The sequence below is a fragment of the Sorex fumeus genome, unplaced genomic scaffold, assembly GCF_029834395.1.
Source record: "Sorex fumeus unplaced genomic scaffold, SorFum_2.1 ptg000003l, whole genome shotgun sequence".
Lineage (NCBI taxonomy): Eukaryota > Metazoa > Chordata > Mammalia > Eulipotyphla > Soricidae > Sorex > Sorex fumeus.
Genome location: NW_026606060.1, coordinates 51,826,276 through 52,114,633, shown reverse-complemented (window position 1 = coordinate 52,114,633; position 288,358 = coordinate 51,826,276). Strand labels below are relative to the sequence as shown.

The following is a 288,358-nucleotide window of genomic DNA, read 5'->3' as shown; positions in this document are numbered from 1 at the left end:
GATGCTTTAGAAAACCAAAACCAAAAGACTGATTTAGCGCAACAGTGACATTTTAGTTAAAAACAGGTTCCAGAGTCCCGTTCTGTGTGATGGCCCTGGGGACGGCTCCCGGGGCCCACGCATGCAGGGAAGGCTCTACCCTGATCCACGGCCCTTTGTGGTGACCCTTAAAGAGGGGTTCTAACTTAGGGAAGCATGCTAACAATCCCAGAAGTTTTTCCAAACAGTACATTCCAACTATGTTTTATTAAGCTTTCAATTTCAAATATGGCATTACCTCATTTAAAATTTCCATAATTTCCTTGTCGTAACAATCCAGGAGTATTTCATAGGACGCCAAATGCCTTGCATGCATCATAGCAGGCACACAATCCCGTAAAGCACTGAACATGTACTAAGAAAATTAGAATGTACATGGATTTAGAAAAACTGAATAATATTATTAATCCAAATAATATTACAAAGACTGTCTTAAAAGAGATGAAATCTCAATCTGTAGGGGTTTTTAACACAGACCTGCTTTACTTTCTTAAAAATGGGTAGATCTAGTTTTCTAATTTAAACAAAGCGAAGATTTTATGTTCTAATTTAACATTCCAGTTTTAAATGTATGTAAAATTTAAATCATTCATTCTTTTCTATCTTGAATCAAACCAATACTTACTTCCATTAACAAAAGGTGTGAATAATACACCCCTTGCTGACAAATAAATCTCAGACTACTGTGATATAAGTTAAAATCAAGTAAAATACAAATGAACTGAAATAGGAGGACAAGAGTTAAATATGCCAATTCGAATTCATTAGTACTAACATAAAACGTAAAGAAAAACAATATGAATGTTCATGAACATGCAGAGCACTGTATAAAGCAATAGTAGCAGTCCAATTTTAAGGTGGCTAATTCAATCAAATGATCTACTCTAAAACTAGAACAGTTTGTACAAAATCTAAAAAAACAACAAATATGTCTTATATTACTACTTACATGCAACCTGGCTGCATCAACAGCATTTTCATACACATCATCTAAATAAATTGGGAAGACAGCTCGATGCCAGTAGAGAAAACAACAGTCACATTGGATTTGGACTCTATAATGTATAGTAACAATTAGTGGTACTAAAAGGGAAGTCTCCATAAAATAACAAACAGAATCATAATATATACTGTAAAGATAAAAGCTTGACCTTACTCATTCGTTTGTTTGGGGGCCATTCCAAGCTGTACTCGGGGTTTACTTCTGGCTCTGCACGCAGGAATCATTCCTGGCAGTGCTCGGGGAGCCACAGGCGATGCCTGGGATCAAACCCGGGTCAGCCTTGTGCAAGGCAGTAATATAGCCTACCGGCTATATTATACTGCTGTGGCCCCAGTCTTACTCATTTTGCATTTCTGTATCACTTACCCCAAAGTTAGGAGAGACTAGCCGCAAAATACTTTTTCAAATTAAACCAAATACAATACTCCAGGGGCCAGAGCGATAGTACAGTGGGTAGGGCATTTGCCTGACATGCGGCTGACCTGAGTTCGATCCCCAACATCCCATATGGTCCCCTGAGCACTGCCAGGAGTAATTCCTGAGTTCAGGACTAAACCCTGAGCATCACAGGGTGTGACCCAAAAACCAAGTAAAATAAAACATGCTCAGGGATTCTAAGAATTCTGCATATGTTTTAAGGCGTAACTGAAAAAAATTAACTTTTAAGTATGTTTCAATACTCAAAGGTACTCAAAGCAAATGTATATTCAGCACTATATGATATGACTAGCTGCGAATATGCAACATATTCAGCATTTTTCATCTCTAAGTTGAAAAGCAGGATCTCTAAAACTTTGTAATTTAAAAAAAAAAACCCTCCAGTCACACAACTTGTAATCTTTGTCAAGTGACGTATTTCTCATCTCATAAAGCAAGCTCAGGCATCAGGAAGGTGGAATAAGAGACAGGACACAGGATATGCCCTAGGCAGTTCAATCTCTGACACCATAGGCCCCCCACGCATCACTGGGTGTCGCCCTGGAGGACCCCCGAGCGCTGACTGGATGTGGCTCTGGCACCACAAGGCCCAGGCAACACCACACACTAGGGCCAAGCTTCACATCTGAGGAGACCAGGACTCAGGACTGGCCAATCTCAGCACCAAATGGGACCCCTTCCTTCCCATAACCCCCCAGAGGAAAGAGTGCTCAGGGTTTTAACAGGAATGGAAATCTACGTGCTCCTGGCTTCATAACTGGCAGTTTCTCAAAGAAAAATATGAAAGTTATAAATATAACGCTAAATGGAATCTCCATTGTAACCTTAGCTGGGAACTGGAATTCATAAGATGTTTCTCCTTTAATTAATTTACTGCTCAATCAATGGGAGGAGGGGGGGTCACGAAACACAAAATTAAGTTTCCAAAAACTAATTTCAGTGACTGCACACCAATGACTTAGCTCAAATCAATGTCTCAAAATTTCAGAGAGCTGTGTGACACAGAACACTTTTAAAGTTTTTCACAAGTAGGTGAGCTACATTATTAAAAATATCAATCCCAAAATTTCTAAAGAGAAACCTAAACAATCACAAAACGCACGCAGTTCTGCCCGATGTTCTAAGAGCTGGATGACATTTTCTCATGAGCTCTTCTAGAACCTACATGCTGACTGCAAAAACAAAACCAAAGAAATAACTTCCCTGGTCACAGCCTCACCATGGTCATTCCAAAGGTGTTAGTTACGGAGAGGAACTACTTGATCTATCTTCTCTCACTATGCTTCAAAAGAAAAGACTGGTGTTTCTAATTATCCTGTCATTTTTATTATCTAGATCTGACAGTCATTACCTATACTTACCTTTCTCTAAGTTCACTGATGAGATCCAGTTTTTTCATGACTACCTGAAGTGGAAGGAGTTCTTCATCTTTGAATGTTTTCTATCAGGAAAGTGGGAAAACAGAGAAGTGGCCAGTTAGGGCAGGTTTCCTCGGCTAAGAATAATGGAACTGTGAAATCTCAGATCTCAGTTTTATTCCCCGAGCTAGAGCGATACTCTTACCATTTGCGTCCCAACACTTAGTGCCAAAGAAACGATAAGTCGCCGCTGCCTCGTGCTGGGCCCATTCAGAGTGTTTTCAGCCAGAACTAGAGCAGAGAGCACATCAAGCCGCTGTTCACTATATTTTTTGTCAGAAATTACTCTTTTCTTAAAAGATAAAACAGGAAATATTCATTTTATCTTTGAAGCAATAACCAAACATGAATTAGAAAAAAACTTCCCGATTATTTTTTCTATGATTCAATTTAAGAGAGCAAAAATGAATTTTGGGGTCAGATTCTTGGGCTAATGTAAGGTGCTTTACTTTTCTAACATTACACTTAGGGTCTGCGCTGCTATGCAAACATTATACTTTAATAGGGAAATCATTTCTTTAAAAAAAAATCGCACTATTTGGAAATTGTGTATGATGTCCCTTTCTCATGGTGACCATACACAGCAGTGCTGGTGGCCTAGGGTCACTGCCAGCAGAGACTGGCTTACTGACAGTATTCACTAGGCATGTGTTAATATACTTATTACATGGGCAGAGATAATGAATTCCTCCCAACGAAAACCACAAAATACCATGGAAATAATGGGGATTCTTGGGAGCTAGAGTGATAGTACAGGGATGAAGGCACATCCCTGGCATGTGGCTGGTCCCAGTTTGCTTTCAGCACCACACGGTCCCCTAGATATTACTGGGTGCAGCCGTGGAGGCTCTGAGCACTGCGAGGGGTGGCCTAGGAAGCTCCCCAGGCATCACTGAGGAGACTGAGGTCGTCTCTGGCACTGCAAGCCCGAGCACCACCACAACCTCAGGCTCTGAAAGTAAACCTACATCCAGAGAACTGCCTGGGAGACCCCATCCCCCAACCCAAAATAAGTGATACTCTTATGTGTGAAGAAATGGCGTTAACAGGGAGACCTAAAAGCAAACATCAGACAAGGGCACACCGAAAGGAGAATGCGATTATGCTGAATTGTCCATACCTTGGCCACGGAAATAGAATGAAGAGCCTGATGCTGAAGGTGCTGTGTAATATGTGAAACGGAGTCAGCCACAACCATGCTTCTCCTGTAGAACATATGCTCAATGGCCTGAAATTAGTCAGATGTAATTGTGTGAAAATCAACTTACAACTTCTAGGCAAAATTAGGAAACACTTTTAAGACTTCAAATGACTTCAAATCAGATAAGGAATTTAGAAATGAGATGTAAAACAGATACCAGACAGGATAAAATTGGTAAATCCAACTGTTTAAGATAAATTCTGTTTGCCAAGGATTTAAAAAAAAAAATTCTAGACAAGGGAGCTCGGTCAAAGGGCTAACATGCTCTGTCCCAGGTTCAACCCTTGGAATCACCATCAGGAGTGACCGCCCCTCCCCACCACACCCCACCGCCAGCACCAACTCTGGCCGGGGTTAACCCCAAAACAAGCAAAGAAAACTGACACCACATGAGACAGTATCTGCCACACATAAAGGACTAGTATTTAAAATACATAAAAACCCCAAGTGAATGGATTTTTAAGAAGCAAATTATCTCATGGAAAAATTCATAAAGATATGAATAGATTTTCACACACAAAAAAACCAGGAAACTTATTATTTACAAAAACCCACATGCTGCACTTCGATAATCAGCCTAAGAGCAATGGAAAATTGATTACATTGTGGGAGAGCAGTAATATGTGAACTGATAGAATTACAGCCCCAGGCTGCTCAGCACTGTCCCAGTCAATGACAGACTGCACATATGCTAGGCACGCCACAGAGCAGTATCTTTCTAAGGTGATACAGACTCCCAGGGATGCTGGGACAATTGAAAGGGTTAGTAGTAGCTTTGGTGCAATTCGTCATCACCTTGGAAAAGTTTAACGGGTCCATCACAGAGAACCCAGCAATCCCCTGTTAGGTATACAGAACCCCAGAAAAACACTTCCCAAGTGACCAAGAAGCAAACAGAAAAACAGTGACATTATTTATAAAGGTAAAGGTAAAGGTAAAGGCCCTCCCGTTGATCGTCGATTTGCTCGAGCGGGCCCAGTAACGTCTCCATTGGAGACTTTGTTGTTACTGTGTCTGGCATATCGAATACTCTCGGTAGCTTGCCGGGCTCTCCGAGAGGGGAACATTATTTATAATAGCAAGAAAAAAACCCAAAAAACTGGAATCCACCAAAGTCTGTCCACAGGAAAGCTAGACGGCAATGAAAAATGAATGATCCACAATGCCTCACCCCAACACAGGGAAGTTTAAATGTAAACTTATGAATTAAATAAGAATAGAGTGCATTAAGAATTCATCAATATAGGCTTTTAAAATGGTATAGAACACAGGCTCATCCACATTTAAGATACTAAACTCTGACCCTAGTTCCAGAGTTTGCAGATTAACTGCACTTGACTGTGCGGACACCTAGTCTACCGTCTGCACCTATCGAAAGATCACAGCACTTTCTTCAGTTGTGAACGGGCCTCATGCTGACAAAAGCACCCAGACCTGAACACGATGAAACAGCAAATCATGCCGCAGGGCTCCAGTTTCCCTCATGCTATCAGAGACGACCCAAGGCCTCAAACATGCAGCCACTCATCCTACAGTCTCATGCTCAGTCCAGGCCGGGCCCGCTGCCCAGCACACAGGTCTGCTGGTTCAGTGCTGGGCTGCACACTGCTTGGCCAGATGAGCAGAGAAGGAGCAGGAAGGTTCAGGAGGGTGGGGGGAGAGAACACCAAGCCACCCCGAGATGACTCCTCTGACCTTTCTCCGTGGTCATCTTTGTTCTTTTACTAGGAGGGTGTGTTGGAGGGGACACAGCGGTACTCAGAGATGGTATGGGGCAGGGATCAAATTGGGGTCAGCTGCATACAAGGCAACTGCACACTCTGGCCAGTTACCTTATTTTTTTAACTCATGCAATTATCCTCAAACTTGCAAAAGTAGAACCAGCGAGAAGAGTACAGGGGTTAAAGCACTGACAGTGCATGCAGCCAAAAGCAAAAGCAGTGCAATCCCTGACACTTCAAACGGTTCTCCAAGCATGACCAGAAGTGACCTCTGAGTACTGCCAGGTGTGGCCCAAAATAAAAAATAGTTCTTTTAGAAGTTTATGTAACTCACACTATACTAAAACTTAAGCTAATCTCTGTCTCCTCTCTCTCTCTCTCTCTCCCCCCCCCCCGTCTCTCTCCCCTTCACTGAAACTTAAACTAATCTTAATTTTCCTTTCTCTCTCCTTTTAATAAGGTCAATTTTTAACAAGGTTAAATGCACTGATCATCCACAGAAAGTTACTTGAAAGTGTCTTTTGATGGCTAGCTCCTTTCTCAAAATAAGAGTAAAGCACATTTGTCCATGTTTTATTTTCACATTACCAAGAAATTAAACTTTAAAAGACCATCCTACTTGTAAGCCCACGCCATTCTAAACTGTAAGGTAAAGTAAAATCAGCTAAAACATACCTTGAGAAGCTCAACAAGCCTGCACAGCGCTTTAACTGAGGTTTTAGTCATCGGTTTCTGCATGGACATGTAGAGATTCATCGTGGTTTTAATAATGGTACTAATACTATATGCATATAAGAAGCCCTATAAAAATAAAACACTGGTTATAATCACAAGGTTTCATTTCTCCAAGAGTTCGTTCTTTATAAAAGATTTAATATTCCTTAACGTGTAATAACTAGCATTTATGAAGTTCAATTTATAGTTGGTCCTTACAATTTTAAAATACTTTTCTTCACACAGTAAAATAAAATGTTTACTTTTCAATGCAGCTTTATCAGGCTAGAGAGACGGTATAGGGCCTTAGGCTTCTGCTTGCATCGGGCTCAGTTCAATCCCCAGCTCCACATAACAAACAGATCCCCAAGCATGCAGGGAGAGAGCTCAGAGCATGAAGCCAAAAATGGCCCTGAGTACTGTTAGGTGTGTCCCTCTCCCAAGTAAATAAACTAAATTGAAGTAATAGCAATAACACTGTCACGTAAGGCTTAAAATATGCCTAGTCAATTAAAATAATAGCATAGAAGGTATGAGGAAATAAAATTAGTTTAAGATCCTTACACAGACTAGCCAGTAATATGTTAGAGTTGAGTGAGTAAATATGCAGGTTAAAAATCTCTAGAATAATCACTACCAGGGGAAAAAAAGTAAAAGAACATAGATTTAACCAAAAGAGGGAGAAGTACAGGCGGAGAGATAGAACAGCGGGGAGAGTGCTTGCTTTGCATGCAGCCTATCCAGGTTTGATCCGCAGCATCCTACATATCCTATACAGTGCCCCGAGTTGGCCAGGAGTGATTCCTGAGTGCAGAGCCAGAAGTAACGTCTGCATACCAGTGGGTATGGCCCCCAAGACAAAACAAGAACAAAATAAGAGGGAGAAATAAAACGATAAAAATAATTTTAAAAGGATCAAGAACAGAAAAGAAATAGGTCACGGAAAAATGAGACACATACTAGCAACTAGTTAGGTAATAAATGTAAATCTAAATTTTATCAATAGTGAAGCATAGTTTAATGAATAAACAATCATTTTGAAAAAAAATATATATATACTGTAACCATCAAAACAAGAACAACCAGTGCTGACATGGATGCAGGGAGAAAGGGATTCTAATTCACTGTTGGTAGAAATGCCGACTGGTCCAGCCTTTTTGGAAAACAACATGGACATTACTAAAAAATCTAGAAACTGAGCTTCCATTTGACTCAACAATCCAGCTTCTCAGAATATACCCCAAGGGTCAAAAGCAAAATGGAAGAAAGGCATTTGCACCCCTATGTTCCTTGCAGTATTATTGACAATAGCCAAAATCTGGAAACAACCCAAGTGTTCAAGAATAGATGACTGAATAAAAAAAGTACACACACACACACACACGCACACACGCACACACACACGCACACACACCCCATACACACAATGGAACTCAGCCAAAAGAAAAGATAAAATTATGCAGTTTGCTGCTACCTGGAGGGATCTGGGGAGTATCCAGTCTGAGAGAGAGAGAGAGAGAGAGACGGAGACAGAATGATCTCTCTCATTAGGTAGAATATCAGGAAACATAATGGAGAATACTGAATGCCCAAAGACAATAAAAACAAAGACCCTGAGAACTGGTAGTCAGTAGAAAGCATACCACTTGAGGGGGCTGGGGACAGGACCGGGAGGGGGCAAAAATTACAGTGGGAGGAAGATCAAAAGGAGAAGGTGGTGCTGAAAGGTGATCAAGTGTTTTGCGTGAAACCCTACTGGCAACAGTGCTAAAACTTAGATTCCTTAGATTTTTTTTTTTAAGTGCCCTTCTTCAAGTCAGACCTGTGGGTGGGAGGCAAAGTGGGAGATTGGTGAAGGGATTTGTTTTTAAACCGGTGGAGGGAAGTGGGCAGTGGTGAAGGGACTGATTTTTAAAACAATGTATGGCTAAAACCCAATCACGAATAACATACACACACACATACATACACATGTGCGCACATATACACACATACCTATATGCTGTAAGAATCAAAAAACACATAGGTACAAAAGAAAAACCTGCATTATGCTAACTTCATACAAAAGAGACCTGTAACAAAAGGCACTAATAGAGGGGCCAGAGAGTACAGAGGGTAGCTGTTGCCTTGCACACAGCAGAACTGGGTTTGATTCCCAGCACACCATCTGGTCACCCAAGCCTGCCAGGAGAGATTCCTAAGTTCAGAGTCAGGAATAAGCCCTGAGCACTCCAAGATGTGGCCAAAAAATAAATTAAAATAAACCAAAAAAAAAAAAAACCCTAGAGATTTTAAGACAGTTTCATAATGATTAGAGCTTCAATTCATTAGGAAGATATGATCAATATAATATACTTTCTTATTCTCAAAATCTATAAAACAAGGACCAGAGTGATAGTACAGCAGGTAGGGTGCTTGTCTTGCATGCAGCTGACCTGTGAGCCAGGGGTAAGCCCTAAGCAATGCCAGGTCTGGCCCCCAAAACAAACAAAAATCTATAAAACAAAAATGAACAGTGAAATGAATCGACAGATCAGCCACAAGAGATATTATCACCTAAAGCTCTCAGTAACAGAGAGATCAGACAAACTAACAAACAACACAGAATACTACAAACCATGCACTATTTTATGTGCATATGAAATATTTACCACAGACTAGGTGGTTCAAACACTAAACAAGTTTCAAAACACTAAAGTTCTCTTTTAATACAAGGAACCAACAATAAAAAGAAAACACCACCATATACTCAGAAATTATAAAATAGTCTCCAAAATAAACGCAGAACTTTTAAGAAGTCACAATATATATTTTGAACTAAAGAATAACAAAAATAAAACATAAAAATTATAGGATAGGGCTAAAAATGCTTTGAAGAAAATGTAGCTTAAAATGCATATACTGAAAAAATATCTAAACAAGTTACACATAACCGAGCCAATTTTAATTTAAACAAATTCTGCATTTCCCCACTTTTTTTCCAGATAACAATTTCTAAAACCTGAATTAAGAAAGAAATGACCCCAAAATAATTCTAAGAAAGGAGATGCAACTACCTGTATAAAAACATTGCATCGGTTGGTAAGGTCTTCGGCGAATTTATCCATTCTCTGCTCTTTAGACAAGATAGACTCCATTTTCATCATCCACGAGCTCACAAAGATGTAATAGGACTGCACGTCTCTAACAAGGGAAATTAATTCCGCAGTTAGCAGACAGGAAAGAAAATGTACATTCTCTCTGTCTGTATTAGTTGGGATGAAACATTTCCTTGAGACAACCATTTTACCTTTCTGATTTTCAAAGTCTAGATTTCATATTATCTATTCATCCAACAATATACTTGCCGTCTACACAGATGAACCACTGTATCTCAGTACTTAAAAAAATATAGCAGACAAAAAGCAGACAGTACAGTGGTACATGTTACTGAGGTAGGTATGTTTCAGTAACATGTACCTGCCTTGCATGCGACTGTAGTCACCAACAACAGTTCTGATCCCTGCACTGCATACGGTGCCCCAGGCACCAAGCCAGGTGAGGATCTGGACTGCCCAGTGAGAAGCGGTCCCTGAGCACAGAGCCAGGTCTGGTACCTTAACCACTGCCAGGTATAAGCAACCCCCTCAAAAATGACCAGGTGAGGCCCAAACTACCCTCTCTGTAACCATCACCCACCCTTGAAACCCTCATCATCCCTAACCCACTTACAAAAAGAAGTGAACAGGCCTATACTATGGGCCCACTGTCATACCAGCCCTGCCAAGAGCATCGTGATGAAATACAAGGTCAAGAGCATTCACTTAGTTTCAAATGAGAGCATCCAAATAGGAGAGTTTATCAATCACTTATAGCCATCATTTCTACATCCAAATGCCAGATTAACTTTGTCTTTTGTATAACCATCAGAATAAAACATGTTTCAAGTTCTGAAAGCAATCCAACTCACAAAATTTAAAAATGGCCAAAGGGTCTTATTAGATTATCAAATTTATATTTAAAGTACGAATAGAAAACAAAATAGTATGGAAGAAAACCAAATCTGCTTATATAAAAAACAATGATGGAACAACAACACTGGATGCGGCCAAAATTCACCCAACTCCCCAAGAGGGAAAGGAAATAAATCTTTAAAAGACCACCCAACTCTTTCTCTGGTTACAGATCAGTATGTTTGATCTAACTCAAAAGGTTGCCATGATAGTCTAAACCTGAAAATATATTTTCATTAAGGATACTTATTAACCTACTTGGTAAGGGAGTGAGCTTTCTGTTGTAGGAAAGTATCTCTGTGTACTTTAATGGCTTGAAGACTTTTTCTGTCTAGAAGTTTGGCAGCTGCTGGTACTTTCTGGATCAAAAAATTATCAGGAAACCAAATGATATTAGCAGTCAAAGTGATGGCTGGTACCTAAAATAATAACCATAAAGAAAGGACAATCTTTAAATACAGGTTAAACAATAAGCTGATTAGTAATTCTGTAATATGCTGTAAAAAAACATTTCAAGAAAAAACAATCTGCAACAGTCATTAACATGACATAAATTATCCTGTGACACAATTAGGGTATAATTATTGTAATGACAAAATATCATTAAAAAAAATGTTTTGTGGGCCTGGAGATGACGCAAAGGTCTGGTGGGCACCTTTGCATGTGGGAAGCCCAGGTCCCCATACCCAGCACAGCACAGTTCCCAAGGAGAGGACCCTCAGCAACGCAGAGTTTGCCACCACCACCCCCCAAAGTAATAAAATAAAAAATACAGCTTTATCAAAACTTTTCTCATTGACTTTAATCAAAAGAAGTAGAAGCTCTTCCCAAGTTCTTACCTTCTTACAAATGTCCAATAAAGACTTATAGAACTTCTTATCAACAGTTCGAAAAATTTGAAAGTGCAGTACAAAGAGTCCACAAATTCCAACGTACTTATCTCTTTGGTCAATTTCAGAAGGTTCTCCTATATTATTAGCCATAACGAGAGAAAAACATTACGAATATTCTTAAAATTCCCTTAGGAAATGAAATTTCTATTAAAAAAACAAACAAAAAATACACTTTACATTACCAAGTTTGGCTTCTACATTTGCAAAAATTGAACGAATACTATGTGCAAATTCTTCAGCAAAAGTGCTATTTTTGGACACGGATACTCCTCCATTGAGAGAATCAAATTGTTGTTCTATACAGGCCTATATAGGAAACATTTAAAGAGAAATTTAGACTCATAATAATACCTCTGAATAGATTTATGGTAAACTATATGCATCACTGCAATTTTACAAACACTGACACTAGGTTTGCAATCTTAATCTAGCATCTAAATCCTTGTGAATGGAAAATGTGCATGTACTTACCTGAGTACCAATTATGTGAAAATGATAAAACTAAATAAAGTTTTGCATTGAGATAGACTAATTCTCAGTGACAGAGATGATTTTATCTGATCAAATAATAGAAAACATTTGTTTATAAATAATTTCTGACACTGTGTGTAGATGTGCTATATACATACATTTCTACACAAATTCATGCACATACAGAAATAACTGGTAGCAAATGAATCGATGATAAATGTTACTTCTGCATCTCCTGGATGAAGAGTAAAACTAACAGACACAATGGCTAGGTCAATTTTTTAAAACAATGACTCTATGAAATATAACACAATCTTGAATCAGACTGTAAATAAAATGCACCGCAATTTCTGGTGAAGACTACCCAAAGTTCTTCTGTCCAGCAGAACTCTCTGTGGTGATGGAAATGTTCTCCATCTGTGTCACTCCAAGTGAGGATCAGCCACAAAGCACTGACACTTTTCCCTACGTTTAATGAAATTATCACTGACATGTAGCCTATTACCAAGATATACCAAGCTGATTACATGTGACTATTCGAAGACCTTGAAATGTTGCCAGTATGGTAAAAGTAAATTTATCTTCATTAACTTAAATACCTACATGTGCTAGGTTATAGGTAAAGGTAAAGGCCCTCCCGTTGATCGTCGATTTGCTCGAGCGGGCCCAGTAACGTCTCCATTGGAGACTTTGTTGTTACTGTGTCTGGCATATCGAATACTCTCGGTAGCTTGCCGGGCTCTCCGAGAGGGGCGGAGGAATCGAACTCGGGTCAGCCATGTTGGCTGCTTGTAAGGCGAACGCCCTACCCGCTGTGCTATCGCTCCAGGTTATAGTTATAATTATTGTCTCATAGCCTAGGAAGATCTAAACAGACTTTAACAATGTATGTCTACAAATCAAAATCTAAAGTTGAACAACACATTGTTCTTAATATAACTGCGTAGATATTAATCCCTAGTTATATCCTTTCCTGTAATTAAAAAAACAAGTTTCACTACAAACACAACTAATAACATTATTAATTTTGTTTTGGTTTCTGGTAGATATTGAAATGATACCAGTATTTTAAGCCAAAACACTTCTAAAGAAAAACAGGTTCAAGACCAGAGAGACAGAACAGGGGCTAAGGGCAGGCCTCGCATGCAGCAGCCCAGTTCTATCCCAGAGACAACACGGGCCCCTGAGCACTGCAGGCTACATCCCTAGAAACCCCTGAGCACCACTGTGTGTGGTCAAGCCAGAGTAGGCCAGGGTACTCGCCAGCACCACGGGGCCCAAGCAGCTCGGCACAGACTTACAAGGAGGGGAACTCTGAATTTCCTGAGCACTGCTTTGGGAGTTCCCCTGCCCCCGTCCAAAGGAAACAAATTTATAACCATACATATATATGATATGGATATATACACATAAATATTTCAAGACAAATTTTGTACTGAATCAACTAGTATCAGTGTGATACTGATACAAGTCTTACCTGAAATATCATTCCATCCAATAACTGCCCTTCTAACTTCAGCAAAAATTTTTCAAATGGCTTTAGTTTTTCTTCCTGAATCCCAAATTTCGAAGGATTGTGATGAACAGATTTTAGTAACCTTGTGAAAGATAAAAAAACTTTAACTCTGCTTAATAAATTCTTAAATTAGAAATGCCAGAAATCAAAATTTCCTATTTCTTGCTTAAATATGAATTTATATTGATACATTTTAAAAATACACACATTTAAAAATTAAATAAAAAATAATTCTAATATAATTTTCTAATCATGTCACACATTATGTCTTCTTAAATTCAGAAACCACATGCTCCCTACATAGACATTTAGTAAGCACTTTTAAGTAAACTGAGTAAAATAGAGACTGAAGCTCAATGACTTCGTGTCTCCTTTGCATGTATGGGCCCTAGTTAGAGCCCTAGCACCATCATAAAGTAAAATATATTTGATTTCAAAAAAGCCGTGGCTACTGTACAATGAAATAAAACTAAGCTCAGAACAAACAACTGTCCTTTAAATAGAACTCGTGGTCAAAATAAATCTGAGTTCTAAGGTAGTCAAATTAACGTTCCACTGTACTTTAGGAATTAGTTTATTTTATGCAAGTACACTACACTCTCAAACAAACCTATCTGAAATTCAAAAATGGCTTACAAACTTCATGGAATCATTTGACATTACAGCCTGCCTCTAAATATGGACCTTGGAGGTATTATCTTTTTCCTAACACATAAACGATAAAAATGAGAAAGTGTGTTTTTACATTAGCTCACCTTTTGTACATAGTCCAGTGGTCTTTCAATGTGACATGATTATCAATAATTTCATCCAGGGTGAGCAAAACTGTTAGCAATTCTCCCAAATGCTCATACATAGTCTGTCAAAAAACCTTTAATGATTACCATTGAATCACCAGAGGCTAAGTTTCATATATTTTTGTTTTTTGTTGTTTGTTTGTTTTGCTTTTTGGGTCACACCCAGTGATGCTCAGCTGTTACTCCTCACTCTGCACCCAGGAATCACTCCTGGAGGGACTTGGGGAACCATATTGGATGCCAGGGATCGAACACGGGTTGGCAGCGTACAAGGCAAATGCCCTACCCGCTGTGCTATCACTCCGGCCCAAGCTTCATATAATTTCAAACAGTATTTAAAGCATTAAACAATTAAAAAAATAACTGAACAATAAGCCCATCCTTAATTGTGATAGTACAGACTTGTCACACTTTGTCACACTTTTCAGAGACATACTACAGGGTCTGCACTGGGCCATTCCTGGGGAAAACTAAGAATTATACTGACAGAGGGGTCATGACTAACTCTCCAACTTCACAGATGAAAAGAGCCATGCAGCCGGGCATTCTGTGGATATCCCTGGAACTGAACTACTCAATCATCCAACTATAAAGTAAAAGACAACCACAAGTACAGTTTTACAGATCAAGTTCGTTTTACCTGAAAATGAACTCCAGTTGTCTCTATAATTTTGGGTGCAATTCTGTAATAAAATAACACCCAGATTTTATTAAAAAAGAAAACAAAACTTCTCTGTCAAAGTTACCTATTACCTTAAGGAAAACACATAACAGCAAAAGCTATTGTAATATGAATGCACATTTATCTTTATTAAGTCTAAGTCACTAAAATTTAAGTAACTCAAGGAATTACTATAATTTGTACTCTTCCAAGAAGGAAACAACAAACTTGTAAATAGTCTCAGCTATTCTTGCTATACCTAACTTAGTGGGTAGAAAATAACAAATATGGTCCATAAATAATCATAGCCAATTAACTCTAAAGGACTTCACTGAAATAAAAGTAGAGAATTAACAAAACTTATTTCTTTCTACACTACCAAAATTTATCATTTTCTCACCTAAACTCAGAATCTTACATCTTCTCCCCCCCGACCCCCAACTGGCGTTTGGGAATTAGCTCTTTCTTCAGTCAGATTTACTTTTGAGTTCTTGTCCCTATTAAAAATGCATACAACTAGTATAATAAGCAAAATCAGTAGCCCCAAGATCATGCAATTTTATTTCCTAAAGATCTTCTTTACTCAACTGAAATAAATTAAGATAGTACTGTATTTCACTGCATAATCATCACACCCCTTTTCCAATAATACCAGCACAAGCACAATTTTAAAAAGAAAAAGTCACATAATGTGCTGTACTCCACTTCTGACAAAAAAAAAAAAAAAACCCTGTCATAAATTTGTGACGAGTATGTGGCAAAATATGATACTATATCTGTCAAATAAAGCACAGATAAGATATTCCGCAAGACTGTCTTTGAATGTCTTTAAAAATAAAGACACAAAATTAAAGGAAGTTTAATCCTTCTTGGGCAGGGACATGGTGTTGGGGAGTCCTCTCTGAATTACACACCAGAGCCACAGGGCTGGGGTGCTATGCTCCTACTCCCTTTTGCCATGAGTGCTCCAACGAAAAGACAGAACGTAAAATAAATACCTGACTGAGGGAAAAACATGAGCATGAGAAACAGTTAACACAGTCTTAACTTGAAAGAGAAAGTTAAGATGCAGTATGGTTTGCTAAGAACAATAATGAATGGACCAGTGATTCAAAGCACAGTACCTAAGAGTGCTATGGACTTCAGTCAGTCCTCTCTTCTGTTCTCATGGAAATCCCTGGTTTTATTCCTAAGTAAAGTTACTGGAAAGTTATAACTAATTAGTAAATGGGAAACATTTTAAGTAGAGCACACTGATGAAATGCAAAATGCCACTTTGTTGTAGAACAGAGAAGGCCAGTAGCACTTCAGCAGAACCGAAAATGTCAGCACTTCTCTTGGTGTTAGTTAGGGCGGTGTTCACCCAACTTGTTATATAATTAGAATGACTGATGAAATTTTCTCAATACAGAATGCTTCACCCTACCCCAACCCCAAGGTCCTACAGTTTAAGTAACTAATAAAATGGGGGAAACCTTCAAAAAAAAAAAGAAGGAAAGAAATATGGGGAGAATATGCGTTCGCTGATTCACACTAACACTTGTCCTAAGCAATCAAATTCTTTTGATTCTCTGTTCACAATCTAATTCAGACAGAGGGTTTAGTAAGCTACGAGGTAAACACCTTAGTAACTTAAAACATTCCAGATACTTTTTAAAGAAACATCGTATGTGTTGAAAGAAAGCTGAATACATGCATGAAAGAATGAGTGAACAAATGGAAAAACTATTTTAGAAAAATAGCTAGTTTCCAAGAAAACATTTCCTGCATCTCTACAATAAATGCAAAAAACATTTCTAAAATGCATTACTTGTTACTGATATAGAGGGCAGCCAACTGATGGACTACATTCATCACCACTTCATAGCACCTCGTAACAAAACAAGACAGTTCCTGAAATGACAAGTTGGGTATACGTTACAAAGTTGCTTTGGTATGTCACCATTCCACTGAATTTTATGGTAACAAGGTTACACAATATTAAACAGGTTTCTACTAAAATCCCCACTTAACTGCAGCCAGACAACTTAAAGCATCCTCCATCGTTCTCCTAACTCATCTCCTGCACCCCAAGATCACTATCTTTTTGCCCCCACAAAGTTACATCATACATGCTTTTGTCTCATGCATCAATAACACATTGTAAAAACTGCCTAATTACAGACTTCTTCTCAATCCTTCTTAAATATCCACTACCTAACATCACAGCTAACACTCAACAACTCAATAAATCCTGTCCTAATAAATGAACAAATGAATGAGTATCTGAATGGAATGAAGTTCAAGAGTTCCAGTTTAGAAAGTATGATAATGAAAGGAAAGAGTCTTTAAATGTTTATTATCTTTAACTTAATCTAGAAACAGATTTGGCACATAGACGAAATATTATGTTTGTCATATAATCAAATAATGTCTCAATAATGTTTGTCATTAAATAGTATATTCTGTTTTAAAGAAAATTTATATTCAGGAGCCAGAGCTATATTACAGCAGGGAGGGCATTAAGCTTGCATGTGGCCAAGCCAGGCTCAATCCCCAGCACCCCGCGTGGTCCCCCAAGCACCGCCAGCAGAAATTCCTGAGGGCTGAGCCTGGAGTAACCCCTGAGCATCACCAGGTGTGACAAAATACACACACACACACACACACACACACACACACATATATATATATATAGTATCCAGAAGTTCTCAATTTTAAACCCAAAGAAAGTTTCTATCCCAAAATATTAAAAACCTGATTAATCTTACGGGTTCCAAATTTTAGTCTTTACAAAGCCAGGAATTTCTACTGGTTTTGTGTGCTGCCATATTCCTAGCCAAAATAACAGGTTTTTAACATATGCTAGGTTCATGAAACAGTTGTCAAATGTGTAAAAATAGAATTTTTGCTATTCTCAATATAACCCCAAAATAATTTTACTTTTTAAAATTTGGGGCAACATCCATTATTTAGGGCTTATCTCTGCACTCAGGAATCGCTACTGGCAGGGCTCAAGGGACCACATGGGGTGCCAGGAATCAAATCCAGGTCGGCCACATACAACATAAGTGCCCTACCCACTGTGCTATCTCCCCAGCCCCAATTTTAAACTTTTTAAAAATAATGCGTTTCAATTTTACTTCAACTACAATGTTGTTCTTTATTCAATTTCTGAAAGTTAAATAAAACCAATGAACATAAAATGCAGGACAAAAAGAAAGAACATAACAAAGCAATAACATTATTATGCTTCTACATATGTGCATACACGGAAATATTCAAATATATAAACCATATAAAACAGAAACAGAACTATAAGCCAAAATAACAGATTTGTTTAAATAACAAAATCTATATATATCGTCTTAAACACAAAACCCCATGACACTCAATGACTAGGAGAATGAAAAAGAGATGAATCAAGAAAACATGAATTTAAACAGAAGACTAGGGTAATGATATGAGACAAAACAGACATTACTGGCATTATTACAACCAATTAGTACGTGATACATATTTACATGAGTAATAGGAACTTTTCCTAGACCGTGGGGGCACCCACACAGTGCTCATGAAGCCCTGGCAACACTTGGCCTGGCTGAGGCTCAGGGTTCAGTACTGCCAATGCAGTGCTGCTTGGACCCAAAGGTGCTGGGGGACACTAGCATCATACCCATCAGTACTGAGGTCCGGCTGGGACCTCAAGATACAAGGTACATGCTCCAGCCTTCAAGCACCTCCCTGTCTCCCTCCCCTGACACACACAATTATCACCATAGCTCAGGAGGATGGGGTGTTTACTGGGGCTGGGGAGACGGCCCAGCATGCTGAGTTTATGCTGCACTTGCGGGAGGCTGGGGTTTAATTCCCAGGACCAGGTGGTCCAAGAGCCACCAGGCGTGACCCCCCGAATACAGAGCAGGAATAGCCACTGCCGGGCACTTGGTAGGTGTGGCCCAAACACACAAACAATCGAGGGTCACCAAAATAGTAAGATCCAGCTATCACAAGCAATTAACAATTCTGAATCTGTATATATTATCCCTAGAAGAAAAGTGAATCTTGATAAAACCAGGGGACAAATAAACATATTTACTGGCATTCTGCATGTTGCTCATTTCTCGAGATTCCTGCCCTGTTTCTGCTAACGGGTGGCACTTAATAAAGGGAGACCAGAAGGCAGGAATGGGCTGTCCTTTCTGCTTCTCACCACTTTTAATGCAGACAATGCAAGAGGGAGGACCTCGGCCTCCTCTGGCAGGGCAGAGTCCCACAGAGCCCACCCTGCACAACCCTCACGGCGCCCCAACAGCAGTGCTGTTTCCTGCAAGGAGGGGCTCCGGCTGCAGGAGGCTTCCTGGCCACACTCCCCCTACCCCTGGCCACACTCCCCCTACCCCTAGAAAGAGATGTGGTATCTGCTTCCCGAGCTCAACTTCTTGTTTTCGGGTTTTTTTTTTCCCCAGCCCTCCAATGTTTTGTTTTTGGGGGGTGAGGCTAGCGTTGGAGACTGAGTTCAGGGCCTCACAAAGCAAGGCAAGCACCCTCCCGTTGAGAGCTACCCGCCCCTCCCAAACAAGCGCTCTAGTTCTCCTGGAATCAGTTCTTTCTTCAATCCCACTCTGAAACATGGTTTATTTCTATACCAGACCCTGACACAAACCACAATAAATAATAGTATCAGGGCTGGAATGATAGCACAGCAGGTAAGGCGTTTGCCTTGCACGTGGCCGACCCGGGTTCGATTCCCAACATCCCATATGGTCCCCTGAGAATTGCCAGGAGTAGTTCCTGAGTGCAGAGCTGGGAGTAACCCCTGTGCATCACTGGGTGTGACCCAAAAAGAAAAAAAAAAAAGATGATCAATAAAACGCTTTCACTTAAATCAAGTAGACAGAATAAACAGTAAAGATAGAAAAGGTAAATATGCTTCAAGAAATGCATCAAATCTTGAACCAATAATCAGAAAGCAGGAGGGATTATGTGTATTTTTTCGTATCTCCAATGTCTGCTTTGTACATACACAACTTTCATAATGAAGGGGGAAAATAAACTTACAAATTCTTTGGATGAACTTAAAGCAAAAGACCTAAAATAACTGAAACTTTGCAAAGATGAAAAGCATGTCTAACCTAGAAACATCTGGTTAGAAGCAACAAATGCTGCTGTTCTAAACAACTGCATCATTGTTCCTCTAACATTTAATCATCTACACTAAAAAGTCTTTGTGACAGAGCATCTTTTCCCACCTGGTACAAAACCCGAATTATTTGAAAGAAATAATGACAATTTGCCTATAAATTAAACTATACAAACTTATTTTGATAACGTATTTTCCTGAAAGTACTATTAAAATCTTTCAGGAAATAACTGTATTTCAATGCTGTCACACCTAACAACACACATATTTAACATCTCGAGTTTCCTTTCTGAGTTATGTCAACTTCATTCAAACTTTTCAAAGAAAAACCTCAAGAAAACTTTTTAAAAAGTTACCTGTAAGAATGAAATAAATCTACCCATCTGAATTTGGCAGTCACCTTCTACCATGCTGGAATCGGTAGCTTTAAAGGCAATACAAAGAGTCATACTTCAATTCAGTAATTTAAACTCAATGAACTCAAAAAAAAAAAAAAGTGATTTCTATTCCCTAGGGCATCTTCTCATCTGCATATTAAGTACAAAATTTTCACAGTGTAAAGGGAGATTTTATCATTAATCACAATTTAAAAGTAACCATCCTTTTTACTATTAACGAACTTCAAGAAAATACTCATCTAGATCTAGTACTTTGTGATTTTTTTTTAAATATTACTGACTGTAGCAGTATTTCCCAAAGTGGGTGACAGGGGTGGGCCAGGGCATACTGGGGTAATATGGATGGGCTGCAGGAGAAAACATCAGGTTCAACTGAGGACAGTGCCTGTTTTCTTAAAGAAGGTAGATTTCTAGGGGCTAGAAAGAGACCCTAGATTTCTGGGGGCTGTACAGTAGCTGGGTGCTTGCCTTGCATACAGTAAATCCAGATTTAATCCCCAGAACCAGACATATATTGGTCCCCCCACGCCCTGTCAAGAAGTCTAAAGTGATCCCTGAATACAGAGCCAGGAGTAAGCTCTGAACAGTGCCAGATTCATCCCAAAAGCCAACCATCCCTCTTTCTCAAAAAAAAAGTTAGATTTATAGGAGGGTGCAGTGTGATTATTTTTTTTTTTCTGAAAAGAGGGCAGTAGGTCAAATAAGTTTAAGAACTTTGCAGAGTATGTTACTTCATCACTCAGATTTTTTCCAAGCCAAGAAAAAAAATAATGAACACATTATTTTCTCATACTAATATATAATGATGGTAGTCCTAAAATTTTGTTAACTTCATGTTCATCTCAATCTCAAAAAAGGCATCACAGTATTAACAATGTGTAATTTAAAAACTTACCTCCTTCTCCATAGAACAAGAGGCCATTATAAAATTTTGTTTCTGCCTGTTTAAGAAAAACAAAAATGATCATACAGGTTGTCACTTTGCAATTTCCTAAGCTCTTGTCACAAATTCATTTGAATGTGAACTCACTTAAATGTGAATTCACAGAAATGCTTAAAAATGCTGGTAAATTAAATTTATCTTCAGAGGAGCCAGAGCAAAGGTATAGATAGCGGGTAGGGCACTTCCCTTGCACATAGCTGACCAGGGTTCAATCCCTGGCACCCCAAATGGTCCCCCAAACCTGCCAGGAGTGATTCCTGAGTACAGGGCCAGAGTAAACCCTAAGGACAACAATGTGTGTCCCCCCCCCACGCAAAGAAAATTTTAGAAGACACACTACTGATATTCGTAATTATAGCTTTATTTCTTTAGCCTTTAACTCGGTCTTATCTGACCACTGACTAACTCAAATACTCCTAATTCATAGGAGAGATCCTCTACACAGTATCAAGAAAAGCAGAAGTATTTCTTCTGATCTTTAGTTTTTAAAATAGGGGGTAAGGGAATAAAACTAAATGCATGATTTTTTTTTCTTAAATCTGGGGAGGCAGGGAAACCTCCTGAGTGTGCTCAGGGTCCAGGGTCCAAGGAGGACTCCCCTGGTTCAACTCAGCTCAGCAACACTGTGTTGATGGGACTATGCTTGGACCCAACAGCGCTGGGGCTCCCAGGACTACAGTTACAGTGCTCAGAGGAGGCCAAGAATTGTGGGGGATCAAACTCAGGGCCCAGCACATGCAAAGTGTATGTTCCAGCCCTCTGAGCTATTTCTCTAGAGCAAGAGACCAATTAAAAAAAAAATCAGTATGTCCAGTAGATAATGAACAGATTTTGAAGTTATGCAGACCCAGATTCAAACTGTTACTAGCAGCAAGATCTTGGGAAGTAAAGTTTTCTTTAAGCCTGCCTCAATTTCATCAATTCCTCAAGTTCCTCCTTGAATCATTAGCAATGCATTTAGTACAGTTAAGTAACCTGAATGGCAGTTGTCACTATTACTTTAAATAAACAATTCATTGAACATCCAATATTTATGCAACACAACCTTACTTTAACTCATTTCTAAAAATCTTAATTACCTCATATTTTAATTTCTTGATTTCACAACAAAGTGCAGCATAAACAGTGATGACCTTGTTTAAGACCTAGATTCATGGGTAAAAATATAAAAGCAAAGAATTAAATTATAGTAGATAACTAAGGCATCTAAAAAAATAAATGTTTAGGTTTTTAAGTCTTTACCTTGTTTTCTGTCTTTATAAGTTCCAAAAGGGAAGACTGTTCATAAGGCAAAAGCTAGAGAAATAAAGGAGAACATTTCTTTTCAGTAGATAAAACAACTGACATTTTAAAGACAAACAGGGACTAGCTATATTACAATTACACTTGTTGATAGAACCTCTAATTAGGACATGCACCATATCAGATGAGAAGTGGTATGAGAAGTGATATATATGATGGAATTTTTTTTTCAGGGTAGTTAAAATGTCCTAAAATTGAGTATGGCAATGGTCGTACAATTCTCGAGTATACTAAAAACCAAAAAAGGACAGCATCTGTTACAAATAAAAATTAGTTATTATTTATAGTAAAAGGCTACTATTAAGTTCCAATTTAAAAAAGAAAGAAAGAAAACAACATCAAAACGAAACAGAGCAGGAATGAGCAGGAATTTAATGTATAATTTTTATACATTAAAAATTAAGATCCTGGGGCTGGAGCAATAGCACAGCAGGTAGGGCGTTTGCCTTGCACGCGGCCGACTAGGGTTCAATTCCCAGCATCCCATATGGTCCCCCGAGCACCACGAGGGGTAACTCCTGAGTGCAGAGTCAGGAGAAACCCCTGTGCATCGCCAGGTGTGACCCCCCCTTCAAAAAAAGGAAAAAAAATTAAGATCCTTTAAATAGCATATGAAAACTCTGCAGCAATGATGAAAAGATTTATATCTTGACTGGGATATAAGTTACACATGGATATACATGTTTGGCAATATTTAAGGAATGATGTATTCAGTGTATTTATATTGAACTTTTTGCATCTTCACTGCATATAAAATGTCATTGACAAAAACAAAACGTGGTATTCATTTTCTAGAGATTTTCTAAAAAAGCTAACCCAAAGCTTTTTATCTTGTATCATTCTTTTTATTGTTGTTGTTCTGGGATCACACCCAGGACTTACTTCCTGTCTCTGCACTTAGGGATCACTCCTGGTGGGTCTCAGGAGACCATCTGAGATGTTTGGGATCAAACTAAGTCAGCTGCATACAAGGCAAGCAGCTTACCAGATGTTCTATTGCTTTGGCCCAGCTTGTGTCATTCCTTAAGGAAACAAAAACATCCGCAGGGCTGAGAGAAAAAGAAACTAAACAATTCTTCTCTAAGTTTAATTCTCCCAATTCCAAATAATTTTTCAAATTCTATTTTAAAACAACTATGTTTTCATTAGTTTGAAATGATATACGCACACCTACGTATACTAAGGCTTAGTACAATAGTCAAGACATGGGAACAACCCAAATGTCCAATGATACATGAATAAAGAAGCTGTGGTTACATACACACAATGGAATACGATTCCCCCTTTAAAAAAAAAATGATGGAGGGGGCTGGAGCGATAGAACAGCAGGTAATACTATCGCACACAGCTGACCTGGGTTTGATTCCCAGGCATCCCATTATAGTCCCCAGAGCACCACCAAGAATGATTCCTGAGTGCAGAGCCTAGAGGAACCCCTAATCATCTCCAGGTGTAAGCCAAAAAAAAAAAGGAACCTTGCAATTTGCTGCCAATTGGATAAAAATGGAGGGCATCATGTTAAGCAATATGAGTCAAAGGGGAAAGAACAAACACCAATGATCTCACTTATTTATGGCATATACATAGATAAAAACAAAGGAAAAGCCAGTCTCATGATAAAAAAAAAACCTTTGGGCCACAGGGCTGGATCTACAGTACAGCAGGTAGGGCACCTGCACTGCACACACACAGCTGACCCGGATCCGATACCCAGAATCTCATATGGTTCCCCCCAAGCTCCATCAGGAATAACTCCTGAGTGTACAGAGCCAGGATCAGCCCTGATCATCTCCAACTGTGGCCCAAAAATAACTAAATCTTTGGGCCTGCATTACAAAACTGAGGATATCAAAGGAGAGGGAAGAAGAGGTAGACTAAAGTAATAACAGTACAAGGGACACCAAAGGTATTGGACACTTTGTTGGTGGTGCTGTGCTAACTATACACCAAAAACTTAAGTATTAACGTTACTGTAAATATGTGACGGAAACTATAATAATCAAATAAAATTAAAAAGTAACTGCTTTCCAGATATGGATCTCCTAGGAATGTATACATAGATTTAAAAATAAAATCAAACCTTTAATGCTATAGGATCAAGATTGAAATCCCAAACATCTCCAATGGAATCATCCAGAGCATCCTCAATTCTACTCAACTGCGACGTGTACTCCTCAAGGAATTTCCCGTAATTCTTGAGCTGGACCTCCGCATGGATTTCTAATTTTAAATGTAAAACAGCATGTGAGAGGCACAAATTATGTATAATAGGACATTCTGCTTCAAACAACCCTTAAAATCACAGGAAAGCAGAAACAACACTGTAGCCCTATATATCGTCTAGACTTCTTGAAAATAAACGTTTCAAAATTAAACAATTCAATACCCTCCAAATACAGCAATCTTTTAAAACAGTTCACAGCTATTATACTGAGAGAGCACTTTAAAGCCAAACTTTAAAAATATAAAGAAATTGACACATTTACCCATATTCTAGAATCTTTAACCCATCTGCCTAATGCACTGGATAGCTTTTATTATGTTCTGATTCTTTTTAGTCATAAACAACTTATTTTTTTTTCTAAAAGAGAAATGCCCAGGGCTGGAGCAGCGGGTAGGGCGTTTGCCTTGCATGCGGCTAACCCGGGTTCGATTCCCAGCATCCCATATGGTCCCCTGAGCACCGCCAGGGGTAATTCCTGAGTTCAGAGCCAGGAGTAACCCCTGAGCATTGCCCATTTTTTCACATGCAAAAATCTCTTTGAAACAAAGTTTTCAAAATGATACTCTTACTGCTATACATAGTGAAGTGCTTTCTAAAACTATACTGAAGGGCTTCAGAGGCATTATGTGATTATGCGCTTGCTTGCAGCTGGCTCACCTGGTTCAATCCCCAACACAACATATAGTCCCCTGAGCAAGAGGTGAGGAGTAAACCACACCACTGCCAGGTGTGGCCCAAACCCCCCCATCCCTGAAAGACAAATCCATATAAAATATGTGTATGTACATGTTATACTTACAACATACAAGTGTGTACATGTATATACACTGAAGTGTTTTTAGATCATTTTAGACCTGTTTCTTCGTAATTTTATTCAAGTAGTACCCAAAATTTGCTGTTAACTTGTTTTAAATTACAATAGAGTCGGAAAAGCTGGCAAAAAATACTCAGCACAGACAATCATGCTGTTATTTATAAAATTTACATTAATAGACCCCCCCCCTCCGGGCTCACTAGAATAAGCTGGACAAAATTATGCTTTCTGATCAAAATTATTGAAAGCAAAATCTTTCTCATCTTATACATAAGAATTCTGAGGTCAGAGCAACAGTACAGCAGGGAAGGTGTTTGCCTTACACGCAGACAACTCAGGACCCCATATGTCACCTGAGCCCACCAGGAATGATCCCAGAGCACAGAGCTAGGAGTAATCCCAAGCACAGCTGGTATGGCTAAAAAAAAATTATTATTATTATTATTGTTTTCTCAAAGGAAGCAAATTCAACTCCATTTTGGTTTCTTTTATTGATGTAAAAAGCTGAAGTCAAACTTTCCTACGAAAGATAAAAATTTTTCTCTCCTCAAATTAGCAATGAGGCAATTCTAAAATAAGATGTGTTCTGATTCATTAATGCAAAGTCCTAGTTAGTTTCCCATGTCCCTTATCTTGCAACTAATGCTCTGAATTAGGTGAATCAGTTCATTAAAGTTTGTGTCTCAATTTAGGAGGAAACTAGGCAACTTTAAAAAACAATTAGTCTAGATATGATTCACAGTCCCAAAACTGATTAAAACCAGCACAAAGAAGAGATGAGAAATCTTCTCTTCCTACATCTAAAACTGTATTCCTACATCTAAACCTACAACTGCATTAGAATCACAGAATCCCAAGAACATGTCTACTTCTTAGTTACTCAGTAAATGATCAACAAATGAGTTCTTAAGGGCAATGTTAGAAAAACTTTCAAATAGATTACTCAGTCTTTTTTGGGAATTTGCAAAGTAGCAGACAACAGAAAACCAACAGTACTACCAAAATTCCGTGCTATTAAGAAAATGAAGGGGGGTATGGTGTCACCAGCAGGTCAATCTGCACCTGTGAGGCGAGTGAATCAGCAGCCTGATGGCACCTTCAGACTAACAGATACCCCCAAATTGCTGCTGTGCCTTTGGCCAGACCCCAAAAACTTGGGGCCAAGTTTACCAAGAAAGTAAACGGCCAAAAGTTAGGTATGTGGGAGACACACCAACAAACCACCTCCGGCTCAGCTATATAAGTGGAGGTATGGCCTCTCTGGATCCTGATCGAACTGCTTAACAGCCATGAATGATCCCAGAGACTCAGAAACAAATCTCGAAACCCAATGGCTTTTGGCAGAAATGCACCCAGTCCCTGCAGTAAATTACAGGCACTGGGCCACCCCAGGTGGGAATAGATTTCGTGCCTTGGCCTGTTCCTCCTGGCGGCCCAGTGGCCGCCATCCTCCAAAGGCCACTGGACAGTCAGGTTTGGGCCCACAATAATGAGACACGCGGGGCCTGACAGGATGGGGGTGAAGCAGGCCCTTTCCTCCCCAACCCAACGAGACCGAGACCCCAGGTCACCGCCCACGAACTCCTGGCTCCTGATCAAGCCGCTTAATGACCATGATACCAGAGACTCAGAAACAAATCTCGGAACCCAGTGGCTCTTGGCAGAAACGTGTCCAGACCCGCAGTAGGTTACTGTCGCCAGGCCACCCCAGGGGGAAAGGGTGCTGTCCCTCCACCTGCTCCTCCTTGGAGGCTTGGTGGCCGCCATCCTCCAGAGGCCATTGCACAGTCAGGTTTGGGCCCCCAGTGACGAGACACGTGGGGCCTCACGGGATGGGGGTAGAGCCGGCCCTTTCCTCCCCATCCCAACGAGACCCTGAGTCGCTGCCCATGAACGGCCTTTCTGACTCCTGATCAAGCTGCTTAACGGCCATGAATGATCCCGGAGACTCAGGAACAAATCTCAGAACTTAGCAGGTTTTGGCAGAAATCCCTCCAGATTTGTTAAAATTTCGGAATTTCAAAATTGCGTGGCCACTACTGCAGCTGCACGACATCATATGTTATTCATAACCAGCAATAGAAAACAAATTGTCTACTGTTGCCTTTTTGGTAGTTCTGAGTGTTGGGGTAAAATGCCAAATAATAATGGTGGGTCTGGTGTCAAAGTATTGAACGTAATCAAAGTAGAGAGAGAGTAATATGGAAATCACCTGCCCCCACAGGTAGGGGGAGGGTGTGGAATGCATACTGGGGTTTTTGGTGGTGGAGAATGGGCACTGGTAAAGGTATGGGTGTTTCATTGTATGACTGAAACTTAAACCCGAAAGCTTTGTAACTGCTCTCACGGTCATTCAACAAATAAAATTATAAAAAATGAAAAAAGTAAGATGGAGTTTATGCCCAATTCAATCAGCTAATATGTGGCTAAATAAATAGCAGTGCTGCTACATTAAAAAAAAAAAAGAGAAAAAAAAAGAAAGAAAATGAATACTTGCAAAACGGATTTCAAAAGGGAAAAAGGGGACCAGGGGATATTCAACAAGAACCTTTGCCTTGTAAGCTACCTTGCCTTGCAAGCCTGAGGTCTTGAGTTAAACACCCAGCACCGCAGATAATTTTAATTTGCTTTGTTAGAAGAGTAAAGTAAGATCTTAAATAAAACTTTATGATCATTATCCAGAAGTAAAACTCCCAAAAGCTATTTACATGCTTATCTCAACCCACAAACCACACTTCAGGCCTTTATCTTTATACCTTTACATCTTTATAAATGACAGGTACATAGAAAAGTCTGATGAGTAAATCAGATCACTCTAAGCTGAAACATTTTCACACAGAGTAACATTTTCTTGCCATTATATGTTAAGATACTAAAATGGAACCTTTGTCCATAAAACATCCATAAGGGGCTGCTGACTTTGGAACAGTAAACACAAAATCCTCTCCACAAAAAAAAAAATAAATAAATAAATCCTACGTTGTTTTTGTGGGTTTTTTTTCCCCCATGACCATCATCACGATGTTTTACTAAAATCAAATACCCTGTGGAATATTTTGTGGAAACCTGCAAACAATGCATTAAAGTTTGTGCCCATTATACTTTCTTAGCAACGTTAAGCCAAATTCACATGCACTTTTTAAAAATTACATTTGTCTCTGGGAAAAGGAAACACATCGAAAATAATCCACACCCCAGCCATGACCTCTTACGTCACGGATACAGATGATCATCCACCAAGAACAGACATTATCACGCCACCTTCTACTACTCTCCAGTGTTTTTGTTTTGGTTCGTTTTCTGCCAAAATATTATTTTTCCTCTATGCTTTGTTTTGCACTGAATTTATTCTTTCCTGTTTTTTTTTTAAATTTTTATTAGTGAAACACCATGAGGTACAATTGTAGACTTACAAATTTTTGTGCTTGGGTTTCAGTTATACAATGATCGAGTACCCATCCCTCCACCAGTTCCCATTCTCTACCACCAATGATTCCAGTATTATTATTATTTTTTTAAGGAGGCAATTCGATTTTCTGAAGCGAGATCTGCAGCAGGCTTGCTCTCATTTCTGACACCCTTCTACGCTGTAATGGAAAAAACGACCGGACATCACTGAAGGAGGGAGGGAGGGAGGACGGGAGGAGGGGTTAAAAAAAAAAAACAACTTTTTTTTAAAATATTATTTTGGTTCTGCTTTGGGACAGGAATTGGGGTTCAGGATGAAAACATCCGAAATCTTATGGTGGGGAAGTGTCATGGTGCTGAGTTTGGTGTTTGAATATTAAATGCAATCAAATATTGTGAACTACCTTATAAAATTTTAAAAAATTAAAAATACCATTTTAAATAGGAAAGGGGGCTAAAGGGGAAAAAATAAAGTCTGCAGGAGACTGCTAATTCCCGTGCTTCTTTGCAACCGTGCAAGGAGTCCCATCTCCTAGGGTGGGAAGAAGACTTCAATGGGGGGGGGGGGGGAGGGAAACGCTGGGGACTTCTACGAAGTTGGGGAGGGGACAACCCCCACGGGAAACAGAAACAGGAACCGGGATGGAGGCGCGTCGCCAGCCCCGCGGGGAGGCCGAGGGGGCAGCGCGGGGACCCCGGGCGCAAGCAGTGGCCTCCGCGGCCCCCCGCGCGGGGCACCCCGACGCCCCCCGGCGCGGGCAGCCGCTCCCCCCCGAGCGCATCCCCCCGTCTCTCTCTCTCACACACCCCCCTCCCCGAGGTCCGCGCCCCCGCGCGCGCGGCTGGCAGCCCCCTCCCCGCGGCGCCCCCTTACTCTGAGAGCCGTCGTCCACGCGGTCGAACTCCCAGTCCGGGGACAGCGTCTCCACCGCCATGGCGCCCACCCCGCAACCGCAGGTCCCCCCAGCCCAGCCGACGCCCGCAGCCCCAGCCCGGGCGCTGCCGCCGCACGTGACTTCCGGCCCCGAGGCCCCGCCCCTCCTCTCGCTCACGGCGGCCGGAGCTCCTTGGCCCCGCCCCCACCCCCTCCGCCGGCCGCGGGGGCCGCTGGGAAAGCGAGTCCTGCAGTGTGGCCGGAGGCCGACCCAGAGAGGATGTTCTCGGGTCTGTCTTTTCTTTTTTCTTTTCTTTTCTTTTCTTTTCTTTTCTTTCTTTCTTTCTTTCCTTCTTTCTCTCTTTCTCTCTCTTCTTTCTTTTCTTCTCTTTCTTTTTCTTTCCTTCCTTCTTTCCTTCTTTCTTTCTCTCCCTTTCTCCCTTCCTTCCTTACTTCCTTCCTTCCTCTTTCTTCTTTTTCTTTCTCTCTCTTTTTCTCTCTCTTTCTCTCTTTCTTCTTTTTTCCTCTCTCTTTCTCTGTCTTTCTCTCTTCTATCTTTCCTTCATTCCTTCTTTCTTTCTCTCTTCCTTCCATTCTTCCTTCCTTCCGTGCTCCTTTCTTCTTTCTTTCTTCCTTTCTTTCTTTCTGTCTTTCTCTTTCTCTCTTTCTTTCTTTCTCTCTTTCTCTCTCTTTTTCTCTCTTTCTTTCTCTTTCTCTCTCTTTCTTCTTTCCTTCTCTCTCTTTCTCTGTCTTTTTCTTTCTTTCCTCCTTCTTTCTTTCTCGCTTCCTTCCTTTCTCCCTTCCTTCCTTCCTCTTTCTTTCTTTCTTTCTTTCTTTCTTTCTTTCTTTCTTTTTTTATTCAATCACTGTGAGATAGACCCTTTCGAAGCTGTTCATCATGATTAGGTTTCAGTCATACAGTGTTCCAACACCCATCCCTCCACCAGTGTACACTTCCCAGCCCCAGTGACCCCAGGTTCCCTCCCATCATTTCCCCACGACCCTGCCCCCCACCACCACCCAGGTCTTGCTTGCCTGTCCCCCTGGGGAGCTCGCAGTTGTCATTCGCTCTCCTTTCTCGTGCTGTATACCTATACACCATCAATTTTTACTCTCCTGGTTCCGGAACTTTTTTTTTAATAACTGGGCAGAGGGTGGGGGGTTGCTGTCTCACTTTAGTCTAAAATTAATTAGTTAATTAATTACTGATGCCTAATGGTGGGGAGCAGGGGTTCATGAAAGGCGTAATCCCCTCCCTAGAGGTCGCTGTCTGGATGCTACTGACTAGAAATTCTACCTTACCTGGAGCTCCTGCCCATCCTGTTCTGGAGGAAATGGTCTACCAAAAGGAGTTATTTACTTTGATTTTACTCTTTTGTTTCGTTTTTGAGTGGTGCTCAAGTGCTGAATATGGGATATGCCCCGGGATCCAACCCAGCTCAGGTCCTGAAAGACCAGCGTCCGCCTCGCTGTACTCTCTGCAGTCCCGTGGAATTTTACTCTTCTTACCCTGCAATTAATGACTCCCACCCCTGCTCTTTAAAAGGGAAAAGATGAGACCTGGACAGATAGTACAGTGGCTAAGGAGTTTCCCATACATCCAGCAGACCCAGGTTTGATCCTGGCACAATGTGTAATTGCCTCTAGCCCCGCCAGGAGTGGTCTCCGAGCACAGCTGTGTGCCCAGAAATAAATCTTTAAAACTTTAAAAGGTAAAGGTTGAAGTACTGTTTCGTGTGCAGGCTAAAAACCTTTTCCGCAAACAGTATGGACGATTCTCAAAAAATTAGAAATTGAGCTCCCAGTTGAGCCAGCAGTACCACTCCTGGGTATATATCCCAGAGAGGCAAAAAAGTATAGTCGAAGTGACATCTGCACTTGTTTGTTCATTGCAGCACTCTTTACAATAGCCAGAATCTGGAAAAAACCTGAGTGCCCGAGAACAGATGACTGGTTAAAGAAACTTTGGTACATCTACACAATGGAGTACTATGTAGCTGTTAGAAAGGATGAGGTCATGAAATTTACATACAAGTGGTACAACATGGAAAGTATCGTGTTAAGCGAAATGAGTCAGAAAGAGAGGGATAGACATAGAAAGATTGCATTCATCTGGGGAACACACAGTAACAAAATAGGAGACTAACACCCAAGAATGGCCAGGATTAGTACCAGGAGGTTTGCTCCATGGCTTGGAGGCCAGCCACACATGCTAGGGAAAAAGGGAGCTCAGCTAGAGAAGGGAGCACCAAGTAAAGGGTGTTGGGAGGATCCTCCCAGGATGGGAGAAGCATGCTGAAAGTAGACTATAGACCAAACATGATTGCCACTCAATGCCTCTTTTGCAAACCACAGCACCCAAAAGGAGAGAGAGAACAAAAGGGAATGCCCTGCCACAGAGAAAGGGTGGGATGGGGGGATGGAGGGTGGGAGGAATACTGGGACCAGTGGCGGTAGGAAATGGGCACTGGTGGAGGGATGGGTATTGGATCATTGTATAACTGAAATCTAAGCACAAAAATTTGTAAGTCTACAACTGTACCTAATGGTGTTTCACTAATAAAAATTTTAAAAAATAAATAGATAAAAATCTTTTCCATGATTAAGTCGCTTATCTGAAATTTTTCTCTTGCAATACTGCTTAATCGCTTATTTGGGATTTTCTTTTTATCCAGTAATTCTGCATGTGGCAGGGATCCTAGATATGGGAGAGGATCTAAACGCTGGTCACTGGGGAATAGTTGATCTAAGTTTAATACGTCCCTACTATGAAGTGCTAGATATTGTTCAATGAAATTTATTTGTTAGAGTATGAGAATCTGTCCGTAGCACTGTCCTCCCATTGTTCATCAATTTGCTCAAGCAGGCACCAGTAACTTCTCCATTGTGAAAATTGTTGTTACTGTTTTTGGCATATCGAGTAGGCCATGGAGAGCGTGCCAGGCTCTGCTGTGGGGGCAGGATACTCTCAGTAGCTTGCTGGGCTCTCCGAGAGGGATGGAGGAATTGAACGTGGGTCCACCGCGTGTGCAAGGCAAACATCCTACCCGATGCTATCATTCCAGCAGTAACGGGATATTTGTCGTTATTTGTTTTAAGTTTCAAAGATGTGAATGAGCACAAAAATTCTTTTTATAAGAACTCATTAACCAGTACACAGGTCACCTGGAAAATAGTATGCATTAGTGATTAGAAAGATATTTTTGTTTGTTTCAGACATGTGTGGGCTTTTTAGTGTGTGTCTTTAACAATGAGACTATATTAAAATCTTAATTTCTGTCGTCGTAAAAAGAACCTAAAAGAGGCCAGAGAGATAGTACAGGGGTCAAGCCTTGCATGAGGCTGAGACTGATCCCAGTTCAATCCCTGGCACCACATATGGTTCCCTGACCATTGCCAGGAGTGAACCCGAGCACAGAGCCAAAGTAAAGCACAACCAAAGTAAATCCTGAATTGTGGTCCAAACCCTCCCCCAATACACACACACAAGAAGAAAAAAGTAATAACTAAATCAAGACAGGTGAAAGTCTCTTGAAGAATCTCTTGTTTTTCAGGCTATTATATCTGTGTGGCACTCAAATATTTGAGTGCCAGTGACTGGAGTGATAGCACAGCGGGTAGGGCATTTGCCTTGCAGGCGGCTGACCCAGGTTTGATCCCCAGCATCCCGTGTGGTCCCCCGAGCACCGCCAGAAGTAATTCCTGAGTGCATGAGCCATGAGTAACCCCTGTGCATCACCGGGTGTGACCCCCCCAAAATAATTTTGAGTGCCCACAAAACATCAGGCACCAAGTTAGATGCAGAGATTGTTATGAATCTCTCTGTCTCTGTCTCTCTGTCTCCACTCCCTTACCCCTGGGGCTTATTGTGACTTTTAGAAAGAAAAATTAAAACTAACAAATAACATCAGTAATCAATGACGAGAAAATTCTTTCTCCCTTATTTTCCGTGTGATCACTAGTTTAACTTTGCCTTATTCTTCACATTTGAGTGAAATACCATCATTAATCTGCCAACAGTCATTGTGATAAATTGAAGACACAGGTCAGAGCAACTCAAATATTCAAATTCATTGATTTACTAAATTAACTGATCAGTGGCAAGAGATAGTGTCATGAAAATAATTTAAAACTGTTCCTGTAGACAACTTGTTTAGAGCCAAATCTCCCTGTCACTTACTAGCCATGTGATTCTAGGACAAATTAACAATCAGTCTCAGTTTCTTTCCCTGAAATATGGGAATAATGAGAATGAATACCTCAATGAATAATTATGAGGACTAATTGAATTTATGCTTGTAAGAGAAATGTATGATATTCCACAAAATATGAAGTGTTTGCTCCTCCGAGTCAATTGAAAACTTAAATCTCAGAAATTACCTGTCTTGAATATATATACACACATATATATATACATATATATGTATATATATATTTGGTAAGGGGTGAGGGAGCTTCCACGAGTTTCTCAGAAGGCCCAGGGCCCCTCCTGGCAATTCCTGACCTATAGAGCCAGCAGTTCATTGTCAGGACCCAGGGATACAGTGATGTTCAGACTCTGTGGAAGGGTTACAACTTACTTGGGCCACACTGGTGCTACTTGGAGGAGCCTCCTGGGATGCACCTGGCAATACTCAGGGGACCATCAGTGCTGGAGATCAAACCTGGGTGAGCCACGTGCAAGGCCTGCGTGTATAGATGCCGATATAGGTGTATAAAATGAAACACTTCCACCAACAAATTTCCGGTGCTATTTCACCAATAATAAAGATCCCTCTACTTGGGTGTTGGGATACTGTATGACTGAAATATAATCATGAACAGCTTTGAAAGGGTATATCTCACAGTGAGTCAATAAAAAGTCAAAAAGAAAGGAAGAAAAATGAAAGGAAAGGAAGGAAGGAAGGAAGGAAGGAAGGAAGGAAGGAAGGAAGGAAGGGAGGGAGGACGATCCCTCTAATCAAAGTTCTGGATTCATTTGGAGAGTAATGAAATCCCTGTCTCTTGCACCTAGCTCTCTCCCTTCTGTCTCTCCCTCCATCCTTTCTCTTTCTCTTTCACTCTGTCTCTCTCACATACATACTTCCTCTCTCTCCCTCCAATTCTCTTTCTCTCCCTCTCTCTCCCTCCCTCCTTTTTTGTTTGTTTCGTTTGTTTGGGGCCACATCTAGTGGTGCTCTGGGCTTACTGTTGAGTCTGTGCTCAGTGATGCCAGGGATCAAAGCTCAGCCACGTGCAGTGCAAAGTGAGAGCCTCACCTTGCACTTGTATTAATTGTACTTGTTCCTCTCTCTTGGCTTTTTTGGGTATTTTTTGTGAGAAAAATATTTTCACCACTTTAAAAAAGTATGCTTACCATATTTAAGTATATATAGAAATACATTATAAGATAGGTATACCACATAGGTATTTTTTACAATAGAGTTAATGTTTATGGTTTGGATGTATAAAATCGCTGTATGCCATACCATCAAAGTGACCAAGACTGTCCAAAGAGCCCAAGACCCTCCATCACTACCCCCATGTCACTTCTAGTCCACCACTTCCTTCTTACAGCACCCCTCCGAACACTGTTGGGTAATCTCAGTTCTGTAAAATTCAAGAGTTTGTCATCATTCCATATTATCTGTCCCTTGTTTTTCTCTTTAGTGGGATCATTCGGTAATTGTTCTCTAAACATCCAAGCCATGTTATTTATATGCTTCAACACTGAACACATTGCTCAGTGCATATAAAACAATTACGTATATTAAAGGAATAAACTGAAATTCATCTGTGTTTTCACTTGCTTAGTAATTTTGCAGAAAAGGTATTTCTCTCTATTTTTCCACTAGATGGCACTGTACATTAAAAAATCAACAAGTATCAGGGTTATGGTGCTGCCAGCAGGTCAATCTGTACCAGTGAGGCGAATGCATCAGCAGCCTGACCGCACCTTCAGAATTCCAGATACCCCAAAATTGCTGCTGTGCCTTTGGCCAGACCCCAAAAACTTGGGACCAAGTTTACCAAGAAAGTAAACGGCCAAAAGTTAGGCATGTGGGAGACACTCCCACAAACCAACTCCGGCTCAGCTGCATAATTGCAGGCAAGGCCTCTCTGGTTCCTGATTGAACTGCTTAACGGCCATGATCCCAGAGACTCCGAGACAAATCTCAGAACCCAGCAGCTTTTGCAGAGATGCATCCGGTCCCCTTGACCGTCGCTGGAGGTCAGAACTCCAGATTCTTTCTCTCGCTTGAGTGTAGCGTGATACTCCAAGCAGAGCTCTTTCGATTCCTCTTTGGGAGACCCAAATAGTGCTCTCATCCTGTTTTCATAGAGCCCAGGTCTCTGAAGTGTATGTTAATGCAGGAAGAACAGTGGAATTGAAGAGATGTGTCCAGAGCCAGAGGTTCTTCATCCTCTTAGCTATTTCTTCGATGCTCTTGAAGGTGTTCCAAGTCGCTTTCTTCATCCTGCGCAACTCAGGTGCTAGGTCATTTATCATGTTGACTTCTCGACCTAGGTACACATAACTGTTGCATTCGGAGATGTACATTCCGTTGAGAATGAATGGAACGTCAGGAATGAGACCATTTCTCATAAACATTGTCTTCATGAGATTCAGCTGTAGTCCGATCTTTTCTCACTCACCGTCGAAGTCGGCCAGCATTTGTGCCACTTGGCTAATGTTTGGTGTTATGAGAGCGATATCATCAGCAAAGCGGAAGTGGTGTAGTTGCCGACTGTCTATCTTCACTCCCATTCCTTCCCATTCCAGTCATCGCATGACATTCTCGAGGGTGGCACTGAAGAGTTTCGGTAAAATGGTATCACCCTGCCAAACCCCTGTCTAGACATGGATGATCACTTCCTTGTAGAATGCTGAGATCCTGGTAGTGACTCCGTAATACAGCTCACGGAGGATCCTGATGTATTGAGTATGAATGCCCTGTTTGGCTAACGCTTCAATGACTGCCTCAGTCTCAACAAAATCGAAGACCTTCTTTAAATCAATGAATGTTAGACAGAGAGGCACCTTGAACTTCCGCGAAGACTCAATGAACTTGGTTACTGTGTGGATATGGTCGATCGTGCTGAATCCTTTTCGGATCCCAGCTTGCTCGCATGGTTGTCCTTCATCTAGTGTTCCGCCAATCCTATTCAGGATGACTTGAGTGAATAGCTTGTAGACAACAGACAACAGGCAGATTAGGCAATAGTTGCCAATGTCGTGGATATCTCCCTTCTTGTACAGTAGAAAGGTCCTGCTGGTTTCCACTGGATGGAACCTTGCATTCAGACAGGTATAGTGTGAAGAGCTGAGCCACTGTATTGATGAGTACTGAAGGCAGGTTCTTCAGGTGTTCAGGTCTGACTTTGTTTGGGCCTGGTGCTGTTCACTTCTTTACCGATGAAATGGCATGTCAGATTTCAGAAGGGAGAACATTGGGAACGATATATCCTTCCTGTGGAATTTGGTATGTGGGCAGGTGGACATGACTATCAAAGACATCCGAGTAGAAGTCATGAATAATCTTCTCCATTGCCATTCTGGAAGATGTGATAGATCCATCAGGACGTCGGAGGGCAGTCATCTTGGTCTTGTAGTTGGCGAAGGACAGGTGGGCATTGCAAATGCTTTTCCTGGCTTCTGCTGCATCTGCCAGTGCTGCAGCTCTTCTCTCTTTGAGATCTTCCTTTATTGCTTCTCTGCACTGCTTTGCAAGCTCAGATGAGCTCAAGAGTTTTCAGGCGTCTTTTTCTGGTCATCTCTCTCTCAGCGTTCCTCGCACAATCATGGAGGTGCTGAACCAGTCTATTGTATTCTTCATTAATGTTGTCATTGACAGCATCTTCCCACGTTGCCGCAATAGTGCCAAAGAGCTCCCAGTTGGTGGTCGTTCTGGGAGTTCTCTTCTTAAACTTTGCAGCCCTTTCTCCCCACTCTGTGAAGTAGAATTTTGCACGAAGGAGACGGTGGTTCGATCCCATTTGGAATTTTGGGACAATAGCAACACTGGTAAGGCGAAACCGTCGATTGAATATGATGTGGTCTATTTTGTTGTGGAATCGTCCGCCAGGAGACTCCCATGTCCATCGTTTAGATTCTGCCTTCTGGAACTGTGAGTTACCATGAATGGTCTTGGTCGACATGATGAACTCAGACAGTCTCTCACCCTGTTCGTTCCATTCTAGGCCATGGGTCCTGATGTGAAGTTCTTCAGCTGATCTTCTCGGTCCTATCTTGGCATTAAAATCACCCACAATGATCTTGTAGAAGGTGTGGTCTTCTTTATAGAACTTCTCCAGCTCCATGTAGAACTTCTCAATTTCTTCTTCATCATAATTGGATATAGACAATGAAGATAGAAACTGCTGGCAGTGAGCCACAGCTATTCAAGTGTAATTGTCCAATTTGGGTTGTTAGGCATTTGAATGAATCAATGCTCATGACCAAGTTTGTGTTGACAAGGACACCGACACCACCGATGCCTCTTTTGTCGTATGTTCTGAGGAACAGTTTTTTTCCAGTGTCGAAAAAGGCATGATATGGTTGATGCCTTCTCGTCTCGGTCAAACCAATGATGTCGTACTTGATCTTTCGCGCTTGCACCATCAGGACCTCGATGGATGCATCCGATTCCAGCATATGTGCATTGAAAGTACAGACAGTCGTTTTAGTCTTTCTTCATTTTGGCAGCCTAGTTCGGCCTTGAGATTTTATCAGCCTCTCCTTCCTCATCCTTCTTAATGCTGCCGTACTGGTGGCTCTTTCTGGGTCAGGGGAATGAGACCCATTGTATTTACTGTTTTTGGCATATCGAATTCACCACGGATAGCTTGCCAGGCTCTACCGTGTGGGCGGGATACTCTCGGTAGCTTGCCAGGCTCTTCGAGAGGAATAGAAGCTGTTTTAAGGCAGCCTCTAATTGCCCTTGCAGGTGTTCCAGTGGTTTAAACCATATTTGAACCCTCAAATATGGTGTGGTGATCTTGGAAAATGGATATTAAGTGTCTTATGATATGTCCGGAAAGCGGCCTGGAGCGTGGTGGTGGCTGCGTAGTGGAGGTAGTAGAGGTCTGCTGATGAGGTATTTGTCTGGTAATGGTAGAGTGGGGCTTCTGGGTGTGATCTCTGAGTCGCTAGAGATTGGTGGGAGCAGGCAGAGGATCTCTGTTTCCGGGTCCCATTGATCCTGGAGTCCAAGGTCACAAAGTTCCACTTACCTGGTTCTGTGGGGCTTTACTCATGCGTGAGTCTTGGCCTGAGCATCTGAAAAGCAGCCTGGAGTGTGGCGGCGGCTGGGTAGTGGAGGTAGTGGAACAAAAAATAAATAAGATTGTTTTAAAATAATAAAAGAATCACGGACTCCATGCCAGGCTGTGGGGGCAGGTGAGAGCCCTCCCCACCCCAAGGGACCCAGCCCCGGCAGCTGACCCCCACTACCCAACCACCGCCACACTCTCCAGACCTTTGCAGCTGCGCGACACATTATAAGACTCTTCCTACCCATTTATGCCTCTCAGAGAGCCCGGCAAGCTTCAGAGAGCATCCCGCCCACAAGGGCAGAGCCTGGCAAGTTCCTATTAGATATGCCAAATTGATATGGCGTATTTGATATGCCAAATACAGTAACGACAATAGGTCTCATTCCCCTGAACAATTTTGTAAATCATGGTGTTGTCAATAAAGACAAGAAAAAGAGTATAAAGCCCAAAAGGAGGGAGGGGAGAAAGAGAGAGAGAGAAAGAGAGAGAGAGAGTCCACCATAGAGGCAGGCTGGGAGTGAAGTGGGGGGTTGATGGGAGGGAAACTGAGGACACTGGTGCTGGGAAATGTACACTGATAGAGGGATGGGTGTTAGAACACTGTATGATGGAAACCCAAACATGAACAGCTTTGTAAAGGTCTATCTCACAGTGATTCAGTAAATAAAATCTTGGAAAAACATAAAAAACAATTTTGATTGAGTGATTTTCAAAAAAGAATACATGGCAAATTGCAGGTCAATTTGAGTGTCAGGTTAAAGAGTTCTGTTTGTGCTGGTGCTAAAGCATGTGTGAGCTACACTGCTAGAGAGCTGAGAGAGAAGGGTGCCTACCTAACTATGTGTCTGTTGTTGTCTGCCTGTCCATCCATTCATCCATTCACATGTCCCACTGTGCATAAGTACTGACTGAACCACAACTGGAAGGATCCAGACAGCCACTAAGAGCTAAGTCGTGTTACTGGCTTTAAAAAAAAAATCATTGAAAGACCGTGAGATACACTTACAAAGCTTTTATAACAGAGTTTCAGTGGTATGATGATCGAACACCTATCCCTCCACCAGTGAGCATTTTTCATGACCACTGTCCCCAGTATTCCTCCTTCTACCCCCACCCAATCCTGCCCCCTGCCTCTGTAGCAGGCACCTTCCTTCTTACACACTCTCTCTTCTCTCTCTCTCTCTCTCTCTCTCTCTGCATTATGATGTATAATACAGATACTGAGAGACCATCATGTTTGGTCCTTCATCTACTTACACACATCTCCCATCCCGAGAGGTCCCTCCTCTATCCCAGCTGCCTTCTCCCCAGCTCATGAGACAGGCTTCCAACCGTGGAGCAATCCTCCTGGCCCTTGTGTCTACTGTCCTTAATATATTCCACAACGGAGTGCAGCCATTCTATGTCTGTCCCTCTCTGACTCCTCTCACTCAGCATGACACTCTCCACGTGCATCCACTTAGAAGCGAATTCCATGACTTCATTGGGGTCCAGGCCATTGGCCCGGACTCTGGCCCCCAGACCCAGGCAAGCAGGCCCCGCCCTGTGGCCTACGATTGGCCAAGGGAGCTCTGCCAGCTGGAGGGGGGCGTGTCGGTAGGCCTGGTCCCGGGACAGGCGGGGACCGGAGCCGGGTGGAGGGGGCTTTGGGGCTGCAGGCGCCACTGGCCGAACCTCCCCGCCTGACCCAGGCCCACTCCTTCCCGGGCATGCTGCGGCGGGGCAGCCTGGCGCTCCGGCGCTTCTCCACGGGCCGGGTGAGTCCCGGCCTCTTCTGGGTCGATCCAACCCGCCCCTTCCCGGGCCGGGGGCATTGGGGGAGTGCCCTTTTTGCAATTTTGCTCCATGCCAAGTATCGCGGGTTTGGCAAAGGGGGCGAGTGCATTGAGGGTCCGGGGAGGGGCTGGAAGGATGCCCTGTCAAAGGGTCTATTGTCTTCAACGTCGCCGAGGGCTCTGGCTGCGTGGCAGGGAGAGCAGTTGACTTGGGGAGGGGGTGGGGGATAGAGTGGGGCCCCTTTTCTTTCTCCTTCCACCGTGAGACCCCCTCCCAAGCTCCGTGGAGACCTCCTGGTGCAGAATAGGATCCAGACCCCAAACGGCGAGAGGTGGGAGCGCTCCGACCGGGCGTGAGTGCGTGCAGGGCCCTGGCAGATAAAGGCACTAGCGGCGGCCAGGCGGCTGCAAGCTCAGGATTCCTGAGCTGCACTGAGGTTTCTCGGGATTTCCAGGCGCCGCGAAAAGCAGTGAGCCTGGAACATTTTTCAACTGTAGCGCCAGAAGTCAGCCCCGACTCGGCCGCACGCCTGGGAGTTGCATCAGCAACTCCAGCGAAGGGAACAAGAACAGACACGTTGTAAGCGGCCGATGCCTCCTTCAGCATTTTGGGGGCCTCTGGGCCGACGCCCAGCTATTTTAGGAAGAGAGAGAGAAAAAAACCCTAATCCTTGTACTTTCTCTTCTTTATAGGAAGCTCATGGTTGGGTTATAAAATAATTCGCCTTTCCATGCATCTTCTCTGCCAAAGCCGTATGTGCCTGCGTTGATATTCGTATCTGTCTGTCTTTATGAATAAATGACTGTTAATATAGAAAAACAAAACCAGGAGGAAAGGAATCCTGAGTAGCATCAAGGACGGGCATAAAGTTTGCATAGGTGGAAACTTATCTCGATCTTGAAGAACAGACTGTTGAAGACTTATTACCCTAGGCAATGAGTTATAGTTACTTTAGGGAGCAGGCATTTTTTTAAATGTAAAAAGGACAAAAAGACCTGTCTTTGCGTGGTGTTGGCTGGGTTCTGTACGTGCTGCTATGAAGACTTGTTAGCCCTCTCCTGCCACATGGCCCTGGGACATCTGGGTGGGATGACACAAAGGGAGAGGTGTGTGCCCGCCTGCATGGTATCCTGTGTCAAAGCCTTCCAGGGAATTGTCTCTGTCGTTCTGGAGGACGTAACTTGGAGGAGAGTAGTCCCGAGTAGCACCAAGGAGGGGCATAAAGTTGCTTACGTGGAAACAGCTTGATCTTGAAGAATAGTCTAAATGTTGAAAACTTGTTACCCTAGGCAAGGAAGGAGTCTTGAAGGGAAAGATTGTGGTTGTGGAGGTGACAGATTTTTTGCAGCATTTGGGAGAAATCTAGATGGAAAATAACACATATGTGGCATCTACCAGGCAAAGCGAGGGCCAGGAACACAGCCCACACACAAGGCTAGGAATAAGGTCTAAAGGATGATGTCATGTGCTAAGTGAAGGATTGGGGCTCCTTTCCCCTGCTAGGAAGTGGAAAACTCCTTTTCTGGGTGGCATTCTTTAAGAATTTCTTAAAATGAAGTATCGTTGGGCACCTTTTTATAAAGTTTGGCATTTTCCTATCCTATGATCCATTGCTCGAATCCTGCAGAAAGTCAGGGAAGAAGTGTTCTGTGTCTTGGTAGTGCTGGGCAGCATGACAGCTGGATACCACAACTCACAGAATTACACTGGAAATTTCCATGTATATACATTGTCATCCCTGACTTAAAAAAATTTTGCTTTCAAACTACTCAGTACTACTGAGTTGATACTAAAACAGTATGAAGAAAGAAACAAAAGATCTCAGAACCTAGCAAAATCCAAGGAGAAAATTAGTTCATAAACTCGGAGAGCCCGGCAAGCTACCGAGAGTATCTTGCCCACATGGCAAAGCCTGGCAAGCTACCCTTATCTTATTCGATATGCCAAACACAGTAACAAGTCTCACAGTGGAAATATTACTGGGCCAACTCAAGCAAATTGCTACCGTGCTACTTACAGATGAAATTAACTTATTAATTGTATCGTGTAATAATAATTAGGAAAGTAACCCTTATTACTTCCTGATAGAATTCTTCTTTTTTTTGCATGAAATGCTTCTTGTATTAGATAAATGGACTTGGAAGTAGTTAGTGATTTCAGCAGGTGCTGTGGTTGGATCTTGAACGAGTGCGCTATACTTAGCAATGCCTACCTCCAGTGCATTGCCTACCACACTGCTTCTCAATTTCTTCCCACTGTGGAGGTTTTATATCTCTCACATTTATTTGATGTTCCGCTTTTTAGCTTCCTCTGCCAATGTTTGGGACAAGTCTGGCTAGGGTCTTTGGGCTTATTACCTGTTTCAGCGCCTTTGCATTATCTATGTCCAATTCAAGAGATTGAAACCTTCCCTACGTTAGAGGATCAAGTGCTAGCTGTCAACTTGTTTATACCAGGCCATTCCCTGCTCATTGCTGGCTCTCCTGTTTTGACATCTAAATTGTTTTAGGACCCCTGTTTTCAACTCCAGGTCATGTTTAACTGTGTATTACATAGTGAGCACTTTGCCTGTACCCTGAAGAAATACTTGTATTAATAATTGATAGCAAGGATAGATAGGTAGCACTTAGTCCAGGCAATCTATCAGAGATGGCCTTCATATACACCCATTTAATCTTAATGATATCTCAGTAAGGTAGTTACTATTATTCAGCCCATTTTATGAATTAGGTAACAACCCTCAGTTTTACAGATGTGAAAACTCTGATTCATTGTATGCCCCTTCTTCTTTCCTCCAACAAGACAGCCCTCTGAAGTGTAGGGCTCATTCCTATGTGAAGGATATCAGAGTCCTCCATTAGCAAGGCAGATGGAACTGTGTCCCAAAATCCACCTATCATACTTGCTGTCTAAAATTTTTTTAATGAAAGGGGCAAGGCCTTCCACATAAAGTCACAGGAGCATCACTGGGCAGATGCTCTACGCTTACCCAGGTGAAATGGTGCTGCTCAGGCCAGCTGACAGAGGAGACACTTGTGTTAGAGTTTTCCTTTGGGGGGCTTTGGGGATCACACTCAGTCATGCTAGCAGGTTACTTCTGCCTCTGTACTCAGGGATCACTCCTGGCGGTGGTTGGTGGACCATGTGGGGTGATGGGAATGGAGCCAGGTTCGGCCACATACAAGGCAGATGCCCTACCCACTGTACTATTGCTCTGCCCCAGGTTTTACTTTTTATTCATTCAGTTAGTTGCTTAGCAGGTCAGTTGGTTGGCTAGTTGGTTGCCTAGTTAATTGTGAAAGTAACTAGTTTGCTGGCTGATGAGTTGGTCAGTAGTTTGGTTAGCTGGTTAGTCACTTGATTAGTTGGCTATCTAACTACTTAGTTGGCTACATAGTTGTCTGGTTAGATGGGTAGTTGGATAGATCATTAAGTAGTTAGCTAGTTAGTTGGTTGGCTAGTTACTTGGGTAATTGGGTAGTTAACTGGTTATCTGGTTTACATATAGTTAGCTGATTAATTGGTTATTTGGGTAGTTATGGGTAGTTATCTGTTTAGTTGATTAGTAACTGATGAGTTGTCAGTTAATCAAATATTTCATTAGTTATGATGCTGAGAATCAAACTCATGGGCTCATATGAAAGGCAGTTGTCCTACTACTGAGCTACATTCTCTGCTCCTGCATTGGGATTTTAAATGATGAGGAAATCTCTGTTCCTCGTCCTGAGATTTCCTCATCTCAGGAAACGAGGAAAGCTGTGCTTATGGCCATAGAGTGGACCACGGGCAATCCAGCACTTAGAATCTCCAAATCACCATTGTCACTGAAGAGCTATTTATCTCAACCTCTCTGTGGTTTAAAATAATGCCTATCTCCCCAGTCTTTGGCAATCAGTGCGAGATGATGTATATAATATACATCATATATTTGTATATACATACATATATACATATATAATATATATCAAACACTTGATGACATATTTGCTAAACTTCCACCCCTTCTTCCTGACCAAATCCTCTGAAGGAAGAGTCATTTTGGTGGCTGGCAGACACATTCTCTGGACAGCAAAATTCTCAGGTTTGAGAGAACCTCTGAGCCACGCTTGTTAAAATGCAGCTTCCAGGGTGAGAAGGTTAATGCAGGGTTTAAGGCCTTACACGTGCCTGTAGCAGCAGGGACCCTGGTTCGAATCCCCAGCATTGCATATAGGCCCCTGGGCACCACCACCAGGGGTCAGTCCTGAGCAAAGAGCCTGGAATAACTTATGAGCACCACTGAGTGTGTGACCCAGTTTCCCCATCCCACCCTTTCAAATAGAGTAGGAATTCAGGTAGTGTAGATTCTCTAGTCTTGCTAATGGCCTGAGGTGAAGACAAACTTTGTGTGTCAATACCAACATTCTATTCTATTTTAAGGAGCAAGAGTTTGAATTTGAAGACAGAATATTTACAGAACATTCTGCTTTTCCTGTTAGGAGAAAAGATGAAATTGGCATGTATTTTACATGGACAAACCATGTTGTGTCACCTAACTCAGCTCTTTGCTGCCAAGCTAGCTGTTAGACCCAGAAGCTCTACATTCTCAGGGCATAGTAATCCAGAGAAGGATTTTTTTAATTAACCTAATTGTTTAATTACCAGCTCAGTTACAGGAAATGCTGAGTTTATTCCTAGAAAGGGATGTTTGCAATGCCATGAATAAAGGGAATTAATTCTCATTATAATCAGATTTTCAACATATGATTTTACTAATTTATAAAGATGTTCTAGAAAATTAAAGAGACTTCTACCCTTAGATGGAAGAAGGAAATTCTAAGTCAGAACCCCACATGGAGGAATAAAAGATTAACTCCTTCCAGGGGGGACCAAGGTGAGTCTGAAGCCAGGACAGGAAGTACAGGAAGGGTTGTGTCCTCACTCCCAGGAAAACTTCCAGACCATTCTGCTGCTTCTCCATCCTTGTGGGAATGACCAACAACACATGTTCCCGTCTGCATGGCGAGAAGTTTCCACTCAAGGAGAGATTACAGAAAGCATAAGTGCTTAAAGATTAAAATCTTGAACTTCATTGTGCCATTCTTATCCAACTGGTCTTTAAAAAAAAATTAGTGCTCTGGTAATGTTTAGAAGTCAGAGCCCCACATGGAGACCCACAGAGCCTGGCTCCATGCTCAGGAGTGACTGCTCGTTTTGCTTGGGGGACCGTTGGTGATTTCTGGGATTCCAATCAGCCTCCCTAGGATACAAGGCAGGTGCCTTAATCCCTGTGCAAGGGCCTTAAATCCAGCCCCTAAGTGGTGCTTCTACTTTTGGGTTAACACCATGTGTCTGTGGGTTCAGGAGAATCTTCTTTTTAAAAAAAGGTGGAGGAGCAAGATAGAGATAATCCTCTTTTAATTATTTTAAAATACAGATGTGGACTTTGGAGTTAGACCTGGATTCAAATCCTAGTTCTTCCCAGCTCTGATAGTATGACCTAGGGGATATATTTGCGGTTTCTTTTTTACTTTTCAAAATTTACGTAGGTGCTGTGGTTTACAGAACTGTTAACATGAATGATTTAGGGATGTGACTCCTCTGTACCTCACCCACTTGCCTTCTCACACACGGGCCCTCGCCGCCACCCACTCAGTGAACTCAGTTATACAGACTGACTCTTGGGTCTGTTCTCATTGGTCATTGTCTGTTTCCTTTCTATGTTTCTTTAGACTCCACTTATGAGAGAGAGGCTCCTTTTTTTTTTTGTCCTTCTTTCTTTGACTCACTTTACCCAGCAAAATGCCCTGTAGCTCATGCCACATTACAGAGAACTTCATTATTTCATCTTATTGCCAAGTAGTGTTCAATTGTGTGTGTTTGTGTGTGTGTATGTGTGTGTGTATGTGTGTGTGTCACAGTTTCTAAATCCATTTTTGGGTGTATTGAAATGAAGGAACTGATTGCCATCATTTTGTATGGATTGTGTTTATGAAACTTTTCTTTGCTTCTCTTTTTTGTCTTTCTCTTCATCTGTTATTTTGTTCTCTGTGTATCAATATAATGTAACTGGGTTCATTGTATTTCAAAACATTAAAATCAATTTTTGGACCACACCTGTACAGCGCTAAGGACTATTTACAGGTCAGTGCTTGAGGGCTGCTCCCAGCAAAGCTTGTGGAAACAAGAGGTGTCAGGGATCAAATTTGGGAGCATGTTCTCCAGTACTTTGAGCTATATCTTAGCCCTTAGAATTTTTATCTTGTGGGTGGGGTCAAAGATATACGTTAATATGTTCAACCCCTTGCACCTTGTGATCATCTGAGCGCCACTGGGAGTAACCCCTACCACAGAGCCAGGATTAGTCCCTGGTACAACCTCTCCCCAAACCAGACAGACAGGGATGGAGATAAGTACAGCAGATAAGTACAGCTTACTTTGCATGTGGCTGATCTGTGTTTGGTCCCTGGTGCCACATATGGTACCGGTTTATGGTTCCCTGAGCCCTGCCAGGAGAGATTCCTGAACACAGCTGGTATAGCCCTTAAACCAAACAAAAACAGACAAATTTTATTGTGTAGGCCTTTCAGTCTTATACTCCTCAAATCATCTTGTATAACTGTAAGAGAATGCTTTGTTTCCATGTCTTCTACTCATGATGGACTTGGATTCACAGAACTATGGTTGATCTGTTGTTCATCACTGTGTTGTTCTACAGGTTTATTTCCAAAATAAGCTGAAGTTGGCCCTCATTGGCCAGAGCCTGTTTGGACAGGAAGTCTACAACCAACTCTGCAGACAGGGCCACCACGTTGTGGGTGTGTTCACAGTTCCAGACAAAGATGGGAAAGCTGACCCGCTGGGTGAGTGCACCTTGGGACAACTGCACTGGCCTTTCCGTCCTCCGGCCCAGCTCATGCCCCCATCTGCATTCACACTCACTCCCTCCACTTCTTTACCTCCAGCCCCGAGGACCCAGAATGCACACCTCCCCTCCCGACTCTGCCCTATGCACACTGTCAGTTTGCCAGTTAAAATCTTCCTGCACTCATGTAATGACATGGTAGATACAGATTCCCTGGTCACCCTTCCCTATGGATCCCCAAGACAAGCCAGGCTCCGATATTAAGAACTTTTCCAATTACCTTCAAGGTAATCACCAGGTCTATGAGAGGAATTTCCAGGCATGTGTTTTTCCTGAACTGCTTTTGTGATTTTTCTACAGGTGCTAAGGGACATTTAGAATCTTGTCTGATGAAGGTGTTAAGGAATACGAAGGAAGGAAATACCCAGTGATAGTAGACTGATGAGGGTTCATAGAAAATTTATTTATCTTGCAACAAACTGTGTCAGTGGCTGCTTGGCTATTCAAGAATGGGTCTCCTCAAAGCAAACCTGTAGTACAATTCTAATTTGCAATTTCAGTTTGTTTTTTTAAAAAAATAGGGCAAAACACTTAGATAGAAATAGTCTACCAAATAGTACAGATAGGGAATCAGAACTGATCACTAAGAATCTTGACTTATGACTTGAATCTTCATAAATCACTGGTAAGATCCAAGAAATAGTTAGAAACAATGATTTTTGATGACCCTATTTTTAACTTTTTGGGGGGGGGGGTCAGAGAAAGTCTTTCTTGGACTTTCCTAATTCTTGTTAGTACATCCCAAAATGTTGCATTTAAAGGATTATTTTTTCAAGAAACACTACCAAAAAAGTTGTCTCAAGAAAGAACATATATACTTATGGAATTAATCACTAGATTAGAAGTCATTCTTTTGATTTGTTTGTTGGTTTGGGCCCACATGCCCTAACTTCTGGCTCTGCACTCTGGGATATCTCCTGGCAATCTCGGGAGACTGTGTGTGGTGCCAGGGATTGAACCCAGGTATGCTATGTTCAAGCATCTATGTCTCTGGCCCCCACCATTTGTTTTTAAATTTGTTACTTTTGTGGTTTTATGCCACACCGGACTATGTGCTTAATTCTGACTCTGTAACTCTGTACTCAGGGACCAGTCCTGGCAGTGCTTAGGAGACCATATGGGGTGATGGATGCAAGGCAAATATCTTAATCCCTATTCTTTCTCTCCAGCATAGGAGTCATTCTTGTTCCAAAACAACTTTTTCTCAAGTTTTGCCATCTTTTCCCTAACACTTAGCAAATTTTCCTCTCTTCTAACACCTGAGTTGTTCACAGTTTACAAACATTGGCATTTTGTGAACATTATTATTACTAGTGTTTCCAAATTTTCTCAGTGGATTGATCAAGGCACCGCTCTACCCCTCGGGCCTGAATCCTTCAGGCTTCCCTTTGATTTAAGGATTCAGGCTTTGTGGCAGAGACATCATCCTCCTAGCACCCCAGGAGTCTTGAGTATTAATGGCCAGATTGGGGAGAAAGGAAACCCCAAAATGGATGTTAAAAGCCTAGTGAAGGGGCTGGCGAGATAGGACAGCAGGTAAGGCTCTTGCCTTGTATGAAGCAGACACAAGTTTGATCCTTGGCACCATATATGGTCTCCCAAGCCCTGCCAGAAGTGATCTCTGAGCACAGAGCCAGGAATAAGCTGTGAGCACTGCCAGATATGGTCCCGAAAAAAGCCAAACCAAAAGAAGCCCAGTGAATTCTTCCGGAAATTGTCTACGTGTAGTTACTTCAGGTTACAGATGGAAAGTAAATCTCTATACTTAATATGTAAAAGATATGTATTTGGTGAAAATGGTATTTCCTCATGCCAACTATGGTCTGTGACAATCTGGAGGCCATTCAAATTCCATACAGAGGTTAGGTGGAACCATTCCCTTGGGAAGAGATTGCAGCTTTCCCCAGGAAAGAGCCAGGATTAGCCTCCATAGGACCAACCGTCTAGGCAGCCTTTCTTCTCTAGTCTAGGTCTGTTTCTTCTGTTTGCTTAACTTGGTGAATCTGGGAGAGAAACTAGACAAATCCAGCTCAGGTTTTGGGATCAGACGTCTTGACAGGGAGATTATTCTCTGATTTATGCTTGCCCTGTGCTAGATGGGCTTGTGCTCAGGAAACAGTAACACGAGAGAATTTGCAGTTCAGAACTGAGCCTCTTTCAATACTGATACATGAACACTTGGTTCCAAATCTAAAATCAAATGAACTAATGTTCTTCCAATGACTCTACTTACAAATATACACTTTTTCATCTACAGAAGAAAGGCTACTACTAAAATCTCAAATATTATCTAGCCACAATTTTTTCCCTTTTCTTCTTATTTTCTTTCTTATTTTTCTTCTTTCTTTCTTTCTTTCTTTCTCTTTCTTTCTTTCTTTCTTTCTTTCCTTCTTTCTTTCTATCCTTCTTTCTTTTTTTTTTGGTAGTTCTAGGAATCAAACCCAGGACCTCACACATATTTAAGTATGAGCCACACCCCTGAGTTACACCTCTGCCCTCCCATCCCCACCCATTTTTAAAATTTTGGTGCTGAGGAACTCATTCATGCAAAACTAACCGCAAACCTTTGAATTAAAATATATTATATTTTAAATATATAGATTAAAATCACATTAGAAAAATGGCTGGATTGTGATATAAAAAATCTGGCACAATCTAAATTCTCCTTCCTCTCTTATACTAGTAAATATGAATCTGTAAAATGATTCTATATGAATCCACTACAGTACCTGCATGGGCTTTTTACAAAGAAAATTGAACGTCATCTTCTTTATGTTCAGCTTTAGCTGCAGAAAAAGATGGAACCCCTGTGTTCAAGTTTCCTCGTTGGAGAGTCAAGGGCAAGACCATCCGGGAGGTGGTGGAGGCATATAAATCCGTGGGTGCTGAGCTGAATGTGCTCCCTTTCTGCACTCAATTCATTCCCATGGATGTGATTGACAGCCCCAAGCACGGTTCCATCATTTATCACCCATCCATCCTTCCCAGACACAGAGGCGCCTCTGCCATCAACTGGTGAGATTTTCTTGTTTTAATACAAAGACAATTATCTTTTCCTGTCATATTTCTTTTCTTTTCCTTTTTTGGGGGGGAGGTGGGATGGGGGTTGGACAATAGGATTTGGGATCAGGGAACCATAAGTGGTTCTGAGGATCAAATTTGGGCTGGTTGGATGCAAGGCAAGCACCTTAACCACTGTACTTTCTCTCTGGCCCACAAGCATCCTCTGTTTCATCTTCCACTATCTTATTCTCTATAACGTCAGATCAAGTGTGATGTAGGAATTGGATCCGGTGAGCAAAATCATTTGATGCTACATTGCAAGAAGACCCCCAAGAGCCAAAAAAGAGCAGTAGGGATGAACTTGAATAGTGTGAATCATTAATATGTATTACCAAGACTCCAGAGGCAAGGTTGGCTAAAATAGCAGTGCCATTTAGTATTGCTTTTTGGGCACACTAACACCTTTTGCTTCCACTGTTAAGTCTCATAGTTGCTTGATTTACTATGCTCCCATTGTAGCGACCTTATATGCCATATCATCAGTTCATCGTGTGATGACATAGTCTACCACTATTTGAAATTGAAACTCTTCTTTTCACAGGACTCTCATTATGGGAGATAAGAAAGCTGGGTTTTCTGTTTTCTGGGCTGATGACGGCTTGGACACTGGCCCCATCCTTCTTCAGAGGTCATGCGAGGTGGAACCCAATGACACAGTGGACGCACTTTATAATCGCTTTCTTTTTCCTGAAGGAATAAAGGCCATGGTCAGTATATTTATACCATCAAGAAGAATTGGTAAACATTTAAAGATAGGGACTTTTTTTTATAGCTTTTTGGGTCACACCCGGCAATGCACAGGGATTACTCCTGACTCTGCACTCAGGAATCACTCCTGGAGGTGCTCAGGGGACCATATGGGATGCTGGGAATCGAACCCGGGTCAGCCGCGTGCAAGGCAAACGCCCTACCTGCTGTGCTATCGCTCCAGCCCCAAGATAGAGACATTTTTGAGAATTTTGACACATAAATTTTTACAAAAAATATAAAGCTGAAAAACAAAAACTAGATTTGATATTTATCAATATGATGAAATGCTTATGATGGAAACATAAGCTTTAACATTTCTTGTATTTTGTTTGTTTTGGGGTCATGCCAGGTGGTGTTCAGGGGTTACTCCTGAGACTGTGCTCGGAGATCACTCCTTGGAGGACTCAGGGGATCATATGAACGCTGAGGCTTGAACCTGGGTGGTCCACATACAAGACAAGTGCCCTACCCACTGTACCATTGCACCAGTGGTATTAATTTAGATTAACATTTCTTAATCTATGAAACTGGTTTGTGCTTCTCAGAGTAGCAAGTAAATGAATGAAGTAGCGACCATCAACCTGTTTCACTGATTTTGTTAAATACTTGACTCTCCAAATCTTATTTATAATGAATAGTTGTCAACAATCTACAGACAGCAGTTTTTTCTATGTCATTTGACTTTCCTTTAAAAGTATTAAAAGCATTAAAAGCAGTCTATGGGATGGCATAAAAGAGCATTTTAAAATTTCGATTTTGATTAGTCTCTGGGTACAAAAAAGCTCAATCAATATATAAAGTAAGGATAGATGTTTAGTCTTTGAAATATTGAAAGATTCTTTCTACGCCATTAAGTCTTCCCAGCATTTGATGTGATGGAAGCAGTAGAACAGAGATGGACGTTATCATGATATAAGGAGAGCATGACTTTGTGACATTTAATGGTAAAGAAACTAGGTATTGGGCTTGGAAAGTACAGATCAACCCATCCCAGAGCCTGTAAGTGATAGTATTATTGCTCAAATCAGTGGGATGGAATGAGTTGTTGAACTTGGTCCTGTTCCGAGTAGACTCCCCGTCCACATTCCTTTGGGGCAGGTGGTGAGCAGCTGTGGGTGCTCAAAGAGAAATCTGAGAACTTGTGTTCATGCAGGGGAGAGTCTCTCAGCTCAAAGCCATGTAAAAATGGTGCCTGCAAAGAGGGCAGGACACATCACAAAGGAAATCAAATCAATTTTTAAAAATTGGGGTTGAGGGGACACACACTGGGCAGCATTCAGAGCTTACTCTGGGATCACTGCTAATGGGCTCAGGGGACCGGATGTGTGCTGGGGATGAAATTGGTGTCTGCGACATGCAAGACAAGCACTCCCCCCCACACTGAACTTACTATTTCTCAGGCCCACCTGATTGATCATGTTGTTGTTGTTCTTCGAGGTGTGTGTGTGTGTGTGTGTGTGTGTGTGTGTGTGTGTACACATATCTGTCAATGCTCGTGGGTTAGTTCTGACGCTGTACTCAGGAATTACTCCTGGCAGTGCTCAGAGGACTATATGGTATGCTAGGGATCTATATCAGGTAGGCCGTGTGCAAGGCAAGTATCCTACCCACTGTGCTATCACTCTGCCACCTCTGATTGATTTTTAGCTTTCCAAAAATCCCAGGTGTTTGCTGGAGCAGTAGTACATTAGGGATGGCACTTGATTTGCATACAGCCAACCTACATTCCATCCCTGGCAACACGTATGACCCCCAGAACCCCTCCAATTCCCGAGGGCAGAGCCAGGAGAAGCCCTGTGACCGCCAGGTGTAGCCTCAAACCAAACCATCCCAGGTGTTCTAAACTAGAAAAGAACCTAAATTTATTTTACTTTATTGTTTTTTGGGGCCCCATCATGTGATGCTTAGGGACTATTCCCAAGTTGGTGCTCAGGGGATCGTCCCATGCCGGGGACCCAGTCCATGACTGCCTTGTGTAAAGTATGTGCTCTCGTCCTTTGAGTCATCTCTCAGGCCCCAAATGCAACTTTTTTTTTAATTAGTGAAACACCATGAGGTACAGTTATAGACTTACAAATTTTTGTGCTTGGGTTTCAGTTATACAATGATCAAGTACCCATCCCTCCACCAGTGCCCATTTTCCACCACCACGGGTCCCAGTATCCCTCCCATTCCCCATCCCCACCATCACACACTGCCTCTGTGGCAGGGCATTCCCTTTTCTTCTCTATCTCTCCTTTTGGGTGCTGTAGTTTGCAAGAGAGGCATTGAGTGCAACTTCTTAACTATAACAAATGCATCCCTTTCTGGAGTCACGATGAGCAGAAACACTACGTAGTGACTAGACAATTCCATTTCTGAAATTTTCATGAAATCTCTCCAAAGAGACGTAACGTATTTTTTTTTTTTTGCTTTTTGTGTCACACCTAGCAGAGCACTGGTGTTACTCCTGGCTCTGCACTCAGAAATTACTTCTGGTGGTGCTCAGGGGACCATATGGGATGCTGGGGATCAAACACAGGTTGGCCATGTGCAAGGCACCTGCAGTGCTATAGCTCCAGCCCTTAGGTAATATTTTTTGAAACAAAGATGTGATATGGTTTGGGGTCACACCTGGTGGTGCCCAGGGTTTACTCCTGGCTCTGCACTCAGGAATGACTTCTGAGTGATTGGTGGGCTTGGGGGACCATTTGGGGTGACAGGGATTAAACCCACGTTGACCAGATGCAAGGCAAGCACTTTACCCATTATACTATTGCTCCTACCCCAAGGGGACTGTTTTTAAGAATGAATGCTTTGTAGGGAGAGTGGAGAGACCTCTTTGCAGATCTCATCTTTGAACCATAAAAGCTATCTCAAACAGGTTCTTTGGGTATAAAGCAGAAATGCTAATATTTCCCTGGCTGAATTGAAAATAATATAGACCACAGATATTCTACCTACAGAGGCTCCACACTGCCTAGCATATAGATGAAATAAAAGAAATGATAGTTATGATCATGATCTGACTCTCTTGACAGATTTCTATGTTGTAGTTCTGTTCCCAAGAAACATTGGGAAACAGATCGAGCCACAAATGACCCCCAGGTTACAATGGGTCCTATTTCCGGTTGTAGGTGGAAGCGGTCCAGCTCATCGCTGATGGAAAAGCTCCTCGGATTCCCCAGCCAGAAGAAGGGGCAACTTACGAAGGTATCCAGAAAAAGGAAAATGCAGAGGTATTTATATCAGCTCACTAAGAGGTCTCAAAGATCAGGGTCTTCCATGAATAGAATAATAATAACTGTAATAATGTATAATAAGTTTTAGTTCTCAGAGTACCATTCCATGGCCACTTGCCCCAGCACTGCCCATTAATGGGCCCAAGAGCTCCTTCTCATTGCCTCTGAGACTCAGCACCAGGAGGTTCAACTTGCACTTTGTCCTTCCCTAGATTTCATGGGATCAGTCTGCAGAAGTCCTACATAACTGGATCCGGGGTCATGATAAAATGCCTGGAGCTTGGAGCCAGATAAATGGACAGGTATGTACTAAGGACTCATTTTCTTTATACTCCTTTTATTTGATAATTTTACACAGACCTGACCTTCTTACAGAGCATCCTGCAGGGGCTGGCTATCCCTCTTTGTTCCAACAACACCCTGCCTATCTTTGAGACAGCAGCTTCCACATCCTTTAATCTATCCTTTCTGCCTCCCTGAGCCATCTATCTATCCATGAATCCCTGGAAACTAGAACTTCCCTTCACTGTCTTGATCAGGGGGCCTCAGTGCATCCTCAATGTCTGTTTAAAGATATGCCATCAGGCGCCAGAGTGATAATACAATGGGTAGGGTGCTTGCCTTATATGTGGCCAACCCAGGTTCGATCCCCAAAACTACATATGGTCCCTGGGGCCCACCAGGAGTGATCCCTGAGTGCAGAGTCAGGATTAAACAGTGAGCACCACCTATGTGGACAGGACCCCTGAACCCCCCTCCCTAAAAATAGGCATGGGTTCAGTGAGGAACCAGTGAAGGAAGTTTTTGCAGTGGATGAAAGTACAGAATTGGAAACAGGAATGATGGAACTCAGTATAGGGTAAAGCCCTGGGTTCAATTGTGTTGAAAATAAGGGAAAGATGATGTGAAACCAACAATAATCTAGCCTTTGAACTTTTTTTAAAATTTTTATTAGTGAGACATCATGAGGTACAGTTGTAGACTTACAAATTTTTGTGCTTGGGTTTCAATTATACAATGATCAAATACCCATCCCTCCACCAGTGCCCATTTCCCACCACCACAGATCCCAGTATCCCTCCCACCCCCCACCCCCCCATCCCACTCTCCCTCTGTGGCAGGGCATTCCCTTTTGTTCTCTCTCTCTTATTGGGTGTTGTGGTTTGCAAAAGAGGCAATGGGTGACAATCATGTTTGGTCTATAGCCTACTTTCAGCATGCTTCTCCCATCCTGGGAGGATCCTCCCAACACCTTTATTTGGTGTTCCCTTCTCTATCTGAGCTCCCTTTTCCCCTAGCACATGTGGCTGGCCTCCAAGCCATGGAGTAAAATTCCTGGTACTATTCTTGGCCATTCTTGGGTGTTAGTCTCCTATTTTGTTACTTTATGTTCCCCAGATGAATGCAATCTTTCTATGTCTATCTCTTTCTTTCTGAGTCATTTTGCTTAACCTGATACTTTCCAAGTAGTACCACTTGTATGTAAATTTCATGACTTCCTCTTTTCTAACAGCTACATAGTACTCCATTGTGTAAATGTACCAAAGTTTCTTTAACCAGTCATCTGTTCTCCGGTACTCAGGTTTTTTCCAGATTTTAGCCTTTGAACTTTTAATCTTTTTCTGGGCTGGCAATTGGAAGTCTAGTCCAGCAGATTCTGGAACTTCATTTTCTTGCCTATTGCTTTGTTAGATTGATAAGGGGATGGGGCCTTAGCCTGTCTAGACCTCAGTGACCTCCTTCAAAGACCTGTCTGAGCCAGAACTTGGAACCAGCCACTTGACTGGAAAGCTGCGGACCCCAAGTTGAGTGGGGTTTCTTGGACTTTGTAGCAGTGCTGGGCAGTGGCAGCCCCCTGTCACCAGGGTGCATGAAGGCCCACAGTGCACAGCCCACAGCCTGACTCTTGCTCTAGTGCCATGTCAAAGACTGACATGCTGTATTCAACATGTCAGTGGCTTGATGACAAAGCTGGCTTGGCATTAGATTTGCCAGGTTGTGGGCTGGTATAAGTGCTCCGACCAGCTTTATTTGGTTTTTGGTTTTCTGCTATTTGGGTCATACCGGTGGTGCTCATGGCTTACTCCTGGCTCTGTACTCAGGAATTACTCCTGGTGCTGCTCAGGGAAACCATATGGGATGCCAAAGATTAAACCTGGGTCGGCTGGATGCAAGCCAAACACCCTACCTGCTGTACCATTGGTCTGGCCCCAACTCTGACCAGCTTTAAAGTAGGCTGGCTGCACTCTTCTGAAAGTCTGAAAGTGAGGGGGGTGGAGGGAGTGTGTTTTCAGTTTAGAATACTTTCAACTGAGGACTGGCTTAGAGGCAGGATAGGCTTAGAGGCATGTGACTATTGTGACAGGGAGGTCTGCAGTGCCCATGGACTCTGGATCTATACTCACAGACCTTCCCACCAAAATCTCCACTCCTGGGCTAGAGAGATAAGGCAAATGGAGAAGGCACTTGTTTGGATGTAGCAGATCCTGGTTCAATCCCCGACACTGTATATGGTCCCCTGAGCACTGCCAGAGTGAGTCCCGAACACAGAGTCAGGAGTGAGCACTGAGCATCACTGGGTATGACTCCCAAATCCCAGGCTCCCATCCCCTCCAAATTCCACTCATCCCATAGCTCCACCTGCCCCCATCCCAAATCCTACCTGTAGCCATAAAGCCTGTGAGAGCGGTTTCACTAATTCGTTCCCCTTCTCTCACTGTGAGTAGAAGGTAAAGGCTTACTCTTGCAGCCTGGAGGGAAAATGAATGGAAACCCTCCAACTACATTTAGCCGCAGACTATCTCTTTTTTCTGTTATGCCTCTAGGGGGTTGATAGAGTTTCTCCCACTGGGCTATCCCACTTTTACTATGATCTATTATTTGATGGGGCCAGACAGATAGAACAGGGTTAAGACACTGGCCATGCATGTGGCCTGTCCCCAGTTCAATTCCTGACACCATACGTGGTTCCCTGAGCACCACAAGCCGTGATCCCTGAGTATAATTGGGTATGGCCAACCCTCCCTCCAATCATCTGAACTTTAGTGTTTTTTTTTTGTGTATCTTGTACAACCCCCTGAAAGCAGTCTTCACCCCCTCATCTCACACTCTGTGCTTGATCTCTTCCTTAGATGGTCACTTTCTATGGCTCATCATTACTGAATGGTACTGTGCCTGCTGGGGAACCCCTGGAGATCAAAGGCGCCAAGAAGCCTGGTCTGGTTACCAAAAACGGACTTGTGCTTTTTGGTAATGATGGAAATGCCGTAAGTGGGTTTTTTGTTTGTTTGTTTGTTTGTTTCTGACTTCCTTCTGTCACTCAAGCTAGGAAAGGAAGGATTTCCCAAACTATCCAGTTTGCAGTGAAGTGGGGAGGTATGAGCGGTCTGTGCCCCACTTCTCTGGGGCCAAGCTGGCTCTTCGTGCCTTGATGAGAACAAGGACTGGCCCGGTCTGCTTTGTGATGCAGCAGAAAGGACTTGGATAGCCATCAGGACACTGGGCAAGCCACCGTGCACCATCTTCACTGAATTGTCTTCGGCAAGATGCTTCTCTCTAGAGTCTCAGTTTCCCTTTTGTGAACAGAGCAAGCCTGTCTGTCTATCTCCTCACTGCCAGAGCCAAGAGGAGACACGTGTGACCTCTCAGGAGCCCCAGCTGCCCTGCCTCTCCGTCCACGCCCATTGCCCAGGCAGGGGACTGTGGCTCTGGCCAGCGGGGGGCTCTTGGCAGCTTCCCAGTGAAAAAGCCGAAAGGGAATCAGCTGCTGGCACTGACTCTCTGGGCACCAAGGGGCTGGATCTCTGAAGTCCAACAAGTCCTCATTCCTGTTCTAGCTTTCCTAACTGTGTGGCACTGGGCTAATTACTCAACCTCACTGGGTCTCCATTTTCCTATCAGTAAAATGAGAATAATAAGGGCTGAAGGGATGCTATAGTGGGAGGGCACTCGCCTTTCATGCAGTTGACCCCGGTTTGATCCCTGGCCCACTCCCCCCTACGGTCCCCTGAGCCCTGCCAGGAGCGATCTCTGAGCAGAGCCAGGAGTAAGCCCTGAGCATTGCTGTGGGTGTGGCCAAAAATAAAAATAAAAGGGATAATTATAGCACCTGCCTCCATTGGAATTTATGAGATCAAATTTACACACACACACGTATGTATATATTTAAATACCAATCATGCTACAGAGTGGCTAGATGATGGTATGAATATAAGAGCTCTAGCAGGTTTTAGTTTGTTTACCTATACTTCAAATGTCAGTGTTTCCAGGGCTTATTGTCCATTCTTCTGAACATCTTATTGAGAGTATCACCTGCAAGACTTGACTTTCTCCTCCCTACAGCCATTATTAAAATGCTATTCCAGGGGCTGGAGAGACAGAACAGCAGGTAAGGCTCTTGCCTTGCATGCAACCAACCTGTGTTCAATCTACAGCATCACACATGGTCTCCTGAGCCCACCAAAAGTAATCTCTGAGCACAAGAGTCAGGAGTAAGCTCAGAACACAGCCAGGCATAGCCCAACCTCCTCACCCCAAAACCATTCCAGTCCTTTTGCACATAATAGTAAATACTTTTAATCCAGGAGTTTGTATTTTCCAAATAAGTCAGTCCTTTTGTCTCTGTAATATCTAACACTTCTTCTCCCCCCAACCTCACAATTGAATTATCCTAATCCTCAACTCTTCTGCTTCTTTGGGTGCTGTTTTTAGCTGTTGGTGAGAAGTCTGCAGTTTGAAGATGGGAAAATGATTCCTGCCTCGCAATACTTTTCAGCGGGGGAGACGGCCACAGTAGAACTCACAGTCGCTGAGCTGCAGGTGGCGGAGACCATCAAGGTGAACGTGTGATATCCTTCATATCATCTGAATCTGAGGAAACGGATCTCATGGCCTTCAAAATCATAGCGCCGGGACTTGATTTCCTCCTCCTTTTTGTATTATCTACAATGGGAGGCCAACCCTGAAATTTGTTTTGCAAACATAACTTTCATTTACATAAATAACCTTAGTGGTTTGAGGTGGACATGGGGTTAGAGTAAATCTAGAACATGAGGATTAAAGGTGAAGATATTTGGGTTGTGGCTCTGTCCTCTTTAAGATCACCTCCATTTCTCTAGCCAACAAGAGCCAAAGGGGAAAGAGAGATAGTACCCGGGTTAAGATGCTTTCCTTAAACATGTCCGACTCCTGTTCAATCCTTGGATCACAAAGGGTCTTCTGAGCACTGTCAGGAGTTACTCCTGAGCTCTGCCAGAGGATCCCCTGCACACCACCAATTGTTACCCCAAAACCATAAAGGAAGAAGGGCCAGAGAGCACAGAGCATTCTGGGAGGGAGGTCTGATGTGGGCCAGAAGTGAAGTGAGCACATTCCACTCAGCCTTGGTGCGACGGCATCAGCTGGCTACATCGGAGATGCAGAGAAACATAGTCAGGGCGCATTTCTTTTTTTCTTTTTGGGTCATATCCAGCGATGCACAGGGATTGCTCCTGGCTCTGCACTCAGGAGATACTCCTGGGGGTGCTCAGGGGACCATATGGGACGCTGGGAATCAAATTGGGTTGGCCCCATGCAAGGCAAACACCCTACCCATTGTGCTATCTCCAGCCCCCTATCATTCCCGCCCCCAGGACACATTTCTAAGGTGAAGAGGAGAGAGGGGAGTAAGGTGATTTCTGTTACAGTGTTCCATGTGGTGTTTCCCTCATTAAGGTCTCTCTTGCATATATAGATCATCTGGGCTGGAATTTTAAGCAATGTCCCTGTTATAGAAAACTCAACAGACTTCTTTAAATCTGGAGCAAGCTCTATGGATGTTGTCAGGTAAAGCCACCAATTTTTTTTTGCTTATCTTATGTCACAATCCTCTGCTACTGACATCAAAAGCCAAATGTAGGGACCAGAGTGGGTAGGGCATTTGCTTTGCATGCAGCCGACTTGAGTTCGATCCCTGGCATACGATATAGTCCCCCAAGCACCACCAGGAGTAATTCCTGAGTGCAAAACAAAGACTAACCCCTGAGCATCTTTGGATGTAATACCTCCCCCCCAAAAAAAGACATATGTAATCCTTTGTTATGTATATTACCATTCCACCCACTCCAATTACTATATTCCTCTTGACTGCATATTTTATTGGTTTTGCTTTTCTTTCTCATGGTCAATCAGATTTATTTTCCCCTTCTTATTACTAATTAGGAGATTTTTCTTAACCATCTTCTAAGTACTTTAAAAACTAAACTTTCTTATTGTCTGTTTCTTTTCACAATCTGCCCTCACATTTCTTAGCTGTTTTTTTCTAGTATCCAATATTCGGCAAATATCTAGTATCTAATATCCAGCAAAACTTTTCTGTAGCATCTAATCCAGGATGTTAACTTGGATTACACTTCTCCCAAAACAATTTTTTATCCTATTCCTTCAGATTACACAGTAAGATATAGCTAGAATGAGGATTATTGGGCAATTTGCAAGAGTCACAATAATACACTACGGTGGGAATTTCTTGGTAGCCTGTTTCATAGCAAGTTGAAAGAATAAGAGTCCTGGAATGATCCCTCAATGGCGGAGAGTTAAGGACCTCAACAGAAGAAGAGAAGCTTACAGACATGGTTTTTTTTGTGTGGCCACTTGTGAATTAAACCTGCTAAAGAATGCTACTTCTTTGATGTAATCTTCCTGATAAAGCAGTGTCCTTGATGAATATGCTGCTTATTTGTTTTTTTTTTTATCTAATAACCCTAACTGAACACTTATTATATGTTCAGGAATATGTTCAGTACTTGTGCAGTGTAGTTCATTACTGAAGTTTTCTTCCAGAAATCTATAATTGTCATTTCAAGAGCAAATTTCATTATCAGAAGTAAAGGAATTTGATTTCTCAAATAGCAGATTTTTTTAAGCTAAAACTTAAACTGCCAAGTAATCAGAGTAAATGCTTCTTTCAGTCATATACATGGTCTGGGGAAAATGATTAACAATATGACTATTATTTCTCACTATCTTTAGAGTCAGGAAATTTTAATTATTTTTGATTCTTTGAATACACTTTGAAAGGAAAGGAACTGATTTTATTTCCTTGCAATAATTCCAAATTTTGGTTTTGCCTTGGTCCTTTTCTTTATAGCCATGTAAAAAGTTAAAAAAAAAAACCACCATCACATTCCTCTGTGATATGTCTTATTTAAAAGCACCTTGAAAAATATAACAACACAGTTCCCCTACATCCTTAAAAAATGTTAAGTAACATGGGCTGGCTCTTCTTTTTTAGGCTGGTTGAAGAGATCAGGCAGAAATGTGGTGGGCTTCAGTTACAGAATGAAGATGTCTATATGGCCACTAAATTTGAAGATTTCATCCAAAAGGTTGTGAGGAAGCTCAGAGGAGAAGATCAGGAGGCAGAGCTAAGAGTGGATTATGTAAGCCTTTCCATGGTGTTTAAAACCGAAATCACAGAGTTACTATGAATGGTGTGCCTTTCGTCATTTGTTTCTATACTATCGCCTTTTAAAGAGAACAGTTGGGAGGGTTGGGTAGAGCAATAGTACAGTAGGTAGAGCTGTTGTCTTACACTTGGCCAACATGGGTTTGATCCCCGGCATCCCATATGATCCCCTAAGCACCACCAGGGATGATCTCTGAGTGTAGAGCCAGGAGAAACACCTGAACACTGCCAGGGGTGGCCCAAAACCCAAAAAAACTTATTAATTTAAAAGGACAGTTTTATTGAAACACAAATCAGATACATTTTAAATCCAGCAATTCACAAATCACAAATCATCCTGTTATTCGTCGATTGCCTCAAGCAGGCCCCAGTAACTTCTCTTTCATCCTAGCCCTGAGATTATATTCAAGGCTCTTTAGGAGAATGAGACCCATCATTGTTACTGGTATTTGGCATATTGGGTACGCCACGGGGAGTTTGCCAGACTCTGCCCTGTGGGCAGGCTACATTCGATAGCCTGCCAGTTTGTCCAGAGGGACAAAGCCACACGGGTTCCGGGTCTGAGATCTCCAAGCCTACTCGGATTGGGGCCGAGCATCCTACACCCAGATCCTCCAAATTCCAGTAGGCGGGGGTCAAACCCACCAACTGGCCCCCTGGCGCCGTGTAATCCCATCAACGGCCAAGACCCAGAGACTATAAAAACCAACTCCCGGACATCTTATTATGACATCTTATTATCTCATTCCTGCTTTGGACAAATCCAGCAATTAAAAATGTAAAATGTTGTTATTCGTGCATTACAGAGTTGTGTTTCCATTAATAGTCCTTTGATTAGGAAACATTTTTATTAAGCATCCCTTCTCACCCACCCAAAGAGATCTTCCATCCACTGCCAATCATTCTGTTCTTTATCTTCCCTTTCCCCGACTCTGATTCCTGGAGACAAGTGGAGGTCTTTGTAAGACTCAGTCCAGACTGCCTTGGTCCTCTCAGATACTGACTTCCTGATTCAGTAACCAAACTTTCCATGTGCTTGTAAACATTTATCTTTTCTGGACAATGGAAACTTGAATGGCATTGGGTTAACCTCTCCTACATTAGTGTCTTTATTAAGCTCTTTGGTATCAAATAGAAAAAGGAGAGAAATGTTGAGTCTATTTATGCACTTCTCTTAGGTTTCAAAGGAGGTCAATGAAATGACAATAAATATGCCATATCAGTGTTTTATAAATGGACAGTTCACAGATGCCGATGATGGGAAAACTTATGACACAATCAATCCAACAGATGGCTCTGTAAGTAATGACTTTGTGTGTATGGTAACCCCCAGACTCGAATTTTACTTCACACACAGTTGTAAAAGGAACCATCTTAGGAAGTTCTATTCTATCACTGCCTTCAAAATTTCACATAAACATATTTCATTATTTTCAACTACTCAATTCCGATACTGCCTGCTGATAACTATCTATCTGTAATGTTGTATTTTACAAAATAAATATTTATGATGAATTTAGAGAGGTAACCGTACCTCCACGCATCAATGGCACACTTCCACATAAAAATATACATTAAATATTTTTATTTAAATGCGGTCATTTACAAAGCTGTTACAACTTTTTATGGATATTTCAATGTTCTAACACCAGTACAACCACCAAAGAGACCTTCCTTCCACCATTGTGTATTTTATAAAATCACCCTCTAAGCCTGTTCCCTTAGCAGGGACACAGTAATTTATTCTATATTGCTTGTTACAACTAAATAGCGAGTGGAATTATCAAAAATACTTCAGTGAAAGAAAATTTGTGAAAATTATTATAGCTAACCACAAGGATGTTAAGTCCTTGTCTGAGGATTGTCTAAGCTATGTGTTGCTCATCGAGTCTCCAGTATTATGATTTTAATTTGTTGAGTTTAGTTGCCTTCTAAGCTACTGCCATGTCATTTGGTGTGTTCCTACTGGAATTTCAGTATTGTGGAATTCAGATTTGTTGTGCTGTTGTATATATAGCAGAGTGGTCGAGGAGAGACTTCAGTGCCTGTAGTCTGGGCCAATGAGTTGACATGGTGGTAGCTCTTAGAGATGGCTCCCAGGGCTTTAGGGAGCACTGTGGGGAGGGAAGGCTGCCCACCCCTCACACTCTAAGAAGATGCTAGAGTTCTCAGCCTGGACACTGGCTGTTTTTGCAGCTTGGTACCTCTGCAGAGATTCTTAGTGAAGTGGTGGAATGGAGCCGTTGGCATGGCTGCAGTCGTGGGGTGTGGGTGAGGCTGCCATGGCTTTGACTTGTTTTATTTTAAAAATTTTAAAACCAGAGAGATAGTACAACATGGGGGCGGGAGGGAATGGGGGGACATTTGCCTTGCATACAGTTCAATCCAAGCACTGCCAGAAATAATTCCTGGATGCAGAGCCAGGAGTAAGCCCTGAGCATCTCTGGGTTTGGCCCCTAAAACAAACAAATTTTTTTAAAAATTTAGTTATTTATTTTTGTTTCCCTTGACACACCATGATCTACAATACTGTTATTGATAGGATTTCATGATACAACGTTCCAACACCAAACCCTCCACCAGAGTACCTGCATCCCCCTCCACCACTGAAATAATTTCTTGGCTAGCAATTTAGGTCAATGTTCGTGCATGTGTTTCACACACACACACACACACACACACACACACACACACACACACACACACTCTGTCCCCAGCAGCAAATAAATAAGCACTCTTTGTTTACTATGGGTTTGTTAATTTCACATAATAAAATTTATTATGATTTATAGGATATTTTCCTATTTTTCCCATTAATGTAACATTTAATCATATGAACTCTATTTGTATATCTCTACATAAATATCACCTTTTTTTTTCTTATTTTGAAATAGACAATATGCAAAGTATCCTATGCTTCCTTGGCGGATGTTGATAAAGCAGTGGCAGCAGCCAAGGATGCTTTTGAAAATGGTGAATGGGGACGAATGAATGCAAGAGAAAGAGGAAGACTGATGTACAGGTAACTATTTCTAAAAGCACATATACCACCAAAAGAAGAAAAAAGTAGTAAATAAAATAAAAAGAGAGAGAGAGAGAGAAGAGAGAGAGAGGGAGAGAGAGAGAGATCATGGGAGACGGCATTGGTGGTGTTGCTCTCATATTTGTCAGAGACAAGGAAGATCATTCTTAATTCATCCTAGCCTGATGCCTAGGTTGGTGGCCCAGAGATTTTTCATACTTGCTTGGTCACTCTCACTGTCCTCCCGTTGTTCATCGATTTGCTCGAGCGGGCCCAGTAACGTCACCATTGTGACACTTGTTACTGTGTTTGGCATATCGAATATATCACGGGGAGCTTGCCACGCTTTGTCATGTGGGCGAGATACTCTCAGTAGCTTGCTGGGCTCTCCGAGAGGGGCAGAGGAATCGAATTCAGGTCAGACTTGCTTGGTACACATTAAAAATAAACAAAAAAACCCAAACACAACACAACAACCCCCCGCCCCAATCTGGGATCAGAGAGATAGTGCAGTGGGCATGATGCTTACTTACACACAGTCAACCTGGGTTTAATCCTGGTACCGCATATGGTGCCCTGAGCAATACCAGGAGTGATCCTGGAGCTGAACCAGGAGTAAGACCTGAGTGCCACCAGGTGTGACCCACCCCACAACAAGCAGATTTGAGTTACACGGTCTTATAGTCTCTGGAAAGTCCTACACACACTGCCCATAGGAACTGGGCACCAAACAGCAATTCTTGCAGTGTTTGCAATTCATTCCGTGGATTAGTCTTGCGCACTCCTTTCAGGGTTAGAATAGTTCTGTACCCACCAGAAATGCTCGTGTTTGCATAGATTTTCAACAGGAGTGGGTTGCATTCTGTCATCTCACCCTATATGTATGAAGCCCCTTTTCCACGTTTTCCTGCCACTGATGTATCCTTGGATGACTGATCATGCTCAGTACCACACATCTCTGAGATGGGTAGGTAGCCAAGTGATGTACGTGCAGCTGTCGCATATGGAAAATCCCGGAGAAGGACCAGCATTGTTGATGGACTTTCTGGTGCAATTCTGAGTAAGATACCAAGCTTAACTTCTCGTTGTAAAGACTTCACAGAAGCTTCATATCTCCTGCAAGATCTCTCCCTTTGCCTCAAGCAGGGGGAGCAAACCTAGGTCAGTCCTAGGTAACCTCTGGGAAAAATATAGCTCACTGTGCAATTATTCTACAACTTTCACTCATCAAAATCATGCCCACCAGGGACATCACAGTTTGCAGCTACTATGACAATCCATAACAGTGGCTACCTAGTGATCAGGACCTCAGACCCCAGGTATTTGAGAAGAGAGCGAGAAAGATAGGGGAGGTGGAAGTGTTATGACATTAAAAAAAAAAAAGAGGGGAGGAACTGGAGCAATAGTACAGAGGGTAGGGCATTCACCTTGCAAGTGGCCGACAAGGATTCAATCCCCAGCGTTTCATATGGTCCCCCCAGCACCACCAAGAGTAATTCCTGAGTGCAGAGACAGGAGTAACCCCTGAGCATCCCTAGGTGTGACCCCAAAAGCTGAAACAACAAAAAAAATGTAGCACTGTAAAACTACAGCACTGTCCTCCCGTTCTTCATCAAATTGCTCAAGCGGGCACCAATAACATCTCCATTGTGAGACTTGTTACTGTTTTTGGCATATCGAATAAAAAGTAAAGTAAAATAAAAACTACAAAAGAGGGGAAACAAAGACGGCTTCCTATTCCCCTTGGGGACCTCCACTTCCTGCTCTTGTGGGGACATCTTTGTTACTTTCTTTTTCTTAAACACTTTATCCCTGCTGGGTATTCACTTCGCCTGTCTCTTCTACCTATTTTAAATAAAAGCCTGATTTTCTATTTTGTGTTTTCCATAACATCTCTTTTGGGGAGACACGAGAATCAGGATCGGGGGTGGGGTAGAGGCTGTGCATATTGGGGCTTCACCTCGTCACTCTTTAACACACTGATGAGGTAAATGACCAGTGATAACACTCTCTATTTTTCCTTTGTTATCCTTGTAACAAAACACTGGTGAAATATTTTTTTATTTTTTCTTTTCTTTTTTTATATAGGAGTATTTCTATTTATTCAGCCATTGATTAGGCTGAAATCATTTTTTTTAATGCTGGTGGACTGCATCTCCATGAGGACAGGGACCCGTGCGTTATGTTCACCTCTGAAAGCTCAGCTCCTAGGATGATGGTGCCCGATTTGCAAAAGGGGCCCATCTATGTTTGCTGAATGAATTTCTCTCCCTGTTCTTTCAGACTTGCAGACCTACTGGAAGAGAACCAAGAAGAGTTGGCAACCATTGAAGCCCTTGATTCAGGCGCTGTCTATACTCTGGCTCTGAAGACTCACATTGGAATGTCTGTGCAAACTTTCAGATACTTTGCGGGCTGGTGTGACAAAATTCAGGTAGGTGCAAATATTATTCATCTCCACCTAGATCATTCCAACAGAAAAAAGCGAGTCTTTATTTTTGTAAAAATGTTCTTTTTTAAATTTTATTAATTGGTAAAGATACTGTATCAGAGACATTTTGTAGCTTTTTCTCATCTGATTCTTCTAGCAATGACCAGAGAGAGATAGATAACTATTATCCCTTATTCCAGGTAAAGAGACAGAAGCTTGGGACATGAGGGAGTTGTCAGGATCACAAAGTAGGTCAAGTGAACTATGAAGATAGAATTTGAACACCAGACACTCAGAATTGAAAGTTTAATGATTCTCTTTGTTATCATAGCTCCAGAAGTTTTCTGATATTCTCATATCTATATCAGCTAATTTGGTGTCAGGGGAAAACTGCAAACTCAAATTCCTACAGAGACCAGGGAGCAAACACAGAAAAAGTGAAACTAAGATTGGTTATAAGGAAAAATGATTTTTTTCTTTCTTTTTCTTTTTTTTTTTCTTCTGTTGTTTTTGGGCCCACCCAGTGATACTCAGGGGTTACTCCTGGTTCAGTACTCAGGATTTACTCCTGGTGGTACTCAGGGGACCATACAGGATTCTGGGGATTGAACCCAGGTCAGCTGCATGCAAGGCAAGTGCCCTAACCACTGTACTATCTCCTTAGCCAAAATTATACTATTTAAATCTGGGCGTGTTGCTGTCACTACCACTAAAAACATATTGCTGTCACTACCATCATAGGGACTGGAGCTATAGTACAGCAGGAAGGGCACTTGTCTTGCTTGCAACCAACATGGGCTCGATTCCCGGCATCCCATATGGTTTCCTGACCACCACCAGGAGTAATTCCTGAGTGCAGAGCCAGGGGTAACCCCTGAGCACTACCAGGTGTGGCCCTAATATTAAGAAAATAATGAAATATTAAAAAATAAAATAGGGTCAAAGAGACCTGACCCAGTTCTACCAGCTGGCGTTAATAAAGTTATTTGCAACCTGAGCTTTACTTTCCTCATCTCCAACATGGCCTTATTAGTGAAAATTTGTAGTGAAGATTAGAAGCAAGTGTTTATATATCAATCTATGCAAACAAATATTCTTGGACTTACACATAAATGTAGTGTTCATTATGATTCAGCCATATAGACATGCATATGGAAATATTTTGTAATGGTGGCTCAAGTCCATTCTTTTCCCCCAATTATGAGATATGAATGAACTTTAAACCTTTCACTTTAATTTGTTTGATTGCTTCAAATTCACTTGGTGCCCAAACTTAACCTGAACCAACATGAACCTAATTATAATCTTTATGCTGTGAAGAAAGACCATTCCTAAGTTTCACAGGAAATATTGTTATGTTTGGTTATGAAAGGCTTTCTGGACCTTATATCATAAATAAAATATATAATATAAAGAAATATATTTATATAAATATAATATAGATTATATAAAATTAATTTATATGAATATAATATATAATAAAAAAAAGTTCTACTGAGTAGTTGTTTGTTTCTCTCTTGGCCTCAAGAAGTTGAAAGACAGCTGGCAGAGGCAGTGAGAGACATGGCTTCTCTAAGTGTGCTAAACCAGCCTCACAACCTCCAGCCTCAAAATCCTCTCCTGGCTAGGCTGGAGCCAGAGTATAGTGGAACTGGGTTCGATCCCCAGCATCCTCTATGTTCCTATGTCCTGCAGCACCGCCAGGAGTGATTCCTGAGTGCAGAACCATGAGTAACCTCTGCTGAGCACTGCCGGATGTGGCCCCCAAAACAAAACAAGACACAAACTGCCTGGTGTCCTCATGAACCCACAGTGCCAGCTACTTAGCAACATTCTGAGCAGGAAGAACAAAGCAGGAATGGGGAGAAAGGTAGAAGAGCATGGTCAGAGCTGTGTTGGCCTACTTTATTTGTTTACATTGGTTTGGGGAACACACCTGGCAGTGCACAGAGCTTACTCCTGGCTCTGCAGTCAGGGATACCTCCTGGTGGGACCCAGGAGATCATATGGGATGCCAGGGATGGAACCTGGCTTGGTTGTGTACAAAGCAAGCAACCTACCCTCTATGCTATCTGGGTACAGCCTACTTTATTGTTTATTTATGTTTGGCAATGCTGGGCATTGAATCCAGGGCTCCCCACATGCAAGGCAAGTGCTCTTCTACTGAATCACAAACTCAGTGCCAGCATCAACCTACTTTGCAGAGCATTCCTTTAGCATGGAGAGACAGCCCAATGGACTAAGCTCAGACTTTGCATTCAGGAGGCATGGGTTTCATCCCCAAGACTGCGTGCTCCCTGAGCACTGCCAGAAGTGATCCTGCGCACAGAGCCAGGAGTAGAAGTAGCTCCCAAGAATCGCCAGGTGTGACCTAAAACTAAGTGCATTAATAAATAGCACTTCTTTTCTAGTGCCTCGTGCTAAAATCATATATAGACTATGTGCTAGGAAAAAATATTTTATCTGGACAAACTGCTGTAAGCATAATTAGGGATTTTGTTACCATAGACAAGAGGCAGAAATGGATCATGGCAAAGCCGTAACATTCTCTGCCAAGCAAGAAAATGGGACTGGATATATATATATATATATATATATATATATATATATATATATATCCAATTGGCAAGCTACCCAATTGGTATTCGAAATGCCAAACACAGTAACAAGTCTCACAATGTTACTGGGCCCGCTTGAGCAAATCAATGAACAATGGGAGGACAGTGACAGGGACAGTGACCTAAATAAGTTCAGGACTTATTTCTGGCTGTGTGCTCAGGAATCACTCCTATATGTCGTGCCAGGATCAAATTTGAGTCAGCCTATACAGACTAAGTGCCTTAACTAATCTCTCTGATCCTGGGTGTGTGTGTTTCTTAGCTTTACATATCAGCTAAGTCTAAAAGAGAGAGGCATATTTTAAAAAAAATAACTCTTTGTGATTGAATTAATTGATTTGGGGGAGAACCAAACCCAGCAATCCTCAGGGATTACTCCTGGCTCTGTGCTCAGGAATTACGTCTGGCAGTGCTCAAGGGACCAAATGGGACGTGGGAGATGAAACCAGGGTTGGCCATGTTCAAGGCCACATGCCCTACATGCTGTTCTTATCACTCCAGTCCCTGAATTGATTAACTTAAATTAGTGAAAAGAGAGCCGAATAGATAGTTCAGTGGACTAAATTTTGGAGATAGGAGGCACTTTCTAGAGCAGTCTCTGAGCTGGGAATAGTCCCAATGCACTGCCAGGTGCAGTCTCCAAACCTGCCCCCCGACTGAAAGTAAATCAGTACATTAGTGTCAACATGGATGGCTGTTCTTTTTTTTTTAATCACCGTGAGACACAGTTACAAAGCTTTCATATTTGAGTTTCAATCATACAATGATCAAATACCCATCCCTATACCAGTGCACATTCTCCACCACCAATGTCCCCAGTATGCCCTCCCCCTCTTTTCAACCTTCCCCCTGCCTCTAGGGCAGACAATTTCCTCCATATTCTCTCTTTGCTTTGGGGCATTATGGTTTGCAATATAGATACTGAGAGGCTATCACGTTTGGGTTTTTTTTTTATCACGCCCGGCGATACACAGGGGTTACTCCTGGCTCATGAACTTAGGAATTACTCCTGGCTGTGCTTGGGGGACCATATGAGATGGTGGGAATCGATCCCAGGTCGGTCATGTGCAAGGCAAACGCCCTACTTGCTGTGCTATCGCTCCAGCCCCCAGAGGCTATCACGTTTGATCCTTTATCTACTTTCAGCACACATCTCCCATCCCAAACGATCCCTCCAAACATCATTGTCTTAGTGATGCCTTCTCTATCCCAGCTGCCTTCTCCCTTAGCTCATGAGACAGGCTTCCAAACATGGAGCAATCTTCCTGGCCCTTGTGTCTACTGTCCTTGGGTGTTAGTCTTATATTATGATATTTTACATTCCACAAATGAGTGCAGCCCTTCTACATCTGCCCCTCTCTTTCTGACTCATTTCACTTAGCATGATATTCTCCATGACCAACAGATGGCTGTTCTTTATCCTTTAGGGTTCTACAATTCCAATCAACCAGGCCCGACCAAACCGCAACCTCACCTTCACTAAGAAGGAACCTCTTGGGTAAGACCATCCGTCCTTCCAGAAGGCTTCTGCAAGTAGGTAAGTGGAGATCAGTAAGGATGCGTCTCTCCACTTGTGCAGCGTCTGTGCCATCATCATCCCCTGGAACTACCCACTCATGATGCTGGCCTGGAAGAGCGCCGCGTGCTTGGCTGCGGGCAACACCTTGGTGCTCAAACCAGCACAGGTAAGATGCAAGAGGCCACCGGCACGCACCTCTTTTCTTAAAAACAAGAAAGACACTGACCAAGGACATGTCTTGAAAGCAAACATGGGCGCACACACAATGCGGCTCTCTCTTCCCGACTCACAGGCATCTTCTGATTGGGAAGCAGGCTGACACACTAGCGACCCAATGCTGCCGAAGGACCACTGGTCACTGAAACCTCTGCAGCAGTGGGACAGACGCACTGTAGCACTGTAACACTGTCCTCCTGTTGTTCATCGATTTGCTCGAGCAGGCCCAGTAACGTCTCCATTGTGAGACTTGTTGTTACTGTTTTCGCAGGCTTTGCTGCGTGGGTGATACATTCCCCGTAGCTTGTTGGGCTCTCTGAGAGGGGCGAAGGAGTTGAACTTGGATCAGCTGCGTACAAGGCAAACGCCCTACCTGCTGTGCTATCTTTCAGCCCGGAACAGACACACATAGTGGGAAAAGGGGCCCAGGTGTCTTAAACTGGGCAGAAAATGACAGAAACAAGAGAGCACAGCATTTACATTTGAGCAATCAGGGAGAAGGGGCTATAAGAAGGATTCTTTTTGTTGTTGTTGTTTTAACTGAATCACCATAAGCCACAGTTACAAAACTTTTATGTTAGAGTTTCAGTCATACAATGATTTAACACCAATCCCTCCACCAGTGCACATTTTCCACCATAAATGTTCCCAGTATTCCTCCCTGCCCTGTTCCCTGCACCCCACCCCACCCCCCCGCCCCATCCCTCCCCCTGCCTCTATGGCAGACAATTTCCTTCTTACTCTCTCTACTTTTGGAAATTATGGTTTGCAATACAGATACTGAGAGGCCATCATGTTTGGTCCTTTGTCTACTTTCAGCACGCATCTCCCATCCCGAATGATCCCTCCAACCATCATTGACTTAGTGATCCCTTCTCCAATCCCAGCTGCCTTATAAGAAGGATTTTTTATAGCTATGCCATTTCTGTCGTTTTGTCATAAGTCTGAAAAAATGTCAAAAAGGAAGTCAATGAAACGCCATTGTTCTAAGAGTAGAACTGGGAATTAGCTTAACGATCAGTCTGTGGAAGGTAATTATCTTCTGCTCAGGTCACGCCCCTGACGGCTTTGAAGTTTGCAGAGCTGTCTGTGAAAGCCGGCTTCCCCAAGGGGGTCATCAATATCATCCCAGGCTCAGGTAAGGCATCAAATAACCCCCTCACTGGACCTCAGGAGTGGGACAGGAAGCCAAGTCACTGATTTCCCCCCAGGAGGCCTGTCTGGAATTTTAACTGTATTGAAACCAAACACAGTTTGCCCAACGGGGTGTGGAGAGATCTATTTACTCTGTGCTAAAATTTACCAGCAGGAATAAAGTGTTAGGGGAGATAGGGTGGAGGGTGGTGGTGAAATTGTTATAAATCTACACATAAGTGGCCAGTTTTTTTCCCAAATCTTACACTTGGAGGTGAAGTGATAGCATAGCGGGTAGGGCGTTTGCCTTGCACGAGGCCACCCGGGGCTTGATTCCCAGCATCCCATATGGTTCCCCTGAGCAACGCCAGGACTAATTCCTGAGTGCAGAACCAGGAGTAATTTCTGAGCATCAAAAATCAAAAAAAAAAAAAAGCCAAAATCTTACACTTAGCCTTTGGGTGTAGGGGACAGGCTGGTGGGAGGGGGTTTATGGGGGAGTGTTCACAACTGTTTGGGTGATAAGAGTTAGATCTTTGATAATAGTCACTGTCACTGTCCATTATAGTCACTGTCACTGTCCTCCTGTTGTTCATCCATTTGCTCGAGCAGGCCCAGTAATGTCTCCATTGTGAGACTTGTTACTGTGTTTGGCGTATCGAATACATCAGGGGGAGCTTGCCAGGCTTTGCCCAGCGGGTGAGATACTCTCGGTAGCTTTCTCAGAAGCTTGCCAGGCTCTCCAAGAGGGGCAGAGGAATCAAACTCGGGTTGGCCAGGTCGGCCACATGCAAGGCAAACACCCTATCCGCTGTGCTATCGCACCACCCCTGATAATACAGAAAATGTCGAACTCAAATTTAACTATTGCTTAGAAATCTGGGACTACTTCAGAGACAGCCTCAACAGAAGCTGAGCTCTAGGTAAGGTCTCCCTCACTGCCACTTCCTACAGGGGGTGTAGCTGGCCAGCGCCTGTCAGAGCATCCAGATATCCGCAAACTTGGCTTCACAGGATCCACCCCTGTCGGCAAACAGATCATGAAGAGGTATTGGTTTTTATTTACTTACTTGATTAATTTTGTTCCAGGTCTCTAGCATTTTTATTTAATTTCAGTATTATTATTTTTGAATCACCGTGAGATACAGCGTTACAAAGCTGTTCACGATAGAGGTATTGGTTTTAATACACCAATCTTCTATTCCCTCTCTTATCCAGGTTTTTGGGGCTTTTCGGGTGCTTATGGAGGAGGAAAAGCACATTGAATTTAGAAGAGAAATCAATGTCCCTTCACAATAGCTTTAAAACGTTTGGATGTAATAAAATATTTTTCTAAGTATTAGTCAATAACTGGAAGAATACAGAAGCTCTACACCATACTGGTGACTATGATGATCCCACACAAAACATTGGAAAATCCCTATAGTTTAGATAATAGAATTACAATAGTGGTATAGTTTATGGTTTTCATGGTCAAATTTTCAGCACCCAACAATGACTGAAGCCCTGTACCCTGTTCGTGTGTCACCTTAAATCAAATCTTCACTCCTTGATCCTTCTGCCACTGCTTAGTGATCAGTTTTGTAACCAAAGACCAGGAGTTTCTCATTGTTCTATACTGTCTATTACCTGTTTTGTCTCTGTATGCCACAGAGGCATGAGCTCATCTGGTCTTTGTCTTTCTCCCTCTTACTTTGCTAAGCCTCCAGTTACACCAAATTGCAGCAAATGGCATGATCTCATCTTTACTTAGAGTTGCATAAGTACAAGGTGTTAGGACGCAGATCGTGATCTCCCTTTAACGATAAAGAGACTCCAGAGACTGCAAACTGAAAGCAGGGTTTATTGCAAGACTGGCTAGCCAGGATCGAGCCGCCTATGCAGACACGTGGGTCCGGCAGGATGGGCAAGACCCCGAGCTTCTTCAAAGGAGATCTTATATAGGCCTTCCTCGGCCGTTACAGCAGAGCCTGCGCATTTCATAGCCAATAGATTTGTAACAACCCACACTTTCCTGACCAATACATTTGAAAGCACATCACTCCTTTGCCTATAGTTTAAAGATCAGCATTTGCGTCAGTGCTTAGGAACATCCTGGTTTTTAGGGCAGTCCTGGGTCTTGTGAGAGACATCTGGTTATCTGGTCTGACCCCTACCCTTCTCGTGACTTGCGACTTGGGGCACCAAGTATCTGAATTCCTTGCTCAGGAGCAGAAAAACCAGTTATTTTGCAATGCGGGTTCCTGTTAAGCTAAGCTAAATTAATTCTGGTGGTCCATTTTGGGCCTGTCCCTCACAAAGGGAAAGAAAATATTTTCTCTGCTAAAACAAAATATTTTCTCTACTAAATTTTTTCCTGGAATGTGTGATCATGTTCGTGGTTACGTTTTAAATAGCATTGAAAAATGTTTAAAATGGTCAGTGGAAAGAAAAATAGGGCCTAATGTTGGCTAAATTGAGTGATCCCAATGATGTTAAAGTAAAAGCTATGATAGGACGTAGATCGCAAATAAATATATCAAAATCCTAAAAACAATGGGCATTGAGCCATGGAATGGAATTTTATGTTCTGTTTTCTTCCCTTTTGCATTTGGGGTTGCTTTCCACCAAAATATTAGTGATAATACTTTTGTAAGAAAGGAAAAATAAATGATGCACTTCCAAAAAAAAGATTATTTCCCCTTCCCTACCTGGTCCTCCCCCGACCCCATCCCATTACCCCCAGGATTGATTAATCTGGTCAGCAGTTAAGTTTCTTTTTTTAACCAGTATACTTATAACCAAAAGAAAGTTACCTTTTCTATGAGGCTTTCTAAGCATCTGAATTGATAAACACAAATTTTTAGTATGGAAATGTGCTGACCCTTATTGAAGTGACCCTGTCCCCCGCCAACACCAGAATGACACCCTCCCACCGTGCACTTCCCATGCATAGTTCATCATGACCCCTGCTCCCCTACTGCTCTTTAAGTTTCTTCCTGCTTGGAGACTCAGTTATGTTTTCCATGCTAGAGGTAATTCATTCTTTTAATACGCAAGAGAAAGAGACACTAACTGCTCAATTCCTGTTCATCTTTCTCTAGCTGTGCTGTGAGCAACTTGAAGAAAGTTTCCCTTGAACTGGGTGGCAAATCCCCACTTATAATATTTCACGACTGTGAGCTTGACAAGGCCGTGCGAATGGTAAGCCTGGGTCAAACCCAGTGAGTAGGGGTCTGATCCTAAACCTGCCTCACGTTACTCAGCACAGATCTTCAAGTGATATTTGGCTTTGTCAAGTCATAACTAGAAATCACCCTATTTTTTTTGAAGTACCTAGATTTACATTACTGTTAATCATACTGCATGCTATTCATACAAACGTCATTCCAATACCAAACCTTTCAGAGAGTGTTTTATTTCCTCCACAAGTGTTCCAAGGGCCCTTCCTACGTAAGCTCAATTCTATAGACAAAATCCCTAATTCTGATGGCTTTGAAACCATTCACTCAACGCTTAGATGGGAGAATACTGAGAGCACTTAATTTTTAAAATAACAACTTTACTGTCTTTGTCGCATTAAGGTGTTTTTTAAAATTGGAAGGCATTTCTGACTTATACAGACTTATGTGGGAAGTGTTAAAGCAGAGATTGGTGGACAAGAATTACATTTAAATACATGGCATGATCTGCAATATTAGAATAATCTGTATTTTCTTATAGCGCACTATTTGCCATCAGTCTAGGTGCTTACTATTACATATATTTTTCCCCCAAAGTGCTCACGGACCCAAAGGGAACAGGAAAAAAAAATCTTTTGAAACAGGCTAGATGAGGGATTGAGGGTATAGCTCTGTGGTATAGCACATGTCCCTTGTGTCTTGAGGGATCGATCCCAGGGATGGTTCTGTAGCTAACACAAAAGGGAATAAGAACGCTAAATCAAAACTGAGTTTTGTTCGGGGATCCATCCAGAGGAGCTCAATTGACTACTCCTCACTCAGTGCTCAGGGCAGCATAGAGTGCCAGGATTCAAATTCGGGGTTCCTGTGTATTGAAATACCTAGATTTATAATACTGCAACCCAGGTATTCCAGTCCTTTGAGCTGTCTTCCCAGGCCTGGAAATAATTCTAAGCATTTTTCATTGCCCTCTAGGCCTATCCCTTCTTGAGACTGGAGGTAAGAGGCTTGCCTTGCACATGGCCTACCTGGGTTCAGTCCCCGGAACCCTGTAGGATCTCGAGTCCTGCCAGGAATGATCCCTCAGCACAGAGCCAGGAGTAAGCCCTGAGCAGCTGAGCGCTGGTTTTGGGGTATGGCCCTCAAACTAAAAACAAAAGCTATCTCTTCTTCAATGATTTTCTCTGTTTTCTGCCTCCTTTCAATAGTACCTGATCCTCAGTGTATGTGATTATTATTATTATTACTATTATTATTATTTGACAGTTGTGACTTTCCAAGTAATGTTAACGAGAGGGTTTTTCGCCCCCGCATTTGCTGCTGAAGGGCATGGGAGCAGTGTTTTTCAACAAAGGAGAGAACTGTATTGCTGCAGGACGGTTATTTGTGGAAGAATCCATCCATGATGAATTTGTGACTAGAGTGGTAAGGCATCTTCAGATTAGTTCAGTGAATTGCAGAAATATTGATTTTTCCTCGGAAGTGCTTCTGGCCTGAACAAATTTTTAGGTGTGACAATTGCACTGTGTTTGCGTGTGGATGTGTGTGTGTGTGTGTGTGTGTGTGTGTGTTGTGGCTCTGGGCATCACAGAATACAGGTTGACACAGGTTGACTGGACTCACTGAGCCAGGAGTATGCTCAGTGCATGTGGGACGTGGAGAATTTGAACTCATGGCCAGATGCTTTTGAGATTGCAAGGTGAGCACTGTAAGCCACTGCGCTATTCCTCCAAGCTATGGCCACACTTTTTTTTTTTTATTAAATCACTGTGAGATACAGTCACAAAACTTTCATGTTTGAGTTTCAGTCATACAATGATCAAGCACCCATCCCTCACCAGTGCACGTCTTCCACCACCAGTGTCCCCAGTATACACCCCCTGACTTCCCACCCCTCCCCCTGCCTCCATGGCAGACAATTTCTCTCATACCCTTTCTCTCTACTTTTGGGCATTATGGTTTGCAATACAGATATGAGAGGCCACCACGTTTGGTCCTTTGGTCCTTTATTCCCATCCCGAGTGATCCCTCCAACCATCATTGACTTAGTGATCTGTTCTCTATTCCAGCTGCCTTCTCCCCCAGCTCATGAAGCAGGTTTCCAATTATGGAACAATATTCCTGGGCCTGTCTCTATTGTCCTTGGGTGTCAGTCACATATTATGATATTTTATATTCCACAAATGAACGCGGTCCTTCTATGTCTGTCCCTCTCTTTCTAATCATTTCACTTACCATGATACTCTCCATGACCACTCACTTAAAAGCAAACTTCATGACTTCATCTTTCCTAACAGCTGCATAGTATTCCATTGTGTAGATGTACCCAATTTTCTTTAACCAGTCGTCTGTTCTCAAGCACTCGGGTTGTTTCCAGGTTCTGGCTGTTGTGAACAGTGAACGTACAGGTGCAGATGTCATTTCTACTGTGCTCTTTTGCACCCTCAGGATATAGTCCCAGAATTTATGACAGCACATTTAATAACAACATAGTCTTATCTTTTAGAATTATTTTTTGACACTCTCACAGATTAAATTATATGACATTGGAATTGCTTCAAAATAGCCCAAGAAGAAGTAAGTGGGCGTGTGTGGGGGGAGATAACTTGGTCATGGGTTGGTCATTGTTGAAACTCCGTAATGGGTACACAAAGTTTATTATATGATTAATAAGTTTATATTTTAATTTTGTATATATTTTATATTATATGTTATGATTATATATGTTTATATTTTCTATCAAATTTTTATGTGTTTATTGGTTTTAACAGTGAAAAATACAGATCCATATTTAAAAAACTGAGAGTATATATTCAGAAGCCATCATAACTGTATCTTATTATACATTTATATTATTTTTGCCACTTGGGGGAGATATACTCCTAGACTTTTGGAAGTTGCAAAATTGACACCATTAGATCCTTAAAAATCTTCAAAAGCTAATCTGACAGTATGTTATTTCCTCTGCTAACAGACAAATAGATAAAGGTAGGTAAGATGGATTGATGATAAATCCCACAGACTGAACAGAACTCTATAATGGGACTAAAGAAATATTCAGGCTAATTCAGTGGCTACAAGAAACTGCAAACAATTCTATTTTAATAGGGTGGAGGGGTGTTTGGGTCACACCTAGCAGGGTTTAAATACTAATCTAGACTCTATGCTCAGGGTCACTTACGGCAAGTACTTGGGGACCAAGCAGTATTGGAGATCAAATTTGGGCCTCCCACATGTCAAGCTGGCACTCAGCCCCACTGACTCTCTCCCCAGCCCCAAACTATTCTCTTTTATAACATTATGATGGTAATAGTAATAATGAGTTTGCTTACATTGGCAAAACCAGGGATCAGCTTTTTCTTTTTATTTATTCCTCCCCTTACCCCCTCCCCCCACACTTTACTTGAACACCGTGGTTGGCAAAGTGGTCCATGATGATTAGTTCCAGGCATTCAGTATCCCCACACCGATCCCACCACCACTGTCCCCTTCCCTCCGCCATTATCTCCATCTTCCTAACCACTCCTCAAGCCTGCCTCCATAGCAGGTCACACTGATTTATTTTATGTTGCTTGTTACCACTAAATGGCTAATGCGATAATCAAAAAACATTCCCATACAAGAAAATTTGTTAAAGTTGTTGTATCTCAACATGGGAACAACATTCAGTCCTTGTCTGGAGGGTTCACTAAGTTGTTGTTGCAATTAAGCCTTCTGTGCTAATGTTTTTGTTAGTGGAGATTGATTGGCTTCTACATCACATCCCATCTAATCTGGTTTGCTACTAACTGGGATGTCACTGTTGTAGAGTTTGGAGATGTCACTCCAGAAAATCCAAAATATTCAACTGGGCAGTTCATATGACGGTGGCTTTGGGGTGCGGGAGGGGCTGCTGGGCTTTGTTTAAGTGAGAGCTACCCCTCCCAAGATTGCCCCAGAGGTCTCAGCCAGAAATGGATATCCAATAAATTTTTATGGCCAGTTGATCTCTTTTGAGATTTATTTATGGGTCTCTGGGAAAAGGGTAGATAAGCTTCCATGGTGGTGGCAGTGGGACACGGGCCACAGCTTTTTATTTTTAAATCATTTGCCGACTTTGCTTCATCCCCAAGAAACAAAGCCCTCATGACAGTAGAAATAAGGAAGTCACAGAGAGGTTTTTGGGTGGGGGCTAGGGGTTTCTGTGTTTCTCCTAAACACCCCTTAAATTCAATGCTGTGTCTCAGTAACATACAAGCTACATGGAATTTCACAACTTCGATTTGTAAAATTGTTACAAGCTACATGTCACGGAATTTCACAACACCTTGTGGCCGTATCAAATGCCAAGCCCAGGAATGTCAGGGATGCACCATGTTGGTCCAGCAGGTGATTTGTATTCCTTCATGTCTTCTATGGCTATTTATTAAGCACTTGCTAAGGGATGATTGCAATACTCAAATTCCAGTTTGTGGCATTATCGGACCAAGGCTGTGACCATTCTTTCTAAAATTGAACCTAACATTAGGAAACACAGAAATAGATTAAGGTAACCAAGGACCAAAAAAATCATAATAATTTTATATATCAAAGCCATAAACATTAACACTATGGTGACCATGAAGAAGAGGAAGGAGGAGGAGGAGGAGGAGGAGGAGGAGGAATAGGAGGAGGAGGAGGAAGAGGAGGAGGAGGAGGAGGAGGAAGAAAGAAGAGGAAAAGAAGGAAAAAAAAGAAAGAGAAAGACTAAATGGTAATGCCATGTCAGGGTCAGAGATGAACATTAGTGGCTTCGAGGACCTGCCTTGCGAGCACATGGTCTTGAGTTCTAATCCTTAGTGTCCCATAGATGCCAAATAATCATGAAGCTGCTGAGGATCCCTGGTGCTTCCCCACATAAAGGGCATATCCCCCAGCAAACACTGCAACTGTAAAAGATGTGTGAATGGTAGGGCTAGCACATGTGACCCCTGATAAGCATACATATGAGCACCACAGCGCCCCCTCAAGCCCAACTATTAATGTGTGTGCCTCACAATGCTGTTTCCACGAGCTAGTGGGCAAATACCACAACTAAGTGCAAACCTTGGGAGATCATGGCTGAGTGTGAGAGCACCCGCAAGCAGTGCAGTTAAAAACAAACGCGAGCGCAGCAACAGTTAGGCGACGGGATCAACCTCGGCATCCAACAGCAGGGGAATGGAATATGAAGATGCGATACATATGCACAATGGAAGACTATGCGGCTGCAAGGAACGATGACCTCATGCAATTGGCTGCAACCTGGATGGGAGGGAAGGAGAAGTTTAGTGAAGTTTAATGAAGTAAGCCGGAGAGGGGCAAATACAGTTGATCTCACTGATTTCTGACATATAGAATAACAGGATGAGGGAATGCAAAATATCAAGGCGTGGTTGTGGAGATTGGTGTTGGAATATTATATGCCTTAAAGTCAGCATAAAATTTTGGCATATTCGGGGCTGGAGTGATAGCACAGCATGTAGGGCGTTTGCCTTGCATGCGGCCGACCCGGATTCGATTCCCACCATCCCATATGGTCCCCTGAGCACCGCCAGGAGTAATTCCTGAGTGCATGGGCCAGGAGTAACCCCTGTGCATTGCTGGGTGTGACCCAAAAAGCAAAATAAATAAAAACTCTAACTTAAAAAAATTTTGCATATTAGCACAAAATGTGAATAACTTTGTAAATCATGGTACCTTAAGAAAAAAAATAACTGAAATAGAAAAAAAAAACTGTGCATGTCCCAGGCATGTTTGTGACATGTTACAGCAATGATGCAGGGTAGGGAGAGGGGATGATTTAAAAGCAAACATATCTACAGTGGGTAGGGCATTTGCCTTGTATGTGGCTGACCCGGGTTTGAGTCCCAGCATCCCATATGGTCCCCCGACCATCGCCAGGAGTAACCACTGTGCATCGCCGGGTATGACCCAAAAAGAAAAAAAGCAAACTTATCTGGGGCCAGAGCAATAGTCCAGTGGGTAGGGTGCTTGCCTTGTGGGTGGGCATCCTAGGTTTGATCCCCAGCACCACATGTGATCCTCCAAGCCAGGCGGATGACTCCCCCACCAAGAGTCATCTCTGGGCACAGAGCCAGGAGTAAGCCCTGAGCAGAGCCAGGTATGGCCCCAAGCCAAAAAAATAGATAAAAATAGGAACAGATATCAGTGATGAAGAGTATGAAGTTAAAAAAGTGTTTCTCATCTGAATATTCTAGCAGTTACTCTGGTGTGACTGTGCCATGAAAATTTCACAAGGACTCCCTGACACAGTTGGAGAGAGAAAACAGGTCGCATGTGGCTGTGTCAGAAATTATTTAGCCTTGAAGAGTATGCTGTATTGAGATAAATTATAAATAAACATAAATTATAAATAAGCATATGTTGTAATAATGAAAATTCCAGAACATTAGCTTTGCTTTATTTTTTAACTGTGTGAGCATTCAAGATAAGTTTAATAACTGAATTAATGCATGTTCTGTCAAACTCAGTGGTTCAAAAGGGGCTTCCAGAGCTAGAGAGGTAATACAGAGGTTAAGACATTTGCTTTGCACCCAGTGGACCCTGGTTTGATCCCCAGCACTGCTCAGGCCCCCTGAACCCTGCCGGGTATGATCCCTGAGCATTCCCAAGCATGGCCCCCAAACAAACAAAAATAGTAATGGAAATGTTCAGAACAGCAACTATAATAACTGGAGCTTTTAAAACAGGAAAATGCTACAGAGATTAGCAGTTGTGTGTCCCTGGGCAAGTCACCTGGCCTCAGCACCTTCATCTGTAGGGGAGAAATAATAAATTTGGTGTCAGCCTAGCCTGAAGAATAAATGATAATATAGCCTTGAACATAATGGCTTTCCCCACCTGGTCCATAGGCATGAAAGTGTTGAAAATCCCTGCTTTGGGACTGGAGAGAGTATTGTGGGTAAGGCGCTTGACTTGCATGCGGCCAACTGGGGTTCCATCCTTGGTACCGTGAGCACCACCAGGCGTGATCCCTGAATACAGAGCCAGGAATGAGCCCTGGATGCAGTCAGGAGCCAGGAATGATCCCTGAATGTAGAGGCAGGACTAGTCCCTGCATGCAGAGAGCCAGGAGTAAGCCCTGAATGCAAGCCAGGAATAAACTCTGCATGCAGAACAAGAAGTGAACCCTCCATGCAGAACCAGGGGAGTGAGACTTACATGCAGAGCCAGGAGTGAGCCCTGAATGCAGAGCCAGGAGTGAGCCCTATACACTGCTGGGTGTGTCCCAAAAGCAAAAAGGAAAAGAAAAAAAGAAAAGAAAGCAAGAAAATCACGGCATGTAGAGCTTCGTACAGTCACTGCCTGTGTCACCAGCTCTGTTGTGTGTGTTCATTGTTGCTAACAGCCCATTGTATTTTGTGAACTGGGTGATATGCAGGTGGAAGAAATTAAAAAGATGAAAATTGGTGATCCGCTTGACAGATCCACTGATCACGGACCCCAGAATCACAAGGCCCACCTGGAAAAGCTTCTGCACTACTGTGAGGCTGGAGTGAAGGAAGGTGCCACTTTGGTGTACGGAGGAAGGCAGGTCCGGAGGCCAGGTAGGTGCATCAGCACGGGAGGTACCCAGGGCATCCGGCCCCTGGGTTGTAGGGATGCCACCATTTCCACTGCAGAATCAGTGGTGACATCCATGTTATGAATAGAAAAGAATTGATCTGTAGGTCCTCCAGCCGCTGAGCAATAGCTGCCTCTTGGGCGTGATGGTCTTTGATTGCCTTTTTCATCTCTATGAAGGGGATGGGATGGACGTGTCCTTCTCACAGGGCTGGGAGATCAAAGGTGGGCGGTAAATCAGGGTGGAGGTTGACTATGCCCTGCAGGCACAGGGGATGTTGACTGTGGCACTGTGAGGCTCTCTCTGGGCCAACGGAGAGATCAGCTTCCATTTCTAGAGCAGGGCCTGGGACTGAGACAGGTGGATATCCCTGTGGCCTGGGAACCAGAGACACACAACTGCCAAAGCTCATTTTTTCACCCTTGGAGGAGTATCGTGCCCCAACACTGTACAAGTGCTGGAGCGATAGCACAGTGGGCAGGGCGTTTGCCTTGCAGGCAGCTGACCCTGGTTCGATTCCTCCGCCCTTCTCAGAAAGCCTGGCAAGCTACCGAGAGTATCCCACCTGCACAGCAAAGCCTGGCAAGTTTCTTATGACATGTTCAATATGCCAAAAACAGTAACAACAAGTCTCACAATGGAGATGTTACTGGTGCCCACTCGAGCAAATTGATGAACAACGGGAGGACAGTGGCTAGAACACTTGAATTTCTGGGTCATCAGATTTCTCATAAAGGAATTCTTCCCTTCTATTTCCCCGAGCCCCCAGAATCTCTGCTAACCAGTCAAAGAACAATTATAGGATTTTTTAAGAAGTCATCATTTGGGGAGCTGGGGAGATAATACAGCAGGTGCTTGCCTTGCACGGGGCCAACCAAGATTCATTCCCCAGCACACACAGAGTCCCTGTCAGGAGGGATCCTTGAGGGCAGAGCCCTGAGCACCGCTGAGTGTGTGGCCCCCAAACAAAACAAAACAAATTCATCGTTTTATACTCCCAAAAGGATTGGAGTAATTGACTCAAACAAAGACTATCAAGAAGGTGAAAGTTACTTGGTGCAGGATGAAAGGGGTCCCTTGGTATCTGCTAGGCACCACCCCCATGCCTGCAGGCCAGCCATGAAAGCATCCAGCTTTACAATGGAGAGGTCAGCTTGTTATTCTCTGGCTAGTCAATCCTAGCATCTGTGGGATTTGGGGGTGGGGTGGGTAGCACATCCAGTAATGCTTGGTGCTTATTCCTGGCTCTGCACTCAGAGATCACTCCCAGTGGGCTTGGGAGATCATACAGAGTGCTGGGGATGGAACCTGGGTGGGCCACATGGAAGGCCTATGCAGCACTTTCTGCTGTACTATCTTCCTGACCCCCTAGCAGTTGTGGAAAGCAGGGAAGCTGGATCTGATGCATCCATAGGAGATTTGGGTCAGCACCCACCAGTCCCTCTGGGATGTTCTTACCAAAAATGTTTGCGCTCAATCTACTCATGGCTTTCAGTCACATTTTGCCATCTGAGAAAATGCTGGAGAAATACAGGATATGAAATATCATGAAATAACATCCCAGGAAGTAAAAAGTAAAGTAAAGGCCCTCCCGTTGATCATCGATTTGCTCGAGCGAGTGGGCCCAGTAACGTCTCCATTGGAGACTTTGTTGTTACTGTGTTTGGCATATCGAATACATCACTAGTAGCTTGCCAGGCTCTGCTGTGCGGGCGAGATACTCTCGGTAGCTTGCCGGGCTCTCCGAGAGGGGCAGAGGAATCGAACTTGGGTCGGCCATGTTGGCTGCGTGCAAGGCAAACGCCCTACCGCTGTGCTATCGCTCCAGATGACATCCATGTTATGAATAGAAAAGAATTGATCTCTAGATCCTCCAGCCACTTAGCAGTGGCTGCCAATTTAAGCCTGATGGTCCTTGATTGCCCTTTTCATCTCTATGAAGGGGATGGGCTGGACGTGTCCTTCTCATAGGGCTGGGAGATCAAAGGTGGACGGTAAATCAGGGTGGAGGTTGACCATGCCCTGCAGGCACAAGGGATGTTGACTGGTGCTGTGAGGCTCTCTCTGGGCCAGCGGAGAGACTGACTTCCATTTCTAGAGCAGGAGCCTGGGACTGAGACAGGTGGATATCCCAGTGGCCTGGGAACCAGAGACACACAACTGCCAAAGCTCATTTTTTCACCCTTGGAGGAGTATCGTGCCCCAACGCTGTACAAGTGCTAGAGGGATAGCACAGCGGTAGGGAGTTTGCCTTGCATGCAGCCAACATCCCAGGAAAGCGATGGCAAATAGAAAGTGCAGGGAGATATTTAATATTTAAACCAGGGGATGATCAAAGGGCTGGAGTGCGTGCATGCAGGCTGGGTTCTCTCTCATGGTCTCCTGAGCTCTGCTGGGAGAGACCCCCAAGCACTGAGCCAGGAGTAGCCTCTGAGCACCACTGGGTGTGGCCTCAAGAAAAATCATAATAAAACGTTTTTAATAAGATAAAATGTTAAGCTATTCTTACAGGATGACTTGCTCTCTGTGTTTATTTATTTATTTATTGAATTTGGGGGCCACACCCAGTTCTGTGCTCAGGGGTTGCTCCTGACAGTGCTCAAGTACCATTGGAACCCCGAAAAGAATCAGGATTGAGGGCCTGCAAGGCAAGTCTTTTAAGTCCTATATTATCCCTCCAGTTCCTGACTCAAGAAAAAGTGGAGGGGGTGGAGGGTGTCACACCTGGTGGTGCTCAGGGCTTACTTCTGGTTCTGCATTCAGGGACCACTCCTGCAGTGTTCAGGGGACCCTATGTGGTAGAGGGGATTGAACCTGGTTGGACATGTGCAAGGCAAATGCCCTGCCAGCTGTACTAGCACTCTGGTTCCTGACTCAGTATGTTTAATAAGTTAATGGGGTGAAAATGAAGAGGCATCGGTAAGGACAAATGTGCCAATTAATAGACGCTAAAGACCCAATTATCAGAACTGGGGGGATATGATGCTTTGTATATGGGAGTCCTAGTTTTGGCTTTCCAAGCACCATCAGGGATGCTCCCAATAACAATAATAATAATTTATTTGAATTTAGAATCAAGTCAATTAATTATTAAGAGATACTTTCAGATAGTTTGAAACAGATGATAAATATTGACTCACTTTATTGTGCAACCTGTAACTAAACAATGTGATTTTTTTTAAAAACCAAATGTTTCCATTTAGTTTAAAAATACTAAAAGTTAAAAAAAACTAATACCAACTATGAATATGGAATTAGCATCAGTTTTGTTAGGTGTGATGTGCTATGTGAGATATTTATCCTTATTTTTTATGCATGTGTGCTGAAATACTTGAAGGTGAATTTGTGAATTCTGTGGAATTTACAATATACTAAGCACAAATATTGATTTTGCTCTTCATATATTATTTTCTCTACTTTTCCATTTATTTGGTATTTTTGTATGAAAGCTATTTTAAAAACGAGAACTGAGTCCTGCTAGTTCTAAAGAGGAAAACTGAAGCATTGTTTTATTGGTCCAGAAGAGAAGCAGTTAACGTATCACTGTCACTGTCACTGTCCTCCCGTTGATCATCGATTTTCTCGAGTGGGCCCAGTAATGTCTCCATTGTGACACTTGTTTTTGGCATATCAAATACGTCACAGGTAGCTTGCCAGGCTTTGCTGTGCAGACGAGATACTTTCGGTAGTTTGCCAGGCTCTCCAAGAGGGGTGGAGGAATTGAACTTGGGTCGGTCATCTTGGCTATGTGCAAGGCAAATGCCCTACCCGCTGTGCTATCACTCCAGCCCAGTTAACATGGAACGAAATTAAATGAGAGAAGAAATATCATTGAAAATTACTCTATAGGAGCCAGAGAGATAGTACAGTGGGTGGGTATTTGCCCTTTACATGGCCGACCCAGGTTCGATTCCTGGCATTCCATATGATTCCCCCAAGCACCGCCAGTAGTAATTCATGAATGCAGAGCCAAGAATAACCCCTGAGCATCACCAGGTGTGGCCCCAAAACCAAAATAATAATAATAACAATAAAGTCCTCTACAATTGCTGCTTTTTCCTTCTTATTCCCCTCTAGGCTTCTTTATGGAACCCACCGTCTTCACAGATGTGGAGGACCACATGCATCTTGCCAAAGAGGAATCCTTCGGGCCTATTATGATCATTTCTAAATTCCCAAATGGGTATGTTCCTTGTGCTCAGTTGAACAGATTCTAACTAGATCAAGTTCTTTTCCTTCTACTATTGCACTATATACATAGCATGTAGCACTGTAGCACTGTCTTCCCATTGTTCATTGATTTGCTAGAGCAGGCACCAGTAACGTCTCCATTGTGAGACTTGTTGTTACTGTTTTTGGCCTATCGAATACGCCACGGGGAGCTTGCCAGGCTCTGCTGTGTGGGCGGGATACTCTCGGTAACTTGCTGGGCTCTCCGAGAGGGCTGAGAAGATCGTTGATACAATCTCTCTCTTCTTAATTTTATGGAGATATGTTTTGCGGCTCAGCATATGGTCTATCTTGGAGAATGTTCCATGCACACTGGAGAAGAATGCGTGTTCAGCTTTTTGAGGATGAAGTGACCAAGAAATGTGTAATCTTCTACCATAAGAATAACTGACTTGCATAGGCTTTCCATGTATGAGACCCTGTGTTTGTTCCCCAATGGCAAAAAAAGAAAAAGAAATTAAGGCCCCAGAGAGATCGCACAGTGGGTAAAGGATTACCTTGTGCACAGACAATGTGGGTATGATCCCCAGAATTCTATATGACTTCTGAGTCCCCACCAGGAATGATCCCTGAGTGCAGAGCTAGGAGTAAGACCTGAGTACTACCAGGTATTGCCCCCACCCTAATAAAGGAAAGAGTAAGAGAAAATGATAACCAGATATATAATTTTTGTTTGTTTGTTTGTTTGTTTTCTTTGTGGGTCACACCCAACGATGCTCAGGGATTACTCCTGGCTCTGCACTCAGGAATTACTCCTGGCAGTGCTCAGGGGGCCATATGGGATGCTGGGATTCGACCCGGGTCGGCCGCATGCAAGGCAAATGCCCTACCCGCTGTGCTATCGCTCCAGCCCACCAGCTATATAATTTTGCTTCTTATTCTAACAGATAATCATTATAAGTCTGAGTTAATGGTTAACATTCTAGGATTTACAGGATCAGTTTTCAGCTTGATTTTGTCTCTATTGGAGTATTGGGTTTGGGGGCCAGGAGTGCTCAGGGCATACTCCTAGCTTTATGCTTAGGGGTCACTCTTAACGATGCTCAGAAAACCATCTACAGTGCCAAGAATTGAGTCAGGGTGGGTCACGTGCAAGGCGAGCACCCTAACCCCCATACTAAATCTCCAGCCCAAACTTTAGGTTTTGAACATTCGACATTAGAAACGACTCTGGAACAAGGGGAAGAACAAAACTCATTTTAATATTCAGAGTTTGTAGGAAGGATGCGACTGTGAAACTCAATTTTCTTCAGGAAAGATTGCTTCTGTTATAGGAGATTACGCCCTCCTCCAACACTCAATATTGGACTTTTTATAGAAATAATGTGGACGACATGGAGGCTATAAATTTTTATAATCACCATATAGAAATGATATATTGGCATATACGGACTTATTATAATATTATAATTTATTACTGTTAATTATATACTGGCTTTTTATAGTATGTAAAACGTTATGTGTTTAGCAAAGAGGAACAGATGGTAACTGAGCTCATCGAAGAATATTTATTACAATAGACTCCCCTGGTATGATGTGCAAAATTCTTCAGAATGCCAACTTTAATTTTCTTGAGAAAGTAGAAAGTGGCAGGGACTGGAGAGATGATTCAGTGGATAAGGCACCTCCCTCACACACAGCTGACCCAAATTCACTCCCCAGCATCCCACATAGTCCCCTATGCACCTCCCGTTGATCATCGATTTGCTCGAGCGGGCCCAGTAACGTCTCCATTGGAGACTTTGTTGTTACTGTGTCTGGCATATCGAATACGTCATGGGGAGCTTGCCAGGCTCTGCTGTGCGGGTGAGATCCTCTCGGTAGCTTGCTGGGTTCTTCAAGAGGGGTGGAGGAATCGAACTCGGGTCGGCCATGTTGGCTGCGTGCAAGGCAAACGCCCTACCCGCTGTGCTATTGCCTTGCACGCAGACAACATGGCCAACCCCTATGCACCATCAGGAATAATTCCTGAGTTCAGAGTCAGCAGTAACCTGTGAGCACTGCTGGGTGTGCCACCCCACTCCAAACAAATAGAAAGTGGCTGATATCAGAATAGAGGAGAGTTCAGGTCTTCTTGGCTTCTTGGATAGACACATTGTAAGCATCTTTGGCTGGAGAGAAGGTACCACGCTGTTATTTTGTCACAACATTGGAGAATACCCTGCTTTGCTCTGGCCTTACAGAAGTCACAGTTCCTGTGACCCAGGTGCCCCTCATCAAGATGGGGCCAGACAAGGAGATGAGCAGCTCATACAGAGGACTGAGGCAGGAGGGTGCAAGGGGGCAGAGGCTGATTTCTGGGTGTGGTCAGCCAGCCAGCTAGGGCCAGGGCCTCACTCACTCTGCCCTTCTTGTAAAATTGGTTTGTTCATCATACCTGCCCTTTTTTGGGGGGGGGGTTACACCCAGTGATGCATAGGGGTTACTCCTGACTCTGCACTCAGGAATCACTCCTGGTGGTGCTCAGGGGACCACATGGGATGCTGGGAATTGAACCCGGGTCAGACACATGCAAGGCAAACACTCTACCCGCTGTGCTATTGCTCCAGCCCCAATACCTGCCTTTTTTTTATGTGGTCATTCTGAGGATGAAAAAAGTCCAAGCATCTGCCGCTGGGACCATTATTGCATCGTTAGCTTGTTGTCACATGCACTGTGAAGCCGCGAATGTGGCTGCCCCTGGAAGCACTGACAAGGAGCCCATCTTGGCCAGCCCATCAGCCTCCACAGCCCCAGTCTGTGCAGAGTTTCAAGAAGCCGGAGTTTTAGCAGACACCCCCATCCGCTCCCCACCCCAGCCACCTGCGCCCACCAACCTCCAGCCCACAATAGTGGAGCTTCAAGCCTCCCTGGGAAGATTCTTCAGGGTGACCCAACTCTGAAACCTGAGCTGCCTCTCCGCTCACTCAGCACCAAGAGCCTCCCCTTCCATTTTGGAGTAGAGCTCTCAGTGCGAGAACACTCGAGGCAGTCCTTAGCGTGTATTTCCTGGCCATGGTGTAGAAAATGTATGTCCTACATGTCTACATGGCACATGCCAAGGGGAGAGACTTGCTTGACATGAGCATTGGAACTGGCCCCCTCAGAGAGATGACTGAGCTTGTGTGCCTGGCATACAGACCCATGGGGTCGGTCCAAAGCCTGCCCACCCAATGCACGGGATTCCCTCACTCGACTTTTTTTAGCACTGTAGCTCTGTCCTCCTGTTGTTCATCGATTTTGTCGAGCGGGCCCAGTAACGTCTCCATCCTGAGACTTGTTGTTACTGGTTTTGGCATATCAAATATGTCACAGGTAGCTTGCCAGGCTTTGCCGTGCGGGAGAGATACTCTTGGTTGCTTGCTGAGCTCTCTGACAGGGGTGGAGGAATCAAACTTGGGTCGGCCGAGTGGGCCACGTGCAAGGCAAACGCCCTACCCGACCCACTGTGCTATACTCTCTCTCCAGCTGCTACAGCCTCAGGGTATGAGGCACTATCCCTGGAACCAGGACATAGGATACTGTTTAGGGGACAGGTAGGCATGCTCCTGACCTGGGTTTGATCCCTGGCTCCTTATGGTCCCCAGAGCCTAATCAGGGAGTTCCCAACACTGCAGACCCCAGGCAGCGTCAGATCTTCTGGCCGTTGCGTTGAGCCAATGGCCTGGTTGGCTGAGAATTACGGGTAGGGCCCCCCCAGACCTCCTGAGCATCACTGGGGAGGTCTCCCCGCCCCCACAAAGAAAAATATTCCTACCCTTCATCCCCTCCCCATAATCTCTAGTCTAGTTGAGAGGGGAAAGGCAAACGTACAACACACTGAACTGGAGAACAATGTGCCGGATTTATAGAGGACTTCTTTTTTTTTCTTTTGGGGTCACACCCAGTGATGCACAGGGGTTTCTCCTGGTCCATGCACTCAGAAATCACTCTTGGCAGTGCTTGGGGGACCATATGGGATGCTGGGAATTGAACTTGGGTCGGCCACCTGCAAGGCAAACGCCCTACCCGCTGTGTTATTGCTCCATCCCCATATAGAGGACCTGTTGAGCTTTACTGGCCCCATGTTCCAGGAACACTTAATTCATTTCATCCTCTCAACAGTAGGATTATTTTCATTGCATCTTTTATTAGCATTTGCTTGTGTGTGTGTGTGTGTGTGTGTGTGTGGTGTGTGTGTGTGTGTGTGTGTGTGAGAGAGAGAGAGAGAGAGAGAGAGAGAGAGAGAGAGAGAGACCCAGCGATGTTCAGGGGTTACTCCTACTCCTGGCTCTGAATTTAGGAATTATTTCTGCCTCGGGGGACCATATGAGATGCTGGGGATTGAACCCTGGTGGTCTGTTGCCAGGCAAACGCCCTACCCACTGTACTATCTCCCCAGCCCTAGTTTTTCCATTTTTAGCAGGATAAACAAAGGTGGAAAGGAAGGGGGAATGAGGGCATTCACCCCAAGTCACCCACACGATCTGGCTGTGAGCCCCATTCTCAAGAGGGCAAAGCACTGAGCAAGCTTCAACTGTGAAAGTGTACCTACTAAGTGGGCCAAGTGGGGTGCTCTTAGACTGTACCTAAAATAGGGGCACAGGGAAAGGGGGGCAGTGGGGGAGTCTTTAAAGAGAACTAATGAATAAGGTTTAAAATAAAAAAAAAAAAGAATAAGATTAGATTTGTTTTAAGGTGTTGCAGGCTGGGGAGGTAGTCCAGGCATTTGGATGCATGCCTTGCACACAGCCAACCCTGGTTCAATCCCCGTCATTGCATGTAGTTCCCCAGGCACCACCAGGAGTGATGCCTCAGCACAGAGCCAGGAGTCAGCTCTAAACACTGCAGAGTGTGGCTCAAATCACAAAACCAATGGCAAAAACAACAACAAAAGCACTGTCACTGACACTATCACTGTCCCTGTCCTCCCGTTGTTTATCGATTTGCTCGAGCGGGCCCAGTAATGTCTTCATTGTGAGACTTGTTGTTACTGTGTCTGGCATATCGAATACGTCCCAGGGAGCTTGCCAGGCTTTGCTGTGCGGGTGAGATACTCTCGGTAGCTTGCTGGGCTCTCCAAGAGGGGCGAAGAAATCGAACTTGGGTTGGCCGTGTCAGCCATGTGCAAGGTAAACACCCTACCTGCTGTGCTATTGCTCCAGCCTAACATAGTGTAGCGGTTATGATGTCTGCTTTACATGCAGAAGGTTCTGGGTTCGAGCCCCAGTGGAACTATGCGGTGGTAACAAAATGCAAAAAATGTTGCATGCTGTGTTTGGAAAATAGAATACTAGAGTTGTTAATGTTGAATTAGGTCTTTGGGTGTAGGCCTGCAGTATTTCATTTGTAAAAAATGTAAGTATAGGGGCTGGAGCAATAGCACAGTGGGTAGGGCATTTGCCTTGCACACAGCCGACCCAGGTTCGATTCCCAGCATCCCATATGGTCCCCTGAGCATCGCCAGGTGTGACCCTAAAAGCAGAAAAAAAAATGTAAGCATATCAGCAGGAATGCTTCTCTGTTTCTAGCATGGAGGGCAACAAATAGGGCATGACACAAACGCGCTTGCTTTGTCTTGATGGTATGTGACATCTTCCTAAAAACACCTTGCAGGGACATTGATGGTGTGTTGCAGCGAGCGAACAATACAGAGTACGGCCTGGCGTCCGGGGTTTTCACCCGGGACATAAATAAAGCGCTGTATGTGAGTGAGAAACTGGATGCAGGAACAGTGTTTATTAACACCTACAACAAGACGGACGTGGCGGCCCCTTTTGGTGGAGTGAAGCAATCTGGCTTTGGCAAAGACCTAGGTAGGTGGGCTTGGTGGGATGGGTGCTGCTAGCTGCTTCTCAGGCAGGGAAGCTGCCCCATGTTGTTTCCAAAAACCTGACTTTAGCACGGCTGGATCTGCATCCTCTAAGATGTCGTAAGGCTGAACATTCTTAGTGATTATAACAAGAAGGAAGGAAGGAAGGAAGGAAGGAAGGAAGGAAGGAAGGAAGGAAGGGAGGGAGGGTGAAAGGGAGGGAGAAGGAAGAAAAGAGAGGGGAGGGGAGGAGGGGGAAGAAGGAAGAAAGGGGGAGAGCAGGGGGAAGGGAGAAGGCAGGGAGGACAGAAGGAAGCAAAGAAGGACTCTCAGGCCAGTGCTCTACATAAAGGAAGCAGACTCCAGTTTCTTCTAATCTTCAGGTGATTCAAGTGATTTCAGAAGTTTGGGACGCACTGCCCTGGGCCACCTTCCCTTAACTGAGCCCTGTGACAGTCTTGCATGGTCTGGGACAGCGGCCTCCACGTCCTCTGTGAACATGGCCGTCACCTGCTTCTCTCTTCCCCAGGGGAGGAAGCGCTCAACGAATACCTCAAGACCAAGACGGTGACGCTGGAGTACTAGAGCGAGGCACTCCCCAGAGACACTCGGGTTCAGCACCTCGCCCCACCTCTCAGGGGGTACCGCAGCCTCCAGCCCAGACAAATGTTCTTGGACCTGGATGAGGCCACACGTGGGTGCACTGCCATCGTGCCGGGTACTTCTAAGGCCCCCTTCCACCGTGGAATCATTTGTTCTTGTTGACTCTGTTATGTACCACCCATGGATTTAAAAAAAATTTTTTTTTAATTGAATCACTGACTGGAGCAATAGCACAGCAGGTAGGGTATTTGCCTTGCACTCGGCCGACATGGCCAACCAGGGTTCTGATTCCTCCACCCCTCTCAAAGAGCCCAGCAAGCTACCGAGAGTATCTCGCCCGCAGGGCAGAGCCTGGCAAGCGTATTCGATATGCAAAACACAGTAACACAAAGTCTCACAATGGAGACGTTACTTGGCCCACTAGAGTAAAATTGATGGACAATGGGAGGACGGTGCTACAGTGCTACACTGTGAGATACACAGTTACAAAGTTGTTCGTGATTGGGTGTCAGTCATACAACACTCAACACCCATCCCTTCACCAGTGCACATTTCCTACCACCAGTATTCCTAGTTTCCCTCCTGCCACCCCCATGCCCATCCTCGATTTTGAAACTGCTAAGCTGCTTCCTGTTTTCAGCCTCAGAATGGTTATTTGTCTTGAAATGACCACTTGGGCCTTTCTGCGGGGGCAGAGGACATGTCCCTTGTGACAGGCCTCGGGGACAATACCTGGCAACACCTCTGTGCCAGGGTTCTCCTGACAGCACAGCCACCCATTGTGTAGGGCCCTGGGGATCACAAGAACCAACGGGGGGAGGAGGGTTATTTTTCTTTGTTTGTTTTTGGGTCACACTCGGTGATGCACAGGGTTTACTCCTGACTCTGCACTCAGGTATTACTCCTGGCGGTGCTCAAGGGACCATATGGGATGCTGGGAATTGAACCCAGGTTGACTGCTTGCGAGGCAAATGCCCTACGCACTGTGCTATCGCTCTAGCCCCCAAGATTGTTTTTTTTTAAAAAAAAAAAAACCTTGTCTATAATTTTGCTCTCGAGGGACAGTTCATCCCCTAATGAATGTGAGGGAAATTTCTTTTTCCCTCCTGTTTGGAAATAAGATACATCTATATGCCTTTGGTGTTCTGTTTTCCAGCCCACTGTGAAGGGTGACCATCCTAAAAGCGCTTCTTGAGTAAATACTGCGTCCGAAGCGTGATGCTGTATTCTGAGATATAGACCAACTGCAATGATGTGCCCTTGATATCCAAGGGCTTAGATGCTGGGAAATAGTTCCTAGTGGGAACATGGGAGTCTGAGACAGAGCCATGCATGGGGCTGTCCTGTAAGAGACTGTGAAGGCAGTGGAAAGCAAACTGCCTTAGAGGCTGATCCAGGTCATCCCCTCCAGGTCTGTGAATTTGAAAAAGTTGTGCAACTTCTCTCAACCTCTGTTGCCTTTCCCATGAAAGAGGGGGGTGGGGCACCTTCCTTATGCGAGGGGCCTTCTTTTTTTTTTTTTTTTTTTACAATTTGTATATATTTTGGGGCTGGCATGTTAGTGCAGCAGGTAGTGCATTTACCTTGCACGCGGCTGACCTGGGTTCAATTCCCAGCATCCCATATGGTTTCCTGAGCACCACCAGGAGTAATTCCTGAGTGCAGAGCCTGGAGTAACCCCTTGTGCATCGGCCAGGTGTGACCCAAAAAGGGGAAAAAAAAAAAACACATTAGAGTATCTCGCCCGCACGGCAGAGCCTGGCAAGCTCCCTGTGACGTATTCGATATGCCAGACACAGTAACAACAAAATCTCCAATGGAGACGTTACTGGGCCCGCTCGAGCAAATCGATGAACAGCGGGAGGGCCTTTACCTTTACCTTACCTATTTTCATAAAGTAGTTCACAATAGTTCATTGCAGATAATATTCAAACACTAATCCCACCACCGAGCACCTTCCCACCACAATAAGAGGGAAGTGTGTGAAGGTTGTTGTGTTTCATTCTGGAGCCATTTAAGCCCGTATATAAGAGAATACAAGCAAGTATGTTAAAACCAAACAAATGTGTGCTACTTTTGGTACTTAAATAGGCTAGAGTATAAGAGGAAATTATATATTATAACAGGAAATTCTGCGGCGCTCTCTTCTGGGAGCTTTAGTTTATAGTCTCTGGGTCTTGTCTGTTGAGAGTACATGGTGCCGGGGGCAGTTTGTGGGTGTGACTGCCAAGCTACTGGAAAACTGGGGGTCTGGGGAGGAGGAGGCCCAGTCCTGATCTGAGTGGGCTTGGGAATCTCAGTCATGGGTCCCGCATACCTGGGTTTTTTTGCTGGTTCTCACTTGGGTGAGGCTCATCCGAGCATGTGAACGGTGGCCAGCCGCCAAGGCCTTCTGTTGAGGCTCTTCAGTGCAACCTTGGAAGCCCCTTAGACTGTGCCTGGTTCCCTTGGGCTGCCACGTGAATGGTTTCCCCATCCCTCTTTGAAACCGATAGTGAGAGTCTTGAACCTGATGAATCCATTCATCTTCCCACGGCACTTTCTGTCACCGTCAACTCCAGTTCTCTTTCTCTCGTATCCTGTATTGGCATGGCACCTGGAGCAGCAGCACTGGGAGGCTCCAGGGGATGATGGCACGGCAAGGGGTGCTGGCCTTCTGCGGTCACTCCTCCTGCACGGGACACCTCATCATCGAGCTTTCCCACTCCACCCCCTGCCCTGATTCTGCCACTTGCTGGCTGTATGATGCCCAATATCTCAGGTGACAGCTAAAAGGTGGGACTAAAATCCCACCTCGTTTTCCAGTGGGTTAAAACACATGCCACCTTTCAGGAAGTCTACAGTCTGCACTCAGGGAATGGAAACTGTTGGTCCCTGGAAGGTGCACAGAATTGCACCTTGTCAAGACAAAAATAGTAGAGCTGGAGAGACAGCATGGTGCTTAAGGCACTTGTCTTGCGTGTGGTTTGAATCATTGTATGGTCCTCAAGCACTGCTTGGGCTGGAGCGATAGTACAGCGGTAGGGCATTTGCCTTGCATGCAGCCGACATGGCTGACCCGAGTTCGATTCCTTCGCCCCTCTCGGAGAGCCCAGCAAGTTACCGAGAGTATCTCGCCCGCATGGCAAAGCCTGGCAAGCTACTTGTAACATATTCGATATGCCAAACACAGTAACAATGAGTCTCACAATGGAGACATCACTGGGCCCGCTCAAGCAACGGGAGGACAGTGACAGTGACAGTGACAAGCACTTTTGGGAATGCTTAAAGATCATAATCACAGAGCCAGGAATCACCCTCCCCTCAAAAAATACTTAACTGATAAATTATCACCATCCAACTGGAAGTTGAGTCCCTAAATCATGAAAGTCTCTAGAAGATGGTTAGATCAATTCAATGGTTAATTTAAAAAAAAAAAAAGAAGTACTATTGTTACATAATTTAGGTAATAAGTTTACAACCGGGTTAACATTTATGCTTTAATCCTTTAAACTATAGCTTCAGTCTAACACATTTCCGATTGCTTTGACTTTGAAGAACTCTGGGGTCAGGAATGTGACTCAGCAGTGGAGTACTTGCCTTGCATGTGTTGGCTGTGATCCCAGGACCTCAAAAACTAAAAAGCAAACAACCACCAAATCAAAGGCAAGACACAATGAAAGGGAAGCATGGAAGCGGGCCTCATCCTGGGGTGATGGGGTGAAGAAGTTAGGCCTGCCAGCATTTTTTAAATTTAGTTGTAGCTCATTTTCCATCAGAGCTTGGTGCAGCTGAAATTCTAAATTGAAATGTACGATTTTGGGATCCAAAGTGACAGTTCATACCTGGATAAAATGGCAAAGGCCTCATTTGGAAAGAAATCACCTTTTAGTACAATGTTTTCACATGTTCTGTGTGATTTAAGAGCTCCCATTACTAAAGATTGATGCTAGATAAATTGGCAAACAAATGTGCCTATGCTGAAAAGCTTTCACCCTGTAATGGTAAGCTCAGGGCCCATGGTTTTTTTTTTTTTATCTTCTCTGGGCTACAGACCTTTACTGAGAATATCTGTTCAAATCTATGGATCCTATTGGGGCTGAAGAGATCATTCAGTGGGTAGGGTGCTTGCCAGGCATGTGGTCAACTCGAATTTGATCCCCGATATCCCACACAGTCCCCCAAAGTACCACCAGGCACTCCTTCAGAGTGCAGAGCCAGGAGGAATTCCTAGTATAGCCAGGTGTGGTCCCCAAACAAAAATAAACCATTAAAAAAAAAAACTATGGATCCCAGCACCATGCCCACCCATACACACATATTTTCATCTCCCAAGTTCAGATACACACACATATGCTGGAAATCGCTCTGAGATGCACAGATGCACAGACCTGCTAAGGGCCCAGCTTCTGCCCTAGAGAGAGAATTCCCTTTTCCTGTAGCAAGTTCTAACATACTTAACTGGCTTGAGTTTTTATATCTGACTGCTGCTAGGAATCAAAGGCTCCGTGAAATTGAAAATTACCAGTGAATTTGAAGTGGAACATAATGACCCACAACCGAGTAAGTGATTAAATTATCACGCTGAGTAATTACATTATCACCGCCACTGACAATCCCAGTTTTTTGCTAAACTTAAGCTGTGATCAGACCAATAGCAGAGTGAGGTGTGGCTGCTGTAAATATTCCTGTTTTCATTTCTTTTCTGCTCTCCTTGCCATGTTTGGGGGTTCACACCCAGTGGTGCTCAGCTAGTGTGTGTGTGTGTGTGTGTGTGTGTGTGTGTGTGTGTGTGTATGTGTGTGTGTAAGTGCAGGCATGTGAACAGTTCTGGGGATTGAACCCAAGGTCTCACAGATGCAAGGCATGTGTCCTACCAGAGCTGCATTCTGGCCCCAGTTCTTTTTTTTTTTCCTTAAATTTTTATTAGTGAAACACCATAAGGTATAGTTGTAGACTTACAAATTTTTGTGCTTGGCTTTCAGTTATACAATGATCATCCCCACCAGTGCCCATTCTCCACTACCACTAATCCCAGTATCCCTCCTACACCCCATTCCCCCCACCCTCCCATCCCCCCCTACCTCTGTGGCAGGGCATTCCCCTTTGTTCTCTCTCTCCTTTTGAGTGCTATGGTTTGCAAAAGAGACATTGAGTAGCAATCATGTCCGGTCTATAGTCTACTCTCATCACACATCTCCCATCCTGAGAGGAACCTCCAAACACCATTTATTTGGTGCTCCCTTCTCTATCTGAGCTGCCTTTTCCCCTAGCTTGTGCAGCTGCTGGCCCCAGTTCTGAATCCCTTTCCTGAGGAGGAAATTATCCGCCTTCCTAACTGATGTGACCTCCAGGAGCAGCGTTTCTGTCAATATTAGCGGCTGTCATTTACTGAGGGCCTCTTGTGTTCTTTTAGACGTTATAATAAATCACATAGAAATTCATGACTATAGCTGTCTTAATTAGGATAAATTCTTAGCAGCGAACTTCCTGGGTCAAAGCTTATCTGTAATTTCATAATCCTCTCATATTCTGCCACCACTGTGTGTTAATCTTAGAGCATAATAATGCCCGTCCCCCCCCCGCCCAGGGCTGGAGCAATAGCACAGCAGGTAGAGTGTCTGCCTTGCATGCTGCCAACCCGGGTTTGATTCCCAGCATCCCATATGATCCCCCGAGCACCACCAGGATTAATTTCTGAGTGCATGAGCCAGGAGTAACCCCTGTGCATCTCCGGGTGTGAGCTAAAAAGCAATAATAATAATAATAATAATAATAATAATGCCCCCCACCCCTTTCCAAACACTGTCCTAAGTTCATGTGAGTAAATTCATTACTTACCCGGACCCTCTAAAGAACGGACTGTTATCCTTACAGGTGCAAAAACTGAGCTAAGTGGCCTGTAGGTAGATTTGACCCAGTCAGCTTCTGTGCTGGCTCTTGCCCTAGTGACTCGTGGGTTCTCAAAGGCTGTGTGTTGCTGCCTGAGTCTAGAATCTGACAATTATCTTTGGTTTGAGAGTCCAATCCCATGGTGCTGCCGTGCTACTCCCAGATCAGGGCATAGGGGCTGTTCCTGAGGTTCCACGTCGTGCTGAGGTCGATCCTGGGGTCCCTCCATGCAAAGCAAGTGCTCCAGCCCTTTGCACTAGCTCCTTGGCCCCGAGCAGACTGTCCCTGAATGTGGGCCTTGAAACACCCAAAACCATAATAAAGGAGCTAGGAGAGTAGCGCTTCAAAGTTCTCACAAGACAGAGAATTAGCTTATAGGGTGTCGTGATGGGTGTCTTGATGGTCATTTCAAAGCACAAATAGAGGAACAATTCAGATGCTATACATTTGAAACGAAGATATCATTAAAACAACATGTCCATTAAACATGTGCGATAGCACAGCAGTAGGGCGGTTGCCTTGCATGCAGCCAACATGGCCGACCCGAGTTTGATTCCTCTGCCCCTCTCGGAGAGCCTGGCAAGCTACCGAGAGTATCTTGCCCGCAGGGCAGAGCCTGGCAAGCTACCCGTGACGTACTCGATATGCCAAACACAGTAACAACAAAGTCTCCAACGGAGACGTTACTGGGCCTGCTCGAGCAAATAGAACAACGGGAGGACAGTGACAGTGACAATGACAGTCCATTAAAACAATAAAAAGGGTCCAGAGCAAGAAGATAAATGGAGGGCTTTTGCCTTGCCCAAAGCTGACTGGGTTCAATCCCCAGCACCACACCCTTTGCCCTGCCATGAGTGATCCTTGAGTGAAGAGCCAGGACTAAACTCTGAGCACCGCTGGGCGTGGCTCAAAAACCAAAAAATAATGTTTAAAAGACCCCAATCAGTGCATTTATTATGCCACAAGTCCAGTGATAGTTTGGCTTACAAGGTTATTGATGCTGCAACTCAATGACATTCCATCGGCTCTCCTCTGCTGATTACTCCAGAGTTGACATCAGTTATGGTCTCTCAACAGAGAATAGATCATCATAAAATATCCATCCAGTTCTTTCTTCCAAAAGAAGAAAGAAACCATATCTTCATATACCTCCTTTTTAAGAATGAGACGGGGCTGGAGCAATAGCACAGCAGGTCGGGCGTTTGCCTTGCACGCAGCCAACGTGGCTGACACAGGTTCGATTCCCAGCACCCCATATGATCCCCTGAGCACCGCCAGGAGCAATTCCTGAGTGCATGAGCCAGGAGTAACCCCTGAGCATCGCCGGGTGTGACCCAAAAAGCAAAAAAAAAAAAAAAAAGAATGAGACATGTCTATCTTTCCCTATTCTACTCACAGGATGTTCCTTGGTCCTCATTGGGATACTTTGTTTTATGACCATTTCCAGCCCAACCCCTGACTCGTTGGTAGGCGCACACAGATGGTGGAGAATCAATCACAGTTCGAATAGGAAATTTTCAGAGAAAGTGTATCAATTACATTTACCCTGGGCTGGAGAGATAGTACAGTGGGTAGGGCACTTGCCTTGCATATTCCATCCCTGGCATCCGATATGGTCCCCTGAGCATCACCAGGAGTGATTCCTAAGTGCAGAGCCAGGAGTAACTCCTGAGCACTGGTAGGTGTGCCCCCCAGACAAAACAACTTGTCTCCACTTTCTCAGCACTATGGCCACAGGTGTTTCATTTGATCCCACTTTTTAAGATGGAAAGGAACCTCCAAACAGTGCTCAGCGAGCCAGAGTGTATCATTCCCAGTTACCCAGTCTACCAGGCAGGCTGATTCAGTCCTTGGGGGATCTGTAGGACTATATCTGGTGGTGCTGACTGGAGGGGGTACCCATGTGATACAAGATTCTAGCACAGCTCCAGTTCAGTGGACCCTGACCACTGAAGTATCTCCCTGGGCCCTTGATCACACACATATTAAGGTGAATTATTGCCATAAAGAATGGCGAGGTGGAGGAGGGGGACGGAGATTAACAGTGGAATGAACGGCACTCTGGTAAGCACTGAAGAAAAATACAAACGATGACTTAACTTCTCTTCTAATCTTCCCTAATACAGTAGTGGATGGGCTGGAGCGATAGCACAGCAGGTAGGGCGTTTGCCTTGCACGCAGCCAGCCCGGCCAAGCCGGGTTCGATTCCTCCGCCCCTCTCGGAGAGCCCGGCAAGCTACCGAGAGTATCTTCGCCCGCACGGCAAAGCCTGGCAAGCTCCCCGTGACTTATTCGATATGCCAAACACAATAACAACAAGTTTCACGATGGAGATGTTACTGGGCCTACTTGAGCAAATCGATGAACAACAGGAGGACCGTGACTGTGACAGTTGTGGATATAAACAATTTCACTAGGCGTTTTTTTTTTTCCAGAAGAAACTTATCTGATGCACAGTGAAAGTGTTGAGGGGGTAGATGGGAGGTTTATTCATAAAGAAGTTGCTTCCCTCACATTAAACTTTCTGACTTTTTTTTAGTGAAGCAAGTTATTCATTTATTTTTCTTTCAAAGAGCCATGATTTACAAAATAACTGATAGTTGCATTTTAGGCATACAACACCAATCCCTCCACCAATGTCAACTTCCCTGCACCAGTGTTATCAGATTCCTTCCCCACTCCAACTCCTACTCCACTAACGGTTAACTTGACAGGCACCTTACAAAATTCCACTGGTTGCCACTAAGATGGAAGTTCTGTTGAGTCTGTGCTTTGGGTACCTGGCTTGACCCCTCACTCATCATCGGTATGACAAGCCCTGACGCCCGTTAACCCATCACTTCTTGCTCACGTCTCCCCTTGATTTCTTTCCTTCTCTCTCCTTCTCTCTGAACACTTGGGTCAAGGATGCTCTAAGCATCCCCCTTCTAATACATTTCCTCATCCAGTTATTCTATATTTCACAAATAAGAGAACATCCTGTGTTTGTCTTTCTTCTTCTAGCTTATTTCACTCAACATGAGATCTTCCAGTTTCCAACCATGTTGCAGCAAATCACTTAATTTCATCGTTCCTAAAGCAAGGTAGTTATTATTGAAACTTGACTTAGAAAGGTGTGTGACCCAAAAGGAGAAAGAGAACAAAAGGGAATGCCCTGCCATAGAGGCAGGGTGGGATGGGGGGGATGGGGGGGTGGGAGAGATACTGGGATCCATGGTGGTGGGAAATGGGCAATGGTGGAGGGATGGGTATTTGATCATTGTATAATTGAAATCCAAGCACAAAAATTTGTAAGTCTACAACTGTACCTCATGGTGTTTCACTAATAAAAAGAAAAAAAAAGAATTAAAAAAAAAGAAAGAAAGGTGTGTGAGAGGGGAAGAAGCACATGTTTGAGAGAGAACAAAAACTTCTCCAGAGTGGAAAAAAAAACATTTTTTTAAAAAATGTGGCGTGGCATCTTTGAAGATACCATTAGCTGAGATCAGCACCAGGAGGATTACTCCATAACTTAGAGGCCAGCCGGGTATCCTAGAGGAAAGGGCAGTTCAGATAGAGAAGGGAGCACCAAATAAAGGATGTTTGGAGGATCCTCCCAGGAGGGGAGATGCATGTCGAAAGTAGACTATGGACTGAACATGTTTGCCACTCAATGCCTCTTTTGCAGACCACAACACCCAAAAGGAGAGAGAGAACACAGGGGACTGCCCTGCCACAGAGACAGGGGGGATGGGGGATGGGGGTGGGAGGGATATTATCCATGGTGGTGGAAAATGGGCACTGGTGGAGGGATGGGTATCTGATCATTGTATAATTGAAACCAAAGCACAAAAAATTGTAAATCTACAACTGTAAAAAAAAATAAAATAAAATAAAGGGAAAAAAAAACCTAAAAAACATAGAAAATCATGTGAGAACATGGACTTGAGCAAGACACACTTTCTGACTTTTTAACTGGCCACGGAGCTGCAGAAAGATGGGAATCTCCAACTGAAAGAGTCGCTTCACCACCCTTGGCAAGAGCAGAACTGGTCTCCAAAGGCTGCTGGAGCTCGGAGCTGGTCCCAAGGCAGTGGTAGCGACCTTCCCACATGGTAGGGCAAACTGCTGAGACAAAACTGCTTTTTAATCAAAGTATCACATACTTCTACTGCAGATGCTACATGCACAACTCAAAACGTTTTTCTTTGTTAAACATAAACACTAGAGGCTCAGGAAGAACTATTGTTCCCTCAGCCAATTTGATAAGAAACTTGTTCCCATTTATCTTTGATAAATGGAGTTGAATGTCTCTTTTCTGGGAATCCACTGTTCTGTGTTCCCTGTTCTTTCTCTCTTTGTTGGGGGTGGGGGTGGGGGCCAGCTAGAAGTTCTCAGGGGCTATTCCAGGTGATGCTTGAGGTGGTGCCAGGGATCTGAACTGGGTTGGCCACATGCCAAGCAAACACTTTAATCCCTGGACCATCTCTCCAGCTTGGGCCGTTTCACTTTCAAAGTAGCAGTCCTTATTTTGCTAATTTGAAACTACACTAATGACTCTCTAAGAACAGTATGTACTAATGACTCTCACTTTATATGCTAATATTTTCCCCACTTTAACCTCTTTTTGCTCGAGCGGGCCCAGTAACGTCTCCATTGGAGACTTTGTTGTTACTGTGTCTGGCATATCGAATACTCTCGGTAGCTTGCCGGGCTCTCCGAGAGGGGCAGAGGAATCGAACTCGGGTCGGCCATGTTGGTCCGCGTGTAAGGCGAACGCCCTACCCGCTGTGCTATCGGGCTGGAGCGATAGCACAGCGGGTAGGGCGTCTGCCTTGCATGCAGCCAACATGGCCGACCCGAGTTCGATTCCTCCGCCCCTCTCGGAGAGCCCGGCAAGCTACTGAGAGTATTCGATATGCCAGACACAGTAACAACAAAGTCTCCAATGGAGACGTTACTGGGCCCGCTCGAGCAAATCGACGATCAACGGGAGGGCCTTTACCTTACCTTTACCTAACCTCTTTTTAATTTTGCTACCCACTAGTTAATATTAATGGGGAAGAGTTCTCTGCTCTTTTCCTTTGTGGTTTTTTTCCCCCTTCCATTTTTTTAATTATTATTTATTGAACCACCGTGAGAACAATTACAAAGCTTTCAGGTTTAAGTCTTGGTCATACAATAATCAAACACCCATCCCTTCACCAGTGCATATTTTCCACCACCAAGAACCCCAATATACCCCCCATCCCACCCTTCCCCATGCCTGTGAGGAAGATGATTTCCACTTAACTCTCTCTACATTCATGATTTCGACAAAAGATGCACCATTATTATTTGGAATTCCCCCCAACAATCAAACCTGCTGAAAAGGCATCATGGAGTAATTTGGTTTCTATTGTTGGTTATGAAGACCATATGATGTCACCGGCCACTATTGTGGCCACACGATTTTGGATTTCTGATATTTTACTAAGTCTGGAGGGATTCCTGCCAAAAGTTGCATAGTTCCGAGATTGGTTTGTGTGCCTCTGGGTCCGTGGCCGTGCCAGAGAGACGCTCGTTGGGGGGCAACTCGTGGTCTCGGCGGGGAGGGAAGGACATGCCGGTTCCGCCTCCCATCCCATGAGGCCACAGTTGCCCTGTCACTGCTGGCTCATACCTGGCTATCCAATTCCCCCTTCTATGTTACAAAGAGACCCATCTCATGAGATGGGTCTCATTCTCCTAAAGAGCCTTGAATATAATCTCAGGGCTAGGATGAAAGAGACGTTACTGGGGTCTGCTCGAGGCAATCGACGAATAACAGGATGATGAAATGAAATGAAATGAAATGTTACAAAGATGCTTAGAGGACATAGATTTAATTGACTTCCCAAACTATTTGGGAAACCTAGTAATATGAGGAACTGGAGCGATAGCATAGATGATAGCATAGTGGGTAGGGCGTTTGCCTTGCACGCGGCCTTCCTGGGTTTGATTCCTCCACCTCCTCTCGAAGAGCCCAGCAAGCTACTGAGAGTATCCCACCTGCATGGCAGAGATGAAGCTACCCGTGGGTATTCGATATGCCAAAAACAGTAACAAGTCTCACAATGGAGACATTACTGGTGCCTGCTCAAGCAAATCGATGAACAACGGGAGGACAGTGCTACAGTGCTATTGTGGTTAGAGTCTACCAGTCCTGGTGTATCTTAAATAACTCGTCATATATTCTTATACTGTATGAAATGTATGGTTTTCTCCCCCGCCTATGTTACAAGCTGTTCAGAGGACACGGATTTAATTGACTTTCTAAACTATTTGGGCAACCTACTTTCGTTATATGAGATAACCATGTCATGTTGGAAACATTAAAATATCTGAATATATCTATCCTAGTAGTCTCCTGATCACTCAAGTCTGTTTTCACTTAGACATGTAACTCCCGGAGCAGTCTACTATGCAAAATGTCTCATATGCTGTCATGTATCCATGAACACTGCTCAGTATCAGCCATGTACCATACACCCTAAGCAGTGAACCAGACAAGTACAGTTCTTCCCCTGACATCCCACCTTCTCTGGCAGAAAGACAACCTTTAGACATTTCTACCAGGGACCCATCACAGTTGCATTTGGTGCCACAAAGGGCGAAGGATTCCCTTTGCGGCTGGGAGACCTGCTACACATCTCCCCATTTTTCCATGCATCCACTAAGGCGGCACTCACTTAGCCTGAAGGAGCTGTTCTGATTTCCAGTGGGAAATGCCAGAGAGAATGCTGAGACTGATCGTTGGCATATTCACCCGAGGTCTCAGGCTCCAGTGAGATGAAGGGGAAAAAAACAGCTTAAAGAGAACCTGAAAACATTCGGGGCAAAGTTCCACCAGTGCAACATTGCTGGGCAATGGTGTTGGAATAGTGCAGCTCTATTCCTGAGCAACAGCGAGATGGCAGATGATGCTCTTGTAGCTAAACAAGGCCCCCAAACAAGCAAAAGGGGAAGACACCCCAGTGCGGTACCATCTTTGTAAAATCTTATCACACCGAAGGTTGTGTGTTCACGGGCTCACTGGATGGCTCTTTCTCACCGCCTGCGTTCGGTGCTCTTGAGTCCTGTGTGTGGCCTGGATCAGGACGGCTATTCTTTCTCTCAAGCTTGAGTCCCTCTCACTCTGACTCTCTATTCTCCGAGCTTACAGTCTTAGTTTATATAGCAATCACGTAAGGCGGTGACATAAAGGTGGGTTGAATATTGACAAATCAACAAAGAGAGGTAATACAACTCCTCCAGGAGATTAACTCAAGGATATAATCTCATCTAAAGAGATTACTCCAGATTACTAGGAGATCAGTTCAAGGGTGGGATCCCATAAAGGGTATGTTCTTCCCTCAGTTAGTAATCTACTTCAATAGTTATAATAAATCTACTTCTAATATTTCTAGCAATGTCATTCTGTATGAGCACAGTAAGAGATATAAACTTTGGTTCTTCCTGAGAACATCTCACTATACATTCCGCAGTCCTCAGGCTAGGTTAATCTTCCTAGCTCTAACAGGGTCCTAGTCTCGTTGTTACTTACTTTGGATCATGACAGCATTTGTCCATGATCATGCCCTCAACTTATAGTTGAGTATCATGGCGCTTTGGCCTGGCCCATTTCGATGCCAGGGTAGCTCACAGCTTGCCCTAGGTCCATTCAGTCCATTGTCGGGACCCTGCTTTTGGGGTGCTAAGAACTAAGGGCAACTGAGTCAAGAAAGCAGATGTCCAGGAGTAAATATTATTCGGAGTCAATCAACTCCCAAGTTACAAAGCATAATATTAACTGTCTTCCTGTGTCCACACAGAAAGGACACTGCTTACAATACAAGTTCAGTGTCCTTAGATGGGTGTGACCTGATAAACCTAAGCTACCTGAGGAAGGACAAAAGAGTGTTATCCTACAATCTTGACCCTTGTAAGGGGTGAAAACCAGCAGTTCTTTTACACCCTAATTTTCTCCCTATTGGTGTCCTGACTTTTGATACGTTTCAAGTTGTGAGTAACCAGCTACCAGAGTTTTAAAAGATGAGACCAAACAAAATCAAAACTTGGTTTATCAAAACAAAACAGAACAAAGACCCCACAGCTTTTCCAGCCAGGAAATTCTACGGTGCCGAGAATGAGTATATCACTGAAATCAAGTTTTCCAGCGCTCTGCCTGAGAACAGATAAATACAAGCGACCCTCTTCTTCAGAAAAGTCTTCTGCACTTGAAGCCTCCCTCCTGGAAAGCCTGACAGTTACATATCAATTTGAATTTATATTAAAAAATTAAAAGCTCAATTGTTTTACCCGAGAAAAGATCGTGAAACCCACAGGTATTTTTTTATTGAAAAAGAAGCCTGGTGTCTCTAAAGGCCGGGCAGCGCCGAAGGGCTGGCCATGTCGGAATCGTGCATGTCCACACCTGTGCCGCAAGGCTGCCCACCCACTCATCATACACCGAGCCGCACTTTCTGAACCTCCATGGGCTGCAGTCAGAAAGGGTTACCCCCAGCCCTGGAACAGCCAACTTCTGCTTCTCTTGGAAACGAGGCGGATGTGCGTGACCATGACCAACCCTGCACGCCAGGGTCTCCTACTGGAGGTGGACATCAGGGCAGGCTGCCTGCTTTCCCCAAACAGGCTGACAACTCCCACTCCGGCCCCCTCAGGGCGCTGATGCCCCTATTTTGTCGCCTGAGTGGCCGGACTGTCCAGTATTTCTATCTTGCCTTTCCCACAGTGGGACTGAGGGAGCTTGATGTTGTCGATGGTGACCTCAGGGGATGGGGCGTCCTCTTCGTCCTCGGATTCGGAGCTGTCCAGCGAGTTCTCTTCGGAGCTGTCCTCTTCTTTGGAATCAGGACTCATCTCGAACAAGGCCACATCCTATAGAACAAGCACCATGTGGGTATTTCAGGAAGGTCCCCGACTAGCTGCAAAACTGCCTGGGGAGCCCCAGAATGTTTCAGCACGAGAGATTGTCTTTATCCTGTCCCACTGCCAGCGCTGACCTGGACAGGTCGCATTTACGGCACTCAGGAAGGGCGTCCCGAACCCTTGTTCTCCATCTCCGGAGTCTACCTGACACTGCCTGTTCCCCATCCATTTGGCAAGTGTCAGTCTGGACCATGAGCACCCACTCAAGGTCAAGAGTGGGGACAGTGGGGGGAAGGCATCTGTCGTGCATGCAGTCAACTCCAGGCCGACCCCCTTGTGATCCCCGGGCAAAGTCAGCCCTGAGCACCAGCAGGTGAGGCCCCCCCAAACCAAAGAATAAAAAAATGATTCCCTTGGATATGAGGAGATATATGTAGAGGACATACGTGCACACCTGTATATGCAATAACACATGCTTGTAGGTGACAGGAAGACCCTGAGTGAAGATCAGAATGGGCAGGGAAAGGTCAGGAGCGGGGCCAAGTGGGGAGTGACCATGAAGGTCCGTCCTCCATCCGGGACCGGGGGCTGCCCTCCGCGGGAATAGCAGCAGGGTCTGGGGTTCTGTATGAACTCGGTACCAGCACTTACACTGCCGGCAATGCTATCCAACACAAGCATACAACAGGATCCCCGAGCAGGGAGCCCAGATTAAGAGGCAATGTTCACATGTGGCTTATGTAATCTGTCATTCTGGTAGCACTGCAGCACTGTTCTCCCATTGTTCATCGATTTGCTTGAGCGGGACCAGTAACGTCTCCATTGTGAGACTTCTTGCTACTGTGATTGGCATATCGAATACGTCACAGGGAGCTTGCCAGGCTTTGCTGTGCCGGCGAGATACTCTTAGTAACTTGCTGGGCTCTCTGAGAAGGGCAGAGGAATTGAACCCGGCTCAGCTGGGCCAGCCGTGCGCAAGGCAAACACCCTACCGCTGTGCTATCCCATCATTCTGGTAAAACACATTATTTTGGTAGTGGGAGGGGGCACACCCAGTAGTGCTCAGGACTTTAACTCTTGGGTCTGTGCTCAAAGATCACTCCCGGTGGGGCTTGGGGGGCCAGGTGTGATACCAGGGATCGAACCTGGGTCAGCCTCGTGCCAGGCAAGCACCCTGCCTGCGGCACTATCTCTCCGGTCCCTATTTTTGTCCTCTTCATGGGTCAGGCTCACTACATCTTTCTGCCTTGTTCTGTTTTGGGGTTGCATCCTCCTGTGCTTGGAAGCCGTAGATGCTACCAGGGGAAAGAAGCCAGGACCAGCACTTCTTGGTGCCCCCATGACAACAAACAGTGAGGCCCTTACTTCATGAAACGAAATGAAAAACCAAGCCAAGTTACCATCTGGATGACTTTCCCCAGAGTCCCATCAATCTTCTCAATATTGAAATGGTCGGGCGGTGCAGTGGTCATGTCTTTCCTCAGCTTTTCGTTGGCCTTAGCCATCTGCGGGAGGAAGCTCTGTACTTGGTCCAACACTACGGAAAGAGAGTGCGGTTTTTAGGAGTATCCTGCTAAACTCCAACTTTATCATTCAAATTTAAGGATCTATCAAATTCCTCCCATTTAAAAAAAAAATTAAATTCCCTCCTCTTGTGGATTCAAAAGCAATAGCACAACATGAGGGGGCAATTATTTCTCAATGTTTTCTTATTATTTTACTTATCCCCAGAACTGTCCTTTCTATTATCTGGGCACACAATAAGCATTATCTGAACAAGGAACTAAGAAAGCACACCCAACTTTTTGGATCAGACCAAAGAGATTTTTTTGCTGTTCTGTTTTTTTGGGGGGTGGCAGGGTGTGTGTGTGATGCTCAGGGGTTACTCCTGGCTCTGCACACAAGAGATTACTTCTGGCAGTGCCGGTGGGACTATATGGGGTGCGAGATCAAACCCAGGTCAGCTGTATGCAAGGTAAGCATCCTACCCATTCTACCATTGTACTGTCTCTCTGGCCTCAACTGAAAAGATGAAGAGAACTCCTGCCGTACCTCTCAATGTCTGCATTACCCAGGCCTGTCAATGAAGTAAAGACTGTTATCACCTGCCCAATAGCTGTTCCCCTTTCTTCTTCGAGACGGAAGGGGAGGGGGACAGACCCGCCAATGCTCAGGGCTTACGCCTGGCACTGTACTCAGGGATCATTCCTGGTGGGGCTCAGGGGACCATCTGGGGTGCCAGGGATCCACTCACTGCAGGATCTCTCCAGCCTCCCCTCCGTTCTCTTAAGGGTTCTCTGACACCCGCCCCCTCCAATCCTCCTCCAGGTGCCAAGGACAAAACCCAATTGTGTAGGAACAGAAACAACTGATAGAAATCAAGCAGAACACGTGTGGCCATTAAACTCATACCTGGCTAGTGGGAACACAAATTATATACCCCAGAAGGAAAAGAGTTTGGTAATTTCTTCTTTATTTAAAAAAAAAAAAAAATATATATATATATATATATATATATTCATTCTGGGGCCAGAGAGATTGTACAGTGGGTAGGGCGCTCACTTGTGCATGGCAAATCTGGGCTTTTTTCCTAGCATGAATGAACCTAAGCCCTACCAGGAGTCAGTCAGTCAGTGTCACACACACACACACACACACACACACACACACACACACACCTTCTATGTAACCCAGCAATTCCACTCCTAGATATGTATCCTTCCCTACCAGGAGTCAGTCAGTGTCTCACACACACACACACACACACACATACACACCTTCTATGTAACCCAGCAATTCCACTCCTAGATATGTATCCTTCCCAGCCAGTATCCCCTTTAAAAAAAACCCGTTCCCACACAAAAGCTCACATATGAACAGAGACCAGGCAGTGGTTTTAGAATTAGTACACACTCTGGTTAAGTTACCCTCTCCTCTCAAAATACTTATATATTTTACCTCACAGCTGAACTACTCTCATTCACATTGTTTTCACTGAATTTGTCTTTTTTTGCCTTTTTTTAAAGAGTATCTTACATAGAAGCCACGTGTTACATGAAAGAGTCAAGGAAGTAAAAGAGAATAAAGCAATGTTTTCACCCAAATGCAGACTATGAATGACTGAAACAAATGAAGTAGAAAGGAAAACCCCTTAAAGCCGGTGAAAAGTGTGCTGGAGAGGGAGCGGCTGAGGAACAGGCAGAGGGATGGCAGGGAAACACTGGTGGGTGCGGGGAATCCCATAGGTAGGTGTGGAATGTTTTCAAATCAAAAGATGAAGATAACTCACACCTGTGTATTAGCACTGGGACCCAAGGCCCAGATGGCACAGGAAGAGCACTTGCCTTACACTTGTGTGGTTCAGGCTTGATAGAAAGAGACAAATAGACTGACACTGACTCTCTCTCTCTCTCTCTCTCCAGTCATCTCAATTTTATTGCAGAAGTTAACAGCAACTGTTCTGTATTACAAAAATCCATCCCACAATATTTTTTTTTTTTGCTTTTTGGGTCACACCCAGTGATGCACAGGGGTTACTCCTGGCTCTGCACTCAGGAGTTACTCCTGGCGGTGCTCAGGGGACCATATGAGATGCTAGGAATCGAACCCGGGTCGGCTGCGTGCAAGGCAAATGCCCTACCCGCTGTGAGGAGGAATTCCTCAAGCCAGACAGCATCGAGCACAAGACGGTCTCTGTCCCTGACCCAGAGAGGCACCCGGCGGGGTTCCCAGAGGCCAGTTGCCCACGACCTGCTGAGTCAGACACACAAGCTGCCAGGGAATAGCCGCTGAGGTCAGCGGACGGGCCAGGAGAGGGACCCCTGGGAGCCGGCGGGAGAGGTGAGGGCACTCACGGGGGCTCCGCTCGATTCGAACTGTTTGAAGAGTGGAATTCTTTTCGGACTTAGGCTTGGAGTTGATGAGCAGCTTGTCCCATATACCTGAAAACGCAGACACGCCTTTTTTAGAGTCAAGAAATCTGAGGGAGCAGGGGGAGCCCACCAGCAATCTCCCCTGGACCTCCCCCCCGTCTCCACATCCTCAGGACATTCCCAGAGAGGGGTGCAAGGGTAAGGAGAGAGGGAAGAGGAAACCTAGGAAATGTACACTGGTGAAGGAACAGGCGTTGGGATATTATATGACTGAAACCCAATCATAAACAACCCTGTAACTGTATCGGACTGTGATTCAATTGAGAGAGAGAGAGAGAGAGAGAGAGAGAGAGAGACAGAGACAGAGATATTTTTTTCAGAAAGCCTCCAAGCCCTGTTTAACCAGGCTCCCTTCTTAGCCAGCCTCAAGTGTCTGGGTCACTAGCCCCAAGACACACCAAGCTGCACCTTTCAGGATCGAAAGCCACTAGCAACAAGTGTGGGGTCCTGTCAGGACAGATGAGAGGACCGAGTCCAGCAGTGGTTGAGTGAAGCTAGAAATAGTTTTCATCTGCAAACGTATTTAAAAAATGACCTCAGACTCTGCTTCATTTCTAAAACCCGCTGGCTGAGACCAGTCGCCTCCCTCACCCCAGACCTTTTGTGTCTCCTCATTCTCAGCTCAAAGCAACCTGACTCTCCAGAGCTCAGATGACAGGACTCGCCTTCCCAAACTCAAGGCTCTGCACATTCCACGACACTCTGCTACAAAAATGCTGCTCACTTGCAAAGCAGAGCTCAACAAATGTTGGTGGCTGACCACTTACTGGAGAAGTGTAAAGAAAAGGGGAGTGTGGGGCCGGAGAAATTATACACCCCAGAAGGAAAAGAGTTTGGCAATTTCTTCTTTATAAAAAAAATAATATTCATTCTGGGGCCAGAGAGATAGTACAGCAGGTAAGGTGCTTGCCCTTCCAACTGGCTGACCAGGGTTTGATCCCTGGCACCCCATAAAGTTCCTAGAGCAACAACACCAGGAGTGATTCCTGAGCACAGAGCCAGAGGACAGAAGCTCAGTAACCCCTGAGCATTGCCATGTATGCTGTTCCCCCCAAAGAAAGAAAGAAGAGAGAAGGAAGGAAGTGTATGCCTTGCAATAATGAGAGCTGGGTTCAATCCCTGGCATTACAAAACAAATTTTAATTAAAAAAAATTAAGAATACTGGGGCTGGAGCAATAGCACAGCGGGTAGGGCATTTGCCTTGCACATGGCTGGCCCCGGGTTCATTTCCCAGCATCCCATATGGTCCCCTGAGTACCGTCAGAGTCATTCCTGGGTGTAGGGGCAGGAGTAAACCCTGTGCATCACCAGGTGTGACCCAAGAAAAAAAACAAACCCAAAACAAAACAAAAACCTCTTAGACTGCCTTTAATGATCTCACTGGTAGAATGGCCACAGCCAAGGAAAAGGTTGGTGAAATTAAAGATATGGGGGCTGGAGTGATAGCACAGCAGGGAGGGCATTTGCCTTGCATGTGGCCGACTTGGGTTCGATTCCCAGCATCCCATATGGTCCCCTGAGCACCGCCAGGGGTAATTCCTGAGTAACTCCTGTACATCGCCGGTGTGACCCAAAAAGCCAAAAAAAAAAAAAAGAAGAAAAAGAAAAAAAAAGAAATTAAAGATATGATAAAAAACAAAAAAACTGATGGGGCTGGAGAGATAGCACAGCGGGTAGGGCATTTGCCTTGCACGTGGCTGACCCAGGTTCGATTCCCAGCATCCCATATGGTCCCCCGAACACTGCCAGGAGTAATTCCTGAGTGCATGAGCCAGGAGTAACCCCTGTGCATCGCCAGTTGTGACCCCCCCCAAAAAAAATAACTCTCAGAAAAATAATCATAAGAGCCAAAGAAAGAAAAGTGAGGTTATATGAATTCAAAACCTGGGTGGTGGGGAGGTTTTTTTGTTTTGTTCTGGAGGTACAACCGGCAATGCTCAGGGCTTACTCCTGGCTCTGCACCCAGGGATCACTCCCAGGGGTGCTCAGGGGTTCAATGAGATGCCGGGGATCGCATCTGAGTCAGATGAGCAAGACAAGTGCCCTACTCACCTGCATTATGTCCCCAGTCCCTCCAAATGTGGCTTTAACCACGTTGCAGTCACCTGCCTTCCAGCAAGTCGCTGAGCTACACTGCTAAACGATGTGGCTCAGTTTCCTCAACTATGAAAAAGGAGGGAAAACACACCCTTCCCCACGCAGCAAGGCTGAATGCAGTTCTTAGCGCCTAAGCACTGCAGAGCAGAGCACCAGAGTTGGCTCTTCCAACCCCTCTGCCTGCCCCTTATCCTCACACAACACTTTTCTCCTAGCTAACATCTCCAGAGGCTGTGTCCAGTCCTCTGGCATGCCTGAGAAGAATTCTGCAGGTTCCAGGGGCTGCAGAGATCTTAGAGCGGGGAAGCAGTTTTGCAAGTGGCCCACCTGGGTTTCATCCCCTGCACCCCATATGGGTCCTCTAACATCCCCCACCAAAAGTGATCCGTGGGCGCAGTGCCAGGAGTAAGCCCCGGGCACCACCGCACCGCGGGGAGGGTTCGAAGGTGGGGTGGGGTAATTCCAAAACAAACGGACAGAATTAGAATTCTATAGGTTCCAGAGGTTCACCTTCATTTCCCAGGGGGCGAGAAAAGAGAGTGTAGGGGGTGGAAACGGATCTCAAGTCCCACCAGTCTTCAGGGCACTGCCCTTCCCAGGCACACGCGCTTACAATCTGCTCCAGGATCTGAAATCCAATGTCCAGGTCCCTGCTGCCCCTCAACAACAGAGGTGGTTCTGCGGGCATGTGGGGGGCAATCTGCCCCCCCAGCCCCCCGAAAGCCCCCTCCCCAAGGCCCACCCTTAGGGGAGGGGTCTTCCCGGGCCTTGGGGACGGTCGGCAGTGCGCAGGACAGAAGAACATGTCGCGTCCGCCCCTCCACCACCCCACAGGGCTCCCCTGCAGCTGCCAGCCCTGTGTCCCCTCGGGGATGGTGCCAGGCCTGGACAGGGGGACCCCGGCGCCCCACGTGCGCGCCCTCCGCCGCCTCCCCCCGCCAGGCACCTGCGCCGCCGCTCCCTGCAGTCAGCAGTTCCTGGGACACCGAGACCCTCGCGCAGTCCCGGGCGGCCGGAGAGCAGCTCGCGGGATCCCGGGGGTCGCCGTGCACCTCCATGCCGCGGCACGCTGCAAGGCCAGCCCCCTCCAGCCGGAAGCAGGAAGAAGTGCTAGGACAGGGGGCGGGCCCAGAGCTTCTATTGGAGGAGATGCGGCGGGGGCGGGGCAAAGGGCGGGGCGAGGGAGAGGGCGACACCTAGCGGAAGTGCGAGGCTATTTCTGCGGCTTGGGAAGAGAGAAGAGAACCAGTTCAAGTGTGGGGTGTGATGCAGCGGTGTTGGGGACCTTGGGAAGTGGAGGTAGGTACCCTGGTGATGGCTGTTGTGCTGGAGTTATGGGCTCGAGGAACCATTATTAGGAGCATTATTAGAAGCAGTATTGCAAACCACAGAATCTCCATAAAATTTTTAAAATAAAATTTAGTTATGATAAAAAAAATTGAGTTCTCTCCCTCCCTCCCTCTGTCTCTGTCTCTCTGTCTCTGTCTCTGTCTCTGTGTCTCTTTCTCCCTCCCTACTTTTGGGCATTGTGATTTGCAAGACAGATACTGAACGGGATGTCTATTCCTTTACCTCCGCTTCACACACTGTTCTTCTCCAGCACAATCACTCCCTGCTATTATTGGCATACTGGTCCCTTCTCTATCTTACTTACCCTCCACCCCACGCATTCTTGTGGTTGAGCCTAACCACTGACCGGTCCTCCTAGCCCCTGTTTTCCCTGGCCATGGATATTAGTATTCTAATATATATATATATTTTTTATAGCCCACAAATGAATGTAGTCGTTCTATATATGACTCTCTCCTTCTGACTGATTTCACTCTGCATGATAATCTCCAAGTCCATCCATTTATAGGCAAATTTTAAGACTTCATTTTTTTTCTAACAGCTGTATTATTCCGTAGTGTACATGTGTCGTTACATCGTTTCTTTATCCATTTGTATGGCAGGCAAGCCAGGGAGGGGAGGGTGATGGGAGGGAAACTGGGGACACTGGTGCTGGGAAGTGTACACTGGTGGAAGATGGGTGTTGGAACACTGTATGACTGAAACCTAATCATGAACAGCTTTGTAAGATTCTATCTCACTGTGATTCAATGATTTAAAAAAAATCTTAAAAAAAGAAAAAGTGCACTCTCAGACCAGCAAATAGCACCAGATTCTGGCGAAAGATATCCGAACATGAACAAGGCACTACAGAACTGTTCTCTTCTTTGTTTTCACAATTATTTAATTGTGGTAAAAAAAAACATAGTTTATTCACATTGCTGTGATTTCGAAAATGCGTTCATCTCCCTAGTTTGAAACTCGCTGTCTACAGAACATTTATTCCACAACCACCATTTTATTTTCATGAGAGTTTGAGGACTTATCTGTGTGTCATGCAATGGCTGTCTTTTTTTTTTCTATCGGGCTTATTTGAATTAGCAAAATGTCTTTAAAGTTAATCCATATTGTAGAAGGACCTCAGCAATTGCATTTTGGAAAACCAGATTGCATTTTGTGCCTCAGGGTCATGAGTTTACCACCTAGTAAGGAAACCATGCCACACCCCAAGGGCGTGGACATAAACTCCCAGACATCTGACTGCAGATAATAAGGATGATCCAAGGGAATGTAACAAGATGTGTTCACCGCTCTGGTTCACTCCTATACCCTCCGCTTGCTGGCTTGAGGCCGTGAGAATGCACCTGGCAGGGGGCACCCAGGCATGCAGGCAGGCACCCAGGCACGTAGGCAGGAGGGCACTGTTGTCCGTTGTTCATCGATTTGCTCAAGTGGGCACCAGTAATATCTCCATTGTGATACTTGTTACTGTTTTTGGCATATCAAATATGCCACGGGGAGCTTGCCAGACTCTGCCATGTGGACGGGATAGTCTCAGTAGCTTGTTGGGCTCTCCAAGAGGGATGGAGGAATCAAACCCGGGTTGGCCATGTGCAAGGCAAACGCCCTACCCGCTGTGCTATCGCTTCAGCTCAGGCAGGAGGCATTGGGCTTAAAAACCTCTTATGGAGGGCGATCAGGGTTCCAAGTCTCTTAGGCTTGTGAACCCTCAGCGCTGAATCCCTTGTATGAGTGTGTATTGGTGTGTGAATAAAACCTTGAAAAATCTGTCCCGTCTCTGTGTGTCTCAGTCAGTGGCTGGGCTCAGGCTTGTGGTCACTTAACTTCTGGAGGTGCCACTGAGATCTCTGACCCTTGCTGCTCCCGCAACTGAACGATTCTTCTTTGTGCCTCTGTAACTTGGTGAGCGCGCTCACTCACTTCTGGTCTCTGACCTCTTTTGTCTGTCTCTGATTTCTGACTTCTGTCACTTGGTTTGAGAGGAGGCAGGAGTCCCATGGCTCTGGCTCTGTTATCTGGGTAGGCTCTAACTCATGTTTCTGTGGCACTGTCAAGGTTTATGGAGATTTGCTCCCATGAACTCCCGTGAACAGTGGCAACCAGGTGGCAGTGTGGCAGGGGGAGGGCGCGGGGGATTATACCTGTACTCAGATGCCAAGGTACCTTCAGGTCCTAAGGGGGTCCAGCCAGGCAAGCAGCTGAGTGCTGCCTATCCATATTCGTGGTCTCTGTTTTCAGCACCTAAGTGAGTGCACTCAGTTGGTTGGTGTTTGTGGTTCGTCTGAGACAGGGCTGAGTCCAGGTTAATAGGCTAAACAGTCTGAAACAGGGTTGAGACTTGTCGGGAAGACTTGGATGTGGCCGCGATTACTGAAAGGCAGGTTGCCAGGAGACGGCCTTGGCAGCCAGGGGATGTTCTGGGCTTTTGGCGGTTGAAAGCCAACTTGCGTTTTCCCTCTGTTTGGCAACCTTTCATTCTTCTCGGTGCTCTTCTCGTGTTTCTGGAAGACACTCGGTTTGATCCCTTCCAGAGCAAGGGGCAGTCCATCTGCCAAGGGACCCATTCTCTGGAAGAGATGATGTGCCATCGGTCAGTATGGGACCAAAAGGCCGGGAGCCTCAGTGCCACTGTTGACTGTTTCACTCTCCATACGTTTTGTGAGTTAGAGTGACCCTCATTCGGTGTGGCTTGGCCTAGCAGGGAACTGTGGAGCTTAATTTGTGTCATGTAGTGAGACAGGTGGTGTTTGGGGAATGGCGGGGAACTGGACACCTTGATCAGGTCCCTTATATTAGCATCTGGTTTGATAGTGTTGCATCATGTCCCTCCTGGTTGAAGCCTTTCTGTCCCACAATGTCACCTCAGCAGCCACCAGTTGTGTTATTATGCCTGGCATTACCTGCATTGGTGACCTTGAAGCTCAAGAGAGACCCTGCCCCCCTCAACCCCCTCCTCAGCTGAGGCAAGTGAGAGCTGAGAATGGTGACGGAACAGAGTCTTAGGCTGGTTACAGTTTTGAAGTTAGGAAGTTGATATCTAAGAGTTAAAAGTTCTGGGGTCTCAATGCTAGGACTGCGGGGGAGGGTGTTTGCCTTGCATGCAGCTGACCCGGGTTCAATTCCCCAGCATCCTGTATGGTCCCGCAAGCACTTCCAGGAGTAATTCCTGAGTGCAGAGCTAGGAGGAACCCCTGAGTATTGCTGGGTGTAACTCAAAATGCAAGGGGAAAAAAAGAGTTAAAAGTTCTGACCGCTTTTCGAATAGAGAATACCCAGAAAACAAAATATGTATTTGTGGTAAAAAGGGATTTAAGGTTTAAAACATTCCGGCAGAAGAATTTTATCTCAAGGAAATGAAAGGAAAGAGGAGATAAAACTAGAAGGAAGGTTTGACCTTCAAACTAAGGTAAACATAGACAATCTAAAACTTTGTTCCCTTTCTCTATAGTATGTTATTTTTCAAGGATTGTTTAAAGATATAAGCTTAAACTGCATGTGTGATTTTTTGAAAAGAAAAGGGGAAACATTGAAGTTAAAGTCATTTTAAAAATGCAAAATGCAGTCCATTGGAAGTGATGGAATGGGCAAAGATTGAAGGAAAATGTAGGTAAATGATATGCATGAATCTTGGTGAGTGTTGTAACCCTTTTTATCCATAGGTGTTTTCCTAGGATTCAGAATTCTATGTTATAAGATCCTTAATTGTGAGCATTGGAAACGTTTTGAATACCTATAGGACTGATGTAATGCTTTTGAAAGAGTACTGCTGAGTTCAGTCTAGTCATGCTAAGTGAGGTAATGGTTAGCAACTTGTTTCCAAATTTCTTGGAAGCCTGAGCTCTATTAAGTTCAGTAAAATAAGGAGGTTAAAACCTGTGAGATGTGACTATAAGGAAAGAATATAGATATGTATATTAAGTAAGAAATCTAATTGATGGAGATATCATTAGCAGGGAGCAGGGGGCTGGAAAGGAAGGGAATTCTGTTAAAATGAACTGGTTTTGAAATTAAATGAAGGAAAGTTACAGAACAAAATGAATATAAAGAATGTGTAGAAGGTTTGAGATTGTGTAGAAGGTTTGAGGTTGTGTTTTAAGGAATCAAACGTATTGTTATAAAAGACTCCTTGAATTATGTATGTGGAATTGTTCTAGTATCCAGACTTCTGTTACAGTGCTTGTAGAGAATTGAAAATCAAGGTTTTCAGGTGTAGCACTGTAGCACTGTCCTCCCATTGTTCATCGATTTGCTCAAGAGGACCCAGTAATGTCTCCATTGTGAGACGTGTTGTTACTGTTTTTGGCATATTGCTTGCCAGGCTTTGCTGTGTGGCCGAGATACTCTCCTAGCTTGCCAGGCTCTCTGAGAGGGACGGAGGAATCAAACTCGGGTCGGCAGAGTTAGCTGCTTGCTAGGCAAACGCCCTACCCGCTGTGCTATCGCTACTTAAGGTTTTCAACATGAAGCTAAATAAATTAGACATGATGTTGTTAAACTGTATATTCTCTCTCTACAGAACTTAAATGCTTCTCTTGACTAGGACCCACAACAAATGGGTATATTGCATCTGATTGTGAGTAAAGTGAAGTATTTGCTTTTCTCCTCTTTGTACCTTGAGTACGTTTTTTGATGCTTCATGGCACTATGTTCCTTTCGATAAATCCAGATAGAAAGTATTTCCTCTTTGTAATAGGGTCAACCCTCATGCAGACAGGAAAACCGGCTATGGGAACCCAGAGCCATCTTTCAGAGAAATAGTCAAAGGGATTGGTGTAAATGAGAGGAGCAAGTATTTAACAGGTGCTGTTACCAGTACCCTGCAGACCTCAGGGGGACCCTAGAGGCAGTCCGGCTCAAGGAAGCACTGGACATTATCTCTGCTGTGGAAAGCAAAGAATCTGCAGATATGCAATGACTGACCCAACCTAGGTCCTACATTCAATGTCAAGAAAAACCTGGAAACCAGGACCTCTGCCAGCCCTGAAGAAAGGATGGGAAGGACTCCTTTCTGTCAAGACATTGCTACAAACGAGAGAGGTCCAAGTCTCCCTCCAGCTCATCCTGCAGGCTTCAGGCCACCTCCCGTTCATCCTGGGGCCTGAGCTTCCCGTCTTCCCAGATGTTAAGCCTAGGTAACTCTGAGGTAACAGATAAATATTAACGCTGCTATTGGTGTGTTTCCGGTTCTGTCTTTAGCCAACCCCCAGGACCTCTCAGTCAATAACTGGGTATCCCAAATGGAGAGTTCTCCAGTCTTATTGTGCTTATGCAAAGAACAAGCCAGTTTTGTTAAGCCATCTGGCAAACTTAAAGTGAAGGTGGAGCAAAAATCATGTTTCTGGGCTGGAGCGATAGCACAGCAGGTAGGGCGGTTGGTTGCCTTGCATGCGGCCGACCAGGGTTCGATTCCTCCACCCCTCTTGGAGAGCCCAGCAAACTACCGAGAGTGTCCTGCCCGCACAGCAGAGTCTGGCAAAGCTACCCGTGGCGTATTCGATATGCCAAAAACAGTAACAACAAGTCTTGCAATGGAGATGTTACTGGTGCCCACTGGAGCAAATCGATGAACAATGGGAGGACAGTGCTACAGTGCTACAGTACTCATAATAGAAGTCAGATTTTATTTCTGCAGCGTGATTGAACAAATGTGTTCTAAGCTATCTCTCTTGGAAACTGTTATGGCTGGCTCCTGCTCTTGGTACCAGTAATGATCCCTGATGCTCTTGTTTCTAATCCCAAGGATGCGACATCCCAAATGGATGCGATCAAAATTATGATGATGAGACAACACTATAAAATGCTCATTAGAATAGTAGACCCTGAGAAGTTGGTCAGATGAACTCCTCTAGTTACTAGGAGGGGGGATGAAAGGACCACAGCAACTCCATTCTAGAAAGCCAGATTCCATTTTGTGCCTTAGGGTCATGGGTTTACCACCTAGTAAGGAAACCATGCCAGACCTCAAGGGCGTGGACATAACCGCCCAGACATCTGACCACAGATAACAAGGATGATCCAAATAAATGTAACAAGATATGTTAACGGCTCTGACTCACTTCTGTCTCTCCACTTGCTTGCTCAGGGCCATGAGAATGCACCTGGCAGGGGGGCATCCAAGCATGCAGGCAGGCACCCAGGCACTAGCCTAGAGGACTGTAGCACTGTCCTCCCGTTGTTTATCAATTTGCTCTAGCGGGCACCAGTAACGTCTCACAACAAATGGTGAGACTTGTTGTTACTGAGTTTGGCATATTGAATACATCGATGGGGAGCTTGCCAGGCTTTGCCGTGCAGGTGAGATATTATTTCATTACTTGGGAAACTTTTAATAGAATGGTTGTTTTAATCATAAAATCCATCCTATTTATTAGAATTTTAGTCTTAATGTAGACATTAGAAAATATTCCCACTCAGTACGTTTTTAGTAAAACACCATTCTTTATTTATTTTGTTTTTAATTATTTATTTGTTTATTTTTTTGCTTTTTGGGTCACACCCGGCGATGCACAGGGATTACTCCTGGCTTTGCACTCAGGAATCACTCCTGATGGGCATTGGGCTTAAAAAAACCTCTCCTGGGTGGTGATTGGGGCCCCAAGGCTTGTGAACTCTCAGTGTTGAGTCCCTTATATGAGTGTGTTTTGGTGTGTGAATAAAACCTTGACAAATCTGTCCCGTCTCTGTGTGTCTCAGTTGTGTCTCAGTTGTCGACTGAACTCAGGCTTGTGGCCACTTAACATTTGGAGATTCCACCAAGATCTCTGGCACTTAACAGTTGTAGCACAGGACAGTATTTCTTTATGCTGAGTTTTCTAAATCCTTTCTTCCCCTGGAGAGGTTTGAGTTCCTTCCTCCTCTCAACTCTTGTGAATAATGCAGCAGTGAACGCAGGATGCAAATGTCTCTTTGAGATCCTGCTGCATTCAGTATTGGATTCATTCTTGGAAGTGTAGTTACTGAATTGTACCGCAAATCTACTTTTCATTTTTGAAGACCCTCCAAGCTAATTGCACATTCCTGCCAGCAGTGCTCAGAGTCCCTGTTTCTCCACAACCTACTAATATTGATTAGTTTCTTTTTTTTTTTTCATTTACATATGATCATCCTAACAAGTGAGAGGGGATATTGCATTGTAGATATCTGATTTGCCTGTCTCTAAAGGTTAATGATCCCGAACATCTTTTTGAATATTTATTGGTCTTTATTCTCAAGAGAATATTTCTTCTTTTGAGAATGTCTATTCAGACCCATTGTTCAGGGCAGAGAAAAATGGCTCCCAGAGTTAGAATGCCTGCATACAACTTGTAATTAGGAGTTCCAATCCCTCTAGTTCTGTGTGCAAGAATGCTATCCCCGAAGCCCTGCCATCCAACATCCCTGGCCCTGCAAGCAGTTTCCAACAGCACTAAAGCCAGGTGTGTATAAGGTACACACACACACACACACACACACACACACACACACACACGAAACAGTAACAGATCCATTGCCCACTTTAAACGTAGGTTAATTGTTTATCTCAGTTAAATTCAGATAGTTAAAGGGATTTGTTGATCAGGTTAGCTCTTTTAGGGGTCTCCTTTTCTAAGTTAGATGTGTCCAGGCTAAGTAAAGTGTTTATTAGTGGCAATGCTTGAAGGACTATATGGGATGTTGACCGTATGGGTTGTTGACTGTTGCACGCAAAGCAAGTGCCCTACCAGGCCTCCTCCCAGAAGTAATCCTAAACCGATCATTCTGGAATTTCTAGATCAGCAACAGTGAGACTTAAATTGGACGAAGCTGAACCAAAAGTAGAAAATAGTGGACTGTATGCAGTGCAACTAGAGCAATACAAAGAGTAAAATAATGATGTTAAATGCTAATGTGTTAAATAGTTTCTAAATTGATCTAAACTTCTACATTCAGTTAATGACAAGAAAATTATTAATTGAAAATCAAGTGGAAGGAAGAAAAAGAGCAGAAAGCAGTAAACTAAGAAACAAAAATTTTTTATAAATCCATAAAACTGAAAGCTGGTTATTTGGGGAAAAAAATCAATAAAATTGATATAACTCTATCCAGGGTTAATCATGAAAATTTAGATAATGCAAAATTTAGATAATGCAAAATTATTAATTTCATAAATGAAAAGAGAGGTGCTGGAGTACAGTGGGTAGGGTGCTTGCCTTCCATAGTTGATTTGGGTTCGAACCCTGGCACCCCATATGGTTTTCTGAGCCTCACTAGAAGTGATTCCTAAGTGTAGAGCCAGGAGTAAACCCTGAACAATGTGTGTGTGACCCCCAAACCAAAACAAACAAAATTAAAAGGGAGGATCGCCACAGTTACTACATAAATCAAATGGACAATTAAGAGAGCATTCTGGACTGGAGTGATAGTACAGTGGGTAGGGCGGAAGTTTGTCTTATGTGCAGCTGACTCAGGTTCGATCTCAGTCACCCAAACACCTCCAGAAATAATTCCTGAGTTCAGGGCCAGGAATAACCCTTGAGTATTACTAGGTGTGGCACTGTAGCACTGTCCTCCCATTGTTCATCAGTTTGCTCAAGCGGGCATCAGTAACGTCTCCATTGTGAGACTTGTTACTGTTTTTGGCATATCCAATATGCCAGGGGGAGCATGCCAGGCTTTGCCATGCGGGCGGGATTCTCTCAGTGGTTTGTCAGGCTCTCCAAGAGGGACAGAGGACTCGAACCTGGGTCAGCCGCGTGCAAGGCAAATGCCCTACCTGCTGTGCTATCGCTCCAGCCCCTAGATGTGGCAAAAAATAAAAATAAACTGTAGCACTGTAGTACTGTCCTCCCGTTGTTCATCGATTTGCTCAAGTGGGCACCAGTAACGTCTCACAATTTGTTGTCCCACCATTCTACAGGGAGGTGACCATTTATGTTGAGAGGGGTTCAGCAGGGTGATACTATTTCACTGAAACTCTTCAGTGCCACCCTCAAGAACGTCATGCGATGACTAGAGTGGGAAGGAATGGGAGTGAAGATAGATGATCGGCAACTACACCACTTCTGCTTCACTGATGACATCATTCTAATAACACCAAACATCAGCCAAGTGGCACAAATGCTGGCCGACTTCGACCGTGAGTGTGGAAAAGTTGGACTACTGCTGAATCTCATGAAGACAATGTTTATGAGAAACAGTCTCATTCCTGACATTCCATTCACTCTCAACGGGATGAACATCTCTGAATGCAACAGTTATGTGTACCTAGGTTGAGAAGTCAACATGACGAATAACCTGGCACCTGAGTTGCGCAGAAGGAAGAGAGCATCTTGGAACACCTTCAAGAACGTCGAAGAAATAGCTAAGAGGACGAAGAACCTCCAGCTCCAGGCACATCTCTTTGATTCCACTGTTCTTCCTGCATTAACATACGCCTCAGAGCCCTATGAAAACAGGATGAGAACAATATTCGGGTCTCCCAAAGAGAAATCGAAAGAGCTATGCTTGGAGTATCATGCTTCACTCAAATGAGAGAAAGGAGTTCCGACCTCCATCGATGATCAAGAATCAGGGATGCTGTCTCATTTGCCAAGGCATCGAAAATCAGATGGGCTGGACACATATTGAGATTTGGAGATGACCACTGGACTAGAGCTGTTTCCGACTGGATTCCATAGGACATCAAAAGATTGCGTGGCCGACCTATGAGATGGTCAGACTTCTTCGTCAAGACCCTGAATGATTGGTTTGAGGCTGTTCATGTTCCTAGAACAAGCAGACGCCATTGGGCTACACTAGCATGCGACAGGGATGAATGGAGACATTGCTGGCACCTGCTCAAGCAAATTGATGAGTAACAGGATGTCAAGTGATCAAGTGATCAATGCTAATGGAACTATAACTTTAAAATCAGAGAAGACATAGAAAAGGATGGAAAAGCTGTTTTGTGCAATTTTATGCAAGCAAATTGAAAATATTTAAAATGTATAATATTCCAGAAATCTGCAGTTTATAATTTCCCTAGTATCAAAAAGGAAAGTGACAGAGAAAAATCCCTTTTTGTTGTTGTTGTTGTTTCTGGACCACAACTGGCAGTGATCAGGGATTACTCTTGGCTCTTTGCTCAGGGATCACTCCAGGTGGGCTCTGAGGACCATAAGAGATGCTGGGAATTGAACACCAATTGACCAAGTACAAGTTAAGCACCCTACCTGCTGTACTAGCACCCTGACTCAGAAAAATCTTTTCTTAAAATGAAAATCTAATTCTAAAACATCTAAAACATATTTCATGGGACACAAGCTGAATAGTGGTATAACAGATGTTACTTTGCTTCCGGAGTTCCAGCAGGTAGGGTGCTTGCTTTGCAAGTGGCCAACCCAGGTTTGAGCCCATACTCTACATGCTGTCCCCCAAGTCACCCCCAAGAGTTATCCCTGAGCACAGAGACAGGAGTAATTCCTGGGCATCGCAGGGCATGGCCCCAAACCAAACCCAAACAACTAAGCTACTCCAAGAAGCAATCAGCTATATCTGGCATAGGTCAACTCCTATAGAGTAAATACCTGTTTTGTGTTGTATTGTTTTATGTAGGAAAATTGTCTGTAAAGAAGAGTTGTCAGGTATGACAACTTACAATACTTAAAAAAATAAGTGCTCTCTTCCCCTTCGCCCCCAATGCTGCTCCGGTCTTCTTACCCACCCAGGTCAGTATGCCCACCAGTATTCGAACCTGGGACTTGGCTTTTGCCCTGCACAGCCCCATAACATATCATGATTAGAATGATCGATGCCGCCAATAGAGACACAATACTGCAAGCAGCAAGGTCAAAGAAGGAAATCACATACAAAGGAGCACCCCTTAGATTCACAGCTGACCTATCAGAGAAAGCCCTCCAAGCCTGAAGGCTATGGCGGGATATAGTGAAAAAACTCACTGAAATGAATGCTTCACCGAGAATACTCTATCCAGCTAAACTCTCACTCAAACTCGAAGGAACGGTACACTACTTTCTAGATAAACAGCAGCTCAGGAACGTCATAGATTCAAAACCAAACCTAAAACAAGGGCTAAAGGGGCTACTATAAGACAAGACAAAGCTTACAACCGCAACAAACCCTTACAGAAAGATGACACAAACCCCATAACAATAATCTCTCTCAACGTCAATGGTCTAAATTCACCAATTAAGAGACACAGAGTGGCAAAATGGATTCAGAGACCAACATTCTGCTGCCTACAAGAAACTCATCTCAACAGTCAGAGCAAACACAGACTCAAAGTTAAAGGGTGGAAAACAATACTGCAAGTAAACAGCCTCCTCAAAAAAGCTAGGGTGGTCATACTAGTATCCGACAACGTCAATTTCAAGTTGAAAAAGATTAGAAGGGACAGTGAAGGCTATTTTCTATTCATCAAGGGATGAGTACAACAGGAAGAAATCACACTCTTAAATGTATACGCACCTAATGAGGGAACAGCTAAATATTTAAAACAACTGCTAATGGATTTTAAGGAGAACATTGCTAGCAACACAGTAGTAGCGGTAGACTTCAACATCACCTTATCACCTCTGGATAGATCAACAAGAACAAAACTCAGCAATGAAACATTGGCTTTGAAAGAAGAAATAGAAGAGAGCAGGCTTATAGACCTATACAGGGCTTTACACCCCAAAAAGAAAGAGTACACATTCTTCTCCAGTGTACACAGAATATTTTCCAAAATAGACCATGTGCTAAGATGCAAAACATACCTCAATAGAATCAGGAAGATAGAAATAGTATCAACAATCTTTCCAGACCATGATGCACTGAGAATAGAAGTGAATCACACAGAGACATGGAGAACCAAGTCAAACACCTGGAAATTACACAATGGAGTACTATGTAGCTGTTAGAAAAGATGTAGTAGCACTGTCCTCCCATTGTTCATCAATTTGCTCGAGCGGGCCCAGTAACATCTCCATTTTGAGATTTGTTGTTACTGTGTTTGGCATATTGAATACATCACAGGGAGCTTGCCAGGCTCTGCCCAGTGGGTGAGATACTCTTGGTAGCTTGCTGGGCTCTCCGAGAGGAGCGGAGGAATCAAACCCAGCTCCGTCGGGCTGGCTGCGCGCAAGGCAAATGCCCTACTGCTTGCTATCACTCCAGAAAAGATGAAGTCGTGAAATTTATATACAAGTGGTACCACATGGAAAGTATCATTCTAAGCGAAATGAGTCAGAAAGAAAGGGACAGACATAGAAAGATTGCATTCATCTGGGGAACATAAAGTAACAAAATAGGAGACTAACACCCAAGAATAGCCGAGATAAGTACCACAAAGTTTACTCCATGGCTTGGAGGCCAGCCGTACACGCTAGGGGAAAAGGCAGCTCAGATAGAGAAGGGAGCACCAAATAAAGGGTGTTGGGAGGATCCTCCCAGGATGGGAGATGCGTGCTGAAAGTAGACTATAGACCGAATATGATTGCCACTCAGTGCCTCTTTTTCAGACCACAGCACCCAAAAGGAGAGAGAACAAAAGGGAGTGCCCTGCCACAGAGGCAGGGTGGGATGGGGGGGATGGGAGGTGGGAGGGATACTGGGATCAGTGGTGGTGGAGAATGGGCACTGGTGGAGGGATGGGTGTTCGATCATTGTATAACTGAAACCCAAGCACAAAAATTTGTAAGTCTACAACTGTACCTCATGGTGTTTCACTAATTAAAAAAAAAGAAAGAAACTAAGTATATGAAACTTGGCTGTCTTGCGAATGAATATATTATAGTTATTATAATAGGGAAGTTCTAATTATGAGATAATTGATTGCTACTTAAGTGTTACCATGAAAGTCTCAACAAAATGGAAAGAAGATTTCCATCCTAGAGCCAGGGAGACTGTACAAGTGCTTGCCTGACACAGGGCTGACCCAAGTTTGATCCCTAGCCACTGCACACGGTCCCCTTGGCACCTCCAGGAATGATCTCCGAGCACAGAACCCCTGAGTAGCACTGGGGTGTGGTCACAACCCCCCACAACCCGTCAAAAAGGAAAAGAGAGATTTGATGCCAAATATAAAATTAACTGATTCATCAAGCCAGTTGAGACAAGGGTAATGGTATTATCCAATTAACTGAGGTCAGTCTAGGTTCATCTCTTGGGCAGGGTGGAGGTGGGGGATATTGTGTGTGGGATGGGAGGGGAGGAGAGAATGGGTTCATCTCCTGCAGAAAGGGGGGCCGCTAGGATAGCCTAAGAGCATAAAGGAAATGAGAGAGCCACTCCCAATGTCTGCTGCAATAATGGTAATGATTACTTTAAGGTTTTACTCAAAGATAATTTTCACTCTTCCAGGCACATTTTTTTTTCTTTTCTTTTTTTTTCCCCCCTCTGTAGCAGCCTAATCAAACTGATTATTTATTCTGGTAACTTTTCAAATTGCTATTACCTGGCACCCAGGCCCTTAGGAACAATTATCTACTTGATTTAATTACCCAATTTTTGCAAATCAAAACTATTTATCTCTAGAGATATGTCTAGTAAATGCTGAAAATTACGGTGTCATTATGTTGCAGATTTATTTCGGTTAACCTCTTAATTAATCTATGTTTAATCTTATGGATAAAAGCAAACACTTGTGTCAAAGCCATGCTTTGTTTTCTAGTCAGGTAAAATTTCATGAGGGCAGGGAGGTTTGGGGAAAATGGATTTTACTCATACTTGCCTAGTATTTAGAAGAAAGGTTATCTTAAACGGGCAACCTTACCTTGATCTGCTCCCTCTGCTGGAATTATTGATTTATTTATTACCCCCCCCTCCTTCCCCATGCTTGGGTATATTTGCACACTTAACCATTGCGTTTGCCCGTGACTGCTCCTCAGACTGTGCTCACATGCTTGTCTGCTGTGATAGGGTCACTATCATCTAGTTAGGGTGTCCATCCATACACACGCTCTCTGGTGGGAACCAGGGGGAGACACTTTCTTGTTTTTGCTTTGTTTGGGGATTTGGGTCACATCCAGCGATGCTCACGCCCAGGTTTGCTCCTAGTCCTGTGCTCAGGGATCATTCCTGGCGATGCTCAAGGGAGCACTTGCAGTTTGGGAGACTTGAGCCAGGGTTGACTGCATGCCAGGCAAGCGCCATGAGTCCTGTATTATCTCGATGGCCCATTGTCACATTGTTTAGCAGGGCTCAATCAGTGTTTGCTAAGGGTCATGCTTCCTGACCACGGGCACTCGGTCACTCACCCCTCTCAGCGGTGCTCCTTGAGGGTCATGTCCTTTCATTGTGGCACTCCCACACACACTTGGCCACAGTGTGACCAGAAATCGGTTGTGGCCCTGGGCACCACAGTCAGCTCTGCTGTCAAGCTGAAGCCACAGAGATGTCTAAGGATGTTGCTTGTCACCTGTGCTGGCTCTGGCGGGTGGGGATGGAGTTTGAATTCACAACTTCACTCATTCACCCTTCCAAGGCATGAGATCTAAGTCACAGAGCTATATCCTAGTCTCCTGCTGGTACTTAGAAAAATGTTTATGATTGCTGTATTTGGCGTAACTTGCTGTTATTTTGTACTGCCAGGGATTGAATCCATTCATAAGGTTAGCTTCTGACACTGAGTCATATCCTGGGCCCTGTTTTTGGGTAAAGATTGACGTTGGTTGCATTCTTTGTACCTACAACACAATCCTGAAGGGTACTTCCTTTCTGACTCTCCTTATGTTTTCCTAGATGAAACTACTGGACTTTATACACACACACACACACACACACAGAGACACACACAAACACAAAAGGATGGAACTTTGTTTCTAGTACAAGGCATCCTTTTTAAGTCCCCATCTGTAGTATGACGCAAATGATATCCTTAAATTCTCACCCATATCATGAGCAGTACTAGAGAGGGCGGGGTGCTTGCCTTGAGCGTGGTTGACCTAGGTTAATCCCCAGCACCCCCATATAGTCCCTTAGCCCTGCCAGGAACCAACCCCAAGCACAGTTGAGTGTGGCCTGAAAATAAAAATAAATAAAATTTTGCTACATATCAGTGGATCCAATGTAACAGCCCAGTTTTCTGTTTTTGTTTTTTGGTGTGGGGGAGGGCCCCTCACCAGGCAGTGCTCAAGACTTATTCCTGGCTCTGCACTCAGGAATCACTCCTGACAATGCTGGCCGTGACGGGGGTTGGGAGTATATGGGATGCTGGGGATTGAACCTAGGTTGGCCACATGCGAGGCCAATGCCCTCCCCACTGTGCTATCACTTTGGTTCACAACCTAGTATTTTAATAAGAGGTAAAATTTGCACGGAGGACCCTGAGTGATAGGTCAAACAGCTGGAAGAGGAAAATAGCCTCTGAGCACTGCTAAGTGTGAGCCAACTCCCCCATGCTGCCCCCCTCCAAAAAAAAAATAAAATGAAACTAGCACAGAGGTAGGGTAGGGTGTCATCTCAAACAAGCAAACAAACAAACAAACAAACTGTCCTCCCGTTGTTCATCAATTTGCTGGAGCGGGTCCAGTAACATCTCCATTTTGAGACTTCTTGTTACTGTGTTTGGCATATCGAATACGTCACGGGCAGCTTGTCAGACTTTGCCGTGCAGGCAAGATAATCTCGGTACTTTGCCGGGCTCTCCGAGAGGAGCTGAGGAATCGAACCTGGCTTGGTCGGACTGGCTGTGCGCAAGGCAAACGCCCTACCGCTGTGCTATTGCTCCAGCCAGGGTGTTCTCTCATATTATGTAATTACTTTTTTTTTTTAATCAGCACTCAGTTTTTGATCAGAGTGATCATCTCCAACTATCATTGCCATCGTGGTCTCTTCTCTATCCTAATTGCCTCCCTGCTGCCCCACGGTTGGGGCAAACTTCCAACCATGGACCAGTCTTACAAAAGTGATTTTTTTGTTTTGTTTTCTTTCTTTCTTTCTTTTTTTTTTTTTCCTTTTGTGCTGGGAGTAGAATCAAGGGCCTCATGCAGGCCAGGAGGCCCGTATGGGACATCTTGACCAAGCTACACCCCCAGCATTCACACCCTTTCCTTCTTCTCCACCAAGGTCCCAGGATTTTGCCTCAGCAAAATAGGATGATGGTAGACTAGACTGTGGTGTATCTTTTCAAGAGAGTTCTCAGTATTTTTTCAAAAGCATGTTCTGAAATATTTGCAGTAGGAAGCCAACAGTGAAGCATTCTACGACACTGCTTCAAACCAAGATAGCAGCGGATTGTATTGGAAGAGTAGCAGGAACAAAGGCTGAGCCCAGGCAGGGAGTGCGGCCTTCTGTTCAGCTGTTCCATGGTATCCAGCCTGTGCTCTTCCCCACTGGCTCACCCTCCACTCCCTCTTTTATCTGTCTCATGCTCAGAACGCTTTGCAAGTTTGCACATTTTGATTACAAACTGTTCTAGGGCCCCCAAATTGCTATCCAGGGCAGAGAGGTCTCAATTATTTAAACTTGAATGCTTTCATCTTCACTCAAGCTCTTCATCCCTTTGAAGATGCCAAAACCAGATGACCTGGATGCTGGCTCCGGATTGTTGATGGAAACAGCTAAGCACTAGAGGAGCGACCTTTGTAAGCGAAAACATCTCTGGTTTTCATGAAAGCAGAGAGCAGAAATCCTTCAACCCACCTGGTAGCTTTGGGCCAAGGTTTGAGGGAGAATGGAGTGTTCTGGTTAATGAGAACGTTGAGTCTGAGGTCTCGGAGGCAGGAACTTGTGGGTGTAATTATGAAATGGCGAAGACCACTGGTTTAAGTCAGCACCTCTCTGGTCTCTGCACACAAGGATCTCTCCTGGCGCTGCTTGGGGGCCCATCTGGGATGTCTGGGGCCAAACCCTAGTTGGTTGTCTGCAAGGAAAGCTCCCTGTCCATTGCACTAATCTCTCTGGCCCAGCCCTCTGCTCTTTCAAGGTCCCTGCAAAGAAATAGGAAGAGGGAATCCAAAAAACATGAGTTTGTATTTGTGGCAGAAAATCTCAGTAGAACCAATACTGTAGCACTGTCCTCCCGTTGTTCATTGATTTGCTTGAGCGGGCCCAGTAATGTCTCCATCATGAGACTTGTTGTTACTGTGTTTGGCATATTGAGTACGTCATGGGGAGCTTGCCAGCAGGGTTTGCCGTGCAGGCGAGATACTCTCCGTAGCTTGCCGGGCTCTCTGAGAGGGGCGGAGGAATTGAACCTGGCTCAGCCGGGCTGGCTGTGTGCAAGGCAAACACCCTATCACTGTGCTATCACTCCAGCCCCAGTAGAACCAACAAGTTGCTATATTCTGGGAGGTGGGAGGGTCATTCCCCACAGTGCTCGAGGAGTCATGTGGCAGTGGGGATCAAACCTGGGACTCCACTTGCAGAGCCTGAAGGTCAGCCACATTCATCACCTTCTTGGCCCCAACAAGGGAGGTGTGTGTGTGTGTGTGTGTGTGTGTGTGTGTGTGTGTGTGTTGGGGTAGACTCAAGGACATCACAGAGGCAAGGATGCCAACATCTTCCCAAGGGCCTTCCAGTTCTAACATCTCCCACTCTCTTGTTTGCTTGAGGGCCGAGAGTGCTCAGGGCTGATCCCTGGCTCCCCACTCAGGAATCACTTCTGGCAGGGCTCAGGGGGGCATATGTGGTGCTGGCCATATGTGACCACAGGGTGGCTGCATACAAGACAAGCACCCTACTGACTGTATGATCAGTCTGGCCCTCCCCCCATTTATTTATATATATTTTAATCTTATTTTACCTTTTGGTGGTCCCAGGGGTGGACCCCAGCACCCTCCACGCTCAAGGCAGGAGCTCTACCACTGAGTCACCTCCCCACCCTGGCAGCTCCTGTATAAGTGTCCCGCTGCTCCCCTTCCCTGGCAGACCCTCTCTCCTTGCTTCCAGGTCACCTTCTCTGATGTTTACTGTCTTAACAAGGACAGATTTACTTCCTCTTTAAACCCTTTCCACTCCCCTCCAGGTCTCTCCTACTTCCACACTTTGAAAGAGGCTTTGTACCATCACCGCAGTCATCATTCAAGCCATTGTGGTGAAGATGGTTGAGTTGTCAGTCTTTCCTGAGGGACAGGTGACCGTGATCCCCTTGGGAGTCTCCTCACCCCCATTGGACGGCAAAGGGCAAAGGCACGTGGCAGCTGTGAGCCTCCATCCTCACTCGCGACCTCCAGCGTTGTTGTTGGGGAGGTTTGACTGAGTCTGCAGAGACCAGCAGCTTTCCTTCTCAAAGCTTCTTCGATATCAGCAAATGCTAGTCCCTTATTTATTTATTTATTTTTAATTTAGCACAGCGGTAAGGCATTCGCCTTACAAGCGGCCAACATGGCCGACCCGAGTTCGATTCCTCCGCCCCTCTCGGAGAGCCCGGCAAGCTACCGAGAGTATTCGATATGCCAGACACAGTAACAACAAAGTCTCCAATGGAGACATTACTGGGCCCGCTCGAGCAAATTTTTTCATGAAACACCGTGAGATACAATTACAGACTTATACACTTCCATGATTACATTTCAGTCATGCAATGGTCGAGTACCCCTCTCTCCACCAGTGCCCATTCTCCACCACCAATGTTCCCAGTATTCCTCCTGCCACACCCCCACCCCATGCCTCTGTGGCAGGCACATTTCCTTTCTCTCTCTCTCTCTCTCTCTCTCTCTCTCTCTCTCTCTCTCTCTCTCTCTCTCTCTCTCTCTCCTTTAGGGTGCTATGTATGGTTTGCAATACAGGAAATAAGTGGCCATCATGTTCATCCCGAGTGAACCCTCCAAACATCCTTTGCTTGGTGGCCCCTTCTCTATCTTTAAAGGGCTTAAACCAAAAACCAGTCTGGAGATACCCTTAGCCTCCTTCCTCCTCCTCTTCATTATTTGTTATTTTGGGGGACACACCTGGCAGTGCTCAGGTGTGGCCTTACTCCTTACTCTGGGCTCAGGGATCCATCCAGCAGAACTGATGTCAGGGGCAGGGGTGCCATCTATGGTAATGCTTTGAGCACAAGGAAAGCCACACACCATGACAGGTTGCTAAAAGTTTTAAAAAATTAGCTAGGCCCTAGTCTCGGGAACAGGCAGTTGCAGTTTCCCCGAAGTGAGACGATCATCAAAAGACTAATCTCAGGACCCAGCGGGTGGGCCTGACCAGCCACCATGCATGTCTCAGCAGCCTGTGTGCTAAGAATAACGACTATTAAACCACAGAGTATCTGCAACTTATGTAACCATACGCTATATAATGCCGTGGAAACTGGAGTCAGGGTCCTTGTCCTGAGGCTGCTGTGTCGGTGGGGACTGGGACCCTAGCTCAAGCTAGCAATAAAATCCCTTGCTTTTGCATCATGGGAGTGGTCTCTTTCCTTATCCTGATTCCCAGCATTGTAATGGGACCCGAGTCAGCAGCAAGCAAGGCAAGTTCCTTCCCCTTGTAGCATCTCACAGTGCCAGTAGCCCTCCTCCTCTCTCATCCCTCACTCAATCTTTGAGCAAATCTGGCCCTCCGTTCTCCTCTTCCCAAATGTGTGCCTTTTCTTTTCTTCTTCCCACTTCCTTTTCCTTCCAGAGGTGTGGGCCACACCACCTTTCACCAGGTCACAGTCCAAGCACTCGCCTCCACGTGAGCCTCTTCAGGACAGTCTACTGCCAGGAGAGCCTGCTGGAAATCAAGTGTCAGTCTCATTCTGACACAAAGGTAGAGGCCTTGGCCATGGGCCTCCTCTAACTGTGTTCTTACCCCATCTGCTGCCTCCGTCTTCCCCGTGGCGGGGACACAGGAGTCTCAGCACCCTCTGTACACTCTGCCTCACTGCATCTGTGCCTCCTCAGCGTTGGGCAAGTGCCCCCTGGCCTCACACCCTTCTGTCCAAAGAAACTATTCTGGCCTGGATCATCAACTAAAAAAATTTCCTTTCCCAGAACACCCCACTCATTAGAGAATACCCCTAAAATCTCCTTCTTCTTCTTCTTCTTCTTCTCCTCCTCCTCCTCCTCCTCCTCCTCTTCCTCCTCCTCCTCCTCCTCCTCCTCCTCCTCCTCCTCCTCCTCCTCCTCCTCCTTCTTCTTCTTCTTCTTCTTCTTCTTCTTCTTCTTCTTCTTCTTCTTCTTCTTCTTCTTCTTCTTCTTCTTCCCTCCTCCTCCTCTTCCTCCTCCTCCTCCTCCTTCTTCTCAGACTGAATTTATTTATATATTATACATATAGACTGTGGCAGATACCTATAGTTGTGTAATTGGAATTCTATTATGATGTATAAATGTGGGTTCATCGATTATAGCAAAGGTATTACCCTGGGGGGGGTGGTGGATGTCTATAAAGATGGAAACTATGAATGTCTGGAGACGAAGGATATATGAATAGTCTCTATGTTCCCCCTTAATTTTTTGTGTCATTGCACCTCGAGAGACCATTGCTAATTTTTAGATAAGAATGAGTTGAAATTTTAATAATGTATGTATACCACATGGAATATTTTAACATTTATATTCAACAGAGGTTAATTTTCTTTTAAAGGATAGGAACTGAGTCATCACACCAGCAATGATTATCCTTTGAGGATTCATCTAAATTCATTTGTTAATTGTGCATGTGTGTATGTGAAATCTCCAACTTCTCACACTGCTCTGCTTTACACTAATTCTCTATGGCTTATACACCTATCAACCTACCTCGCCATCTCTACCTCTTCCCCCCACCCCCTCTCTGGCCCCTCAACTCCTTTTTCCTTATGAATGTTTCCTACAGTCTGTGGGACCAATTTTTGTTGTTGTTTTATTTGTTTTGGGGCTTATTCCTGGGTCTGCACTCCAGGATCGCTCTTGGCAGACTCTGGATACCATATGTGGTGCTGTGGATCAAACCTGGGTTGATCACATACAAAGCAAGATCCTGCCTGCTTGTGCTTTTGCTCCAGCCCCATCGCCACTTTTTTTGAGGGGGACCACGCCTGACTGTGCTCGGGGGCTACTCCCAGCTCTGTACTCCGGAGACTGTGTGGTGTTGGGGATCAGATTGTTAGGACCCACTTAGCCAGAGAACTTCCATAACAGTCTCTGAGTAACTTAGGTCTCTTCCAGGAACAAGAAAGGCAGAAAAACCAGATGCTTTTTTTTTTTTCAATTAAAAAATTTTTTAATAGTGAGACATCATGAGGTACAGTTGCAGACTTACACATCTTTGTGCTTGGGTTTCAATCATACAATGATCAAACACCCATCCCTCCACCAGTGCCCATTTTCCACCAACACGGATCCCAGTATCCCTCCCACCCCCCATCCCAAAACCAGATGCTTTTGTCAAAGATTATATACCCCGAATAAGATTAGGTCTCTGGAATGTAACTGCCAGGGAGGTGGGCTGGATGCTTCGGGCCAAAACAACAACATATATGTATTTGTGTGCACAGCGGGTAGGGCATTTGCCTTGCATGCGGCTGACAGGGCCGACCAGAGATCAATTCCTCCGCCCCTCTTGGAGAGCCTGGCAAGCTACCGAGAGTATCTCGCCTGCACAGCAAAGCCTGGCAAGCTACCCATGACGTATTCGATATGCCAAACACAGTAACAAGTCTCACAATGTTACTGGGCCCGCTGGAGCAAATCGATGAACAACGGGAGGACAGTGATGAACAGTGATGATGTGTACTCTGTAGGTAATAGAAAATTGCTGAGTAATGCTTATTTGCCAAAATGAAAGTATAAGAACTTGCTGAAGGGCTGGAATGATAGCACAGCAGGTAGGGAATTTGCCTTGCACGTGGCTGACCCCGGTTCGATTTTCAGCATCCCATATGGTCCCCTGAGCACCACCGGGGATAATTCCTGAGCGCAGAGCCAGGAGTAACCCCTGTGCATCGCCAGGTGTGACCCTGTAATTTTCTTGTAATTTCTTGTACTCCCGTTGTTCATCGATTTTGCTCGAGTGGGCCCAGTAACGTCTCCGTTGGAGACTTTGTTGTTACTGTGTTTGGTATATCGAATATGTCATGGGGAGCTTGCCAGGCTCTGCCGTGCGGGCGAGATACACTCGGTAGCTTGCTGGGCTCTCCGAGAGGGGCGGAGGAATCGAACTCGAGTCGGCAGCCATGCTAGTCCGAAAGTAGTGAGTGGTCGCAAGGTCAACCTAAAGTCAACCTGCAGGTGTGACCCAAAAAGCAAAAATAAATAAATAAATAAAATTAAATTAAAAAAAATAGTAAAATAATTTGCTGAACCTAGTGCTTGGGGTTCTTGTTGAACCCCTCTATATCTGGTGGATACTTGGACCCCAGCTAGCTGGAGCAATAAACCTCGCTATATGATTTGCATTATCGACTCTGTTCTCCATCTTTGAGGGGTGGTCAACTCCGGTCTCTAACAAGATCTGGGCCTCCCCCAGGCAAAGCCTGCCCGCTAGCCTTTTGTCCTATATTGCTGGCCCCTGTGGGAACACTTCTTAGTAGCCCACATAGTGGTTCTTAAACTTCAGTGATCATTAGAACTATCCATAGAGATTTTTGTTTAATTAGTCTCATTTAATTGGTAATTTTGAGCAAGGATTGTAACCCCTTATTTCCGTCTATGAAACATAAAATCATCACAGAAGTCCGTAGGAGTAAGGATTAGATACAGTAGTCCCTACTAAGGATCCAATCCACAGCATTGGGTTTTCATCACCGCCTGCTCACTGTCCGCCAAATTTAGAGCTTCAATTTCTGCACATTGCGTTTGTTTAGAGATATTGGTGTGATCCCCCCCCCCTCCGCCCCCCTCCCCTCACCCCCCTGCAAATCTGTACTCAGCCACTTCCCTTGGGTGTTCCTTGAAGATGGCCAGTGCTCTTGGAGGAAGCTTAGAACCATGCCCCCAGGTGTCCGGGCTCAGGGATCAGGAGAAGCTCAATCAAAAATGCGGGAGTCATTTTCTCACACTTCTTTCTCTCTCACCTTCCACCTGCAGCCCTTGACTGGTTCTGCTTGGTCCATCCTCTCCTCTTAGTCCGTCCACCCTCTTCTCTTTACCTCCATAGTCTCAAACCAGTCACAGATGCCTTCTGATTCCTCCTTATCTATTCCTCAGCTTGTAGCCAGAATCAGAGCCTTTCATCATCACAAATCAGGTTGTGTCCAAGAGGACCCTCTCTTATTTTCTGGCGGCTTACTCTGACTTTAGGATGAAGTTCAATGTCTCAGGGCTCCTAAGGTTCTGTAGTTCCCCCATCCCCCACTTAAAAGGCACAGGAACTGGCCCCAAGCAATAGTACAGAGGTTAGGGTGCTTGCCTTGCATGTGGACGACCCAGGTTCTATCCCTGGCATCCCATGTGGTTCCCCAAGCATTGCCAGGAGTAATTCCTGAGTGCAGAGCCAGGAGCAACCCCTGGGCATTGCTGAATGTGACCCAAAAAGCAAAAATCAATAAATAAAAACATTAAAAACAACAACAACAACAACAACAACAACACAGGAACAGAATAGGAAAGGGGAGCTTTATTGTGTGGACACTGCCTGAGTTGGGAAGACTGTCCACCAGCATGGACGGGAGGACAGCTTCAAAGAGAAGCCTCAGGGTCTGGTTTATGCCCAGCAGCAACAGAGCACTAGGACAGCTTACACACAGTCCAGTAGTTTTTCAGGAAACTCCTACATATTCATGAGAAAGAACGTTGAAGAATGGAAAATGAACATACATGGCATGTATGGAAACCGGCAAGGAGATAGATGGCAGAGAAATGTCATTAGTATGTGTTCCGTGGTACAATAATGAAACTTGAGAAGGACTTCCTTTACACCAGCTCCACTGGCCTGGGGGCCTGTACTCCTTATCAGGGCAAAAGTGAGCTTCTACTTAGGCCCAATCAGGACCAAGAGAATGCAAGGGAGTGGCTTCTTCCGAAGAGAGGACTTCAGGCCCTCCATACCACAAGCCTCAGGCCAGCCTGTAATAGCCTTCACTAACTAACCATGAGTCCTTGTAAGTTTGTAAAAAGGGGTAGGTGGGAGAAAAGAAAAGGTCAAGTTGAAAAAAAGCTTCTTTGGCAGTTCCTGTTCCGGCTCTTCACACTGGCCATGGGACCCTTTTCGGCTTGACAGAAGCCCTTTGCGAATCTGCAGTTCCCACATTCCAGGTGCACTGCTCACCCAGTTCTCTCCTCCTCCTTTGTTACCTGACCTAGTCCTTATTCTGAGAGGCTCAGATTCAATGTCACTTCCTCAAAGAAGCAGAGCCAATAGGTCCCCTGCGGACACTCTTCTCACTTCCCGACTTCTTTTTCCTCAGCCATCATCAGTGATTCATGAACAGCCTTCATTCCCAGTTATTCCCAGGGTGTTCAAAGTTGTTGGAAGGAAGTTGACACTGTATTGTCATCACTGTTGCCAGCACAAACCAGGGCTGGGTGCCTCAGCTGAAGGCACCTCTTCAGCCATTGTCATCTTGAGCTGTTCTCGCGTGATTAGAACTGAACTGAGATTTGGATTCCAACTGGAGGCTTCAAAGAGCTCAGAAATACACACTCTCTTGCAAAGGCTGCCAGACAAGGGACAACCAATAAAACTAAGAGTCATGGAAGCCATCATCTCTCTCTCTCTCCTTCCGTGCAGCAATAAAGATAGCGATAAGCAAGCACTTTCAACTAGGAGAGAGGGCAACCTCTGTAACACAGACTTTGAAGTAAAATCCTAAAATGTCAGGGTTAAACAATGACCTGAGTTGAAACCTTTAAGAGCCTCGAATTATCTTTCAGTCTTCTGGAAATACAGAAACATGTAAATACTAAAGACAAAAACCATTTGGAAATGCAGTCAATAACAGTTTTTTCCACATTCCTTGTGAGGATACTTTCCTTCCTGCTGGGTTGAAGAATACCTGAATGGGGCCCCCGGGGGTTGGGGGGATAGAGAGGACGGGGGTAGGGGGGAACCGTGACAGCAGCAGGTTCAAGGCTGATGCAAAAGCACCCTTCCTCAGGATGCAGGTCAAAATGCAATCTGATCGCAAAACAGAAACGGACAACTTGATCAACATCTCCGCTGGGGGGGCCTTTGGCACTCGAGAAGCTGCTCTGAAAAATTCTAACTTAGGAGTTGGTGGAAGCTTGGATGGGTGGATAAGAATGTCTCGTTAACCGTGTAATTTTGAAGCGGGGCAGGCTGTCTCTCAGCGCCAGTGCCCGAGGACTGGCATCTTTGTTTTGTTCCCTGCAACAGCCCATTACCTGAGTCATAGCCTAAAGGTATTCATAAAACTCGTTCCAGGCCTTAGACAACTCGTCTGGCCCTCGCCTGGCTTGAATGACGAGGCTGGGCCCCCTGGAGAAGGCTGGCAGCCCCCCCAGGAGCCCCCTCTCTCATCGGACTCTCCTTCTACCCGCCTGGGAGGGCGCGGGGAGCTGCTGGGCGCATCCCCTTGGTGGTCCAGCCCTCCCTGTCTGACCTGCAGCATCCCTAAGCGCGCGCGCGGGGGGCTCCCCCGGAAGGAAGGTACTCGCGGGGGTGGGGGGGTGGGGGGGTCACAGCGGTCTGGGTTGGAATCCCACCCAGGGTGCGCGGAAAAGAAGCGCGAGCCGGGCCAGCGGGCCTGCCAGCAAAAACCATGAGTCATATAATAAATCTGGGGGGCGGGGGGTTCGGACCCGGTTTGTGTGTATGTGTGTGTGCGTGCGTGTGTGTGTGTGAAGGGGTGGGGATGGGCTTAGGCAGGGGTGGGCTCCGGGATGAGGCCTTCTGGCCGGGTGGGCTGCCCGGAAAAGTGCTCGCGAGCCTCCGCCGGGGGGTGGGGGCGGGGGCGGGGGCGCCCAGGGTCCGGTTGGGGGCGGGCCGGGCGGGCCGGGTCGCCGCCCCCGCGCGCGGCCACATCACCAGGCGGCTCCCCCCGCTCCTCCCGGGGCGTTGGCGCGGCTGCGCGTGCGCGGGGCGCGGCGCGGGGGCGGGGCGGGGGGCGGCGGGCCGGGCTCCGGGGCTGTCAGCGACCAGGCGCGCGAGCCGGACGCAGCCGCGGGCCCGGGGCCGCCGGCCCATCGCCCCTGCCATCCCCCGGGCGGCTCGGCCCAGACGCGCTGCCCCGCGCCTCCCTCCCAGCGGCGCTCCGGCCCAGGTGATCCGGGAGGGCGAGCGGCGCCGGGGACCGCGGCGCCCCCAGGTACCGGGGCGGGGCCCAGCCGGGCCGTCCGGGCCGCTCAGGGACCCCCCCACCCCCCCACGGGCAGCGCCCGAGCCCGGCCCCACCTCGGGCCAGGCTAGCCGGCGGGTGTGAGCGTCGGCGCCCGCGTCCCGGGGGCCGGGGGTGGTCCCTGGACCAGCGCCCCGACGCGCACGGGCCAGGTGAGCGCGGGTGGAGGCGCGGCCAGGCGGGCTCGGGCACACCCCCAAACCACAGCTGCGGGGCTGCGCAGGGGCGCGGGGTCCCCGGGGTCCCGGGGCGAGGCGTGAAGCCGGGGAGAGAAAGAAAGAGAAAGAGAGAGAAAGAGAGAGAGAGAGAGAACCCGCACGCTGGGTCTGTCGGTTGCATCCTTCTGTCGTTTGCATCCTTCTAAATCGGTTGCATCCTTCTGTCGGTTGCATCCTCGGGTCGGTTTCCGAGGTCGGCGCCCTGGAGACCGCGTTAGACCCGCGGCTCCTCTCCCCAAGCCAAGACTTGGAGGGTTTTCACCGACAGGCACTCCTGGCGCCCCAGAAATCTAACCCACCCTTTCCCAAGTGCCACTTTCTCTCCGTTCTCGTGAAGTTTTGCCAACTGTCGTTGCTCTCCAGAACGTTTTCTTCACGCCCCCCTCTCCTCCTCCCCCCCACCCCCCCCGCCCCGTGACCACCCTTCCCCCAGTCCCCGGGCGCTCCGTTTGCTCCTGACTCCCCCCCTCCTTCGGCCAACCGGCCACCGGTAACCAAGCAACGCTTGTACATACGGGTTTGCCCACTCCGGGGAATTTCATCCATGCGGGTTTATCCAATCTGACTTTTTTTTTTTTTTTTGTATCTTGTCTTCTTTCGCTTCAGCGTTCTTTTCAAGGTTCATTTATGTTGGCGAGTGTCCAGTGCCCTTTGAAGTGAAAGGAGAATATTTCATTTATCATCAGTGCAACACATAGTATCAGAGTTCAGGTTATCCATTTATCAGTCGACGCGCAGAGGTTTCTACTTCTTTTGCTCTTGTGAATCCAGGCGCTGTGGTCGTTTGCATACAGGGTTTTATGTGGGGCCCATGCTTTCATTACTGGGGAGCTGACCCTCCCCCAAAGTAGCAGTTCCCGCTGTACTCTAGGTGGGTTCCAGTTTCTCCGTCATTCGCTGTTGTCTAAGGTCTAATTTAATTTTTTTTTTTTTTTTTTTGCGGGGAGGGGTGGGGGAGGGACACCAAGTGAGGAACTCAGGGTCTGTCCCTGGCTCTGTGCTCAGGAGTAAGCCTCGGTGGTGCTGGAGAGCTCAGAGGCAGTGCCTGGGTTTGACCAAGGCAGGCCCCGTGTGTTGGCCTTGTAATGTCTGTCAGGCCCAAATCACAGCCATCCCCCTGGATGCAAAATGGTATTGATTTGTGATTCCCTATTGACTGATCAGGACGGCCATCTTTCCATTTACTCCCCCCACTCCTTGTTTATCTTTGGAAATGTATATTGAAATATGTTGCCTGTATGTTAATTGAGCTGTCTTTTTGCTGTTGACTTATATTGTGAGGCGGAAGTGGGAGGTGGAATCTAGGTGTGGAAGCTATTAATATTTTAGAAGAGTGGCCACGGATAGATACAAGCAGAATAATATTTGTACTTGGGCAAGGCTGGCTATGTGCCTTCTAAGTCTTTTAGAAGACCCCTCCATTCTTGGATAACTTTCTGTCCCTTTCCCTTTTCCGGTTTTTTGAGGAAAACCACTAAAGGTGTATTTGTGATCAGAATCAGGACAGCCCTCACAGAACTGGCATTTTCAATATATTCTGTGCTTGGTGTGAAAACTCCCAATTATTATTTTTATTAAAAAATTCTTGATTTTGGTGGCTAGCTACATAAAGTGATCAAAACCACGACAAATACAGCCAACTCAAGTCAAATGTCGTATGTCCCAGGCCAAGCAGAAAGAAGATCTTGTTTTCCTAAGTTTTTGTAGACTCAATTACTGCTACATTCTTTTGTGGGTGGCAAATATTTTTGATGGGATTGAAGTTAAGAACCACTTAGAGCAGACTGAATGCTGCTATACTTATTCATAGTTGATTTCTGAGTGTACAAAAAAATTCAGCATTAGCTTCAGGTCTTTCATGGCAGAAGCTACCAAATATGATATCACGTTTGCCACTCAGGAATGAGGCTTTATTTTTTTGTGAAGCAAGATATATATATATGTATATATATATATATGTATATATATATATATATATATATATATATATATATATATAAAACACTGTAGCACTGTCCTCCCATTCATCTATTTGCCCGAGCAGGTACCAGTAACATCTCCACTGTGAGACTTGTTACTGTTTTTGGCATACCAAATACACCAACGGGGAGTTTGCCAAGCTCTGCAGTATGGGTGGGATACTCTTGGTAGCTTGCCGGGCTCTCCAAGAGGGGCGGGGGAATCGAACCCGGGTCAGACGATTGCAAGGCATTACGATTGCAAGGCAAATGCCCTACCCGCTGTGCTATCACTCCAGTCCATATATATTTTGTTTTTTTTGTTTGTTTTTTGTTTGTTTTTTTGTTTGTTTGTTTGGGTCAACTCTACGATGCACAGGGGTTACTCCTGGTGGCTCTGCACTCAGGAATTACTCCTGGTGGTGCTCAGGGGACCATATGGGATGCTGGGAACTGAACCTGGGTCGGCCATGTGCAAGGCAAATGCCCTCCCTGCTGTGCTATGTCTTCAGCCCAAAGCAAGATATTTTTTATTTAAACTTACTTAGATGCAAATGGCAGGACCAAAGAAATGGTATAGTAAATAGGGCGTTTGCCTGGCACTTAGCCAACCCGGGTTCTATCCCTGATATCCCACATGGTCCATGGAACACCACCCGGAGTGATTCCTGAGTGCAGAGCCAGGAGTAATCTCCAACCACTGCAGGTGTGGCACCAAAACAAAACAAACAAACAAAACCCGAACCAAAACAAAAACAAAGCAAAGGGGGCTGGAGCGATAGCGCAGTGGGTAGGGCTAGGATACGATTCCTAGCATCTCATATGGTTCCCCGAGCACCGCTAGGAGTAATTCCTGAGTGCAAAGCCAGGAGTAACCCCTGAGCATCGCCGGGTATGACCCAAAAAGAAAAAAAAATCAAAAATTAAAACAAAACACCCAAGAAGGATATGGAAAGAAAGAGGAAGTCCGTGTTCAATAGAGGTGGGCGGGCCTCTGGAGTGGAAAAAGCAAGCAGAGACATATAACAAGCACGTGAGGTACAGAGATACCAGTCAAGGGCTTGAAGAGCAAGCCGCCTTTTCTCTTTCTTTTCATGTTCCTCCTTCTCTGTATCAGAACTCGTACAGAGCATTGAGTTTTGGGTTGCAGAAGAGGATTTAGTTTTAGCATCCATCTCCACGTCTTTGTCCCCATGTCAGACAAACAGCCACACAGGGGCTGGTCATTGTTTTCTATTACTGTATCATGACAGATCAAAAGTGTATTAACCAAATTTCAGGTAAGTAATAGAAAACAAAAAGGAAATATTGTCAAAGGGAATAGTGGACAATCAACTAATAAATGTGGAGAGGGCCAGAGAGATAGCTTGAAGGGCTGAGCACATGTGTGGCATGCAGGGGTGTGGGGGGTTGGGGCCAGATTGGATCCCCAGCACCATTTTGTGCCCTGACACTTGCTGGGAGTGACCTGGAGGTCCACTGTGTGTGTGGCTCTCCCTCAAACCAAGCAAAACAAAACAAAATGTGAATTACTGTCGTCTTCTGCTTTTCATCTGATGCCTTTATAAAGCAACAGAAACACGATCAAACCCTCTTAGACTTTGTTGACTTCATTAGTAGAATGAGGAAGATTGTTTTGATATATAGCTTTGGGGTATGTTTTCTTTTGGCTAATGAGATGAATTTTTTTAAATTAATGATTTCCAATTTTCCTCTTATACTTAATAGAAATACTGTGGTTCACAGAGAGTTTCATGATGATGTGTTACAGGCATGCAGTATTCTCACACCAATCCCGCCACCATTACACCTTCCCTCCACTCATGGGGTGGTTTTTGACACGCCAGAACTAGGACCCATCCAACTTCATCCCACTTGCTCCTGACTTACCCCGTGAATGTAGATATGTAGATATGAATTTACTGTAGGTACAAATCCTTCCCCAAAGGATTTAGCTTTCTCTCCCCCCCTTAGTGTCACTTGAAAAAAAAAAATTAGTAGTATAGACTCCAGAATCAAAGTATAAGCAGAGCAGATCCCACAGTGAGAAGCATGGTTTCTTTGTAATTACAGACAATTTGCTAGAATTCAGAGCGAGAGGGTGGCCATATTCCAGAGTGAGCAGCCCATGCAGATTTTGGAATAGGACCAATGGCAGCGGACTGTGACAGGTAGCACCAACCAACATGGGGCAAGTGATTTCTGGGAAACGTTAGCCAGAGCAGGCCTGTCTCATGGGTGGCGGGCAACCCTCACTTTCCTCTCAAGTTACTGAGACAGTTCATATTGATCACCTTGGTATATTTTTAATTTTTTATTTTAATTGCTTTTTGTTTTTTGAGCTACACCTGGCAATGCTCCGTGGTTATTCCTGGCTTTGAACTCAGGAATCACTCCTGGTGGGGCTTGGGGACCATCTGGGATGCTGTGGGGTGGAACCTTGGTTGGCCGCATGCAAAGTAAGTGCCTTCCCCTCTGTACTGTGGCTCCAGCCCCATATTGGTATATTTAAAAAAATCAGTTTTTCTGTGAATGGTGAGTGGCGCAAGTCTACCAGAGCATGCGGTGAGGCTCTCCAGTTGGCAAGCGGAACTTGAGCTTCCTAGTATGAGGCCGGGAAGATGGTTGCTATCCCCTGGATTTTCTGGAAGCCGTGGTACTCAGGAAAAGCGAGTCCTGACCTTCACCTGGATTTTCTTTTTTTCCTTCTTTTTCTATTTTTAGGTTTTGGGCCACACTGAGCTGTGTTCCAAACTTACTCCTGGCTCTGTGTTTAGGAATCACTTCTGGGGGGCTCAGAAAACTATATAGGTCCTGGGGCTCCAAACTATATGGGATGCGGGAGACCCAAGTGGGTACCCAGAAGCAAGCATCCTCCCCATTGTACCATCGCACCAGCCCCTCCACCTGGATTTCCTAGACTGTTTTACCTGTCTTGAAATGAATTCCAGGAGAAGACTAATAGTCCGTTGGAATAGTTTTATTTGGGAGATAAAAGGGAGGAGAGAAAAGAGAATCCCGTAAAGTAAAAGTATGAGACTTGCATGCATCAGCTCCAGAATGGAGAGGAGTAAGGTAAAAGGAAGAGGACTTCTGCACCCCAGGTTGGGATGCTGTAGGCCCCAGAATGGGGTGCACCACGTGGCCGAGGGAAGTTGAATCCAGCCTGTCTTGTGCAAAGAACAGTCCCCTGGGAGACCTTTGCGTTCTGGTGGTCTTCAGTCAGGGTTTTATCAGGGCCGTTCTGAGGGTTTGAGTTGGATCCTCTTAAGGAGAAGCTTCATACTGGTGGCAGGACAGAGTAACATCTTTTCAAATCATCTCTTGATTTTATGGCTTCCTGAAGTTTATTGTCAAAAGTCTTCCTCATTGATTGCTTCGTCTTCTCTCTCTCTCTCTCTCTCTCTCTCTCTCTCTCTCCCCCCCCCCCCCTTCCTCTCTAATCATATATATTTAATTTATCTATTATCTGAGGCCGGAGAGATAGTACAGCAGGTAAGGTGCTTGTCTTGCACGTGACGGACCAGGGTTCGGTTCGCAGCATCCTATATGGTCCCCTGAGCACTGCCAGGAGTAATTCCTGAGTACAGAGTAAATAGATCACCGAGCATCACCTGGTGTCCCTTCCCCGTGCCCCCGCAAAGAAAGTTTAATATATTTATATCTAATTTATGTGTCTACTCTTTCTATCTAATCTCACTGTCTCATCTATCAAGTCTTCCACATCTCTTGTAGAATTCATGGCTAGACTTGTCAGTTACTTATTCAATATTAATGCCAATGAATTTAATCAAATTGTTTCCCATCTGTCTCAACCCCTCAGAGGCAGTGAAGAAGTGAAACTGTTTGGATTTGGTGGCGGGGGAGGTCGGGGAGACACACACCCAGCGGAGTGGGGTCGAGGGCCTCTCCTGACTCAGGGCTTGGAGGTTAGTCCTGGCAGTGCTCAATGCTCAGTGCTCAGGATCGTGCAGTGCTGGGAATGGAGCCCGGGGCGTCTGCATGCACTGCCTGCCCGCCAGCCCCTGGGCTGTTCTCATCTTGGAAGTGGGCTTTTGACTTGAGAAAGGGGGGGAAGTAAGTAGTTTGGGACCATGGGTAATTTTCAATATTCTTTTCTTTTTGGGTCACACCCGGAGACGCACAGGGGTTAATCCTGGCTTTTGTACTCAGGAATTGCTCCTGGCAGTGCTCGGGGGGACCATATGGGATGCTGGGAATCGAACCCACTGTACTATTACTCCAGCCCCATGGGTAATTTTGGAGTTTTTGAAAAACTTTGTTTCTAAAATGCACATATTTGAACGGAGGTCGTGGATAGTGTGAAGGGTCCGGAGGATGCTGAAAAAAAAAAAAGCACAAAGGAGAAACATTTGGAAGGGAAGCTTGGAGGATAGAGAGAGTCTATATTTTTATTTATTTATTGCCTAAGGGAAGCGCTAAGTCTGCAAAAGAGAAGTCACCTTTTCCATCCGGTCCCCACTGTTGCCCCTTCCTGCCCCACTTCCACCTCTCCATCCTTGCTCTTCAGGGACCCAAGAAATTAGGCTGGAATTACTCTTGCCCTACCTGGAGCTTTTTCCGTTTCTTAATTAACCTTACCCTTGTCCCCCAGGTTCAGGCCACATTGAGATCAGATTCAAGAAGTCAAGAGCATATTAAAATACTTTACGAAAATCACAGTTTCATTTTCGTTTCTGGGAAAGCTGTGTTGGAGAATTGAACTCAGACCCCCCGTCCCTGGACTCTGTTCCTTCTTAGTTTCCCTTGCCAACTGAAAAACTGTCACTGTCACTGTCCTCCCGTTGTTCATCGATTTGCTCGAGTGGGCCCAGTAATATTGTAAGACTTGTTGTTACCGTGTTTGGCATATCGAATATACTGAAACTGTCACTGTCACTATCGCTGTCACTGTCCTCCCGTTGTTCATCGATTTGCTCAAGCGTGCCAAGTAACATTGTGAGACTTGTTGTTACTGTGTTTTGGCGTATCGAATACGTCACGGGTAGCTTGCCAGGCTTTGCCAGGCGGGCGAGATACTCTTACCGGGCTCTCAGAGAGGGGTGGAGGAATTGAAGGCGGAGGAATCAAACTCTGGTCAGCCCAGTAGGCTGCATGCAAGGCAAACGTCCTACCTGCTGTGCTATCGCTCCAGCCCAACTGAAACTGTAGCACCCCCCAAACTGTGTGTCTTCCCTGTGCAGGGGCTGCCATGCCCCGGCTGGGATTTGACCTGGACTTGGAAAGTTTTCAGCGTCCAGTCCAAGAGCCAGTAAGAACACAGGGGTGTGGTCTGTGTGGAACGTGGACCTTTATCCCTTCCACAGCCTTAAGATAAGACACTTTCCCCTGGAAGGAAGAAGGACGGAGGGGCGGTGGGGAGGAAGGCTGGAATTCCATTTCTGGCACAACACCCCAGGGCAGGTGGCCCCGAGTCGCATGGTGCTGGCTGTTGCTCTTGGGTCCCCAGAGCGTTGCTTGGGAGACAGCCCCCTGCCCAAGTAAAAGGAAAATGTGTCCTTTCAATTCGGTTTCTCCTTGGTGGAGGAGTAAAAGTCCTGCGGGAATCATAGCTGAAAATAAGCAGCCGTCAGCTAAGTGTGCTGTTGGGCTCTCCAGTGAAGTCTGGGACTGCAACGCCTGTTATAAAACTGTGTCTCCAGATAGTGACATCAGAACCTTTTTTTTTTTTTAATTGAATCACCGTAATATATAGTTTCAAGCTTTCATGTTTGAGTTATAATCACACAATGATCAAACACCCATTCCTCCACCAGTGCACATTCCCCACCACCAATATCTCTGGTATATCCTCCCTTTCCCACCCTCCCCCTGCCTCCATGGCAGACAATATTCCCCATACTCTCTTTACTACTTGGGCATTATGGTTTGCAATGCAGATACTGAGAGGTTATCATGTTTTTTTATCATGTTTTTATCTATTTTCGGCACACATCTCCCTTCCCGACCAGTTCCTCCAGCCATCATTTGCTTAGTGATCCCTTCTCTGTTCAAGCTGCCTTCTCCCCTCTGCTCATGAGGCAGGCTTCCAGCTATGGAGCAATCTATCTGTCCCGTATATCTACTATCCTTAGGTGTCAGCCTCATGTCATGTTGTTTTATACTTCACAAATGAGTGCAGTCCTTCTTTGTCTGTCTCTCTCTTTCTGACTCATTTCACTTAGCATGATACTCTCCATGTCTGTCCACTTATAAGCAAATTTCATGACTTCATCGCTCCTGACAGCTGCATAGTATTCCATTGTGTAGATGTACCAAAGTTTCTTCAGCCAGTCATCTGTTTGGGTACTTGGGTTGTTTCCAGATTTTGGCTATTGTGAACAGTGCTGCAATGAACATATAGGTACAGATATCGTTTCTACTGTGTTTTTTGCACCCTGGGGATGTATTCCCAGAAGTGGTATTGCAGGATCATATGGAAGCTCAATTTCTAGTTTTTGAAGGACTGACCATATTGCTTCCCAAAAAGGCTGGACCAGTCGGCATTCCCACCAATAGTGAAAGAGCATCCCTTTTCTCCCACATCCATGCCAGCACTGGTTGCTTTTGTTCTCTTGAATGTGTGCCAGTCTCTGTGTGAGATATCTCATTTTTGTTTTGATTTGCATCTCCCTGATGATTAGCAATGTAGAGCATTTCTTCATGTGCCTTTTGGCCATTTGTTTTTCTTTTTTGAGGAAGCTTCTGTTCATTTCTTCTCCCCATTTTTGATGGGGTTGGAGGATTTTTCTTATATAATTCTACTAGTGTCTTCTATATCCTGGATATTAATCTCTTATCGGATGGGTATTGGGTAAATATTCTTTCTCATTCTGTGGGCTCTCTCTGTATTTTGGCCACTGTTTCTTTTGAAGTGCAGAAACTTCTTAGTTTAATGTAGTCCCATTCGTTTATGTTTGTTTCCACTTGGTTCGTCAGTGGTGTTTCATCCTTAAAGAAGCTTTTAGCTTCAGTGTCATGGAGATTGTCAGCACCATTTTGTGTGTGTGTGTGTGTGTGTGTTTTCACTGGTGCATTTCATAGATGAACGTTGTAATTTTTGCCCTACTACACCTATTTCAGGTCCTTCCTGTTGTAACCATACATCTTTCCTTTGTACTTTATTTATTATATATATTTTAAATTTTTAGTGAAACACCATGAGATACAGTTGTAGACTTACAAATTTTTGTGCTTGGGTTTCGATTATACAATGATCGAGTACCCATCCCTCCACCAGTGCCCATTTTCCACCACCACGAATCCCAGTATCCCTCCCACCCCTTAGCCCCCCAACCCACCCCTCCTCTGTGGCAGGGCATTCCCTTTTGTTCTCTCTCTCCTTTTGGGTACTGTGGTTTGCAAAATAGGCATTGAGTGGCAGTCATATTCGGTCTATAGTCTACTTTCAGCATGCATCTCCCATCCTGGGAGGAATCTCCCAACACCCTTTATTTGGTGCTCCCTTCTCTATCTGAGCTGCCTTTTCCCCTAGCGTGTACAGCTAGCCTCCAAGCCATGGAGTAAACCTCGTGGTACTTATCTCGGCTATTCTTTGGTGTTAGTCTCCTATTTTGTTACTTTATGTTCCCCAGATGAATGCAATCTTTCTATATCAGTCCCTCTCTTTCTGACTCATTTCACTTAGCATGATACTTTCCATGTAGTACCACTTGTATGTAAATTTCATGACTTCATCTTTTCTAACAGCTACATAGTACTCCATTGTGTAGATGTACCAAAGTTTCTTTAACCAGTCATCTGTTCTTGGGCACTCAGGTTTTTTCCAGATTCTGGCTATTGTAAACAGTGCTGCAATGAACAACAAGTGCGGATGTCACTTTGACTATACTTTTTTGCCTCTCTGGGATATATTCCCAGGAGTGGTATTGCTGGGTATCAGCACCACTTTTAAGTGAGCAATATTTCCTTGTGTACTTCCAGATTAGATTACTGAGTTCACTCCCTTGTGTTTATCGAGTATTTATCGAGTGTCTACTACATATATTTACCGAGTGTCTACTACAGAATCGGCTCCAGGCTGGACTGGGGATTCAGCAGTGAACAAGAGGGTGTTTCGCTCTCCCAGAGTTTCTAGTTGAAAAAATTAGTTGAGAAGTCAGAGAGATAGTATAGGGTAGGGTGCTTGTCATGCATGCAGGGTGGACCCTCGGATCAAATCCCCATGACTGCCCCTATGATCCTCAGAGCAACACTGGTGGTCACTCCTGACCACACAGCCTGAATTGGCTCTTGAACATCACTCAAGTATGACTCTCTTTCTTCCCCCTAAGAAAAAGTATAAATATATTTATAGAATGTAGAGCTGTATGTATATATATGTATATATTTATTATATTATAGTGAATGCTAGCGCTAGCACAGCGGGTAGGGCGTTTGCCTTGCATGCGGCCGACCTGGCCGACCCAGGTTCGATTCCTCTGCCCCTCTCGGAGAGCCTGGCAAGCTACTGAGAGTATCTCGCCCGCACAGCAAAGCCTGGCAAGCTACCCATGACGTATTTGATATGCCAAACACAGTAACAAGTGTCACAATGGAGACGTTACTGGGCCCGCTTGAGCAAATCGATGAACAACGGGAGGACAGTGACAGTGAATGCTAGAAAGCAGAGAAATGATTTTGGATCACAGAGGATGGGAGGCTAAGTGAATCAGGACAGTGACGGCTAAGAGCTAACAGCATTACCTGAAACAGGAAGCAGCCAATTTCCAGGGATGGCTAGTAGGAACCAGAGAGTTTCAGGCAAAAAAGACCCGGTGGAAAGGCCAAGAAGTGGGAGAATGTGGTTTGCCCACGTGGCATTTCGCTAACTGCAGGCACCTCGGCACCAGTTAGATTGTAAAACCAGTTGAGTATGACCTGCGCATTACAAAAGATACATCAACTAGAAACTAGGAGAGTGTCAAACACAGGTAATAGACGGCTGATGAGGCACTTGTCTTGCATGCAGCCAGCCCAAGTTCTATCCGTGGCATTGTGGATGGTCGGTCCTCCAGGCCCTGCCAGGAGTAATCTCTGAGCATCACTGGGTGTACACCACCCCCACCTCTAAAAATCCCTATGAAAGCAGAAACAGAAACAAAGGCCAGTATAATCAATAGCCAAGGGCCTTTTGATTATGCAGGATTTTACTCTTATTAGATACTTTGAACTTACTTTAGAGGAAATGAGAAGCCACTGGGAAGTTTTAATTGGAGCCGGATTAAGATTTCGAAACATCCCTTTGAGTGCCCAGTTCATTCTCAAATAGGAACTTCAAATTCCTTAGCCCAGTGTTACAGGTTTTCCAAATTTAATTCCAAGTATTTTTCCTACAAATCTTTTTTTATTTTTTTGGTAACAGCACTTCCTTTTATAGATTTCTTGTTTGCTTAAGTGCCTTTGCACAAAAATCAAAAGGTTTATGAGAGCAGATCTTGCTTCTCTCTTCCTCCCGGTGAACATTTAGCATAGTTCCTGGTATCCAGCAGTTAGTAAACATAGCAGAAATGATCTTGATGCATCTAGAAAGACTTGCTTTGGGAGACGAGTTTTTATTGGTTGAAATTCCCTTTGCAGGCCTTGAGGTGGGGGGAGGGGCATCCTCAAAGGCCTGGAATGCATTTTGTATACTGGATACCTTAAGTGCATGGTCCTGCACCCCCACCGGAGAAAGCTCTTTTGAAATCATGTTCGTGAGAAAACCACATCGGCCTATTTTAAAAAAAAAGTGTTTAATCAGGGGCTGGAGTGATAGTACAGCAGGTAGTGTGTTTGCTTTGCTCACAGCTGACCCTGGGTTGGATCCCTGCATCCCATACGGTCCCCTGAGCCCACCGGGAGTAAGCCCTGAGCACAGCTGGGTGTGACCCAAACCCCTGAAATTATTTTAATCAAATGTACTCTTGATGTTATATTAAAGCGGTTAGTTAAAAAAAAAAAACAGAAACTACACACTTTAACTTTCTGATTTAGGGGCTTCTCTTCCCAAGTAGGGCAGTGACTAATTGTTCGCAGGAGGAGACAATCCTGCAGTCATTTATATTTTCTTTGGAGACTTAAGCATCCTCTGAGCACTTCCCAGAAGGCAGTTTCAGAAAAGTGGCTGAGAACAAAAGGATTAAATTGAAATGTATCAATCACACGTGCTTAATGGAGAGACAACAATGACAACAACAACAACAACAAAATAGATTTTTGGCTTTAGAAGATGTAAAAATAGAATCTGCGTATACCCAAAGAGCTTATAAGAATTTGGTGATGTCAGGACTGATGGCGCGATGGGTCACTGTGACTTCACAGAATTAGACTGTGAGCCCGAGCTATGCGGGGAAAAGTTTCCAGCGTGCAGTTTTGATAAGTGGAAGGAGATGTTATGAAAAATTCATGAAAGGTACATTTCTAGTTTCCACTTATGATTCAGATTTCTCTCTCCTATGGTTTCAAGAAGGGGAAATGGCTAACTGGTTTTTATACATTAGATTTTTCTATATCTTAAATACGAACGCTAGAATCAAATGTTGCTAATAGAGGTTGGCTATTAAACATACTTGTGGAGCCTTACATTTATGTCTTCTGCAAAGTCCTATTTTCAGCAGCACTTCACGGAACTTAAAATTGAAACGGCCAACCGTATAAATTTGTCCTAAGAAAATAACTCTTAGGTATGGGGAAAAGATTCTGCCCAAAGATGTTCCTTTTCATTGCAGTGTAATTTAGTCAAGAAATGTCCTCCTTTAGGAAAATGATTCATTAAAATGTGGCAGTTCACTTGAAGGCATTTATCATTTCAAAAGCGTTGGCTTCTTATTTCATTGCTTTTTAAGTTATAAATGTAGAACATGCTCAATACATAAAACTTTTTTTTTCTGCTTTTTTGGGTCACACCTGGCGATGCACAGGGGTTCCTCCTGGCTCTGCACTCAGGAGTTACTCCTGGCGGTGCTCAGGGAACCATATGGGATGCTGGGAATCGAACCTGGGTCAGCCGTGTGCAAGGCAAACGCCCTACCCGCTGTGCTATCTCTCCAGCCCAATACATAAAACTTTGAGAAAATATGCAGGGTTTGAAAATGAAAACGAGGGCCAGGGATTTAGCTCAGTGGTTAGAGCACTTACTTGGCATGTTGTGTGGCCCTGAGTTTGATCTGAGCACTCACCCCAACCCCTGCAAAAATAAAGGAAAGAAAAGAAAAAGTGAAAATGATATTTCTTTATCCTGCATCCCATTCCTCTCCCCGCTGACTTTTAGGTTGCCCAGTTCTCTCGAAGACCATCCTTGGCGAGGCTGACTTTGGTGTCTGCCTTCTTTGCCTTTTCCCCAATTTGCTGGGTGGAGGGACTTGACAGGGTCTTCTCAGTTTTGGCCAGGTAGGGACCGGGGCAGTAGAGTTCGCTGTGCTTCATCCTGAACTGTCTTGCTTCTTTCTGTTTTGTATATTGGGAATTCATGTAGAGTTTAATTTCAGCAATGACTTATTTAAAAATAAATGTTTAGGGCTGGAGCAATAGGACAGCGGGGAGGGTGTTTGCCTTGCACATGGCCGACTCCATGAGTTCGATTCCCAGCATCGCATATGGTCCCCTGAGCACTGCCAGGAGTAATTCCTGAGTACAAAGCCAGGCGTAACCCCTGATCGCTGGGTGGGACCCCCCCCAAAAAAAGTTTAAAGCAGTGTACCTATTTTGAGAGTATGAAGTCCTCCTCTCCCCACTCAGGATTCCCAGATTATCTTCAGTTTACCATTGTCCCACATCTATTTGGGTCTGTCAGTTCACTTTCTTCCTTTTTTATTTTATTTTTTTTGCCTGTTTACTAGTCACTGCTCGGATTCTCTCCTCCTTCTTTGTTTTCCTTTGTCAGATTTACCTTTTCCCTTTATTATTATTATTATTATTATTATTATTTATTTATTTTGCTTCTTTTGGGGGACGGTCATACCCAACAATGCGCAGGGTTTACTTTTGGCTCTGCACTCAGCAGTTACTCCTGGCGTTGCTTGGGGGACCATATGGGATGCAAGGGATTGAACCCGGGTCGGCCGCGTGCAAGGCAAATGCCCTACCCACTGTACTATCACTCTGGCCCCTATTACTTTTAAGGCTTATAATTAAGGCAGGCTGGAGCGATAGCACAGCGGTAGGGTGTTTGCCTTGCACTCAGCCAGCCTGGCTCAGCCAGGTTCGATTCCTCTGCCCCTCTCGGAGAGCCTGGCAAGCTACCGAGAGTATCTCGCCCCCACGGCAGAGCCTGGCAAGCTCCCCGTGGCATATCCGATATGCCAAACACAGTAACAACAAGTCTCAAAATGGAGACATTACTGGGCCCATTCGAGCAAATTGATGAACATTGGGAGGACATTTTGTTTGTTGTTTATGATTCTGTTGGAATTTATGGTCTTGTGCACAGTCACCTCACCACCTAAAAGCCGGAAGCCCCCCTAACCAGACCCCAAAAGCTTATCTGTTCTTTAAGGTTTAGCGCATGATTAACTGTCTCATTGATTGTACTTCATGAACACCCACATTTTGACTCAGTCGGCCAGTGCTGACTCAGGAATATGCAGAATTTCGTATCGAAAGCACATAGTATAGGTCTGTCTTCCTCCCAGCGAGGTGATATACTATTAAGTAAGCATTCGGTCTAATGATCTGCCTGCTCTGTGCTGCCTTGCGTGGTCGTTTATCAATACCTGATTGCCTGGGGTTATATTTGGCTACATTCCTGGCTCTCTGGTAAATATTTGCTCACTTATTAATTCACAAATAAATAATGCTGAGTTCACCTGTGAATCAGGGATGAGACCCGGGGAAGAGGCGCTTTTCTTTCTTGAGCAATCAGCTGTGTTAAAGAATAACTTGGGTCCAATTTACTGGATTTCAGTGGGTGTTGTCCTGAGTGGAAGTGAGAGGGAGGACGGGAAGCGCTTGGCTTTGAAGTCCACGGTCCCCGGGGCCACTTGACTCTGCAGAAGGCTCATGGCATCTGGCATCGGGAATGTCCCTGTGTCCCCTGTGTCCTGCTTTTTGTTTTGCTGGTTAGTCAGAGAGGTGTGAAGTAAAGGCCTGGGTTGTGAACTTACCGACATTATAACTTACTCAGACCCCCCCAGGGATTCAGCTTCCTACGCGGAAATGTAGGAACATGTTTATCTCCTAGGTTTTTGAAATAGATTGTCTGAGGGGCTGGGAAATTCGGCAGAGCTGGTCAGGGGCACAGCTTTGCACGCACCAGGACCTCGGTTGGGTCCTCTGCACCTAAGGACTCTTCTCGCACCCGCACCTTGGACAGGGCCTGAAGCATCACTGAGTCGCCCCCAGGCCATTTGAGATTTTGGGAGCCCTGCCCCCAAATTAGATTCTATGAGATATGTTCACATACATGAGGGTATTAACTGGGTGATTGTCTCTCCTTTTGGTTTAAATCTTAAAATATTTTGAAGGACTTGTATTTTTTTTAATTTATTTTTTTTTATTAGTGAAACACCATGAAGTACAGTTATAGACTTACAAATTTTTGTGCTTAGGTTTGGACTTGTATTTTTTAAAAAACAAAAACTTGGAGGATTAGACAGTGCTTTGGCCAGGGCAAGGATTTTTTTCTTCTTTGTTTAGTCTGAGAGTGTTTTTGTTTTTTTTTGACGTGCTGCTTCTGTTTTATTTTTAATTTTAATTTTTTTCCTCAGCGATGCTCAGGAGTTACTCCTGGCTCTGGACTCAGGAATTACTCCTGGCAGTGTTTGGAGGACCATATGGGATGCTGGGAATTGAACCCGGGTTGGCCACATGCAAGGCAAAAATGCCCTAACCGCTGTGCTATCACACCAGCCCTGCTGCTTGTATTTCTGGTAAAGTAAAAATAAAGACAGGGGCCAGAGAGATTGCTCAGTGGTCTGAGCACATGCCAATGCACTTTACATATGGGAGGATGGGTTCCACTGGGCATGTGGGAGGTCCAGGTTCCCTCCCCGACCCCGCATGGTCCCCTGGGCACTACTGAGGTATGGTCCAGGCAACAACAACAACACAATATCATAAACATTACAGGAATGTAATAGGGCCAATGGAGCATAGTGGGAATGTAAATATTTTTTATTATTTTCCATATATTCCCCTGAGACTTAAAACAAAGTGTTAGCTGTATGAGCAAGAAAGCTAATTTTAAGAGGGAGCTCCAGCAATCCAGAGCCTGGCCGGCTCTTTTCTGCACCATGGCTGTCCCTTTCCTCCATCTTTTATTTACTACTTATTTTGGTTTGGGGCCTACCCCTGCAGTGCTCAGGGGCCCACGCATCTCGGTGCCCAGGGACTTTCCAGTGCTGGGACTGACCCCGGGCTTCCCACGTGGAGAGGCAGAGCGTGGACTCCAGCCCATGAGCTGCCCCTCCACCCCGCCTCCATCTTCTAGCTGATCAGTGACAAAGTTACAGTTAGATACAAATGTTGTAGTTTGCTACAAATGACCAAGACAAGTTAAAGGTACCCTAAAAGTCCATCACAAGGGACAAACAAAAAGTGACATATCCATAGAGCAGACAGTCATCTCATGGTAAGCCGAAATGAAGTACAACAACCATCTACTACAAGATAAATGAGCTCGAAAGCATTATGCTGGGTGTTGGCCAAAGAAAGCAGTCAAAAAAACATCCTTTATGATTTTGTTTTCTATATTAGAGCTCCAGAATTGGAAAATCCATAGAGAGATGGATAAACATTGTTATTTGTGTCTGGAGGGATGAAGGGGGAAACTGCCAGTGGGCATTCTGAGGGTGATAAAATGTTCTAAAATTCATTATACTGATAGTAGCAAAACTCCATAAATATATTTTTAAATATGTATGTACAAAATTAATTCCATTATTTAAATTTTGTATTTTCTGATAGAAGGATTATATCCAAACAAGACTTCTATTAAAAATAAGCAGAAGTGGGGCTGGAGCAATAGCACAGGGGGTAGAGCGTTTGCCTTGCACGTGGCTGACCCGGGTTCAATTCCCAGCATCCCATGTGGTCCCCTGAGCACTGCCAGGGGTAATTCCTGAGCGCAGATCCAGGAGAGCCCCTGTGCATCGCCAGGCGTGACCCGAAAAGAAAAAAAACAAAACAAAACAGAAGTTAAAAATTCTTCTTCTTCTGATTATCTAACAAAGAAAAAGTTAGGTAACACTTTAATTCCATATTAGAAAGCCTCAGAACAGCCCCAGGGCAGTATGATAGTTCCCCTTCTTGGCCTGCTCGACTTTCTCGAGTCTACTTTTCTCTCGACTCCAGCAGGAGGCACAGGATGTTTTAAGAGACTCTGTTTCATTTGTTAAATTGTAAAAATATCATGTGGACGTCTTAGACATCAACAAAACAAAACAAAACATAGCGCTTAAGCTTAACAGTGGGAGGAGAGCCACTTTCTAGTGCAACTTTCATTTTCATTCTTACAGCATGTGGTTTCCTGAAGGCCTATTTTTGTTCAGCACATATATAGGGAGCATTTAAAGGGCCTGGATGTGTTGGATCAGTTGCTCTGCGTGTGTGTGTGTGTGTATGTGTGTGTGTGTGTGTGTGTGTGTGTAGATACTTTATATAATACTTGATGATTCCCACCCACCAGCGCTCCGGGTTCCTGCGCCACATCCAGCCACGCTTGGGACACGATGTACTGGCCGTCACCCGCCCCAGGCCGCTGCAGGCATGCTTTGCATCTGCTTACCCCTTTGAACTCTCTAGGGCCCCCTAGCTAATACTTTATAGCATGCTGGCAGTTTGATTTTAAGAAGAATCTGAAAGTTGTAAAAACAAAAAAAAAAAAAAAAGAAAAAAGTAAATATTAAAGTTCAGTTGATTTTTAAGAGAAACTTGCAATAAAGCAATTTATCTGATCAAAAGCCAGGGCTTGCGTACTGCGGTACTGCGGTTTATAGCACTTCTGAGATGATGGTGGTGTCAGGAAGTCCTTAATAAGGTGTGAAAGAGATGGGGAATCAGACTGAGCTTTGTGGTGGTTGTTTTTGCAGCTCTCCTAATGGTGCTCAGGGCTTCTGGCTGTGAGCTCAGGGATCACTCCTTGGTGCTCAGGGATCACTCCTTGGAGAGCTCAGGGGATCATATGGGGTTCCGGGGATGGAACCCAGGGAGGCCACGTGCAAGGCTCGCACCCTGCCTGCGGGACTACCGCTCAGGTCCAGAATTGGAGGATTTTGTAAAAATGTGTCATAGTGATGAGACGTTGTATTAGCTACCATGCAGTAAAGTCTCAATATACCATTCTAAACGCTTGATATGTGTAGGGTCCACAGTAACCCACATGCAGGAAGTGTTTTCATAAGGAAGCTGAGGTTTAAAGGCAGAATTGAAGCCGAAGCAGTGTGACTCAAGGCCCAGGCTCTTAACTACCATCAGTATCACTCTTGATATTTCTTTCTTTTCTTTTTTAAAGTTTTTTTTTTGGGGGGGGGATGGCACACATCCAGCGATACTCAGGGGTTGCTTCTGGCCCTGTACTCAGGAATCACTCCTGGCTTGCGCTCAGGGGACCACATGGAGTGTCAAGATTCGAATCCAGATTGGCAGCATGCAAGGCAAGTGCCCTACCCCTTGTACTATCTCTCCAGCCCCTTGACAGTTAATTTTTTATAAGCAAATCATCCGTCTTTTTTTGCTGGCGGGTGGGGGATGGGGAGGTGGGGGCAGGGAAGGAGATTGGGAGCAGGCAGGGATCATATCTGATTGTGCTCAGGGATTACTCCTGATTCTGTGCTCAAGGTTCACTCCTGATACTGTATTCAGGGGTCACTCCTGGTATAAGTTGGGTGACTTTTTGTTTTGTTTTTGTTTGTTTGTGTTTGGATCACACCTGGTGATGCTCAGGGGTTAGTCCTGGCTCTGGGCTCAGGAATTACTCCCTCCCCCCTTCCCCCCTCCCCCCGGCGGTCCTCAGGGGATCACATGGGATTCCAGGGATTGAACTCAGGTCAGTCTGCAAGGCAAGCACCCCATCTGCTGTACTATCTCCCTGTCCTCTGAGGTGGGGAACTTTTCACAGTGCTGGGAATAGAATCGCTTCACTCGCTGTAATAAGTCTCTGACTCCCTTCACCCCACTTTTTAATTGAGGTGTGATGATTTGCTGAATAAGCTGCTTGAAATTTCTCCATAAAATTACCTAATGCTAGTCATACTATTGATTCTTTTGTTCAAAGAAAGCCTAACAAATATCTTTCTTTACAATTACTCTTTGTATACAATTTGAAGTACAGCCTAAAAGGTGCTGGGATTTCTTGTGAATAATACAGCTTTGCTAAAATTTTTTTTTCTTTCCTTCTTTTTTCTTCTTTTTTGGGTCACACCCAATGATACTCAGGGGTTACTTCTGGCTCTGCACTCCTGGGGGTGCTTGGTGGATGCTGGGGATTGAACCTAGGTCCGCTGTGTTCAAGGCAAATGCCCTAAACACTGTCACATCCAGCCCCACCTTGTTGAAAATGTACTTGACTAAAACCGTAAACTCAGACCTGGGATATTGAGTGTGTGTGGATTAAATAATTTAATTTGAAATTTATGCCTTCCTTGGAATCATTCCTTTCTCAGTCCCTGTAGACAATCTATGCATGTGTTTGAGCAGGTGTGTGTCTGGGGAAGACTAAATAAATTGATGTTTCGTCATACTTGGGAAGTAAATCATTTCATTTAGGAAAGAGAGAAGAGAGAGTCCCCATAGAGGAAGAGAAATTATGCACCCATCGTTGGGATTTGGGTGATACCAAAATGAAAAGTACCTAATTCTTGTCATTTTTAAAGAAACAGTGATGTAGTTTTTGGGGAACAGTCTGTGGAGGCTGGAGAGGTGGTCCGAAGGTTCAGGTACTTGCCTGTGGTACTGCTGTTGCAGCACTGATTTGAATCCCGGTACCCGGAGCATGGCCTGATGTGGCCCCTGGGCGTGGTCCCATTTGTTTGGGGTTACTATTTTGAATGAAATTGTGGCGTAAATAGAGCACTGACTTGGCGGTCAGGCCCTGCGTTGGAGGTTGGAGCAGGGAGGTGCAGAGGCAGTTCTCCATAATATAGAACAGAGAGGAGATAAAAATGAAGCCACAAGAAGCAAGTGGCCTGAAATCCAGTGTTTAGGCTGTTCCAGCGGAAGGAAGAAGCAGGAAAGCAAGATATTTTAGAGTTCTTGGAAGTTTAGGATGGAAACTGTGAGTAGCCTTTAAAAAATGGTTGGAAATAATAATGGGGAGGAAAACTTGTTTCTTATGAAATGCAAAAGCATGCATAATGGTACGCACAACCTGAATCCATGTTTTATTTCAAACACACACACACACACACACACACACACACACACACACACACACAGTGGTAAAGTCATCGTATATACCAGTATGTGTCATCAGTGATTGCCATGACATAATCTCTAGGTTCTAGAATAAACAGTTTTTCCTTTGATTTGTGTGTGTGTGTGTGTGTGTGTGTGTGTGTGTGTGTGTGTGTGTAGGGGGAGGGGTGATATTGAAACATAGTCCTTCAGTGGGAAAAGAACAAAGCGAAAGAATAAAAGAGACGCATATGTCACTGGGCGCTGGAGAGCAGTTTCAGATGAGCAGGATTAAAGTATTGCCAGGACACTCCCATGAGTGTCCTGGGACATGGTTCCTTCTCGAACACCACTCTCTTGTCTCCCGCTCTCTCCTCAGACTCATCCTTCTCTAAATCAACCTACTTTACTTCACAGGAGAAAAGAGTAATTTTTTTTTTTTTGGTTTTTTCTTTCTTGCTTTTTGGGTCACACCCGGCAATGCATAGGGGTTATTCCTGGCTCTGCACTCAGGAATTACTCCTGGCGGTGCTCAGGGGACCATATGGGATCCTGGGAATTGAACTCAGGTCGGCCACGTGCCAGGCAAACGCCCTACCAGCTGTGCTAGTGCTCCAGCCCCGAAAGGAGTAATTTTAATTTGAACTGGAAGTTGGACATAGAGCCCTTAACTCCCCCACTCATTTATTTTTACTTTTTAAAAATAATTTTTTTTTTTTTTTACTTTTTGATGTATTTATTTTGGTTTTTGGGCAACCCCGGGCAGTACTCGGGGCTTCCTCTAGGCTCAAGGATCATATCTGGCAGTGCTGGGGGACCATCTGGGGTGCCCGGCGTCCAACACAGGCCAGCTACATGCAAGGCAAGTGCCCTACCTGCTGTATTGTCCTTCCAGTCCCTTTTTTATGTTTATTTTTTATTTTTTGCTTTTTGGGTCACACCCGGCGATGCTCAGGGGTTACTCCTGGCTCTGCACTCAGGAATTACTCCTGGCGGTACTCGGGGGACCATATGGGATGGTGGGAATCAAACCTGGGTTGGCCGCATGCAAGGCAAACGCCCTACCCGCTGTGCTATTGCTTCAGCCCTTTCCAGTCCCATTTTTTAAAAAAAGTTTTTAATCACCGTATGTGACAGTTACAAAGTTATTCATTAATAAATTTCAGGCATACGGTGTTCCAATATCAAGCCCTTCCCCAGTGTCCACTTCCCTCCACCAATGCCCCCAGACCCCTCCCACCTCCAGCCTGCCTCTGTGGCAGCACGGTCCCCCCTCCCCACAGTCCCAGTGCTTGCCCGGCCACCCCTGCCCCAGGGGCAGGCCTCCTACTGCAGACCCCTGCTTCGCCCTGGCCTCTGGGGCTTCATTGTCCCCTTACACGCTCTCACTGGAAACTGGCCCGGGGAGACGAGCACAGCCCTGACCAAAGGGTAGAGGCTGATGGCAAGGAGTCAGGAGCAACGGGTCATTGATTCCCCTGGGACGTCCAGAGAGATTGAGTAACAAAACGCGGCTTCCTGGTGAAGTCCTGCTGGAGTCTGGCGTCTGGGAACCAGGAGCTTCCCCTGCTCCCGAGAAAGAGTGGGAGCACCTTCAGCCCCCCCCCCCCCCGGGAAGGGCATGGCAGGCACCCCTAAAGGAGACCGTGTGGAAGCCGAGTGCCCATTTACCCCTTCGCCCAGGGAAGGTAATGTACTTTTCAGGGGTCTGCTCTACTTGGGTGCCCTGTTGCCGCCAGCAGAAGAGCTCTGAGCAACGCATATTTATTTATTTATTTATTTATTATTGTTATTTTGTTCTTTGTTTTTTTATTTTGGGGCCACACCCAGCGATGCTCAGGGGATTTCTTTTTTTTTTTCTTTTTGGGTCATACCTGGTGATGCACAGGGGTTACTCCTGGCTCTTGCACTCAGGAAGTACTCCTGGCAGTGCTCAGGGGACCATATGGGATGCTAGGAATCGAACACAGGTCAGCCACATGCAAGGCAAATGCCCTACTCACTGTGCTATCACTCCAGCCCCTAAGGGGGTTTCTTGACTGCGTTCAGGAAGCATTCCTGGCTGTGCTCTGGGGACCATATGGGATGCTGGGGATGGAGCCTTGATTGGCTGCATGCATGATGGCAAGGGTCCTTCTGAGTGACATTTGAATGATGGGGCATGCTTGGTCTCCATTCAGCAGGTAAAGAATACTCTCTTATGGGCTGGAGCAATAGCACAGCAGGTAGAGCGTTTGCCTTGCATGCAGCCAACCCGGGTTCAATTCCCAGCATCCCATATCGTCCCCCAAACAACACCAGGAGTAATTCCTGAGTTAGAGAGACCAGAGTTACCCAGCAGAGCCAGGAGTTACCCCTGTGCATCATTGGGTGTTACCCAAAAAGCAAGGAAAAAAAAAAAAGAATACTCTCTAATGTGGAAGGAAAATATTCCCCACCCCCTTTCACTTCAAGAACTTTTAGTCTTGAACTTCAACACAAAGGTTTCCTTTCTTTCCCTATTCTTATTTATTTATTTAACTTTTTCCTTTGGTTTCTGTGGGGCCACACCTGGTGGTGCTCAAGAATCACTCCTGGCTCTGTGCTCATAAATCATTCTGGTGGTACAAAGGCCAGGGCAACATATGGGATGCCAAGGATTGAACCCAGGACAGCTCGTTCAAGGCAAGTGCTCTACCCTCTGTCCTATCGCTCAGCTCTCTTTCCCTCTTCTTAAATAGGTTTTATTTTATTCTTAGTAAACTCCCCACCCCCACCCCCCACTCCTTAAACTCTGACATATTGGCATCCTTTCTGCACCTGAGTGTTCTGGAAGCTTTTATTTCCAACTTTCCATTTAATTATACAAAGAACCGAGTGTATATTTTTAGTTGCTCCCAGAAGTGGGTTCACGTTTTTAAAATTGAATTCACTCTGTGAATAGAATGCTATGTTAAGGGCAAAAGTCTTCAAAGTATTTTTGTGTGATTCCTGAATAGTAATTTCTCTTCGTTTGAAATTCTGATGAACTCATTATCTACTTAGCTTCTCAATCTAAGTATATCGTATTTATAAGTGCCAGAAGAACAGGTAAGAAGAAGTATTATCTATATTTTATTCTTATTTACACTTTCACACAAAGGTGTTGGTTCCGTTTATGGAAAACAAGATCTATAAGAAATGTGGGTATTGACAAACTGTCCTCCTGTTGTTCATTGATTTGCTCGAGCAGGCCCAGTAATGTCTCCATTTTTTTTTTTTTTTTGAGACTTGTTGTTACTGTGCTTGGCATATTGAATATGTCCCGGGCAGCTTGCCAGGCTTTGCCGCGGGGGCGAGATAAAATCTCGGTAGCTTCCGGGCTCTCGGAGAGGGGCGAAGGAATCAAACCCGGCTTGGCCGGGCTGGCTGCGCGCAAGGCAAACGCCTTACCGCTGTGCTATCACTCCAGCCCATAGAAATGTAGGTATTGAAAAAAGACATTGTAAAACCAACACCAGGGAAAATAGAGTTTGGGGTAAAACTTATCCTAGGGTTAAGTCCAGTGTAGTCTCACTTCTGCAGTGAAACCAATGACCCAGTCTCAACTAAAGACAAGTAGAAACTTGAGTTTCCGTAGTTGTACCTTTGAAGTAAAGTGTCACATGACTTTAGAGGCATGAAGATGAAGAAGTGCTCAGTGAAGAGGCGAGGTCCTTGTCAGCGGTGTGAAGGACTTTAATGAATTTTGCATTTCACTTCCTGGGGGTCACCCCCATGGAAGTGCTTTTCAAAGTAAGACACAGAAGTCATGTTTAAGCCAAAGGCGGGGAAATAATGCTTTTTGGTTCTTGTCTAAAAGCAACTTTTTTTTTCTTTTTTGGTTTTGGGGCCACACCCAGTGATGCTTAGGGGTTACTCCTAGGTCACTCCCGGTGGTGCTCAGTGGACCATATGGGATGCTGAAGATCAAAATTTGGGTCTGCGGCAGGTGAGGCAAACGCCCTGCCCACTGTACTATAGCTCTGGCCCCAGCAAATCTGCAACTTCGAAATGCACTTTCTCTCCAACCTCATTGGATTAGTTCAGATAGCTCTAGCTGATAATTCAGGTGATGTTTCCTTCTTGGTTATAAGAATTATTTATATACTGCTGTCAGTTTAATCACAGTAGCTAAATGATTTGTTTTCACTTTTTGGTTGGTTGATTCGATTGAGGCTAGATAAAATCTCACTGACGGCAATTGCTAGAATAAATATACTTTGTTTACGTAATACACTTAATTCCTTGGAACACTGTATTTATTCTGTCAGCATTTTCATTGTACATAGAAATGACTTACCTGTTTTTTTTTTTTAATTTTATTTATTTATTTATTTATTTTTTGCTTTTTGGGTTGCACCCAGTGATGCACAGGGATTACTCCTGGCTCATGCACTCAGGAATTACTCCTGGTGGTGCTCGGGGGACCATATGAGATGCTGGGAATCGAACCTGGGTTGACCACATGCAAGGCAAAATGCCCGATCTGCTGTGCTATCGCTTCAGCCCACCTGGTTGGTTTTTAGTTAACCCTTCAGCTTGTTATTGTTTCCATCTTCCAAATAAAATATTCTTTACAGAAATCATTAATTTTGGAGTGTTGAGGATTTTTATTCTGGAATGAGTCAGATTTCCTTTGAAAGATCATTTGGAAAGATACAGAAACTATTGCCTGATGTTTAAACAAATTATAAGTGTGGGCTCTTTTCTACTTGTCAGAGAAACCTCAATTTTATGTATATGTTTTTCAGTGGATGTACTTAAGCATGAGTGATGACTTTACAGAATCAGCGAGATTTTGGAAATCAATAGCTGGAAATCAATAGTTGAATCGTACTCAAGCTTTTGTGTCTGTGCAGGAAATATTAGCATCCCCTGTCTTATCGCAATTCATTTCACTTTTTCTTTTGTTTCTCCCTCCACCCCTACAAAGACATGGTTTGTATATGTGAGCTGTTTGTGGTATCTGCTGAGAAAGGTGGATTCCATGGTAAACTCTTCAGGAAAAATCATCAGGAAAATTTGATATCATTAATTAACTGAATGAAACCTATGTTAGTGCTTAAATTCTGTTGAAGTAGTTAGAAGTTTCCTGTGTGTGTGTGTGTGTGTGTGTGTGTGTGTGTGGTGTATGTGTGTATGTTGTTGTGTGTGTATCATCAAATATGATTTACTACATATCATGTATGTGTGTATGTATTTGGGAGTGTAGGGCCCACCTCTGGTGGTGCTCAGGGCTTACTTCTGGTCCTGTGCTTAGGGATCACTCCTAGCAGTGCTTGGGGGATGGATAATACACAGTGCCAGGGATTGACTCGAGTCAGCCACATGCAAGGCCATGCACTCTAATCACTGTACTATCTCTCTGGCACCAAAATAGATTTTTAAAATCTGTGTGGTGTGTGTGTGTGTGTGTGTGTGTGGCGCGTGCATGTGTCTGTGTGTGCACGTGTGTATGTGGTATATTCCAATCTATGTGGTGTGTGTGCGTGCATCTGTGTGTGTGTGTTTGTGTTGTATTTCATTTTCAGGTGAACCTTTTAATCAGGGTGGATCATACTTGTTAGCTAGCATTTTTAATATTTTGATCTCTAGGTGCCTTTAAATTTTTAAAACTTTTGATTTCGGGGCCACCCAACTATCTCAGGGCTTACTTATGGCTGTGTGCTGAGGTGTCACTCCTGACTGTGCTTAGGGGACCCGATGGGTTGCTGGGTATTGAGCTTGGGTTAGCAGCCTGCAGACCAAGTATCCTATCTACCGTACTATTGCTCTGCTCCCCGCATTTAAACTTAATTTTATAGTTTTATTTTGGGGGCCAATAAAAATATCAGTAAAATAAATATAAATAAAATAAAAATCACAGAGTGAAGTTAGTGAAGATTCAAGTTTATATAGGCTGGGATCATTAAATGAAAATAATGGAAAAAAGTTGAGCAGGCTTATCCAATCAACTACCTGATGAGTGTGTCGGAAGAAAATCAGATACAATTCTTTATGATCATATGATAGAGTTAATTAAGTTCTCATGGAGTTCCAGTCAAGAGGATACATCATTCTTTTTTAAAGAAGGAACTAATTTGCATATCACCTTAGGTTTCGTTTGCTTGGCGTGCCTTTCCTGAAAACGAATTTAATAACCCCATAATATTTCCTTGTTAGATAACTACCTACATTTTGATAACAAGTGGAGACACAAGCTACATAATCTGAAAGAGAAAATGAAAGGAGCAGAATGCGTGCTTGCAGAGTGACAAGTGTAAGAATATACTTAACAATCATACTCTGAGCTCCGGCTCATTTTGTTTGTGTTTATGTGCTATGTGTGCATATAATAGTGCTGTGGTTTTAAGTGTATTTCTACATTAGCCATGTGATCAGCAATTTTGAGATTTTTTTCCCCTCCTATATTCAAGCCTTTTATTTGGGTTTCTAAAAGTGTTTGTGGTAACATTTGTTTTTGTTTTTTGCCTTTGGGCCACATCTGGCATGTTTGGGGTGTAATTTCTGCACTCAGGAATTACTTCTGGTGGGGCTCAGGCTGGAGTGATAGCACAACGGTAGGGTGTTTGCCTTGCGCGCAGCCAGCCTGGCTGAGCCAGGTTCGATTCCTCTGCCCCTCTCGGAGAGCCTGGCAAGCTACCTGTGACATATTCAATATGCCAAACACAGTAACAAGAAGTCTCACAGTGGAGACGTTACTGGGCCCGCACAAGCAATTGATGAACAACGGGAGGACAGTGTTTTGTGTTTGGGGCTCAGGGAAACATATGGGATGCCAGGGATTGTACCTGGGTTGGCCGTATGCAAGGCAAATCTACTGTATTAATGTTTCACCACCAACATTAAAAAAAAAAAACAACTAATTTTGTCCCAGTGTTCCCCTCCCCTGTCCCCTTTGGTAAGCTAGCACACATCAGCATGTACAGAAACAACCAGCATTGGCTTGAATGTGCGGGGGGAAGGGAGGAAGGGACCCTCATTCACTGCTTGGGAATGTTGGTGGGTTCAGCCTTTTGGGAAGGCTGAACACCTTCCAAATGGACACCTCATAAAACTAGGAATTGAGCTTCCATATGGCCCAACAATTCTTCTTCTTGGCATCTACATGAAGGGCTCATATACTATTCAGAAAGGATACTTTAGAGCACTCCTGTAGTCTTTGCAGTACGATTCACAAGAGCAAAAACCTGGACATAACCCAAGAGTCCAAGAACAGATGACTGGATAAAGAAACTATGGTACATATACATAATGGAATACTACTTGCCCATAAGAAAAGATGAACTCATGCAGTTCACCCTTATGTGGAGTATCATGCTGAGTGACGTCAGGAGAGGAACAGACAGAATGATCTTTCTCATGTGGGTTATAAAGAAAAACGGGAATAGCAAGTACCCGAAGGCAACAGAAACAAGAACCGATCTTCAGTAGGAAATTTGGAGATGTTTTCACCAAGTGTGATGGTTATTGGTAATAGGTTATGCCCTAATTTTTGTTTTTAGAAATTGAACCAAGTATCAAACTCCTATTTCAAGTCTCAGAATCAGGCCCGACTTAGCTTGTTAACTTACAGCTATGCTAAATTTTTCTCTTTTTTGGGGGGGGGGGGGAAGGGTAGGGGTGCACCACACTCAGCAGTGCTCAGGGCTTAGCCTGACTCTCCGCTCAGGGATTGCTCCTGGTGAGTCTTGGGGGGACCATGTGGGGTGCCGGGAATCAAACCAGGATCAGTTGCATGCAAGGCAAATTCCCTACATGCTGGGCTATTTGTCTCTGGCCCCCTCTGCTGAATTTTTCCAAATCTTATTTTTAAATGATTTTAGTTTTGGTCACACTGGGTGGTGTTGGGGCGGGTGCTGAGGGTTACTACCTGGGGGAGATCTTAGTGATTGGGGGGGTGAGAGTGGGGAGCCAAGGGGGGCTGAGCATCAAACCCAGGCCTCTAACTGGCAGAACATGCTCTCCCGCCCTTTGAGCTACGTCCCTGCTGTGCAATTATTTAACCTTTCTAGTGGAACAAAAAAAATGTCCTCAAATAACCTCCGGGCAGATTTTCTATGAGATACTGGCTTCCTCAGTCCTCAAATAACCTATGGGCAGATTTTCTATGAGATACTGGCTTCCTCAATGCACACACGGATCCTGTCCTCCTTCACTGTAACTTTCACTAATGTCTTTTGTAGCTAAAGGGGAATCAATCCATGAGGCCTTTCTGGCATTAGTTTATTTCCTGTTAAGTCCCTCACCTGATGCTACAGACTGGGGCTGGTCCATGATAAAGTGTCATGGAGATCATGAGTGGGTTTTCATAAATCTAAATGTGTGCTGTGAAAAAGCTCTTGATCTATTTATTTGGTTTTGGGGAAAGCCACACCCTATGGTGCTCAGGGCTTACTCCTGGCTGTGTACTCAGGGATCATTCCCGGTGGGGGCTTGGGGTACCATATGTGATGCTGGAGATTGGACCTGGGTCGGCCTTGTATAACACTAACATCCTACCTGCTGTTCTGTCTCTCTGACCTCCCCTCCCCCAAAGGCTCTTTTAGACTGGGACTTTGTATATTCAGTGTTTGTGGGAAAATGTAGACTTTAAAAATAAATTTTTAACTTGGTAAAATTTGGAAGGTAGATTTGGAAACTCTTGTTTTTAAAATTCTTTTCCTGGGGCTAGAACAATAGCACAGCAGGTAGGGCAGTTTGCCTTGTACGCGGCCGATCCAGGTTCGATTCCCAGCATCCCATATGGTCCCCCGAGCACCAACTTGAGTAATTCCTGAGTGCAGAGCCAGGAGTAACCCCTGGGCATCACTGGGTGTGACCCAAAAAGCAAAATAAAATAAAAATTCTTTTCCTATGGGCGGAAACCCTCAAACGCTCAGTCTATTGGTGCCACTTCCCTAAACTTAAAATAGAATCAGTGGACTGATTCCTTTTTTTTCAAGATAGAATTTTTGTGCGTCTGACTTTTGTTGGTCATGCTGCGGCAGTAATTCCAGACTCTAGTGGTTTTCGCAGCTTCTCTTTCATGTTCTCTGGGTTGCTGTCGTGTGCCCGTAGCTTGGCCTGCCGCCTTTTCCTCGCATGCAACCGGAAGCACAGCTGATAGATCCTCTCCTCTGACAGAGCAGTGCAAACAGGACCTTTGCAGAAGGGTTGCTGCTCGTCACTGTCACGGCTGCTCCCATTTCCAGAGTCCCACGGCCGAGCCCATGTGGTTGGAGATGAGGAAGTGTCATTCATAGATGCTCGCAGTCAGGTAGAGATGCTGTAATTGGAAGTAATTGGAAGTAATGGTACAATTGGCCAGTCTCATTCTTTCTTTTTTTATTCTTTTTTTTTGGGGGGGGGGATCACGTCCGGCAATGCACGGGGGTTACTGCTGACTCATGCACTCAGGAATTACTCCTGGCGGTGCTCAGGGGACCATATGCCATACGGGATACTGGGAATCGAACCCGCGACGGCCACGTGCAAGGCAAACGCCCTACCCGCTGTGCTATCATCGCTCCAGCCCCCACAATCTCATTCTTACTGAAGTGCTCGTATCATGTATGTGGAATGGTTCCAGGAACAAAAGCACGTGAAGTACCTGTTCCCAAGTTTCTTCATATAACCAATGTGTTTAGACCCTCTGTGCTCTTTTTTATTTACTTTTTTTTGGAGGGGGGAAGGGGTGGGAATTGGGCCACGCCTGGTGCTGCTCAGGTTCTGGAATCATCGCTAATGGAGGGCATTTGAACTGGAGTCAGTGGATGTAAGGCAAATAAATACCTAAACCCCTCCATGCTTTCTATTTTTTTTTAAATTTTATTTTTTAACTGAATCACAGTAAGATGCAGTTTACAAAGTTGTTCATGCTTGGGTTTCAGTCATACAATGTTCCAACACCCATCCCTTCACCAGTGTACATTTCCCACCACCAGTGTCCCCAGTTTCTCTCTGACCTCCCCTCCCCCACTGCCTCTCTCTGCTTCTGTCTCTCTCTGTCTCTCTGTCTCTTTGTCCATCTCTCTCTCTCCCCCTCTCTCCTTCTCTCTCCCCCCTCTCCCCCTCTCTCTCCCTCTCTCCCCCTCTCTCTCCCTCTCTCTCCCTTTCTCTCCCGTTCCCTCTCTCCATCCCTCACACGCCTGTTTTTCCTCTCTCCTTTCCTTCATGCTTTTTGGTTTTTGTTGTTTTTGGTCCACACCCAGTGGTTCTCAGGGCTTACTCATGGCTCTATGCTCAGGGATCACTCCTGGGGGGCTTGTGAGACCATATGGAGTGCCGGGGATTGAACCCGGATGGGCTGTGTGCAAAGCAAACACCCTATTCACTGTACTGTCTCTCCTACCGTCTGCCCTCCATGTTTTATACTACTTCTGCAGCATAACCATTGTCTTGAAATTTATGTTTATTCCATCTTTTTAATATTTATTCTATGAATAGCCCACCGTTTATCTTTTTTCTCTTATGTAAATGCCCCTATTTTTCTATTATGAAAATGTTGCTAAGGACATTCTTTCATATATCTACTGTGATACATAAAATCTTTATGTGAGGATTGCAAGTTTCTTTGTGTGTGTGTGTGAAGTAAAATAGTTTTTTTTTTAATTAGACATCATGAGGTATAGTTGTAGACTTACAAATTTTTGTGCTTGGGTTTCATTTATACAATGATCGAGTACCCATCCCTCCACCAGTGCCCATTTCCCACCACCACGGGTTCCAGCATCCCTCCCCCCCCATCCCCCCCCTCCCCGTCTCTGTGGCAGGGCATTCCCTTTTGTTCTCTCTCTCCTTTTGGGTGTTGTGGTTTGCAAAAGAGGCATTGAGTTGCAATCATGTTTGGTCTATAGTCTACTTTCAGCATGCTACTCCCATCCTGGGAGGATCCTCCCAACACCCTTTATTTGGTGCTCCCTTCTCTATCTGAGCTGCCTTTTCCCCTAGCATGTGTGGTTGGCCTCCAAGCCATGGAGTAAAATTCCTGGTACTAATCTCGGCCATTCTTGGGTGTTAGTCTCCTATTTTGTTACTTTATGTTTCCCAGATGAATGCAATCTTTCTATATCAGTCCCTCTCTTTCTGACTCATTTCACTTAGCATGATACTTTCCATGTAGTACCACTTGTATGTAAATTTCATGACTTCATCTTTTCTAACAGCTACATAGTACTCCATTGGGTAAATGTACCAAAGTTTCTTTAACCAGTCATCTGTTCTCGGGCACTCAGTTTTTTTCCAGATTCTGGCTATTGTAAAGAGTGCTGCAATGAACAAACAATTGCAGATGTCATGAAGTAAAATAGTTTTATTTAAACAAATTCACTTAGAGAGGTGTGAGGGGGAGAGAAAGATACAGGTTCAAGAGAACACGGGCTTCTCCAGAGTGGAGAAAGTTAGATTATGTGTTTCTTCACAGAGGTTCTTAGTGGAATTGTGGCAATGGGGTGGGAACATCTAGATGGCAGTTGGTGCCAGCCTGTGCCCTGATAGCATTGTATGTGTTATCAGTGCTTGCTGCTTATTCATGTCTGAATGCCCGGTATCTTGTTTTCAAGTTTGTTGGGCTTAAAGTTAGATTCTTTTTTTTTTTTCAAAGGCAAAGGGTGGTAGTACTCAAATTTTCATGGTACACAGGTGACTTGAGAAGAAAATACTAATGAAAATAATTTATTGGACTTTGGATAGTTGCGAATAGTGTTTACATTTATGGTATGGATATATAACATTCCTACATGAACCCACCACCAAAAGGGCCATGGTCTGGTTATAGAGGGCTGAGATTTTTGTTCTTCTGCATGATGTCAGCATTGCCGGGCCATACACCAGGTGATAGGCTAAGGGACAAGGGTCCGAGGCACATAAATAGGGTTGGTGCATTGGCTATGCCTGCACCACCAGCATCTTTGGAACAGACCGGCTAAATAACATGGGACACACAGCCTTTGAACAGTGCCTGGTGTTTTTATTTATTTATTTTTAAATTTTATATTTTAATTTATTATTTATTTTTCTTTTTTTTTTTTTGCTTTTTGGGTCACACCCGGCAATGCACAGGGGTTACTCCTGGCTCTGCACTCAGGAATTACCCCTGGCGGTGCTCAGGGGTCCATATGGGATGCTGGGAATCGAACCCAGGTCGGCTGCATGCAAGGCAAACACCCTACCCGCTGTGCTATTGCTCCAACTCCTGCCTGATGTTTTTATTGATTTTATATGGGTAGTATGGGCAAATACTTTCTTAACATAGCATGGGGGGGGGGGACTTGTGCCATACACAGGGATGCTTAGGGGTTACTCCTGGCTCTGCACTCAGGTATCTCACCTAGAGTGCTCAGCAGGACCATACGGAATGCCGGAGACCAAACCCTTGTTGACTGCAGGGAAGGCAAGTGCCCTACTGACTGCACTACCGCTCTGGCCCCCAATAGAGCAATTTTCAAACAAATTTATTTATTTATTTTATTGAGTCACCATGAGGTAGACCCTGACAAAGCTGTTCATGATTGGATTTCAGTCATACAGTGTTCCAACACACATCCCTTCACCAGTGTACATGTATTTCCCAGCACTGGTGTCCCTGGTTTCCTTCCCATCACCCCCACCTCCCACCTCCTAGCCTGGCTCTATGGCAGACACCTTCTCTGTCTCTATCTCTCTATCGTCTCTCTCTCTCTCTCTCTCTCTCTCTCTCCCTCTCCCTCCCCCTCCCTCCCCTCCCTCCATCCCTTCCTCCATCCCTCTCTCCATCCCTCCCTTTCTCACCAATAGAGCGATTTTTAAGGAAAAATGTCCTAAGCCACAATGTTCACTCTGCTTCTTGCAGTTTTGTTTTCTGAGACTTCTGTCTCATACAAGTATAGACCATTATTGAATAACAAGTGAATTCTCCCCCCCCCCCCACCTACCCCCCTCCCCTGGGGATTTGTTGCTTTATCTGTCACTGTCATTGTCCTCCCATTGTTCATCGATTTTTCTCGAGCAGGCCCAGTAACGTCTCCATTGTGAGACTTGGTTGTTACTGCGTTTGGCATATCGAATACGTCACGGGGAGCTTGCCAGGCTTTGCTGTGCGGGCGAGATATTCTCGGTAGCTTGCTGGGCTTTATAAACTAGTAAATTTAGAGTTTTCTGTTTGCAGTCCATACCAGGCCATGCTTAGTAAGCTTAGGGATTACTCCTGGCTCTGAGCTCAGGAATCGTGGTCAGGGAACCCAGATGGAGGCCTGGGGATCAAACCTGGGTCAGCCGCCTACAAAGCAAGTGCCTTTACCTCTGTACTGTCTCTCTGATTTAAATTTTGGATTAAAATCGAAACTACCCTAATGAAGTTTTAATGATAGTTTCTTGCTGGCTATGTTGGTTGTTAATATTTTGGAAAATGGAATTGTGTCTCCTGTAATAGCACAAATGGAAGTTGATCATCCTAAGTGAATCAAGTCAGGAAGCGAAAGACCATGAAGTACTGAATGGCATCACTCATATGTGAATATCAAAAAGAAAGAAAGGAAGTGAACTAGTAAAACACAACAAAAATAACTCTTAGAGGCTGGAGCAGTAGTACAGCAGGTAGGGCGTTTGCCTTGCACGTGGCCGACCTGGGATTCCCGGCATCCCATATGGTACCCTGAGCATCACCAGGAGTAATTCCTGAGTGCAGAGCCAGGAGTAACCCCTGAGCATCGCTGGGTGTGACCCAAAAAGAAGAAGAAAAAAAAACCCAAAACAAATTCTTAGATTTTGTGAAAAATATGGTGCTCTTGGGAGTGATGGGTGAGAAGCATTGTGCCCCTAAAGTTTTATAGTTTGGCATTCTATAGTATGGTAAAGTATGGCAACACCATGATGAAAGAGTGGCATCTGGTTTGCTTTCTTGCCCTTCCTCTGTGATTGTGATGCTCAGAGATCACACATTTCCGGTGCAAGTGCACGTCACACATCCAGTCGTGGGGCCTGTGCATCAGGCCACGTGGGGCGCTCGTGGAGGTTGTGGTCCTTCAGCTGCACTTGCGCCCTTGCTCTCCAGGGGCTGCCTCTGGAACATGTGGTCCTCAGGCACGTTCCCATCCTCGTGCCTGCCAGGACTTGCAGTGCCGGCTCCCTGGAACCCACAGATCTGCCACTGCGGTGCCTGCCAGTCTCACGCCCTCAGCTGTGCTGCTTCTCTGCTCCCACCTGGCTGTGGCAGGAAGTCCCTTGTGGCCCCCACTCCCCCCACCCCCCCCAGTCGCAGGCCAGGGTCACGCTTCATGTTTATGATGGCATCAGGGATTGACTTTTAAAGCTTACAAGGCAGGTGCACCAAACCACCGAGCACCATCCCCGGCACCCTAATTTGCATGCTTTTACTCATTCGTGGATGAATGAAAATATAGAAGAAATGATTGTTTAGTGACTGACATACAGATGTCTCGTCTACTGAAAACCCGTAACCAAGCTATTTTCATTATCATAATTCATTGCTCATTAAGAAGAATTCTTGTGATTTAACTCAAGGGAGCAAGTTTAAGAAGTTCTTCAGTGAGATAAGAGTGACACGCTCAATAAGCATTAGAGTAACCGATGATCACTCATCAAGTGGATAAAACAAAGAATTAAAAAAAAAAAACACCACATTTTCCATGGTGCAGGATGGTGAGGATGTACCATTGCATGCATCCGGGAGGCAAGATCACTCCTGACTCATAACAATCACATGATTAGAAACCTGTCACCCAGCCTAACGTGAGCAATGAAGTAGAGTCATTGTTCTCTGTTGGAAAGACCACGGATGGATGGCTGTAAGTAAACCGAGGAGAGGTTCTCATTATATTGTCAGGATCTCCTTGCCCTGATTCGTTCTTTGGATCCTCACCTGATGTAAGGGGTTTTCTGCCAAGTGGTGGTGATTTTGGTCATAGAGAGCACTTTGGGGTGTGGGGGGGGAGATACATAGCAGTATCTTGTCATCCCAAAGGGAAGTAGGAGGACGCTGCCGGAGGTCTTTCTCTCTAAAGTAGTTCTGTAAGTCACAGCTCTTTGTCAAACCATTTTCTTCCTAGCCTTTAGCACCGATGATGTCATGATTTTATTTGTTCTTCTGATGATTGATTTTTCCTCCCGCTACAAGGCAAGACCCTTGAAGCGCAGGCACAGAGCTGGTTTTGCTACATAGTGCAGCCCCAGTATCTGGCTGCCTTCAGGAAACAGTAAGCCTGCAAATACATGGACGTCCTGCAGGGAAGGACGTGGGCCTGGTTGAGCCACATGCCACTGGGTCGTTTGGAGGGGAAAGCCACAGCACTTTATAGGTTGATAGATTTCCAGAACCTCATCATAGAGGGAAGGATGGTTTCCACACACAGGAAGTGGAAGTGCTGTCAACTAAAATTGAGGATGAGTACTAAGCAAGCCACAAAAGTTCATATTCATTAATTGTGTGTGTTTGCTCATCTTTTTCATGCCAAGGATAGAACTCGGAGCCTCGTGCATGCCAAGCACTCCCTCTACCGCTGACCTGCCAATCCCACTCTACTATTTGTGTTTGTATTTTTAAAAATGTGTATGATTTAGTACTGCGCCCAGATATGCCCAGTTGGAAGAGAATGCTTGGCCCAGGGGACAGAATGGCGCTGAATTTTAGTCCAAGGCTTCCTTCTCTGCAGGCTGAGTTCTGTTCTTTCAATGGGCACGAAGGCTTTTTGTGGCCTCTTTGTGTCACACATACACACTGGCTGTGCCTTTACAATGGGTGCTGCCGGCTGACTTGGTTCGGTCTATTTGCTCAGCTGTGACCTGTAAATATTCTGAGAAATTATCTCCCTTCCATTTTTTTTCTATTTAGTGTGAGCCGGTCAACTTTCTAAGCATGTTCTGTGCGCTTTCCGGACTTCAGGATGTGATACAAATGGTGGGTGATGCAAATACTGTCATTTTTCTTTCCTGTTCATCTACATTCATCTGCATTTCTGAGTTGATTTTCCTGCAGATTCTGCTTTGTGGGGAAGAAGAAACTGCTGTTATCCATCAGGCATGGGCTTCTTTGGACTGGAATTGTCTAAGGGCTCAGAACTACATCTGAGCCTTCCTTTACAGGGGAGATGCTCTCGGCTCATCTGGTCTTCTCTTTTTAAAAAAAATTTTTTTTATTAAGACACTGATTTACAAATTGTTCAAGTAGAGTTGTTTCAGGCATACAGTGTTTCAACACTGTCTCATCAATAGTGTCTCTTTCCTCCACCAATGTTTCCAGGTTCTCTCCCTCTCCTTTGCCTGTCCTCATGACAGGCATATAAAAATTTTTTTTCTTATTGAATTCTCCAACAAAACGTAAAGGAATAGCAAGTGGGATTATCAGAAAAGAAATCAATAAAAGTCATTTTCTGATGATTGATTCCTATATGATATTTTGCCTGTGTTAAATAAATTCTAATCATTTCAGACAATATAATTCAGTGCCTGTTCTCATTTACATAAATAAGTTTTCAACTCGGACAACTTGAATATATTGCATTCGATTTTATTGTACTTGGATCTAATTGTGGTTATTGTATCGTCGCTGTCATAAATAAAACTAGTCTGTGCTAATATATTTTAGAGTTTACATGAAATAGGCAAAATGTACAAATGTAAAAGAGAGCAAAGAGAATTAAAATCTAAGTGGGACAATCTGAATAGCCCTACAGAGGTACAAAGTGTTTTATCCTAAGAAAGGTAATATTAGTTTTTACATTTAGAAAATGTTACATTAGGGATACTGTCTAAATGTCTGCGTTAGTAAGTAAAAGATTGCAATAAGAATCTATGCATGTAAAAAAACTGATTAGACAGAATGTTTTGTTCTGTCTAATCAAAATGAGATGCTAATGCTTATTTTTTTTTCTTTTTGAGTCACACCCGGCGATGCACAGGGGTTATTCCTGGCTCATGCACTCAGGAGTTACTCCTGGCGGTGCTCAGGGGACCATATGGGATGCTGGGAATCGAACCCAGGTCTGCCACGTGCAAGGCAAACACCCTACCCGCTGTGCTATCTCTCCAGCCCCGAGATGCTAATGTTTTATTGAAAACATACCTTTCTTACTCTAGTAGAGGGCAACCATAAGCACCAGGAGTGAGGGCCATGTACTGAGAAGTTTGTCCTGATCTTTATTATTTTTAAATTTTATTTATTTATTTATTTATTTTTTATTGAGTCACAGTGAGATACACACTTACAAAGTTGTTCATGATTGGGTTTCAGTCGTATAATGTTCCAGCACCCATCCCTTCACCTGGGTGCATTTCCCACCACCAATGTGTCCTGACCTTTAAAGAAGCTCCTTTAACACTTCTTGCTAAGCTGGTTTCAAGCCTTTGGATTCCTGCGTCTGCTACCTGTTCATGAAGCTCCATACTGTTATTCAGATCTGAATGATAATCCAGCTGGATAGAGTATTCTTGGTGAGGTGTTCGTTTTGTTGAGTTTTTGTACTATGTCCCGCCATTCTTTTCTAACTCAAAGAGCCTCATTGCTGTGAATCTTTGTACGTAAGTTCCTTTTTTTTTTTTTTAAGTCTTGCTGCCTTCATTGTTTCATTTTTGGTTTTTGTCATTCTGAACACAATGTGTCATGGAGGTTTCCTAGTTGAGTCTATTTTACCTGGGACCTTTCCGACCTCTAGTACTTGATTGCCTGTGTTTAAAATGTCTGGGAAATTCTTTCTTTTCTTTTTGGGTCACACCCAGCGATACACAGGGGTTACTCCTGGCTCTGCACTCAGGAATTACTCCTGGCGGTGCTGGGGGGGCCCATATGGGATGCTGGGAATCGAACCTGGGTTGGCCGCATGCAAGGGCCAACTCTGGGAATTTTTTTTTTAATGTAGGAGTCTGCTGTTTATTCAGCCACTGATTAGGCTGATTGAATTCCACCTTACTTTTTTTTTTCATTTTTTATAATTTTATTTATTGAATCACCATGAGAGCAGTTACAAAGCTTTCGGGTCTAAGTCTCGGTCATACAATGAAATACCCGTACCTTCACCAGTGCCCATTCGCCACCACCAAAAGCCCCAGTATACTCCCATCCCAAACCCTCCCCCTACCTGTGGGGCAGATGATTTCCACATTACTCTCTCTCTACTTTGATTACATTCAATTTTTGACACACAACCCATCATTATTATTTGGGATTTTACCCCAACACTCAGATCTGCCAAAAAGGCAACAGTAGACAATTTGTTTTCTATTGCTGGTCATGAATAACATATGATGTTGCGCAGTTGCAGTAGTGGCCGTGCGATTTTGAAATTTCGAAATTTTAACAATTAAGTCTGGGGGGATTTCTGCCAAAACCTGCTGGGTTCCGAGATTTGTTCCTGAGTCTCTGGGATCATGGCCGTTAAGTAGCCTGATCAGGAGCCAGAGAGGCTGTTTGTGGGCAGCGACTCAGGGTCTTATTGGGACAGGGAGGAAAGGGCCGGCTTCACCCCCATCCCATGAGGCCCTACGTGTCGTGTCACTGAGGGCCCAAACCTAACTGTCCAATGGCCTCTGGATGATGGTGGCCACCGAACTGCCATGGGGGAGCAGGCGGAGGAACAGCACCCTTTCCCCCCCTGGGGTGGCCCAGCGACAGTAATCTGCTGTGGGGCCTGAACTCATTTCTGCCAAAAGTAGCTAGGTTCCGAGATTTGTTTCTAAGTTTCTGGGATAATGACCATTAAGCAACTTGATCAGGAGCCAGAGAGGCCATTTGTGGGCGGTGACTCGGGGTCTTGTTGGGGTAGGGAGGAAAGGGCCGGCTCCACCCCCATCCTGTGAGGCCCCGCATGTCTCGTCACTGCGGGCCCAAACCTACCTGTCCAGTGGCCTCTGGAGGATGGCAGCCACTGGGCCGCTAGGGGGAACAGGCCAAGACACGAAACCTATTCCCACCTGGGGTGGCCCTGGTGGGTAACCTACTGCCGGAACCAGACACATTTCTGCCAAAAGCTGCTGAGTTCTGAGATTTGTTTCTGAGTCTCTGGGATCATGGCCATTAAGTGGCTTGATCAGGAGCCAAAGAGGCTGTTCGTGAGTGGTGACTCGGGGTCTTGTTGGGACGGGAAGGAAAGGGCCGGCTCCACCCCAATCCTGTGAGGCCCCTTGCGTGTCTTGTCACTGTGGGCCCAAACCCGACTGTCCAATGGCCTCTGGTGGATGGTGGCTACCGAGCCACCAAGGGGGAGCAGGTGGAGGGACAGCACCCTTTAACTCTGGGAAATTCTTAACTGTGATTTTTGTCAACTATTTGATCTTCATCAGATTTGCCTTCCTGACCTTTAGGGACTCTGATGAGTCCTATATTGCTCCTCTTGAGCTCATCCCATAGTTCTCTGGTGTACTTTTCAGACTTTTCCCCATCCTTTGTTGTTTTCTAGAGGTTTCCTGCATCTCATCTTGGAGCTTCTCCTCAGCTACTGTTTTTCTACTGCTCACACTTCTAATGACTTTTTATTCCCACATCACCTACCGTACTCATTCCCACTGTCTTTTTCTCATTTCAGTTCTCAGTTCTTTGTGCTTCGTTGACTACCTGTGCCAGCATGTCTTTGACGCTCATTGAACATTGTCACCAGAGTGTCACTAGAATTATTTTCCGAGGAGTTTCTGAGCTGGTTGGTGGTGTTTGTGCCTTCTGTGTTATGTTTTCGCTCATTAAGCTTGGTGGGTCTTTAGTCTTTTGCCCATGGGTTTTCTAGTGGGCGCTCTGCTGGACTGGGAGTGAGTCTGTAGCTGACCCCTGGACTATTCCGAGAGATTAGGCTGCAGTTTGCTCTTTTCCTTCTCTGTCTGTCTTCACCAAATGATGAGAAATGTAACTGGGAGCTGTAATTTGCTGAGTAGTTCTGTCACACGCCCGGCCACCTGCCTCAGGAGCTGTGGTGTGGGTTGGTTAATAAGCGAAGGGGGCAGGTGTGGAGGCTGCAGCACCTTGCTGGAAGGGTGCGGCTCTGCTTCCAGGAATCTCAGCTGGAGGATGACCTCACAGGCAGGGCAGAGTAGCAAGTGACCCGGTTATCTGTCTTTTCTCTCTTTCAGTTTGATTTCTTCTTGACTTCAGTTTGGACACAGGTTCCATTCCCCAGATATCCTTTGAACACTGACTTTCTCGGTGCTGATCAGCCTTGATAATAGCATCTACCTGTTAATCAAAGAGTTGGATTCGGTTCTCAGTGCAGATTCACAGTATGTTTGCAACAGAATCACTGGGGAAGCTTTATTGGAAGAAAAAGAGTCACTTAGTCACTCACTTAACTTCCCGTTAGTCGTCGATTTGCTCGAGCGGGCGCCAGTAACATCTCCATTTGTCCCTGTCGCGTGCTAGTGTAGCCCAATGGCATCTGTTCGCTCTGGGAACATGAAGAGCCTCAAACCAATCATTCATGATCCTGACGAAGAAGTCTGACCATCTGGTAGGTGGGCAGCCATGCGGTCTTTTGACATCCCGTGGAATCCAGTCAGTAACAGCTCTAGTCCAGCGGTCGTCTTTAAATCTCATTACGTGACCAGCCCATCTGATTTTTGATACCTTGGCAAATGAGACAGCGTCCCTGATTCTTGATCGTCGACGGATGTCAGAACTCCGGATTCTTTCTTTCATTTGAGTGAAACGTGATATTCCAAGCATAGCTCTTTCTATTCTTCTTTGGGAGACCTGAATAGCGTTCTCATCCTGTTTGCGTAGGGCCCAGGTCTCTGAGGCATATGTTAATGCAGGAAGAACAGTGGAATCAAAGAGATGTGCCCAGAGCCGGAGGTTCTTCGTCTTCTTAGCTATTTCTTCGACGTTCTTGAAGGCGTTCCAAGCCGCTCTCTTCCTCCTGCGCAGCTCGGGTGCCAGGTCATTTGTCATGTTGACCTCTCGACCTAGGTACACATAGCTGTTGCATTTGGAGATGGTTGTTCCGTTGAGAGCGAATGGGGCGTCAGGAACGAGGCTGTTTCTCATAAACATTGTCTTCGTAAGATTCAGCTGTAGTCCCACCTTTCCACACTCACGGTCAAAGTCGGCCAGCATTTGTGCTGCTTGGCTGATGTTTGGTGTTATTAAAACAATGTCATCAGCAAAGCAGAGGTGGTGTAGTTGCCGACCATCTATCTTCATTCCCATTCCTTCCCATTCCAGTCGTCGCATGATGTTCTCGAGGGTGGCACTGAAGAGTTTCGGTGAAATGGTATCACCCTGCCGCACCCCTCTCTTGACAGCAGCGATCACTTCTTTGTAGAATGGTGAGATCCTGGTAGTGAATCCGCAATACAGCTCACGGAGGATCCTGTTGTATTGGGCTTGAATGCCCTGATTGGCTAGAAAAAGAGAAAAAGAAAAAAAGTTTATGTGCATCAAACTATACTCTGGGTTGGTCAGTGTGGGAATGAAGAGTGTATTATTTTGTTTGTTTGGGTCCCAAAGTGGTTCCCAGGGGAACTGGGGGCCATTCCAGGGCTGAACCTGGAGATCCTTGGGGGATCTGTGATGGTGGGGATTGAACTGGGAATAGGTGTGTACGAGACATGCGGTTTTACCCCTGTGCACTGTCTCAGTGGCCTCTGTGATCTGTGTGTCTGTGTGTCTGTGTGTGGTTCTTTGTTTTGTTCAGTTTTGGGGACACACCTGGTGGTGCTCAGGGCCTACTCCTGGTTCTTTGCTCAGGGATCACTCCTGGTGGGTTTCGGGGCATCATTTGGGATGCCGGTGATTCAACTCAGGCTGGCTGCATCCAAGGCAAGCATCTTTCCCCCTGTCCAATCCCCCCCACTCCCGAGCCTGTGTTTTTAAGGTTCCCCAGTAGACACTCTGAGACTCCTTTGCAATTGCAAAAGGGAAGAACATGAGTGAAAGGGGAAATCAGTGGACTGGCCACAGGGTCAAGTCATCCCCTAAAAAGTCCTTTCTTCCCTCTCCCTGGGCCGGTCGCTGCTGTCCATCTTCCTGTCCAAGGTGGAGCTATGGGTAGTGGGGGCATGGCCACCCACGGATGTAATCAAGTTCATTCAAAGCAGCAGAATGGCAGTGACAGGTCCATCTTACATGGTGGGGAGGCAAAATCCAGGTAGATGGTGGGACCCTCTCCCCTTCGTCCACTCAGTACCAACTTCTTTTTTTTTTAAATTTTTTATTAGTGAAACACCATGAGGTACAGTTGTAGACTTACAAATTTTTGTGCTTGGGTTTCAGTTATAAAATGATCGAGGACCCATCCCTCCACCAGTGCCCATTCTCCACCACCAATGATCCCAGTATCCCTCCCACCCCCCATCCCCTCCCATTACACCCTGCCTCTGTGGCAGGGCAGGGCATTCCTTTTTGTTCTCTCTCTCCTTTTGGGTGCTGTGGCTTGCAAAAGAGGCATTGAATGGCAATCATGTTCGGTCTATAGTCTACTTTCAGCATGCATCTCCCATCCTGGGAGGATTCTCCCAATACCCTTTACTTGGTGCTCCCTTCTTTATCTGGACTGCCTTTTCCCCTAGCATGTGCGGCTGGCCTCCAAGCCATGGAGTGAACCTCCTTCAGTACCAGCTTCTTGATGCTGATGCTCTTAGATGTGAAACACAGATGGAAACTTGAGGCCCTGATGGGGACAGACAACTCTGGGTGCTCAGCCACTGTCCACATCAGGCGGTCTTCTCTCTGGGCGGGTGTTGTATGACCTTTTAGCATTAGGTCCCCAATCAGAGCAGCCACTGTAGGTGTCTGTGCCGCTTGGTTGAATGTATTTATTTCTTCTATTTTTTTTTTTTTTTGCCATACTGGTCCTTAAGCCCAGGGCTGCCTAGGAACAAGACCTGCAGGCTGCCACTAAGCCTCATATCCAGCCCTGTTTTCAGTGTCTTTATAGGGAAAGGGGTGACTGGCTGGCCAGCCAGGGCTCTGCTCTGGGGCAGAGGCCATGCTGAGCGGCCAAGGCTTCATCAGTGTGTCAGATGCTTGTTTTTGACTGGTGTGCAAAGTTGATTCCGTGAATATTTGTATTTCCTTTACATTCTGCTTATTTCCAGCTTAACGTTTAGGTTATTTTCTGTAAACCAGTCACAGTGATTTTGTGTGTGTGTGTGTGTGGGGGGGGTCAGGTTATAATGGTCCCTCCAACCTTGGGTTTTTTTTTTCTTTTAATTATATAATTTAAAAATTCTAATTTTTTTTTATTGAATCACTGTGAGAACACAGTTACGAAACAGTTCATGATTGGGTTTCAGTCATGTTCCAACACTCGTCCTTCCACCAGTGTACATTTCCCATTATCAACTCCAAGTTTCCCTCCTGCCCCCCGCCCCTCACCCTCCCAAGCCTGCCTCTATGACACTTTTATTCTCTCTTTCTCTCTCTCTTTTTGCATATTATGGTTTGCAATACAGGAACTGAGAGGTTATCGTAATTGTTCCTTTACCTACTTTCAGCATGCAGTTCTTATTCACAGTGATCATTTCCAACTATCATTGTCATAGTGCTTTCTTCTCTCACTCAACTGCCTTTTCCCCCAGTTTTTGAGGCACCAGCCCAGTTTTTTATGTGAAATAAATGCCCTGTATTCAGAATATTTGCAGTGATGTTGCAGTAAAATGACCTTTCTCTTTCCATATTTTAATAAAATATATACTCTATTAAACTGTAAATAAAGTAAACTGACTTAAAACTTAATATGCAGGAAATACAATGCCACACGCTGCACCTTTTATTGTGTACTGACTTAGGTAAAGGATGGAAGCAACTTGACTCTGAGACCTCCCTAGAATAATAGGAGCCATCACCTTTATTTAATATGTTTCTTCTCCAGACTTCAGAGACCGCCGACATCACATAGTTATTAATCACACAGATTTTGCAAAGTCAAGAAGCACTTAACGCATGATTGAGCACTAGAGCCAGCCATGTATTTTGGGGTGAAAAAACAGTTGTGGGGTATAAAGTAGGTGTTAAGCCCACAAATTTTAGTGTCTGTATCCTTGGGTTGGCTTATACACGTGGGAATTTTATACCTTTTTAATTATGAAAGACTGAAATTTCGAGGTAGTTGACCTGCTTTCTAACAAAAATTATTATTTTTTCCTTTCTAGATATAATTCCTCTGTGGACCCTCTAAACATCTTTTATTTGTGGAAACATTTCCTATACAATGAAGTCAGCATCTTAGCACAACCCCATGTTGGTATAGCTCCGGTTCCTCTGTTTTGTCACTTGAAGCTTGAGATCTCAGCAGCCCCCCATCTTTTGCGATGACAATATGACTAATAGTAAAGGAAGATCTATTACTAATAAAACAAGTGGTGGTTCAAGTAGTGGCGACAGTTTTGTGGACTGGACTATACGTTTAAATACCATTCAGTCTGATAAGTTTTTAAACTTATTGTTGAGCATGGTTCCAGTAATTTACCAGAAAAACCCGGAAGATAGGCACAAAAAAGCAAATGGTGTTTGGCAAGATGGATTGTCCACGGCAGCCCAGACGTTCACTAACAGGTCCGAGCAACACGTGGACTACCACGGCTTCTCCGAGCAGGCCTTCCACGGCAATCCTGGGCACACGCCCAGCAGCTGTAGCCCCAAGTACGACGACTATGCCAACTACAATTACTGCGATGACCGGGAGACCTCAGAAACCACCGCCATGCTGCAGGACAACGACCTCTCCAGCGACGGTGACGACGATGTCATCGTGGAAACCAACCCAAAGTTACCCAAGGAATCCAGTGGTGTCATGGCCTTGCAGATCCTTGTGCCCTTTCTGCTCGCTGGCTTCGGGACCGTTTCAGCCGGCATGGTTTTGGATATCGTACAGGTGAGGCTTCGATTGTGTTGACCTTTGTTGTGGTTTGTAGCTGTGTTTCGACAGAGAGGGGGAAACTCAGGATATTCCAGGGGAACCCATAGGTGAAATTGATGAAAGCGGGAGGCTGTGGCATGAGACTAGAAGCCCGGGGAACCACAAGAAGGAAACAGGCCATGGATGAAAGAAATGGGTGAAAAACACTCGTTTAACGGTCCTGGTATAGGTTACCAATCTTGAACATTTCAGATTTGATTTATGCTAATTGAAATAAATGGATGCCAAATCTGGCAAATAATTTGCCATTTATAGGTGTTTGTTGCTTATTTTCCCTTACAAATTCCAAGAGAATAATCTGTCCTGACCATAAGGTAGCAAAGTACTTCCAAAATGTGTAGATTGGTTAAATGAAGAACTCGAGTGTTACACTTAGGGGCTTTTTAATTTTTACTAAAATTAAAATGTTCATGTATTTGTTATAATGAATTTAAATAATGCTAAACATTAAATGAAAGATTTAAAAAGTCTTCTCTAGCCCTTGTTTCCTGGCAAAATTTCTTCTCCCCTCCTGAGGTGATCATTGTTATGAGTTGTTTATATGTATTTACAGGCTTTTTTATGCTTACATATTTTCAGAGGTGCAAAAGTTAGAATGAAATGCTAATTTTTTCCTGAAACTTGTTTTGATTGCTTAATAATATATATTGGACATTTCCCCAAATAAATCACAAAAATTTTCTGCTATTTAAAATGAGTGCTTTGATAGTCCATTGTATGTATATGCCAAAATTTACTTATTTTTTTTTTATATTTTTATTAGTGAGACACCGTGAGGTACAGTTGTAGACTTACAAATTTTTGTGCTTGGGTTTCAATTATACAATGATCAAATACCCATCCCTCTACCAGTGCCCATTTCCCCACCACCACTGATCCCAGTATCCCTCCCGCCCCCCATCCCCCCCATCCCACCCTGCCTCTGTGACAGGGCATTCCCTTTTGTTCTCTCTCTCTTATTGGGTGTTGTGGTTTGCAAAAGAGACAATGGGTAACAATCATGTTTGGTCTAAAGACTACTTTCAGCATGCGTCTCCCATCCTGAGAGGATCCTCCCAACACCCTTTATTTGGGCTCCCTTCTCTATCTGAGCTCCCTTTGCCCCTAGCATGTGTGGTTGGCCTCCAAGCCATGGAGTAAAATTCCTCGTACTAATCTTGGCCATTCTTGGGTGTTAGTCTCTTATTTTGTTACTTTATGTTCCCCAGATGAATGCAAAAATTTACTTATTGATGCTTAAATTCTAATGTTACAATATGTATATTTTTATTTACTTATTTTTCCAAGTTTCATTTCATAAATTTAATATGCAGTCATAATTTACATACAAGCTAAAACAAGTCTAAAACCACAAAGAATGAGAACTTCCTTAACTTGATAATGGCACCTAATAAAACATATAATAACTAAAAAATTTTTTTTTTCAACACAACATGTATTCTTTTAAATAGAACTTTTTATACTTAGATGGATATGTCTCATTTTTTTTTTGTTTTTCTTTTAGTTTTAATCGAGATACTGTGATTTACAGAGTTGCTGAAAATAGAGTTGTTTCAGACATATAATGTTCCAACACCAGGGTCAGCAATTGTGACCCTTTCCCTCCACCACTGTCTCCAGATTCCCTCCCGGCCCCGTGCCTGACCCCTTGGGAGGCATATAACAAATTTATTTCTTCTTGATTGCTCTAACAAAACTGAAAGGAATGGCAAAAGGAACTATCAGAAAATAAATCAATAAAAGTCAATTTGTGATGATTGATTGCTACGTGATTTTAACCAATATAAATAAGACATTAATTCGTTACTGAAAATGATTTTAACCCATATAAATAAGACATTAATTCACTATTGAATATCCCTTAGCAAGCTAGGAGTAAATATCCTTTCTTACTGTCGTAGAGGGCAACCATATGTATACTCAGTGCCGCATGCTGGGTAGTTTGTCCTGTCCTTTTGAGAAATTCTTAACACTTCTTGCAAAACTGGTTTCAGGGCTATGAATTCCCTTAGCTATTGCCTGTCTGTCAAGCACTTAATTGTCCCTTTAAATTTGAATGTTTTTTGTTTTGTGGTTTTTTTGTTTTTTGTTTTTTTTTTTTTTTGGCTTTTTTGGGTCACACTCTGGGATGCTCAGGGGTTACTCCTGGCTCTGCACTCAGGAAGCACTCCTGGTGGTGCTCTGGGGACCATGTGGGATACTGGGAATTGAACCAAGGCAAAAGCCCAGCCGGCTGTGCTATCACTCCGGCCCCTGTTTTCATTTCTTTACAGAATAGTTTCCACCTTTTGCTGTTTCCTACTGGCTTCCTGCTTCCTATCTTGAGGCTCCTTGATCTTTTGCTCAACTTCAGTTGTTCTGATATTCAGAGCTTCTCTTGACTTTTTTTTTTTTTAATCACCTACCACCTACCACATTTTTTTATTTCTGTCATTTCTGAATGTAGTAGTTTTTTTCATTTCTACTCTTACACTTTTGTGTGCCTTGCTGACTATCTGACTTCTTTGAGCTCATTGATCATCCTCATCATGGTATCTCTAAAGACATTGCCCGAGGATTTACTAGTGATAAATCCTCCTATCGCCAGTGATAATGCGCTCACTCATTAAGCTTGGTGGGCTTCTCCATGTTTTCTCCATTGGTTTTCTCATGTTCTTGCTGCGTTCGTGGTGAGACTTTGTAGTTAAACCCCCGGAAGATGCTGAGGGACAGGCTGGAGGAATAGTACAGGGGCTCAGGCGCTCGCCTTGCACACAGCCGTCCCAGGTTCAATCCCCGGCATCCCATATGGTCCCCAAAGCAACCGCCAGGAGTGATCCCTGAGCATTGCTGGGTGTGGCCCCCAAACAGCAGCAGCAGCAAAAGGAAGATGCTGAGGGATTAAGCTGAGGTCACTCTCCTTCCTCTCTGCCTGTCTTCACCCAAGGAAGGCAGGAAGAATCACTGAGTAGATCTGTCATGCTTCGGGGCTGTGGTGCGGGACCGTTTACATGTCTCAGTCGAGTGTGGAGACTGCTGGGAGCTAATGAGAATGCAGGGCTTCTGCTCTGCGCTGGAGCAGCCCAGGATGTCAGACAGAGGCAGCCTCACCCGGGCTGGCAGAGCAGCAGGTCGAAGGGCTGTATAAATCTTTTAGATGCCAAAAACTAAAAAAAGGAATTTCTGGGTATTAGGATAGATTGTATGCGTTCAAAAAGCAATTTGACCGTATCTACAAAATTTTAAATATATTTAACACATTTAAAGAGATTTTCCCAATTTACAGTCCACCATAAGTACTTCTTTTTTTGGGGGGGGGGGGGGTTGGGTAACACCTGGTTCTCACTCAGGGATCACTCCTGTGTGGTCTCAGAGACCTTATAGGGCACTGGGGATCGAACCTGGATTGGCTGTGTGCAAGGCAAACGCCCTACCCACTGTATTATCTCTCTGCTTCAATATTTCCCTAATTCAATTAAGAAATTATTTTCTGGTCCACACCCAGCAGTCCACGGGGCTTACTCTTGGCTCTCTGCCCAGGGATTACTCCTGGTGGGGATTGAGGGACCATATGTGGTGCTGGAGATCAAACCTCTGTTGGCTGTTTGCAGGACTAGTGCCTTACCTCTTGTACTGTCTCTCCAGACCTAAGATACTTCCTTTTTTCTGGTATGTGTGTGTGTTGGTGGTGGGGGAGGGGGGAGAGGGAGAGGTGGCAGAGCTATTGCTCACACCCAGCAGTGCCTAAGACGTACTCCTGGCTATGTGCTCAGGGATCACTCCTGGAGGGGTTTGGGGGATCATATGGGATGACAGGGATCGAACCCAGGTCAGCTGTGTGCAAGATAAGTGCCCTATTTCTTTATAATGAGATTTTGGCCCCTAGATATTTACATTTTGAAAAAATTAATTCATGGGACCAGGTGATAGTACAGGGAGTAGAGTAATTGCCTTGCATGCAACTCAACCGAGGTTCAACCCTGGCACCTCTAGCAGTGAAACCTAAGCACAGAACCAGGAATAAGCCCTGAGCACAGCTGGATGTGGCTCAAGTTATCACTCAGCGTCCCTCAAATTAATTTTGCGTCTCCAGAGCACCCTGGTGGTGCTTGAGGGGACTTTAAGCCTGTATCTCATGGTGTTTTGGGGTGCTGGGGTCAGCCACATGTTCGGCCCCTTATGCTGTCTTTCCTGTCCTGTTATATATTTCTTAAATGAATTACTTTTTGGCTTTGTTTTTGCTTTTAGTTCACATCCAGCCAGGTATACTCCTGGCTCAGAGTGCAGGGATCATTCCTGGTGAGCCCAGGGGATCGTTTGGGGTGCCTGGGACTGCACCCAGGCCAGCCGTGTGCGAGAGAAGCGCTCTTCACACGCCACTGTCCTTCTGGCCCACGTGTCTTTCATTAGTTTTTTTTTTAATTTATTTATTGAATCACTGTGGGAAAGGTTACAAAGCTTTCAGGTTTATGTCTCAGTCATGCAAATATCAAACACATTTCCCTTTACCAATACTTATTTTTTACCCTGAAGAACCCCAATAAAACCCCACCCCCCACCCCTCCCCGTCCCTGTGAGGCAGATGAATTCTAGTTAACACTCTATCTGCTTTGATTAGATTCATTGTTTCAATAAGATTCACCACTATTATTTAGAGTTTACCCCCCCCCCCCCAAAATCAGACATGCTGAAAAAGCATTGTGAAGTGATTTGCTTTCTACAGCTGGGTTCAAGAATTAAATATTGGTTTTGGATTTCTGCTATTTTACCTATTGACCCTGGAAGTATTTCTACTGAAAGTCAGATAGTTAAGAAATTGGTTTCTGTGTTCTGGAGTCGTGGCCGTGCTGGAGAGCCGCCCGCGGGGGGCAACCGGTGGCCTCGGTAGGGCGTGAAGGGCGGAGCGAAACGCCCCCCTTCCCATGAGGTTTTAGTCACCCCCACCGAGGCCACCAGTTGCCCCCACGAGCGGCTCTCCAGCACGGCCACAGCCCCAGAAGCACAATGACCTAATGCAGAACCCAGCAGCTTGGAGCAGAAAAGTGAAAGGACTATGCGTTAATCCAGGCAATCATTTCTGCCCAGAGGGGAAAGGGTGTTGCTCCCTTCCGCCCTCCTCCCTCTGGAAAGAAAGATGGCGGCCACATGGGAGCCTTGTGGACAGCAGGTATGAGCCGGGGGAGTGGGGGCGACTAAAACCTCATGGGTTGGGGGCGTTCCGGTCCGTCCTTCACGCCCTACCGAGGTCACCAGTCACCCCCCGCGAGCGGCTCTCCAGCACGGCCATGGCCCCAGAAGCACAAGGACTTAATGCAGAACCCAGCAGCTTGGAGTCTTTCATTATTTTAAAACACAGAAGCGGCACACTGATTTGCAGGAGCTCTTCATTTGATCTGATTACAAAGTTATCTATTTATATCTCTCTCTCGCTCTCTTTTTTTTTTTTTTTTTTTTCTTTTTGGGTCACACCCAGTGATGCTCAGGGGTTACTCCTGGCTCTGCAATCAGGAATTGCCCTGGTAGTGCTTGGGGGACCTTATGGGATGCCAAAGATCAAACCCCATTCGACCTTGTGCATACAAATGTCCTACCCGCTATACTATCACTCTGGCCCTATGACTCTATTTATTTATTTATTATATATATTTTTCTTTTTTCCTTTTCTTTTCTTTTTTTTTTCATTGAATCACCATGACGTACAGTTACAGACTTACAAACTTTTGTGCTTACGTTTCATACGATTGAGTACCCATCCCTCCACCAGTGCCCATTCTCCACCACCAATGGTCCCAGTATCCCACCCACCACCTCCCCATTCCCCCACCTCACCCCCACCCCCACCCTTCGCTTCTGTGGCAGGCGCATTCCCTTTTACTCTCTCTCTCCCATGGGGTGTTGTGGTTTGCAATACAGGCATCAAGTGGCCATCATGTACGGTCTATAGTCTACTTTCAGCACACATCTCCCATCCTGAGCGGGCCCTCCAAGCATCTTTTACTTGGTGGTCCCTTCTTTATCTGAGCTGCCTTTCCCCCGCAGCATGTGAGGCCTGCTTCCAAGCCGTGGAGCAATCCTCCTGGTCCTTATCTCTATTATCCTTGGGTGTTCGTCTCCCATCGTTACTTTATACTCCACAAATGCTATAACTCTTTTAAAAGTAGTTAATTATCCATATTTGTTGGTCAGTTTTGCTGTTAGTGTTATGACTCTGTTACTATCAGTTGTCAATCAGCAACCAGAAAAAATTGGCTATGGGAGAGTTCTGTTATCTTGTAATATGCTCCTCTCTCATCGTTGACTCCCTAAAGGAAATTGTATGTCACTTGTAACTCTTAAGATACTTTTCAACAGATAATATTTTTACTTCAATGGAAAATATATGCAAATAGAAACATAATTTTTATCTTGTGAGGTGAGAAAAGATATGAAAAGAACTGTGTTAAGAAATGTATCGGATTTTAAAATATTATAATTTTAAGGCGGACCAGACTTACCTGCAACCTGAAATAGGCTTGTTTTGATTTGTTAGAGCAGTAGCACAACTGCTAAAATGAATAAGTCTGATTTAGTTGGCTTTTTACCTGGATATTTTAATTGATCTGAAGATGTAACCGTTATAGGATGATCATCTCTATAGGAATAATATGAGTACAGACTGCTAGACAGAATACCTACATATTTCATTATGTATAGTCCTTTGATGTAATACTTATTTCAGGGAAGTATTTATAAGAATAGCATATGTATACTTGGAAAGAGTTTCTTTTCTAATTTTATAAAATTTTAATACTGCTGCAGGTATTAAAATCATAAAAATGAAATAAGTATTCTCAAAGACTGTGCTTTATGGAACAGTTAGGGTCTGGAGAGATAGTTCAGTGGATACAGTGCTCGCCTTGCATGTGACTCACCCAGGTTGGATTCCCGGACTCGTTTGGTCCCCCATAGCCCACCAGGGGTGATCCCTGAGCACCGAACCAGAGCCAGGAGTAAGCCCTGAGCACAGGTAGGTGTGGTCCAAAGCCACCCCGTCCCTGCCAAAAGCAAATAAAAGGCATTCAAGCAGGAAAAGATTAGATAAAATTCTCTTTTTGCTAGTTGATATGATTTTATACATAGAAGGCCCAAAGGCTTTATTAGGAAACATAAGTGCATTGATGCCACAGGCTACAAAATAAGTATGCAGCATTGATTAAACTTTGCAAAGAATGTACCATCAGAAAGAGAAATAAAAACATACTGTGTATGACTGCACCAAAAACAATATACCTAGAAATAAATTTAAAGAGGTAAAAGATATAAACATTGAAAACCAGTGCTACTGAAAGAAATTGAATATTGAAAAACAAAACAATCCGGAGAGGTGGACAGTGCTTATGGAGTGGGCGAACAAATATTGCTAATATGGCCATATTACCGAAAGCAGTATACAGAGCCAATGTAATCCCGCTCAAAAACTGAATGTCATTATTTATAGAAATAGCATGGAAAGCATAAAATGAAACTACATGAAAGGCCACAAATAGCCAAAACAGTCATGGGGGAGAAAAGAACAAAAGGAGATATTGCACACTCCAATTTCATACTAAAGCCTCACACTAATAGTAAACGACGACGTCATAGCATTAGAAATAAAAATCAATACACAGCTCAATAGAACAAGTACACATACATATTAATAGCTAATTAAAAGCACAGACACTGAAAACTAACAAAAATATTAGTTTATGATATTTAATATAGAATTTAATAAACTGTCTTGGGAAAAGTGAACATTCAGATATAAAGACTGCAAAAAATCAATCATTGTCTTATGCCATATATACTCACATACAATTCCTCAAAATGATTTGAAGTCTTAATATAAGATCTGAAACCGTAAAACAGAAGTAAACGTGGATACTTTGCTTTTTAAATTTTTAAAAAATTTTCATAAAGTTGTTCACAGTAATGGATTACAGCCAATATTTTGACACCAGTCCCATCGCCATCACACCTTCCCACCACCATTATTTTGAATTTCAAACCTGCTGAACAGGCAGATGCTCGATAATTTATTTGTATTGCTCACTATGAATAACATAGGACGTCACACTCCCACGGCCACTCCTAGAAACTAAAATTTTAGATAATTAAGGTCTGGAGAATTCTCTGCAGTGAGCTGCTTGGTTCTGAGATTCTTTTGTGTGTCTCTGGCTCAAGGCTGTTAATGCGCTTAAGCGGAGGCAGCTTGTGGGCATGGCAACCAGGGTCCCATAGGGGTGGGGAGGTGGGAAGGTCAGGCCCATCCCCTATCCCATGAGGCCTGGTGTTTCCCATCACTGGTCCCCCATACCTGGGCTTTTCACTGGGTTCTGGAAGATGGCAGCCACCGGGATTCCTAGGGGGCAGACGAAGGGACACAACACCTGCTCCCATCTGAAGTGCCCCAGTGAAACCAGGCTGGCGCTAAGTCCAGGGGCATCTCTGCAGCGAGCTGCTTGGTTTCGAGATTCTTTTGTGTGTCTGGATAATTTGCTTTTAAGTTTGATTCTTGAAGATGTTTTTGTGGGTGGCAGAGACATAATACGGGGGTTAAGGCACAGGCCTTGCGTGTGTTCATCCCCGTTCAATCCCTATCACTCCCTGGACCCTGAAACAGGGCCCGATGCAAGCCTGGAGGCTCCAAGCACCATCCAAGTGGCCCGGATAATCCCTGGCATCACAGGACCAAGATGCACTGCATCTTCTGGTCCTTCTATTGAATCACCAACCTGGTTTGTCAAGAACCACTAGAAGGGGCTCACAGGCCCCTTGAGCACCACTTTCTCACCTCTAAAGAAGATGTCTTTGTAGCAATACCTCCAACAGCAAGGGAAACAAAACAAAAGTAAGCAAATAGGACTATATGAGACTCGGTGTGTACCCCGTGAAAGAAACTGTTATAAAAATGAAAAGACTGCTTACTGAATAGGAAGATATATTTGCATATCATAGACTAGGTAGTGTATAATATCAGAGCATATAAAGATTTGATAAAAAAACTTGGTATTAAAACCAACCTGATTTTAAAAAATGTCAGAGAATGCAAGAGATAGCTCAGAAGGCTAGAGCACATATTTTGCATGTGTGAGGCTCAGACTCAATCACAGAGGAAATAATAAAGATTACAAGGTAGAGAAGAAAAAATAACATATATATATTATTAATATCAGGAAAAATGAGTAGAGACTATCACTGTCACTGTCCTCCCGTTGTTCATCGATTTGCTCGAGCAGGCCCAGTAATGTCTCCATTGTGACAATTGTTATTGTGTTTGGCATATCAGATACGCCATGGGTAGCTTGCCAGGCTTTGCCATGCGGGCGAGATACTCTCGGTAGCTTGCCAGGCTCTCCGAGAGGGGCAGAGGAATCGAACTCGGGTCGGCCATGTTGGCAGCTTGCAAGGCAAACACCCTACCTGCTGTGCTATCACTCTAGCCCAGTGAAACAAATAACTTGAGAGATGCATATTGGAAAGGGAAAAAACTTCTTATTTACAGACGATGTGATTTTTTTACTAAAAAAAAAATCCCAAGTGCTCAACAGGTCTGAATTGATGAATTCGATGGCCAGAGTGATAGCACAGCATTTATCTTGCACGCAGCCCACCTGGGTTCGATCCCTGAGCACCGCCAGGAGTAATTCCTGATTGCAAAGTGGAGTAATTCCTGAACATCACCAGGTGTGATACTCCCCAGCACCCCCCACCCCACAAAAAAAATGAGGATTAAAAAAAGAAAAAAACCTGACAAGTTCAGCAAGGTTTCCAGGTATGGAATATAATATACATAAAATTGTTCACTGCAATGGTTATGTGGATATTCAAATAAAATATAATAATAGTTACTAAAATAAGTACTAAATGTCAATGAACAAGATATGTAGAGGATCTTATTTCACTTATTATTATTCTCTGGGCTTTTGGGGCCACAGCCCATGGTTCTCACGGCTTATTCCAGGCTCTGCTCTCAGGGATCACTCCTGGAGATGCTTGGGGAACGTATGGGAAACCAGGGATCAAACCCAGGTCAGCCATATATGATGCAAGTGCCCTACCCACTGCACTATCACTTTGTCCACCTGTGGAGGATTTTATATGCTGAAAACTATGAAACATTAATGAAAGATCTAAATAATTGGAGCCATGAATCATATTCATGACTTGGAAGACAACGTAAGGTTAATTCTCCTAGAAGTGATATTTGGGTTTACACAGTCTTTTTAAATCCTAGCAGGATTTTTCAGAGAGATAAATAATAGTCAACGATGCAAAGGAAAAGAGCATGAAATAGTTTTTAAATGATTTTGAAGAATCAAAAGAGGGATGAATCAGAAATCAGGCCGGATTTCTGGAAAGACTGCATTACCAAGACTCAGTGAGATCAGTGGAGGGAGAGACAGAGATCTCTGTAACCGGGCAGACTCCCAGAGAAAAACCCACACACATGTCTTGCTGCTTGTTGATGGAGGTGTGAAAGAAATTCATTGAGAAAAATAATCTCCCTTTCAGCAAATGGCACTGGAGCAACTAGACATCTGCAGGCAAATGAATAAATCTCATCATAAGTTTCACATTTTATATAAAAACAAACATGGACCACACATGTTAAATATGATGTGAAGAGGTTAGTGGTATGGTGCATGTGTTAGAATATAGGTCTAGCCTCTGTGAAATCCTGGGTTCCACCTCTGGTACCACATAGCCCTCCACTCCAGGGATGCTGGACACTAGAAGTTTCAGCATCCCTTTCTGAATTATCACTTCCTGGCATCAAAGTTAATAATACATCTTGGTGTCACAGCATAGAAATATTTAATATTGTTTTTTGTCCCGGTGTACAGGCACATACAGAGCACAGTCATTTGCAATAACTACCATTATGGTAATTATTTAAGTTATATAACTTATTTTAAGTTATAATTTATGGTGCTGGGGATCAAGCCCTGTGCCTTACATAGTCAAGGCATATGTTCTACCACTGAATCACATCCCGGCCTGTATGTACTTACCTTAATGAAGAAGGTAATGTACATTTTTTCTGTTTGCAAGTAGTATAGTAAAACTCATAGAAGACCTTCAATCAGGTAATCTGAGCAAAGAGCCTTTCCCTTCGACGGATAGAATGCCAGTCACTAGTCTCATATTTTCTTGTGTGTCTATAAACTCTAGGTATGCTCTGGATATTTCAAGCTTTTGAGGGAAGGACAAAGATGGCTAATTGGATATTTTAAAAAACTATGGTTTGAGGTGATACAACCTTTGACATTTTATTTCTATTTTTCTTGGTATCGGTTCTTAAACTTTTTCTTTGGGGAGGAGGGACAGGGGCCATACCCAGTGGTGCAGTGGTACACAGAACTTACTCCTGAATCTGTACCCAGAGATCACTCCTGACTGAGGTGGGGACATCTTATGCAATGTGCGCTATCAAATCCAGGTCAGCCATGTACAAGGAAAGTGCCTTAACTGCCATACCATCTATCTCTCTGGCTCTCGGAACAGTGATATTGTGCGAACAGAATGGGTAACAGCCTTTGCTGGCTCATTCAGTTATCCAGGTGAGAATCTTCTGGCTGATAATTTCTGGGGCCTTTGTAGAACTGGAAGCTGATTCCCCTTTCTTCTACCGAGGCCCCAGCAGCCTTAGTGCTCCACTTCTGCTGTCTCTGTGGACCCACATCCATGTCTAAGACCCTTTGTGTCTTCAGCTTTTCAGACCCATATCCACACCTCCCACTCCTAACTCTGTTCTCTGCTGCTTTGTACCCTGAGGATCTCTACTTACCCACTACCCGCCCTACATTGCACACACTTACGCCTCCTGACACTTAATGAGGACCAGTAGAGCAAATCCCAGCTTAATTCTTCCAGGAGGAGCTCCTACAAAGTGAACCACAAAGATTCACCCCCAGAGCAGAGCAGACACAGTTGAGAAAACCCCACAGGAGCCCACCAAGCTCAGTGAGTGAGGATAATGGCATGGAAGGTTCTATCAGTACCAGTCAGCTCTGTGGCCTCTCGTATAATGATTTTTGGACACCAGGATGATGATGTTTAATGAGATAAAAGAAACAATGGTACAGGTAGTCAATAAAGCACAGGAAACTATGAAAGCAGGAAGGAGAAAACTGTAACCAGAGGAGACTGAACTGAAGAGTATGATTGGTAGGGGAAAAAAACTCAACAAAAGGCCCAAGTATTAGAGTAATAGCAGCTAAGCAAAAAAAAAAAAAAAAAAAAAAGTGATGATGATCTCCAAGAAGAAATGCAGGGAACATCTAGAAAACAATAGAGAATAGAAATTTCTTCTGCAAAGAAATGAACAGCACACAAGAGGATTACGGAATGACTTTCAGAGGAACAATACAAGAATCATCAGTCTCTGAGAAATGGGAAGACAAACTTGATGAAGAACCACTTGTCAAAGAAATTGTAGATAATTTCCCAGAGTTGAGGAGGGCAGGCACCTAGATCCCTGAAACCCAAAGGGTTCTAGCTAGAATGGACCCAAATAGGAAAACTCCAAGACACAATATGACCAGACTGACAAAAGCTGAAGACAGACAGGAGACTTGAAAGCAACAAGATCCCAGAAAGAACTCACATACGGAAGAACTCCCATAAGATACAGAGCAGATCTATCTAGACAATACAGGCTAGAGGAGAATAGCAACAACAAACACCTCAATTTTCACCAAACCCCAGTGAAATTTAACATGTCACCAAGAATACTCTATGACCAGCTAGATTATCCTTCAGACTTGAAGGAATGATGCAAAGATTCATGTACCAGCAACAGCTTAGACAATTCATGGTCTTGAAAGTTTTTCCAGAAAAATCAAAGGATTTTCCTCTATTTTTAATTGGCTCACCATGAGATACACAGTTACACGGTTGTTCATGATTGGGTTTCAGTCATATAATATTCCAATACCCATCCCTTCACCAGTGTATATATTCCATCACCAGTGTCCCCAGTTTCCCTCCCACCACCCTCCTCCTTACCCCTCTGCCCCCCTGATCCAGCAGGAACCTTTACTCCTCCTCCTCCTCCTCTTCTCCTCCTCCTTCTCCCCCTCCGCCTCCTTCCCCTTCCACTTACCCTCCCCCTCACCTCCCGCACTCTCTTTCCTTCTGGGCATTGTTGTTTGCAATATAGGTACTGAGAGGTTATCATGCATATCCCTTTACCTACTTTCAGCACTCAGTTCTTGTCCAAAGTGATCATTTCCAACTTTAAAAGACAAAACAAACTTCTCATCCCCTCTTCACTGAGAATGGCATTTGCTCTTGGCACTTATGGTTGCTCTCTGCTAGATTAAAAAAATATTTGTTTATTCCTCGCTTGTCGAGGGTTTTAGACTCTTAGTGAACATTCTGTTTATTTCCTTTTCTATTTAGCACTGTAGGACTGTCCTCCCGTTGTTCATCGATTTGCTCGAGTGGGCCCAGTAACGTCTCCTTTGTGAAACTTGTTGGTATTGTGTTTGGCATATCGAATACGTCACGGGGAGCTTGCCAGGCTTTGCCGGTGCGGGCGAGATACTCTCGGTAGCTTGCCGGGCTCTCCGAGGTGATTCTTATTTTTATCTATGGATTTTTTTTTCTTTTTTTTATAAGCATTGTCTATAATATGGCATTTTCTGTCATAAAACCAACATTACCTCTTTTTTGGGGGGAACACAGCTAGTAATGTTTAGGGGTACTCCTGGCTCTGCACTTAGGAGCACTTCTGGTGGTGTTTCATGGTCCATATGGGGTTCCAGAGATAGAACCCAGTTTGCCACATGCAAGGCAAGCATCCTACCTTCTGTACTATCATCCTGGCCCCCCAAACAATACTACCTTTTTAGGATAAAACACACTTTCAAATTTTTATAGGCCTCTTCAGATTTTCCTTTAAATTTTAATTCCCTCCTCTTGCCAATTTTATAGATTTATCTATTTCCTGTCAATTATAACATGTGCTAGGATATAATTATTCCATATTATTAAATATTTAATATATATAGAAATGTAGCTTTGGAAACATTTTTAAAATCAACTTACAATCTATTTACAAGTTTGGATCATTTCAGGAGCATTATTTATCTTTTTGTGCAAAATTGTTGCCACCTCCACAATAAAAAAAAAATCTTTCTGGTACGGTATATAAAGGGCAATAGTAAAGGCACAGCCATCAGCCCCAGACATCATCAGAACTGGAGACTCTGCCTATAGACTGAGCTTGTGGATGGGAGGGGTCTTGGGACATTGGGAAGGAAGCAGGCACCGGGTAATAGGTGTGGTGTTGGAACAAGGTATGCCTGAAATTATCAATACTGACAGTATTGTAAATCATGGCACCACAATGAAAATTGAGGGAAGAAAGTCTGGATCATGGAAAAAATAGAACCTGAAACGAAGAGGTCATTTTTCAGCAAGGGTTGAGAAGTCCCACAGTGCCCCATGTAGGTCACAAACATCCCTCTAATAAGTAATTACATTTCTAGGGCCCGATTTTATTTTCAATTTCCATTTGTATTCTTTATTCAAAGTATTTTCAAATCATCAGGAAGCAAATGCTTCAGTTTCGACCTAGTTTCATGAGACAGAGGGCCGTTAATGTTGCTCTTTTGGTCAGGAGTGCTGTGAAAGCTGTTTCAGATACTGGAGGGTACTGTGAACTAGGAATGCCTGGGAACCTCTAGAAGCACACCTCTGTGGACAGGGAGAGACAGAGGAAGAATTTGTTTAGTGTGAGTTAGGAAACTCATAATTAAATAGCTCATGTTGTTACAGCAATGCTCAAGGGTTAGTGATTCCCACAGGAATATCTGATCTGAATTGAATACAGAAAGGGCGGTAAAGTGATCCAAAGGAGTACATCCCAGTAGATCCGAGGTATGATTACATTGGGTGTTAATCTGGTGGGTTTTACTTTTGTGGGGGTTGGATGGCACCCGAAGCTGCTGGGGTTACTCCCAGCTCAGTGCTCAGAGTATTGCTTGAGGGACCGTGCAGTGCTGCAGAGCGAATCTGGGCCTCCCACGTGCAGTCCAGTCCTTTGAGGTCTCTCTCTGGCCCTGGTGTGCCTAAAATGAAAATTAGGGAGGCAAGTGTTCTGATTGGCAAGAGAGCTCAATAGGCTAGAGCTTATGCTTTGCATATTAGACACCCAGATTTTATCCCCAGCACGCCATGGTTCCTAGAGCACTTCTGGGAGGGATTCCTCCCAAGGCAAGCACTCAGAAGGAGCCCTCAAGTCAGCTGTAGCAACCAAAGTAAAACAAAACAAATTACGACATTGGTATCCTGAATTATGTCTCTTCTGATAAGAGTGGTATCTTTGAGGTTTGTTGTAAGGATTAAATGAGCATATTTAAAGAACATTGGTATGACAAACCAATATAACAAGCAATCATTGAACATTAGATAGTATTTATGTTTTATTATTATTATCTATTATTATTCATCATCTTCACCGTTGCCGATACCACTACCATCTCTGAGAGACACATTTCCATCATACCAGAATCTTTGGTCGGGGGGCAGGGTTGGTTTTTGTACCACACCTGGCAGTGCGCAGGTTTTCCTCCTGGCTCTGCGCTCAGCGATTAGTCTTGGTGAAACTTGCGAGACCCTCTGAGATGCAGGTGAGATGCATTTGAAGAAGTGTCTGGGGAAACATGGACATGTATTCAATTCAGATCAGATATTCCTATTTATTTTTTATTTATCTGATTTGGCTTCCTTTTTCTCAACTGGCTTGATCAGCTGCGTGCAAGGCAAGCACGCTACCCACTCTACTATCATTCTTGCCCCACTTACCATACTTCCTGACCCACACACAAATGTGGGCAAAATTGTTAGGTGGGTTTTTTTATATATATATATATGTATTATGGAATGTGGGATGCTGTGGGACCCTACTGCTTTTGTGTGTGTTTCATTTTTTATTTTTTAGACTTTTACTGATTAACGTTCTCTGACTTAACAATACTGATGGTATCCCATGTGGGTAGTTCCAACACCACACCCATCACCAGTGCGCTCACTTCTTTCTGACATGGACCCCATTACCCCAATGTCTCTCCTTGTCAAACCCCACCCCCAGTTGTGTTGCCTTTGGCCCCTTGTTACTACCTGGCAGTGTATCTGTTTTGGGGGGGTCACACCTGGTGGTGTGTGGGAAGCTGGCCCTTTAACTGACCAAGGCCTAAGTGCCTGTATGGTCATCCTGACCTACGACCCCACGGCAGGTACAGCCTGTGCTATGTATGGTCATCTTGACCTACGTGACCCCGCAACAGGCAAAACCAGTGCTATGTATGGTTATCTTGATGTATGGTTATCCTGAGAGAACATCTGTCATGGCTGTCAGTAATAACAAGAAGTAACTATCTTGTGTCTGGTACGTGATGCATGTAAATTTTATAAATCATATGGACATGGCTCTTTGTGTATCTACCTCATGTCTGGTAAATCATATGGACATGGCCCTTTGTGTAATCACCTCGTGTCTGGTACCAGATACACATAAACCTTGTAATGCATGATAGGTGAAAACAAACCTTCCTAACCATATATGGGCACGACCTTTTGTGTAGCTGCCTCACTAATGGATATATACCCTGATTGCCCCCAATAAAGTCCTGTCCCTTTTTCTCTCTGTTTCTGAGCTGCATTCTGTCTCCTGTGTCTCGTGTTCATTCGGTCGGTCCTTCCCAGTACCTACGGATCCTAGGGCCACCTCCGCAGGCCGGAGAGTGGTCTGGCGGGGCCCCCCGCAGCGGTGCACAGGAGTTACTCCTGGTTCATGCACTCAGGAATCACTCCTGGAGGTGCTCGGGGACCGTATGGGATGCTGGGAATCGAACTTGGGTCGGCCGCGTGCCCTACCTGCTGTGCTATTGCTCCAGCCCCAGGCTGTGTATCTTTCAGTCCCACATGTGAGCGAGATCCTTCTGTATAGCTCCCTTTTTCCTGACTCACTTCTCTCAGCATGATATCCTCTAGTTCCATCCATATTTCTACAAGCTGCCTTATTTTATTTTTCTGGTCCATCCTTAATTGACGAACCCTGAACCCTGGACAAGGATTTTTTTCTGGTAAATCCTTTGAACCTGAACTTCTGTGATAACTGATTCGATAAGCATATTCTAAACTCTCTCTCTTGGTTTGACTCCTAGGCGCATTTGAAGAAGTGTCTGGGGAAACATGGACAGATTTTGTTTTTCATGTATCTTATGGATTTGGCTTCCTTTTTTCTCAACTGACTTGATCTTAGTGATGAAGCTCTGAGACTTGGTTATTTTGGGGCATAAATGAATATGCTTAGTCCAGAAGGTCTCTTACTAGAACAGTTAGCTCATAGGTATATTTACAGAATATGACTTTGTGTTATTAAGTCATTGTAAGTTCTTTTCAATTTATAAAGCATTTCAGTGCCCATTACTTTCATCATTGTGGTATTTCCAAAGGGCTAGACAGGGAAGATTGTATCTTTATTTTATGGGTGAAGAGCTTGAGATGAGAAAGATCTATGACTCATCAAGGCTCATGCTGTTAGGTGATGATGGATCCATGCCTGGAATAATAACTATTCTTATTTCCAATTGGGCCTTTTTGTATGAGCTCTTTTTGTGAGTTTGGCGAGCGCTTGTCTAAAATGGGGGGGTGGGGGGATGGAAATGGGATGGCTCAAGACCTCTACAATCAAACCTATATCCTGTCTTTTTGAATTTTTCTTGGGAAAATCATTAAACTTCTTTATTTGTGGGCTTTTACGTTATTCCTACTGTATTTTCCCTGTGGGATTTTAATTAGTGTTGAAACAAAGGTTTAAATCTGGGTGGTGGGATGGAGAGTTGAAAAAACCTTGGTGCTGGTGGTTTGCCTAACTGTGTACATCAATGCTATAAGCACAAACGCTTGTAACCCTATCTCCTAAACTCTTATTTCAGATTTTGAAATAAATGATTTAATTTTTAAAAATCCAGGTTATCTGGCCCTTGAGTCTGTCCCTAAGAACTATATTGACTGTTACCTTTATTATAGTGCAAAGTGCAACTCAAGAGTGTTAGAGCCAGCTATGTCGTGATTTAAGGGATATAGTGATGCTCAGCCATCACTCTCCTAACGTGGCTTATGGTTTCAAAGCACTGAATGTCACTGAGAGTAAACTAAATAATCACTGATAGCATCACCAGTGCCATTCAGAATGAAGGCATGCTATTGGGAAAAAAAAAAAGTCTTAAAAATGTCTTTGATATTAATGTGTGTGGTTTTTTTGTTGTTGTTGTTAGGATATAAACAATTTTTTTTTTCCTTTACAGCATTGGGAGGTGTTCAAAAAAGTTACTGAAGTTTTCATTTTAGTTCCTGCTCTTCTTGGTCTCAAAGGAAACTTGGAAATGACGTTGGCGTCCAGATTGTCCACTGCAGTAAGTTTTAATAATATACATATTCCCTGTGGTGGTTCTCTACTTAGGAAAAACTTGTATTGGGAAATTTGGGGGGCAGGGCCGGGGAGATTGGGCTACCTTCAGTTTGCAAGACCGTGCCTGGATCTTGCTAGGGATTCTTTTTTTTTTTCTTCCCCTGATAAATTTCTGAACCTCAGCTTGATACTATATCCTGAACTTTTATTTATTTCGGTACTTGGGCCTCACTGGTTGATGCTCAGGGGCAACTCCTGGCTCTGCACTCAGAAATCCTTCCTGGCCGTGCTTGGGGGACCTTATGGGATGCCAGGGATCAAGCTGGGGTCAGCCGTGTACAAGGCAAGCACCCTACTCGCTGTACCACTTCTCCAGCACCTTGCACATTTTTTTCTTTTTCTTTTGTCTCTTTTTTTTTTATTAGTGAATCACCGTGAGGTACTGTTACATACTTACAAACTTCTGTGTTTGCATTTCAATTATACAATGATCCAGTATCCATCCTTCCACCAGTGCCCATTCTCCAACACCAATGATCCCAGTATCCCTCCCACACCCTCATCCCCTCATCCCCTCCCCACCCCACCTCTGTGGGTGAACCTTTTGTTTTCTCTCTCCTTTTGGGTGTTGTGGTTTGCAATAGAGGTATTTAGTGGCCATCGTGTTTGGTCTACAGTCTGTTTGGCAGCTCCTAACCCGAGTGGGTACTCTCAGCACCCTTAACTTGGTGGTCCCTTCTCTGTCTGAGCTGCCTTTTTCCCCAGCACGTGAGCCGGCTTCCAAGCCATAGGGCAAACCTCCTGGTCCTTATCTCTACTACTCTTGGGTGTTTTTCTCCTATTCTGTTACTTTGTATTCCACATATAAGTGCAATCTTTCTGTGTCTGTCCCTCTCTTTCTTACTTATTTCACTTGATACTCACCATGTTGATCCACTTATATGCAAATTTCATGATTTCATCTTTTCTAACAGCTACATAGTATTTCATTGTGTAGATGTACCAAAGTTTCTGACCCACATCTGAAAAAAACAAAAGCAACTGGTGTTGGTGCGGACGTGGGGAGAAAGGGACTCCCCTTCACTGCTGGTGGGAATGCCGACTGGTTCAGCCCCTATGGAAAATAGTATGGACGCTTCTCAAAAAATTAGAAATTGAGCTCCCATTTGACCTTGCAATACCACTTCTGGGAATATATCCCAGAGAGGCAAAAAAGTATAGTAGAAATGACAACTTGTATGTTCATTGTTGCACTCTTTACAGTAGCCAAAATCTGGAAAAAATCAGAGTGCCCAAGAACAGATGACTGCTTAAAGAAACTTTGGTACATCTGCACTTTTTTTCTGAGGGTTATCTAATCTGAGAATGACAGACCCTCTTCTGCCTGAGAAGAGGTGCTGCACTCAACCTCCTCTCACCCTTTGACATTCTTCTCAGCACTTAAAACAAGGCCAAGGCACATAGTGAGGTTCTTTTGTGTTCCAAAGTGAGTTGATTGGTATTTAAACCTTTTGTGATTGTCAGAGTAGTATGCATACAATAGACACTGAAGAAATGGGGTATGAATAAGAGGATTTAAAACTTTACTCTTTTCGGGTCTGGAGCAGTAGCACAGCGGGTAGAGCGTTTGCCTTGCACGCAGCCAACCCAGGTTCGATTCCCAGCATCACATATGGTCCCCCTAGCACTGTCAGGAGTGATTCCTGAGTGCAAAGCAAGGAGTAACCCCTGAGCATCGCCAGGTGTGACCCAAAAAGAAAAAAAAAACCCAAAACTTTACCCTTGAACCGTATGCACATTGAATGTAAGCTCGAAGTCCTGGTGAGCTGGAGGGAGAGTACAGTGGGCGGGGTGTTTGCCTTGCACGTGGCCAACCTGGGTTCGGTCCCCGGCATCCCATATGGTCCCCCAAGCACTGCTAGGAGTGATTCCTGAGTGCAGAGCCAGGTATAAATCCTGAGCATTACCAGATGTGACCCCCAAAAAGCCCCCCAAAAAATTAAATAAATAAATAAGAGAGAAGTTCTGGGAGAGTAATTACGAGTTTTAATGACCTTAGTATAAGTAAAGTAAAGTAAAGGCCCTCCCGTTGATCATCGATTTGCTCGAGCAGGCCCAGTAACGTCTCTATTGGAGACTTTGTTGTTACTGTGTCTGGCATATCGAATACTCTCGGTAGCTTGCCGGGCTCTCCGAGAGGGGCGGAGGAATCGAACTCGGGTTGGCCATGTTGGCTGCGTGCAAGGCAGACGCCCTACCCGCTGTGCTATTATGAAACTTTATTATTTTCTTTAAAGAGGCTACAGCAAAATGAATCCATCAATGAATAGGAAAAATGTGTGTGTGTGTGTGTGTGTGTGTGTGTGTGTGTTCGCGCGTGCGCACGCGCAATATCTTTGAGGCAGGAGCTGAACAACTGTTGTTGAGAGATCTCTCTCCCACTCCTTCCCTTTCCCAGTCCTCAGGTTTCCCCCCTGCAAATTTCCCTGAGGTTTCTTGGAGAGCAAGGGCATTAAGCAATGTTTGCTCAGCATTTTGTTTTCTTAATTAAGTGGGAATGCTACACATACCCAGTGGAACTTCCTCAGTCCCTTCCTTATAAATAAAAGGTCAGAGTCTGCCCAGGACAATAAGATGATATTGGGTATTAATGAGCTTTCAGAATGTTCTAGGCACCATGCCAACTGCTTTTCAAGGATATATCTCATGATAATCCTATGAGACAAGCACTGTTATTCTCTTTTATGGAGGGAAAGAGGATTAGAGCAGTTGAATAACTTACCTAAGACCACGGAACTACTGTATTCCTGGACGAAGTCAAACTCAGAACATTCCCTTTTATCTGCTCAGAATGACTTTGTCAAAGTCTTTAAAATAATAAACAATATCAGTAATGAAACACCCAACAATATCCATCTCCACAGTGTAAGGATGCATTGTACTGGTCTCAGCATCAGTATGCAGTATGCTCGGTACTTAATATTTAAAATCATTTAAATATTCATTCATTATTTTAAAACATTATTTATGGATCCCAATCCTGTTACTGATTTTTGTAGTTAGTTGGTGAGCTAGAGGTAGTGTTTGGGAGAATTAATGAGTGATTTAGTTGGTGAAGCCTCACGAAATAGAATTACCTAGGTAAATTTACTTTAGAATAAAGTCTGTAATTTTTAAAGTATGCACTATAATTACTGAATATCGAAAGGACTTGAGAATACTAGAAACTGAGACACAAGAAGCTAGAGCGTAAGAGTGCAAGATGAACCTGGAACGTCATATGTCAAAAAAGAAAGAAATATAAAAATGAATGCATGCATGAGTGGAACTTGATAAGAGGATACTTGATAAAGAAGTACACTTACCTATCAGATCTGAAGTTACTTGAATCAACAAAGTCACTTGTGGATTATGACCATGGAATACAATAAGAATTCATTAGTCTATAAGTGAATAACTTGGAAGGTATGTAAGGCCTATGCTGTGATGGAACTTACATAAATAATTATATTTGATAAGGACAATGCAAAAAATACAATTTGTGATGAAGTCTGATTCATGAGAACTACTTTGTAATAGATGGTTATGCAAATAAAAACAAAATAGGAAAAAAAGTTTATGCAAGACTTCTGAAAGGTGATGTGTAAGCTGGTGACTGGAGACCTTTCTCGGTTCCTATTTATTTACTTATTTCCTTTTTGGGTCACACCTGGTGATGCACAGGTGTTATTCCTGGCTCTGCACTCAGGAATTACTCCTGGTGGTGCTTAGGGGACCATATGGGATGCTGGGAATTGAACGCCAGTCGTCTGCTTGCAAGGCAAATGCCCTGCCCACTGTACTATCGCTCCAGCCCCTCTCAGTTCCTATTTAATCAGCATAATGATGTCTGTGTAATGTCTAATTTTTATATATAAGTGTTCTCGAAGGTTGAGTTGAACAGATGGGCCTGGGGCAAGATGACAAATGATTGCCTGTATAGTATTAACCTACATAATTTAAAATTGGACCACACACTTACAAAAGAAAGCCCTCTCTCTATCTTTCTATTTGGGCAAACGTATTCTTTTGACTGTCTGAACTCTTAAGACCAAATTTAGCATGTGTGGGCTTTTGTTTATTTTGGTCCACGGAGTTGTGGAAAGTCCCTGCTCTGAGATCTGCCTGTCAGTCCCTGCACCATCAGCCATATGGTGTCCTGCACTTTAAAAGACCACACACTTGCTTAAGGGCCTGTATCACGCTCTCCTCATACCCCAACAAATGCTCAACTTGGATTGGGTGTGTACATTTCTGTTTTGGGGGGGAATGCTTTGAGCCACATCTCACAGTGCTCAGGGCTTATGCATGTTTCTGTGCTCAGAGATCACCCCTGGCAGTGCTCAAGAAACCATATATGGTCTCAGGCAAGGCATGCACTTCTTGTGCTATCTCTCTGGCCCTGGGTATGGACATAATAGTGGATTGACTTGTTGAGGAGACTTCGGTTGTAGGCTCGAGGAATTTTATTAGGAGACATTTGGTCCCGTCTATCTGGAGCATGACTTTGGACTTTGGTTGGCTTCTGGTGGCAAACCCTTGTGCCCCATAACCCCTCACATGGTAGGGGTGGGGCATTGCTACAGGAAGCCAAGGTGGGACACCCTTACCCAGATTTAGAGTAATGCTGATTCTAGATTTTAGTAGTGAAAACTTTTGGCCTAATGAAAATTATATGACAGAGGAGATTTGATAATGGATTATATCATTTATAATAGGTATTAAAACAAGATAGAAGATAGATTATATATTAAAAGTTGCTTGAATAAAAGAGTCTCAGTTTTATACTCTGAAGGTAGTAATAACTGGATTCAATAATAACCAGTGAATGCATACAGAGAAAAATTCTCTCTCACTGTAACTGTCATAAGTAACCAAACATATATTTTGAAATGTACAAGTATTTCTTTGATGTTATCCGATATCTATTATAAATGTTGTATCATTTGTGAAGATGCTGAAATTGACATGGGTGCAATAAAAGCTAAGATATAGATGGAAATTCATAACTGCTTAAAAAAATGGTTTCATGGAAGTCAGTTATATCTTTCCATTGTTAGACTTTCAGATCCAAAGTTCAAAGATCAAGTTTTCTCAGGGGATTGTGTGAGACAGTATTATGTTGAATCATAAATTAAAAATTATGAGAACTGTAGAGCTAGTGCAGGAATTCAAGTGCTTGCCTTGCACATCTTCACCCCTGGTTCCAACCTTGGCATTGCATATGGGCACTGCCAGGAGTGATCCCCAAGTATAGAGCATGGGTTAATCATTGAGAACTGTCAGGAGTGCCCCAATTCTACCACCTCTGGTCAGATTTTAAATTATGTAAGTTAGAGTTGCAGGTTCATCAAAAAATATTTAGACAGCATTATCATCAAGCAGTGTAGAAAGCCTCATTTTATGAAATTATTTCAATGATGCTACATCGTTGCTATCAACCAAATCTTCAAACCTAATAGCAAAAAGATTTCTCAGTTATAAGATGAGAGGAAAGAAAACCAAATAGTTCGGTCACACCATCATTTTTAGCAGTATCAAGACAAATCCGGTCATAAATCTCTTCATTTGAAAGTGAACATCTATATTGTATTATATAGTGACCACAGGGTCGGTCTAGCAGCTCTCAGTGCTAAGAAATTATTTCTTAAGACTTAGAAATAAAATAGTAACATAACTGATCAAATTAGAAAAAATTGTATATTTTTCTAATCTCAGTACTTTTTGTATAATGGTGACATTGGTGCCAACTTAATATTAATGTTGAAACTTGCAACTTTATATTAATGTTGAAACTTGATCATTGAGTATCCATCTATATTATGTGCCCAGTATACCTCTAGGTTTTATCTTAGAAAATTAACCTAAGAGTAACTTGAAGTTACATGAAGGCTCTTAGTGGAATTATGTACCTTTGGTTCCATCCACTAACTTTTCCCAGTGATTCTCCCTTGCATTTTAAGACCCAGTGAATAGCTCAGTACAGTTCCATCAAAGCTGATTTTTACAGGAGAGAATAAACTTGGAGGATATCATGCTGTATGAAGTCAGTCAGAATGAAAGGGACAGAGACAGAGGGATCGCTCTCATGTGGGACTTAAAGATGCTCAGTGAGGTAGCAACAAAGATCCAAAGGCAACATAATGGGGGAACTGATCCGCACAATTGTGTTTGGAGGAGGTTGAGAGGAGGAATTGGTGTCCTTGGTGATAGGTGTGGTGTTGGAATCATGACCACGAGAAACAATTATTATTAGTATCATAAACCAAAAAATAAATTTTAGAAAATGAGAGAAAAGCCAAAAGCAGAATGGAAAGACCAAAGTAACAAAATTTAAAGAAGGAGAAAGTGATAGAATAAGAGTGTAAAGGTAGTTCTAGTTTAACAGTGTTGGAAAGTGAACTTTGTTCTAATAAATACAAGTTAAGAGTACAACCAATTAAACAACTTGATAGCTTTATCAGGGAAACCAAAATTTTGGCTAGCTCCAAGAAAGTATTTCTAAAAGCTACATTCTTTAGCATTACCAGCATTGTCTAGACTCAAATGGCAGACTTAACTTGCCAGCCCATTTAGAAATTAACTTAACTGTAAGAATTATGATTGGAAAAACAGGCACTGCAAATTATATCACAAACTACCATAAAAATAAAGTGAACTCAATGTTAATCTTTTTATTTTAACTTCATTTGTGTGACAGTTATATGACAGTTATATTTCATATTTAAATATTTTCTTCAGGCATCTGATTACATTTTTCTGTTCAGATACTATCAGTAACTCAGATTTTGAGCCATAAAATGAAGGAATTACTCAGTTCTGCTAGCAATTAGAACATCATAAACTTGGTGATTCTCATGTTACAATGAGATGTTTTCAGAGCTTGATGCCACTAGTTACTGCATCAACATTTGGTAGATGTTATTAACATCTCTTGGGACTGTGTGGTACAGGAATGTCCCAGCCAATGCAAAGAACTCAAGGAAAGAACCGTCCTAAGGAGTGCGGTTTTCTGATGAGCGGTTTAAGAGAAATGCAAATTCTCCGTCTTTCCCAATCTGCTGAATAAATCTTTGGGGTCTTGACTCAGCCATCTGCTGTTTATAGGCTGAATCACTGCTGTTTAAGTGATTCACACTGAAATGTGGCAACCAGTGAGGAGAAGCATGGAGGTCAGTAAGAGCTGGACCAAGTCGGAGAGGTGGGGGGATAAGATCACCTTATGGGAGCTTGTAAGTTTTATGATCTATAATGAACTGATAGCAGCTCAAAATTATGTAATTATTTATATCAAGCCTCAATATACAAACTTTGGCATGGAAACAATTTTGGCCTGTTAGAGTAACACTTGATGGTGTTCATTGTGAAATGGGTCCAAGTGACTCATTCTAATTGATCACTGGTTCTTGTGAGGTAGTTATTAAAGTTGAATTTTCTCCCCACTAAACCTCTCAGGCAAGCTAAATGTAAAATTCAAGAATGGGGGTGACTTCATCATTTGATTTAAAGTAGTACAGTGTGAGCTCATCAGATTTACTAGTGAATTACCTCTGCATATAGTTGATAGAATTATGATCTGAGGATGCCAAAGGGATGGGGAAGAACCTTGGCATTGAGGTAGAGAGATCTGGCACTCTGGTGCTGGGCCTGGGTAGCAACACTGCTAGTATAAATATAACTCTACTACAAAACAACAGTAATAGAAACAAAGAGGTACCTTTGGCTTTGAATATCATAATGCTGTTTTTAAAAGACTAGAGGCACCAGGATACAATCTGCTGAAAATTCGGGTATGTGGGTTTGTGACTGAAATCTCCAGACTTTCTCAGGGTCGGGATGGACTACCTCCCCCGACCTCCCTGTACTTCCAGAAGTCTCGGCTGTCTTGTCCACACCCCAAAGCTGCCATCCAGTTCAAAAGCTACTCCAGCCTTACCATCCCGATAAAAATACGGAACGTCCTGAACAAACACGATGGCCTCTTAATACCTGTATTGCAAACCATAATGCACAAAAATAGAGGGAGGCTGGGGGTGGGGAATGGGATATTGGGGGGATGGTGGGAAGGAAATGGGGGGTGGACATTGGTGGTGGGAAATGTATTTTGATGGAGGGATGGATGCTGGATCATTGTATGACTGAAAACCAATCATGAACTGCTTTGTAATGGTCTATCTCAGGGATATTCAATAAAAAGATTTTTTTAAAAGGTAATGTGGAGTTCATGCCTGCTTCAGTCACCTTAATCAGTAGCTGAACTCCTACATTTAAAAGAAAATAAGCTAAAAAGAGTAGAGGGAATATAGATTATTCAGTTACATATGAAAATGTCCACCTTAACAGGTAAATGTTGGGAAGATGGATTCACCTATTGAGAAGTGGAACCTAATCATCGGCAATTTGGCTTTGAAGCAGGTAAGTGACATGCACTGGTGTAAAAATCTTGGGTTTACAGAGACTTGGGTGTTAACCTGTAGGGGTGGGATAAATTTTAGTGCTATGGAGTCTACTCTTTGTTTCAGAGGACCCCAAATGATAATTTAGTAGCATGAAAAAGTGACAGGAGAAATGGATACTTTGAGTCAAAAGTTTTGTTTCTCTAGACATGGATAAATTTCTTCCAGCACTGTAGCACTGTAGCACTGTCCTCGCGTTGTTCATTGATTTGCTTGAATGGCCCCAGTAACGTCTCCATTGTGAGACTTGTTGTTAGTGTGTTTGGCATATCGAATAGTCACAGGTAGCTTGCCAGTCTTTGCTGTGCGGGTGAGATACTCTCAGTAGCTTTTTTGCTGTGCGGGCGAGATACTCTTGGTAGCTTGCCGGGCTCTCTGAGAGGAGCGGAGGAATTGAACCTGGGTCGGCCAGGCTGGCCGCGTGCAAGGCAAATGCCCTACCAATGTGCTATCGCTCTAGCTCAGATTTCTTCCAGATACTGAAAAAAAAAATAACCCTGGCAATATTTAGCAAAAAATACAAAGAATATTTTCTATCATGAATGTGAAATGGAGTCACAATTTGAATATCTACAAATAAATGTTTACCTCTTCCTTTGGATAGGGAGTTTGTCTGTTTTTGTCTGTTTTTGGACCATACCTGGTGATACTCAGGGATTACTTCTGGTTCTGAACTCAGGAATTACTCCTGGAGGTGCTCCAGTTCCATATGGGATGCCAGAGATTGAACCCGGGTCAACCACATGCAAGGCAAATGCCTACCTGCTGTACAATCTCTCCGACCAGGATGGTGTTTTTCTACTTTGAAACTTTTTTAAAATACATTATGGTCAGAGTTTTGTTTTTGCTATTTTCCTTAATTTTTAATGTTGCTGGTGTTGTTACAAATGATGATGTTGCCAATCTCAAACTAAACCGTGGGCTATGTGTAGACTGTCTTAAATTCTATCTCAGAGGAAAATCTCCATCTCTCCCTGTTCTCCATTAAGCTCAAGATACAAGAAATCCCCTAGTAACTATCAATTGAGAGCTTAGGGAACACATAATTTTAGTTCAGCTGAGGCATAGTTTTGAGTATATGGTTGTAGAAAAGTAATTTCATGTAATTCCTTTTGAAAATGAAATAAAGGAATGTAGACTTTTTAAAAATCTGTGCAGCGACTATATTTTAAAATTTGCTTAACTTTCTTTTTGGACCACATCGTGTGGTGCTCAGGGGACCATATGTGGTACCAGGGATCAAATCTGGCTCAGCCACATGAAACTCAGGTGCCTTCTCCATTGTACTATCTCTCTGGCATCAGTTTCTAGGCATCATAGTTCTTTTCTTTTAAGTTATACTATCTGAACAGAAAAATGTTCCTAGTTCCTGGTAGGTAGATTTGAAGAATGCTATTTTTTTCCATATACATTTATGGTGCAGAATTTCCAGATGCCTCCCAAAACAACCCACTAAATTATATCAAAGAGGAATATTCTACTTTTGGATGGCAAGAGAAACTTTTCCTACATTAGAGCTGTCCATTTCCCTTTTCATCTTAGAATCACAGATGCTATGTAAAAGGGTTGTGAGGGAACAGTCAACAATAAGAAGATGACAGGAAACAAATTAAAAATTTAAAAAAAACTTTAAGTGCTCTAAACTCTTGCCGTGTGTAGAGTTTTTGAGTACAAATGATTTATCACATTCCAAGAATTTTCATCTCATCTTTTAAACTTTTTCCTTCCACTTTTAAGTATCCACCTTCCCTTGTCGTCGTTGGTCAGGTTAGAAGCCAGAGGGACTCGGAATAAAGGATACTAGTCACTGAATTTGAAATCTGTTTCGCCCCACCAGGGATTTTTGAGAAGCGTAGGACCATTAGGACCAGCAGCAAGTGGCTGGAACCCGGTCACTGTGGACAGAAGTGGAGGAGACAAGAGTGGCTCTCTCTCTGGTGGTCACACCCTCTCGTCTGCTCCAGTTGGGGAGGGAAAGATGGCGAGCAGGTTTGGGTAGACTCATGAAGGGTCCCCGGCCAGAGATGGTCTCTGGAAAGACAGGGAGGACTGAGGGGGCTCCCACATGGGGGTGAGTAACCTTGGGATGATGGCTGTGTAGTTCTCTGAGTGATAAACGGGACCCCAAGCAGATGGCTTATCAAGGAACCCCCCCTCCCAACACACACAGTTGTAAGGCTATTAGTAGTGCGTCATTGTCTAATTCAGCAAAGTCCCCAGGCCCCCTGCACATACCAGAAGGGATGTATGTATTCCACACAGAATCCTATTTGGGCCTGGGGCCTCTGTTCACTGCCCAGGTGCACTTAAACCAACTTTTGTTCTTCTTGTGTATACAAGTCAGGAGTTTATTCTTTGGTAGGTTTACAGAATAGAATTTTCTTTCCTTTAAAAAAATTTTTTTTTTGTTGAATTACTGCGAGATAGATCCTTACAAAGCTGTTCATGATTAAGTTTTAGTCATACAGCATTCCAACGCCCATCCCTCCACCAGTGTGCATTTCCCAGCACCAATGTCCCTCCCATCACCCCCCTCCCCCACCCTTACCCCCAGCCTGCTTCTATGGCAGGCATCTCTCTCTCTTTCTCTCTCTCTTTTCGCTTTTAACAAAATTTTATTATAATATTGTGATTTACGAAGTTGTTCATAAAATAGCTGTTTCAGGCATTGAAGATTCTCCCACCAATTCCACTACCAGTGTGCCCTTCCCTCCATCAATGTCCACAGTTTCCCAGCCACCACCCCAACCTGCCCCCTCAGCAAGCACAAACAAATTTACTTCATGTTGTTGTTGTTGTTGTTTTTTTACAACACAAAAGAAAATGGAACGATCAAAATACAGATCAATAACAATCCATTTGTGGTCATTGTTATATCTCACAATGGTGTTCTTGGAGTTGCTGTCTGAGGGTTTACTGGGCTGTTGGTGCTAGTTGAAGAATAGACCATTAATCTCTGCTATGCTTCTGTAGATAGGATCATACACACATGAACATATGTGTATCCATGCGCTCTGATGTCTGTAGCAGGCTCAGAACTTGGAATCACAGTGTTGGAGTTTATATTTAAGTATGATTTGTGTGATGTAAAGTATCTTTCCATTAGTAACGAATTTTACTGCTTTTGCATTACTATTATTTATTGACTAGCTGAACTATTTGCACAACTTGTGCAGTCATAAAGTGTTTACAGCTTGATTCTCAGCTTTGAGTCAGTGGGTAACATCAGCAGGAGCCGTGATAAAAGGTCACGAGATTTAGGCACTCTGGCATTGAAAGCCCTGCCTCTTCCGGAACTTCATAGCCTACTGGGCTGTGTTTCACCTAGACCCTCAGATGCCAGTACATGGATTGCTTTCATAGAGTCACAGAAATTCTACTAAAGCTATCAAATGTTTTCGTGTTCTGTAACGAATCTCTGTCACGTACTTGCCAGATGCCAAAGGAGTCTGTGACACAGGTTTAAGAATCATCTGAGGGTCTGAACTGGATTATTCATTGAGGATTTCTTGTAGTTAGAATATTCTATGAACATAAGTCTCCGAGCTTATGGTGTCCCTATTTCTAGCTGCCATTTCTTGGCCTTGAAAGTTGCTTGGTGCCAAGACAGGAGATAGTTCTTCCCTCCCCGTTTGCTCCTGGAGAGCAAAGAATAAATCTGTTTGGACCACAGGTGCCGCCTAACACCAAGCATAGCATCTTGTAAATAGTGGATTGTAAAGACCCACTTGCTGAATGAATGCATTTGAATATCTTGCCACAGGATTATGGGGCGTACCCAGAAGCCAGACTCCTATCTCGTGTTAAAAATTCCCAACCCTTGCCAATGTCTTGTGCAGAGCCAGACTTCCGTTGGGTGGCATGGACACTTTTCAACCTTAAAACTGATGCTTTTCTCAACTCATCTGTGGATTACACCGTCTCTTGGGGTGCTTGTTAGAAACCACTTTCCTGGGCCCCAGTCCAGACCTGTAGTCACCAGGTTAGAGCAATGTGGGGAACCCACTGCCTTTACAGCACATTAAACTGAGAGAACAGAGCTGCCTTAGAGGCAATACCATTCAGTTGCCTGGTGCCATGCTGTCTTCTGAATGTCTCTGTACATTTACATAATCAAATACGTTTTCAAAATGAATAATTCAGCGGGTTTTATCTAAAAAAAAATTATTTTTAGGTTCAAGCCACCGTCGTCGGTTTCCTGGCAGCCGTGGCAGCGATTATCTTGGGCTGGATTCCAGAGGGAAAATACTACCTTGATCATTCAGTGCTTTTGTGCTCGAGCAGCGTGGCCACGGCCTTCATCGCCTCCCTTCTGCAGGGTAAGTGCCGTCACGGGATGCCTGCCGCGGTCTCTCGCCTTCAAGTTCTTTATTTCCCATGTTTCTTCATTTAGATGATACTGGTTCACCATTTAAAAGAGACCTGATAGTTACCTATGAGTTTTGTTAAAAAATATATATATCTTTTTGAGGCTGAGGATCAGCAGCAAAGCACATGCCTACTTGCCTTGATGCATGAGGTCTGGGTTCATTGCCCCAAACCGCTACCACGGAAGGGTCGGCGGGGAAGAGACCAACTGATTTGGGGGGGCAGAGAGCTAGTTCAGTGGGCCAAATGCAGGCAGCCCCCGAGGGAGGCCTGAGTCCAATCCCTGCACTGTCTGGGTCCCTGAGCACCACTGGGCGTGATCCCCGAGAGCACAGAGCTGGGAGTAGCTCTCAAGCATGACTATGAGTGATCCCTCTCCGATCTTAGCTCAGATATATTGACATTTATTCTAGGTAAGCATTGGTGTCGAACAGACCTTCTGAGCCTTAGTTGCCCAGTTCAGTGCCTACACAAGATTAAGACAATAGTTTCAAGCCGCCATTGTTTTTGTAAGTCTGTTGAGAAACTCCTTTCTGGAAACCCGGCAGGAGATTTACTGGCTTGTGATTTTTAGTATTCCCGGAATTCTGAGTTTCACAAGTAGCCCTTCTGTTACAATGTTAAGTTTCAGCTTTCAAAGATTCTTTCTTGTTTCATGGTTTCTGTACAATACAGATACAATTATGTTCTTAACACAGCACATTGTTTATGAATTTAGCAGAGCCTGAATATTTTTTACATGAGCTACACTTAGAATTTTTCAGTTGGGAATTTTTTTTTCTTTTCTTTATATCTTTTAATATGAATTTGAGACTACAAAACTGGCTGGTTACAGGATTATAACCATAAAGGCTTGAGTCTCTTTATTCCATAATTTCCATCTTTTTCCTAATATTAGAACAAAATTTATAATGGGGGAGCCTAATGACAAGTGAACTTGTAACACAACTGACCTTTTTTGGAGGGAGGAAGGCTCACCTAGTGGTGCTCAGGGCTTACTTCTGGCTCTGCACTCAGGGACCACTCCTGGTGGAAGTGGGGGACCACCTGGGTTGCAGGGATCACACCCAGGTTGGCCACCTGCAAGGAAAGTATCCTGCCCACTGTACTATCGCTTCAACTCCAAGGCTGACCCCTTTAACTAGGATCTAGTCACGATCACGATCATCCTGTTGTTCGTCGATTGTCTCGAGCAGGCCCCAGTAACGTCTCCTTCGTCCTAGCCCTGAGATTTTTTAAAAAGTGCCATATTCAAGGCTCTTTCAGGGTTAGGAGAATGAGACCCATCATTGTTACTGGTATTTGGCATACTGGGTATGCCACGGGGACTTTGCCAGACTCTGCCGTGTGGGCAGGTTACATTCGGTAGCCTGCCAGGTTGTCTAAAGTAAGAATGAGATAATAAGGTTCTAGTAATATAGAGAAACTCTTTAAAGTGAAAACTTCTCAGCTATTTTCAAGCCTTTCTCCTTAGAACTTAAAACTCTACCACGTAAAATTTCTTGTCTATGTAGAGAATCACTAGAATTGACTATTAAAGTTAAACTGACGAAGTTAGAGTGAATTTAAGGTATTAGAAAATTAACTGATTAGAAACCACTTATTCAAAGAAACAAACGTGGATGCATTTCTTTAGCTTCACTTGTCTCTGCTTTCTTTCATCTATTTGATGAAATTCAAATTCATGTAGAGATAAATTTATTTCATCTATAAATAACTATTTTAAATTAGTCTAAAAGGATACTTGTTGCCTAGGATTTTCAAGACCGCTAACATTTCGTTGTCTTTTTGGCAGTGCTGAGCACCAGCTCAGGGTCCCAGGCATGGGACGCGAGTGTGCTAATGCTCAACTACATCCCTGGCCCCCAAAACTTAGGGTTTTGCTTTTTTTTTTTGAGGGTAGAGCGATAGCCTAGCGGGTAGGGTGTTTGCCTTGCATGTGGCCAACCCGGCTGACCCGGGTTTGATTCCTCTGCCCCTTTCAAAGAGCCTGGCAAGCTACCGAGAGTATCTCGCCCGCATGGCAAAGCCTGGCAAGTTACCCATGACGTATTCGATATGCCAGACACAGTAACAACAAGTCTCTCAATGGAGACGTTACTGGGCCCACTCAAGCAAATCGATGAACAACGGGAGGACAGTTCTCCAGCCCCCAAAACTTAGTTTTTAAGGCACATTTAGCTAGGCTTTTTTCTTTGCATAATGTATGTTTTTATATTTCAAATTTTATAGTTCCTTGACGCATAGATATGTAGAGCAGATGCTATTAACCATCTCTTGAAGTAAGAAAACCAATAATAAAATGAAACAAGTCCAGGAGCTTGTTCACAGAGAACTCTAAATGAAAACCTGTTTCCTGACTCCCAGATATTTCCATTGATCTAGGATGTCAAAATATTGTTTTCAGCCGCAAAGATGAAGATGGCATACTGTCAGAGGATTGACTTGATCCTTAAGTGTGCTGATTAAAAAGGAAGATCCTCATACAATCATATCTTGGTTGATCAGTGCAGAGTAGTACATCATTAAAATTTTTTTCTGCTCTTCTTCCCTCCCTGCACTTTTATGGTGATATGGGTAACAAAAGTCTATAGAATGAAGAATTCTCCAAACTATGAGAGGCAATGTTTGAATCAACAAAAGTGCTAAAATGCAAATGTTAACCATGCTGGCACTATAGGCGGGAGAAGAAACATAGAACAAATTTTGCAAGTAACTCATGGGCTGGAGCGATAGCATAGTGGTAGGGCGTTCACCTTACAAGCGGCCAACATGGCCGACCCGAGTTCGATTCCTCCGCCCCTCTCGGAGAGCCCGGCAAGCTACCGAGAGTATTCGATATGCCAGACACAGTAACAACAAAGTCTCCAATGGAGACGTTATTGGGCCCGCTCGAGCAAATCGACGATCAACGGGAGGGCCTTCACCTTTACCATGTGGCCTTAAGACTTTCAACCTTATTTCAAGGAATACCTTATATTGTTAGGAGATGAAGGTGTTAAAATTAAAATCACTTAGAAGTATTTGAGTTTAAAAATAATGGCATATGTAGTTAGTTAATTTATAGCAAAGCAACCAAGATCATACAACAGAGGAAGGGAAGTATTTTCAACAAATGGTACTGGGAAAACTGGACAGCAGCTTGTGAAAGCATGAATTGAAACCACTATCTTACCCAAAAATTTATTCAGAGGTTGAAAGATAAGTACAGTGGGTAAAGTACTTGCTTTGTATGTTGCCAACCTGGGTTTGCTACATATATGATCTCCAGGTTTGGCCTAACCCTCTCTCCCCCAAATAATAAAATAAGACAAAAGGCAGCCTACTAAACAGGAGAAAATAATCTGCATACCATGCGTCCAACAAGGGCGTAAGGGATAAAGTACGTTGAGAATTTTTACAACTCAGCTGCCGGAGAGATGGCGTAGCAGGAGTCAAGCTTTTGCTTCCCTTGGGGTGGACTATCCACTTGATCCCCAGCACCATGTTGTCTCTGTAACACCCACTGGATGTTGCCCAACGCCCAACATAAAAGAACACCTACAACTCAGTAACAACAACAACAACAACAACAAAAACCCAAGCAACCCAAGTCAAAAAATTACATAGATGATTGGAATAGACACTTCTTCAAAGAAGACATTCAGATAGGCCAAAAGACATATAAAAAGACCCTCACTAAGAGGAGATTTGTGCTGAAAGCAGACAAAGGACCAAACATGAGGCCTCTCAATATCTGTATTGCAAACCATAATGCCCAAACGTAGAGAGAGAGTAAGAGGTAAATTGTCTGCCATGGAGGTAGGGGGAGGGGTTGGATGGGGGTGGGGTGGACATTGGTGGTGGAAAATGTGCACTGGTGGAGGGATGGGTGTTCAATCATTGTATGATTGAAACTCAAACATGAAAACTTTGTAACTGTATCTCACAGTGATTCCCAGTCACGGTCGACGGTCCTCCCATTGTTCATCAACTTACTCGAGCAGGCCCAGTAACGTCTGCATCGTGAGACTTCTTGTTACTGTGTTTGGCATATCGAATACGTCCTGGGTAGCTTGCCAGGCTTTACTGTGCAGGCGACATACTCTTGGTAGCTTGCCAGGCTCTCCAAGAAGGGCGGAGGAATTGAACCTGGCTCGGCCGGGCCGGGTGATTCAATAAAAAAGAGACCCTCACCATCATACATGTATTATCACAGAAATTCAAATCAAAGCCACCATGAAATATCATCACACAGCTGTGACAGTGATCTACACTACAAAAGGCAAGAGCTCGGGAGCAATAATCCAGCGGGTTAACACAGGTTACAATACATTGCCTTGCACAGGGCTGACTCAGGTTTGATCCCAGACACATACGGTCACCCACACTGCTCTAAGAGTGGTCCCTGAGTACCACCGGAAATGGCACCCTCTCCAACAACAACAACAAAAAGATTACAAGAAAAGTAGGATGGAAGAATTTGCAGGTGTCAGCAAGGAAGTGGGGAGTGGGAAGGAGTCTTTATGTACCATTCGTGGGGATCGAAATTGTTGCAGATTCTATAGAAAAAAGCATGGAAGTTCCTCAGAAAATTAAAAACACATCTATATGTAATAGCAGCCCCACATCTAGTTATCTTTTTAAAGAATATGGAAACACTGGTTCAAAAAAGATGGCTACACTCCTATGGTCCTTGCACTGCTGTTTCTATAGTAGCTAAAATTTGAGCAGAACCTAAGAGCCCAAGGTGAGAAGATTAGATAAAGAAGCTATGGCGTACATATGCAGTAGAATATTACTAGGCAGAAAAGAAGATGAAATCTTGCCATTTAGGAACTGGAGGGGAGTCCATAAAGTTAAGTAAGTCACAAGAAGAGTTACAGGTACCTGATGAGTTCACTCATATGGAAGATAAAGCATGCAGAGCAGAGGAACAGACAAAAATGAATCCACACAAACCCTTAATCCTGACTGTAGAGCTGAAACTCCTAGAAAGGAGAACTGCTTGGGGACAGAGTGTAGAAGAGGTCCAGGGGGTTGTGTGGAGACTTATTGGCCTTTTTGGTGGGTAACCTTTATTTGAAGTGTTGTGAACCTATACTCCTGAGATATGTACAGCATTTAAGGCAGCATTCATGAAAAAATGTTATATGTGTGTATGTAAATATATATATTTATATAAATTACATATTTATATAAATTTATGCAAGTTATATATACTATATATGTAATTGAAATGTAAAAATATTTCTTTTCTATAATTGTATTTAGGTTCCAACCCTGATTTTTTTGTGTGTTAGCACACAATACGGCATCCTCTCTTCACTGCACTCTTTCTTTTTTTGGAGGGTGGGGTTTCAGTCATGCCCAGCAGTGCTCGAGATGTTCCTGACTCAGTGCTCAGATGGAACGCAGGTTTCCTGCCTGCTTACGCATGTGCTCCAGCCTGTTGAGCTGTCTGACCCCTTCATTGCATCCCCTTGATGCATAGATTGGAGTGAGAAAAAATTATTCCTGGGGTATGAGTATAGATTTTATTTTCTCTCCTCACTGTGGTTTAGGAAATAAATGTGCAGGTGTGCAGGCCCTTTTGCTTTTTCTGTTCTTTAGATTCAGAGACACTTTGGATATAGTTATTTTTAAATTATTATTATTATTACTTTTCTTTTTGGGTCACACCAGGCAATGCACAGGGGTTACTCCTGGCTCTGCACTCAGGAATTACTCCTGACCGTACTTGGGGGACCATATGGGATACTGGGGATCGAACCGGGGTCAGCCACGTGCAAGGCAAATGCCCTACCCGCTGTGCTATAGCTCAAGTCCCCACTTTGGATTTAAAAGAATAAACTTTCCAAAGATTGCTGCTTGTGTTTCTGGCCTTCAGTGCTCAAAGCTGAATTCCTTCCCTCCTCTTAATACTTAATAATGTTTAAATAATAATAAAAAAGAAGCATTTCTAACAACCGCCATATAAACAGACCCAGTTCTGTTGATCTTCCTTCCAGTTGCTATTTATATAAATGTGACTCACTTGCTTTGCTCTTTTCATCCTTTATTTGAGGGTTCAAATAAAATCTTCACATTTGATATATACAAATAAATATAATACACTTAAAGGCATGTTGTTAAATTGAAACTTAAGCTCCATTTGATCTTGCAGTAGGTTCTCAGGTCTCTAAATGCAACACTTAATTTCTCAAATCTTCTATGATATCCACTTGGAATTTGTTGAAAGGCATTTTTTTCCCAGAGCGTAAGAATAAATGTTTTGTTTGCTTTAATCAGCTTATCTAAGCAAATACCTAAAACTGATAGGCTGTTGGTCTAGGATTTCCGGCCTTGAAGATCTTAGCATTAAAGTAATGAGCTTGCTTTCTTCCAGGAATCATTATGGTTGGGGTGATCGTCGGCTCAAAGAAGACTGGCATAAATCCTGACAATGTAGCTACACCCATTGCTGCCAGCTTTGGCGACCTGATAACTCTTGCTATATTAGCCTGGATCAGTCAGGGTTTGTACTCCTGTCTTGGTAAGTTACTGAAAGTGAAACACTGTGTTCAGAGACTCTCTGGAAATAAATTTTATTGCAGTACTGCCCTGAGTTAGCAGTGGCCTTCATTTACATCAGAACTGTAATTAGAGGAGCTGGAGTGCTAACACAGCAGGTAGGGCATTTGCCTTGCACGCGGCCGACCCGGGTTCGATTCCCAGTATCCCATATGGTCCCTCAAGCACCACCAGTAGTAATTCCTGAGTGCAGAGCCAGGAGTAACCCCTGTGCATCGCCAGGAATGACCCAAAAAAGCAAATAAAGATATAACTTTAAAAAAAAAAAACCCTGTAATTAGAGCAGTGACCACCATTTGCTGTATCCCTGGTGTATGTTGTTCTTCCTTATTTTTCTCTCACATCCTTTTTCTTAAAATAAATAGCATAAAAGAGGAGAGTTAGCCTGTCTTGTTTCCAATGAGAAACCTGAGGATCGGGGACTATATATGTTATTCATTGTTGTTAGGAGGTTGAATGGAGAGGTCTTGGAAGTCTGTAAATTCTGCTCTTTCCTGTGCATGTGCAGCTAGCAAGGAGTCCGCTCAGAATTCTGACACTCCTGCTATCCTGCTATCCCGAAACATAACACTTGGATGGTGCTTAAAATTTAGTGGTATTTCCCCTGTCAAAAACCAACACGGAGGGGTCTGCAGCGAAAGCACAGCGGGTAGGTTGTCTGCCTTGTATGCGGCCAACTCAGGTCTGATTCCCAGCATCCAATATGGTCCCTTGAGCACCGCCAGGAGTAATTCCTGAGTGCATGAGCCAGGAGTAACCCCTGTGCATCGCCAGGTGTGACCCAAAAAGAAAAAAAAAACTCAACATGGTAATTAACAAAAGGAAAATTAAATTAAATCACCATGAAAAATTAACTTGAATGCTGTATGAAGTTGGTGGCATCTTATAGATGTGGTTCTTGTAATAGTGGTATTTATAGAATCTAATTTTTAATACAAATTTGAGCTCTTGAACTACTGTCAATGTAGGTGATTATGATTTATAGACTTTGTTTTAGTGTTCAGAGGGTTTTTTTTTTTTTTTGATTGATTGGGGGTATTTGTCCACAACAGTGCTCAGGGCCTATTTCTGGCTTTGGGTTCAAGGTCACTCCTAGTCAGTTTTTGGGGAACCATATATGGTACCAGTTATCAAACTTAGGGTCAGCCTTGTGCAAGGCAAGCACCATAACCCCTGTACTACCCCTTTAGACCCTTTATTTATTTTAGATAACAAATGAAAGATATATAAGAAAAATATATGAGAATTAAAATATGTATATATATATAAATTATGTAAGTCAAGCCAGAAGTCAAATTTTAGTCTTTCCATATGTATTTTTTGAATTCCATCCAGATTCACGTATTACTTTAAATTTAAAGTACATTTGGTTCAAATAAGCAAGAGTCTCATAAATTTGTTGTTTTGGGGTTTGGGTGTTCAGGGCTTACTTCTGACTCTGCACTCAGAGATCACTTCTTTAATTTAAGAAAATAAATTACTTAAATTACCTAAATTTATAAATAAATTACCTATGATTTATAAATAAATTACCTTCAATAACCTACAATTACCTTAAATTTATATGATGAGTGGCATAAAACAATATTTAAAAAGACTTGGGGCTGGAGATTTAATTCAAAAGCATGCAGCTGACCGGGGTTCGATCCTGGGCACCATGTATGGTCGTCTGAGCACTATCAGGAGTGATCCTTGAGCACAGAACCAGGAATAAACCCTGAGAACAGTTGGACATAGCCTAAAAATTAAAATAAATAAAAATAAAAGACATAGTGTTTTTTTTTTTAAAGAGCATCTCGCAGGAGTGTATCTCGTTGAAAAGAAAAGCTGCATCCATTTAAAGTAAAGAGAAAAAATGACCAACAACTTAAATATGAATTCTTGTTCGCATAGGTCTTGGGGTTTGTTGTAGAATATACAGGGGATGATGTTATTCTCATATTTTAGGAGAATTCTCAACTCCTCCTTCTCTTAGTTAATATAATAGGAGAGGTATGTTATAATAGGGATTATCTGGGAGGTAAAGGAATAGTACAGCAGGTAGGACGTTTGCCTTGCATACAGCCAACCCAAGTTTAATCCTCGGCATCTCATATGATCCCCCAAGCACCATCAGAAGTAATTCCTGAGTGCAAAGCCAGGAATAACCCCTGAGCATCACCGGGTGTTACCCAAGAAGTCAAAAAAAGGGGGGGGAGGAATAATCTGCTCTAATTTATATGGTTATAATTGGTACTACGTTTCTCCTCTAAATTCTTATACAATTTAGACGGTCACTTAGGGATGCCTCGGAGCCCCTTTTCAGCCTTATCAGTTAGAGAAGTCTCTTCCTCTTGGGGGTAATGGGGAGGAAGAGTTAGCAGTGTTTTTTGGGATATGTTCCTCTACACACACACACACACACACACACACACACACACACACACACACACACACAAAATGGTATTTTATTTGCAGGCTTGGGCACTTAGGTTGCCATTTACTATTCTGTAAGACATTTCTCAGATGCTTGCTATAAGCCAGGGAAATATGCATCCATGGAAGCCCTGGTGGAAAAAAGGTAAATGGCCACATGCAGGGCAAGCTCTTGACTCATTACACTAGCTGTCCGGTCCTGAGGTTTATATTAAAAAATGACACAAGTGGTCAATTCATAATACAAAAATGTAACCATAATGTGTTCTCAAAATCTTACGGTATTTTTTTTATTAGTGAACTAAAAGAATTTTATTTAGAAAAATGTCAGGAGAGAGGATGATAGGAAGGAAGGAAGGAAGGAAGGAAGGAAGGAAGGAAGGAAGGAAGGAAGGGGAAGGAGGGAAGAGGAAGGAGAAAGAAGGGAAGGAGGAAGGAAGGAAGGAAGGAAGGAAGGAAGGAAGGAAGAAAGGAAGGAAGGAAGGAAGGAAGGGGAAGGAGGGAAGAGGAAGGAGAAAGAAGGGAAGGAGGAAGGAAGGAAGGAAGGAAGGAAGGAAGGAAGGAAGGAAGGAAGAATGGAAGGAAGGAAAAAAGGAAGAAAGGGAAGGAAGGAAGGAAGGAAGGAAGGAAGGAAGGAAGGAAGGAAGGAAGGGAGGAAGGGAGGAAGGAAGGAAGGCACTAAGGAAGGGAGGAAGAGAAAGAAAGCGAGAGAGAGGAAGAGAGGAAGGAAGGATGAAAGAAAGGGAGGGAGGGAGAAAGTGGCCATCACTGTGATGAAGGCAGCAGAGAATATTCCAGTGCCAGTATTGTGAATATTATAGATGTTACACAAGCACTTTAAGTGGATCAGGAAATTAAGTGATATGGAATGATACCAACACAGTTTTGAAAAAAAAAAAAAGCATGAAATATTACTTAGACTTTTCTTGACCTTGTCTTCTGAAAGTCAGTTCAAAGTAATTCAAGATAAATTCATTAAAATAATGTCTTTACATTTTGTCTATATACCTTATTTTTCCAAAATGATACACATGTCTAACAGACTGTCAAGTCGATACTGCATTTAAAAATTCACCGTGTGTCTGAAGTCGGTCTTCAGATTTCTAAAGTATCTTAATTGTGGGCACTAGAGGGCCTCAGACGATTAGCAATTGTAAACCTCATGGCGCAAACCTCAGGGCCGCAAACTTGTAAGAAAGAACACACGGGCACATTTAAATCCCAAGATTCTCTGTACCCTGCTGAGATGCCCAATTCTCATAAAATGAAAACTTCTAATTTCTGAACTGTATTGGAAACATTTCTGGAGACACATGAGGATTTCATGGCAGTGGTAGGCTCTGGTGATAAATTCACAGAGGCCTTGTATGCGCTGGCTCTCCCCGAATAGCCTCCCTCTGCCCTCACGCAGTTTTGGGTTTGTGGAAATGACTTTGAGCAGCTTCTTTCATATCTTGCAGGCACCGACACATGGTCTGCAGTGGTTCTACCTTTATTCAGCCTGACTCTTTCCTTCTCTCTCGCTTTTCCTTTGATAGCGCCCTCCCCTGCCTCTCCCTTTCTACCCATCCAGAATAACACCCCGTTTAGAAATCATTGACTTCAACAGGCCTGCAAAGTCCCTTTGAGCATGAAAGGTGATACTCACAGATTTTAGGGACTAGGATATAGGTGTCTTGGAGACACCTAGATTTAGACCTATCATCGTATGATCATTATGATATATCCAGAAATTAATATAAAATATTATTTTGGCTTCGATCATTTAAATCTGTTTTATGTAGAAGAAAGGTATTATTTTTGCTGTTGATATCAAGGCAGAAGTTAATGATCACCCCCATTTGCTTCATCATTTTCTTCGTATAGATGTATGTTCCTTATCTTTATGTGCTTAAAATATGCTATATATGTGTGTACACACACACACACACACACACACACACACACACACACATTTCCACCCCTCGCCCCAGAGATCAAAACTAGTCCTCAACACTCATGGCCTGAACTCTGCTACTAAACCATATTCTTACCCCTATTCACTTATACACTTTTTTTATGCTTTGTTTTCAGGCCACACCTGGTGGTCTTTGGGACTTATTTTTAGCTCTGTGTTCAGGAAATACTCTCAGTGATGCTTGGGGGACCAAATGCAGTGCCGGAGATCAAACCAGGGTTTGCTGGGTACAAGGAAACAATCTCTGTACTATCTCTCTGCATTCTCATTGACATTTTTGAAGAATATAGTTCCCCATTCCTTTTATCCATAATTGGAATTTTTGGAAAAAAAATTTGGGGGCCACACTGGCTGTGCCTGAGGGCTCCGTCTGGTTTGCTGACCACTAGCTGTGGAACCCTGAGTTAGGGGGGTCCGGCCTGGGGCTCCCGCCTGTGGGGTGCATGCTGCAGCCTTTTGAGCGGTCTCCCCGGACCTCTGATGAGCAGAATTCTTAAATAGACATGTAATCACCATCCCGTACAACTCACCTTTTAAAGTGTTTGATTCAGTGATTGGAGAGATCGTATAGTGTGTAGGGTGCTTGCCTTGCACATGGCCACCCCGGGTTTGATCCCCGCACCCCATTTGGTTCCCTGAGTCCAACAGGAGTGATCCCTGGATGCAAATTGTTTTTAAAAACGATAAAGTGTTTAATTAAATGAGTTGTAGTATAGTCATAAGATTGTGCAGCCTAATATTTAATTCCGAAACATTTGTAACTCCCCCAAACCAAACCCTAGCCATTATGTTCTACTCATTCCCTCAGCTCCTGACAAGTACTGATTTTCTGTTTCTTTGAATTTTCCTCGTCTACTAATTTTTTTTTTGAAAATCAATCATACAATATGTGATCTCTTATCTGGCATCTTTCAAATAGTATCCTGTCAAGGTTCATCTGGATGAATAATAGCCCACTATATGGATTAATAATGCTTGTGGAAAATATTCCATTGCATCAATATACTCCATTTTGCTTATCCACTCACCATTTAATGGGCACTTGGGTTGCTTCCACCTTTTTGCTATTATGAATAATGTTTCTATATTAGTGGTTTTTTTCAAAAGTTTTTTATTGAGTCACTGTGAGATAGACCCTTACAAAGTTATTTGTGATTGGGTTTCAGTCATACAGTGTTCCAAGACCCATCCCTCCACCAGTGTCCATTTTTCAGCACCAGTGTCCCTAGGTTCCCTTCCATCACCCTCCACCACCCACCCCTACCTGCTTCTATGGCAGGTGATTTCCTTTTTTCTCTCTCTCTCTCTCCCCCCCCCCTTTTGGGCATTGTGATTTGCATATATTAGCATTTTGTGTAAAGTTTTCTGTGAATAGAATAGAACTTTCAGTTCTCTCTATGTGTTCTTGGGAATTGGAATTGTTGGTTGATATGGTTAACTATGCTTAACATTTTGAGGAACTTCCTACTCATTATTTTTAGTTTCGTTTCTGAGAAAGTTTTCGTTCTCTGAAAATTCAGGAACGTATTTCTGAGGTTGGGGTGGTGGGTATTTTTTCAACTTCCAGATGTCCTTCCAGAGAACTAAAATTGAAAGTGAAATTCTAAGATGATTTCACTTAACAGAAGAGCCCTTGTCGTTTGTGTGTAGTGGATTTGAATTCTTTTGATTTTCTTTTGGGCTGGAGCAATAGCACGGCGGTAGGGCATTTGCCTTACAAGCGGCCAACATGGCCGACCCGAGTTCGATTCCTCCGCCCCTCTCGGAGAGCCCGGCAAGCTACCGAGAGTATCTCGCCCGCACGGCAGAGCCTGGCAAGCCACCAGTGATGTATTCGATATGCAAACACAGTAACAACAAAATCTCCAATGGAGATGTTACTGGGCCCACTCGAGCAAATCGATGAACAATGGGAGGGCCTTCTTCTTCTTCTTCATTTGATCATCAAACCTTATTTGTGGCTTTAGTATTTTTAGGAGATGAGAGTGTTTCTCAGTTGGGATATTTATCCTTAGCAGTTTAAAAGGGAAAATTGGGAATTCATTCAATAAAGGCTTTTCAATGTAAAAATATAGTCACAGAGATCTTCAAGGATGCTTTGAAGCAGCCCTGGGGTTCAGTTTCGTATACTGCAAGGTGGTCCCCTGAGTACCAAGGAGAAATTGACATTGTGTGTATATCACAGAGAAATTGACATTGTGTGTATCAGTAATCATATTCCTTTATGTGGAAAGAAATATTTAAATGACTTTTTTTTTTTTGCTTTTTGGGTAACACCCAGCTATGCTCAGGGGTTACTTCCGGTTCTGCACTCATGAATTACTCCTGGTGGTGCTTGGGGGACCATGTGGGATGCTGGGGATTGAACTCAAGTTGGCTGCATGCAAGGCAAATGCCCTACCCACTGTACTGTCGCTCCGGACCTTAAATCACTTTTGTTAGTATAACTATTCTGAAGATGCAGTGGAAAAAGCCATAAGAATAAAGGGTATTTTTGGATATTAATATCCAAATATCTCTGTTGTTGGAGGGGAAATCAAGTGTTTATTCGATCTCTTTATTCATAGGTGAAAGATCTTTCAGAAGAAGAAGAAATACAAAATTTAATTTACAAAAATGAGTCTAGACCAGGGTTGAAGAATATTTTTGATGTCACTCAATGTAGTAACATTTAACTTAAATCTCAGGCTGTAGGCTACAAGGTCTTTGAGATTAATTATGTTATAAAGCCCTGGTGAAACCTAGTAAATTTTAATCATTTAGAAGAATCCAGAAATATTCTGGCTAAAATCTCTGATAATAATAAAAGATTGATCATTTAAAATTATATTACAAGAAATGTCTTGGGGGGCCAGAGAGATAGTGCAGAGGGTAGGGTACTTGCTTGGCACGTGGCTGGCCTAGATTTGATCCTTGGCACCACAGATGGTCCCCCAAGCACTGACAGGAGTGATTCCTAAGTGCAGGGCCAGGTGAGGCCCTAAAAAACAAAACAATACAAAAACAGGCCATCTTAAAAGGATTTCTTGAGATGTTGTGGCCTTTCTAGAAAGAATACACACTTTTTTTCATTGTTTGACTGGTTTTAAGAGGCAAAACCTGCAGTGCTCAGGGATTGGACTGGCTCTGTGCTCAGGGATCACTCCTGATGATGTTTGGGGTCATATGAAGTTCTGTCAACCTGGATCCACCCGGTGCAAACGAAGTTCCTTAACCCCACGCTGTCTTTCCAGTCCTAAGAAAGAAGACGTGTGGGGGAATGGGGATGGTGGAAGGAAAACTGGAGACTTGGTGGTAGAAAATGTACGCTGGGGTTGAGCATTGCATGACTGAATTTGAATCATGAACAACTTTGTAACTGTGTATTTCACAGTGATTCGGTTTTCAAAAAAAAGAAAGCAGAAGAAAGACTACACAACTTTTATCAATAGGAAGATTTAGAATTAAGAGAAGAATTAAGAATATTTAGAATTTATTTAAAAGACTTCCCCCCCGCCCCCTATTTTCTTTGCTCCTTTACCATAAACTATCCATCTGTGTGAAGATTTCATTTTGGGCTCTCAATTGTATTCAATTGAAAATGGATTTGTTTGTGTTTCAAAATCTTACTATGATTATTACTCTAGTTTTACAGTGTAGTTTCCAATCTGAGACTGTGAAGACTTTTTTCTTCACAGAAAAAGAAGTCTTTATACTTCTTTTGTGTCTAGATTGCTTTGGCTATTATGGAAGGATACTTTTTTAAAAAATTATTTATTGAATAACAGTGAGAACAGTTACAAAGCTTTTAGGTTTAAGTCTCGGTCATACAATGATCAAACACACATCCCTTTACCAGTTCATATTTTCCACCACTCAGTATACTTTTTTTTGATGGTGGTTATGATGTGGTAACATATTTGTAACTCTAAAATCCATAGAGTCATGTAAACTAATGTTACCTCAATAAAAATAAATGAAAAATTAAAAAATAGAATTAAGAGTAAAAAGTAATTGAGAATCAAACTCATGATGGGATTAGTTTTTGCTAAAGAAGTAATATTTAGTTTTCATATAAGTTAGTCCATTAGAGAGACATGTCAATCTTTTATAAGTTATTGCGTTATACTTGTGATTATTAAGTAGAACTTTTGCCAGTGTGTATATATTATATAAACAGTTATGAAAACTTAAATTTCACGTATTTGTACGTTTAATTTGTTAGATTTGAAAGGATTATTTTAACTACTTGGAAATATTCGTGAGCATGATGAACTATCTAAAAATAGAATGTGTCAGACTGTTTAACTGAGTTTGTTAATGCTACCAAATAGTATCCAAGCTCTTAAAAAAATAATTTCCAGTTGGATGCTTGACATTTTAAATGTAATGCTAAGCGTTTGGCTGTTTCGTTTTTCTTTCCAACATGTTGGACTCTGTTCTCGTAGACAAATTGTTTGTGGATTAGCTTGAGCTTTACAAGATTTGATTTAGCTTTAGTATTAGAACAGAGTTGGAATAGAATTCATATTAATCTGTTAATCTTCTAGTAAGCTTGTAAATCATCCATTATGTTGGGAGGGAGATTGAAACATTGTCTCTTTTCTCATTTTAGAGACCTATTACTACATTTCTCCATTAGTTGGTGTCTTCTTCTTGGCTCTTACTCCCATCTGGATTATAGTGGCTGCCAAACACCCAGCCACAAGGACAGTGCTTCATTCAGGCTGGGAGCCTGTCATCACAGCGATGGTCATAAGTAGGTTAGTACCAGGACATGCGTAGTGTGTGTTTATCTGTATTCGATAGGCCTGACTTCTTAAACTGTGGGTTGGAACTCCAAAAGGGATCATTTTGAAAGTTATTTTCAAAAATGTTTCAAAATAGGGGCTGAAGAGATAGCACAGCCAGGTAGGGCATTTGCCCTGCACACGGCCAACCCAGGTTCGATTCCCAGCATCCCATATGGTCCCCCGAGCACCGCCAGGAGTAATTCCTGAGTGCATGAGCCAGGAGTAACCCCTGTGCATCGTCGGGTATGACCCAAAAAGCAAAACAAAAAGTTTCAAAATAAATTTCTTTATGACTGACTTGTGGGCCCGCCCGAGCAAATCGATGAACAACGGGAGGACCGTGACTGTGACCGATGACTGACTTATTGTCTGTAAAGGTTTGATTTATATACCCAAAGCTACATAAAAAATATCTTGGGTAGAAAAGGGTCACAGGTGGAAAAAATTTAAGAACACACATATATCCGTAGACATTAAAGCAAATCACTTGTCTCCTTATTTCTTGGTTCAATCATTTTTTATAGCTAATTCTGTATGATTCCTAGTAGAAAGAGATAAATGGCAATGCAGTGAGCCACATTTGACTCCCAGGCTCAGACTTCTCTTCAACTAATGCCTTCCCTCACCACTGACTAAGATTCTATGGTGTTTGTGTGTGTGTGTGTGTGTGTGTGTGTGTGTGTGTATACTTTATTCTAACAAAGAGTAGTTACTTGTTTTGAATAGCAAATCACTCAGATAAGAATCAGAAAGCCTGAAATATGTTTATACTGTTAGGCTACTTCCATTTCCAGAACCCTGATAAAACTTAAGCATCTATTAAGCACTGTCACTGCAGTGATTTTCATCAGAGTGAAAAAAAAAATTAGTAGCAAGAACAGAGCCCTTAGAGGCTGAGACTTACTCATGGTACATAGACTGATAACAGCTGTGAGCAGGCCTGGTGGACAGCCACCCAGAGTGTAGATCTGGGACTTCTGGATGATGTGTCAAAAAAAGGAAGAAAAATGGAGCTGATCAAAGCAGCCCAGTTTGACCATATTGAGCAGTGTTTCATAAACTTTGTAAAAATGTTGAGGCTGAATTGCTTTTAAGTACCTAAAACTTAATTTAAAAAAATGAGGCAAAATACACGACTTTGAAAATCTAAAGCCATGTTTTTGTGGCTCAGCTGTAAACAGTGATGGTTGCGTTGTGATATTCAGCTCCGAAGCATTCCATCAAAACTTATAAATGATACACATGATCCCACAACTGCCTCCACGTGAGCTCAGCCATCAGCCCAGCTTTGCATACTCACAATTAAATCTCAGAAGAGATCAAGAAAGTCGCAAAAATTCACGGGTTCACCCATCTCCCGGCTGAGAACTCCGGGGCGCCCTTGGGAGGGTGGTGGCCGAGTCCCTATCAAAGCCTCAGCACTCACAATTGTACTATCACAATAGTACACTCACAATTGTGCTATCACAGTTACTGCCAGGCCCAACTCAACTACCTCACGACCAAACTGTGCAGAGGCGCCAAACTGCAGAAAATTGCAGGTATCTTGGTCTCCAGGCTGAGAACTCTGGAGTCATCTCAGAGTGGGGTCGAGCAGCCTCCCCCCCACTATAACTTCCCCACCCCACCGCCGGTGTTTCTAGAAGCTCTGGCGGCCACAGCCACATCCCACAGCTGACACCAGGTAAACTCACGGCCCAGGTAAATATCCTGGAGTTGCTCAAGCGCACAGCTTCAAACACCTCCAAACTCTACAATACTGATTGCCCAATAGTTGTACCCAAATCTGATGGGAAAGTAATACAGAGGCCAGCTAAAGCTAAGCTCAGTAATCAAAAATAATAACACGGAAGTCTCAATTAGCAACAAAGAGCTTAGTAAACCCTCCCTCAAAGACTCATTGAACCCATGGTAAGATATAACAATCTTCACAAATTTTCTATAGCACAGGGGGTAGGGTGTTTGCCTTGTATGCGGCTGACCTGGGATTGATTCCCCCATACCTCTCAGAGAGCCCGGCAAACTACGGAGAGTATCTTGCCCACACGGCAGAGCCTGGCAAGCTCCCCGGGGCGTATCCAAAATGCCCAAAACAGTAACAACAAGTCTCACAATGGAGATGTTGCTGGTGCCCATTCAAGCAAATAGATGAACAGTGGGACGACAGTGCTACGTTGCTTTTTTTACCGAAGTATTTTTAGATAATTCCATTAGCCATTGAGTTTTAACAAGCCATATGAAAGAAATAATTTTGTGCCTGCTAAGCGGGAGGCTTGGGTGGGTTGGGAAAATGGTCACACTGGTGGTAGGATTGGTGTTAAAATATTAAATGCCTGTAAGAAATGCATCATGGACAACTTAGTAAATCCTGGTATTTAACCAAAGGTAAAAAGAGCACAGTGAAGAAAACAAAAACAACCTTCTAAAAGAACCAGACTGGCAAGATAAGGAAGGGGGAGGGAATTCTGGAGGCCCCAGAGCAGGCAGAATAGAGCAAGTCTAAATCCTCATCTGCCAGAATAGGAAGTCACGAGGTTAAAATTTTTTAATTTTTAAAAACATCGAGATAGAGCACTATAAACATGTTATTAAGGAACATAGAATGAAATGCCAGAGTAAATAGCTAAAGAAGTTGGAAAAGATTTCTAAGGGGGAGCGGCATCTCAGCAAGAGGTTAGGAGCTATTTTATAAGCTTTGCGAAATTACCACTTCTTGAATAATGCATGTATGTTTGGTAAAAATAAAATTTAATTAGAGCTCAGAAAATTATAATTTTAGTTGATTTTTATTGTAAAAAATGTATGTTTAAATATATCTGGGAGATTTTATAAAATATATATATATACATATATATATCAGCATGCTAACACTGTTACCCTGAATTATGCAATTATAGTTGATTTTATTGTAAAAAATGTATGTTTAAATATATCTGAGACATTATATATATATATATACACCAGCATGCTAACACTGTTACCCTGAATTATGCAATTATAGTTGATTTTTGATTTTTTAAATTTTCTTCCATTTGTATGTTTTATTACTTGAGTAATGTGTTTTAAGACGTGTATCAGCAAGTGTTCATGTTATATCCATAGAATGTTCTGTGGGGCATAGCCATTTATTTTATTTTATAATTGTATATTTTTTGCTATCAAGGTTCCCAGATTAAAAAACAAAAACAAAAACAAAACTAGGGGCTGGAGCAATAGCACAGCAGGTAGGGAGTTTGCCTTGCACGCGGCCAACCCGGGTTCGATTCCCAGCATCCCATATGGTCCCCTGAGCACCACCAGGGGTAATTCCTTAGTGCAGAGCCAGGAGTAATCCCTGTGCATCGCTGAATGTGACCCAAAAAGCAAAAAAAAAAAAAAAAACCAAAAACCAAAAAACAAAAAAACCCTAAATTTATTTCAAATTATTTATTTTATATGTGTATTTTAATTGCATCACCATGACATACACAGTCATACACAGTTACAAAGTTGCTCATGATTGAATTTCAGTCATACAATGTTCTGAAACCCATCCCTTCACCAGAGCACATTTCCCACCAGCAATGTCCCCAGTTTCCCTCCTGCCTGACACTTTCTTCTCTCTCTCTCTCCTCTCTCTTCTCCCTCTCTCTCTCTCTCTCTCTCTCTCTCTCTCTCTCTCTCTCTCTCTCTCATTTTCCTTTGAAGAGATGTGGTTTGCAATACTGTTAACTGAAAGGGTATCATGCATCTATCATGCATCTCACTTTCCCTCCTTTCAGCACTCAGTTCTTGCTTAGTGATTATTCCCATCATTGTCAGAGGGACCCTTCTCTGCATCTCTGCACTCCCCTCCCCCTTGGTGGCATGTGTCCTGCCATGGACCAGTCCTTCTGGTCCTTGTTAGAGATTTATTTTTTTGACACATGAGTAGCACTGTAGCACTGTCCTCCCATTGTTCATCGATTTGCTCGAGTGAGCACCAGTAACGTCTCACAACAAATTGTGAGACTTGTGGTTACTGTTTTTGGCATATCGAATATGTTACAGGGAGTTTGCCAGGCCATCATGGGGAGCTTGCCAGGCTTTGCCATGAGGGCGAGATACTCTCGATAGCTTGCTGGGCCCTCTGAGAGGGGGAGTGGAGTTGAACCCAGGTTGGCCGTGTACAAGGCTCTAGCCCTTGACACATGAATAGTTTGAAATATTACATATTATGAAATATATATTAACGTTATGACTAAAAATAGTAAAATAATTTGTAAGAATACTATATTTGGACATTTTAAAAATTTGAACTTATTTTTTAACTTGTAAGAAAAATGTACTTCTTAGGGGTCAGAGAGATAGTGCAGCAGGTAGGGTGCTTGTCTTGCACTTGGCCAACCCAGATTTAATCCCCGGCACCCCATACTGAACCCCTGAGCCCTGCAAGGAGTGATCCCTGAGTGCAGAGCCAGGAGTCAGCCCTGAGTACCAATGGGTGGGGCCTACACACACCCACACACACACACACACACACGAAAAAAAAGTTAGCAGAAGGATATAAAATGACCCTTTGTCTGTTTTTTTCTCACCCTCTATCAGTTGATCTATTAATATTCTTATGTGTGTACACACATACATACACACGAATATTTGTTTATATATATATTTAAGGCATTTTTAGTGCACTTGAAGCATATGCCTTCCCTTTTTTAGAAGTAATAAAGCTTGGAGGTCAGAAACGTGGAGGTACAGCTTATGCGAGCCTTGCTTTTCAGCATTTTTGCTGTTTTCCGGAATTTTCACTTAGAATATTTTTCCCTTTTATTCTATTTTTGTAATGTCTAAAATTTTTTACTTTTATTTTTACTTTCCTCTCCCGTAAATGAATATATTTTCTTTTTCATCTTTCAGCATTGGGGGCCTTATTCTGGACACAACTGTATCCGATCCAAACTTGGTTGGGATTGTTGTTTACACGCCAGTGATTAATGGTAAGGATCATTTCTTCCTTCCATGATGGGACAGAGTGTTTACATACATGTCTGTGCTACTAGGACTCCTGGGATTCAGACCGTGAGAGGCCCATCTTTTGCTCCCAGACATTTCCCTTCCAACTCTGTGTTGTTTCTTAAGGTAGGTATTATAAGCCCTGTGGAGAAGAACACGTTGAGAACTGTGTTTTCTCTTTCTACTTGTTTGGGGTGGGTGTGGGGGCAGGGGCTCTCAAACAGTACCCAGGAGACCGGGGGGGCCAGTCGGGATCCGTGGCCTTCGGACAGTGGGTGGATGTAGGAACCCAAGGCTGCAGTGCTTCCCAGACCTTGTGGTACCCTGGGTACCCGGGACCCCTAGTAGAACCGGGAACCTCCAGAACTGGACCTGGTGATGCTCATGGTTTGTACTATTTCCAACCCAGCCCGAAGAACCGCTTATTAATCTTAGTACCAGATAGTAGTTTGAAAATCATGCATCCCTGAATTTTGCGGTTAGAGTTTTACGATTTTAAGATTACAGTTCCCGTATGCCATATACCGTGGGTTTTCTGTGAGCTGTGTTTTGTTGCGATTCCTGTCAGTGTTTGCTGATAAACTGGAGCTAACTAGGCTTATAGATTGCATGAACTGATTCAGCCCATTAAATCTACTCCTCCTCCATTAATTTCTTTAAAATAAGCCTTATATATTTTTTTTCTTACAAAATTGGATTTTATGGTACTCGAATTCCCAGGGAATTTTGTGGGAAGGGAGGGGAGGTTTGTGCCACACCCCATTGTGCTCAGGGATCACTCCTAGCAGGGCTTGGTGGCCTGTGTACAGTGCTGGGTCACAAATTTTGGTCAGCCAAGTGCAAGGCATGCCCCTTACCTACTGTGCTATCTCTCTGGCTCTAGGGATTTCTTTTCTTTCTATTTTTTTTTTTAAGCAGAAAGCTTTCTTTATGACAGTAGTCCTTATAATAAAATCAGAGAGTATAAAGCCAGCCAATAACAGAGGTGGTTTTGTTTGTTTCGCTTTGGGGGGGGGGGGGGGTCACATCCAACCATGCTCAGGGCTTATTTCTGGCTACAGGTTTGAGGATGGGGAGATGAAGGAAAGTTCTCAAAAAAAAAAAAAAAGAAAAAAAAGTCTCATCTAAAATTTCTATCAAACATCCTAATGTTCATGTGTGTGAATGCGTGTGAGTGCATTTCTCCTATTTTCTTGGTGTCCCCATTCTCCATGTCGCCTGTCCTTAAAATCATGGAACCATCTGATTCAAGCTGGCTCTTCTTCTTCTTTTGTGCGCGTAGGTGTGGTTCCAGGGATAAAACCAGGGCCCCACATATGCTCAGCGTCTAGGCTCTGCTTCTCCATGGTTCTCATCCTTCTAAAGCAGAGGAGGACCAAACCTTGTCTCTTTGCCTCCAGCATATTTTGCTTCTTCACATATTTACGAAAGATGCCTGTCTCACCGTTGTTGTTGTCTGTCAGTGTCTCTCTCCAGTTATCACTAAGTGATAAAGTCGCCTTGCTTGACCCACTCCCTGTGTGGACAAATCAAATGTCACTAACACACAAGTCTTAACATTGTTTTTATTGCATCCGTTTTAAGACACTGAACTTAACGGTGATTTTTCTCCTAGGTTTCAGATCAGGTTTGAATTCTTCTGCCTGGATTTCAGGCTTACTGTGCTACTGGACACAGGCAAACTCCACTTTCGCATTCCAACTGCTCTTTTGTCGAGTGACCCTATAAAGTATTTCTAATACCTACTGCCTTGAATGACCATCAGTTCCTTCCCAAATCTGTTTCATAGTATTTTAAGTGAACAGCTCTTTTTTTATATGCTTTTTTTTTTTTTTGTCACACCTGGTGATGCACAGAGGTTACTCCTGGCTCTGCATTCAGGAGTTACTCCTGGCAGTGCTCAGGGGACCGACCATATGGGATGCTGGGAATCGAACCCAGGTCACCCGCATGCAAGGCAAACACCCTACCCGCTGTGCTATCTCTCCAACCCCTTTATATGCTTTTTTTTGGGTCATGCATTGTATATTTCATTATAAGCTCTGTAGCACATGCGTACTACTTTTTGCTGTAATCAGTTAATTTTTAAAGACGTTAATGATGGGGAAATGATAAAGTTTAGGTTTTCCCATTTATTTTGCATTTCCAGCACTCTTCTTTCCTTTATAATAGATCTGGATTTCCGTCTGATAGTCTTTTCCCTCTTCCCCAACATAGTTCTAATTTGGATGACATGAATTTGGATTTTTTTTAAGCAACCTCTGATAACCCGCTTATAATGTCTCCTTATTATAAACATTTATATTGATACTGAATGTATTCTTGCACAGACACTTAAAATTAGGATTTGTGAATTCGGAGGAACTCTTGCTAATTATTTGGTCTATAATTTTACTATTATTATTAACTTACTGTGAGACAGTCTTTAGATGTTCTGCATGAACTTTAACAAGGCAGTACATTTGTGAAGAAAGTAAATAATTTAAAATAAATGCTGATCTATTAGTCCTTAGAGAAACCAAGCGTGTGTCAAGATAGCAACAATGCTTTTTTGATAATAAAACTTATTCTAAGGAAATAAAATATGCTTTAGTTAAAATATAAGTGATGATAATGAGGCCATTGTTGGTTAAAACTTTAATTAGGTCTTTCATATCCTGCTTACTTAAAAAAAATTACTTATCTTATCAGAAAATTATATTTGTCTTTCTAAAGTCTCAGTTCATTTATTTTTAGTTTGATGCCATTACTTTCAACAGAAATACTGACAGTGTTTCTGTGTTTCCTGGGCAACAGAGAAGACAGGTCAGGAAATGCGAGGACTTGTGAATTCTTGGGGGATAAGTTGATTATTTATAAAGGCTTATTTGTACTGATTATTATTATATGTGTTGGCCTAGACATAGTAACAAAGAAATTATTAAGCGTGGTTCTAGAAAGCTCTGCCAGTGTGGCTTTTAAAGAGAGCTGCAGTTAATCACCAAATGCCTTTTGTTTCAAATTCAATTCCAAGGGAAATTGCAGTTAGAGTATGTATTCTCAGGCTTAATAGATTATGCCTGCTGAATTTTCATTGAAGCACTTCGTATTTAATAAAATATCAAGTCTTCTCCTTTTGAGAGGCTCTAAAGAGAAATCCATGACTGATTACAGACTGTTCTTGTTGGTTTATCCAGTGAGTCTTTGTAGAAGTGCATGCATTTTCAAGGATGAATATTCAGAGCCTCTTTCATTCCCTAGGATATGTTAACTTCCTGCCAGTTGGAGATAAGCAACTGGCCTTGTTTATATGCTATTAACTGAGCACCATCAATATAGAGCTAGCGTTTGGTCCCTGTTGTTTACTGTAGAAAGTAGCTCAGGTTTAGACGGTTTAGACTTTTATTTATTTATTTCTGTTTTGGGGAGGTTCACTCCTGGTGATGCTCAGGGGGTTATTCCTGGCTCTGCACTCAGGAATCACTCCTGGCAGTGCTCAGGGAACCATATGGGATGCTGGGAATCAAACCCAAGTCGGCCACATGTAAGGCAAACACCTTATCCGCTGACCTGTCACTGCAGCTCCCAGTCTAGATTTAGAAAAAAAAAAAAGAGTCATCACTAACTTCTAGTGGGAAATCAATTGTGGAAACAAGTGGCAATTTTAAAATGATTTCTTCAAACATGGGCACCACGTGGTTTATTGTCTTTTTTATTTTAAGCAGCATAATATGTGAATTGAAAAGCAACACAGTTCCTGTACATTCTTCCAGCCCAGTGAACTCTCTAGTTAACAGCACTGGAAGTAAGGAGCTCATTATTGCGCACATTATTATTACTATTACTAACTAAAAAGTCGGCATTTGTTGAGCCTATAGCGTGCTTAGAAACTGCGTCATATCTTTGGTGCATATGGTGTCTTGTTTAATGCCATCTCTTATGAGGTGGCTCTGAAATCAGCCTCACTTTTCAGACTAGAAAACTATCACCAAGTATAGAGCCCAAAGGATCCAACATGCAGAAGAGGAAACTCAGTGTCACTGACGTCCCAGGAAGGGACTGAGGCACTTTCCAGACCTGCGTGGTCTGACCTAGCATCAGCTCAGCCATTCCACCAGACAGTGTGACTTTGTTCTCCACTTAAACTCATTTTTTTTAAATGAAGGACTACTGCTATTTATTAAGCCATTGATTAAGCTGATTGAATTGGGCATGACTTCCACATTACTTTTTTTTTCAATTTTTTAAATTAAATATCCATGAGATAAACCATTACAAAACTGTTCATAATTGGCCTTCAGTCATACAATGATCCAGCACCCATCCTTCCACCAGTGCACATTTCCCACCACCAATGCCCCCTGTTTCCCTATCACCATCCCCCAACACCCCACCCCCCACCCCTCACCCCCAGCCTCCCTCTATGGAAGACACTTTCCTTCTTTCTCTTTCTCTCCTTTTCCTTTTGTGCATTATGGTTTGCAATACAGGTGCTATGAGGTCATGGTATTTGTTCAGGGCTTCTCACTTGTCTCCTGTCATCCCATGGATTATCAATTTGGCTCGAGCGGGCACCAGTAATGACTGCATTCATCCCTGTCGTGTACTAGTGTAGCCCAGTGGCGTATTGGGGGCTCTTTCAGGGTCAGGGGAATGAGGCCCATTATTGTTACTGTTTTTGGCCTATCGAATACACCACGGGCAGCTTGCCAGTCTCTGCCATCTGGGCAGGATACACTCGGTAGCTTGCCGGGCTCTCTGAGGATGGAGGCTTTTGGGGTGGACTCTAATCGCATTTCGTATTTTTATTGGACGGTAAGGCTGGAGTAGCTTTTTAACTGGGTGGCATCTTTGGGATGTGGATGTGACTGCCGAGGCTTCTGGAAATACAGGGAGATTTGGGGAGGTAGTCCATTCTGATCCCTAGAAAGCCTGGAGATTTCAGTCACAAAACCCGCATACCTATATTTTCAGCAGATTATATCTTGGTGTGGGCTGGAGTGATAGCACAGCGGGTAGGACATTTGCCTCGCATGCAGCTGACCCGGCCAACACAAGTTTGATTCCTCCGCCCCCCTCGGAGAGCCCGGCAAGCTACCAAGAGTATCTCGCCCACACAGCAAAGACTGGCAAGCTACCTGTGACGTATTCAATATGCCAAACACAGTAAAAAGTCTCACAATGGAGACGTTACTGGGCCCGCTCGAGCAAACCGATGAACAACGGGAAGACAGTACTACAGTGCTATATCTTGGTGAGATCCATCCTCCGAAAGTTGAGTCAGGCCAGGGGTATGGCAGTGATTTTGGATTGTGGAAGCAAGCGGCTGCCAGGGGCTCTGCTTGGGCAGGTCCCAGGCCAACCTGACCCCTCTGATTTACCCCAGTCTGTTCAGCCATGCATGGGTCTCAGATTAACTGCGGCGTTTGATCTCTTTCACAAGTTATGGGTCTCTGAAGCAAGGCCGGTAGTAGAACTTACAGGGTGGCGCTAAAGTTGGTTCATGGGGGTGACTGCCAGTGCTTCCAGGAGTATTGAGAAGTGGGGGAGGGAGCCCATCCCAACTCTGAGTAAACCTGGAGATTTCAGTCACAAAACCCACATACCTGAATTTTCAGGAGATTATATCTTGGTTAGGTCCATCCTGAGATGGGAGGGTCAGGCCGGGGGTATGGTGAAGATTTTGGATTGTGGAAGCAAGCAGCTGCAGGGGGCTCTGCGTGGGCAGGCCCCAGGTGAACCTTAAGCACATTTTTATTTACTTATTTGATTATGGTTTGGGGGCCACACCTGGTGGTGCTCAGGGCTTACTCCTGACTCTCAGGGTCTCTCCTGGAGAGCTGGGAGAGCATACGGGACTCCAGAGCTCGAACCCCTGTCTGTCACATGCAAGGCAAGGGTCCTAACCTTTGTAGTATCGCTCCAGTACCTTTAAACACATTTTTAATTAAATTTATTTTCTTTTTTAAAAAATTTTGGAGTTCCCTGGGAGGTATTTTTTAAAACAATTTTATGATTAAATTGGAACGTAACTCAGTGACGAAGAACTTACCGTGGTTTAGTCCCTGGCACCGCACCACACACACACACACACACACACACACACACACACACACATACACACATCAAACTGCAGCATATTCTCCAACATTTTTATGATAAACTACAGTTCTACCGCCCCCCACCCCTTTTTCTGTTTTTCTTGTATTTGGGGGCACACCCTGCAGTTCCCAGGGCTTCCTCTTGGCTCTTCACTCGGGAATTATTCCCGGTGGGGAATCCAGGGGACCAGGCGGGGCGCCTGGTATTGAGGCTGTGTCAACCACATACAAGGCAAATCACCCTACCAGCTGTACTATCATTTTTTTACACTGCATCTTCTAAAAGTGATTTCTGTTGCAGTAACCTTGGTTTAGGGGTACAGCCCCCAGACCCACAGGCCCCTAGACTCGAGCTCCATCATGTCCTTTCCCCTGCCCCCTGAGAATGCACTGAACTTTGTTCCCTCACTTTGTTTCTTTATATCTCGTTTTCCGTTGGGATTATCCTGCCTGTCTTACCTTCAGGACTTGTTTCACTCTCACAGACCCCTTCCAGTTCCATATGATGAACTGCCGTCAGTTTCCTTAAGCATTTGTTTTCGGTGTTTTTTTTTTAATTTACTAAATGAGATGTGATAAGAAAGTTTTGAAGCTACATTTAGTTTAAGATGAAACCATTACAATTTCATTTAAAATATATTATGTTTAAATTGCTTTTTTGGGGGGGTAGGTGCATTGATACAAAAAAAAAAGTCAGTCTCCCGGGTTTAATGGGGACAGGAGCAGGGGGATGGGAATTTTATGCTTTTCCTGTCTATTTTTTCCCCTCGCTGTGAATTAAAAAGAAAAAATAAAACGATTATTTCCACAATAGGAAATCATCGTGTTCGGATTTTTCTTAGAAGATAGTGGCAAATCTTTACTACATGTTCGGCTGTTCAGCAGTGTGTAAGTCACATACTGTCTTTGAACAGAATCATTAGGATTATATTTCTGAGCATAATAATTAAGCATCGTGCCAGAGAACTACCTGGATTTGGAACCTGCTAAGGCTGTGTTTCTCCCTAGTGAATTTTCTGATGCTGGTACTAGAACTCAGATCCTAAATGCTAAAGCTGAGAACTTATCCCCTGGCAACCGCCAGATAGTCCTTTTGCCCAGGTCCAGATGGCATTAGGGAGATGCGAAGGTCTTTGCTCTGGTTCACTGGGTCATCAGGGGGTGATGGTCCTAGCCCATCCAAGAATGCCAGTTCTCTGGAATGTCTTCAAAGTCTCTGCTTCTTCCTATCAGGGTCAGGCACCCACTCAGTCTTTTTCTCTAATGCTTTTAAAATCTCTATCTTGGACAGACATAGAAGGGCTGCACTCATTTGTGGAGTACAAAACAACGTAACATGAGGCTGACACCTAAGGACAGTAGATGCGCGGGACAGATAGATTGCTCCATAGCTGGAAGCCTGCCTCATGAGCAAAGGGGAGAAGGCAGCTGGAATAGAGAAGGGATCACCAAGAAAAAGATGGCTGGAGGAATCGGTTGGGATGGGAGATGTGTGCAGAAAGTAGATAAAGGACCAAACATGAGGACCTCTCAGTGTCTGTATTGCAAACCATAATTCCCCAAAGTTGAGAGAGATTATAGGGAATCATGTCTGCCATGGAGGCGGGGGGAGGGTGAGAAAGGGGGGTTATACTGGGGATATTGGTGGTGGGGAATGTGCACTGGTGGAGGGATGGGTGTTTGATCATTGTGTGACTGTAACCCAAACATGAAAGCTTGTAACTATCTCACAGTGATTCTATAAAATTTAAAAAAATAATAAATAAAATTTTTTTAAAATTTTAAAAATAAATAAAATCTCCCTCTTTAGTTGGGAGATGTGATTCCATGGCATTCTGCAGGAACGTATTTCAGAATTTCCACTCTCATGATCTCATACTTCGCTCGGGGTCCTTGCTGCCATCCTTTAAAGCTCAGCCAGGGAAAGGGACTCATTATTTTCAGGCTTTCAGAGTTGATCCCCAGTGGGCTCATGTCTCGAAGTCAGTGGTTGGGTCCTGAGCCGCCCTCACGGGCCCTGGCCTGGCTCTCGGAGATCAGTAAACAAATGCTCTCACGGAGCTTCCCGTCTGCTGGGGAGAAAACAGGCAAGAAATGCCTCGTGACTCTGTAAATGTCGACTACGTGAGAAGGCAGTGAGAGCCGTGGAAAGATGGGGAGGGCAACGGGCTGTGATGGTAAGGGGGTGGGTTGGGTCGGGTCATCTATCTAAGCTCAGTGAATTGAAGAGTTTTTCATAATTTGGGATGCAATTTTTTAAATTAAAAAAATATTACTGAGTCACCATGAGATACACAGTTACAAAGTTGTTGGTGATTTGGTTTCAGTTATACAGTGTTCGGACACCCCATCCCTTCACCAGTGTACATTTCTCACCACCAACGTCCCCAGTTTTTCCTTCCTGCTGCCCTGCCTTGCAGCCTGCCTCTTTGTTTTTTTTTTTTTTTAATTAATTATTTTTTATATGCAGCCTGCCTCTTTGGCAGGCACTGTTCTCCCTCTCTCTCCCTCTCCCCCTCTCTCCCCCTCTCCCTCTCTCTCTCTCCCTCTGTCTCTCCCTCTCCCTCTCTCTCTCATTCTCATTCTCTCCCTGTCTCTGTCTCTTTTTCCTTTTGGGCATTGTAGTTTGCAATACAGGTACTGAAAGGTTATGATGTATATCCCTTTACCTACTTCTCGTGCTCAGTGCTTGTCCAAAACGATCATTTCCAACAATCATTGTTGTCATGGTTCCTTCTCTGTCCTACCTGCCCTCCCTCACTACCCATCTCCCTCCCACCACTTTTGGCTAGCTTCCAATCATGGACCAGTCTTCCTGGCCCTCCTTTCTACTGCCCTAGAGTATGTATTAATGTCATACTACGGTTGGTTGGTTGGTTGGTTGGTTGGTTGGTTGGTTTGCTTGTTTGTTTGTTTTATGGAATGTAGTTTTCTTACTCATTTTGTTCTGAGCCTCCCAAGCAGTACTCAGGGGGCCCCAGGGTTGATCCCTGGTGCTGCTCAGCCAACTGGACCTGATGATTCCATGCTTGGTCCCAGTGTCGTGGTGCTGCTGAGGGCCACCTGGGCACACCTGGTGGTGCTTTGGGAGCCACTAAGTGTTGGAGACTGAGTTCAGGGTCTCAAGCATTCCAGCCTTGTTCCCGGACCTTTGAGCTATGGCTCAGACCTGTAGTTTCTTTTTTGTTTTCTTATTTTTATTTGTTTGTCTGATTTTGCACCACACCTGGCAGTTCCCAGGGCTGACTCCTGGCTCTGTACTCAGGCATTATTCCTTGTGGTGCCCAGGGAACCATATGGGATGCCAAGGATGGGAACCCGGGTAGGCTGCATGCAAAACAAGTTCCCTATCCACTGTACTGTCTTTTTTTTTTAATTGAATCACCATGAGATATATAGTGACAGCTGTGCTATCTTTGAGGCCCCAGTTTATACCTTTTGTCCTCTCCTTACTCCCCACTCCCCTTTTTTTTCATGATGTCACTATGACCCAGGTCATAGACATTTGCTTGCGGGTCTTGCACGCCGGATGTGGTGCTGCCTGGGGTTCGCTCCCCACGTAGTGTTGCTTGCATACATGGTTGCTGAGGGTCCACATCCTATATTTGTTGAGCTGGAGCAGTGTTGGCTTCAGCTCTTCCAAGGGTCGCAGTCAGGAGCCTGGTGACAGTGTGTGACGCATGTATGGCAACCCTCTGAGTCCTTGCCCCAGTCTCTTCTTTCCGGTTTTCCAGTAGGAATGTAGGTTGTGGATGAGAGCAGCCTTCTTCTTTTTTTTTGGGGGGGGGGGATGATGGTGGGGGGGGGGGGTTGTAGAGACACACTGCCTGTGTTCAGGGCTTACTCCCGGCTCTGTGCTGTGGCATCATTCCTCATGAGGCTCATGGGGAACATACGTGGTGCCAGGGGTTGAACTGGGGTTGGCCGCGTGCAAGTTAAGAGCCTTCACCCCTGGACTGTCTCTTCTCCCCCATTCTTCTTTTCTAATATGACTATTTAATGCTTTCAAAGTACTGTTTTATGTGACACAGATTTCAGTGTGTCAGGATTTCATTTTTTGCTTCATTCAAAATATTTTCCTTTTAATTTTTTTTTTTTTTAACTTTTGGGTTATTTAAAACTGTTCTGTGTGTCTTCCAAATAGTTTGAGTAATCCACAAATATTTATCTTTACCATGTGTCCAGGGAGCATATCCTTTCAGATTTATTTAGACTCTCTTAGGCTCATACTGTGGCCTATACTGGGGAGAATTTGTGTTTTGCTTCTGTTGAGTAGTTTTTTCCTGTGTTGTTCAGGTGAGACTGTTTGATAGTATTGTTAAAAGTAAGTAGTTATCTATTTTTGTTTGTTTGTTTCTGGGACCACACCCGGCAATGCTCAGGGGTTATTTCCGGCTCTCCTCTCAGGAATTCTTCCTGGCAGTGCTCGGGGGACATATGGAATACTAGGGATCGAACCCGGATCTGCTGCCTGCAGGGAAAACACCCTACCTGCCATACTATCACTCCTGCCTCCATAGTTTTCTGTTTAAAAAATCTATGTATTCTATAATTTAATGAGAGAACAGGGACAATCTCCCAAGTATAAATGCAGATTTGTTCATTTTCCTTTTAGATTTATCGGTTGTGTTTTATATTGGGCGACCTCCTTAACATCCATTCACTGTGCATCTTTAGCCTGAGTAAAATTCCTCTTGTAGACTCCCTACAAGCCGGATATATTTCTATGTAGGTCTGTATCTTGGCTCTGATACTAATTTAAAAAAAAATCGCTTGCTTAGGTCTGCTTTCAGACCAGACAGTGAGTCAGATTTAAAAAAAATAATGAGTCTTTCACAACAATGATTTTATGACTTTGGATGATCTGCCTCAACACTAAATCAGTCAGCCTTTCTAGAGAAGTTGTTTTACTGGCCAGGGATGTGTTGGAAAAGAGGCTTGCTGTTGGTTGAATGTATGTAAGTTGTTTAAAAATCTGAGGCTAGGGCATGCTAGGGGAAAGGGCAGCTCAGATAGAGAAGGGAGCACCAAATAAAGGGTGTTGGGAGGATCCTCCCAGGATGGGAGATGCATGTTGAAAGTAGACTATGGACTGAACATGTTTGCCACTCAATGCCTCTTTTGCAGACCACAACACCCAAAAGGAAAGAGAGAACAAAAGGGATCGCCCTGCTACAGAGGCAGGGTGGGATGGGGGGGATGGGGGTGGGAGGGATACTGGGATCCATGGTGGTGGAAAATGGGCACCGGTGGAGGGATGGGTATTTGATCATTGTATAATTGAAACCCAAGCACAAAAATGTGTAAGTCTACAACTGTGCCTCATGGTGTTTCACTAATAAAAATTAAAAAAAAAAATCTGAGGCTAATTATGTTGGCCTTCCCTCCCGTTTCAGGTATTGGTGGTAATTTGGTGGCCATTCAAGCTAGCAGGATTTCTACCTACCTCCACTTGCACAGCATTCCAGGAGAGTTGCCTGATGAACCCAAAGGTTGTTCCTACCCGTTTAGAACATTTTTCGGCCCAGGTATGTTTTATGTAGATTTGTGCGTCATTTGTTTTAAGATCATACTCTTCTGAGGTTATAGACAGGCACTCTTTGTTGAATCCATATTTCGCGAGTGTTGCCCAACTCTTATTTCTGAGCGCTTTCCCGATCTTCCTATAGGATAGATTTTGTTCATTAATTTCAGTGGACAAGGGAGCATTTGTCTTGGTCTTGCAGTTGCTCCAGGCTGGTGTCGTTTTTCTTTCTCCCTTCACCCTGGGATCTGTTGTTTGAGGAAAGAGGAACCCGGGCTTGCAAGAAGCCTTGCTGGGTCCTGTGGAAGCAGGGGAACGGTCTTTTCTATTTTAATCCTTAACCTTTGATTCTCGTTTGAGGCATTTGGTTCCAAACAGAGTGAGAGGGGATAGTTACGGAACAGCACATTACTTAAGTTACCCGGGTGGGTGATTGCCAAGACACTAAACCCACAATTTTAACCCATGGTGTGTGTGTGTGTGTGTGTGTGTGTGTGTGTGTGTGTGGTGGCAGGGATTGAACCCAGGATCTCATATATATGAAGCATGTGCTCTACCACCACATACAACAGCCCCTTGGAACCACATTTGGGGTGGGGATGATAACTGGCAGCTGTACCCAGGGGTTACTCCCAACTTAGAACATATGGGACCAAGTGGTCCAGGATTCAAGCCTGGGTACCTTCATGCAGTTTGAGCTTCAGCCTGCTGAACTCTTTCCCTGGGCCAAGACCACACATTTGTCTTGGTCTTGCAATTGCTCCAGTTTGGTGTCGTTTTTCTTTTCTTACAGTTCTTCTCATTTTTCATTCTGATCAAAGTTAATGTAAGTTTTGATCCTTTGAATAAGGGTCAGAAATGCCCTACATGGTAATGTCAGTGAAAGAACTCTGAAGGGAAAGTCAAAGAAAAACCTTTTACATGCTTTAAGTATTTCGTATTACTTTAAGTATTAAGTATTTTTCACTAATCTCCCTTTTTCTTATGATAACTATTAAAGTTTGATCAGTATTCTTCTTTTTTTTTAATTTTTTGTTTTTGGGGTCACACCCAACGATGCGCAGGGGTTACTCCTGGTTCATGCACTCAGGAATTACTCCTGGCCGTGCTTGGGGAACCATATGGGATGCTGGGAATCGAACCCGGGTCGGGCCGCATGCAAGGCAAACGCCCTACCCGCTGTGCTATCACTCCAGCCCCCAATATCCTTCTTAATAAGTCTTTTTAACTCCCTTTTATTTAATTAACATATATATAGTGAGAATGTCAGAATTTTGAAGCTAATGTCTCCCTTCTTTACCATATAGTTGTGTCACAAGTTTCTGTTAAGCGAATTGTAAATAGTTGAACTTTATTTTTAGCAATTGGATTTTATGTGATGCTGTGCATTATAAAAGCTTGAAAGTGCTCTTCAAATTTTTAATAATTGTGCTGATCATTTACCAAAATATGATTTTTCAGCAACTTTTATATTTTCTATTTCAGGAGTAAATAATAAGTCTGCTCAAGTTTTGCTGCTTTTAGTAATTCCTGGACATTTAATTTTCCTCTACACTATTCATTTGATGAAAAGCGGTCACACGTCTTTAACTGTAATCTTCATAGTAGTATACTTATTTGCCGCGGTATTACAGGTAAGAGTTAAAACCTTTCCCTCTTTTATGCCCAGACTTGTAAAAGTATAACTAACTTATAAAAATAAAATCTGAAGACTCGTGAAAATATTTTGACATTTAAAAAAAAATCAATGAAATTCCTTCCTATTAATTTCATCTTCTTGAAAGCATTAAGTTTAGCACCACTTTTAATATGAGCATGAGCATTAGAAATTTTAGATTTCCTGATTTCATGATTTTTGTGTCTCTTTTAAAAAATTGTTCTTTTAAATATAAAAGAAGATGTCTTCTCATTGATCCCTGGGGAAGAATTCCCGGGGGTAAATTTTTTGAGCCTTTGCATGATACTTTGTATGAGGAGATTGACAAAAATATAGAATGATTTTTCTTTCGGAATTTGGAAGGCATCATTTATTTGCCTTCAACTTGAACACTGTGAACAACTGAGTGGCATATGCAATACTGAGTTCATGAATATACACCTTTGGTCCCCCAGAAGATTGTCTCTTTCTCCTTTTTCTTATCACTATCACCCCATTGTTCATTGATTTGTTCGAGCGGGTGCCAGTAATGTGTCACGTGCTAGTGTAGCCCGATGGCATATTGGGGGCTCTTTCAGGGTCAGGGGAATGAGGACCATCATTGTTACTGTTTTTGGCATATTGAGTATGCCACGGGTAGCTTGCCAGGCTCTGCCGTGTGGGCGGGATACTCTGAGTAGCTTGCCGGGCACTCTGAGAGGTATGGAGGCTTTGGGGGCAGCTTCTAATCACCTTTACAGGTGTTCCCGATCAGGCATGTATGCGGGCAAGATACTCTCGGTAGCCTGCCTTGTCCTCTGAAAGCGAAAACTAGATGGCTGCACGCTTTCCTGGAGCTTGGTTTTATAGTCTCTAGATCTTGGCCATTGATGGGCTTACACAGCAGTTGGTGGGTGTAACTGTCTAGCTACTGGAAGATGGAGGATCTGGATGGAGGAGGCCCAGTCCCAATTCGAGCAGGCCTGGAGATTTCAACCCTGGGTCCTGCACACCAGGGTTCCTCTGTCAGTTCCTTCATGCATGAGGCTCGTCCGAACATGTGGAGAGTGGTCTCAGCATGGCTGTGTCTGGATCTTGGAGGTCTTCAGCTTTTCTTATATTTCATGTTAATGTGCCTTACTTTGGGTGTATCTTTTCTGTGTTGTTGGACATTGTTTGGCCATTGTTTTCAACCTGAAAAATTCATGTTCTTCTGTTCTACATTTTTTTTTCAGAATAAATGTATTTGATTTTTCCCTCTTTTGGAATCTTATTCCAGAAATAAGTTTTCTAGAATCTTACTAGGTTTCTATCACTCTTTCATAAATTTCTTTTCCTTATTCTCTTTTTCCTCTTTCAGGGAGATTTCCCTGCCTTTCTAAATCTTTTCTCTATTATGCTTCTGAGATAGAGAGACAGAGAGACAGAGAGGAAACAGGGAGAGAGGGAGAGAGGAGAATTAAACTGTAGCACTGTAGCACTGTCCTCCGTTGTTCATTGATTTGCTTGAGCAGGCACCAGTAACGTCCCCATTGTGAGACTTCTTGTTACTGTTTTTGCATATCAAATACACCACGGGGAGTTTTCCAGGCTCTGCCGTGTGGGTTGGATACTCTCAGTAGCTTGCTGGGCTCTGAGAGGGACGGAGGAATCGAACCTGGGTCAGCCACATGCAAGGCAAACGCCCTACCTACTCATATGAAAAAAATTAAAATTAATACTACAGGTAGATTCTATGTTGAGTCATATCCTTCAGAGATAGTTGGACATATTTTTTGTTTTGGAGCCACACCTAGCTGTGCTCAGGGCTTAATCCTGGCTCTAAGATCACTCCTGGCAGTACTTGAAGGATTATATGGGGTGCTGGGGACCAAACCCGGGTCAGCTGTGTGTATGTAAGACCAGTGTTCTACCCGCTGCTTTATCATTCTGCTCTGCCCACCCCACTTTTTAAAAATTTATTTCTTCAAGTATCATGGCTAAACTTACAATTTCTGGCTGATCTCTTTTGGATTTTTACTAATTGAAGCTGAGAATTTTGAAGCTAATGTCTCCCTCCTTTACCATATAGTTTTGTCACAAGATTGTGTTAAGTAAATTGTCAGTATTTGTACTACCAGTCTCTCAGCTGTTTACCGGAGATCTAGATCATATCTGTTAGGATCATACTTCCTCTTTTTTTTTCTCTTAAAGTTATTAATTGCATGTTTTCAATTGAGTCATTTTAGTGTAAATTCATCCTTAATTTTACCAACCATTCCCACTTTGCTTTGGCCTTTTGGACATGGCTTCTTGCTAAATTATAGTATTATTGTTTCCTACAGAGCGAGATCCTAACTCTTTTTTTTTTTAATATTTGCCTTTATTTTTATTTATTTATTTATTTTTTTGTTTTTTGGGTCACACCCGGTGATGCACAGGGGTTACTCCTGGCTGTGCTCAGGGGACCATATGGGATGCTGGGAATCGAACCCGGGTCAGCCACGTGCAAGGCAAACGCCCTACCGGCTGTGCTATCTCTCCAGCCCCAAGATCCTAACTCTTTAGAGAGATGCATTCTAATAACTCTCTGAAGTGACTGCACTTGGATTTGACATTCCAGGGGTTTTACATTGGGGTGAGACTAAAGGGACAATACGAAGACATTTTCTGGTCCAGATAAACGGTGCTTTTGTTGTCACGATAGTGAAATGACTGCCTTCGATGGTGATTCATATAGAGGTGTCACTGTTCTTCTACTTTGCTACACTAATTAATTTCTCACAAAACTACAAAATTTGGGGTTTTTTAATGTAAATCAGTGATTTTCAAAGTAAAGTACTTGTAAAACAATGCATTGTGTATGGGAAGTGATTAAATGTCTATTTATCCATTTTACCTTATTTGTTTAAAATATCTAGTACTAATTTTCTGTTTATTTTGTAGTAAACAATGAATTAGCATGGTGTGAAATATGAACAAATATCTCATATTTTTGGAGACTATTGTATTAAAGTGTAGAAATAAAAAAACAGAGCTTATCACTGAAAGAAAAGTTATACATAGCATCTAACTAATGGAAAGGAGCAGATCAAATAAGGTTTAGAAAGTAGATTAGGGTTAATATCGAAAAGACCATAAATGCTGGGGAAGGAAGACAAAAATTTATTAAAGTAACAAAACTCTTATGATGTAATTAATATTTTAAACTCTCCCACAGTGCCTGAGATACTTACTAAATATCACCTATCAAATTGTTCATTCATTTATTCTTTAAACCTTCATTCTACAAGGATGGGTTATAAGTCACAGCATTTATAAGCCCAGACTTAATTCTCAAGGTCTTAGTGTGGAGGGAAGAAAAAGCACTGAACCACCTGGGAGTAACTTTCTGTTTTTACTTTCAATACCCTATCAAAAAGTTATTTCATATGCCTTTTTTACTACTGACTGCCTTTATTGCTACATCTGATATAGTTATTGTCATTGATGTTCCCTCTGTGTATAAGTTTCATAAAGAAGATACATTTCTCAGTCTCATGGGAACAATTCAGAAAGTATTTTTTGGTCTGTTGATAAAGAGACCATTGTTAGAGCATATTTCTACTTGTAGTTCAGTTCTGTTATGCACTGGGATTGACCACACACACACACACACACACACACACACATACACACACACATACACACACACATACACACATAGATATAGATACATATATGTATATGCATGTGTAATATGTATTTTAAGGAAATGAAAACAAAGCACAAACCCCACAAGCTATTAATGTTCATTCAAAATTTTAAGATTTTATTGAAATACTTAGGAGATGATGATCTGATATCCAAGGAAAGCTAAAGGAGGGAATGTAGGCAGAGTAAAATAGAGTAAACAGATCATGAGTTAATGGTCGATGAGGTGGATTGATGGTTCATGAGGATAGTGTAGGTTCATTTGTACTGGTCTGTCTCCACTTGTGTGGGTAAGGTAAAGGTAAAGGCCCTCCCGTTGATCGTCGATTTGCTCGAGCGGGCCCAGTAACGTCTCCATTGGAGACTTTGTTGTTACTGTGTCTGGCATATCGAATACTCTCGGTAGCTTGCCGGGCTCTCCGAGAGGGGCGGAGGAATCGAACTCGGGTCGGCCATGTTGGCCGCGTGTAAGGCGAACGCCCTACCCGCTGTGCTATCGCTCCAGCCCTGGGTATTTCTCCATATTGAGGAGTTCCGATATTTAAGCTTTGATTTAAGAAGTCAGCTTTAGAGTTTGTTTACAGCATATTAGCTCTCTAATTTTGGTCCAGTAGTTATTTCTTACCTCAAGGGAAAAGTAAAAGTCAACTTGAGTTTGAAACTGTTTGGAACTTAGCTTTGTTGTGTATGTATCTTATTTTGCCCTAGGTAGACTCTGATGATGCCCCTTTTTAAAGGATTTCTTTTAATTAAAAATTGATTTATGTGGGGCTGGAGTGATAGCACAGCAGGTAGGGCGTTTGCCTTGCACACGGCCGACCCGAGTTCAGTTCCCAGCATCCTATATGGTTTCCTGAGCACCCCCAGGGGTGAGTCCTCAATGCAGAGCCAGGAGTAACCCCTGTGCAATGCTGGTGTGATCCAAAAAGCAAAATAAATAAATAAAACAAAAATTGAAAAAAATTGATTTATGTGTCACAAATTGCACTATTTGGGTATCAGTGTCCTGAAATTAGAAGTTTGTGTCATGTGACATTAAGGACACTCACCAGTAAGTAGGAGGGGTTTTACTTTTCCTCATCCTCTTGCATAGTGAGCAGTCATGAGCAGCTATTTGGAGTATGTCCAGGCCAGAGTACTATGTGAGAGACACTTGTGCCTGGTACATGATCAGTCACTTGCATTTCTTTTTTGTTTTCAGTAATAAGGATGGTTTGACCCAGAGCTCACCATCCTATATTTCCTTTTTCATATGCCTTCAGTTAACATTTATGCAGCTGCTTGCATAGGGCTATGGGTACTATTGTTTGAATAGAACAAGAACATAACTTTTGGGGGCTGGAGAAGTTATATGCAGTGGGTAGGGTGCTTGCCTTGCAGGCAGCAGACCCAAGTTCAATCCCTGGCATATCCCATATGGTCCCCTGAGCAGCACCAGGAGTGATAACTGAGTGCAGAGCCAGGAGTAACCCCTGAATGTCTCCAGATGTAGCCAAAAAAAAAAAAAAAAGGAAAAAGTAGAATGTAACTTTAACTGTACTAGATTTAACTTGAACTCCTAACTTTCATTTCTCAGAACCAGTGTACTTTCTTCTTCAGACTTCGCGACAGTTGGGTTCCTTCTCTAGAACTAAGTGTCGTGATTAGCAGCGATTTCCTCTGCCTACAGATCTAATTCACATGCTTCATTCAGTGTCTGTTATTTATGACATCAAAAAAGCATTCAAGAGACTGTCAGGCTGTGATGAACCTTGTCGGCCTTTATTCAAAGATGTAGACTAGGAAGGGAATTTGATGCTTTCTTCGGGGTTTTCTATCGCTTACTTCATTTGATGTCTTATTCCTTACCGTCTTTTCAAAGCTAGTGTATCTTTTTTTTTTTTAATGTTCCCTTTTTGAGCCACATTCTGGCCCCAAAGTTCATGCACCTGGGCGGCATAATAAACCTAAGAAGGTACACAGGTAGCGGCTATGAATCAAACATGCAAACAGGCAGTCTTTCACGCAGAGAAAAAACAGACGTACATCATGCTCCTCTTTCCTATTTAATTTAAAATCTTCCTTCTATATCAGCAATTCTAACGATGCTGTCTCTCTGTGCAAAAGACAGAAAAATATAGATGATATATCCTAAGAGGAGCTAAAAAGAGGGGCTGGAGCAATAGCACAGCGGGTAGGGTGTTTGCCTTGCATGCGGCCGACCCGGGTTTGATTCCCAGCGTCCCATATGGTCCCCTGAGCACTGCCAGGGGTAGTTCCTGAGTGCAGAGCCAGGAGTAACCCCTGTGCATCGCCGGGTATGACTCCCCCCCCAAAAAATGGGAAAAACAAGGAGCAAAATGGATAAGTACACAAGGAATCTCAGCTTTTTTTCCTGCTATTAAAAAAAAAAAATCTCAGTGAGGAAGGAAAGAAAAAGACTTTGCAAACCCTTTATGCCTAATGAATTCCAACAAGTGTTTTGTACTCTACTTGGTAAACAGTGAATCAGAACTATTTCTAAATAAAATGCTGAATTTCCTCCTTGAGGCATGGATTGCTTCGTATGGAACATTAGGTTCTTAAGAAGCCTGTGAAACTAACTCTAGCAGCCTCCGTTCCCATTGGGGTTTCATGGTGGAAGTTTGCCGATAGAAAACTTTCCCTCCTGACTCAGTCTTCTCACATGGGAGAAACAAAAATGCTTCCTTTAAATCAGGGAATGACTGCAGCTTCAGAGCACAGATAGTTCGGGCGTGGTGAGTGCCAGAATGCCATCAGATCCACTCAGATCTGCGGCCTGTGTGATCTACCAGGTATTGTTTTTTTGTTTGTTTGTTTGTTTGTTTATTTTTGTTTTTTTTCTTTTTTGCTTTTTGGGTCTTACCCAGCAATGCACAGGGGTTACTCCTGGCTCCGCGCTCAGAAATTACACCTGGCAGTGCTCAGGGGACCATATGGGATGCTGGGAATCAAACCCGGGTCGACCGCTTGTAAGGCAAATGCCCTACCCACTGTGCTATTGCTCCAGCCCCCTACCTGGTATTGTGCCAGTGACTATCCAAGAGAAAGAGAAGCCACTGCCTCTGCTTCTTGGAGTCTGTCTTGGTTGTGGAGGTCAAGTTTAAATGCTAGAGATGGCTAGAGATGTCCCGTGACTTAGGGGCACAGTCCTAGTCCTCTGTAACTTCACAGCAGACTTTGGCCTCTGCCTGGAGTTGATTCAGTCTTTCCATTGTTTCCTTGTGGATTTACTTATGCTTTCAGGACCAAGGATTGAACCTAGGACCTCATACATGTGATGCTTGTACACTCTCGCTGATGCACATCCATTTTCATTCCTAAAACACATTCTGTTTTGAGGGAAGGATGAGAATATGTTTTACAACTGATGAGAAACTTGAATTAATATCAATAAATGTGTCATTGCTCTGGGGTGGAGAGGTAGTACAGAGATTAAGACACCTGTCTTGCATGCAGCTGATCTGGGTTTAATCCCAGGCTACCGTACAGTCCCCTGAGCACTACCAGGGGTGATCCCTGAGCACTGAGCCAGGAGTACTTCCTGAATACAGCCAGGCATGGCTCAAAAAACAAAAGCAAATATTAAACTGCTCTTAACAAATGCAAAATATATGTTAATAAAATGTAAAGGTAGGCGTCTCCTTAATTACAAACTCCTTATTTATAAACTTTCAGTAGATAATATCGTCACTGTCACTGTTCTCCCATTGTTCATCGATTTGCTCAAGTGGGCCCAGTAATGTCTCCATTTTGACACTTGTTACTGTGTTTGGCATATCGAATACATCATGGGTAGCTTGCCAGGCTTTGCTGTGCAGGCGAGATACTCTTGGTAGCTTGCCAGGCTCTCCGAGAGGGGCGGAGGAATTCATTTTTATTTATTTGGGGTGCCTGTCTAGTAGTACTCGGGGGTGGGAGGCAAGCCCAGCAAGAACTGACCTGACTGTGATGCCCTGTTTCCCAGGCCTAGCAGTGCTCGAGAGTTACCAGAGCTGTACATGGTGGTACTTGGTTGTGGTGGGGAGAGAGGTTATGGTGTACCAGAGATCGAACTTGGGACCCATGCTTATAAGGCATATGCTCCAGTCTTTTTTTAATTTAATTTTTATTTTTTAATAAAGTTCTTTAAGATGATTTGTTGCAGTCGGTATTCCAACACCAATCCCACCACCAATGCACCTTCTAACCACCATCATTTCCAATTTTCCCAACTACTCCTCAAGCCTGCCCCTACTGCAGGCCCTGAATAATTCATTTTACATTTATTGTTATAAATAATTGGCTAAAAATGGTCAAAGCATGTTTCCTCAGAAAAAAATGTGTGAAGATCGTTGTATCTCATGAGCATGGAGCCCTTAAGCCCTAGTGTAAGAGATTACTAACATGTTGTTACAGGTTAAGCCTTCTGTGTTGATATCTTGTTAATTGAGGTTGGTTGGTTTACATCCCATCCACTGTGATGTGCTACTGGTTTATAAGTGATATCAAGTGGCCATGCACCCCAGGAATTAAAAAAATTTTGAATGGGGTGATATAGTAGGAAGTTAAAGTTTTAACTGGATGGTGACTTTGGGTGTCCCAGATGACACAGCTTGGCGCGGGGCCCAGAAGCCGCTCTGCAATTGGTTGATCTCTTTCGAGTCTCTAGATCATGGCCAGTTAATGAATTTATTTGGCGCTGGGGGCAGTTCACGGGTTTGACTGCCAGGGCTTTCAGAAGAACTGGGAGATGGAGAGAGGTAGCTCATCCCCGACTCCATGAGAGCCTGGAGATTTCAGTCACAACCCCCACCCTATCTGAGTTTTTCAACCCATCAATTTCTGGAGGACCCTCATGTGAGGAGTGGAGTCTGGCATTGAGCATGGTGGCGAATATGGAGTGTGGAGGTTTTTAGCTGCTGGGGCTCTGTTTGGGCTGGTTCTGGCCTCACCTGCCTCCCTCCAGCATTCCCCTGTCTGCTCCAGTCTTTGATCTACTCTCCATCCTTGTATTTGCTTTAAATGTTATACTTATGTACAGATAGCACCATTTTGTACTACTCCCCAACAGATCCATGTTCTCAAGAAATACTGTTCTCTTGGGGCTGGAGTGATAGCACAGCAGGTAGGGCGTTTGCCTTGCATGCGGCCTGACCCGGGCTCAATTCCCAGCATCCCATATGGTCCCCCAAGCACCGCCAGGAGTAATTCCTGAGTGCATGAACCAGGAGTAACCCCTGTGCATCACTGGGTGGCACCCAAGAAGCAAAAAAAATAAAAAAGAAGAAGAAAGAAATACTATTCTCAGCAAACCCCCAGCTCACAGGAAAAGAGAAAAAAAGAAAAAGAAAAATATTATTTTTGGTATGGGAGCCACACCTAGCAGTGCTCAGAGCTTACTTCTGGCTCTGTGCTTGGGGCTCAGACCTGGCAGTGCTGAGGGACCAGATGGAGTGCCAGGAATCGAGCCTGGGTTGGATGCATGCAAAGCAAATGCCCTACCCACTGTACTACTGCTCTGGCCTCCCCAAAGAACATATTCTTCATAATACAGTTTAGAAGCAGGATATTGATTTATGCATTTCAGAAGAAGCATTTCTGTTTTATAAAGGATAGCGCCTGGTAGTTTGAATCACACGTTTGTGATGTGAATACGACCACAACACAAGCAGACTGAGAGCAAATCTCTCCCTTTTATCATCAAGTCGAACATGCTCAGCGCATAAATAGAGTCGTGACACTTCCTTACAACACCATTGACAACATCTTAGTTCTGAAGTCACATTCACATGATTCAGTGTCATTTTTTTTTAATTAGGAGGACTTAAAAATAAGTGTTTCCACAGAAGGAAAATACTCATAAATCAGACTGTCACTGGGTACAAAGGACGGGAAAGAGGGAAGGCGCCAATCTGCAAATCATTGTAGGAGGAACACAGAGCCCTTCAGACTTGGACTGAGTCTTAAGTTCCTCTCTGCAACTTGTTTTGTGTACCTCAGCCAAGTTTCATAACATCTCTGGCCTCATTTTATTTATTTTGTTTTTGCTTTTTTTTTTTTTAATAATCCCAAACAGTGCTCATGGGCTGCAGGGGCCATTCCTAGTGCTATTCAGCCGACCAGGTTGTGTGGTCCAATGCTCAGTCCTGTGGTACAGTGCTGCTCGGCCATGATGGTGCTGGGGTCACGGGAACACCCCCAACATGTTGCTGGGGTCTGCCATATGTTAGTCAGGACTCGTGCTTAGACTGGAGAGATGAAAGTCCTGTGGGTTGGGTGTTTGCCTTGCACATGGCTGACCCAGGTTCGATCCTCAGCATCCCATATGGTTTCCCTGAGCACTGCCAGGAGTAGTTCCTGGCAGTGCCAAGAGTAAGCCCTGAGCATTGCTGGGTGTAGCCCAAAAGCCAAATACAGTAAAGTAACTTTTCCTAAAAAAAGAAAAATGTATTCCCCATCCAAGTAAGTAATTTTTGTATAGGTCAACTTTGTAATACGTTGCTGTTTTTCACTAATTTTTATTCCACCTCTCCTCCTCCTTTCCTACCTGGTTGCTCTGAGGACTTGGGGGTCTCACCCACGCCTGGTGCTCCCGGGAACCACGCAGCAGGCTTAGCTCCCACACGCGTGGCCACACGGCGCACTGCGGTGACCCTCTTTCCTCGACTGCTTGCGCACGTGCTTGCCGGGGTCATAGTCGTGCTTGAGGCTCCTGGATTCTGGCTGTGGTGCTCCCCAGGGCTGGGTGCTGTGCTCACACATACCCAGGGGTCCACACATCCTGGCCATGGAGCTCCCTGGCCATGGAGCTCACACATCTTTTTAGTTGACTTTGGTGTCATGATCACGGTGGGGAGATCACATCGTTTTGTCACGTGCTTCCTCATTCCTGTCTGCAGTGTGTTCAAAATCATTCGTAGCACTGGGTGCAACATTGCCAAGCGCAAACAACTAACAGAGCCATCGGGATCACCTCCAGGACGTGTGGGACACTTGTGGGACAACTCATGACACCCTCCTGGGCTGCCTCTCCTCTAGGTCCTTGACTTGGTCTGTTTTTTTTGTTTGTTTGTTTTTTTGTTTTGTTTTGTTTTGTTTTTCTGGATCACACCCTGTGATGTTTAGGGGTTACTCCTGGCTCTGCACTCAGGAATCACTCCTGGCAGTGCCCTGGGGACCATATGGAATGCCGGGGATTGAACCCGGGTCGCCATGTGCAAAGCAAATGCCCTCCGTGCTCGACTATCGCTCCGGCCCGACTAGGTCTGTTTTTAAGTTCAGTGCTAAACATTAGATTGGTTTGGCCTAAGACAGTCTCCTTCAGGTTCCCAGCGGCTCTCTGTGAGGCTTTTTTTTTTTAACCTAGAAAACCATGCTCACCTCTTTGTGCCTAGATGTTATGTGTCATAGTGATGAGTTCAGTGATCTCAGCATCGGGGATAAGAGTACTCTGGTATATTAGGGGTCATCTGGAAGCTGGTTTACCTCGCTCTCCCACACATTGTTCCTTCTGAGTGTTTCCCACCTCTGACAGTCTCCTTCTCGGGGTTTGATGATCCAAGCCTATCAATTTCAAAAGTACGATGGCCAACATTTGGGGGGCATTAATTAGGAGCTGGGGGCTGTGCTCATGGAGGCCCACAGCCAGGCAGGTGATATCATCAGTCCCCACGCACCCATGAGGCAGTTGTCCTTGTGTCAGCAAAGTTCAGCTTCTCTCAGGGACAGACCTAGAATGATTGGACCCATTTGGGGCATGCAAAAAACATAGTATGAGACTAAACCGAAGGACACTAGAAACATAGGCCAGGAGGACTGGGCCACGGTTGGAAACTTGCCACAAGGGGTCGAAGGTTGAAGTGGTTAGGATAAGAGAAGGGACCACTATGACAGTGATAATTAGAAATGATCACTCTAGACAAGACCTGACTGCTGAAAGGTTTGGTAAAGGGATATACACAAGAACCTTTTGGTACCTGTATTGCAAACCATAATGGCCAGAAGGAGTGAGAGAGAGAGAGAGAGAGAGAGAGAAAGAAAGAGAGAGAGAGAGAAAAGAGGGAGGGGTTGCAGGAGGGAAACTAGGGACATTGGTGGTGAAAAATGTACACTTGTAAAGGGATGGATATTGGAACATTGTCTGACTGAACCCAGTCACAAGCAACTAAGCAACTTTTAACTGTGTATCTCACAGTGATTCAATTTTTTTTTTTAAAGGGTTCAGTTTCCCTCAGTCCTCACAACTAGATCGGAGTCTGTCTCCAGCCCTCACCACAGTGCTTTGCAAGAATAAATTGGCCCCTTCTCTTGCCCAGTGAGGGACCTAGGAGACTCCCGGAGAGTTAACGCTCTCCCTCGCACTCTGCCCTGGGGGTCGGGTAGATCTCCACAGCCCCCAGGAGTCGATTCATGCGGCTGCTTTCAAAGCAGGAGGTTGTCACAGCTGAGTTCACGAGGTGCCTTTCTGGCCTCGTGATTGTGTTTTGGCGACACGGGCTGATGACACCTATCAGAGCTGGGGGAATAAGGTCTGGAAATTGAAACCTGCTCCTCGGTCTGTGTTTCTCGTGGATTCTCCGGCTCAGTGGGCTTGGCTCGAGGTCAGGAATGCACTGAAGAAGGTAAAGGAATACCCGGCTTCCTCGGGAGACAGAGTTCTGTTCCTTTGCAGCAAGGTGGGGAGAAGGCCACTTGGCCAGACTTGGCCAGGCCTGGGGAGGAGGAGAGTCCCGGGGTAGAGCAGTGGAATCTCTCTCTCTCTCTAAGGCTCCGGGCTGGGCATCCCTGCCTGCGCTCCGGCTCTGGCCAAGACTCCACACCTACTCAGAGGAGCTTGGATGCCCTCCACCCCGAAGCCACACCCAACACAATTAAGTGAAAGCTCTTCCTGGGAAAGTATAAAAGGTATTTACTCATGTAAATTTGTCAGAATAAAATCTGGGCTGGCTGGCAGGCACCCCAGAATATTCACTCCTAAACCTGAATGATTCTACAACTCAGTTTTTGGAAAGCTCTTTGGTAGAACAAAAATCTTCAGTGTCATGTGACTTTTTTTTTTCATCTTCGAATCTTAAAGCTACATGTTCATATGGTTCTGTTTATCAAAGCTACTGTACGTTATTATTTTTGTGCCACACCTGATGGGAAACGTAGTAAAGCAATAAGTCTCTAAATATCTTGCATGTACTAAAAGGGACACGTAAGGAATACCAAAGGATGATGAGGTCATCATTCAGTATTTGAAGGAAAAGACGGTTGCATATTTTTTTGTGCATTATTGTAAGGCAGTTAAGCTGGGATTGGACAGTCTCCCCCCAACCAAGCAAACTCACGATCTTACCCAGGGATCCATATAAGGGAAGCGTGGGCGTCAAGGACTGGCAGAAATTCCAGAGCTCAGGACTGATGTCCTCTGGACAAACACAGTCACTTGGGTGTGGCTCTTGTGGTTTGGTTGGGCCTCAGGAGCATTTATTGGGTGGAATTCATTCCCAAATTATCTCCTTCAGAAACAAGGACAGTCATTGACTGGCTGGCTTCTAAAGTGTGTTCGGCAAATCAAGTTGTTAGCATATTTAATGGATTCAAAAGCAGTTCTGGGGTCCAGAGCGATAGTGTGGTGGATAGAGTATTTGTCTTGCCCGTGGCTGACCTAGGTTCGATTCCCAGCATCCCTGAGTACCACAAGGAGAAATTCCTGAGTGCAGAGACAGGAATAGCCCCTGAGCACTACTGAGTGTGCCCCCACAACAATGACAGGAAAACAACAAAAAGTTCTCATTCTGGTGGCTGTTGCCACAGCTAAAGACCTTCCCATACATACGAGGATATTTCAAGTTCTTCATCCCACTTTTTGTCTTCCAGTCAGGCAAAACTGCAGGGCACCACTGTTAATTTTCATAGTTTTGATGAATAAAGTTAGTCCACTCTCGCCACCACCACAGTGTCCAGGACCCGCCTCCACCGGATCTGTGTCACCTCCGAGCCACCTTCCCTCAAACCTTTCCCCATGCTGCATGGAAATCTCACTTTTGCTTTCAGAGGCCACACGTTTTGTCCGCATTAGATACTGTCTGTTGCCTTGTTTTCTCTCTCTGTCTATCACGGCATGAGATCATCTGTCATTTGTTCTTCTCCCTCTGGCTTAGTTCGCACCCAGTTATATCTATGTGGCAACAGACTGCAAGGATTCATCCTTTTTTTACGACAGCATAGTATTCCATTCTGTATATATACCATAACTTTTTTGTCCAGCCATCTATCGTTAGACAGTCGGATGGTTTTCAGTGAGATAGATATACATAAATTTTTTTGAGGGGTACACCTAGCAGTGCTCAGGATTTACTCCTGGCTTTGCACTCTGGGATCACTCCTGGCTGGCTTGGGGGACCACATGCAGTGCAGGAGATTGAAACCCGGTTGTCTGCAATCAAGGCAGACACCCTACTGCTGTACTGTCTCTGCGGCCCCTCTCACTATTCATTGTAATTGTAAACTCTAGGTAGGTCATAGTCCATGTATAATTTGGTGGATATTCCATAATTTCCACCAAAGCATCACCCTTTCTTTGATCTCAATATAGATTTTTAAGTCATCATGGTAGGATTTCAACACTAGTAATTACACTAATGAATCCGATGGGGGACTGCCTCTCAAATCTTATGCAAGTCCAGCTTGATTATTTGGTGAGCTTTTACATGTGTCACTTCTCATTGTTGCTTTTCCTGAGATGTTAGATAACGATGCTCCTTGCTTTTGAATTTCCAGCACTGTTTGCTGCTTTTCTGTATATTCAGTCCCTAACCAATGACTTTAGACCCTTCCTTATTTTTTAAAAATCCATTTCCTAGGGTTCAAATTACTCAGTTATTTCTTTATCCCTTCCTTCTCCCCTCTCTGTCAATCAGTTGTCTTTAAAAAAAAAATTCATAAATTGAAATCACTGTGAGATACGCAGTTACAAAGTTATTCATGATTGGGTTTCAGTCATACAGTGTTCCAACCCCCGTCCCTTCACCAATCTACGTTGTCCACCACCAATATCCCCAGTTAACCTCCACATCCCTACCTCCTCCACTCTCTACCCCGCAGTGAGATGTCTTTTTTTATGAGAGTTATTTTCTTCAATTTACCTGCAGTCAAATGTATTTCAGATCGTTTCATTTTTTTTTTCTTTTTCGGTAGTTCCATTTCTAACAATATCTCCCACTCGATTCTTGTAGAGTCAAAGTAATAGTTTTCTGAGTCTGTTTTCTGAGACCATATGTCACCTTGTGAAATGAAGAAACAGGTTTCTCTCGCAAGCTCATGTCAGGAAATGTCCTTGTTTCATAAGGATCTTTTGAATTTCTTAAGTTTTGTGTTTTTCTTGTCACAATTCACCAATTATTCATCGTCGTCAGGTTGGCTATAATTCCCATACTCAAAGACCCCACCACCAGTAACTTGAGTGCTGTCTTCAAAATACTTATTATGTGATTTCTGAAGTTAGATTTATATTGGAGAGACAACACTTCGTGAAGTAATATCCTTTTCTCCATTGAAATGTTTGCTGGGTGACCTTCAGAAAGGCCTCCCGCTCCAAAGGGCTCTCAGCAGAGGTAAGGGGTCTCCTAAGGGGACCAGGGAATGCGCTCTGAATTCTTCCCATCTTTCTTTCACCTTCCCGGCTTCCTGCTGCACACAAAGAAAATTGATCCGTTTTAAACTAATCTTCTTAATGTATACTAGAACAATCAGTACATGTCAGTTGCTTACAGCTATTACCTTATCCCATTTTCCTTATTGTTTCCTTTATCTTGCTAGAAGTTAGGGACTTCTGACTTGTTTGACTTTTCTCTTGATGTTTCAGGTTGTTGTTTCCTTGTGTTAAGTGACATTAGCTGTCATAGGTTCTTTGCATTATTGGAAGAGAATGGCATGGTCACATAAAGGAAATGATCAGGGGTCGGAGAGAGAGTGCAGCAAGTAGGGCACTTGCTTGGCATGTGGCTGACCTGGGTTTGACCTCTGATACCCAGATGGTCCCTCAAGCCTACCTGGAGTGATCCCTGAGAATAGAGCCTGGAGTAAGACCTGAGAACTCCTGGGTGTGATCAGGAAAAAAAGGTGGGGGAATGATCAATATAACCAAAATTTATAATTAAAAATTTTAACTGATTGCACGGAGCTAAGCCTTGACTTCAGAAAATTTGTGAACTTCATCATAATCACCATGACAAAACAAGTGTTTAATAAATTATTACACTAAAATTTTTTTTAACTATCAGCTGACATTTTATTTAATGTGACAGCTTTCATCTCAGTGCAAAGTGACCTTAACTGCTTCCAAATGCCTCCCTTAATTATTTTTAACTCTAAAAATTTTTTCACTTGGTCACTTGATCCCCCGTTATTCATTGATTTACTCAAGCGGGTGCCAGTAACGTCTCCATTCATCCCTGTTGCGTGCTAGTGTAGCCCAATGGCATCTGTTCGTTCTAGGAAAAAAATTTTTTAAAAATTTAAAAATTTTTTTAAAAAATAAAAAATTTAATTTTATTAAATAGTGAATCTATAAACAAGGATCACATTCACAAGGTAGAAAGAAGATACAGTGAACAACCATATGCTTGCCATTCAGTGTAAGAATTATAATTCACCAGCAATAATGTTTTCCACCATGTTCCTCCTCCACAAAGCAAATTGATCCACGCGGTGTGGCTAAAAAGTGTTTTCTTACAATTTTGCTGTGTATATTTGGATACGTACATAATGTTCTTTAGCTTGGCATGGCTCTGAAATTTATAAAAATAGACTCATATTGAATATGTATTTGGCTTTCTTTTGCCCAGTATTAGTATTCATTTGTATTGTAATGGTTGTATTGTTATATATAATATATATATACCTCTCGGAAAGCCCAACAAGCTACCAAAAGTATCCTGCTGGCACAGGCAGAGCCTGGCAAGCTCCCTGTGGCATATTCGATATGCCAAAACCTGTAACTATAACAGATTTCGTTTCCCTGACCCTGAAAGAGCCTCCAATCATTGGGAAAGACAAGTAAGGAGAGGCTGCTAAAATCTCAGGGCTGGGGCAAGTAGAGACGTTACTGGTGCCTGCTCAAATAAATCAACGAACAACGGGATGACAGTGATACAGTGATTGTAATGGTTAGATATGTGTGTGTGTGTGTGTGTGTGTGTGTGTGTGTGTGTGTGTGTGAATGCTCTTTTTTTTCCATCCCCCTTTTAGGATATACTTTGCCTTTTAAAACTAATATGAGAGCTATGAATATTGTCTGTATATCCATAGAAGCCGTTTGAAAGTTTCTTTTGGACAGAAGGCCTCCACCATTTCCCGCTCTCCTTCGCCTCCGTTGTTGATGGTGTGATATTCTCAGGTCACTCATTTACTTGGTTGTGGTACTGAGCATCAGACTGGCAGAGTCTGGGTCATACTCAGCAGTATGGAGCAGTGCAGGGATTGAATGCTTAGCCTCACATGGCCATGCAGAAACCATTCTCTCACTGAACCACAAGCCTGGGACATTTGGGCTTTTTTTCTTTTGTCCCATGGATTTCTTGGGAGTTTGGTGAATATTTGGCTTCCCTCTTAAAAGAAGGTTCATCTTTGTTCCATCCTCTCCCCCACCAGCATTTTGACAAAAATAGTTCAGGCTGTAGAAAAGAGACTTTCCTTGGAATAATCAAGAGTAGATTCATTTAGGAAAAAATTCTTCTTAGCAAGAATTTAAATACAGGATTTTAATGAGCAGCGTTTTTAGTCTAGAAACTGGGTTAAGGGAGCATATTTTTATAGGCAAGATGAATTTAATATCCTGAAAGTTAAGGTTTTGGGAAGAATGGCCCAAATTTGCTGCTCCTGGTGTTTATTTGTAGCATATTTCTAAAGCATTCCTCCTCTAAAGAAACGTCTCTCCTCACACAATATACAAGGCTGCTCCTTGCCATCGGGGCATTGAGGGAATGTGGCTTGGGAAAGCTTGGCCGTGGTCGTTCTAGCTTAAAGAAGAAGCTGGCGTAAAGAATCAATATCACCCAAAGCAAATACATATTCTTGTACTTCATATATTTATGTAAATTCCAGGCAGTACCTCTGGAACATGCATAATTAGCTGGGATGACAGAGTTGCCTTTTCAGGAGCTGTATTTACCTAAAGAAGTTATGCATATTTCATAAAAAACAAACAGACGGTGTGAAAACAGTCTACCCTTGGTTTGCTTTTCGATGTGTTTTTCCAGTGAAAAGCACGCATTCCTGGAATAACCATTTCATCTTAAAATAAAGTATGCTGCAAGGAGAAGAATCTGATACTGACGGTGCTCTAATAATTCATTATATGCAGCATTCCACGGAGACACTGATAGCTTTGGTTAACCCGTCAAAAAAAGAAGAAGAAAAAAAAATCAATTCCTTTGAAACTGCTTGGATTTTAAGTCATCATAGAAAGTTCAGCAATAAATTGCTTGGGGAGGGAATTTAAGTAAGTTCCATAACTGGAAGAAGGCTGGCAGGGGAAGGGGACAATCGCAGAGGTAAGGAGGGCAGTCATGAGATCGAGGTATGACAGCACATTTTTTTCCCCTGGTGCTTGAGAGCTGGAACCCACAGAAGCCAGACATGTCGATTTCAAAGAACCCCTTGTGGGGCTGGAGCGATAGCACAGCGGGTAGGGCATTTGCCTTGCACGCAGCCGACCCGGGTTCGATTCCCAGCATCCCATATGGTCCCCCGAGCACTGCCAGGAGAAATTCCTGAGTGCAGAGCCAGGAGTAACCCCTGTGCGTCATCGGGTGTGACCAAAAAAAAAAAACCCAAAAACAAAACAAAAAACAAAGAACCCCGCATTCTCTCAGAGAGAGGCCGGGCCTGATGCCAAGGACCTTTTCGGTAAAGGTCCCTGTTCTGAGGCAGTGTAATAAGTAAAGGCCAGTGCTGATGGTGCTGCGATTTAGTCATTTCTTTTGGCCAGCCAGAGAACAGCTTTGACCCTGCAGAGCTGGGAGGCCTCCAGGGCAGCACCCAACAGTGCTGGGAGGTGGGGCTGGCCTTGTGGTGCCCCTCGAACCCGAGTCCCGTGGAGCTGCCCAAAATGTCTTCAGCTGCCTGTTGTTTGCCGTCAAGCCCAGCATCGATCACTTTAACAGGCACCGAATTCCAGAGGGCAAGTACTTTCCTCCTGATTTTTGTCTCCCAGGTGGAAAAGTTGTTGGAGCAGCTGCTGGGATGTCATAGGATTGTTCCTTCTTGTATGACTTGTTAATTCTTTTCAATCACAGCTGTTGCCCTCATGCTCTCCAGGTGCTAAGCACAGTCCTGAGTGTTCCATCGTCGTGCTCGTGATGAGGAATTCTTTTCTCTGTTTCACAGGGATGAGACAGGCCTGGCGAGGTTAGGAAATTGGAAGCAGGAGGTGTGTGTGTGGGGGGGAGGTAGTGCTATGCCGTTGGAGTTGGCGCGATTGCTGTTCAAGTGGGAACTTCTAAGAGCGAATAACTTAAGCTCTTCCCTGGGGCACTTGGCTCCTGCAACCCACAGTTTAAATGATTCCCTGTTCTTCGCCAGCGCCTCTGGGTTCCTCCTGTCCTAGCTAGACTCCCGGCTCAGTTCGTTCAGTGTCTCCAGAAGACATTCCCTGGGGGAGGACAGTGCAAGAATGGTGATAGCATGTGGACATTTGCCCCCCCCCCCCCCCCCCCCCCCCGCTGAGTTAGAATAGCCTTGGCGTGATCAGTGCAGACCAGGCCAGGCCACGTGTGGCGTACGTCCTGCAGGGCGACCCGCCTTCTCCCCGGGTCTCCTTTCATTCCCTCTCAGCAGTTGTCAGCCTTCCAGACGGGTCCCGGGGCCAACATGCATGTTTTTATGTGGCTGCCTTGGATATATATAGGTAGACATAGCATTTTATGGGCTCTCGGATCCGTAAGCCTTTTTATTAGAATCGAACACTTTGTCTTCTGTTCTTTTTATTCTGTCTTAGACCTTTGAGACCTACTCATTGATTCATGTTGCTTTTTCATTCATTTAACCTTCTATACCACCGTGTTTAGCTGCATGTCCTGAGCTCATGGCGCCAGGCTTCTGTTAGCTGACATTTTAGGTTTGTTCCAGATCTTGGTTTATGTTCTTTTTTTAAGAATTGTTTTGGTTTTGTTTTTTGGGGGGAGGCGCACCTAACAGTATTCAGGGATTACTCCTGGCTCAGTGCTCAGGGCTCACTTGTAGAGGACCTCAGGGGGCCAAGATCCAACATAGGTCATTCATATATAAAGCAAGTGGGGAGCGATAGCACAGCAGTAGGGCGTTTGCCTTGCACGCGGCCGGGTTCGATTCCTCCGCCCCTGTCAGAGAGCCCGGCAAGCTACCGAGAGTATCTCACCCGCACAGCAAAGCCTGGCAAGCTTACCCATGGCGTATTCGATATGCCAAACACAGTAACAACAAAGTCTCACAATGGACACGTTACTGGGCCCGCTCAAGCAAATTGATGCAACGGGAGGACAGTGCAGTGCAGTGCTTATGTAAAGCAAGTGCCTTACACACTGTACTACCTCTCCAGACCCCTGAGCTTGTTTTTTGTTTTTGTCTTTGTTTTGTTTTGTTTTATAAGAACCGGGGCCCTGGGTATCGTTGCACATTTCTCTAGACTATAGGTTTGTAGAACATCAGAGCAACACCAATGCTTAGAGCTTCTCAGTGTTTTGGGGGCCACAGGGGCCCTAGGGTCAGTGGAGATCAGACTCATTTTTTAGCTGGGAACAGGCTTATGCTTTTACCTATGTGGCAGAAGGGGAAAGTTACTTCTTGGCTGAGTTAACATGTGCACCGTTGAGCTTAATAGGGATCATGAAATTGCTCTCAGAAGGAAGGAGGAGTGCTGATGTCCAAGCCTCACCACCAGTGTAAAAAGCATGTGCTGATGGAGAAGAACATACATGTGTGGCCTTGCGCCGTAGACTACAGCACTGCACGCCCGACTCCACCTCAGAGCAGTGGGTCTTGGGCGGATTCCTTTTTTATTTTTATTTTTTATGTTTGAAACTTTATTTAGACACCACGATTTACAAAGTTGTTCATAATACAGTTGTTCAAGGTTCAAGTTGTTAAAGTATTCCAAGTACCCTTGCCAGTCCCCCCAACCGGTGTGACCTGCCCTGCACCAGTGTTCCAGTTTCCTACGCACCCACCAAGCTCGCCCCCTGAGCAGGCACAAAATACTTTATATTGTTTGTTACAACGCATATCTCACAGTGGTTTTACTAAAGCCATCACCTAAGAGTTTACTGCGCTCTGAGGTGCTAGTTGAGCCTTCCATGTATTGATTCTGCGCACTGAGCTTAGTGGGCTTGTATGCAACTTTCCCATCAAAGTTCCTGGGCTGTCAGAACTGTGAAACTTGGATGTCTTGCCTGGTCACGTACGTGGCTGTATATACTCCAAGAGCTGTGGAACTGGGATGATCCAGCAGCTAGGCTTCTCTCTGAGATTAGTCGTGGAGTGGGGCCCTTTATATGCTAAAGAACGTCAGTTTATTCATGGGAGCTTGTTTTGGTACGCTTCATGGCCCTGTTAATGGCCATGTAAAAGAATATGTTCACTATTGTTGCTCTTTTAAAGCTGATTTTTGCCAGATGGGTATGAAATGGAGTTCACTGTGGTCTTAAGGCATTCCTTTAATAGTTGCATGAAGTTGTATTTCTTTCATAAGTTCATTGGTGCTTCACATTTCCTTTCCTTTTTTATTGGATCATTTCTTTTCCTTGGGAACTGGAGTTCTCTGTGATTCTAATTATTCAGCATATAAATCTTTGTTAGTTTCTGCAGTCTGAAGATACTTAGTATGATAGAAATTTAGTATGATAGAAGTCATACTAAATCTAAGCATGATTTGGTTCTGGGGGTTTTGGTTTTTATGTTTGTCTCTTTGTTTCTGGGTCACGTCCAGCAGTGCCCAGGGCTTATTCTTGGCTCTGCGCGCAGAGATCTCTCTAGTGGGTTCAGGGGACCACATGGGGTGCCAAGGTTGACCACATTGGACCCGGGTTGACCACATGCAAGGCAGATGCCCTAGTCACTGTACAGTTACTCTGGCCCAGCATGATTTTCTTTTTAGATTATAAAAGTGATTTTTAGAAAGCAGTATGTAAAATATAGTGCATATACAATATGGTGGGTTTTTACCTTCTTAAAGCAGTAACTAGAGAGACCAGTGAGAGGGGCACATGCCTTTCTGTGCAAGGACCCACTTCTTTTTTTTTTAGACTCTTCCATATTCTGTTGTCTCTGGAGGTTCCCTCTCTCTCATCTTGGTGCTTCTTGACTGTCTTCTCGGCTGCTGTTATTCTGCTGGCCAGACCTTCTGTTGGGTTTTTTATAAATCACCTACCATACTTGTCATTTCTGTCACTTCTGAGCGTAATTTCCTCATTTCCACTCATGCTTTCTCGTGCTTTGTTGACTGCCTGTGCCATCGTTTCTTTTTTTTTCCTTTTTTCTTTTAACATAAAGGCCCTCCCGTTGTTCATCGATTTGCTCGAGCGGGCCCAGTAACGTCTCCATTGGAGACTTTGTTGTTACTGTGTTTGGCATATCGAATACATCATGGGGAGCTTGCCAGGCTCTGCCGTGCGGGCGAGATATTCTCGGTAGCTTGCCAGGCTCTCCGAGAGGGGCGGAGGAATCGAACTCGGATCGGCCATGTTGGCTGCGTGCAAGGCAAACGCCCTACTGCTGTGCTATCACTCCAGCCCCTTTTTTTTTTACATAAAATGATATTTATTTTTATTTGATAAACAATTTTGGTAGATACTTATATGGTGCTTTACATAATACAGATATTTTTATTTTTTTTTATTAGTGAGACATCATGAGGTACAGTTGTAGACTTACAAATTTTTGTGCTTGGGTTTCAATTATACAATGATCAAATACCCATCCCTCTACCAGTGCCCATTTCCCACCACCACGGATCCCAGTATCCCTCCCACCCCCATCCCCCCCATCCTACCCTGCCTCTGTGTCAGGGCATTCCCTTTTGTTCTCTTTCTCTTATTGGGTGTTGTGGTTTGCAAAGAGGCAATAAGCTCATGGAACACCTTAGATGTGGCGTCCCCGAGGTTATTCTCGGAGAGTGTGTAGAGCTGGTTGGTGCTGGTTGAGCCTGGGGTGTCACTGTTTTCACTCCTTGGGCTCAGTGGGCTTCCGTGTATCTTTCCCATCGGGTTAGTGTAATCCTGCTGCACTGAAGGTGAATCTTTGTAGTGAGCCCAGCCCATGAGACTGAGGAATTAGGCTGGGAATTGGTCCTTTCCCTCTCTACCCATCTCCACCCAGTTACAGGAAGTATAATTGTGAGATTTGATGAGGGGAGATGTTATCTGGGAGATTAATCTCATGTGGGTGAATGAGGAAGCAAGAGACCTGGAGGTGGGCCTATAGGTATGACAAAGGTCAGGCGTGGGCAGTACCGCCCCCTGGAGGGTCCGGAACAATGCAAGGGTCCTAGTGTGGTTAGTAGCCTCAGGTGAGGTTCAGGGGCATTTTCTGTTTGTTTACTGAAAGGAAAAAGGTTTTCCACTGGGTTTCCCCCCACCCCACCCTGCACCCTGGAAAGGGGACAGTAGGCCAAATAAATTTGGAAATGTGTGCATATTTGGAAACATTTGGAATCTTTCTTTTAGGCAGTTGTTATACAAGGAATTAGTAAATTGCACATAGCACACTTAATATATTGTTATTATTTAACAGTTCATATATAGATTCATTTATTACCCTGTCTCTCCCAAAGGAGTTATCTCGCCTCATTCCCTTCAGGAACATTCCCTCCTGCACACATTATTCATTCAGCCAGACAACTTCTCTTTTCTTGCGTCTCCATGTACACTCCAGTCACAGAGAATTTTTCCTGTAACCTTTTTTTGGAGAATCTCCATCTTCTGGGTAGGAAGGGTGTGGGGAGTTCAGTAGAACACATGCCTGGAATGTTTGAGATCCTAAGCTCGATCTGGAATGTGTACCCTTCACCCCCAGCACCCCAAGTGTGGCACTGGTGACCCTCAGTATCACCAGGAATATACCCTGTTTTTAAAAGGGGGGGAGTAATTGAGTTAGTACAGTGGGTAGAGCACTTGGATTGCCCGTGGCCAACCCAGGTTTGATCCAAAGCCAGGTAGCCGAAAAGTGTCAGAACTGGAAATCACATCATGCTCACTATTACTTATTGATACTTGTTTCAGAGGCATGTCAAGATCTTTGAACTTCCAGGTCTGGAATTCTTTTTTTGTTTGGGGAGGTGAAAGGGAACACATTCAGCGACGCCCAGGTATTCTCCCTGGCTCTGCACTCATGAATCACTCCTATCGGTGCTTGGGACCATACAGGATGTTGGGGATCAAACCCGGCTTGACTGTGTGCAAGGCAAGCCCCTTACTCGCTGTACTACCACTCCAGCCCCTGGAATTCTTGGTAATACCCCAGGTGAGGTTCCTGCATATGCAGAACAGATTGTTGTGGTAAAACCTGCTAGGATGCCAAGCTAGTCTTTGCCAAAGAGAAGCAACTTCATGCAAAAGAAAATGGATTTCTCTGATAGGCGTGCGAAAGTGTTCACACCTTTGGAAAAAGTGTCCATCTCTCTGTGTGGACAAGCTGCTGTTCTTCCTGTAAAAGTGTCCACTAAGTGGTAGATATTAGAATATTATAAAGGGAAACAGATGAAAATCACCTTGATGGAGAATCACACAGCATGAGACCAGGCAGTGACTAGTCTGCTGGGTGCCAGGGGGCAGGATAAGGGACAGGCCAGGGGCCGCATGCAAGGTCAGTAGGGAGCTATGGCTGGATAAAGGTTGAGAACACGGGCGGGAGCCATAGCAGTGCCTTGCACACGGCTGACCCAGGTTCAATCCCCAGCATTCCAAATGCTTCCCCAGCACCACCAGGAGTAATTCTTGAGAGCAGAGCCAGAAATAACCCCTGAGCTATACTGAATGTGTCCCAAAAAGAAAAAAAAAAAGGTTGAGAACAAGGTGCTACACTATAGCATATAGCCGTTTGGCATTCAGGCAGACACTTTGCCACCACCTAGTTGTCTGAGCTGGTGACAAGCATTGGTGCAGCCTCTGCACAGAGAGTTGGCCCTTCACTGCCCTTCTCAACAACCTCTGCTTCCGGAGAGACCATGAATCGTCACAGCAGTGACGCCGTTACGGCTGCTAACAGCAGACATCCAGAGAAAGTGGACCACGTCCCCGGCCCTGGATGACTTCGGCCTCATGGTATTCTCATGAGGGAGGTGTCTCTTTAATGTTCATTCCGAGAAACAGAGATGTCAAACTAATCGTGCAGTCAATGAGTGGGCAGAAAAGTGCTTTTTGCCTCTCTGCTATGCTGGCCAAGTTGTCCAATACCAGGGATCGTTAACCACACAAATCTTACATCCCTTTTAATGCTGCAAGAGGTTGAAAATAAGCAAACCTTCCCTACTTGAGGTGGGTGAAAGGAAACCTTCCCTCTGACCTGCAAACCAGGGCTTACAGGGTCTTCATATTTGCAGTGTCTAAAGACATGCCGTGCCACTATAGCTTTAAAATAACTTTCTAGAGTATTTTGACTCACTGTGCCTAAACCTTTCCAAGCATGTCAGTCCCGAATACACTTACCTTTGGGTTATTAGTCTGACCACCTCACAGAGACTAGAAACCCTCTACTGCCATAGTGTTTCCAATGAATGGTCACTTCCCCACCTTTATTTTATATGCCATACCTGTGTACCCAGAGAATGTGAAATCATTTCCTTTTTCTCTGTCTTCCTGCTTCACAACATAGAAAGCATTGAAATCTAGCAGTATCTGCAATCCTGTTAAGTCGGGGGATTCTTGTGGTTATTTAGAGAAGCGGAAGAAAATTTTATTTAATTTCAGAGATGTGCAGTTTTGTATTTTTTTTTCTCATGAAAAGAAATTGTTCCCATCAATGAAATATCTCTTGGTCCTTGAATCCCGCTGTTACCTTTCAGAGAGGAATGATGTTTTCAGCCTCTTCTGCATCTACAGACCGGTGAAAATGGGAGGAAAAATTCTGTTTCTGCTTATAAGGCATCTGCATCATAAACACAGTTATGTATCAGGGCTGGGATGACTCATTGGTTTGCCTTGTGAGTCTGGTTCCATCCTTGGGGTATCCTCTGCACCCACATAAGATTAGCTACTTATCAGTGTCAATAGTGCCATGGACACAGGATGCCGGCATGCCTGGCACCAGGGGCATTCACCTTTTTTTGTGGCCCTGGTCAAGCCAGGAGGTAAGGGCAGGCTCTATAAGCCATACCTTGCCAGCCCTGCACCCAGGCGTTGTGAGTCATCTCTGGTGCTCTCTTGCAGGTGTTCACTTTGCTGTGGATCGCTGACTGGATGGTGCATCACTTCTGGAGGAAAGGCAAGGACCCAGATAGCTTCTCCATCCCCTATCTCACGGCCTTGGGAGACCTGCTCGGGACAGCTCTGCTAGCCTTGAGTTTCCATTTCCTTTGGCTGATCGGCGACCGAGATGGAGATGTCGGAGACTAAATCCCTCCCACCCACTGCCCTCAAGAGACCAAGGAGGAAAATACAAGACAGACTCTTCCAGCTCTTTCCCGACAAATCTCGGAATCGTAGTTTGAACTTGTGCCCAGGGTCCTCTTCAGTTGGCTCTGATTCAATTAAATGGCCTTAATGTTTTTTTTTTTTTTAAAAAAAAAAGGAAACAGAATGAACAGTATTTGTGCTACTTTTCTTAGAATAAATGGTCCTGTGACAGGGACCTAGATAGCTCAAACTCTGAAACCCTTCGAATAAGTAAAGATTATAGAATGTTTACAGTGAACAGTTTTTAAGCCACAGACAAGTCAGAAATGTGCTTTCTTATTGTGTCACTTAAAATGCAAGACTGGAGGGAGAGTTCCAGTTGAGTATTTCTTGTCTCACAGATGTGTCCTCCTTACAAAGTGTACCATAAAGAGGAAAGGGCCTGCCAACCTTCTCCTGGTTTCAGTTCAGCCCACCTCTCTGCCATCTGAGATAAAGTTACCAGCTACTCATTCCCAATGAACTGTGTTCTGCTGGACATATGGTAAACTCCCTTTTATGTGCACCTGTGAATTTCCCTGTGCCAGTGCTAATTTAATTCAACTCTTACAGTTGGTGGCAGGTTACCATTTAAAACACGGGATGATCCTAAGAGATCTTTAGTAAGAGGAATGAGTTGTATTTTTACCACTGATGTGTTGAAAGGATTGTTGGCATTTTTTTCCGAAAGAATTGATAGTTCAAATCAAAAGCTAGCCTGAGCTTTGATGGAGAGAAGATGATGCGAGAAACAATGCATGTACTTGTGTGTGAGGGAGAAACAACCACACATGGAGGGGACCCTTCAATAGAGAACCGCACGATGGATTTTTGGTAACAAAGTTCATGTTACCAGAACACCAGCATTATACTGGCGTTCTTAAACACATTGCATTGAAATGCGTCTGTCATTCAGTCCAGAAATTTTGCCTTCCCTGAATTTAGTATTTATTACCTGTATTATAATGGTTTCTTCTTATTTAAAAAAAAGTGCCATTGAATATAGCAAAGGCGATAAGTTTGCTTATTTTAAGATTTAGAATGAGCCAAATGATAGATTTTTCCTTCTAAAGAAGCCTATTGAAAGCATCAGGCACACTGTTTTAAAAGAGAAGTTTGTGGGTTACTTCAGTCACTGTTCAGACCTGGACATGTCTTCTTTGTTTCTCAGATATTTTTCTAAAGCTAGGATCTGTATCCTGAGCATTTTCAAAAACCTTGGTTATTCCATGGGCAAGCATTTTGATGCCATATAAATATATTTAGGAATGCAGTGCATCTCCCGAGACCATCAGATACTAATTGCACTAACAAGGGAAGAGAAGGCTCATGAACTCCTCTCTTCATGGTTTAAGTTGTGAGCTAGTGTAAACGTTACGTCAGCAGTAGGTTGTGTATACATTTATTGGGTAAGTGTTCCTCCTATTCAGCTCTTTCAAATCAAGGGACTGTGGGTTAGAGTTATATATTTTTGCTTATTTTAAATCTTAATTATTCCATTCTCCTGCTTTATAAAGAAGTTTGTAAAGCAGAGAGCTGAGCTAATTATAGAGTTTCTCCTTTGGAGAGTTATAATGTCACATAGTGAACATTCTTATAAAAGAAAGAATGATTAAGTTAAGTTGATGGCTATTTTAGTTGCAAAGATTTTTTTATTTAAAAAAAATCCAGAAATCATTACTTTGATTTTTTTTTTATTGTAAAGGATTTACAAATTACTTATTTTCTTTTGGGCTCTTATGATTCATAAGCATTTATACTTCTCAATGATTTCTATTTTCATTTTTTTTGACACAAAAATGCATGGCCAACCACATTGTTAAAGCTATTTACGAACAACCCGAGCGCATTACGAATTCCAAGCACATTGAGATACGCTCTGTGAGGTGAAGACTCCCAGCTGCACCTGTGAAACCAGCTGGATGGAGATTCTGCTCCGGATTGTGTGGGACTGAGGGGACAGAAGCTCAGAGAAGCTCCACCTCTGCCTCTGTGCCCTGAGCTGTGACTGAAGCTTGGTCCTGGTAGGCCAGTGCTCACACCATGAGCTCGTAGAGGTACCAGGAGTGCCAAATGATGGATGGAGAGGTGCTCTGTCGTTCAGATGCCAGACAGGGAAGCCACCATATAATAAAGGTGGACGGTGAGTCTGTCCGACTCTCAATGATGGTTATTTCTAAAGACCAAGGGAAACCGACAGGTGAAATCTGTAGCCTAAAGATCAAGGCCTTATGTCTTAGATCATTTCATTGCTTCTTTCTTCCCAATTTAGTTCTTTTTCTGTAGAGGTTGACTGAGAAAAAGGATGGCCAATTGGAGTTCTGTCTCATGTCTCCTTTGCTGTCCAATCTTGGTTAAAGCACCAAAATGTCTAAAAGGCATGTAATGGGAGAGGGATCAGTTACTGATTAATTAAATTTTATAAAAAGACTAGATTCCTTTAAAATAATTTAATGCTTTTTAAAGCTCTTTTGTAGTTTCTGAGTTTACTGACTAGTAAACTCTGTTTACCTAGAAAAGTCATTTATGAGTCTTACAAAGAAGCAGTATTTAGTATAAAAATTCCATTCTCTAATTTATCACTTCATATACAATTTTTAAAAAAAACACATTTGTTAATTTTGCCTACCAACCACTTTCTTTTCCTTTCAAAATTAAACTTTCTTTGTAATTTATAAATTATAACTTGCGGTAACATATCATCAGGAAAGACATCAGAAATTCCACATCATAGAAGATCATTGATGTAGGCAAGTGAAGTACATTTTGAAAAGTCTTTAGTAATTGGGCTTCTTTACCTTATATGAATAATTTAATATACCCATTCATAACGGGTGTCTGTCATCTTTGAATTGTCGACAACTAGGAATAAAATTTAAGAAATACTTATCCAGTGCGGTACTTTCTTTTGTTAAATTAGAAAAATATGGACCCTTTATGGAATTCACCCCGGAATAGTTCTGGGATGATCAATGTACATGTAATGTATTTATGAGTGCAATAAATTGGGTTTTGATCATACCTAGGTTGCCAACCCACTGCTTTGCTACTTTTTCTCCAGTAAGGAGCTGGAAAGAGAGTGTAGTGGGTAAGGCACTCACCCAAGTTCGATCCCTGGCACCACTTATGAACCTCTGAGCCCTTCCTGGAATTAGCCTTGATTGCATTCAGGTGTGGTTCCCCACCCCCCCAAAATAAAAAACTTTAACAAGTTAAGCACTCCTGATTATTAAAGTGTAGAACTCTTTAGCCCAGTCCTAGGATTCTTAGGATCAATCTGTAAATCCTAGATACTTACTGGATAGCTCTGGTCAAATCCAGCCGTTGGCCTATGCTTGCCTCCACTTGAGTAGCCAGGTGAGTCTCACAAAGAACAAGATTGCTTCCACAGACCTTTAGATTGATAAGCCCTAACCGTATTTGACTGAGTGTCCTTCCTCCTTTAAATACTTGCATCATTTGCCTTTCCCCAAAGTCTGCCTGTTGCTTTCTTTTCAGCTCGTTCTCATCTTCCTAGCCATTCTCCTCAGTCCTCAACTGCTGACATGCCTCCACCTCAGTTTCTAGTCCCTCTTCTCTGCTTGTTCTCTCAGTTTTCAAGTTAATTCATTGTTTGGAATGCCTTCTATCCTGATCATTTCTCATTCTCCAGCCCAACCCCAAGAATAAAACTTTTATTTCCAATGCCCAATGGGAAGATTCACTTAAAATCACTTCTCCAACACTTGACCACTCCCAGATGCCTTGGGCTAATAGTCATTTATCCATCACTGTCTCCAAGGAGTGGATACCTGTGAAGGACACGACTCCTTACGTGAACAACTATACATCAGCAAGAAAAAGACCAAACCTGGGGCTGGAGTGGATAGCACAGCAGGTAGGGAGTTTGCCTTGCACATGGCCAATCTGGGTTCAATTCCCAGCATCCCATATGGTCCTCTGAGCACCACCAGGAGTAATTCCTGAGTGCAGAGCCAGGAGTAACCCCTGTGCATCGCCGGGTGTGACCAAAAAGCAAGCAATAAAGAAAGAAAGAAAAAGACCAAACTCATTATTTTTTTCTTTTTAAAAAGAAAGCTCAGCATAAACTTAAGTACCAATTTGTCATCCTGAGATCCCATTTCTCTCCAGTCAAACTTCACTCCCCCATTCTCACCTCCACACACACAAATGAAGTTGGATAAAACATTCTCTTGCAAGATTGTAGGGGGCTAATAAAGAGTTGCAGGTGGCAAAGGATAAGGCTTGAGAAAATGGCTAAAGTTCTGTAGAGGGGAATCTGGCTGTCCACACACTTCTTGTTTTGTCCTGCATTCCCTCTGTGAACACCCTTAGACCAGGCCAAGGAAGCCTCGGGACCTCACTGCCACACACATGGCTGGTATACCTGCCAGTCAGCCAAGTTCCAGGTCTGTTGTCCCAGAAAAGGCACCATCAGGATGTGTTAAACCGGGTTGAGATCTCCCCAGAGGAGTCACACGAAAACAAGCTGCGATGCAATAAGCAAAGGGTCTTTATTGGCTAACTTGAGCTAGGGCCCTCGTCTGGCTCACTGACACAGTGGCAGCCTTCTTGGCAGCCCCAACTCTCAAAAGTGAGTGGCTTTTATACCATAACATTGTATAACAGGAACTTTCCGCAGGCCATCCTTTTGGCCACAGTCTGAGGGGCTTTTTACTACTTGTACTTAGCTGATTGGTTGTAAATTGGAGTTACATAAGAGTTGCATAAGAGTTGTGTGTGTGTGTGTGTGTGTGTGTGTGTGTGTGTAAGGGGGATTTCCCTACCTGTATCTGATTGGTAACCCTTAGTTGACCTCACCATGGCTATCTTACTTCGGGGAAATCATAACTCAATTCCAGGTATCTCTGCTCAGTTCTAGGAATTCTGGAACTGAAACTTAGGCCTAGCTTCTTCTGCCTCCTTTATGAGCCTGGCATGGCTCTGCCTTTGCTTTTCTATCTTTCGAGTGCAGCCAGGACCATTGGCTTACACATTGCAGGGCTGCTCTTCCCCTTCAAAGGTGAGCTGAGTACCTGGGACGAGTCCTGATAGCTGCCGAGCACCAAATCTACAGTCCGGGACTTGCCATGTACAAAGCTGTGGAGAGACGACCTTTCCTGTGGTGTCCTACTGCAGAGTGAAATCCTCACATTCTGACCTCCCTCTAGAACTCGGCTTAGCTGGCTTAGCAGTTCGTCTGGATGGGGTGTCCGTACCTGACGTGGTCATGAAAGGGCTCCAGTGCCCACATCCAGCCCAGGCCGATAGTGGGAGCCAGCTCCTATATCTCCTCTTTGGAAAACCCCATGCCTGGGGCCACCCAGGAGATCAGAAACTCACACCGCTCGGGGTGTCCCAGGACTCAGACCATCCCAATTCCAGTGCTCCCGGGCCAGCCAGAAAGACTGACATGTTGATTTGGAGCAACTCGCATGTTAGAAGTGGGACAAGTCCAGCACACTAAGCTCCTGACAGTGCACTGCTAACCGTTGAACTTGAACCTCAGCTCTCTGGAGATGTCACTTAGCAGAGAAATACTCGCCTTGCCTATGTGAGGCTCTGGGCTTGAACCCCAGCACCACACACAATATTTTACCTCAAAGAAATAGGAGTCTTTGACCTACTGACCCACTCCACTTTTTATAAATCTGTTCAGAGATAGAAGACTAGACAATGCAGCAACTTTAAGCTTGAAGTTTTTTCATTTGAAAAAGGCTCATAGTATAGGGGTTAAAGCGTTTTCCTTGTATGCAGTGGATCTCAGCTCCATCCCCAGCACTTGTGATGGTCCCCTGAGCACCACCAGGAGTGATCTCTGAGTGCAGAGCCAAGGGTATCCCCGGAGCACTACAGATGCGGCTCCCGAATTCCTCCTCAAAAGAGGTTGAACATTCACGCCATGACTAAATCAACTATATGCGTAACACTGTGTTATACTGTCGGTGAATTCACTCTGCAGACACCTTTTAATGAGTCAGAACAGCGCCCATGACAAGGCTGAGAATCTCTGGGTCCAGAACATTAGTGGCCTAAGGCCAACCCCCAAATCATCCTGACATCACCCCTTTCCACTAAATGATGTGGCCCTAGAGATTTTTCCCCCTTTTATAACTCTTCTGCGCTTTCTACATTTTCCACATAAAAAGGTCCCTTTTATATTTATTTTTTAAATGCTTTTATGACTCCTGCTTTCCCAGACAATGTGTCCCCGGCTCTCATTAGCATCTAACTATTGTTTGGGCTCCAAAAAAATTAGTTGCATTCTGTTTCATAATGAGCACAATGATGGTGTTTTGAAAAAGGATCTTCCTTTTTATTCTCGCCAGTGAAGGAGGATAGTCTGTGAAAATGGAATCTTTTAGTACTTAATGGCACTGGGGTATTAGGAAGAAGAAATCATGAATAAATGTGGGTTTTAAGAGCGTATGTTCTGGCCCCTTCTGCCCTCCTGGCAGTGAAGAGGATCCTGCCGGCTCTCCCAGCTCTGGCAGATTCCCAGACTCTGCTCCTTCTCCAGGCTACACTTGATCCCAGCAGCTGGCTCAAAGCCCTACTTAAGCTTGTACAGATTGGGCTGGGTTCTTGCGAACCTGCCCTGTCCTCCCTCTCCCCTGTCCCCTCCCTACTCCTAACTTGTGGTTCTGACTCCAGTAAATGGTAGAGACCACTGACACAGCTTCTCTCTCTCTCTCTCTCTCTCTCTCTCTCTCTCTCTCTCTTTCTCTCTCTCCCCTTCTCTCTGCTTTCTCTCCCCCCCTCTCTTTCTCTCTTTACTCCCTCTCTCCTCTCTCTCCCTCTCTCTCCTCTCTTTCTTTCTCTCTCCCCCCTCCTCTTTCTCTCTCCCCATCTTTCTTTCTCTCTTTTCTTTCTCTCTTTCTTCTCTCTCTCTTCTTTCTCTCTCTCTCTCTTTCCCCCTCCCTCCCCCCTCTCTGCTTTCCAGTTTTGGGGCCACCCCTGACTGTGCTCAGAGCTTATTCCTAGCTCTGTGCTAAGGAATCACTCCTGGAGCCATATAGAGTGCTGGGAATCAAACTGGGGTTGGCCACGTGCAAAGCAAGAGCTTTATACCCTATACTGTCTCTCCCTGGACACTGCAGGATGTGTCAGTCAAACCAAATCATCATATCATCATCATCATTATCATTATCATCATCATCATCATCATCATCATCCTGTCAGACGATAATAATAATAATAAAGTCCAAAAACCTTGGCAAGAAAAGAACGACTATTTTGAAATGTGGAATACTGAACAGAAGCAAGAGAAAAAGGAAACTGCCAGGGTATGCAGGTTATTCTTGCAATGGGCATTTGGCTTAGTCCAAGGGTGGGGAAAGTGCGAGTCAGGAGAACATAAAAGGAAGAGCTCTTGTGTCGAACTCTTAGAGGGAACCCAGTTTCAAGAAGACAGAATAGCAAACACCAAAATCTCCTTCCTGCTCAGCCCAAGGAAACAGAGACATAGGAAAGGGATTGGGGTATCTTCCCAGGTTCCACCTGCTGGTGCCCTGAATGCCCCTGGGAATGACCCCTGAGCATGAGTCAGGGGCAGCCCTCAAGACCGGGTGTGGCCTGTAGCATCACTCCACCAGCAGTTGCCCTCCACCACTTGCACAACTCCTAAGGTCGTGCCATGTGCTCTCCTGCTGTCTGTGTGCCTGAAAGTTGGAGCGGGGGTGGGTGGAGGCACAGAATGCAGGAGAACTGGGGGTTCCTAATGGGGGAGTCCGCCGGTCTGAAACTCCTGGTGCATTCTGGGAGGGCCTAGAGCAGGCCAGAGGCTGGGGGGCTATTAGGGGAAGTGCCCAATGGAGATTTTTCTCTCCTGGGCATTTCTGGCCGGGTCCCCAGGGCGTGCTGCAAAGGAGCTTCTCCGCAGGAACTTGCTCTGTATTTATTCAGCCACTTCGCTATGAGCTCATGCATATTTCGTGAACACTCTGGGTGCTGAGTCAGTGCTCCGTTATCTGTGTCTGTGTCTCACAGTGTTCCAGCTGGGGCCAGTTTCAGGGCTCTTTTCCCTTTCCATTGGTCCCTGAAGATTTTGGACACGTTCCCATCGTCCTGAGTTTGGATTTTGTGGTTTCATACTCTCATGCTCTCCCAGGCTCCTCCTGGACATTCCCTGCCCTGGCCTGGAATCGGCAGCTTTCCCAGAAATCCCTTCCCTGGGAAGATGGTTCTAGGGGGAAAGATCTGGGTACTAGAGTTGCTCCTGCCCGGGGGTGCTTCTTGCTAAGGGGCTGCTCCTTGCTGGTAGGGTCAGTACCTCTCAGACGCCTGTTAGCTAAGAGAGAGGCCAACATGTGTGTCTCCCAAGCCACGCAATGGGAAACAAGTGGCTAAGACTCATGAGACTCCCTTGATTTTGTTCCCCAAACTATTTTTCTGAACTTTTAACTTTTGACTGACGGCTAGGGACTGGTTTCCAAGTCAGCACAACTTTCTCGGTGAACTTGGCAGCACGCATTTTTCATTTCTCTGTCTGGTAACCAAGGCCAACTAAACCAAAAGCTGAACCGACTGGAAGGAATAGAATCCGACCAATGTTTCCCAAAGAGAGTGATGCCAACTCCAGGGGATGCAGGAAGTAGGCTCAGGTGCAATCGGGATGCCCTTTCTGTTTGCTCACTTAAAGAAGGGAACTTGCAGGGCCCAAGGGCCGTACTGATGGTTCGCTAGAAGCATAGGAGAAGGAGAGTCCTCCCTCCTGTCCTTAAAACTTCCAGAAATATCTCTGAGGGTAAGGAATT

General features: G+C 43.9%; 4 protein-coding genes and 1 non-coding gene across 9 annotated transcripts in view; 2 read left to right on the top strand and 3 right to left on the bottom strand.

Annotated features, from left to right (window-relative positions):
- The window catches only part of WASHC4 (WASH complex subunit 4), a 53,451-nt gene extending 23,377 nt beyond the window's left edge, over positions 1 to 30,074 (bottom strand). The window contains exons 1-20 of one of the 2 annotated variants that reach the window (XM_056117308.1): positions 29,950 to 30,074; positions 24,710 to 24,849; positions 22,570 to 22,623; positions 22,407 to 22,472; positions 21,280 to 21,325; positions 20,343 to 20,410; positions 16,675 to 16,757; positions 14,844 to 14,886; positions 14,162 to 14,265; positions 13,368 to 13,488; positions 11,602 to 11,725; positions 11,366 to 11,493; positions 10,785 to 10,945; positions 9,591 to 9,717; positions 6,496 to 6,621; positions 4,019 to 4,126; positions 3,044 to 3,190; positions 2,842 to 2,921; positions 989 to 1,094; positions 278 to 394 (exon numbers count right to left, since the gene is read on the bottom strand). In XM_056117308.1, coding sequence (XP_055973283.1) covers positions 278 to 394; positions 989 to 1,094; positions 2,842 to 2,921; positions 3,044 to 3,190; positions 4,019 to 4,126; positions 6,496 to 6,621; positions 9,591 to 9,717; positions 10,785 to 10,945; positions 11,366 to 11,493; positions 11,602 to 11,725; positions 13,368 to 13,488; positions 14,162 to 14,265; positions 14,844 to 14,886; positions 16,675 to 16,757; positions 20,343 to 20,410; positions 21,280 to 21,325; positions 22,407 to 22,472; positions 22,570 to 22,623; positions 24,710 to 24,849; positions 29,950 to 30,010 — 2,010 coding nt within the window. In that variant the 5' untranslated portion in view covers positions 30,011 to 30,074. The remainder of the gene's footprint in view (positions 1 to 277; positions 395 to 988; positions 1,095 to 2,841; positions 2,922 to 3,043; positions 3,191 to 4,018; positions 4,127 to 6,495; positions 6,622 to 9,590; positions 9,718 to 10,784; positions 10,946 to 11,365; positions 11,494 to 11,601; positions 11,726 to 13,367; positions 13,489 to 14,161; positions 14,266 to 14,843; positions 14,887 to 16,674; positions 16,758 to 20,342; positions 20,411 to 21,279; positions 21,326 to 22,406; positions 22,473 to 22,569; positions 22,624 to 24,709; positions 24,850 to 29,949) is intronic. The other variant, XM_056117316.1, reaches the window with a different exon arrangement.
- A 10,765-nt stretch (positions 30,075 to 40,839) lies between these two features.
- On the top strand, positions 40,840 to 94,660 carry ALDH1L2 (aldehyde dehydrogenase 1 family member L2). The gene is made up of 23 exons (XM_056116927.1): positions 40,840 to 40,961; positions 47,678 to 47,822; positions 50,665 to 50,899; positions 51,489 to 51,654; positions 54,814 to 54,915; positions 55,131 to 55,220; positions 58,050 to 58,184; positions 59,629 to 59,754; positions 60,650 to 60,741; positions 62,189 to 62,336; positions 63,541 to 63,660; positions 65,257 to 65,384; positions 67,668 to 67,818; positions 71,861 to 71,931; positions 72,013 to 72,118; positions 73,219 to 73,306; positions 74,257 to 74,350; positions 76,386 to 76,485; positions 77,790 to 77,888; positions 83,866 to 84,031; positions 88,126 to 88,231; positions 93,853 to 94,052; positions 94,578 to 94,660. Exons 1-23 carry the CDS (start codon positions 40,914 to 40,916, stop codon positions 94,631 to 94,633), a joined length of 2,772 nt encoding a protein of 923 aa, XP_055972902.1. The 5' UTR covers positions 40,840 to 40,913; the 3' UTR covers positions 94,634 to 94,660.
- Positions 94,661 to 108,564: 13,904 nt separating this feature from the next.
- Positions 108,565 to 116,502, bottom strand: NOPCHAP1 (NOP protein chaperone 1). The gene is made up of 4 exons (XM_056117697.1): positions 116,367 to 116,502; positions 113,245 to 113,331; positions 110,791 to 110,927; positions 108,565 to 109,399 (listed from the first exon to the last, which is right to left on the bottom strand). The coding sequence occupies exons 1-4, from the start codon at positions 116,476 to 116,478 to the stop codon at positions 109,196 to 109,198; spliced, it is 540 nt and encodes a 179-aa protein (XP_055973672.1). The 5' UTR covers positions 116,479 to 116,502; the 3' UTR covers positions 108,565 to 109,195.
- A 26,150-nt stretch (positions 116,503 to 142,652) lies between these two features.
- SLC41A2 (solute carrier family 41 member 2) lies at positions 142,653 to 282,742 on the top strand. 4 transcript variants are annotated; one of them, XM_056117241.1, is made up of 11 exons: positions 142,653 to 142,769; positions 187,375 to 188,096; positions 206,462 to 206,569; positions 214,948 to 215,019; positions 219,235 to 219,379; positions 225,796 to 225,942; positions 234,947 to 235,094; positions 240,003 to 240,082; positions 251,575 to 251,706; positions 253,188 to 253,336; positions 279,378 to 282,742. In XM_056117241.1, the coding sequence occupies exons 2-11, from the start codon at positions 187,542 to 187,544 to the stop codon at positions 279,561 to 279,563; spliced, it is 1,722 nt and encodes a 573-aa protein (XP_055973216.1). In that variant the 5' UTR covers positions 142,653 to 142,769; positions 187,375 to 187,541; the 3' UTR covers positions 279,564 to 282,742. The 4 variants fall into 4 exon arrangements, with proteins under 4 accessions (XP_055973216.1, XP_055973224.1, XP_055973201.1 ...); XM_056117249.1 differs by lacking the exon at positions 142,653 to 142,769 and adding an exon at positions 142,799 to 142,814; XM_056117226.1 differs by lacking the exon at positions 142,653 to 142,769 and adding an exon at positions 142,854 to 142,996.
- LOC130029412 (small nucleolar RNA SNORA40) lies at positions 146,114 to 146,241 on the bottom strand. Its single transcript, XR_008793344.1, has one exon. It is a non-coding gene; the product is annotated as a small nucleolar RNA SNORA40 (small nucleolar RNA).
- Positions 282,743 to 288,358: the final 5,616 nt, after the last annotated feature.

Excerpts from the sequence above, each read along its gene's own strand:
- ALDH1L2 (XM_056116927.1), top strand. The coding sequence starts at position 40,914 with ATGCTGCGGCGGGGCAGCCTGGCGCTCCGGCGCTTCTCCACGGGCCGG. Across the intron at positions 51,655-54,813 it reads CTGAAGGAATAAAGGCCATG|GTGGAAGCGGTCCAGCTCAT; the intron begins GTCAGTATATTT and ends TTCCGGTTGTAG. Across the intron at positions 63,661-65,256 it reads TCAATCCAACAGATGGCTCT|ACAATATGCAAAGTATCCTA; the intron begins GTAAGTAATGAC and ends ATTTTGAAATAG.
- NOPCHAP1 (XM_056117697.1), bottom strand. The coding sequence starts at position 116,478 with ATGGAGGTGCACGGCGACCCCCGGGATCCCGCGAGCTGCTCTCCGGCC. Across the intron at positions 113,332-116,366 it reads TGCAGGGAGCGGCGGCGCAG|GTATATGGGACAAGCTGCTC; the intron begins GTGCCTGGCGGG and ends CTGCGTTTTCAG. Across the intron at positions 109,400-110,790 it reads TGGGGAAAGTCATCCAGATG|GATGTGGCCTTGTTCGAGAT; the intron begins GTAACTTGGCTT and ends CTTGTTCTATAG.
- SLC41A2 (XM_056117241.1), top strand. The coding sequence starts at position 187,542 with ATGACTAATAGTAAAGGAAGATCTATTACTAATAAAACAAGTGGTGGT. Across the intron at positions 188,097-206,461 it reads TGGTTTTGGATATCGTACAG|CATTGGGAGGTGTTCAAAAA; the intron begins GTGAGGCTTCGA and ends TTTCCTTTACAG. Across the intron at positions 251,707-253,187 it reads TAGAACATTTTTCGGCCCAG|GAGTAAATAATAAGTCTGCT; the intron begins GTATGTTTTATG and ends TTTCTATTTCAG.